The sequence below is a fragment of the Oncorhynchus mykiss genome, chromosome 14 (genome assembly GCF_057628025.1).
Source record: "Oncorhynchus mykiss isolate SJ-2025 chromosome 14, ASM5762802v1, whole genome shotgun sequence".
NCBI lineage: Eukaryota > Metazoa > Chordata > Actinopteri > Salmoniformes > Salmonidae > Oncorhynchus > Oncorhynchus mykiss.
The window spans coordinates 6,616,457-6,869,474 of record NC_143035.1 but is presented as its reverse complement, the minus strand read 5'-3'; the positions used below and the strand labels follow the sequence as shown (position 1 = coordinate 6,869,474).

General features: G+C 42.2%; 9 protein-coding genes and 2 long non-coding RNA genes across 18 annotated transcripts; 7 read left to right on the top strand and 4 right to left on the bottom strand.

Annotated features, from left to right (window-relative positions):
* Positions 1-16,173: 16,173 nt before the first annotated feature.
* LOC110488631 (uncharacterized) lies at positions 16,174-23,697 on the bottom strand. Of its 2 annotated transcripts, none has more exons than XM_090198212.1 (21): positions 23,384-23,697; positions 22,952-23,013; positions 22,717-22,844; positions 22,435-22,592; positions 22,128-22,304; positions 21,809-22,015; positions 21,545-21,709; positions 21,253-21,423; positions 20,948-21,157; positions 20,672-20,830; positions 20,385-20,549; positions 20,085-20,276; positions 19,748-19,879; positions 19,458-19,649; positions 18,991-19,341; positions 18,820-18,892; positions 18,655-18,728; positions 18,295-18,511; positions 17,273-17,950; positions 17,042-17,157; positions 16,174-16,850 (listed from the first exon to the last, which is right to left on the bottom strand). In XM_090198212.1, exons 1-21 carry the CDS (start codon positions 23,495-23,497, stop codon positions 16,824-16,826), a joined length of 3,768 nt encoding a protein of 1,255 aa, XP_090054338.1. In that variant the 5' UTR covers positions 23,498-23,697; the 3' UTR covers positions 16,174-16,823. The 2 variants fall into 2 exon arrangements, with proteins under 2 accessions (XP_090054338.1, XP_021416594.3); XM_021560919.3 differs by having other exon boundaries at positions 18,991-19,338; positions 23,384-23,658.
* Positions 23,698-41,809: 18,112 nt separating this feature from the next.
* LOC110488630 (arylsulfatase I-like) lies at positions 41,810-46,255 on the top strand. The gene is made up of 2 exons (XM_021560917.3): positions 41,810-42,477; positions 44,433-46,255. Exons 1-2 carry the CDS (start codon positions 42,164-42,166, stop codon positions 45,826-45,828), a joined length of 1,710 nt encoding a protein of 569 aa, XP_021416592.3. The 5' UTR covers positions 41,810-42,163; the 3' UTR covers positions 45,829-46,255.
* A 13,543-nt stretch (positions 46,256-59,798) lies between these two features.
* On the top strand, positions 59,799-67,173 carry LOC149978262 (uncharacterized). The gene is made up of 5 exons (XM_090198034.1): positions 59,799-60,240; positions 60,747-61,082; positions 65,694-66,029; positions 66,779-66,895; positions 67,041-67,173. Exons 1-5 carry the CDS (start codon positions 60,189-60,191, stop codon positions 67,073-67,075), a joined length of 876 nt encoding a protein of 291 aa, XP_090054160.1. The 5' UTR covers positions 59,799-60,188; the 3' UTR covers positions 67,076-67,173.
* Positions 61,581-62,566, top strand: LOC149978263 (uncharacterized). Its single transcript, XR_016486200.1, has 2 exons — positions 61,581-61,949; positions 62,095-62,566. It is a non-coding gene; the product is annotated as an uncharacterized LOC149978263 (long non-coding RNA).
* A 14,548-nt stretch (positions 67,174-81,721) lies between the features above and the next one.
* On the top strand, positions 81,722-84,697 carry LOC110488628 (uncharacterized). The gene is made up of 4 exons (XM_021560915.3): positions 81,722-81,991; positions 83,350-83,676; positions 83,838-83,948; positions 84,328-84,697. Exons 1-4 carry the CDS (start codon positions 81,943-81,945, stop codon positions 84,519-84,521), a joined length of 681 nt encoding a protein of 226 aa, XP_021416590.2. The 5' UTR covers positions 81,722-81,942; the 3' UTR covers positions 84,522-84,697.
* Positions 84,698-103,828: 19,131 nt separating this feature from the next.
* LOC110488626 (uncharacterized) lies at positions 103,829-139,049 on the bottom strand. The gene is made up of 11 exons (XM_090198032.1): positions 138,950-139,049; positions 138,336-138,668; positions 137,318-137,572; positions 132,201-132,308; positions 131,815-132,054; positions 108,148-108,198; positions 107,370-107,756; positions 106,980-107,339; positions 106,652-106,798; positions 105,500-105,607; positions 103,829-105,190 (listed from the first exon to the last, which is right to left on the bottom strand). The coding sequence occupies exons 1-11, from the start codon at positions 138,996-138,998 to the stop codon at positions 104,964-104,966; spliced, it is 2,265 nt and encodes a 754-aa protein (XP_090054158.1). The 5' UTR covers positions 138,999-139,049; the 3' UTR covers positions 103,829-104,963.
* Positions 139,050-146,669: 7,620 nt separating this feature from the next.
* Positions 146,670-155,789, top strand: LOC149978261 (uncharacterized). Its single transcript, XM_090198205.1, has 6 exons — positions 146,670-146,948; positions 149,033-149,353; positions 151,590-151,844; positions 152,023-152,166; positions 153,569-153,676; positions 153,814-155,789. The coding sequence occupies exons 1-6, from the start codon at positions 146,900-146,902 to the stop codon at positions 154,038-154,040; spliced, it is 1,104 nt and encodes a 367-aa protein (XP_090054331.1). The 5' UTR covers positions 146,670-146,899; the 3' UTR covers positions 154,041-155,789.
* LOC110488624 (homeobox protein CHOX-CAD2) lies at positions 154,923-189,469 on the bottom strand. 2 transcript variants are annotated; one of them, XM_090198207.1, is made up of 3 exons: positions 189,026-189,469; positions 157,787-157,935; positions 154,923-157,195 (listed from the first exon to the last, which is right to left on the bottom strand). In XM_090198207.1, exons 1-3 carry the CDS (start codon positions 189,027-189,029, stop codon positions 156,992-156,994), a joined length of 357 nt encoding a protein of 118 aa, XP_090054333.1. In that variant the 5' UTR covers positions 189,030-189,469; the 3' UTR covers positions 154,923-156,991. The 2 variants fall into 2 exon arrangements, with proteins under 2 accessions (XP_090054333.1, XP_021416585.1); XM_021560910.3 differs by lacking the exon at positions 189,026-189,469 and adding an exon at positions 159,164-159,726.
* Positions 169,833-231,128, top strand: pdgfrb (platelet-derived growth factor receptor, beta polypeptide). Of its 4 annotated transcripts, none has more exons than XM_021560906.3 (23): positions 169,833-170,606; positions 199,342-199,417; positions 199,778-200,059; positions 200,576-200,833; positions 201,191-201,321; positions 202,592-202,757; positions 203,819-203,999; positions 204,399-204,514; positions 204,810-204,933; positions 205,206-205,414; positions 205,737-205,831; positions 205,969-206,101; positions 206,258-206,362; positions 206,460-206,570; positions 209,936-210,095; positions 212,732-212,898; positions 216,701-216,819; positions 219,630-219,752; positions 219,954-220,065; positions 220,596-220,695; positions 220,811-220,916; positions 221,243-221,532; positions 229,224-231,128. In XM_021560906.3, the coding sequence occupies exons 2-23, from the start codon at positions 199,369-199,371 to the stop codon at positions 229,375-229,377; spliced, it is 3,291 nt and encodes a 1,096-aa protein (XP_021416581.3). In that variant the 5' UTR covers positions 169,833-170,606; positions 199,342-199,368; the 3' UTR covers positions 229,378-231,128. The 4 variants fall into 4 exon arrangements, with proteins under 4 accessions (XP_021416581.3, XP_021416584.3, XP_090054327.1 ...); XM_021560909.3 differs by having other exon boundaries at positions 170,128-170,606; positions 205,972-206,101; XM_090198201.1 differs by lacking the exon at positions 169,833-170,606 and adding an exon at positions 198,979-199,218.
* On the bottom strand, positions 224,645-228,183 carry LOC149978260 (uncharacterized). Its single transcript, XR_016486247.1, has 3 exons — positions 228,086-228,183; positions 227,644-227,697; positions 224,645-225,279 (listed from the first exon to the last, which is right to left on the bottom strand). It is a non-coding gene; the product is annotated as an uncharacterized LOC149978260 (long non-coding RNA).
* Positions 231,122-251,979, top strand: LOC100136949 (macrophage colony-stimulating factor receptor). Of its 3 annotated transcripts, none has more exons than XM_021559488.3 (22): positions 231,122-231,815; positions 232,056-232,164; positions 237,392-237,679; positions 237,783-238,070; positions 238,247-238,383; positions 238,500-238,665; positions 238,889-239,084; positions 242,442-242,557; positions 242,757-242,868; positions 243,020-243,219; positions 243,490-243,581; positions 243,799-243,925; positions 245,014-245,118; positions 245,284-245,394; positions 245,566-245,728; positions 245,899-245,978; positions 246,101-246,210; positions 246,411-246,533; positions 246,634-246,745; positions 246,862-246,961; positions 248,005-248,119; positions 248,343-251,979. In XM_021559488.3, the coding sequence occupies exons 2-22, from the start codon at positions 232,113-232,115 to the stop codon at positions 248,502-248,504; spliced, it is 2,955 nt and encodes a 984-aa protein (XP_021415163.3). In that variant the 5' UTR covers positions 231,122-231,815; positions 232,056-232,112; the 3' UTR covers positions 248,505-251,979.
* The last annotated feature ends 1,039 nt before the right edge of the window (positions 251,980-253,018 follow it).

Sequence of the window (253,018 nt, the reverse complement as noted above, 5' to 3'; positions counted from 1 at the left end):
CCTTTTATTTAAATATCAAAATATTTACCCCTGATACGAACCTTGGTAGAGCATCCTGGAAGCTAAATAGCTCATTATTAAATAATTATATAGTTACATTTGAGGTTAAAGATCTGCTCTCACACTTTTGGGAAAAGGCTTGTGAAGAAAAATCGTATTGCAAGAACTGGGAGCTCTTTAAATTTGAGGTGTCCAAATATCTTAGAAAATATGGTAGTAATCTTGCTAAGACCAGAAGAGCTGAGGAGGAAAAGGTGATCATTAAGATAACTTCCCTTTCTCAGAGGTCCCCAGCTGACCTCTTGGGGGAGGAGAAGATGGAACTAATTGAGTTACAAAATAAACTGGATAACATATATAAATTAAAAGCAGAAGGAGCCTTTATTAGATCTAGGAAAAAAATGGATTGAGGAGGGAGAACAGAATTCATCCTATTTCTTTTGACTTGAGAAATGTCACTCTAAAAATAACACTATCCATAAGTTAAACATTGATGGTGTTATTACAGATGACCAAAAATTAATCGCTAAATACTGCAGCAATTTTTACAGAAAATTGTATAGCTCTACGTACTGTCAGGAATCCACAGATATGTTTTTTAACTCACTGAATAATGTTCACTCTATCAGTGAATCAGAATCTAAACAGTGTGATGAACCCATCAAAGTTGAAGAGATTATAGAGTCTATCAAACATCTAAAGAACAATAAATCACCAGGTGTTGATGGAGTTACATCAGAATTTTACAAATTATTTTCTGAACAAGTAGCTCCCTTCCTATTTGAAGTCTTTTTAGAGAGTATTAAAAACAATGTTCTCCCTCCTACAATGAGTCAGGGGTTAATAACACTGATACCTAAGCCTAAAAAAGAAGTGCTGCTCATCGATAACTGGCGTCCCATTTGTCTTCTTAATAATGACTATAAGATATTAGCCTCACTACTTGCAAAAATAATTAAAGAAGTCCTGGATGCAATCATTGATGAAACACAGTCTGGCTTCATGAGGAACAGACATATTTCTAACAATGTCAGACTAGTATTAGACGTACTTGACTACTCCGACCTAATAACTGAGGATAGCTTCATATTATTTTTAGATTTTTATAAAGCATTTGACACAGTAGAGCATCAGTTTCTCTTCCACTCCCTTGAGAGACTTGGCTTTGGGGATTTTTTCTGTAAGGCTATTAAGACACTCTATGCAAATGGTAACAGCTCTATCAAATTGAAATATGGCACCTCACCTAGATTTGAGTTAAAGAGAGGAATTAGGCAAGGTTGTCCTATCTCTCCGTACCTGTTTTTATTAATCACCCAACTTCTTGCAAATTCTTTAAATAATAGTCCTGGGGTTTTCTTGTCATGGTCCTTAATTTATAAACACAATTTTTCTCCACACAGATATTATATATGGAATAATCGGGATATATTGAATAAAAATACCTCTCTGTTTTTAGAATATTGGTTCCGAAATAATATCCTATTGGTGAGCCAACTGGTAAATGCAGAGGGTCTTTTACTCAGTTATAAAGAATTCTTGTCACTTTACAAGGTCCCTGTAACACCTAAAGATTTTGCAATTGTTTTAGATGCCATTCCCTCAGGTGTTGCTATGTTATTTAGGAACGTGTCAAGACCTGACCCTCAGAGCCTACCTTCTGTTGACCCTGTTGACTCATCAGTAGGAAAGATTTGTTTCTCTTTTGGTCCATTCAACAACAGAGCGATACGAACCTTGTTTCAGCAGGATGTTGTGTCTATACCTTATGTCATGCCTTATTGGAATGGATTTATTGATAATATCTGTTGGAAAAAAGTTTGGATGTTGCCACACACATACCTACTTGTTAACAAAATTAAGGAAGTTTCCTTTAAAATTATTCATAAATATTATCCTGCCAACCACTATATGAAGAAGTTTAAGGGAAACATCAACTCAAATTGCTCCTTCTGTAATGACCACCCAGAAACAGTTGTGCATCTTTTTTTGGCATTGTATGCATGTAAGAAAACTGTGGCAAGACATCAGTAGGTTTATAATTGAACACATTTATGAAGATTTTACACTATTGTGGAGAGATATACTGTTTGGATTCTTTACATACAATAGAAATAAGCGGAATCATTTTTATGTATTAATTTCATTATTCTTTTGGCCAAATTTCATAAACACAAATGTAAATTTACAGACAGAAAACCACATTTTCGTACCCTACAAAAATAAATTTAACTGTATTTTAAGACAGTTAAATGCTCTACTAACAAAAAAGCTGATAGAATTGTAAGTATATGCATGTCCCTTAAGGTCCTTGTGTAATTGTAATGTGATATTGTACCCCCTAGCTCGATTGTTTATTGTTTGTAATCTATGTATGCTTGTGTTCCCTCATGTGCTTTATGTATTGATTTGAAATTAATAAAAAAAATATTTAAAAAATAAATTAAAAAAATCTTCAGCGAAGATGGCTGACAAAAATACCAGGGCGGAAGCAAATGTGAGTAATGATAAAGTCATGACGAATCATGCAAAAAATGTACAGTTGAGAGGAATATGTCAGTTAATGTAGAGATAAACGGTTATGCATATTTTTTATCACAAAGTTAATTTACAAAAATTGTGATTTTTGGGGTGGCAGCGTAGCCTAGTGGTTAGAGCTTCTGATTAGTAACTGAAAGGTTGTAAAATTGAATCCCCGAGCAGACAAGGTACAACTCTGGGGTTCTGCAAGGCAGTTAACCCACTGTTTTACTAGGCCGTCATTGAAAATAAGATTTTGTTCTTAACTGACTGAGTTAAATAAAGGTCAAATATATTTTTTAAATGTGCGTGCTAGCTGACTAGCTAACATTAGCCAGATAGTTGGCAAGCTTTATGGGTGTTGTGACATGAGTATGAAATTGTAATTCTGGTTGTTTAATGTTTTAGGGACTCCTGAAACAACCAGCAAACCAGTTGTCTTATGAAATAGTGGATGTAAAGAATATAGCTAGCTGAAACATTTACTGCAAAGTGAATGTACAATTTTGTAAGCTTGCCTTTTTTTATTGCCATGCAATGCAGATAGATGAAATAACATAGCTGGCTAACTATTTTCTTGCTTATTGTGCAGTGAAGGATAAGAATACCTGAATGTCTATGGATGTGTAGCTAGCTATTTAGCCGATCTATGTATAGACCCTAAAACATTTGGTATACATATTAGTTCAGAACCTAGCTATAAATCTCAGCAATCATAGCCAGTTGTATCAACTTCAAAACAGTCTGAATTACATTAATGAAGCTTACGGATTGAGTAGAATAGAATATAACTTTGTGCCAAGGATGCAAGTCGTATATACACGTAGTTATTAGCATGCATGAGATCCCCACATTGTAGCCTGTACATTTAATATATTCACTGATCATGTACTCTACCTTGGCAAATAAAGGTGCAGTTCAGGTTTAATTGCTTTGAGATTATTTTTCAGTCATATCCAATACCAGGAGTATCAAATTCCAGTATTTGAATGATGCTGCGTCTGCATGTATGTATTACAATTATACACTTCAATAGACTAGAAACACGATTTAACTAGTTAAAGGCTGATTTGTAATTTATATATATAGAAATAGAATTAAGAAAATAGTACACTACATTTCCTATGCATCATGTAAATACTCAAACCGGTTCATCTCAATATCTAAATTCCTTCATATGCATTGTGTAAGGGCGTTCGTCTGTAGGAGGAAGAGAAGCGGACCAAAGCGCAGCGTGGTGGTTATTCATGTTTTAATAAATCACTACACATGAACAAACTAACAAAAACAAGAAATGTGAAAACGCAAAACAGTCCTATCCTGTGACAACAAACACAGTGACAGGAACAATCACCCACCAACACACAGTGAAACCCAGGCTACCTAAGTATGATTCTCAATCAGAGACAACTAATGACACCTGCCTCTGATTGAGAACCATACTAGGCCGAAAACATAGAAATGCCCCAAACATAGAAAAACAAACATAGACTGCCCACCCAACTCACGCCCTGACCATACTAAATAAATACTAAACAACGGAAATAGAGGTCAGAACGTGACAGTACCCCCCCCCCCCAAAGGTGCGGACTCCGGCCGCAAAACCTTGACCTATAGGGGAGGGTCTGGGTGGGCGTCTGTCCGCGGTGGCGGCTCTGGCGCGGGACGCGGACCCCACTTCACCATTGTCTTAGTCCGCCTTATTGTCCGCCTCCCTGGCTTACTCACCATGACCACCCCTCTCAATGACCCCACTGGACAGAGGGGCTGCTCGGGACAGAGGGGCAGCTCGGGACAGAGGGGCGATAGCTGCTCGGGACAGAGGGGCGGCAGCTGCTCGGGACAGAGGGGCGGCAGCTGCTCGGGACAGAGGGGCAGCTGCTCGGGACCGAGGGACAGCTGCTCGGGACCGAGGGACAGCTGCTCGGGCGGCCCCTGGCTGACTGGCGGCACTGGCGGCCCCTGGCTTACTGGCGGCCCCTGGCTGACTGGCGGCACTGGCGGCCCCTGGCTTACTGGCGGCCCCTGGCTTACTGGCGGCACCTGGCTGACTGGCGGCACTGGCGGCCCCTGGCTGACTGGCGGCACTGGCGGCCCCTGGCTGACTGGCGGCCCCTGGCTGACTGGCGGCCCCTGGCTGACTGGCGGCTCCTGGCAGACGGGCGGCACTGGCGGCTCCTGGCAGACGGGCGGCACTGGCGGCTCCTGGCAGACGGGCGGCTCCTGGCGGCTCCTGGCAGACGGGCGGCGCTGGCGGCTCCTGGCAGACGGGCGGCGCTGGCGGCGCTGGGCAGACGGGCGGCGCTGGCGGCGCTGGGCAGACGGGCGGCGCTGGCGGCGCTGGGCAGACGGACGGCGCTGGCGGCGCTGGGCAGACGGACGGCGCTGGCGGCGCTGGGCAGACGGACGGCGCTGGCGGCGCTGGGCAGACGGGAAGCTCAGCTGGCGCTGGGCAGACGGGAAGCTCAGCTGGCGCTGGGCAGACAGGAAGCTCAGCTGGCGCTGGGCAGACGGGAAGCTCAGCTGGCGCTGGGCAGACGGGAAGCTCCGGCAACGCTGGAGAAGAGGAAGGCCCTGGTAGAGCCGGAGAGGCGGGAGACTCCGGCAGAGGCGCCGGACAGGCGGGAGGCTCCGGCAGAGGCGCCGGACAGGCGGGAGGCTCCGGCAGAGGCGCCGGACAGGCGGGAGGCTCCGGCAGAGGCGCCGGACAGGCGGGAGGCTCCGGCAGAGGCGCCGGACAGGCGGGAGGCTCCGGCAGAGGCGCCGGACAGGCGGGAGGCTCCGGCAGCGGCGCCGGACAGGCGAGAGGCTCCGGCAGAGGCGCCGGACAGGTAGGAGGCTCCGGCAGCGCTGGAGAGGAGGAAGCCCCTGTAAGGATGGGCCGGAGAGACAGCCTGGTACGGGGGGCTGCCACCGGAGGGCTGGTGCGTGGAGGTGGTGACGGATAGACCGGGCCGTGAAGGCGTACTGGAGATCTTGAGAGCAGGGCTGGCACCAACCGCCCTGGCTGGATCTTCACCCTAGCCCGGCAGATGTGGGGAGCTGGGATGTAGCGCACCGGGCTAAGCACGCGTACTGGGGACACCGTGCGCACAACTGCATAACACGGTGCCTGACCAGCACCACGCCCGCCACAGTTAGCACTGCTAGGAGCACTGTAGTGCTGAGATGGCACAGGACGTGCAAGGCTAGGGAGATGCACAGGAGGCCTGGTGCGTGAGGCTGGCACAGTCTTCACCAGACCCCTCGCACGCACCTCAGGATGAGTATGGAGAGCTGACCCCGGTGCCATTAAATCCCTGACACGCTCCGTCGGGCGAATGTCGTGCCTCATGCACCAAACCAGCAAGTCCCTCATATCACTCTCCTCCAATTTCCCCATTAACTCCTTCACAGTCTCTGCTTCGCTCACCTCCAACACCAGCTCTGGTTCTGAGCTCCTCCTTGGCTCCTCACGATAAACGGGGGGAGTTGGCTCAGGTCTGACTCCTGACTCTGCCACACTCCCCCTGTGCCTCCCCCCAAGAAATTTTTGGGGGTGACTCTCGGGCTTCCATCCGCTCTGCCGTGCTAGTTCCTCATAATGCCGCCTCTCTGCTTTTGCTGCCTCCAGCTCGGCCTTGGGGCGGCAATATTCTCCTGGCTCTGCCCAGGGTCCTTTCCCGTCTAGAATCTCCTCCCAAGTCCATCTCTCCAAGTAGTGCAGCCTCTCCCACTGCTGATTTTGCTGCTGCTGCTGTTGCTGCTGCCTCTGTTTACCACGCCGCTTGGTCCTTGGTAGGTGGGTGATTCTGTAAGGGCGTTCGTCTGTAGGAGGAAGAGAAGCGGACCAAAGCGCAGCGTGGTGGTTATTCATGTTTTAATAAATCACTACACATGAACAAACTAACAAAAACAAGAAATGTGAAAACGCAAAACAGTCCTATCCTGTGACAACAAACACAGTGACAGGAACAATCACCCACCAACACACAGTGAAACCCAGGCTACCTAAGTATGATTCTCAATCAGAGACAACTAATGACACCTGCCTCTGATTGAGAACCATACTAGGCCGAAAACATAGAAATGCCCCAAACATAGAAAAACAAACATAGACTGCCCACCCAACTCACGCCCTGACCATACTAAATAAATACTAAACAACGGAAATAGAGGTCAGAACGTGACACATTGATTTGATGAACACAGGATAGGCGTAGTATTTCATCAAATGAGAATTCATTTAAACCAGTAGAGAATTTGAAACGCTTTATTGAAAGAAGTTAATTATCCAAGTGTTATAAATACATGCATTATAAATATTATGATTCTAATATTATAAATACAAGTTCAATCTGTACTTCAATGCACATCTGTTGTGCATTATAAAAACAGAGGAAGAAAAAGGTGGTGGTGAGAGAGGTGTAAAAGACAGAAAGGGAAAGGGGTATGAACATAGGAGCAGGGAAGGCAGCATACGATTAATAAATCACAGGGCTACCCTAATATTCTCTCAGTTCATCACAATTACATAATACTGTCTCTAGTGGTGTCTTCTAGGAGGCGATGACGGGACTGGGGGTTGGCATCTTCTCTCACATCAAAACATACCTGCAGATGAGAGACAGATGGAGAGTGAAAGATTGCATGTTTAAGCCTTGTTTTCTTTTTTTATTCTAACACTGTCAGTCATCATAATCATCAGGAGGTGAAATGCAAAACTGACCTTGGATCTTAACTCTGGGACTACTGCATCTCTATTTCAATGTAAAGCATTGCTTTAATAATAATTCCTGTTGACCTGACCAAGTGACCTCTCACCTGTGATCATGTTGTGCTCTATACGTAGCCAGTTCAAATGCGGGAGGGGTTCACCGACACAGCTGATATAACCTAAAGGTGAAGGAGAAATTTATTGAGACAATAAGGTAGTTCAAGAGGAATCTGTGTGTGTGGCCTCACCTGGTGTCCACACTAAGTGGCTGCAGAGTACTTCATGCTGAAAAACATGAACGGACACATGAGGACAAACAATATAGCTTAGTTATAGAAATTATGAAGTGTTTTACTATTCTCCATGGTTGGCCCTCTTGCCTATTCTTTCAAGGTGGAAGGAGCCACAGTTATACACCTGAGTCTGCTTACTGCACAACACAATCCATCAATCAGATTGATACATGAGTGTGGAGGTGTGGGTTATATGGTGTCTAATTGTTCTAAATGTTTTCAATATGGGTGACTTAAAATAGTCTTTTTTTGTTTTTGTACAGATGTCACACCCTAACTGCACCCTCACTTGTGAAGTAGAAATCAACGGGAGAAAAACTGTGAATTGAGTAACTGCAGTTGACATAGCTAAGTAAATGGAAGAATACTCTTATTGCAATGTGAATGGCTCTTAAAAGAGCCTTTGGTTGTGCATAGTGTAGTCTATGGTGTTGCCAGGGAACAGCACCCTCTTCGAAGAAGTAGGAGATGAAGATCTCCCGCTCACAGATTGCCTCTCTTGCTGCGTTGTTGGACCCCATCCTTGAAACATCCTGCAGAGCACCAGACTTCTCCTCTGGCACCCCCGGTGAGCTGCAGATCCCTTCCTGGTCCTTGTGTCCATCCTCATGAAGTTATGCAGGACACAGGTAGCCTTCACATGCCTGAATTCCTCCAGGAGGCAAATGGAACCACATAAAAGTACCTGCTCTATCCAGAATAGCGAACTCTCTCACTTCGAAAGTTGGGGCTGCTAACATTATCCTTTTACCTTCCTCCATGGCTGTTAGCTAGCTACCTCCAAATTCATTTGGACTTAGTTTTTTTACAGTGATAAATACACCAAAATAGCTAGCTAATATCAATTTAGGTAGCTGATGATATTTAATTTACCTTGCCAGCTATTTATACAGGATGTAAAGTTGGCTAGATAGCTAGCTATCCAACTAGCTAGCTCATTTAGCAGCTCATTTGAGTTAGTCAACATTGTAGCTAGTTAGCTAATAATTGTTAGAGTTGCGTCAATTCGAATCTGGTATCAGGATAAATATGACAATGAGTCACCGATGTATTCTATGTATTTTTTATTAGCTAAGCAATAAGTGGTAAATGCAATTTTCGTATATACGGGCTCTCTGTCCCACCTCGCAGGGCAACAGAGAACTGACTTGTTCCTGACAAATATATTATAATATACTCTGATGACAGAAGTAGTTCCTGCTGCCGAGACGACCTGTCAGAGTAGAGACTGGGCGTGGTTTAGACTCACCCAGCCTATCGTTGATTGTTGGCGCAGAGGCTGGTCCCAGCCCCCTAAGCGCTTCAGTTGATAGATGTAACTGTTGTTGTGAAGAATATCTATGCGCTCATGCTCGATACCGTTATCTCGCACCTGGCTCCTGTTATCTAACAACGTTTGTTCTTGCAACACCACGTTCTGAATGTTCCCCCCCAACTCATTGCACAGTTCCTGTCTTCATGTTATTCTGAGAAAGGCCCATGGCCCTGAAACTGTTAACAATGTTTCAAGTCAGCTATGTTGCATAACACATACATACATCCACACAAGCCAACAGCAGATAATATTCAATCACATATATGGTAACGGGCTATAGTGCATAACACAGAATCCTCATATAATACATTGTTTTTTTTACATTTTCGAAATGTATTTACTTACTTAAATAGGTTCTGCCAGCCAAGTGTACAATTGGAAACATAGCAGCAATGTTCGTTTGTCACCAGAGCGTTTTAGAGCATATTACTATTCAACTATTTATCCATTTAATAACCAGACCTTCACACAAACTTGCTATGCTGAATTCTTGACGCAAAATTGAACATGCTGCCATACTTTGCCAGCACGTCCACAAGCGAGTCACAATGGGAGGCCAAAGGGGCACTCTGCAATTTACCGCTTGCGAGTGAACATAGCAATTTCTTCTGAAGCACTTCATTCCCAGCAAGCTGATGTTCAAGCTCCTCCAGCATCAGCATGTCCTTCAGAGGAAGCACAATGTCCTCTGGCAAAACCATGTCCCCATGAGACCCATTGGTCAGTTGCATTAAGAGGTTCCTATTTACTGTGGTATTGCAACTCTCTGATATCCTCTGACAATTTCCTCAGGTACTGAAGAATCAGCCAGTGGGAATCTTAACATATGACAGTGGGCGAGCTATACACTTTTGAAACCTAATTCCTTTCAAATTACAAGATAAAAGCTCTATGAAAACAGTTTTTTTTTAAAAGATCAACATTATATAACATTTCACTTTATATAATTTTGGAGCCCCTCACACTACAACTAAGCAGCACATGTTGCAGTTACCTTCAGACTGACGAGCAGCTGGGCCCAGTGATGAGGAGGATTGTGCTGTTTGAACTGCGTTGTGTTTGAAGCAGCGTTATGTGTCACAATATTGGCTCACTCCAATATATTGGTATCACTTCATGGCGGGGGGATACATCCGAGGTGATGATTTACAGATTCACTCCCGTGTACACCTGTGTCATGGCTGGGGTCCGCCCCTATATATAGACCACATGTCCGCGACATACGTTCTCTTTCATTTTCTCGGAGGACGTCCGTATGATTTGAGGTACAAACTTTCTGAAGTTCGCTTGGTAAGTCACTGTTAAGCGTAATAGCTTGCGTGGAAGTATACTCACTGGCTGTTTGCAGCCTGGAGCAACTGGCCACATGGACAGCCCCTCTTGAGTGCGCCACTTGCTGCGCTCAGTTGATCTGTATCTTCCGCCTGTGGTTTGTCGTGCTTGAGTTTCGTTAGCATTACACTACGACTCCGTGTGCATCCATTAATATATTGGTGGCTCTTGCTGCCACAAACTATATTTTCCTTACACAAAACACAGACTGGCTTGTTCTGTGTGTGTTGTGAATTGCTTTAACATTCTCTGCTAATTTGCCCTGCAGAATGTAAGAGTATTGTGGTGGGCTTCCACTACGTTGAGACATTAACTTCAGAGTTCCTTAACGGGGTTACTTCATCATATGGTGCTGTTTTGTTTTCTACTTGGATATTAAACCGGCTAGGTAATATTGCAGTTGACGTAAACAAACCCATAAATCAAATCCATTACCTGGTTGCTGTTTTTGTCTGCCTGTTTATCCACAGTCATGCCCTGACCTTAGTATTCTTTGTTTTCTTTATTATTTTGGTTAGGTCAGGGTGTGACATGGGTGATGTATGTGTTTTTGTACTGTCTAGGGGTTTTGTATGTTTATGGGGTTGTTTACCATCTAGGTGTTTATGTATGTCTATGGTTGCCTAGATTGGTTCTCAATTAGAGGCAGCTGTTTATCTTTGTCTCTGATTGGGAACCATATTTAGGCAGCCATCTGCTTTGGGTATTTTGTGGGTTATTGTCTGTCTAGTTGCCTGTGTCTGCACATTTATATTATAGCTTCACGTTTGTTTTGTTATTTTGTTTAGTGTCCGTCTTTATTAAAAGTAACATGTATTCATATCACGCTGCGCCTTGGTCTCCTCCATTCAACGAACGTGACACACACAATTCTTCCCTGTTTTTTTTTCAGAGATACTGGGTAATTTATCCCTCACCGGGTTCCTATTCCTCCAAGTGGGTCACGACAGAAACTCTCCCAGGGTTTTGAACCCCTGCTCCGTGGCCTTGCTGGCTTGGCTGAGTTTATGGCTTCCCTTTGTGACAGGCGTGATGGTGGCATCCTCCCTGGAACTCCAAATATCTAGTGTATGCATTACCTGGGTTTGAGCCACGTGGAGAGGGCGTAGAGCGCCCTACTGGATGCCTGTTTTGTGTGGTGGTCTCAGAACGCCTGCGCCTGGCGCGATTGGAGGCCTTGCACGAGTGGGTCGGCTAGGCTCTGGCTCATGCTGGGGACAAGCTCTCTCCCTCAGGAGTGGTGCGCCAGGGAGCTTTTAGTCCACCTACTGGGTCCAGTACTCCTCCCAGGAAGTGTGGTTGGCGCCACCGCAGGTAGAGCCCATCTGCTGACAGTCCTGGACGGGGGCAGGAGTCGGTCTGCTGGGACCATCTTGAACGGAGTGTGCATACCCTGCGTCAGGAGGTTGATAGCTTCGATGGCGACGACAGCTGTTCCCTGTTGGCCAGTGATATGTTGTTCCTGGGGGGCGATGCTGGCACTGTTCACCACCATAAGCTAGGCTACCAGGCTGACGGGCCATCAGAAGCCGGCAATGGGGCTTCAGCGGTTTGAGAGGCTATGAGGGGCCTACTCACTCGGATAGCCACTGCACTGGACATCAAACTGGTGGACAGTGATGACTCTCCAGCTTTCCCCATCTCTGCTGCGTTCCGCAAAGCCTTGTAGGAGAGCTGGGCCTCTTCCAGGCGGTGCTTCCGACTTACAGCAGAAACTGAAACAGAGTTATGTTGCGGGCGCAGAGTCACTCGGCCTACGAGAGTACCCGACCATGGACACCATGCTAGCGGCCATGGTCCTGGAGATTATAGGGCGGAACCCGCGACTGAAGCCAGGACCCCCCCAGAGTCTTTGAAGCGGACTTGAAATCCACATATGGGTCCCTCTGCTCTCTTGGCTGCTGTACCAACGCAGCCATGCTGCTGCAAGCCTACCTGCAGACTCTGTTGCCCCGGCTGAAGGGGGGCACAGAGGAGGTCCTCCGGCAAGCGATGGAGGTGTCTTGCCTGCGTTCCCTGCTACATAGGGATGTGGCCCGCTCCAACGGATGGGTCATGGCGCAGGTGGTTACCTCCGGGCACCATCTCTAGCTGGCCCAATCCCGTCTGCCAGCTGCTCTCCGGAACACGTGCCACTCTCCCCATCACCCCAGGGCTAACGTTTGGCCCAGGGGTTAATGACATTCTGGAGCAGACTGATAAGGTTCGTAGGGACCGGGAGACCCTGAGATGTTTCATGCTGCCTCCTCAGGCCACGGGTCTAAGGCAGACGGACCGTCGCCACTCACCTGCACCCGAATGATGGTGGGGTCCATCATAGTACATTTTCTGTAATGTCTTTTACTGACAATTTACCTTAAAGAGAACGGGGAAACTAATAGAAATAACATTGGTGCTTTACATCCTACAAATGGAGTAATGGCATCCCAGCAAAGACCTCTTCGCACGAGAGTAGAACAAACTTCTGAAGCACTTTTGTGGCAGGAGTGAAAAGAGGTTCATCTTTCAATCCAGAGAGATGGAAAATATCAAGCGGTGATGATGGCAGGGGATATGCAAAAAGGTCTGTCTTGTTCCTAAATGTTTTGTACACCGTGGCATGTTCCTCCCCCACAAGGTTTTGCACTAGGACAACCCCCTTGTTCCTCAACTGGACACAGTTATTCCCAGTGGACATCTGCATGGAGAAGTGAGTGAGCTGCATTTTTTTTTTATACTGTTAGACCATTTGGGACTGGGCCATTGTCATGGTGCTTTTGAAGTGTTTTCTCTGCATCTGACTGCGTTGCTCTCATTGCCTCTCTTTCTGACGGCCTCCGTATAACCTGCTCTAAAGGCTTGTTTCGCTTTCTTATTCTTTTTAACTGGCCAAGAAAATTCTCGAAGGGGAAGCAAGAGATATTGTCAACACCAAATGCTTGTGCTTCATGGCTGAAATGGGTTAGGCAATGTATATTATGTTTTCTTTCCCATACAGGCAGCTGCAGTGGTCCACAAACAAAACCAGGAGGTTTCCTGCGTAGTCTGCTTGGTCTGCACACAAGGATACACATAGGAAGATGGTCATGGCATCTGCAAGCAACATGAAGTTTTCATACATCACCCTTGGAATATTCCCTTTTAAACAGACAGGCCCAGTGTACAAGAGGAATGTACGGAACTCCGTTGCCTTCCAACGGTCAGACTCATTCAGTGGTTCTCTTGATTTCTGATGGGAGTGTGAGGTCAGCTGTGAAGATACATTTCTGACAACAGCTGGACCTAAACATGTTTTCAGTGGCCCTTTCTGCCATAGTTGTCATGGCAGTGTAACTCTCAAACATACCAGGAGCATTTTGTCAAGAGGAAACGGTGTCACCAAACCATTTGACAATGATCCTAAAGGTGTTGTCTCTCTGTCATCAGTCAAATCATCAAAGTGTTGTGGTTGGACCTCGGCTGTTGTTTCTGGGAAGGTCATACGATTCAGGTAGTAGACTCCCATTTGACGGCATTTGTCACAGCCATAGTAGCCATTGTGACCTTTTGCATTTCTGACAAAGTCCCTTGCTGGTGCGTCACAAATAATGGCAGAGATTTTTTTGTCTCCAAAAAAACACCTTCAGTTTCCAGCTGCTGCATTTCCTCAAGTCATGCAAAAAATCAAGACGGGTTGGTTTCTTCTTTCAATTTGATGGCCTTTGTAGAGGAAGGCCATCAAAATTGATTTGGAAAGACACTGACTCAGACAACCTTGTATGAACAGATGTTGTAAGGTGGGACGTTACGTTAGTTGACGGACACTAACGTTAGACTAGCTAACTTCCAAGTCCCTAATGTTCACCCTGAAGGTATTGAATTATTGACACATGACAGTTCCTAGTATCCCTGTTATCATTAACCTTAGCCATACTGTTTGTCATGATATAATATATAAAAAAACTTAAAAAACTTAAACGTACTTTTAATAACTCAACTCTCAATTTTTAGGTAACATCAACTCACCTTGGCTTTATACTGAGACCAGAGATGCCGACTGGGCTTTAATAGAGACAGATGCGTAAGCAAGGTGATCCAGATAAGCTGTTCCGTCCAGAGGATTCTACAGGACAATGTTTATGTGTACCACACGGACCACACAGCCAGTAAGAGGCGCCTTTCAATGGTGATTCATGACCTTCTGAGAATTTGGGTGCAGGTCTGCAATGGAAGACAATCTGAAATATGTATCGGAACGACTAAGGCTTTACATGAATTTCACATTAAGTCGTACGGTGTTTGCACTTCTATATTCGTGGAATCAAGCAGTAAAGGTAATCATCCCAACTAAAAACAACACCATCATTCTCGAAAGGTTACGAATTACCATTAAAAGGCATCCTTTACCTGCTGTGTGCTACCACTTATCCCCATTTGAATGTCATGATTGGTACAACCTTTTGGACAATTTTTAATGGGGTGTTAGCTTGAATTTGTGGATTCTTTATCTTGTTCCTCAGGCTCAGGTATGACAACTAGAATTAAACATTTTAGAGATAGGGAGGGCAGGAGAGGACAGCTCAGGAAAAAAAACATGATATTTCATCGATAGGTGTTCTAAGTACAAATCACAAACTGAGTTGGTGTGCAAAGTGTTAAATCAATACTACATATTGTGTATACCATTACCTGTCATCTTAACATTTCTTAGAATATAATGTTGGGGAGGAGGGTGAAATTCATACGTAAAACAATTGTGATGAAAGTCTACAGATCGTTAATTGTGGTATTTCTTCGACAGGACTTCTCTCTGCTATTCTGGATCCTGAACGATGTTGAAAACACTCAACCTCAAACTCCACTAGCTCATGCGCCCCACAACATTAGACATGAAACCTTCCTGTCCATCTTCAATACCTTAAGAAATAGACACACAATGATATCCCCATAGACATGTAGGGTGGTCTGTGCCCATATTCAGTTTAAATGCATTCCCTGGTTGGCATGAATCTTCAGTTAGAACATTTTACTGACTCATCTCTGATCAAGATATTCCACCAACTATTGAAAGAAATGTATCTTTTTTTAAAAACTTGTTTAGAACAGTTTCCATTAGGAAATGTTAAGGAAGACGTCACAGAAAATATTGCCTTGGGGCCTCTTTAAGTCTAGAGCCTGCATTGTTTGTAAGTCTAACATCTATGTAAATACATTACGTTTCAGTTTTGTGCTAAAGGTTGTATTGTTAACTTATACCTAATCTTAATGTGTGTATTGTTGTAGAATACTATTTCCTGTCATTTTTGTTCTATATTCACAAACTCACCTTCACAATGCCCAAGATTAGTGAATGGGTTAAAAGTGAGTATGCACTTATAAGAAAACACAAAAGTAGTGGAACTTGCCATTACATTGAAATTGCATTATGCGATGACAAAATGTGGAACTTCAATGGGCATTTTCCAGAAAATGCTGAATGGTACAGTTCAACTGTCAAATCTGTGTGGTTTATATATATATATGTTTTTTCAGCAACAGTAGCAGTACTTATTCAATTTATGAAAAGGTGTTACATCAGGTCGCACGCACGGGTCCGCATATCAACATGCCAAAGTTCCTCCACTGAAGGGCAGACCTCCACCTAGCATAGCGGTTTGCCCGCTCAAGAAACGCTAGTGGATGGATGAGCGATTGCTGACCATCTTGTAGATGGTCTGCCGCCAGAGGCTCGATCGCGGCAAGCCGCTGATGGCGTGCCACCCAAATAAAACACTGGCGGACCGACAGGTCATTGTTAGCTGGGTAGGCCCTGAGAGCTTGTGCCAATATTGCAGGTAACTCCTTCGCTGAGAAATCTTTCAGCTCCAGGAACCGCTCCGCCGCAATCACAATGATTTATATTTTCCTAGGCTTCTCTCCACCTTGGCAGTGCCATTAATTACCATAGCTATAAATGCGCTGAAGAAGACTCCCAAGACCCCAACACCAGAAAGAGAAAGTGCTTGAAGACAAGTTTTTGGCACCTCAAACCCACTAACAAAATGGACACAAACACAAACTGTGGAAAAATGACTTGATTTTGTGAAAAAGATACAGTAAACACTGACCATGAAACTTAAAAAAAAAAATCCTAGTAGTATCTCTCATTTCCATATTATGCATTCATTACTAGGGTGTAAGGATTAAACAATGGCTCTGGGCTTCATTACTGTATTGAGGTTCCTCTGATCAGTCCCTCCACTTAGGATCGGCCTTATCCACTATGTGAGGCAAAGCAGCAGAAGCTGTCGTAAACGTAAACATTTCCATAAATCATTGTTTTTTTTCGCTGTCACAAGGACATGCAAGAAAACACCATAATTAAAATGTACAGTAACATAAAAACAGCTGCGGCACATCACATAGTATGCCATCTTCAAATAGGAAAACAGTTAGAACCTGTACAGGACATGCAGTTACAGTTTTAAAAAATAGATAAACAAATAGGCTAAAAAAACACTTTCAACTTTAGCAAAACGGGAAAAGAGTTCATTTGTTACAGTATACAATGTAATAAAAAATAGAACTAATCCCCAGTTGATCTGGTCCAGGGAGACCATTCGGTGGACAGACAGTCTTTACCCGTTGTTGCTGCACTGCCATTTAGGTAGAATGGGTCCAGGTCCACACTTGAGAGGCCCCTTTTAGATGGTCTTCATCTCTAAAGGCCTTACTTACTCTTAGATGATTTCTTTTTCTGAGGAGAGAATAAAACCCAAAACATTTACAGCTCTGTTATTTTTTGGCCAGGTATAATAGGTATGAGAGCTGAGGCATGCAGTGAGTAGTATAAGCACGCTGGAATGCAAGGTCAAGAAAAAGCACGTGTGTCAATGTCTAGCTGTAACTTCTGCGCCTTGATGATGAAGATGAGGTAAACTTCCTTACCTTTTTAGGTGGGGTCTCTGTGGGTGCTGGAGGGTGCTGTACAGGGATGGAGTCTTGGGCAGGTGTGGCTGGCATCTCAGACACTGCAGTCTTTGAGAGTTTCAGCTTTTTAATCTCTGTTGAGTTTTTATTTATGTAAACGTTATTACACAATCATTTTCAGTATAGACTAATATACAATATATTTTTTTCATTTTCTGAAACAAGGTTTTTAGAGGAAGAGTCACTCACTTTTCTTCTCTGTTGGAGAATCAGGTGTTACTGTGGTGGATGGAGGTAGTGGTTCCTTGTCAACACAGTTCTCATTTGTTTTCTTATCCTTTTCCAGTTCCATCTTAGTCTCATTCTCCTTTCTTATCTCCTCCTGTTTCTTCTTCGTTCCCTTCTCCTTTTTTGCACCATTCTCCTTAGTCGTCCTCTTCTTTTCCTTCCCTGGTTCCTTCTCTTCTACAGTCTCATTTTTCTTTTCATCCGTCTTCTCTTCGCCGGTTTCCCTTTTCTTCTTTTGAGGTTGTGGTGAATTGTCATCTGCTTTAGTCTCATTGTTCCTATTTTTCCTCTTCCTCTTCCTGGCTGACGGTTTTTCATTAGGTGTTGGGGTAGCAGGCATGGTGGGTGGCTGTTTGTCTTTGACTGATGGGGTGGGAGGTGCTGCCTTCTTAGCCTGACTGGACTTGGCTTTACTGGCTTTTGCAGATGTCTTGGTCTTCCCATTCCCATCTTCCTTTTCAGCTGTAGTCTTGACTTTTTCAGCAGCACTAGACCTTTCCACTGCAGCGCCAGCCTTGGGTTTAGGTGTCTTCGATGCAGCTCTAGCCCTGGGCTTCGTCGGCGCTCTTGTTTTCTTTGCTGCTGAGGCAGGTGGAGCGTTCAGCGCAGTGATGGCGTCCATTTTGGCGATGTTTGTGTCTGTGGACAGAGGTGGGTAGACAGTAAATAAACAACATGGCTACCTTGGAGACCTACTCTGAACTATCAACTGTCAACACCTGTACTTTATATAAAAGATGTCATACAGTTCTGTTTATATTGACTCACAAAGTTACTCCATAATTAAGTTATTAAAGGGTGATGCTGTGTGTCTTCTGGCTGTTATGATGCTTTTTGATGCTTTTGAATCCTCCCCCGCTCTCTGACTCATAACACCTCTCTGTCCACTCATCTTCCTCCTGCTCTCTTCCTCGGTCTCCCTTCCCCCTTTCACCTGACCCTCACTCGCCCTCCTCCTTTCCCACAATTTTCCCCTCTCTTGCCTGATAGTTCCAGTGCCAGTCTCTTCCACTTCTCCACGTCCAGATCGGAGTCAGAGTCCGAGCCAGAGTCGTCTCCCCCTGTAGGAGGAGGACCAAGAACGGTCAGAGGCAGGGCAGCCATGACAGTCTCAGGGGAGGGCTTCTTCTTTTTGCCTTTAACGGGTGTGTCCCCTGGTTTGTCTTCACCTCTTTTCCTCTTGGCTGATGGAGCCGAGGCCTGAAACAAGGGTTGGTAAGAAGAATTCCGTTATGCAGAATGATCTAGCTAACAAGCACTTAGAGAATATGGTTCCCAATGACCATATAAGGATGAGAAAATAAGTCAGTGCAATTTAATACACAGAGAGTTAGTATCTGTACTTGTGCTTTCTTCGATGAGGTTGCTTTCTTGTCTTTTGCAGCCACCTTCTTTCCTTTATTTGTGGCTGGAGCAACTACATACAATAAAAAAAGAGACATAAAACATACAGTAATGAAGACCATCAATGCAGAACACACATCCTGCACCATGACACCAGTACATACCAGCAGGTGTTGCTGTAACAGCTGGAGTTTCCTCAACGGAGGAGTCTCCACTACGGACACTCGATGTGGGTGACTGGTGAAGGAATATCAAAAGTTAGAATGAGGTTAATCATCACGTACATCTCATAGCATAGCTCCTGGTTTGAACAGGAAGAGGTATATTGATCTTACAGTAAGACTGTTCAGCAGTAGGAGCAGGTCCTTAGAAGCAGATTTATTTCCCTTTCCCCCACTCTGGGCCTTCTTAGCTGAAGCAGGGGTCTTAAGTTGAACCTCAGCATGCTTTGCTGGGGCTTCATCTGGGATGTCTGATGGTGAGTCAGTGCTGTCATTGGATGACTCTGGTGCTGTACTTGTAGGTGTGACAGTGGGTGTTGCCTGGGCCTTGCTTGGGGTAGCAGCAACCACGGGCTTAGCTGGAGTAGCAGGAGTAGCTTTCGCCTTGGCTTTTGATGTTGCTTTCAGTTTCGCTTGTTTCGCTGGCGTCACTGGTGTAGTTTGTGGTTTTGAGGTTGTTGTTGTCTACAGCAGTGTGAAGATGAATAAAATGAGACCCTAACGTTCATAGACAGTACTGAGGAAAATATTAGGGACAGACTATTATGTATACCAGCAACATATTCACTTTTAAAACTCACCGTTGCTGGACTGTCCTCTTCGCTGTCTGATGATGAATCACTGCTGTCACTGGACTCCTTACTAGCTGGGGTCTTGCTTGGAGTGGCAGCGACCATTGGTTTAACTGGAGTACTCGGAGGGGCTTTCGTCCTTGCTGTTGATGTTGGTTTTGATTGCTTCACTGGTGTATCTTTCGGTGTTGCAGCCGTTGTCTGAATCAGTGTTAAGACAGATATTTTAGATGAAATATCTGAAGAAAACCTACAGATTATTCCATACTCTACAGGAATAGACTAATAGACCAACTCACTGTTGCTGAAACACTGCTGTCACTAGATGACCCTGGTTTTGTAGTCTTGGCGGTGACAGTGGCTGTTGCCTTAGGCTTGCTTGGAGTGGCAACAGACGCTGCTTTAGCTGGGTTAGCAGGAGGGGCTGTTTTCTGAATCAATGGAATATAAAGAAAAATATTTAACCCAGTGTTTCATTTCAACAGAGTCCTCCCATTGCTGGAATCACTGGTATGGCTTTTGGTGTTGACATTGTGGTCCACAACAGTGTGACGATGATGAAAAAGATATCATTCATAAATATCTAAAGGATAGATTATTATACAGCCAGAATCTGATTAACTCTTTAAAACGCACCGGTGCCGGACCCTCTTCTTCGCTGTCTGATGACGAATCAATGCTGTCACTGGACTCCTTACTAGCTGGGGTTTTGCTTAGAGTGGCAGCAGCCACTGGTTTAAGTGGGGTAGCCGGAGGGGCTTTCCTCCTGGCTGTTGATGTTGGTTTTGTTTGCTTCCCCGTTGTAGCTGTCGGTGTTGCAGCTGTTGTCTGAATCATTGTGAAGACAAGATACAACGGTGAAGAAATGTGTAAAGAAAACCAATGATAAAGATTATTTCACACGACCCAGGGATATATGAACTCTTCAAAACTTACCACCGATGGAACCTGTTCTTCACTGTCTGACAAATCACCGCTGTCACTAGATGACTCTGCTGTTATAGTCTTGGCTGTTGCCGTGGCCTTGCATGGAGGGGCAACAGTCGCTGCTCTAGCCGGGGTAGCGTTTTTAGCGGGTTTCGCCGGTGTTGTGGCTGCTTCCTGAATCCGTTTGATATGAAGATAATATTCAACCCGTTGTTTCATTTGGGAGGGTAAGAAAATATAAGATCATTCTACAGGACTAAAATAAATGTTTTAGTAAAGAAAGAAAAAAAACTCACCGTTGCTGGACTGTCCTCTTCGCTGTCTGATGACAAATCAATGCTGTCACTGGACTCCTTACTAGCTGGGGTCTTGCTTGGAGTGGCAGCGACCACTGGTTTAACTGGGGTACCCGGAGGGGCTTTCGTCTTGGCTGTTGATGTTGCTGTCTGTGTTTTCTAAATTGTGTAATATAAAGAAAAATGTTCAAACCTGTGTTTATCATGCGAGAATATGAACCGACACTTATACAGAAATGATTTGGGTTATTTCAAGTCTTAAAAAAAAAACCTCACCACTGTTGGACCTTCCTCATCGCTATCTGACGATTCACTGCTGCAACTGGATGAGTCGGATGCTGTAGATGTAGGTGTGGCAGTTATTGTTGCCTTGGCCTTGCTTGGAGTAGCAACAACCACTGCTTTAGTTGGAGTAGCTTTCGTCTTGGCTGTTGATGTTGCTTTCTGTTGCACCACTGGTGTAGCTTTCAGAGTGGCAGCTGTTGTCTGAATCAGTGTTAAGACAGATATTTATGATGAAATATCTGAAGAGAACATACAGATTATTCCATACTCTACAGAAAAAGACTAATACAACTCACTGTTGCTGGACTCTCCCCGTTGCTGCCTGATGACGAATCAATGCTATCACTGGACTCCTTACTAGCCGAGGTCTTATTTGGGGTAGCAGCAACCACTGGTTTAACTGGGGTGGCTTTCATCTTGGCTGTTGGTGTTGCTGTCTGTGTCTTCACTGGCGCTGTCTGTGTTTTCTAAATTGTGTAATATAAAGAAAATGTTCAAACCGGTGTTTAGCATGCGAGAATATGAACCGACACGTATACATAAAAGATTTGGGTTATTTCAAGTCTTTAAAATAAAATACAAACTCACCACTGTTGGACCTTCCTCTTCAATTTCTGATGATGAATCACAGCTGTCACTGGAAGCCTCTGGCGCTGTAGTCTTCGACTTGGTTGTTGGCTTGGCCGTTGATGTTATTTTACTAATTGGTGTTACCGGTTTTGCAGGTGTTGCTTTTGGTGTTGTGGGTGTTTTCTAAATTGGTGTAAAAAAAGAGGCAAATATAAAATGTAATTCAGGGTTTCATTTCTGAATGTAATATATCATGTATCCACACTCCAGAGGTAAACTCACCACCGCGGGACTCTCCTCATCGCTATCTGATGATTCACTGCTGCAACTGGATGAGTCGGATGCTGTAGATGTAGGTGTGGCAGTTGTTGTTGCCTTGGCCTTGCTTGGAGTAGCAACAACCACTGCTTTAGTTGGAGTAGCTTTCGTCTTGGCTGTTGATGTTGCTTTACTGGTTGGCGTCACTGGTGCTGGCGTCAAGGGTGTTTTCTGAATCAATGTTGAGACAATTAGAGATGTGACGCAATCTTTGCACAAAGGGTTTGATCTGTGAATGTAAAGAAAGGTTTAGAATATTCTACAAAGGAATAGATTAACTCACCACTGTTGTTGCCTCTTTCCTGTCTGATGACGTATCAGTGGTATTGCTGGAGGCCCCAGATTTAGGCGTGGAAGTGGTTGTTAACTTGGCCTTGGTTGGGGTCGATGGTGTGACCTCTGACACGGCCTTGATCTTTGCAGCTGGAACATGATTGGCTTTGGGCGTAGCAGGGCTGTTCTGTAAACAGCAGAGGAGAGGAAGAGAAGAATCCATCAGTAACAACAGGGAGAAGAAGAGTTTATATTGGATTTGTAATCATGTCTCTCTATTGGTGTTCACCAGTATGTTTCCATCTGTGCTTGCTTACTTGTGGCGTTGTCTCCTCACTCTCAGAGTCCTCTGAGCTGTCTGTCCCAGAGATCTCCTCCACTACTGTCCACTTCCCTCCAAGAGTCGTCTGCACTGCAGTCTTGGCCTTAGTTGGGCTGGCCTTAGCTGAGGTCTGAGGCTTTGGGGTCTGGGAGGCTGGAAAAACAAGAGCAAGGAACAAGACATGCATGATATTCAGATTTAAACCACAACCAAACAACTAATTTCTTGGTTGTTGTTTACATTGGTCTCCTACACTTTTACTGAAAAAAGCCTGTACCTTTAACAGGTGTTGTTTCTTCCTCTGCTGAACTCGAGCTCTCTGTGCTGCTTTCAGGGTCTGCTTGACGGTTATTTTTTAACTCAGAAGAATCCGGTTCTGTTCCAGTCTTTGTACTCCTGGAAGCACTGAAGAACACAGTTGAATGTCAAAATCAACCCAAAGCAATGAGGTCAGTTAATCAGACAAAAATAATGACCTGCATTTTGAGAAAACCTATAGGCTAGCTACTCACTGTCCAAACCATTTATTGTAGATGTCCAGTAGTGAAGTTGACAAGGCTTCTGGTTCTCCGCCCTAGACAAAATATTAAGAGAAACAAAATCAGACAAAGGGAAATCTAGCTAGCTACATATCAAACACAAGACATTCTACACAGCAAAGTTCAATTTATTAGTGTAGTCCCCAAGTATAGTCTACAGTCTCAACCAAGAGGTCTGGGCCTCCATGGCACTGGCACAGTAGTGCAGGGCCCATAGGTAGACTCTTGTTCAAGCGCGCTCTGGCTGTTCGATACCTAAACTGTTACAACTATGTTATTTAGTTGTAACAACGACACCGTTATGGAAGTACAAATCTGCAACAAAATGTCGCGAAGTTTCCCTTAATGGAGTGATAACGTTACATGTTACAATGTATGACGTCTGAAACAGATAGATGTAGCGACCTTCACATGCTTTCTGAGTTCTTCTGCAGCTTTCTGGAAGCCGTTTTCCTTCAAATGTCGATAGATCAAATGGGTCAATTGATCACTTGACCCATGCTTCTTCTTTGGAGACATATTCCGACGTTAACACAAACACAACAACTAAAATAACAGAAAGTATAACGAATTGAATATACTTGGCCACATCAGTTTGCACGCTTTGGTTCTTCACATCGTGCATGGTAAGCGTTTTAACTTTGACCCATGCCTGTATTTCCGGCGAAGTCGTTGTGCATAATGGGAATTGTAGTGCGGTGTCAACTACTCTACTCACTATATTCCTAGACGAGTCCACCTAGCGGCCTACGTATGATAAGGCTGATCTTTTACAATAAAAATGATCCCTCTACTGTTAGTGTTTTTTTTTTAATCACTTTGGTGCATTTTTCACAAGTATGTGGTACATTTTAAGCACACAAATCTTAACAGATGATCAAAATGGCTTGTGTTTCAAAACTCGAAGCACATTTTCAATTGACTGAGTACAACAAACAAATCCAAACATTGTTCACTGCACCAAATCACTCTTTCAATTTGGATACAAATATCTGCTTTTCAAAATGCATTATTCACTTAACTTTTGATATGATTTGTCATTTGGTAACAATACAATTAACTATCACTTAATCAAACTGCTCAAAACGAATAACTACTGAACCAAAATGATGTAGTGCCTAGTTAACATATATAGTTTGATAACTGCTAAACACTGTATTTTATTACATTTTTTTACCTAAAAAATGTATCAATTTGACATCAATTTAGTTTGGAACATAAAACCAAATCATTAATGGATGTGGCTGTAAATACGTTATCATTTCCTATCAGCCTGTGTGCTGCAATAGGACAACGTGGAAAGAGTCACTGTACATGCTACCATTTGGAATTATTGTGTCGTGTACAACACACTGCTGAAACACCTGGGTTGTATATAACAATATATTCTACTCATTTTCTGAATTACTGGACTTTGATAAGCTGTAAGCTGCTGAATTCAAAACAGAGAGACAGGCGATGCTGTGTCAGTTGACAAGTCAGGTAGAAAAGGTGATCTCATACAAAGTTGCATGGTGTAGAGATGGCATACAACGCTGTGCTATGTTTTTGCAGGAGCCAACTGCTTTATAATACCTCTATTTCTGATGATTTGTCCTATGTATGTACTTATAAGGATAATGAAACTGTAAGACTGACATATTTCTCAACATGCTCACAACCTGCCATTGGATACAAATTATTTTAAAAACTGCATGTCAAGTTATAGTCCAATACTATATAGAAAGTGATAATTACCATCTACTGTTCTTTCTAGTCAGCACTACAAAAATAACAGTTTTGAAATGTGTATCTTGTATTTTTGCTGTTGGATTAAATGGTAGTTAAAATGACTAAATGCTGAGCCTATCATTCATTATCTGATGTATTGGTGACTAAATAAAATGTGCTCATGGTACATCATATAAAACTTAGATTTAGCATGAATGACTCAGGGGTGAAAGATGTCTGAACCCCCAATGAATCAAAGGAACAATCAAAGGTTCTGAACTTATGAGAGGGGACATTACAAGTGCTATCAGTTCAGAGTTTTGTACTTAGAGTTTTGAAAATGTACTACTTACATCTGAAACATTTGCCAAAGGGATTGAAAAATATTGCAATGTTGCACAATTAATTAATTTTAAACCTTTCACATAACTTTGGCATACCGTTAGCCTACTCTTGACTGTTAGAATTTAGAAATCTTAAGTTCAATATTATTAGATTTTTAGATGTAAAACTTTGGCTTCCTTCAACCATCTGTAAGATATTATGACCTGGGGCTGAGCACAGCCAGCTGTCACATAATTGCCTGGTCATTATGATCCTGAATGAACTAGTGTGAGAGCCTCAAGGTTACCCAGGCCCACCCGTACAAAGGCCCCTCTCTCTTTCCTTCTCTTCCTGTTTCTTCCTTTCCCGTCATAATTTCCCATGATTTCAATTATTTTTTTTGCCCAATCAGACATCTTGTCTTGAAAATCAAAACACACATCTGAAGACTGGCTGACTTTAGAGCACTCCACTCCCCTCAGAACCATGGGATTTGGACTGATCTCACCTGTGCAGCGTTTTAGCGGTAGAGGTTGAGAAGGACTCGATAATTCTCTGATAGCTTGGAGACCTGAAATGGTAAGGTTGTAGTGGACTTGGATGTCATGGGTTCTTTATATTTTAAGAGTTAGAATATTAGTGTTGTGGTTTCTCCTGGTTCTTCATGGTGGCCCAAGAGGACATGTAAGCTGTTTCACACACTTAGCAAATTTGTGTGTGTGAGAGAGATGAGGAGTGTGTGTGTGTGTGAGAGAGTATGTGTAAATCGCTGCGAGACAAACTTTATCTCCACTAAGAAAAGAGGAAGGAAAGACTTCATGTGCTTCAGTCATGTTTCTCCTGTGGTCTGAGAAGCTATGAGTCAGCAGGTCCAAGCGTCACAACAGGAAGAACATCCCTGGGCCAGCCAGGCCACCGGGTAGCGCCAGATCAGATGCTCCACCAACCATCCTGAGACAAATCAAATACACAAATATAAACAACTTCTTCAAAATGTGCCAATGTGGTCAGATCTGATTGGAGCAGGTGTGTTTGGAAAAGGTGTGGGCCATGGGTGGGGTTTAGGGGGGGTTGTGGGGTTGGGATGAAACATTGTGGTGTGGGACCTAAAGGGGGTGGGTTCCAACATACCACCTGGATGTGAGTCTGAAAGCCAGTGGTGGTGGGGCATTTTGTTTGGGTCAATCTAGGGGAGAGCGTTGCTTAAGCAGGGGGTCAGTGGGAGCAGGGAGCTGAAAGAGACCCATTCATGGAGGATGGAGGCGAAACCAGAAATGGAAAGCAGTGTGTATTCCAAATACAGCGCCAAACCTGACAGTAGGTCTTAACCAACTTGAATTAACCAGCTCTCCGTTCCAACCCTATCCTGCACGCACGCACGCACGCGCGTGTTATGGAGCGATTAAATGGTTGGTCATGGAGAACTGCAGTGCGAACTCAGCTTCCATTTCCGCTATGTTCATTGGTTAGGCCATCAAAGTTTTATAGAAGAACTAATTGTGGTAAAACTGGAAATTGAATATTTTATTTAGGTGTGTGTGCATATAGTGTGTGATATAGAGTGCTTTATGCTGCTTCTACACCCCTACACATAGTTCCTGAGTAGTAGACACAGAACGAGCCTGGAGACCTGGGGGAGCATTCCCACTTGCTGTGATTGTATGAAACACACTGAGGGACTGAGCTTGTTCATTCAGGTTACCCTTCTAAATGGACGTCTGTTTAACGGAATTACATTTACATCACATTCCTAGATTTAAGCCACTCAAGTCCCGGCTACCGCTCTTGCTTTCTACAGGTAATTAACCTGTAGCCTAGGCTTGTGTACGGCTGCTCGGCCACGGAAACTCATTTCATGAAGCTCTTGACGAACAGTTCTTATGCTGACGTTGCTTCCAGAGGCAGTTTGGAACTTGGTAGTGAGTGTTACAACTTAGGACAGACCGTTTTTACGCGCTACGCACTTCAGCACTCCCGTTCTGTGAGCTTGTTTGGCCTACCACTTCACGGCTGAGCCGTTGTTGCTCCTAGACGTTTCCACTTCACAATAACAGCACTTACAGTTGACCGAGGCAGCTCTAGCAGGCAGAAATTTGACAAACTGACTTGTTGTCTATGGAGATTATATGGCTGTGAGCTCAATTTTATACACCTGTCAGCAAGGCGTGTGGCTGAAATAACCGAATCCACTAATTTGAAGGGGTGTCCACATACTTGTGTATATATAGCTCTTGAAAGACACAGAAGGGAGAAAGGGAGAGAGAGAGTGAGATTAACTTTCCCTTATTTGAATCATGTCCATTCCCTCCTCACATTTGATAAAGTAATGTTGACAACAAGATCTCTCTTCTTGCTTAACACCATTTCATAATAGGTATCAGCCAGGATCCAAGGTCGCCTGACTGACAAAGTGACAGTACTTAGATGCATATAACAAACATCATCCAAAAAAAAAACACTTGGCTGGAGGTAGGAGTGAAGAAAGGAAGAGAACAAACTTCTATCCAGTCATCTCAGAACCTTCCAAAAAAAACAAGGAAAGAAAAATGGTTGAGAGAGAGAGAGAGAGAGAGAGAGAGAGAGAGAGAGAGAGAGAGAGAGAGAGAGAGAGAGAGAGAGAGAGAGAGAGAGAGAGAGAGAGAGAGAGAGAGATAGAGAGAGAGAGAGAGAGAGAGAGAGAGAGAGAGAGAGAGAGAGAGAGAGAAATGTGCAGGTTTACTGGCAGTGCTGCGTTGATTAGAAAGGGGGTAGTGTTCGTAGTGAGGGCGCAGCTGTATTTAATAACAGCGTCTCTCCCTCTGCCAAACGCTACATCTGGTGGCTACCAACACAGAGCACCACAGCTCACTACTACCTTTTCATTGAATTACTTCCTTTCATGTCCCCACGTTTTCTTAGAAAGTAAAGAAATGAAAACTGCTAATGGTAGTAAAGTGATGGAGGGATATGTGTGAGACGGGTAACAGTAAACTAAAGGATCTTTGATGAGTCCGTCATATCTCAAACTCCTGTCCTCATTAAGAAACCAACCCACACAAGGTCATGTCGTCTTTTACTACGGCTTATTTGCTCTCAGAGTCAAAAAATGTAATGTTACCAGATAAAATGGGATAGAGATTAATGTCAATGCAGTATTTCTTCCAGACCTTTGTCAGAGTAGGCAAAAGCAAGCTGTGTGTTACTAACTGTGGTGGGTCGATTTGTGTCAAGAAAGTGTTTCAGACTTTTGAATTTTCCATTTATGAGTTCTCCTTTAAATCAAATAGGGTCATGGTTCTGCGTTTATATCCTTTGTTCATTTGGAAGTAGCAACGGGAAACTTTTCATATATTTTTTTAAAGATGTAAAGGATCTTGTTCATTTAACTCCAGAAATACACAAGTTGTCGTGCCAAGAAACAAACAAATAGAAAGTGAAACGTTGAAGTTCTTAATGTTTATGACATCAATAACCATTTTTAACGTCAAGCGGTATAACTCATTTAGTCTTTATTGATAACACACTAATCCTCAATATCCCATTGAAACCAATAAAACAGTGTTTTTTAAAAGACTTCTGTAGTAAATCCTTCTCTTGGCTGTTTGGCGCTGCTTTGAAGTGTTGGTCTAATTAGTCTCACGGGGCCATCTTTAAAAATCTCGGATTTATGAACGAAGCGGTTCACACTGGTCTGCTAATTGTAGAGACCAAGACAAACATGAAGTGGATGAGATGGAATAAGTGCATGATGAATACTGTACGGTGTTTGGTGTGGGTTTAGATTCCACTTCTGACACCATTAATGTACGGTGCATTAAAGTATTCAGACCTCTCGACTTTTTCCACATTTTGTTACCTTACAGCCTTATTCTAAATTGTATTAAATTAAAAAAAAGTTATTTATCAATCTACACATAATAACAAAGTGAAAACAGGTTTAGACATTTTTGATAATTTATATAAAATAAAATAACAGAAATACCTTATTTACATAAATATTCAGACCCTTTGCTATGTGGCTCGAAATTTAGCTCATGTGCATCCTGTTTCCATCCTGTTTCCTAGAAGTTTTCTACAATTTGATTGGAGTCCACCTGTGGTAAATTCATTTGATTGGGAAAGGCACACACCTGTTTATATGGTCCCACAGTTGACAGTGCATGTCAAAGCAAAAACCAAGCCATGAGGCCTAAGGAATTGTCTGTAGAGCTCAGAGACAGGATTGCTAAGAGGCACAGATGTGGGGAAGGGTGCCAAAAGAATGACTGCAGCATTGAAGGTCCACAAGAACACAGTGGCCTCCATCATATTTTAATTTATTTTTTACCTTTATTTAACTAGGCAAGTCAGTTAAGAACAAATTCTTATTTACAATGACTGCCTACCCCAGACAAACCCGGACGCTGCCCTATTGTTAAATGGAAGACGTTTGGAACCACAAAGACTCTTCCTAGAGCTGGCTGCCCTGCCAAACTAAGCAACCCAGAAGCCAGCCATCTCTGCAGCACTCCATCAATCTGGCCTTTATGGTAGAGTGGCTGGACGGAAGTCACACCTCAGTAAAAGGCACATGACAACCCGCTTGGAGTTTTCCAAAAGGCACCTAAAGACTCTCAGACCATGAGAAACAAGGACTGGGAGACTAGTCAGGATTAGGGATGCACAATATATCTGTGAACATATCGGAATCGGATGATATTGACTTTTATCTCCCTCACCAACTTTAAACATCTGCTATCTGAGCAGCTAACCGATCGCTGCAGCTGTACATAGTCCATCGGTATATAGCCCACCCAATTTACCTACCTCATCCCCACACTGTTTTTATTTTATTTACTTTTCTGCTCTTTTGCACACCAGTATCTCTACCCGCAACATGTTCATCTGATCATTTATCACTCCAGTGTTAATCTGATAAATTGTAATTATTCACTCCTATGGCCTATTTATTGCCTACCTCTTCATGCCTTTTGCACACAATGTATATAGATTATTTTTTCCCCAACTATGTTATTGACTTGTTTATTGTTTACTCCATGTGTAACTCTGTGTTGTCTGTTCACACTGCTATGCTTTATCTTGGCCAGGTTGCAGTTACAAATGAGAACTTGTTCTCAACTAGCCTACCTGGTTAAATAAAGGTGATTTAAAATTTTTTTTTTTAAATATTAGCTTAAAAATGCCAACATCAGTCCGATGTCTAGTTTAACACCGATGTGCAAAACCGATGTCAAAGCTGACGTGCATATCTATATAACGTAGGTACATGATGTAATGACGCCACATAAAATGTACAAGTGTGTTACAAGTGTAACACAGCATTCCTAACCTAGCCCACAATGTCTGCTGTGTGGCTCGAGCAGTCAACAAGTCGAGCAGTCATTTGAAAGAGTAAGAACATTTCAGCGAGACAACTCAAAGGCGAAATCCATTAACACCAAGATAATGGAATTCATTGCCCTTGCCAATCAACCGTTCTCTGTCATAGATCACCTTGGCTTTCGCCGACTAGTTGTGCACCAGTACACACTACCAAGTGCGCTTTTTATCAGATGTTGCCCTACCGGAGTTACACAGCAATAGCGTCACTGCTATTAGCTTCACAACTGACATTTGGACCAGCGATATCAGCATGCTGAGTCTGACAACACAGTGGGTCGTCGAGGATTTCGAACTAAAGAAAGCTGCTGCCATTTCAATGGCATTTGAGAACATGTTTGAAACTTGTGGAAATAGTCAGAATACTTACCGAATGCACTGTAGACGGTAGTTGACTTTGTAAAGGTTAAAGAGGAGACTTTTAAAACAAATTGTACCCCTTTTTCGTGGTATCCAATTGTTTTAGTAGCTACTATCTTGTAATGAACACGAGGGGAGACAGAGAGTACAGGCTCGGGAGAGACGAAGGAGGAGTCCTCCGATACACAACACAACCAAGCCACACTGCTTCTTAACACAGCGCGCATCCAACCCGGAAGCCAGCCTTGGTTAGCGCACACTGCGCCCGGCCTGCAACAGGAGTTGCTGGTGTGCTATGATATCCCTACCGGCCAAACCCTCCCTAACCCGGAAGACGCTAGGACAATTGTGCATTGCCCCACGGACCTCCCAGTCGCGGCCGGTTACGACAGAGCCTGGGTGCGAACCCAGAGTCTCTGGTGGCGCTGCAGTAAAGCGCCCTTAGCCACTGCGCCACCCGGGAGGCCCTTTAAAGAGGAGACTTTGACTTCCACAATCCAGTTGACGTAGAAGTTTTAATACAAAGCTTTCGGGCACAGGTAGTCATGTAAAAATGCAAAAGCTAATAGCCCTTGTGGCTAAAAAGGATGGTATAATATCTCTAGAAGTGGCTAACTGTGGCTAAGAGCATGGTGGCTAAAGAGCACAGGACAATAGCATGGGGGCTAAAAAACTTGGCTAAAAGAGCAAATTAGATGGCTGAATTGTCACGAGTGTCATAGGGTCACAGTGTCATGGAAAAACACTTGTATACTTTTAAAGTTATGTGTAAGCAATTAAGCAGGTTAAACAGATTTTGATTGTAAGATACGTGAGGATGTGATATCTGGGTCGTCGTCTTGACCCCCGGATCGGCCAGTACAATAGGGTCATTGGGTTGTTCCATCCATTCAGTGTCTGAGAATGTGATATGCTTTATCCATTATAGCTAATCTTCCACTGAATCACCTGCAATCTGATGTCATTTTTATCCTGGAAAGATACCTCTCACATGACCACCACTAACAAGGTTTCCATCCAACGATTTCATGTTGATGAATTACCTGACGCATAAAAAAATCCGGAGAGGGATCCGGAGAGCATGCAGTTTATTAATTTATTAGGCTACAGATTAAATAAATTATGATGAACGTCACAGGGTGGTGAACGTGCACAGTGATGAGCTTGATGCTCCTTTCCAATAAATATTGAGGGTCTTATTTTGATGACATTATGATCGATGAGTGGCTGTCGTTTGACAATGAAAATAATCATCTCATAATGTAGGCTAACATACCCGCACTGTATCTGCAAGCTATTGGCTTGAGCGCTAGTTCCAAGACCAGAGTAGATACATTTTCTATTTAATGCAACATAGTGACAAAACCATCGGTAGAGTTGAAAATGTGATGGGAGCACATTTAACTTTAGATAACTTAAGCGGAAAAAGTACCTTTTAAGTGCACTACGTCAATATGCACTGCTTTTTATCCGCAACAAGTCAGTTTTGTAATGAACACGAGGGGAGACAGAGAGTTGGTTCCAAGCGCAGGGCACAGCAGGTGTTTATTGGAAAGGACAACAGGAGGCGGCAGGTAGCTGGGTCCAGGGGCAGGCAGAAGGTCATACACAGGGGGTCGAAAAGGACAACAGTACAGGCAGGGAATAGGCTAGTAACATAGTACAGGAGATCAGGCAATAGGTAGACAACAGGAAATTCGATAAGCTAAGGTACAGGCAGGGAATAGACAAAAGACGTTATTAGTGAGGCAGGCAAAAACTGTATCTAAAAAAAAGAAAACAATACCTCATAGTGATGGGGTGCAAAGAACTGAACTAAATAGTGTGTGATAATGACAGACAGGTGTGTGAACAGGTGATCAGAATTCAGGTGATTGGGATCGTTCAGGGGATCTACTTGTTTGAGGTTGTGAGTTGGAAATTGGGCTGGAAAGTGAGCTGCGTTTAGGGGATCTACTTGTTTGAGGTTGTGAGTTGGAAGCAGACGTTACAAGTTTGGTGGAAACACACCACTGCTGGGAAAATGTGCATATTTTCATTATGCCTATTTTTGAAAAATCACATGAAAGTCGCCAATTGGATGGAAACCTAGCTACTGACATGAATCGTGCTATATGTGGTAGCCTACTTGCCTGTTGTTTGCGAGTATTATTTATGAACCTCTATATTTGTCTCTCATATTTCGATATTGTGTAAGAACACAGTTTGACAGGATGAAAATATAGCAAACAAATACACAAAAATACCTCTCAGAAACCAGATACTCTAATTACTCAAGCGTCTGGGGTCGAGGAAAGTTGTTTTCGGGGGCATTGTAAGGTATCTGTCATACTGTCCTCAAACATAGTAACTCTTCGTTTTGACTAATATGGTAGAATTATCAGTGGAATTATTGTTGGCAGTTAGATGTTTTTTAAAGGCCTTCATCATTTTTAAAGGCCTTCATCAGCCTTCATCATGATGTCATCCCTGACATCTCCTCCTCATCCTCACCCTGGCTCTTTGGGCCTCAGTTGTCTTTGGGTGGGGTTGTGGCTGGGGTTAGGGGGTTTGAGGACTAATGTTGATTCTGGTGATGTTGTTGTTTACTCTCAGAGCATTCCACAGCTCCCTCAGTGTGCAAGTGCGTGCGTGCGTGCGTGCGTGTGTTGCTGGTGTGATATTGTTTTAGCATGTGGAGCGGATCATTTTCCTGGCATATTACAGTAGGAACGGTCATCAAAATTGTTAAAAGATTTGAAAGCAATTCTAATAAATGCAACAGTTGCACAATGGATGAGGATACTTCAATCCATCAGATATTGACTGAATAATAGCACATAAAACATTGTACTGGCACAAACTAATAATGAATGGAGTTCAGGTATTTTGGTGGGAATTCAGGCAATTCAATTTATTGTACAATTTCACATGTTTTTCTTATGATGCTCTCATACATACGTTTTCTTACTATATCAGGTCTTTAAAAAAAATACTTTGTGATAAAATAAAGAAAATTGTATGTGCCTCATTTGCATATACACTGAGTAAAGAAAACATTAAGGACACCTGCTCTTTCCATGACATAGACTCACCAGGAGTGTCAAGGTGAAAGCTATCATCCCTTATTGATGTCACTTGTTAAATCCACTTCAATCAGTGTAGATGAAGGGGAGGAGACTGGTTAAATAAGGATTTTTAAGCCTTGGGACAACTGAGACATGGATTGATACATGGATTGTATATGTGTGCCATGAATGGGCAAGACAAAAGATTTAAGGGGCTTTGAACGGTGTATGGTAGTAGGTGCCAGGCACACCAGTTTGTGTCACACTCCACAGTTTCCCATGTGTGTCAAGAATGGTCCACCACCCAAAGGACATCCAGCCAACTTGACACAACCATGGGAGGCATTGGAGTCAACATGGGCCAGCAACCCCGTGGAACGCTTTCAACACCTTGTAGCGTCCATTCACCGACGAATTGAGGCTGTTCTGACGGAGAGTTAGATGTGTGAAAAGGTTTGTTTGACTATTGTAAGCTCTATCATACAGTGTATCGTGATATGTGGTCCAATCACTTGTTCCAATAAGACTATGGCCCACAAATGCACAGCAGAACCTGAAGTGATAACAGTTGAAAGAGTTCAAGCTTTTGTAAGAAACATTTTTTTTTTAGTTTTGCAATGTAGATGCTGATAGTGGTTTGAAGAGAGAAATGTGGGCACGTCAGCCAATGGTTAGCCCAGGGGACGTGTAAGAACCTTGACCATTAAAACACAGCACAAGAGTGGTAAAGGGTCACCAGAACAAAATGTAAGTCATCAATCCAGCAAGATTTCAGTAACAAGTGGATTTTGCACCCCTCAAACACAGGAAATAGATGGCAGTGTTGCTGTATCACAGTGTGACCCCCACATCTTCAAACCCTCCACAGTGATCCCACAGAGACAAACACTTTCTCCATTTATCTGTCTCTCTCTCTCTTTCTTTCTGTATTATTCTATGTATCTGAGCCCACTCTTTCACTTTCAGTTACAGCAAAATGTACAATGACATTTAAAGGATGAAATGTACTATGTGTCAATGTCCTCTCTCGTTCCGCTGATGCCTGTATAAATTCTGATTGGGTAGCAGGTCTTTGGTTCTGCTGCGGTTCGCTAAGATGACCCTCTTTACCAGCATTCCAAGCCTCTCCCAGTCCCTCTAGGAAAGTTATACATAAATAAACAAGGAAACGTACACCTCAGGTACACCTCTCTTCTTTTTTCTCTCTCACTCTCTTCTGCTTTGACCTGCCTTAAACTCACCCTCAGACCAGGCCAGCTCTGACTGCAGAGTAAAATGTATTTTCTGCTAAGTAAACTTCCCCTGCTTCAATTTCATTCCCTTTAAGGCGGTCTTACACGTCCCCTGGGCTAACCATTGGCCAACGTGCCTGCATTTCTCTCTTTAAACCACTATCAACATCTACACTGCCAAACTCAAAAATAGGTTTTGATTTTCTTAAATATGTTGACCTCTTTGACCTGTTATCATTTGAGGTTCTGCTGTGCATTTGTGGGCCTTAGTCTGATTGGAACAAGTGATTGGACCACATATCACAATATATGAAAGAGCTTACAATTAAACTAATATTTTTACCCATCTAACCCTCTGTCGGTGGCTACTATACCCGTTAGTCTGTGAGCTGCACAACAGTTGCTCTCTCAGTGAATGGAACTCTGTAAAATCCCCTTCAAACCTATCGAACTGGTGAAGTGACCACAGAGCAGAACTCCAGTTTCCAAGTTTTCCTGCAGGATGGGTGTCTGTGATTTGTAAGTGGCTCTTTCAGAAGCCTGGTAGGAGATGTTATCAGGTCGGCTGTATGTACTCTGGATCTGTGAGTCTTGCTCTGCAGCCCTCTGCAGCCCTCGTAAAATAGCAGGGATAATGAAAGAGGGTCTGTGAGCGGAGCTGAGTGAGGAACACTGTCTGTGATTGTGTCGTGGGTTTAGGGGCCCCAGCCTAATCACAGCTCCCCAAGAACCCCCCGGGCCCATATCATGTTTTCCTAGTGTTTGGGATTCTTAGACTGTGTCTTTAATTCAGAGAAAATATTAGACTTAATTTTTTACATGAATTCATACACATGAATCACTACAGAATTACAGTGCATTCGGAAAGCATTCAGACCCCTTGACTTCTTCTGCATTTTGTAACGTTACAGCCTTTTAAAATGTATTTAAAAATGTAAATCCTCATCAATCTATGCACAATATACCATAATGACAAAGCGAAAACAGGTTTTTAGAATGTTTGCAAATGTATAAAAAAAATTCAAAACAGAAATACCTTATAAGTGTTCAGATCCTTTGCTATAAGATTCAACATTTGAAATCTAATAACAAAATCAAATAACATTGAAAGTCAATATATATATAAAAAAATATTTTAAAAAATAAAAAGAGTTCTTAACAAATACCTTATAAGTGTTCAGACCCTTTGCTATAAGATTCAAAATTGACCTCCGGTGCATCCTGTTTCCTTGATCATCCTTGAGATGTTTATACAACTTGATTGAAGTCCACCTTTGGTAAATTCAATTGATTGGACCACAAAGACTCTTCCTAGAGCTGGCTACCCGTCGAAACTGAGCAATTGAGGGAAAATGGCCTTGGTCAGGGAGGTGACCAAGAACCCAATGGACACTCTGACAGAGCTCCAGAGTTCCTCTGTGGAGATGGGAGTACCTTCTCTGCAGCAAGGACAACCATCTCTGCAGCACTCCACCAATCAGGATCTTAAGGTAGAGTGGTGAAATGGAAACTACTCCTCAGTAAAAGGCACATGACAGCCTGCTTGGAGTTGACCAAAAAGCACCTAAAGGATTCTTAGACCTTGAGAAAGAAGATTCTCTGGTCTGATGAAACCAAGATTGAACTCCTTGGCCTGAATGCCAAGAGTCACGTCTGGATGACACTTGGCACCATCCCTACAGTGAAGCATGGTGGTGGCAGTATCATGGTGTGGGGATGTTTTTCAGCGGCAGGGACTGGGAGACTGGATCGAGGGAAGTATTCTTGATGAAAACCTGCTCCAGAGAGCTCAGGACCTCAGAATGGGGTGTAGGTTCACTTTCCAACAGGACAATGAGTGGGCTCCCAAGTGGAGCAGTGTTCTGAGGCACTGCATCTCAGTGCTTGAGGTGTCACTACAAACCCTGATTTGATTCCAGGCTGTATCACAACCGGCCGTGATTGGGAGTCCCATAGGGCGACGCATAATTGGCCCAGCGTCGTCCGGGTTAGGGTTTGGCCGGGGTAAGCCGTCATTGCAAATAAGAATTTGTTCTTAACTAATTTGCCTGGTTATATAAAAATAAATAAAAATTCCTCTTCCCCTTCAATAGGCTGAAAATATTTGGCGTGGGCCCTCAGTTCCTCAAAACGTTATACAGCTGCACCATTGAGAGCATCTTGACTGGCTGCATCACCGTTTGGTATGGCAACTGCTTGGCATCCGACTGTAAGGCGATACACAGAGTAGTGTGTACGGCCCAGTACATCATGGGGCAGAGCTCCCTGCTATCCAGGACCTATATACAGTGCCTTGCGAAAGTATTCGGCCCCCTTGAACTTTGTGACCTTTTGCCACATTTCAGGCTTCAAACATAAAGATATAAAACTGTATTTTTTTGTGAAGAATCAACAACAAGTGGGACACAATCATGAAGTGGAACGACATTTATTGGATATTTCAAACTTTTTTAACAAATCAAAAACTGAAACATTGGGCGTGCAAAATTATTCAGCCCCCTTAAGTTAATACTTTGTAGCGCCACCTTTTGCTGTGATTACAGCTGTAAGTCGCTTGGGGTATGTCTCTATCAGTTTTGCACATCGAGAGACTGACATTTTTTCCCATTCCTCCTTTCAAAACAGCTCGAGCTCAGTGAGGTTGGATGGAGAGCATTTGTGAACAGCAGTTTTCAGCTCTTTCCACAGATTCTCGATTGGATTCAGGTCTGGACTTTGACTTGGCCATTCTAACACCTGGATATGTTTATTTTTGAACCATTCCATTGTTGATTTTGCTTTATGTTTTGGATTATTGTCTTGTTGGAAGACAAATCTCCGTCCCAGTCTGTCACACCCTGACCATAGTTTACTTTGTATATTTCTATGTTGTGGTTGGTCAGGGTGTGATCTGAGTGGGCATTCTATGTTACATGTCTAGTTTGTCCAGTTCTATGTTCGGCCTGATATGGTTCTCAATCAGAGGCAGGTGTTCGTCATTGTCTCTGATTGGGAACCATATTTAGGTAGCCTGGGTTTCACTGTGTGTTTGTGGGTGATTGTTCCTGTCTATGTGTTTTCACCAGATAGGGCTGTTTATGTTTTCGTTACGGTCATCACGTTCTTTATTTTGTAGTTTTTGTATTGATTCGTGTTTTACGTTTGTTTATTAAAACATGGATCGCAATCTACATGCTGCATTTTGGTCTGATCCTTGTTCTACTTCTTCATCAGAGGAGGAGATAGAAGAAAACCGTTACACAGTCTCAGGTCTTTTGCAGACTCCATCAGGTTTTCTTCCAGAATGGTCCTGTATTTGGCTCCATCCATCTTCCCATCAATTTTAACCATCTTCCCTGTCCCTGCTGAAGAAAAGCAGGCCCAAACCATGATGCTGCCACCACCATGTTTGACAGTGGGGATGGTGTGTTCAGGGTGATGAGCTGTGTTGCTTTTACGCCAAACATAACGTTTTGCATTGTTGCCAAAAAGTTCCATTTTGGTTTCATCTGACCAGAGCACCTTCTTCCACATGTTTGGTGTGTCTCCCAGGTGGCTTGTGGCAAACTTTAAACAACACTTTTTATGGATATCTTTAATAAATGGCTTTCTTCTTGCCACTCTTCCATAAAGGCCAGATTTGTGCAATATACGACTGATTGTTGTCCTATGGACAGAGTCTCCCACCTCAGCTGTAGATCTCTGCAGTTCATCCAGAGTGATCACGGGCCTCTTGGCTGCATCTCTGATCAGTCTTCTCCTTGTATGAGCTGAAAGTTTAGAGGGACGGCCAGGTCTTGGTAGATTTGCAGTGGTCTGATACTCCTTCCATTTCAATATTATCGCTTGCACAGTGCTCCTTGGGATGTTTAAAGCTTGGGAAATCTTTTTGTATCCAAATCCGGCTTTAAACTTCTTCACAACAGTATCTCGGACCTGCCTGGTGTGTTCCTTGTTCTTCTTGATGCTCTCTGCGCTTTTAACGGACCTCTGAGACTATCACAGTGCAGGTGCATTTATACGGAGACTTGATTACACACAGGTGGATTGTATTTATCATCATTAGTCATTTAGGTCAACACTGGATCATTCAGAGATCCTCACTGAACTTCTGGAGAGAGTTTTCTGCACTGAAAGTAAAGGGGCTGAATAATTTTGCACGCCCAATTTTTCAGTTTTTGATTTGTTAAAAAAGTTTGAAATATCCAATAAATGTCGTTCCACTTCATGATTGTGTCCCACTTGTTGTTTATTCTTCACAAAAAAATACAGTTTTATATCTTTATGTTTGAAGCCTGAAATGTGGCAAAAGGTCGCAAAGTTCAAGGGGGCCGAATACTTTCGCAAGGCACCGTACCAGGCGGTGTCAGAGGAAGGCCCTAAAAATTGTCAGACTCCAGCCACCAAAGTCATAGACTGTTCTTTCTGCTACCGCACCGCAAGCTGTACCGGAGCGCCAAGTCTAGGACCGAAAGGCTCCTGAACAGCTCCTGAACAACATGGCCAGCCTGAAAGGCTCCTGAACAACATGGCCACCCTGCCTATTTGCGTTGACCCCTTTTTTATTTGCATGGACTCTTTTACACTGGCACTTTGCACACTCACTGGACTCTACCCACACACACATATACTACACTGACACTCCCAACACACACATACACACACACACACACACACACACAGACACACACACACACACACACACACACACACACACACACACACACACACTACATAGGCTCACACACAAAAAACACACATACACACACACCTGCATATTGACGCCACACACACACGTACACACTCACACTTTTCACATTAGCTACTGCTACTCTGTTTATTATATCCTGATTGCCTAGTCACTTCTACCCCTACATACAGTACACCTACATGCAGTATATTACCTCAATTATCTCAACTACCTCGTACCCCTGCACATTGACTCAGTAACAGTAATCCTTGTATATAGTCTCGTTATTGTTATTTTAATATGTTACTATTTCCTTGTTTATTTGTTTGACTTTTTTGACTTGTTTAACTTAGCATTGTTGGAAAAGGGCGCGTAAAGTAAGCATTTTACGGTGAAGTCTGCACCTGTTTTTCGGCGTATGTGACATTCTAATGGCCGAGAATTTGATGTTAATTTCTCTACCATAAGCCACCTCCGACATCGTTTTCGAAAATTTGGTAGAACGTCCAACCGGCCTCACAACAGCAGACCAATCATAAGCTATGGACAACGAACACAATTGCATTTTATCGATGGCAATTTGAATGCAGAGATACCGTGACGAGATCCCGAGGCCCATTGTCGTGCCATTCATCCACTGCCATCACCTCATATCATGTTTCAGCATGATAATGCATCGCCCCATGTCGCAAGGATCTGTACACAATTCCTGGGAGCTGAAGTTCTATGACCTGCATAGTCACCAGACATGTCACCCATAGAATATATTTAGGATGCTCGGGATCGACGTGTACGATAGCGCGTTCCAGTTCCTGCCAATATCCAGCAACTTCGCACAACCATTGTAGTGGAGTGGGACAACATTCCACAGGCCACAATCAACAGCCTGATCAACTTTATGAGAAGGATATGTGTTGCGCTGCGCAAGGCAAATAATGGTCACACCAGACTCTGACTGTTTTTCTGATCTATGCCACACATTTTTTTAAGGTATCTGTGACCAACAGAAGCATATCTGTATCCCCAGTCGTGAAATCCATAGATTAGGGCCTAATGAATTTATTTAAATTGACTGATTTCCTTATATGAACTGTAACTCAGTAAAATCTTTGAAATTGTTGCATGTTGCGTTTATATATTTGTTCAGTGTAGATCCTAAGGTTAACTTAGAAGACAAAGCACGAACAAAGAGATGCATACGAAGCCAGACGCCTAGGAAATGAGAATTGATCATACAACCTTCCTCCATGGACTGGATACAGGAGAAAGAACAAAGCCATTTAATTCCATTTAGAACATCTGAAGGCATAACCTAAAACCAACCACCCTTGACCAATCAAACGATACCAAGTTTACAGTGTAACCTGACCACCAAGGCCCAATCTCCAGAGGGGGTCACAGCATGTAAAAGGCTTGTGTGGGGGATGGGACCAATGTGAATGAGACAGAATTCCTAAGAAGACCATAAAACCTTTTTGCATAGGGTAAATCAGAGTACAATTTACCACTGAGATAATACATTCATACAGATAGCATCAGATTTATCTGATTTAAAAAAAAATACATGTTTACCTTTATTTAACTAGGCAAGTCAGTTAAGAACACATTTTTAAGATAGAATAATACTATAGTATCCATGTTTGGTATCTATCACATTGTATAGTCAGTCCTCTGAATACTGTACATTTTGGCCCTTCAGATGGGGAAGGGCTGACTAGTCCTTGGGCATTGTCCTTCGTTCCATTCCTTGTCTTCCTTGACCATTAGCCATGCAACTCCAGGTAACAAAGAGCACATAAATTAGGGCTGAGCCTACAATCTGCTTTATCTCCTAATGTATAGCACAAGTTGACTGCAGCAGGTATTAACTTAAAAGTAGCTGAAAGAATGCATATTTATTGAAAAATATCAAAATAATTGTTTTGGTCCAGACCAGTCATAGACTTCCATGTTTGGCCCAAATCAAGGCTGATCTAGACCGACCAAATCTGAACCAAAGATAGACATCTATGTTTGGGCCAAATCAAAGCCGGTCCAGACCTGTACAAAAAAAAATCAACGTCCTTGGACGTTTAAATAAACAAAAAATGACCAAAAAAAGACATCCAAAAGATGGTGTTGGTCTGTGATTAGTGGGTTATTTTAATGAGCCAGGGCAAACTCATTCGGATGGGGTTAATACTACCACTGTGGAAAGAGGAATGTTTTGTAAGAACAACATTTTAAGACACGTCAGCAAAATGTATGTAGGTAGTATATATCTCTGATCATTACGCACAAGGTTCGTGGACATCATCATCATAGCGCGAGGAGAGATCAAACCTGTTCGGTAGGTGCAGGCTATAAAGTGTAGTCTACTTTTGCTAGAGGGATACTGTACCTATCGTTTTAACATGCTTTTCTCGTTTATGACAACGTTATACAACGAATTAGGTATATATTTTCACTTATAGATTGCCTAAACGTTTAAAGGCGCGCAGTTACCATGGCAGTGTCAGCTCTAACCGGATTCTCCGTGGTCAGTTTGCTCAGTCTCGGCTACCTGTCGTGGGACTTAATGAGTCCGAACCAGGTAGAGAGAGAGTCAGTTCCGAACTTTCGAGACCGGTCGCCGGTACCGCATCCCCCTCACATCATCTTCATCATGACGGACGACCAGGGTTTCAACGATATCGGTTACCACGGCTCCGACATCCAGACACCGACGCTGGATAAACTGGCCGCGGATGGAGTGAAGCTGGAGAACTACTACATACAGCCCATATGCACGCCATCTCGCAGTCAGCTGATCACCGGCAGGTAAGTGCATCTTTTATCACCAGATCTGAAGTAGCCTAGAGAGTTGTTATTTTGTAGTCAACTAATTCATGATGTATTCAGACAGATGTTTTTCTCTATGTCTTTTTTTCTAAGCATTGTTGTATTTTTATCTGTAGGATCTTTTCCCTATAGTTGGGATAATGTGGAGTAACCAATACCGAGTAGCCTCAATAGTAATGGAAGAATAGATGGGTCCTGTCAGGGACGTTTTAAAGGATTTGAAGACATTGGTGGCTTAGCCCAAAGCCAGTAAGGGGGTCCGGGCAAAAAAACAAGGAATTTCAAATAAATTCATGAATTTGGTGCACTTTGACATGAACATTGAGAGATTAGAACATTGAGAGATTATATATTTTTCAAATAGATTACACCTTCCCGCCTGCCACAGCAGACACTGCCAGTACTCAATTGCAGTAGCTATGCTGGGTCTCTCTACTCTGGAACACTCTCTACTCTGGAACACATACATTAACGTTCAAACGTTTGGGGTCACTTAAAAATGTCCATGTTTCTGAAATATTATTTTTTTGTCCATTAAAATAACATCAAATTGATCAGAAACACAGTGTAGACATTGTTAATGTTGTAAATGACTATTGTAGCTGGAAACAGCTGATTTTTTAATTGAATATCTACATAGGCGTACAGAGGCCCATTATCAGCAACCATCACTCCTGTGTTCCAATGGCACGTTGTGTTAGCTAATCCAAGTTTAGCATTTTAAAACGCTAATTGGTCATTAGAAAACCCTTTTGCAATTATGTTAGCACAGCTGAAAACTTTTGTGCTGATTAAAGAAGCAATAAAACTGGCCTTTTTCAGACGAGTTGAGTATCTGGAGCATCAGCATTTGTGGGTTCGATTACAGGCTACAAATGGTCAGAGAAATTGCTAAGAAACTGAAGATCTCGTACAATGTTGTATACTACTCTCTTCACAGAACAGCGCAAACTGGCCCTAACCAGAATAGAAAGAGGAGTGGGAGGCCCCGGTGCACAACTGAGCAATATATTTTCTGTATAATTTTTGACCACTAAAAAAGGGCTGGACCAAAAACATCCAGGGCTGAAGCCCCAGAATTCCAGGCCTAATGATGCCACTGGATCCTAAAATTCAGTATTGGTTGATCCATATATCTGTCTGTTTTTCAACTTTTTGACCATTCATAGTTGATACATTGATTACACGGAACCCAAACCAGCTGCGCGTGTGCGCCATTGTGCATAAATGTATTTTCTCCCCCCATACCAAACACGATCACGACACGCAGGTTAAAATATTAAAACAAACTCTGAACAAATTACATTAATTTGGGGACAGGTCGAAAAGCATTAAACATTTTTGGAAATTAGTTAGCTAGCTTGCACTTGCTAGCTAATTTGTCCCATTTAGCTAGCTTGCTGTTGCTAGCTAATTTGTCCTGGGATATAAACATTGAGTTGTTATTTTACCTGAAATGCACAAGGTCCTCTACTCCAACAATTAATCCACACATAAAACGGTCAACCGAAACGTTTCTAGTCATCTCTCCTCCTTCCAGGCTTTTTGTTTTCTGGACTTTATATTGCGATTGGCAACATTCATAAATTAGGTGCATTACCTCTACCGACCTCGTTCGTCTTTCAGTCACCCACGTGGGTATAACTAATGAGGAGATGGCACGTTGGTACCTGCTTCTATAAACCAATGAGGAGATGGAAGAGGCAGGACTTGCAGCGCGATCTGCGTCACAAATAGAACTGACTTCTATTTTAGCCCTTGTCAACACAGACGCTCATTGGCGCGCGCCAGCCGTGTGGGTGCAATAATTGAATAACAGATTTCTAAATTCATTTTGCAACGCGAGCGGTGTAGTCAGGGTATTAGGCTACTTTCATTGTTAGTCAATTACTTGAGGGATCAGACATTTTATGCCTTTGTGTCCCTCTGCCCAGGTACCAGATTCACACTGGCCTGCAGCACTCCATCATCCGACCCCGTCAGCCCAACTGCCTTCCCTTTGACCAGGTCACCCTTCCCCAGAGACTGCAGGAGGCTGGCTACTCCACCCATATGGTAGGCAAGTGGCACCTGGGCTTTTACAAGAAGGAGTGCCTGCCCACCCGCCGAGGCTTTGACTCCTACTTCGGTTCTTTGACAGGCAGCGTGGATTACTACACCTACAAGTCATGTGACGGCCCAGGGATGTGTGGTTTTGACCTCCACGAGGGGGAGACGGTGGCATGGGGTCAGGGGGGGAAGTACTCCACCCATCTGTACACCCAGAGGGTGAGGAAGATCTTAGCTGCCCACGACCCTCAGGCACAGCCTCTGTTTATATACCTCTCCTTCCAGGCGGTGCACACACCTCTCCAGTCCCCGCGGGAATACATCTACCCATACCGCAGCCTGGGCAACGTGGCCAGGAGGAAATATGCAGCCATGGTGTCGGCTGTAGACGAAGCGGTGAGGAATGTGACCTATGCCCTTCGTAAGTATGGCTACTACCAGAACAGTGTCATCATATTCTCCACTGACAACGGAGGCCAGCCCTTCTCCGGGGGTAGCAACTGGCCTCTGAGGGGGCGTAAGGGCACCTACTGGGAGGGGGGCGTGAGGGGGCTGGGCTTCGTCCACAGCCCCCTGCTGAGGCGCAAGAGGAGGGTGAGCAAGGCCCTGGTGCACATCACTGACTGGTACCCCACGCTGGTTGGGTTGGCTGGGGGAAACGCGTCACAAACCGAGGGGCTAGATGGGTATGACATGTGGGGGGCCATCAGTGAGGAGAAGGAGTCCCCCCGACTGGAGATCCTCCATAACATCGACCCTCTCTACAACCCGGCCCGGAGCGGCTCCCTGCAGAGTGGCTATGGCATCTGGAACACAGCCATCCAGGCCTCCATCCGCGCAGGCGACTGGAAGCTCCTGACCGGAGACCCCGGATACGGAGACTGGACCCCGCCCCAGATGCTCCCTGGCTTTCCCGATGGCTGGTGGAACCTGGAACGCCACCTGGAACCTCAGAAGTCAGTATGGCTCTTTAACATCACTGGAGACCCGTACGAACGCTATGACCTGGCCGAGCAGCGACCAGACGTGGTCAAAGAGCTCCTGGCGCGGTTGGTGTTCTACAATCGGACTTCGGTCCCAGTGCGGTACCCCTCTGAGGACCCCAGGGGCGACCCAGACCTGAACGATGGCGCGTGGGGACCGTGGGTGGGGGACGAGGAGGAGGACCACTGGAACGGGGTTTATCACAAAAAGACCAAGAACCGCAAGAAGTACAAGCTGTCCAAAACCAAATCTTTCTTCAGGAGACTTAACACTAGAATCATGTCCAACCGGATATAGGAGCTGCGTAAATCTTAAGCCTCCCTATAGAGATGATGTGGAACCAGACTTTTAAAGCAATTACTTGTTTACACTCCACAAGTTGTATGTTTCTGTAAGTCTTCTTTTGTAAACAGTGGCTATATGATTTGTGATCAGAATAAGGTTGACTATGGAATTTTGAGTTGAGTTGAGTCCAACTACACACACCTGTGACAGTAGCTCTTGCTGTTGCTGTATGTTTTACTGCTGATAAAATGAAGAATCAGCCACAAATAGACTTATTGGATGATTTATCTATTCTCCATTATACTGTAGGATAGTTGTTGATATTCAAGATAACCCATGTTTGAATGGGGTATGTCAGAGATACTGTATACTTTTCTGTTTCTGTTGGAGAATCTCTTGAGTGACTCATTTGAATATGAATAAATATGAAAAAGTTCAAGATTTCCACTCTTCTTCAAATGCCTTTTCTGAGGTTGATCCAGTAGGTCAGACCAATGTCCCCACATATCATCACATTACACTTTGTAGACTGGACACATCAATGTGATGACTGAGGTAACATTGCCCTCTGATGGAAGTTAGGAAAAGCTCAGTTTTTATGCCAGCATACTAGAAACTTCCAGTCGATTAGAAGTAAAGAGAACCAACCAACTCTAACCTATACCGAGTCTTATGGAAATGGCAGGAGGTGCCGATTCTGAAGGTACCAGATTACGGTTGGATCTGGTCGAAATGTGGAAACTATACCATGCACTAGGGTCAATGTTAGCACCTAGTTAGTAACTTTTAGTAGGCTTGTGGCTTGCTAGGCCATTGTGGATGAGGGATGGGGGATGGGCGTTTAAGCCGCAGATTCCAGCTCCGAGGGTCACGTTGTCATGACGTGGTCCTTTCTGGGTATAGATCATGGTTTCCCACTCTCTCCTGCACCCGGGTTCTGTTATTTTAGGTCGTAAATTCCTGGCGGAGACTCTCTCCCCCTGGCCATGCAGAAAGAGAGACACAGAGAGAACAAAGGATTTCATGTGGTGAATTCCTAAATCCCCAAAATGGGAATTTGAAACAAAATGTCCACTTGTGAGAAGGTAGGAATGGTCCGTGGACACCTAAGGGTATGACGAGTGTGTTTCATTTGGTGACCTCAGAGAGGACAGGAAACACACATACAGTTGAAGTCGGAAGTTTACATACACTTAGGTTGGAGTAATTTTAAAAAAAAATTCAACCACTCCACAAATTTCTTGTTAGCAAACTATAGTTTTGGCAAGTCGGTTAGGACATCTACTTTGTGCATGACACAAGTCATTTTTCCAACAATTGTTTACAGACAGATTATTTCACTTATAATTCACTGTATCACAATTCCAGTGGGTCAGAAGTTTACATACACTAAGTTGACTGTGCCTTTAAACAGCTTGGAAAATTCCAGAAAATGATGTCATGGCTTTAGAAGTTTCTGATAGGCGTATCTATGGATGTATTTCAAGGCCTACCTTCAAACTCAGTACCTCTGCTTGACATCATGGGAAAATCAAAAGAAATTCGCCAAGACCTCAGAATTTATTTTGTAGAAGTCCACAAGTCTGGTTCATCCTTGGGAGCAATTTCCAAATGCCTGAAGGTACCACTTTCATCTGTACAAACAATAGTATGCAAGTATAAACACCATGGGACCACGCAGCTGTCATACCGCTCAGGAAGGAGTGGCGTTCTGTCTCCTAGAGATGAACGTACTTTGGTGGAAAAGTGCAAATAAATCCCAGAACAACAGCAAAGGACCTTGTGAAGATGCTGGAGGAAACAGGAACAAAAGTATCTATAGCCACAGAAAAACAAGTCCTATATCCATGGGGGGAAATCTTAGGAGGGACCCCCGATTCTGTTAAAATTATGATTTGTCCCCCCCAATATAACTGTAATTTCAATAATATTAATAATACGCAATGAAAGCACTTATGCTGATTATAGACACTTAATAGCTCTATTTTAAGTTGCAACCCCCCCGCTCTTTGCCTCACAATGGTTTGATCCACTGCTTCCCACCCCCCAGCCCTCAGCAGTGGCACATGATGCAGGTACTGATGCGGGTACTGTCAGTATAGCAGTAGCAGTCCCTTCCAACTGCAGTCAGAGCAGATATTCACCACTCCGAGTCCAGACTGCAAATGACTCGCACATGCGGGAAGCCGCCGCTGGCTGATCCCGCCCTAGCTTACATTCAGGGCGGGATGTAAATGTAAAATGTTCTTTATCTAAAATAAATCACTGCACATAAATAATTCACTGCATTTGACTCACACAGCCTCAGTCACTTACTCACCTTGTCCACTGTGTGTGTGCCTCTCTGTGACAAGCTAAACATCTAGCTGGCTAGCTCATCATGTCTCAGTATAAACTGTACACTAAAAAATACAGAAAGGAGTGGGAATCAAACCCTGAATTCAAAGGCTGGTTGAAGCCGTTTATTGGAGATGATACAAGGGCATACTGCCTGTATTTTAAGGCTGATTTCTACGCCAAACTTAGCGGTGTTAAAAACCACATGACAACTCAAAAACATACTCAAAAGGCAAAGCCTTATAACAGTTCCACCCAAATCAAGCTGCCATTTATGGTTCAAAAAATTGACTCTGCAAAAAACGCTGAGGCCACCATAGCATTAGCTATCGCTGAACACTGTTCCATGCTGGCATGTGATCACATTGGAGAAGCAGGTAGAGCTGCTTTCTCAGACTCCACTGCTGCTATCCACTTCAAAATGCAAAGGACAAAGTGCACAGAAATGATTAATGGTGTTCTAGCACCATACTTTCTGAAACAGTTGGTCGCAGATGTGGGTGACCAGCGTTTCAGCCTCCTTCTCGATGAGTCCACCGATGTAAGTGTTTCTAAGTACCTGGGGGTTGTGATAAGGTACTTTAGTGACACCAAGCAGACAATTGTATCAACATTTCTGGGGCTTGATGAATTGGAGGGAGGAGATGCCAAATCTATAGCCCGTGCTGTGGTGGCTTTCCTCGAAGAGTTGTCTTAAAAAAGAGAAACTCCTGGTGATAGGGACTGACAATGCCTCTGTTATGACGGGGATTAACAATGGGGTCCATAAAGTGCTGGAGGAGGAGTATGGCCTCAAATATCTGGTTCTTATTCACTGTGTGTGCCACTCTCTGTAGCTTGCTGTAAGTCATGCTTCCAATGACACCATCCCCGTAGTGTGGAGTGCTTGGTACGAGAGACTTATAACTGGTTTTCAGTGTCTCCAAAGCGCAGGGAGGCCTACAAGGCCATATATGAGACCATCAACTGTGGGGAGAAACCTTTACAGATAACCAAGCTGTGTGCCACATGTTGGCTCTCCATTGAACCCGCAGTTTCACGCATTTTGGACCAGTGGGAGGAGCTTAGGCTGCATTTCGCAGTCACCAAGTCCAGTGAACACTGCTACATGGCTGAGGTTTTATACTCCATGTACAGTGATCCTCAAAACATATTGTATATTACTTTTTTGAAGTCAGTGCTGGGTGAGGTACAGTTGGCCATCAAGGCTTTTGAGGGAGAGCAAGTAGATCCTCTTAAGCTACTTGACAGCTTGGTTAGCCTGATCAAGTCTGTGAGCAGCAGGGTGCTGAATCCACTGGCAAATGTTGATGTACCCAAAGGGCCAATAGATGGATACATCAGTCCCAAACCGTGCCTTGGTTACCTTTTTAAGTCAAAGGCAGCTGAGCTACACCTTGCTCCTGAGGATGAAAACAATGTCCGAAAGCGGAATGTAACCTTCACCATCTCCCTCACTAATGAGTTGAGGGAGAGACTGCCGGACAACATCGAAGCATTGCAGTACATGTCAGTTTTCAATGGGTAGGAAACTCTAAAGCACAATAAGAGCCCTGTAGAAATAGAACAAATAGCCAAGCTCCTTGGCTACTCCCCTGCAGAGATAGACAAGATTGTCCAGAAATGGCGTGCCATCCATCTTAGTAAATGGAATGAGACAAAAAACATACTGGGCTTCTGGAGTGAGATTTGGAAGTTCAGGGATGAAGCTGATATCAACCCTTTTCAAGAACTTGCCATGGCTGCTGTGTCTGTGTTGTCCTTGCCACACTTGAATGCTGAAGTCGAGAGAGTATTCAGCCAGATGAGTGTGGTAAAAAGCAAACTTATAAATCGGACGTCCTTGCAGGACGGAGGGGGGGGGGGACAAGTTACCATAATTTTCTCACATTGCCATTGACAGTTTTTTTCTATTATCTCTTTTTGGTCCATTTAGATTGTTAATGTAGATTGTATACAGAAAAATGTTAAAAAATGTATTGTTTAAAATGTTCATGTTTTACTGTGACTTGTCGTAGGCTCCTAAGTGGACCATAAGGTTAAAAACAAAAAACAATTAAGAAAACTAAACTAAAAAACAAAACTAAAAAACTAAGTAACTCCACCAGAGTGTCTCTTTTGGGTCACTTTTGCCGGTCCCAAGCCCAGATAAAGGAGGAGGGTTGGAATTGTGACATTGTGACAAAAAACAAGAATCGACAGAGGAAAGTTCATTTGTAGTTCTAACATATTTTAGGGTGTTTTTTACTATTTTTTTTGTCTCTCCCACGATGTTATTCCTCACTCCTATACGTCCATCACAATTACATGCACATGGCCAATTATGCAAATTAGGGGATGACATCATTTAGCGACTTTTAAGACAGCCAATAGGTACTTTCCTTACTGAGGAGTTGGCAACCCTGTGTGGCTGACTTCCAGTAAGTAGTTCAAACAAAGGATATGTTAGATATTTCTTTACTTCAACACTCAATACAAGAAAATACATTTATAACCGTCACCAGTCTTAATTTTTGCTGATTTAAATTACAGGTCACTCTCTATGTTAGCTGATGTTTTCTAGCTAGCTACAGTAACATCAACCAGTGTTTACAGCTATGTGAATTTGAGTCCATGAGAGAAGCTAGCAATGCAATGTAGTGTTCCTTAGCTGGCACGGTAACAGAGGGTTCGTGTCTACCGTCTGAAAGGCACCCAATGCACATGACTAACGTGAAGTTAATCCAGTCAATTGCACCATAGCAATGTTGTTTTATGTTGGCAGGGTTCACGTACACAATAGCTGAATTTGCAGAGCTAGCAAGTAAATTAAAGCAAACATTAACTATCAAGCTAGCTAGTACCTATTCCATTAATGTGGCGTCCTCAAATATGGAATCTTTGCTATTGTCCTTGTATTCCAAGATCAGCATGCAGCTGTAGTGCTTCAAAGTCCCTGTGATAAGGTTAGCAATAAACTGAACTCCAAACTGAACAGAACTACAAGTTGTCGCTAGGGGACTTGGAAGCACCTGTGTGCCGATCTTGGAGTAAACTGACGATAGCTAAGATTATAGCAAACACCACATAAATGGAATTGGTGCTTGCTAGCTCTGCAAATCCAGCTATTGTTAGATTCAGCTATTGCCAGCAAATGTAAAACATAAACTATATTACAATTACAAAAGGTTGCAGCATAAGTTGTGTAAATGGTGAACTCATACAGCTGTCGACCCTTGTCACTGCAATCCGTTTCACATTTGCTAGCTGACTAGCTAGCTACCTTTTAGATCGAAGCCCATCTAGAATGATAGAAGATAATAGATGATAGAAGCCCATCTCCTACTGTAATTAACCTGCACACTGTGTGTGTGTGTGTGTGTGTGTGTGTAGCCAGCCAGCCAGCCAGCCAGCCAGGTAGAAAAATGGCGGACATCAGAGTATTTCTCAGTACACCAAAACGCAAAGTAAGAACCCTAGTAGCCTAATATCTCAAAGTCTAGTTGATAAAATGTTCATGCGAAGAAGTGTAATGCTAATGGAAATGTTTCAACATGAGTCATTAGGCAGAACAGGCAACAGATGGCACACAGACAGCAGAGCTGGGGACAGATGGGCAGAGACAGGGAGTCTCAGGTAAGTTTTTGAGTCATTATTGGGCAACATTATGAAAGGTTCTCTCTTTGTTAGACTTGTAAAATAGGAACATAATTGGAAAATGCCATGGATACCCCAACTCTCAACTTAAACTGGTGACTGAACTAAGATTTGTTTAAGGCAATGGTATTGCTGTTGTGATTATTTGTGTAGTTTTAGGTACCGGTAGTATGGAAAACACCTTGTTTATTTTCTAGGAGACAGACTGAGTCAGTGAGGGTGGTGAAAGGGAAAGAGCCAGGGAGAGAGACTTCAGAGGACAGTGTCACAGCCACGGCAGGACCAGGTGTCAACCTTGTTGCCAGCAGCATCAGTATAGGGGACAGTGTCACAGCCACGGCAGGACCAGGTGTCAACCTTGTTGCCAGCAGCACCGGTATAGTGGACAGTGGCACAGCATTGTCCAGTTACCTCAGGGATGGTACAAAACCATATCAGCCACACCCATAATTTATAGAAACGCAATCTCTTCCCAACAGAGTGTTGACGTTTCAAGACAGATGGTTTTGAGATTTCCCCTGGCTACCTTATAATCCATCAGTAAAAGGAGTGTTGTGTTTTCACTGTAGTCAAAGGTTTTCAAGCCAGCCATCTTTTGGCCAAAGAGCAGATGCTGCCTTCATTAGTGCAGGATTGAGGAACGGGAGAAAAGCCATTGAAAAATTCACAGCACATCAAAACTGCCAAACCCACCGCCACTTTGTAACTGTAACAGCACACCAGCTAAATCCAATCAGCTTGGTTGACCAAGTTGAGGTGCTGATCAGAATTTTGTCTGTAATGTACATAAAGACAGGACAGGCTGGACAGTCTTGAGGGAAAATATCTGCCAGCAATATGTTGGATCCATTGAAACCTGCAAACATATGTTTTGTTATTTTGTTCAGTAGTGTGTATAGCAGTGGTTCTCAACCTTTTTTGGGTACTGGAACCCCCGCATATTTTGAGGCAAGGCGGGCAAGGTTTGAGCTGTCCTCAGGGACCTCCACCCCCTCTATATTATATGTAAAGTTACTGGAATCCTTGTGGTGCTGAATACGTTCATTACACTTTTTTATTTCACGGACCCCTTGCAATTACACCCCTGTTTGAGAACCCTTGGTGTATAGTATGATATTTGTTATTTTGTTTAGTAGTTTTTAGTACATGGCAGTACACTTACTAATTATTTATTTATTTAAAATGGCAGACTTTGTGTGACATACTTGTCCATAGCTGCCATTTGAAGAGTTGACTGAACTGACTGAACAATAAATACATATTTTTAAAGGATATTTTGGTTGATTTATTTGGGTTATTCATTGAAGTTCACTTTTAGAACTATACTTATTTTTAGCTTTTTGTTCTTGTAAAGCTATTGTAGTAGTGGCACATATTTAATGACTATATAAATGTATGAGGAAAAAGTACAATTAAAAGACCAACTTTGTGATGGTTCTCAATGGAGATTATTTTAAATGAGATCGCACCATGTTCATTGTATTTACGAAAACTGCACCCATACACAGTGTACAGTACCATTGCCACCTACTGGCCTTTCTTGGTATTGCTGATTGTAAATACAAATACCTGCATACATACTGGACTGATAAGGAACACTGCTATAACTATAATTATTATTAGTATTATAATGATTTAAACAAGTTGGGACAACCCTTTAGTTAATTACTGTACCTATCAGTTGTAGTAATTATGGTTCCTCAATATACATTTAACATATTACAACGTAGGCTATGTGTTACAGAACTACTTTTGGTGTCCCCCTCAGTCAGGAATTGCTCTTGAGAAAATGTTATGTAATTGTCCCCTCCAAAGTTGATATCATATTTTCGCTCCTGCCTATATCGACTTAACCTGAAAGGCCGCTCAGCAAGGAAGAAGCTACTGCTCCAAAACCAACACAAAAAAAACAGACTACTGTTTGCAACTGCACATGGGGACAAAGAGCGTACTTTTTGGAGAAATGTCCTCTGGTCTGATGAAACAAATAAAGAACTGTTTGGCCATAATGACCATCGTTATGTTTGGAAGAAAAAGGGGGATGCTTGCAAGGCGAAGAACACCATCCCAACCGTGAAGCACGGGGGTGGCATCATCATGTTGTGGGGGTGCTTTGCTGCAGGAGGGACTGGTGCACTTCACAAAATAGATGGCATCATGAGGCGGGAAAATTATGTGGTATATTGAAGCAACATCTCAAGACATCAGTCAGGAAGTTAAAGCTTGGTCGCAAATGGGTCTTCCAAATCGACAATGACCCCAAGCATACTTCCAAAGTTGTGGCAAAATGGCTGAAGGAGGGGGCGCTAGAGAGCGTGCTATGGAGTAGACGTGCTTTGCTAGAACTCCGCTCCATTTTGAAACAAATTAGTATTTATCTTAACCTCTCACGACCTGTATCTTCAAACAAAAATGACAAAGGGAAAAGGCACCAGAAAAGGGAGCGCCAAACAAGATAATTTTTGAATGAGATAGACAACGAACCAATTTCAACCTCGCCGACCCACGAGGAGTTAGCTGAAGAGGCTAGCTTCCAAGAGTTCCCCACAGAGCCTACGCAAAGTGACATACTGGCTGCCATAAACTCACTAAGCAAGAAGGCGGACACAAGGTTGGCTGATATCTCAAAGAGTATTGGGACTTTGGCCGAAACTGTGAAGGCAACTCAGAGAAGGGTGCATGAGGTTGAGCAGACGACAGTCGATTACGAGGCCAGGCTACAGGACATAGAGAAACAGTGCGCAACGTTCAAAAATGACAACAAAACCCTGAAAGCCCGACTGGAAATGCTTGAGTCGCATTCAAGACGCCAGAACATCCGAATATGTGGCATCCAGGAGGACACTGAGAAAGGGAAACCCACTGAATTTGTCTCGGAGCTGATACCGGCCCTGCTGGGGAGTGAACACTTCAAAACGGCCATCCTGATCGACCTCGCACACAGATCTCAGGCAACGAAGCCGGCCAAGGGCGGGCCACCAAGGCCATTCATTGTACGGCTGCACTATCCCCAGACCAGGGATCTCATCCTCAAGCTGGCTAGTCAAAAGTTCCCCCTTAACTTCAACGGAGCCAGGGTGTCTTTCTACCCAGATCTTACCTTGGAGGTGAGGAACCAAGAGTATGATGAGGTACGCAACAAATGCAGAGCGGCCAACATCCGATATGGATTCCTCTTCCCAGCCCGGTTTAAGGTGACAGACGAAGGATCAACACGTACGTTTGACAACCCAAAAGAGGCCGATCTGTTTTTGACAAGCAAGCTCCCTGGCTGAGGATACAGAACGGCTGTGTCAGCCAGCTAAATGACCAAATACAGGCCAGGAATGTGTTTGGATTTCCGGACTATGTCTTTTCGATTAGAAGATCAGAATTTGGGACTTATGATTGGTGAGATGTTGTGGCTAATATAGCATTGTTTGGCACATCATGTTTTAGCGCCACTCACCCCCTAACGTGAGAGTTAAGTGTTAAGTGTTATTTAATATTAGCGTATATGCGGAGCATCTATAGACGACAAGTTAGTTCAAGCTGTATGTCTAGACACCCAAAGGTTTGTGTGTTAGCCAAGGAGTGCTTCGTTTGGGGAAGTCACTCAGTAAAGCGATGGGAGGGGGGATGGGGTATGTGTTTTATGTTCACGTTTATTATTAGTACAGGTGGCATGACAAGCTCCCGCACGGCGGGACGTTTTTCTTCTGAGTTTTGTATGACAGCAACAATTTGCTCTAAAATAAGAAATGCCACATAGTGACAGAGCACAAAGTAGACCAGGTGGAATGAAGATAGTCAGCTGGAACTGTAATGGCTTAGGGCATGTGGTGAAACGAGCTAAGGCTCTCTCTCATCTTAAATCACTGGGTGCTGACATAGTGTTTCTTCAAGAAACTCATATTAAACGCTCCGCTCAGGCCAAGCTATAAGTCGGCTGGATCGGTCAGATATACCAGTCTAACTTTGATGCAAAAGCAAGAGGGTAGCAATCCTGATAAGGAAAAACATTCAGTTTGTTTACTCATCCTCGATTTCAGATCCTAATGGTCGGTATATTATTGTGGCTGGTACACTGAATTCAAAACCAGTAACCTTGTTCAATTTATATGGACACAACTTCGATGATCCATTATTTTTTCAAAGGGTATTTAAGGACATACCAAATATCTCGGATACAAGTGTTATTGTTGGAGGGGACTTTAACTGTACGTTAGATCCTCTTTTAGATAAACAGCTATCAAGGTCACTTCAACAATCAAATGCCAGTGTCTGTCTAAATACATTGATGACAAACCTTAACATTGTCGATATTTGGAGACTGACGCACCCAACAGACAGGGATTACTCTTTCTTTTCATCAGTTCATAAATCATATTCCAGAATTGACTATTTTTTGTTGGACTCCAAACTAATTTCAGCAGCTGAGTCGGTTACCTATCACCCTATTCTAATTACGGACCACTCTCCTGTGTCCATGGTGCTGAAACTCGACAATATGTCGACAGGTCGGCGACCGTGGCGCTTAGACGCATACCTGCTGAAAGATGAGGCTTTTTGTCAGTATTTGAAGGAGCAGATTGCCTTTTTCCTCAGAACTAACGACACGGGGGATGTTGACGACTCCACCCTTTGGGAATCTCTAAAGGCTGTGATTAGAGGTTACATTATTTCTTACACATCAGAGAGGAAGAAACACGCCAATACTAGGCTAAGAGAAATTGAAAGAGAGTTAGGGGAACAGGAGAACGTTTTTAGGACGAATTCCTCGTATACAGTCCTTGAGAAGATCACAAAGTTAAAATAGGAATACAATACCATCCTTTCGAAACGGGTGGGCTCTTTACTTGCTAGAACGCAACAAAGTTATTTTGAACTGGGTGACAAACCACATAAATTATTAGCAAGACAGCTAAGGCATGTACAGGCATCTAGAGCTATTCACAAAATAAAAGACAAGAAGGGTAAAATAATAACAGATCCGCAGGATATTAATAAATGCTTTGCGCAGTTTTACTCAGAGCTGAATGTGAACTTCCTAAACTAGACAGGGGGGCAGCTTCTGCACTCGATGCAGGGATAACTTTGGAGGAAATTAACACAGCGATAGCACAATTTCCAAACAGCAAGGCCCCTGGGCCCGATGGATATGTAATAGAATTCTATAAGAAGAACTGCGCCAGTCTAGCTCCACTTATGTTGCGAATGTTTAAACAATCCAAAGAAAATGCCAAACTCCCGCAAACACTGTATGAGGCTACAATAGCACTGATCTTGAAAAAAGATAGGGATTCCATGGAGATGTCGTCTTATCGCCCCGTGTCGTTACTCCCCATAGAAAACAAGGTGTTGACAAAGATATTGGCAAACCGATTGAAAACATATATTTCTGACATCATACACCCTGACCAGACAGGCTTTATCCCGGGCCGACATATACACTACAATTTGAGACGTCTTTTCAACGTAATGTATCACGATCATAAGGTTGAGGCAGTGGTAATAGCTCTTGATGCAGAGAAGGCTTTTGATCGGATTGAGTGGAAGTATATGATGTCGGTTCTGGAGCACTTTGGGTACGGAAAGGAATTTATTAATTGGATAAGAATTATTTATGCACAACCAATGGCGTCTGTGGTAACCAATCAAGAAATGTCGCAGTCATTCCGCTTGTTCAAGGGGTGCCGACAGGGGTGCCCTATTTCGCCTGCTCTCTTCGCTATAGCCATGGAACCCCTTGCTACTCGCATTCGGGCATGTGCCGATATAGCCTCTGTTAAAATAAAGGACACACAGCACAAAATTTCACTATATGCAGACGATGTTCTTTTGTTTTTGTCCAAGCCTAAAACTTCTATTTCACCCTTACTTAACTTGATAAACACATTTGGCTCCTTCTCTGGCTACAAGATAAACTGGCAAAAAAAGTGAGTTGATGCCAATATCACGGCCTGGGGATATGCAATTTCTGCAATCTATCCCGTTTAGAACAGTGATGGACAAGTTCACAAGCCTTGGCATTGTAGTGACAAGAGACCTTGATCAGCTATTGAAAGCGAATTGGGACATGAAAATATATCATCTTAAACAAAATATAGATTTTTGGAAAACTCTGCCTATCTCCTTGGTTGGTCGTATAAATGCTATTAAAATGGTTGTCCTACCCAGGTTTCTTTACCTCTTCCAATGTCTACCCAATTTCATACCACAAAGCTATTTTAAGAAACTGGATTCAATAGTAACACCATTTTTATGGGATAACAAGGCAGCCAGAATTTCAAAGAAGCATTTATGCAAGTACAAAATAGAGGGGGGCTTTGGCCTTCCTCACTTTACACTGTATTATTGGGCTGCTAATCTGAACATCGTGTCTTTCTGGAGGGAAAGCTTACCTGCGATGAGACAGAAGGATATGCCTGCTTGGCTTTTGATTGAGCAGGCCTCCTGTCAACGCTCCTCACTCCCTGCACTTGTTAATAGCCCATCATATGTGAAAAAATCCACTTACGACTCTAACTCCGTCATTTGTCATACGCTTAGGATCTGGAAACAGATTAGGTATTTTCTTAACATACCCACTGTATACATTGACAGCCTGAATCATGCTTTCCACCCCGCATTGGATGATGTGGTGTTTTCACAGTGGAGGGAGAAGGGGCTCACAACAATTTGTAATCTATACATAGATGGTCAGTTAGCTTCATTTCAACAATTACAGGGAAAGTTCAACATGCCAACAACACATTTTTTTCAGATACCTCCAAATCAGGAATTTTGTAAGGACACATATCCCACAGTATGGCATGAAGCCACCTTTGAAATGTGGTTATGGGATTTAGGGAATGTAATACATATGGAAAAGATTCGATACAATACCTCCAATGTTTTACAAAATATGGCAGCCGATACTGGATAAATGGTCTAGTCCCGCTTCAGAACTGGGTTGACAATCTGCTGCTACTCTGTGCTGTACTCCACTCAATATTTATTTTTGGCTTAACTACACTGCTTGTAATGACTATATGCTGTCTTCTTATACATGTACCACCTAATAGGATTTTGTTTTGTTTTGTGTATGTGTGAGTTAAGTTTTGTTTTGTCTTCTAAATTGGCCATCCCATTCAACAGTACAATGAATGTCATTGTTAGTATTGCTGTCTTTTTTATTTGATTTTTTATTGTAAAATAATAAACATATTATATAAAATAAAAAAAAATGGCTGAAGGACAACAAAGTCAAGTTATTGGAGTGGCCATCACAAAGCCCTGACCTCAATCCTATAGAAAATGTGTGGGCAGAACTGAAAAATGGTGTGCGAGCAAGGAGGCCTACATCCTGACTCAGTTACACCAGCTCTGTCAGGAGGAATGGGCCTACATTCACCCAACTTATTGTGGGATGCTTGTGGGAAGTCTACCCGAAACGTTTGACCCAAGTTAAACAGTTAAAAGGCAATGCTACTAAATACTAATTGAGTGTATGTAAACTTCTGACCCACTGGGAATGTGATGAAATAAATAAAAGCTGAAGTAAATCATTCTCTCTACTATTTTTCTGACATTTCATATTTTTTAAATAAAGTGGTGATCCTAACTGACCTAAGACAGGGAATTTGTACTTGGGATTAAGTGTCAGGAATTGTGAAAAACTGAGTTTAAATATCTGAAGAGTTATATTAGGAAAATTCTATTGCCTGGTGCCCCGACTTCCTAGTTAATTACATTTACATGATTAGGTTAATCACATAATAATAATTACAGAGAATTGATTTGATAAAATAACAGTCTTCACTTTTAATGACGCCAAAGACACGACAACATCTTCAATCCCAGTGGTAGGCACTCCATTTTTTTTGTTTTCTGTTTTAAGCCTTTCCCAAACCTTAACCACTCGGAATTAATACCTAAACTGAAGTTTAACCCTAACCTTAACCATTCGGAATGAATGCCTAAACGTACGTTTTAGTTGAACCTTTGTAGAGTTTTTGACTGACAGCTAAGATACGACGCAACATGGCGTAATTAAAACGTCAAGCCATTGCGTAATTCTGTTACTGCAGTTACGCAACTGTTTGATGTTTTATTTGGAGATTTGGATTTTTTTTTTTAACAGTGTGCATAACTGCATTTTTTATTTGAGAGCAGTATGATATCGGCATGCCAGACTTTGTCAGTGGAATGTAGAAGTGAGAAATGACCCTTGTGTTCAACACCTCCCCTGCTCAGAGGCAACACCATCACTTGGTTTCCTGACTCTCACACCTCATCACTACTTCATCTGACAACTAGGTTAATCAATACGCTTCTGGCTTTAAAGATCACTTATCTCTTTTTTTTTTACGAGGTCATCTAAACACAGTTCAAGTTTTTAAAATAACTGGAGTTGGAAGACTGTTGTTTGAAGGGACATGGAGGCTGTGTTTGTACTAGTGTTGGTGATGTTAGCAGCAGTGTCCCATGGTAAGCTGTATTATATTATTTATAGAATAACATGTATTATATTATGTTTTAGTGTTTTGTTGAGATATAAATGGTTATTGAGTTGAATGCACATACGGCATCATGCATTAGATCAGTGCCGCTGTTGCTCATTGCCACAGTGTCCTCTCAATCTTATTGTGGTGCATCATGTCTTTCATTGACACCACACTGCCTTCATGCGAAATCACTATCAATTCTATCAAAAATGTACCAAAAAAAGTCAGTGAAGTGATCTCTCTCCCCCCTCTCTCTCCTACCCTCTCCCCCTCTCTCTCCCCCTCTCTCTCTCGCTCGCTCTCTCTCTCTCTCCCCCCTTCCACTCTCTCTCTCTCTCGCCCTCTCTCTCTATCCCTCGCCCTCTCTCCCCCTCTCTCTCTATCCCTCCCCCTCTCTCTCTCCCCCCCTCCACTCTCTCTCTCTCTCTCTCTCTCTCTCCCCATCCCCCCCTCTATCCCCCCCCCCCCCGTCCCCCCCGCCCCTCTCAGCAACAGACGTGACCACCTGTACTGCTACTCAGAACTCATCCCAGTGTTCTGTGTCTCTGTGTGGAACTCTGGATCTCCAGCTGATGACCAATGCAAGTGGATGTGAACTGCTGTTTAAAAAGAACCTCACTGACGGTCCGACACTGATATTCTCACTGAAAAGAAACAAGGTGACCTTCAAGAGACCCACTGAAGACAGATCACAGTTCTTTATGAACAACGGGACCTTTAGGTTAACCAACGTGGAGAGGGCTGATTCTGGGAAATACTTCTTGGAGATCTACGATTCCGGAGGGGAACATTTGGGAACCAGACGAGTACAACTGGACATTGAAGGCAAGTAACATCATAAGACAATTTAATTCATACCCTATCTATCTAAATGACCAAATGCAAATCAAATGGAATAAGTTGGGAGCAGAACAAAGTAGCCATACTGCCCAGTAAAATCCAAAACACACCAAATTCTATGTAAAATGTGCCGAATACAACAGGTGTAGTAGACCTTACAGTGAAATGCTTACTTACAAGCAATAACCAAAAATGCAGTAAATAAAAAATAAAATAATAATAATAATAAGAAAGAATAATAAATAATAGTAACAAATAATCAGTTACACTGATAGTGACTACTTCCTCAGACACAGTAACCATTTCCTTAAACAGTTGGAAATACAGTAAGATTGAAACAAATTGTGTAACATAGCTGATTACAATATACTTAGCATGTGTGGCAACCCTTAACATTTAAGGTTCTGCAAATGTAGGCCTATGTGTACAAGCCTGCTTAACAGTCATGGAATCATTGAATGCAAACAATAATTACTGGATTTCATTGAAAGAGTAATTTACACATCCAGTTTGGGATTGTAGAATCAGGGAGACGTTCTCATAAAGGAAGTCGTAAGCCTTGTATGTACTGTATGTGCTTCTGCAGTTGGCACTTTCAGTAGATTAGTGTTGTTGCCTGGTAACCGTGACCTGGATTTGGTCAGGTGTCCTCATCAGCTATAAATACATGTTGTGTGTAGTGATTTACCATTAATGCTCATAACCTCTCCAACATGTTACCTCTCTTCTACCCAGGGCTATGTCTACCCATGGTGCTCATTTTAAGGTCAGTGTCAGCTGGTGGTGTCATCCTAGCAGTGATGCTGGTAGGCTGCTGTATTGGGAGGAGAAGGAGAATATTCAACACCACAGGTTAGAACAAAGCAGGCGCCCCACCCATAATGTTACCATAGGTTTATCAATGAGGGCTACAGCACAGGGCAGGTGTGTGTGTCACCAATACCTAAGATTAAACTGTCATTAAATCACTGATTTCACTCTCATCTCACATTGTTAGGTGCAGAACTCAAAGGACTTCAGCCTTCAGAATGAGGAAGGAGGCGATCAAACCTGTGGAAACCTATAACGGAGAGGAGATAGAGGTTGTGGAGGCTGCTCAGGGGAGGACGGCTCATAGTAATGGCTGGAATGGAGTTAATGGAATGGTAACAAACGTGGTTTCCATGTGGTTAATATAATTCCATTGACTCCATTCCAGCCATTAATATGAGCCGTCCTCCCCTCAGCAGCATCCACTGTTGTGGAGGCATTAGTGGACCTATTGTAGCAGACAGAGGTTATTGATAAGAAACTCGAATGGAAAGAACATATTGATTGATTGATTGTGCTTGTTCAAGGGGTGCCGACAGGGGTGCCCTATTTCACCTGCTCTCTTCGCTATAGCCATGGAACCCCTTGCTACTCGCATTCGGGCATGTGCCGATATAGCCTCTGTTAAAATAAAGGACACACAGCACAAAATTTCACTATACGCAGACGATGTTCTTTTGTTTTTGTCCAAGCCTAAAACTTCTATTCCACCCTTACTTAACTTGATAAACACATTTGGCTCCTTCTCTGGCTACAAGATAAACTGGCAAAAAAAGTGAGTTGATGCCAATATCACGGCCTGGGGATATGCAATTTCTGCAATCTATCCCGTTTAGAACAGTGATGGACAAGTTCACAAGCCTTGGCATTGTAGTGACAAGAGACCTTGATCAGCTATTGAAAGCGAATTGGGACATGAAAATATATCATCTTAAACAAAATATAGATTTTTGGAAAACTCTGCCTATCTCCTTGGTTGGTCGTATAAACGCTATTAAATGGTTGTCCTACCCAGGTTTCTATACCTCTTCCAATGTCTACCCAATTTCATACCACAAAGCTATTTTAAGAAACTGGATTCAATAGTAACACCATTTTTATGGGATAACAAGGCAGCCAGAATTTCAAAGAAGCATTTATGCAAGTACAAAATAGAGGGGGGCTTTGGCCTTCCTCACTTTACACTGTATTATTGGGCTGCTAATCTGAACATCGTGTCTTTCTGGAGGGAAAGCTTACCTGCGATGAGACATAAGGATATGCCTGCTTGGCTTTTGATTGAGCAGGCCTCCTGTCAACGTTCCTCACTCCCTGCACTTGTTAATAGCCCATCATATGTGAAAAAATCCACTTATGACTCTAACCCAGTCATTTGTCATACGCTTAGGATCTGGAAACAGATTAGGTATTTTCTTAACATACCCACTGTATACATTGACAGCCTGAATCATGCTTTCCACCCCGCATTGGATGATGTGGTGTTTTCACAGTGGAGGGAGAAGGGGCTCACAACAATTTGTAATCTATACATAGATGGTCAGTTAGCTTCATTTCAACAATTACAGGGAAAGTTCAACATGCCAACAACACATTTTTTTCAGATACCTCCAAATCAGGAATTTTGTAAGGACACATATCCCACAGTATGGCATGAAGCCACCTTTGAAATGTGGTTATGGGATTTAGGGAATGTAATACATATGGAAAAGATTCGATACAATACCTCCAATGTTTTACAAAATATGGCAGCCGATACTGGATAAATGGTCTAGTCCCGCTTCAGAACTGGGTTGACAATCTGCTGCTACTCTGTGCTGTACTCCACTCAATATTTATTTTTGGCTTAACTACACTGCTTGTAATGACTATATGCTGTCTTCTTATACATGCACCACCTAATAGGATTTTGTTTTATTTTGTGTATGTGAGTTAAGTTTTGTTTTGTCTTCTAAATTGGCCATCCCATTCAACAGTACAATGAATGTCATTGTTAGTATTGCTGTCTTTTTTATTTGATTTTTTATTGTAAAATAATAAACATATTATATAAAATAAAAAAAAATGGCTGAAGGACAACAAAGTCAAGTTATTGGAGTGGCCATCACAAAGCCCTGACCTCAATCCTATAGAAAACGTGTGGGCAGAACTGAAAAATGGTGTGCGAGCAAGGAGGCCTACATCCTGACTCAGTTACACCAGCTCTGTCAGGAGGAATGGGCCTACATTCACCCAACTTATTGTGGGATGCTTGTGGGAAGTCTACCCGAAACGTTTGACCCAAGTTAAACAGTTAAAAGGCAATGCTACTAAATACTAATTGAGTGTATGTAAACTTCTGACCCACTGGGAATGTGATGAAATAAATAAAAGCTGAAGTAAATCATTCTCTCTACTATTTTTCTGACATTTCATATTTTTTAAATAAAGTGGTGATCCTAACTGACCTAAGACAGGGAATTTGTACTTGGATTAAGTGTCAGGAATTGTGAAAAACTGAGTTTAAATATCTGAAGAGTTATATTAGGAAAATTCTATTGCCTGGTGCCCCGACTTCCTAGTTAATTACATTTACATGATTAGGTTAATCACGTAATAATAATTACAGAGAATTGATTTGATAAAATAACAGTCTTCACTTTTAATGATGCCAAAGACACAACAACATCTTCAATCCCAGTGGTAGGCACTCCATTTTTTTTGTTTTCTGTTTTAAGCCTTTCCCAAACCTTAACCACTCGGAATTAATACCTAAACTGAAGTTTAACCCTAACCTTAACCATTCGGAATGAATGCCTAAACGTACGTTTTAGTTGAACCTTTGTAGAGTTTTTGACTGACAGCTAAGATACGACGCAACATGGCGTAATTAAAACGTCAAGCCATTGCGTAATTCTGTTACTGCAGTTACGCAACTGTTTGATGTTTTATTTGGAGATTTGGATTTTTTTTTTTAACAGTGTGCATAACTGCATTTTTTATTTGAGAGCAGTATGATATCGGCATGCCAGACTTTGTCAGTGGAATGTAGAAGTGAGAAATGACCCTTGTGTTCAACACCTCCCCTGCTCAGAGGCAACACCATCACTTGGTTTCCTGACTCTCACACCTCATCACTACTTCATCTGACAACTAGGTTAATCAATACGCTTCTGGCTTTAAAGATCACTTATCTCTTTTTTTTTTACGAGGTCATCTAAACACAGTTCAAGTTTTTAAAATAACTGGAGTTGGAAGACTGTTGTTTGAAGGGACATGGAGGCTGTGTTTGTACTAGTGTTGGTGATGTTAGCAGCAGTGTCCCATGGTAAGCTGTATTATATTATTTATAGAATAACATGTATTATATTATGTTTTAGTGTTTTGTTGAGATATAAATGGTTATTGAGTTGAATGCACATACGGCATCATGCATTAGATCAGTGCCGCTGTTGCTCATTGCCACAGTGTCCTCTCAATCTTATTGTGGTGCATCATGTCTTTCATTGACACCACACTGCCTTCATGCGAAATCACTATCAATTCTATCAAAAATGTACCAAAAAAAGTCAGTGAAGTGATCTCTCTCCCCCCTCTCTCTCCCCCTCTCTCTCTCGCTCGCTCTCTCTCTCTCTCCCCCCCTCCACTCTCTCTCTCTCTCGCCCTCTCTCTCTATCCCTCGCCCTCTCTCCCCCTCTCTCTCTATCCCTCCCCCTCTCTCTCTCTCCCCCCCTCCACTCTCTCTCTCTCTCTCTCTCCCCATCCCCCCCCCCCTCTACCCCCCCCCCCCGTCCCCCCCGTCCCTCTCAGCAACAGACGTGACCACCTGTACTGCTACTCAGAACTCATCCCAGTGTTCTGTGTCTCTGTGTGGAACTCTGGATCTCCAGCTGATGACCAATGCAAGTGGATGTGAACTGCTGTTTAAAAAGAACCTCACTGACGGTCCGACACTGATATTCTCACTGAAAAGAAACAAGGTGACCTTCAAGAGACCCACTGAAGACAGATTACAGTTCTTTATGAACAACGGGACCTTTAGGTTAACCAACGTGGAGAGGGCTGATTCTGGGAAATACTTCTTGGAGATCTACGATTCCGGAGGGGAACATTTGGGAACCAGACGAGTACAACTGGACATTGAAGGCAAGTAACATCATAAGACAATTTCATTCATACCCTATCTATCTAAATGACCAAATGCAAATCAAATGGAATAAGTTGGGAGCAGAACAAAGTAGCCATACTGCCCAGTAAAATCCAAAACACACCAAATTCTATGTAAAATGTGCCGAATACAACAGGTGTAGTAGACCTTACAGTGAAATGCTTACTTACAAGCAATAACCAAAAATGCAGTAAATAAAAAATAAAATAATAATAATAATAAGAAAGAATAATAAATAATAGTAACAAATAATCAGTTACACTGATAGTGACTACTTCCTCAGACACAGTAACCATTTCCTTAAACAGTTGGAAATACAGTAAGATTGAAACAAATTGTGTAACATAGCTGATTACAATATACTTAGCATGTGTGGCAACCCTTAACATTTAAGGTTCTGCAAATGTAGGCCTATGTGTACAAGCGGCTTAACGGTCATGGAATCATTGAATGCAAACAATAATTACTGGATTTCATTGAAAGAGTAATTTACACATCCAGTTTGGGATTGTAGAATCAGGGAGACGTTCTCATAAAGGAAGTCGTAAGCCTTGTATGTACTGTATGTGCTTCTGCAGTTGGCACTTTCAGTAGATTAGTGTTGTTGCCTGGTAACCGTGACCTGGATTTGGTCAGGTGTCCTCATCAGCTATAAATACATGTTGTGTGTAGTGATTTACCATTAATGCTCATAACCTCTCCAACATGTTACCTCTCTTCTACCCAGGGCTATGTCCACCCATGGTGCTCATTTTAGGGTCAGTGTCAGCTGGTGGTGTCATCCTAGCAGTGATGCTGGTAGGCTGCTGTATTGGGAGGAGAAGGAGAATATTCAACACCACAGGTTAGAACAAAGCAGGCGCCCCACCCATAATGTTACCATAGGTTTATCAATGAGGGCTACAGCACAGGGCAGGTGTGTGTGTCACCAATACCTAAGATTAAACTGTCATTAAATCACTGATTTCACTCTCATCTCACATTGTTAGGTGCAGAACTCAAAGGACTTCAGCCTTCAGAATGAGGAAGGAGGCGATCAAACCTGTGGAAACCTATAATGGAGAGGAGATAGAGGTTGTGGAGGCTGCTCAGGGGAGGACGGCTCATAGTAATGGCTGGAATGGAGTTAATGGAATGGTATCAAACGTGGTTTCCATGTGGTTAATATAATTCCATTGACTCCATTCCAGCCATTAATATGAGCCGTCCTTCCCTCAGCAACCTCCACTGTTGTGGAGGCATTAGTGGACCTATTGTAGCAGACAGAGGTTATTTATAAGAAACTTGAATGGAAAGAACATATTGATTGATTTATTGTGCTCCAACCGGAGACCACATTACATACAGGCAGTTAACCCACTGTTCCTAGGCCGTCATTGAAAATAAGAATTTGTTCTTAACTGACTTGCCTAGTTAAATAAAGGTAAAATAAATAAATAAAATACATGAATACATTATCGAGGATAAAAACACAAAGCCCGGAGTCTTATTTCCATTGGGGTCTTCTTTTGGCAGTGAGATGGCAGACACTTTTCATGCACTCAATGCAATGAAAATGAAGAACAGTAGCCATTTCCAACCATTTCCAACCATTTCCATTTAAAACAATTTAGAACAATATCAACAGCACAGAGGTCCCGTTTGAGTCACCTCGTCAAAGAATACCCTTAATCAAATGGACATGTTATTTCTCAGGTATGTTTTTAGTGACACCTTAAAGCAATTCTATGATGACAGAGTATTCAGGTAGCTTAGTAAAACTGTTCCATAGAACTGCAGCAGAATACAGGAAATAGTTTTCCACCATGGAGCTCTTGAATCTACAGGGAACAAAGTTTCCTCTGGTGGAATACTGATTGGTGTCATTTATACGGCTAAAATAATGTTGTTGTCAAACCCCAATTTAAACTGGGTGACTTTAGTTTCCACCTTGAGCCGTTTCAGTTCATCAAAGTGAGATGGTTCAAGATGAATATTAGGTGGACGTTTCAGAATAATCTTGGCTCTTATTCTGAGAGGTCATAGGATTGTTCTTTATACCTTTAGGGGAACCGCTGTACCAAGAGGCACAACCATAATCAAAATGACACTGCATACCAGTACCTATTTCCTTTGTTCTTTCATTGTATGCATCCATTGACTTCTAATAAGTATTTCTTATGGCATTGGCTGGTTTCTATCAGTTTTATCAGTTATTTTGCCAGCTATGAATTGGCAGTGGCGTTAAATTACATGAATTACATTCCCTCCAGAAATGGAAACTAATTGTATTTTAATACTTTTTTTTTCATGAGAAATAAACAATGAATCTGTATCACTTTTTCCAAATGAAGAAGATATTAAACCTCACACTTTTTGTATGGGTTCCTCTTTTCAGAGAAGAAGTGATATTTAATGTCAAACGTACTGTATATTAGTAATTATATTAGTTCATTTTACTCAAAAAGAAACAACCGGTACCGTTCAGACAGTTCTCTAAACTACAGACTGGAACAACTCTTAGATGCTCAGACTGTACGCAGCCAGATAGAGTGCCTTCGGAAAGTATTCAGACCACTTGACATTCTTACGTTACAGCCTCATTCTAAAACGTATTAAAACTGTTTTTTTCCCCTCATCAATCTATACACAATATCCCACAATGACAAAGCAAAAACAGGGTTAGCTAATTTATTAGAAATAAAAAACTGAAATGTGACTTACATAAGTATTCAGTACCCTTTACTCAATACTTTGAAGCACCTTTGGCAGTGATTACAGCATTGAGTCATCTTGGGTTTGACGCAACAAGGTATAACACCTGTATTTGGGGAGCTTCTCCCCTTCTTCTCTGCAGATCCTCTCAAGCACTGTCAGGTTGGATGTGGAGCGTTGCTGCAAAGCTATTTTCAGGTCTCTCCAGAGATGTTCGATCGGGTTCAAGTCTGGGCTCTGGCTGGGCCACGCAAAGACACTTCTGCATCGTTTTGGCTTTGTTCTTAGGGTCGTTGTCATGTTGGAAGATTACCATTCGCCCCAGTCGAAGGTCCTGATTGCTCTGGAGCAGGTTTTCATCAAGGATCACTCTGTACGTTGCTCTGTTCATCTTTGCCTTGATCCTGACTAGTCTCCCAGTCCCTGCAGCTGAAAAACATCCCCACAGCATGATGCTGCCAACATCATACTTCACCTTAGGGATGGTGCCAGGTTTTCTCCAGATGTGATGCTTGGCATTCAGTCTTGGTTTCATCAGACCAGAGAGTCTTGTTTCTCATGGTCTGAGAGTCTTTAGGTATGCCTTTTACTGAGGAGTGGCTTCTGTCTGGCCACTCTACCATAAAGGTCTGATTGGTGGACTGCTGCAGAGTTGGCTTTCCTTCTGGAAGATTCTCCCTTCTCCACAGAGGAACACTAGAGCTCTGTCAGAGTGACCATCAGGTTATTGGTTAACTCCCTGACCAAGGCTCTTCTCACCCGATTGCTCAGTTTGGCCAGGCAGCCACCTCTAGGATGAGTCTTGATGGTTCCAAACATCTTCCATTTAAGATTGATGGAGGCCACTGTGTTCTTGGACTTTCATTGCTGCAGAAAAGTGTTGGTACCCTACCCCACATCTGTGCTTCGACACAATCCTGTCTCTGAGCTCTTACGGACAATTCCTTCGACCTCATGGCTTGGATTTTGCTCTGACATGCACTATCAACTGTGGGACCTTATATAGACAGGTGTGTGCCTTTCCAAATCATGTCCAATCAATTGAATTTACCACAGGTGGACTCCAATCAAGTTTAAACAGTATAAACATATCAAGGATGATCTATGGAAACAGGATTCACCTGAACTCAATTTCGAGTCTCAAAGGTGCTGAATACTTATGTAAATATATATATATATATATTTTTAAGCTGTTTTTGCTTTGTCATTATGGGGTATTGTGTGTAGATTGCTGAGGATTATTATTATTTTTAAATCCATGTGTGGAACAATTTGGAAAATGACAAGGGGTCTGAATATTTTCTGAAGGCACTGCTATTATAAAGCCTTTCTCCACTTGTTGGAAATGCGTTGAGAGCAGTTTGCAACCATAAGAAGAGACATGGAGGCTGTATTTGGATTGCTGGTGATGTTAGCAGGAGTGTCTCATGGTAAGTTTATTGTTAGAGTTCTTATGCAGTTGTCCTGCTGTGCATTGATCATAAGGGAAAAATATGTCTAGGCTAATTCATGAAGTATTTCTGACAATGATTCCACATCACAGTATAATGTTTGATTTCAAGTGTCCCCTAATAATGACAGTGTCACATCCTGACCTAAGTTCCTTTTTTTTGTTTGGTCAGGGCGTGAGTTGGGGTGGGCATTCTATGTTTTGTTCTATGTTTTGTATTTATGTGTTTGGCCTGGTATGGTTTCCCAATCAGAGGCAGCTGTCTATCGTTGTCTCTGATTGAGAACCATACTTAGGTAGCCTTTTCCCACCTGAGTTTTGTGGGTAGTTATTTTCTGTTTAGTGTGTTTTGCACATGACGGAGCTGTTTCGGTTGTTCTTACCACGCTGCACCTTGGTCCTCACCTTCTTCCACCAACGGCCGTTAAAGACAGATGCATTATTGTTGAATGGAAAATGTATTCATGACAAAAGCTATTCCTACTAATGCCATAGAGAACATCATTGTAATGTCCATTTCTCTCTTCATATGTTTAGAGAATTGTAACAATTATAAGTTTATGTTATTGGAATGTTAAACCACAAAATCTGATAATTAGATTAGAAACAATTATACCAGTAAAATATATTTCACTCTTATCCTCAGTCACGGTGACCTGTGATCTGAGTACAAATTACAGACTTTTTTTATGGGCCTAATAATAAATATGTAATTTAATGGAAATAGACATCTCTTTACAAAACACCAGGCCTACATTAATTGATATGTCTTGCTGACAAATGTACCTTTTTTTGTAGCCTGAAAAGTCAGGACACCTGAAATGGGGCTGAAACTCCTAGGAAAAACAGGATGGTCACATTAACGTGGTCAATTTACTAGAAGGCTACAATGTGTAGGCCCATTACCATTAACTTTAAATAGGCCTACCGGTAGCCAGTGATGTAGTGGTATACCAATTGGTGGGTCAACTCTGATTGCTGGTCGTGGTGAAAAAAATAACGCTCCCTATACTTTCAATGCATTTTTCTGAAAAAGGAGATGGGTAAACTGTGTTTAGTTGCGTTTACCCTCCACAAGGCCTACACCACTGCCGGTAGTCTACCCTCTCAGCCAAAACAATTTTACACACATGGGCACATGCAGAAGCTTATAAGAAATCTCGCTATGCTCTCTGACAAACTATCAAACAGGCAAAGCGTCAATACAGGACTAAGATTGAATCGTACTACCCCGGCTGCGACGCTCATCGGATGTGGCAGGGTTTGCAAACTATTACAGACTACAAAGGGAAGCACAGCCGAAAGCTGCCCAGTAACACAAGCCTACCATATGAGCAAAATAACTTCTATGCCCCCTTTGAGGCAAGTAACACTGAAACATGCATGAGTGCATCAGCTGTTCAGGATGACTGTATGATCACGCTCTCCGCAGCCAAAGTGACCTCCCTCTGCAACTGGATCCTGGACTTCCTGACAGGCTGCCCCCAGGTAATAAGAGTAAGTAACAACACATCTGCCATGCTGATCCTCAACACGGGGCCCCTCAGGGGTGCATACTCAGTCCCCTCCTGTACTTCCTGTTCGGTCATGACTGCACGGCCAGGCACACTCCAACACCATCATTAAGTTAGCTGATGACACAACAGTGGTAGGCCTGATCACCGACAACGACGAGACAGCCTTTAGGGAGGAGGTCAGAGACCTGACCGTGTGGTGCAAGGACAACAAGCTCTCCCTCAATGTGATCAAGACAAAGGAGATGATTGTGGACTATAGGAAAAGAAGGACCGAGCACGACCCCCATTCTCATCGACAGGGCTGTAGTGGTGCAGGTTGAGAGCTTCAAGTTCCTTGGCGCCAACAAACTAACATGGTCCAAGCACACCAAGACAGTTTGGAAGAGGGCACAACAAAACCTATTCCCCCTCAGGACACTGAAAAGATTTGGCATCCTCAAAAGGCTTTACAGATGCATCACGAAGAGCATCCTGCATCACGGGTTGCATCACTGCCTGTATGGCAACTACTCGGCCTCCGACCGCTAGGCACTACAGAGGGTTACATCGCTGGGCCAAGCTTCCTGCCATCCAGGACCTCTATAATAGGCGGTGTCAGAGGAAGGCCCTAAAAATTGTCAGACTCCAGCCACCCTAGTCATAGACTGTTCTCTCTGCTACCGCATTTTTGGCAACAAAAAAAAGAGGCGGATCTACAGGATCGGTGTCCCCCCATGGGACGTTTGAGCTAACGTAGGCTAATGTGATTAGCATGAGGTTGTAAGTAACAAAAACATTTCCCAGGACACAGACATATCTGATATGGGCAGAAAGCTTAACTTCTTGTTAATCTAACTGCACTGTCCAATTTACAGTAGCTATTACAGTTAAATAATACCATTCTATTGATTGAGGAGAGTGCACAATTTTGAACTTGAAAATGTATTAACCTTTTCATGTGAGTTCCAAATATCTCTAACGGTCGCCCCAGCGAGAGTTGTTTTATGCAGGTGATGTCAGAATGCACTCACTGTTCCAAAATGTGATTATTACACAACAGGACAGTTTACACGCGCTGCCTGCTAATTATCTGTAGGCTATGTTTCAATATGTCAATTTCAAATGATTTTCTAACAAGTTGTATTTTCTAACAACAGTTTGAATTGAGGTGTGTTCCTCTTCCTCATTAATTCACATTCAGCGTAGCGGACAATTTATGTTTGAGGCTTTACTGAGCCCCCCCCCCCCCCCCCCCGCACTTCACTCATGATTGCAGCAAGAATTGGACCATTTTCTTGCTGGCGCTCGCTTTGCCTTCCTTGTTGTTTATGTTGTTAATAACTTTGGACATGTGTGCGTTCCTATCAAAGTAAATTCCTTATTTTCTGTATATCGTTTTGTAGTTTCTAATGTAGGCGCAAAATGTATGTATGTATGTATGTATGTATACTTGTGACAAATAATGCATTCCGATGATTACATATATTGTAATGGACACCTATGATGTGTGTAAAGTACTTTTTTGAAGGTTTTATTTTTTTACTTTATTTTACCTTTGTTTAACCAGGTAGGCCAGTTGAGAACAAGTTCTCATTTACAACTGCGACCTGGCCAAGATATCACAAAGCAGTTCAACACATACACCAACACAGAGTTACACATGGAGTAAAACAAACATACAGTCAATAATACAGTACAAAAACAAGTCTATATACAATGTGAGCAAATGAGGTGAGATAAGGGAGGTAAACACAATAAAAAAAGGCCACTGTGGTGAAGTAAATACAATATAGCAATTAAAAACACTGGAATTGTAGATTTGCAGTAGGTGAATGAGCAAAGTAGAAATACTAGGGTGCAAGGGAGCAAAATAAATAAATACAGTAGAGGATGAGGTAATTGTTTGGGCTATTTATAGATGGGATATGTACAGGTGCAGTGATCTGTGAGCTGCTCTGACAGCTGGTGAGGGAGATAAGTGTTTCCAGTTTCAGAGATGTTTGTAGTTTGTTCCAGTCATTGGCAGCAGAGAGCTGGAAGGAGAGGTGGCCAAAGGAGGAATTGGCCCTGGGGGTGACCAGTGAAATACACCTGCTGGAGCGCATGCTACGGGTGGGTGCTTCTATGGTGACCAGCGAGCTGAAATATGGCGGGACTTTACCTAGCAGGGTCTTGTAGATGACCTGGAAGCAGTGGGTTGGCAACGAGTATGAAGCGAGGGCCAGCCAACGAGAGTGCACAGGTCGCAGTGGTGGGTAGTTAATGGGGCTTTGGTGACAAAATGGATGGCACTGTGATAGACTGCATCCAATTTTTTGAGTAGGGTGTTGGAGGCTATTTTGTAAATGACATCGCCGAAGTCAAGGATCGGTAGGATGGTCAGTTTTACGAGGGTATGTTTGGCAGCATGAGTAAAGGATGCTTTGTTGCGAAATAGGAAGCCAATTCTAGATTTAACTTTTGATTGGAGATGTTTGATGTAAGTCTGGAAGGAGAGTTTACAGTCTAACCAGACACCTAGGTATTTGTAGTAGTCCACATATTCTAAGTCAGAACCGTCCAGGGTAGTGATGCTGGGCAGGTGGGCAGGTGTAGGCAGCGATCGGTTGAAGAGCATGCATTTAGTTTTACTTGTATTTAAGAGCAGTTGGAGGCTATAGAAGGATAGTTGTTTTGCATTGAAGCTCGTCTGGAGGGTAGGTAACACAGTGTCCAAAGAAGGGCCAGAAGTATACAGAATGGCGTCGTCTGCATAGAGGTGGATCAGAGACTCACCAGCAGCAAGAGCGACATCATGATGTATACAGAGAAAAGAGTTGGCCCAAGAATTGAACCTTGTGGCACCCACATAGAGACTACCAGAGGCCCGGACAACAGGCTTGTGCTGATTATAATGAGCTAAGCTATTTGCCAGCTACGTATGGCGCCATATTTGCTGACATTATACAATGCATTCTGGGTGTCACATAATCCGTCAGACCAAAGATGTTATAATGAGGTGAAGGAATGGTTCACTCATCTTTCGGGGAAACTTCCGGAAGTGAATGAAGGGACGTGGATGATCGTAGATGACACACCCCCTTCAACATGCATACTATAAACAGACCAGACAGTGCACATTAATCAACGTTTCAGTAAAAGTGCCGGTTTTAGCCAGCCGGCTAATTTTCAACCGCAGTCCCTGGGCAGGTTATTAAAAAAAATTACAATATCGACAATAGCAGCATAGAACAAGCAAGACATAGCAACATAGGACAAGCAAGACATAGCATACAGAGCAACATAGGACAAGCAAGACGTAGCATACAGACAGAGCAACATAAAACAAAAAGCAGCAAGACAAAATTCATAAAAGCAACAAAGTGTTTCCACACCTCACAAGCTACAGACAACAGACAACATGGAAAGCGGCAACACACATCTAGGGACCATGTTCACAAATCTGATTGACCTTTAGCCATGTCTTCAAGCATTTTGTGAAAGTGTGATATGTGGTGCAGTTATGTGTGTCTGATGGCAGTGTATTCCAGACATGGGAAGCTCTCACAGAGAATGCAGATTTACTAAAGGTGCTTTTCCTTAGGGGAACTATACAGTCACCTCTCATGGCAGACCTTGTGGATCTGCTGCCATATGTCTGGGTTTTCTGTTTAACAAAAATATTGAGTGGAGGGGGAGCCAGGCCATTAAGGATCTTGAATACAAGACATGCGTCGGTGTATTGCACAAGATTTTCCCAACTCAAGAGCTCATGCTTTCTAAGAATGTGACAATGATGATGGCTATTGGGCTTCCTATCAAGCACTTTGAGAGCCTGTTTGTAGACAGACTGAATAGGTTTTAATGTTGTACAGCAAGCTTGGGCCCAACTAGTCAAGCAGTATGTTAAGTGGGGGAGTATCATAGTTTCGAAGTACAGTTTTGCTACCTCTGTAGTCAAACAATTTCGTATAAATCAGAAATTAGCTAGGTTGAATTTGGTTATTTGAATTACTTTTTTCACATGCTTTTTAAAAGAGAGGTTGGAATCAAGTATGATGCCAAGGTACTTAAAATCGGATACCACCTGGAGCTTCTCCCCTGACACATAGACATCTGGCTCAGTAGCATCTGTTGCCCTCTTTGTGAAGAACATGCAAACAGTTTTTTTCACATTGAGATGCAAACACGAGTCACTGAGCCACTTTGTAACCTGGACCATTACAGTAGTGAGTTCTTGTGCAGCTTGTTGTTTGCTCTTTGCATGCACATATATCACTGTATCATCTGCATACATTTGAACTTCAGACCCAGTACAGACAGAAGGCAGATCATTAATGTACAGGCTGAACAGCTACTTCTGTGAATGTCTGAACATTGCATCCAAAAATAAACTGGTCACATTCTGGACATAACTTTATAAGGACCGTGTTTGTGTAAAATATTTATTTGAAATAAGTGTTGCCTGCTCAAATACTGATCATAGCTGCAATCGAAAATGGACATACTAAATAAGCTTTCTAACGGTTTCGTCATATGCAACAGGGACCACTGTAGAATGATCACACCCGTTTGTTGGTACGTGTGAAAAGGTTAATAAGCCAATTAGGCACATTTGGGCAGTCTTGATACAACATTTTGAACATATGTGGAATGGTTCATTGGATCAGTCTAAAACTTTGCACATACACTGCTGCCAACTAGTGGCCAAAATCTAAATTATGCCTGGAATGGAATAATACATTAGGGCCTTTCTCTTTCATTTCAAATATATATATATTTTTTACAAGGCAAGTCAGTTAAGAACAAATTTTTATTTTCAATGACAGCCTAGTGGGTTAACTGCCTGTTCAGGGGCAGAACAACAGTACCTTGTCAGCTCGGGATTTGAACTTGCAACCTTTCGGTTACTAGTCCAACACTCTAACCACTAGGCTATCCTGCCGCCCCGATGGTACAAAAAAGAAAACACATTTTTTCCTTGTATTATATTTGACCAGATCTAATGTGTTATATTCTCCTACATTCATTTCACACTTCCAAAAACGTCAAAGTGTTTCCTTTCAAATGGTATCAAGAATATGCATATCCTTGCTTCAGGTCCTGAGCTACAGGCAGTCAGATTTGGGTATATAATTTTAAGTGAAAATTGAAAAAAAGAGTTGGATCCTTACTTAAAGAAATGTGGTTTATACTGACTCCTTGTGGATTTTTGTAAGTTGATAAGATCCACATTCTCCTTCAATAATAACAAACGCCAAAATTATATTTGACTTTTGAACCATACACAAACATTATTGCATTTATGTTCAGTAAATTCATTCATATGAGGAGGAAAGAGACCAAATTATTAAGGAGAGGCACATGGGCTCTCTACACAACATACACTTAGTATTAGTTTCTTAGCCACAATATACATGTCTCCCTGGCATATTAAATCATTTATGCTGCACTATTCAATACATTTTTGTGCTCATTTGAACAGGAAGGTGGCGCAGCGGGCCTTCTTTAGGGCAAATTTTGTCGTCAAACTTTTCATCAAAGTCTGGCATTCTCTGGATTTATGGTGATTGCAAGACAACTGGGAACTAAAAAAAAAAAATATGTTGAATCATGACGTCAGTGATCTTCAGGTCGGAGCTCTAGAAAGAAGCCCAAGTTCCCAACCTGGAATTCCGAGTTGAATGACCGCTCAAAACGTATTTTCCCAGTTGGATTTAGTTTTTTCCCAAGATCCCAGTTGTCCTGAACTCACTGAAATCTGAGATTTCCTAGTTCCGAGTTTCCAGTTGTTTTGAACGTGGCAGAGATCATACTGGATTGACTATATGGCCGATGCATTCAACCTTTTCTGGCTAATGGTGTTGGGTGTGAATGTTTATCCTTTTAGCTTGGAAAAGAGACCCTTAAACCCAGACTTGGACCACACATCCTCACCACCAAATAGCCGGCAGGGGAAGAAAATAGTGATTGCTTTGCAACGTTTTCAGTTAGACACTGATTCCTTCAAAACCACTCATTTTTGAATTTGTGATGTCCAACTTGCTGTGTAATGTTTATGTCCAATGGCCGATGAGCACCAATACGTTTTATCTATAATTTCTCTTCATATGAAAAGGTTTGAAAAATATTTGGCAGTAGTGTCACACTCTGACCATTATTTGCGTTGTTTGTTTCTGTTTTGTTTGGTCAGGGTGTGATATGAGTGGGCATTCTATGTTGCATGTCTAGTTAGTCTGTTTCTATGTGTTTTGGCCTGATATGGTTCTCAAGCAGAGGCAGGTGTTTGTCGTTGTCTCTGATTGGGAACCATATTTAGGTAGCCTGTCTTGTATTGCGGTTCGTGGGTTATTGTCTATGTCTAGTTGCCTGTGTGTGCACTGTTGATATATAGCGTCACGGTCGTTAGTGGTCTTTCTTCGTTAAATATAGAACATGTATTCATATCACGCTGCGCCTTGGTCTCCTCAATACGACGATCGTGACAAGTAGATTGTTGACTTGATTCATGATGATAACTGCTTGTCTAGCTTTCTAGCTAAGATTTTGAAAGTATGATGTTGGCATGATCATTTCAATCAAAGCTACGTTAGATATACAGTGATTTGATGTAATTTTATCTGTGGCCAATGACCTTGAGCCCTTTTGGATGGGCACTTCTAGTGTAAATCTATGGCAGCACCCAAGGGGGCATGAACTGCCTAGCTCTCCCTGTAGAGTCTGCAGTGACCTAGTGTCCCCATGAGTGACAGAACACTGAGCCAATCACGGTGGAACTAGAGAACATTACCAACGCCTTTGCTCTGTAATTTCCACTGGCTGTGACTCCACCACAGAAAGCACTGAGCTAGGCTGAAACACCTGCATTTTGGACCTTCCTTACTCAAGAAAGCAAAAAAGAGACCATGTTTGTATGCGGCTTTATTAATAAAAATGTAACATTTTTACACGGTTTGCAAACTGATATGTGACACATATTAATGCCAAAACAACATGCAAAACAGCTAAACAGGCTCTGTCCCACCTTTCCTGCATGTTGGGACACCACTGTACCTGCAACCATAAGGGTTCTTCAAAGGGTTCTCATATGCGAACAGCTGAAGAAACCTTTTATGTTCTAAACTGAACCAAAATAAAAAAGCAACACGTAAGGTGTTGGTCCCATGTTTCATTAACTTAAAAGACCACAGAAATGTTCCATGTGCACATAAAGCTAAAATGTCTTTACATCCCTCTTAGTGAGCTTTTGTCCTTTGCCAAGATAATCCATCCACTTTACGGGTGTAGCATTTCAAGAAGATGATTAAACAGCATGATCATTACACAGGTGCACCTTGTGCTGGGGACAATAAACGGCCACTCTAAAATCTACAGTTTTGTCACACAACACAATGCCACAGATGTCTCAAGTTTTGAGGGTGCGTGCAATTGACATGCTGACTGCAGGAATGTCCACCTGAGCTTTTTCCAGATAATTGAATGTTAATTTCTCTACCATAAACTGCCTCGAATGTCATTTTAGAGAATTTGGCAGTATTTCCAACCGCTTCACAACCGCAGACCATGAGTAACCACGCCAGCCCAGGACCTCCACATCCGGATTCTTCACCTGCGGGATCGTCTGAGACCAGCCACCCGGACAGCCCCTTTGTGTGGAAAAAAATAATTCTGATTGGCTAGACCTGGCTCCCAAGTGGGTGGACCTATGCCCTTCCGGGCCCACCAATGGCTGCGCCCCTGCTCAGTCATGTGAAATCCATAGAATAGGGCGTAATTTATTTATTTCAATTGTCTGATTTTCTTCTATGAACTGTAACTCAGTAAAACCGTTGAAATAGTTGCATGTTGCATTTATATTTTTGTTCATATATCCACACTCAGAGCCTTGTGGGGACAGTTCCGTATGTTGATTACTCTGAGACGCAACAAGGCTGACACCAGGTGGTCTTTAAGACAAACTGCAACCTAATATATTTTTGTTCAGCATAGATTGCATATTTTTTTCTAAATAATAATTATAATATCAGCTTTTTCTCCTAAATAAATACATGTTCAGATTGCAAATGCACCTGAAAGTAGGCTACTATTGTTTTTATGGTGGTAAAAAATATATTTAACTGATGCAGTACTTATGGTACTGATTATTGTATTTGTGGGTTTTATTCCCAAGGAGGACCTATTGAAAATATATGCACTCACTACTGTAAGTAGAGTATCTGCTAAATGACTCAAATTTGAATAACATATAGCATGAGATGAGCTACAGGACAATAGGCAAGCAGCTTGGTGAGAAGGCAACAACTGTTGGTGCAATTATTAGAAAATGGAAGAAGTTCAAAATGACGGTCAATCACCCTCGGTCTGGGGCTCCATGCAAGATCTCACCTCGTGGGGCATCAATGATCATGGGGAAGGTGAGGGATCAGCCCAGAACTACACGGCAGGACCTGGTCAATGACCTGAAGAGAGCTGGGACCACAGTCTCAAAGAAAACCATTAGTAACACACTACGCCGTCATTGATTAAAATCCTGCAGCGCACGCAAGGTCCCCCTGCTCAAGCCAGCGCATGTCCAGGCCCATCTGAAGTTTGCCAATGACCATCTGGATGATCCAGAGGAGGAATGGGAGAAGGTCATGTGGTCTGATGAGACAAAAATAGGGCTTTTTGGTCTAAATTCCACTCGCGGTGTTAGGAGGAAGAAGAAGGACGAGTACGACCCCAAGAACACCTTCACAACCGTAAAGCTTGGAGGTGGAAACAACATTCTTTGGGATGCTTTTCTGCAAAGGGGACAGGACGACTGCACCGTATTGAGGGGAGGATGGATGGGGCCATGTATCGCGAGATCTTGGCCAACAACCTCCTTCCCTCAGTAAGAGCATTAAAGATGGGTCGTGGCTGGGTCTTCCAGCATGACAACGACCCGAAACACACAGCCAGGGCAACTAAGGAGTGGCTCCGTAAGAAGCATCTCAAGGTCCTGGCCTAGCCAGTCCTGAACCCAATAGAACATCTTTGGAGGGAGCTGAAAGTCCGTATTGCCCAGCGACAGCCCCAAAACCTGAAGGATCTGGAGAAGGTCTGTATGGAGGAGTGGGCCAAAATCCCTGCTGCAGTGTGTGCAAACCTGGTCAAGAACTACAGGAGACGTATGATCTCTGTAATTGCAAACAAAGGTTTCTGTACCAAATATTAAGTTCTGCTTTTCTGATGTATCAAATACTTATGTCATGCAATAAAATGCAAATTAATTGCTTAAAAATCATACAATGTGATTTTCTGTATTTTGTTTTAGATTCCGTCTCTCACAGTTGAAGTGTACCTATGATAAAAATTACTGACCTCTACATGCTTTGTAAGTAGGTAAACCTGCTAAATTGGCGGTGTATCAAATACTTGTTCTCCCCACTGTATAGCGTTTTGGAATGAAACTCTTCATAACATTTCACAAACAAAAGGTTTATTTTAATACACTCTCACTTTGATTTTCTATGGAAAACCTTCACTCCCTACATGCGGGAACCGTGAGAGGGCTCACAGTGAACACATGACCTGTGTGGTGTAACAGTGTTTCTCAACCATTATTTCAACTTGCACTTGACAACTGACTTGAGTTTGTGTCAGAGAAACACCGTAACAGACACAGCTAATAAAAGGGCATAGTGTTTCTCTAAATAACCCACAGTATAAGACTGAAACAAAGTTCTCACAGTGTAAATCTGGTGTGATAATTTATTTTGGATCACATTAAATCTTATAGCCCTTATATAAATCTAGTCTCAAGATCTCTTGTTCGCTTAAGTATATACGGGGTGGCAGGTAGCCTAGCTGTTAGAGCGTTGGAATAGTAACTGAAAGGTTGCAACATCGAATCCCTGCAGCTGACAAGGTAAAAAGCTGTTGTTCTGCCACTGAACAAGGCAGTTAACCCACTGTTCCTAGCCCATCATTGAAAATAAGAATTTGTTCTTAACCGACATGCCTAGTTAAATAAAGGTAGAAATAAATGTATCTTATGGAATGCCTTATCCTATATACTGAAATGTTTATGCATCGGTCTGTGAAATGAAGAAGTGAGATCATGGTTGTGTTCAAACATTTCCTTCCCCATCGCTGAAATGAAACAATCATTTACATGTTTTACTCAAATAGCCTAGTGACATTCTGATTTATAACGTGGACGGTAGTTTGTTGTTTGTAATCCAAGTTTGGGACTTCAATAAGGGAATCTATAGTTGCCACATCAGTAGATGCCTATTATAAAGGAACATGTTTATGATGTTTGGACTTCTGATTATGTCAGCAGAATCCTCTTATGGTAAGATACCGTTTTTTTCTATACTGAGATATATATCTGTTTGTCTATGAAGGTCATGCAAATTAAAACAACAACAACAACCCAGTGTTATAAATGGTGTTGTAACTGAATAATTACAGCAGCATGCAACACTCTATTATGAAGAGAAAAGTAACAGTCTCAAATCAATGGCACTTATGTAGGATCATAGAGCATTGCAATTTATACTGAACAAAAATATAGACCTAACACGTAAAGTGTTGGTCCCATTTTTCATGAGCTGAAATAAAAGATCCCAGAAATGTTCCATATGCACAAAAAGCTTATTTCTCAACATTTGTGCACAAATTAGTTTACATTGCTGTTAGGGAGCATTTCTCCTTTGCCAAGATAATCCATCCATCTGACAGGTGTGACATATCAAGAAGCTGATTCAACAGCATGATCATTACACAGGTGCACCTTGTGCTGGGGACCATAAAATTACACTTTTGTCACACAACACAATGCCACAGATGTTTCAAGTTTTGAGGGAGCATGCAATTGGCAAGCTGACTGAAAGAATGTCCACTCAAGCTTTTTAATTTCTCTACCAACGTCGTTTTAGAGAATTTAGCAGTTAATCCAACCGCCCTCACAACCGCAGACCACGCGTAACCATGCCCGCCCAGGACATCCACATCCGGCTTCTTTACCTGTGGGATTGTCTGAGTAGGGTGAGGATGGAGCTCAGGAGTTTCTGTTTGTAATAAAATCCCTTTTTGTGGGGATTTTATGCTGATTGGCTGGTTTCCTTCTATGAACTTTAACTCAGTAAAATCTTTGAAATGGTTGCATGGTGAGTTCGTATTTTTGTTCAGTATAAATTGAAGGTGAATTATTTTAAAAGACAAGCACAAGAAAATGATTTACTGGTCAAAAGATCAGTTCGGGCTATCAATATGTCACAAAGTGAATTAAGTGATAATTCCCGAGAAGAAGGTGTTTGGAGGATATATTGGCACGGGTGTTAGTCTCGAGACAAAGTCGAGGGCCGGCATACCGTGCCAACATATCCTCCAAACACCGGCTTCACAGGAATTATCACATTTATACAATGGGTTGCCAACATATTCAAATATTGATGACATATTTTAATTAAAAACATTGATGAGACAGTTGATTGCACAGTCAGATGGAACAGAGTGAAATGGGCATTTTAACGTAATAGATTTAGCCAGTGGTAACTTGTGTAATAGGCACCTGCTGGGATGCGGTTTTAAACAATCAGCATTCAGGATTAGACCCACCAGTTGGATAAATGGTATTGATAAAGTTGTAGCAAAGGATTTACACTTATCATCACTATCCATAAAACAGCTATTTTTTTCTATCCTCAGGCATGGTGACCTTCTGTAATGCTACACAGAATATGTCGTGTTACGGAGCTCTGGGAGGAACTGTCTATCTCCAGCTGATGAATGATGCCACAGGATCCGAACTCACATTCAAAAAAGACCCCACTGGTTCGAGAACAGTGATATTCAAAATAAAACAAAACAAAATAATCCATGAACTCATTAAAGCCAGATCAGAGTTCTTCATCAATAATGGAACACTAAAAATAAATAACACAGAGAGGAGTGATTCTGCTAAATATTCTTTAGAAATCTTCAACTCAGATGGACTTTACTTGGACACGAGAGGAGTACAACTGATAATTGGAGGTGAGGAGCTAAAAAACACATCTATTTGCCAAATAAGAATATTCCAAAGAAGCCAAAGGCAATTTATCTTGAACGCTTGAACGGTGTCATGCATGATTTGTGTTGGACTGTGTCAAACCCCCTCACCCACCACCACTATTTCTCCTCACCATATCATGCAGGAGGATCTTATGGCACTGCCATAGGGTCACTAGTAGCTGTGGTCCTGGTCCTTGCAGTGGTGGTGGGAGCTTACTGTATTCGCAAGAGGAGGAACCCTCCACAGGCATCAGGTCAGTAATGTGACAGCCTAACAATCTAACACATCTAACAAACGTCAAAGATAAACATCCACAGCACTGATTACAACACTCAGTCAGCTCATGTGACTGTTGTTTCAGTGTTGTGGCTCAATTTAGAATTTCTTTAGGTTGTTGTCCCTACGTTGAATTAGTGTAGGCCTAGATACATTTCGATAGGCCTATTTCCAGATCTACAGATCGGTCAAGTGCATGTGAAGGAGGTGAATGGATGCTATTTCTAAATCTGCAAATCAACATTAGAGCATATGTGGGTTGCGTCCATACCTCAAATGTTAAATGTCAACAAATGATCTGTGCAATACCCCCCCCCCCCCCCCCCCCCCACCCACCCACACACACACACACACAGATGCTGTTGAGAGTCCAGAACTGGAGTGTGATGACATCACGATTCTAAAGAAGAGGGAGAAACAGAGAGAGGTTCCAGAGGAGGTGGTGTATGGACAGATTGTAGTGCTGGAGGGTGCCAGACCAAACACGGAGAGAGACAGACCTGAGGGGCAGGAGGAGACTTTGTATGCTGGAATACAGCTTGGCCAATGAGTGCTGCATGTTTGAAGGGTTGGTCTTTAGAAGTGGTACTGAAGCCTTGTTTCTCCATTTGTTACTGTAACGAATTGGATTAACTTTCCCATATTACTGTTTATATTTCAATGCATTCAATGCTGAGGGTTTTGTACATTATTTACCTAAATAAATATCCCAACAAATGGACTGTCTACATTTGTCATAGTCTCTCTGTTACTGATTTAATGTTTTATTTATTGACGTATAATTATTATTATTTTTTTTACAAACTCTCAACAAGGTTATTGTGCAGTAGTAAAAGTTGTCATTCACTGCAGAAGTTTGTGATTGAAAGGATGGCCCACTAGTGTGTCCTTCATGGAAGAATGGTTCCTTTTTTTGGTTATTTTCTTAATTTGCTTCTAATAAACAAACCCAATTCGTCACTGTTTGAGCTCCCAGGAATTGCTATATAAATGTAGTCCATAATGATTTATTGTTATTCTGTCCAACTGCAACCCAAAAGGAATCAGTTACAACCGGTCGATGCCATCGATGAGTCACAAACAACCATTTGGGAAACATTATAAATTTGGTCCTCTCTGTTTCACTTTTTATTTCTCTCACCTCTCCTCCTCTTAAATCCAATTTCTTTCTTTCTTTCTTTCTTTATTTCTTTCTTTCTTTCTTTCTTTCGCATTCATTTATTTTTTTGTAATGTCACAATCTTAAATGGACTGATATAGCCGACTAATTGTGAAGAAGAAGGTACTGTGTTAATGTCAGTGATGAACAGCTTGTTCAGTATGTTAGAGCTGACCTCTGCCCTGACAAAACAAACGAGGTGTCATTTTCTCAGGCCGAATATTTCTTTACACTCAAAAGTACACTCTTAGAGGTGAATTCCATGTAGAACCCTCCGTGGAAAGGGGACAGCCGAAGAACACTTACTGTAAGTTCTAGATATAAATTATTTTTCTTAGAGTGTATTCTCACATCACTTTTTTACAACTTATCTGATATAACACATCAAGAGACATGAATTTAAGTTCCTCTTTCCTCTGAGTTAGAACTTAGAAAATCAGCTCAGAATGAAATAGTTAGGATTTTGGTACAGTACAGTATTGCTTCATTTGTTAACTTGCCCTGTGTTGTGAAGAGACATGAAGGCTTTGTTTGGACTGTTGGTGATGTTAGCAGGAGTATCTCATGATAAGACGTTTCTTTATGTGTTGATTTCCTTGTTTTACACATGATGTAAAGTGCCTTGTTTGTATCATGCAGAAAGTGAACCACTTGATCAAAGTTGTTTGTGGTATACTACAGGCTACTCAGAGTCACTTTTGTCAAATTAATCCCTCTCATAATGACTAATGACAGATACAGAGACAATATTCAAAACACTGCAAAAGACAGTTGTCTCGTTATTCATTGTCCTGTGATAATTATAACTGACTGAGGTGCTGTTATGTTTTTTAATACCTTGATGTCATTGGTTTGGTTACACCGTTGCTTGTATTCTCATCCATAAAATTAAACCTTAAAACTAGGACAGTGATAGTCAGTCACTACAGTGTCTATTTTCTGTTGATTTTCAGGCATGGAGACCCCCTGTGATGCTACACTGGATGGAGCTCAGTGTTATGGAACTCTGGGAGGAACTGACTCTCTCCAGCTGATGACCGTTGTCAGTGGAGTCCCTGGCATTTATTAAAAACCGACTCCAATGATGCTGCTAAAATTATACTCCAAATTAGAAGAAAAAAATTACGAAAAAAAATCCATTGAAACCAGAGCACACTTCTTTATCAACAACGGGACATGTAAGATAGACAACACAGAAAGCAGTTATTCTGCTGAATATAGACTAGAAACATTTAATTCAGATGGGGAAACATTAGGGACCAGAATACCACAACTGTTTATTGAAGGTACAGTAATTAGCTAACCCTTTAAAAATCTCAGATGAACAGCAGAGGGGTTTACACGATCAATCTCGAAGGGGCCAACGAATCGGGGAGCTAGTTTTTTGGGAAACCACTTTCAGGGGCAAGTCCTTAGATGAAAGCCATACCTTTTGGCCTGGAGTGTAGACTGGGGCTGAAGCACGGCGACGGTTAGCTTGGGATTGGGTCCTGGCGGAGGCACGAAGAGCAGCCCGGGCCCTCCTCCAGGTGCGACGACAACAGCGCATGTGGTCCTGTACTGAGGGCACCGCTACTTCAACCTCTTGGGCAGGGAACAAGGGAGGTTCGTAACCCAGAGCACACTCAAAGGGAGACTTACCTGATGAGGCGTTGATGAGGGTGTTGTGAGCATATTCTACCCAGGGTAGCTGGTCACTCCAAGAGGAAGGGTTAGCCGAAGTCACACAGCGTATTGCAGTTTCCAACTCCTGGTTGGCCCGCTCTGTCTGGTTGTTGGTCTGGGGGTGATATCCAGACGAAAGGCTAATATTAATACCCAGAGCTGGGGGTCCTCTGTCAGAAACAATGTCACTAGGGATGCCATGCAGCCACAAAACATGGGATACCAGCAGGTCCAGAGTCTCCTGGGAGTAAGGGAACACCCTCCTGAAATGGACAAAAATGAATGGGAAGTCATTGGCACTGGACAAACCATATACACGGTGTCCAATCCCTCTCAATACGGCGTCGTTTCGTTCAAAGTTGATTGCAAATGCCATATAGCAAATGCCAGGTGTGCTCCACCGTGGTTTTTCATATTGAAAATGCAACACAAGTCAACATTCAAAAGTAAAATTTTGAAAAAGTGAAAAAAAAAAAAAAACCTAGCACCCCCTTAAAAAGTGCTCTCTGGACCGTTTTTCGAAATTCTTTTGATTTTTTTTGTCAATTACACATGTGTAAGTACTGTATGAATATACTTTTGTCCAATTTTATTATCATAATAAAAAAAAAACTGTTTTTACTTGTGTATGTTTTGTCCATTTGCAATATGATTTCATAGGAAGTCAAAAGTCAAAAATAGCAAACATTTTGAAAAAACTTCACACACCCTTAAAAAAGTGCTTTCTGGACCGTTTTTTGAAATTCTTTCGAATTTTGTGTCAATTACACATGTATAAGAACTGTATCAACATACTTTAGTCATCGTTTTTTAAAAAACTTGTGCATAAGGCCTATGTTTTGTCCATTTGTAATATGATTTCATAGGAAGTCAAAAGTCAAAGTCAAAAGTCACTTTTTGTTGGCCAAATGCCATAAGAAATGTCCAAATGCAATATGAAAGATTTGAAAATGCCAAATCAGGATGTTATGTCCATTTGCCATGTACCCTCACGAATTTGACATGCTCAAAATGCAAAATTGACTGGCCTGATGAACACAGGATGGCCGGGCAGTTATAGTTGTTCCTTTCCATCGCTCGTTTTGTTGACTTCATCATGTCCATTTGGTGATGTTTTTTCACTGTTGAATCATATTGCAAGTGCATGTGCATTTGCAATATGTTTCAATGGGCATTTACCATCACGAATTTGTCATGCTTAAAAATCCTGCAGAATTGCAAAATTGACTGACCTGATGAACACAGGATGGCCGGGCAGTGATAGTTGTTTCTTTCCATTGCTCGTTGTGTTGACTTCATCATGTCCATTTGGTGATGTTTTTTCACTGTTGAATCATATTGCATGTGCATGTGCATTTGCAATATGTTTCAATGGGCATTTACCATCACGAATTTGGCATGCTCAAAAATCCTGCAGGAATGCAAAATTGACTGGCCCGATGAACTCGGGATGGCCGGGCAGTGATTCTAGTTGCTCTCCATCACTCGTTAGGGTTGATTTCAGAATGTCACTTTGGTGATGGTGCCACATAACTCACCACGCACTATCAACCTGAGGTCTAGAACAGGTTTCTAAAGTTTCAGAACTCTAGGTCTGACGGTTCTTTAAAAGTTCCAACAAGGTTAACTAATGCAGGCAGTGTATGTCTCTACGCACCCCAATGTGTCCCTCCTTCCAAGCTGTGTGTGTGTGTGATTTAGTTTTTCTTTGACATTTTATGGGAGAAATGACTGATTTACAGTTCATGGGGCTTGCCTAATCACACATATGAAGTTTTGGAAAGATCTGACTTTTTTAACCCTTCGAAACAGCCCCTGTCACACCAATTATGGCACTTCCGGTTGGCACAGGAAGCTATAAGTAAACACATATCCTCATTGGGGTATGCCTTTACAGAATCCTGAGTTTTAAGTGTTTACGTTAAGAACTGACCGATTTACACAGGGTTGAATACACTATTTATCACAAACTGCTGGTTGGGTATGGAAAAACACGTTTAGGGTGATTTTAACCACATCCGGTTGCTTCAGGAAGCTTAGAAACGACACAGGTAGACCTCATAGTGTCCTGATGGACTGTCATCGAAGACAGGTCCATAAGGCATTCATAACCCATATAGGCTTCAGGTTGACTTTAGAGGAGCAGGCAATGTATTCCTATGGGGAGAGATGTCATTGTAATCTGTGAGATCAAAAAACCCTGTTTTACTGTTAAGGGTTAATGCCACACGGTCAAGGTTAGGCTTGCACAGATCGGGAGGACCTCAGGATCGTACCTGAGGTCGAATGTGCTTCTCACCCTAACGGTTCTCTCACTGTCACCCAAAAGCAAATTACATTTAGGGCCAGGCTTCATTTTGGGCCTACTTTTTTTCACGGTCGCTTCACTCAGAGCGAGCTACGGTCAAGCGGGGCATCTCGTTGAACTCGGCATGGCCTAGAGAATATGGAAATGCCATTGCAGGCTCTGTGTGTCTTTAAGCACCGCACTTTGTCACTCCATCCTTGCTGTGTGTGTGTGTGTGTGTGTGTGTGTGAGAGAGCTTTTCTTTGACATCTGTTGGGAAAAATGACTGACTTACAGTTCATGGGGGTTGCCTAATCACACATATGAAGTTTTGAAAAGATCTGACCTTTTTAACCCTTGGAAACAGTACCTATGACACCATTTTAAGGCACTTCAGGTTTACACAGGAAGCTGAAAGTGAACACCGGAGGCTCCTTGACTTTGACGTGAAGCGGTAAAATTATTGCTCTATTTTCATTTTGGACCTTTAATCCCAGAAAAATGGGAAACTCGAAAACCGTTGAGGCCTAGATGCCATCTTGTTCGGGGCCAACTGCCCATTATGCCAAACCTATGCTCACCAAGTTTCGGCTTCAAAATATTTTCCGTTTAGGAGATAAGGCCATGTCGTGATTCGTGATGTTTTGTACATTTGCAATATGATTGCTTATGCCCTCTTGTGGGATTTACCGGGACAGCGGAAAAATGACCAAAATGTTATTATTTTATAAAACGGAAACCGAATGTCCGAGAGCGTTTGTTTGATGACTTCACGGAAGATCCGGCCCTGCCGCACGGCCCGACGCCGTCCGCGAATTTTACAAACGTTTTCGGACGTCTAGTAAGGGACCGTACATTTGCCATATGGACTTTCTCACTAACCAAATGGCGAATGTCAAAATGTTCCCTTAAGGTATGTAACAGTGGTTGCAATGAAACAACCTTCATGCTAAAATGTTGTTCTGTCTCTGTTTCCTCTCTTTTACCCAGAGATCGGAGGGTGGTAGCAGGGTCTCTGGCAGCCGTAGTCCTTGTCCTAGTGATGGTGTTGGCAGTTTGCTGTGTTCAGAAGAACAAGACACATCCAAAAACTTCAGGTTAGAGGATATTTAGCTGTAGCTCTTAATTTCTCTCAAGTACTACGATTCCTCTCTCTCTCTCTCGTTAATGTTGACAGTCAGGATGTGGAATACACTGATGTCAGGATACTGAAGAAGCAGATGAGACAGAAGGAAAGAAAGGTGGATTGCGGACATGTGGAGGGGGATCCCCAGCAGCCAATGGAGATGGAGTATGGACAGATTAAAACATTAGAGGGTCCCCGGTGGAAGGTATACACACCTGAGGAGGGGGACTGTGTGTACGCCAAGGTACAGAGAGGCCAGTGAGCAAGGTACTGAAACACCCCAACTGCGTAAAAATGAAGGGTGAGCTCTCTCCCATAGAAAAAGACAGAATCAATACTCAGAAAAGGGCAACTAGTAGTAAACAAATAATACAACTATACCAATCTGTTGCTGTCATGCCACAGAGCAATACTCTGCAAACTAAGTGCAAGTGGGAATCTGAATTTAGGGAGACCATTGAAAATGGGAGGCAGTCTGTAGGAATACTCATACCATTATCAATGGAACATCATTAGTAGGTACTTTCTCACTCCATGTCACACCCTGATCCGTTTCACCTGTCTTGTGCTTGTCTCCACCCCCCCACCAGGTATCTCCCATTTGTCTCCATTTTCTCCTGTGTATTCATACCTGTGTTTTCTGTTCGCCTGTTGCCAGTTTGTCTTCTCCCGTCAAGTCCTACCAGTGTGTTCCCGTGTATGTTTTCTGTGCTCTAGTTTTTGTTTTTCCTAGTCTTCCCAGTTTTTACCATTCTGCCTGCCCTGACCCTGAGACTGCCTTCCATTCTGTACCTTTCTGAAACTGCCCTGGATTACTGACCTTTCCCTGCCCCCTGTTTTTTAAATAAACATCTGTGATTCAAACTGTCTGCATCTGGGTCTTGTCTTGAGTCTTAATAGTCCAGACACAATGGTGAAGATAAGAAAAGAAAGAACCAGTGAATAGTGGAGAAAATGTGGGGAATTATTCAGAAACTATCTACATATTGTTGGGTCTTGTTATACAATAATACACTTCTGGAATTATGTTTTTGACTTTGAAACAATGTATTTAAATGCTCCCTGGCAAAGGACCCAAAGAGTGCCATACTTGGACTAATCCCTGAACGGTTTCCAAATGCCTATCTATTGAATATCCTCTTGTCTGCAGCAAATAAATGTATTACAGCACTTTGGATAAATAAGTGTCACGACTTCTGCCGAAGTCGTTGCCTCTCCTTGTTCGGGCGGTGCTCGGCGTTCGACGTCACCGGTCTTCTAGCCATCATTGATTCATTTTTCATTTTCCATTGGTTTTGTCTTGTCTTCCCACACACCTGTTTTCAATCCCATTCATCACCTGTTGTGTATTTAACCCTCTGTTTCCCCTCATGTCTTTGTCAGAGATTGTTTTATTGTCAGTGTTGTTATTTTGTTGTGTTGGTGTGTGACGGGTCCTCGTACCCATGTTTTTTCATGTCTGTACCTTTTAGTGTTAAGGAGCATGTTCCGTGGACATTTATTAAAAGACTCCATTTACACTTCATTTTGACTCTCCTGTGCCTGACTTCCCTGCCACCTATACACATGACGCTGACAATAAGGACATTCATACTATGGAAGAGTGTACTTGTAGAGTGAAATAAATGTATTTCATGGAAAGTATCACCATAAAATTAAAATGCAAACAAATACAGTACCTGTCAAAAGTTTGGCCACACCTACTCATTGAAGGGTTTTTCTTTATTTTTACTATTTTCTACATTGTAGAATAATAGTGAAGACATCAGAACTATGAAATAACACATATGGAATCATGTAGTAACCAACATTTTTTTAAACAAATCAAAACATATTTTATATTTTTGATTCTTCAAAGTACCCACCATTTGCCATGACAGCTTTGCACACTCTTGGCATTCTCTCAACCAGCTTCACCTTGAATGATTTCCCAACAGTCTTGAAAGAGTTCCCACATATGCTGAGCACTTGTTGGCTGCTTATCCTTCACTCTGTGGTCCAACTCATCCCAAACCATCACAATTGGGTTGAGGTCAGGTGACTGTGGAGGCCAGGTCATCTGCTGCAGCACTCCATCACTCTCCTTCTTGGTCAATTAGCCGTTCACAGCCTGGAGGTCCTGTTGAAAAACAAATGATAATCCCACTAAGCGCAAACCAGATGGGATGGTGTATTGCTTACACAGAGTCAAGCGCAAAGACAAGAGAGGTTTTCCAATGCCTTGCAAAGAAGGACACCTATTGGTAGATAGGCAATAAAAAAGCAGACATTGAATATCTCTTTGAGCATGGTGAAGTTATTAATTACACTTCGGATGGTGTATCAATACACCCAGACACTACAAAGATACAGGCGTCCTTCCTAACTCAGTTGCCAGAGAGGAAGGAAACCACTCAGGGATTTTACCATGAGGCCAATGGTGACTTTAAAACAGTTATAGAGTTGAATGGCTGTGATAGGAGAAAACTGAGGATGGATCAACAACATTGTAGTTACTCCACAGAGTAACCTAGATACTGTAGTTTGTGTATGCATTGATTTGTAGGCTATGTGTGCCTTTAAAAAAATGTATGTAGTTCTGTCCTTGAGCTGTTCTTGTTTATTTATGTTCTGTATTATGCCATTCTGTATTATGTTTTAGGTTTTGTGTGGACCCCAGGAGGAGTAGCTGCTGCTTTTGCGACAGCTAATGGGGATCCTAATAAAATACCAAATACCAAAATACTCCACAATACTAACCTAAATTGCAGAGTGAAAAGAAGGAAGCCTGTACAGACTAAAAATATTCCAAAACATGCATTCAGTTTGCAATAAGCCACTAAAGTAGAACAGCAAAACAAGTGGCATTTTTTTAAACTCTATGTCCTGAATACAAAGCCTTATGTTTGGAGAAAATCCAACACAACGCATCACTGAGTAACACTCTTTATATTTTCAGGCATGGTGGTGGCTGCATCATGGTATGGTTATGCTTGTTTGTCATCGGCAAGGACTAGGGAGTTTTTTATGATAAAAATAAATGTAATGGCGCTAAGCACAGACAAAATCCTAGAGGAAAACCTGTGTTTAGTCTGCTTTTCAACCGACACTGGGAAAGAAATTCTCCTTTCAAATTCTCCTTGGGGAGGGCTTGGCCGGTAGGGATATCCTTGTCTCACCAGCGACTCCTGTGGCGGGCTGGGCGCAGTGCGCGCTAACCAAGGTTGCCAGGTGCACAGTGTTTCCTCTGACACATTGGTGCGGCTGGATTCCGGGTTGGATGCGCGCTGTGTTAAGAAGCAGTGCGGCTTGGTTGGGTTGTGTATCGGAGGACGCATGACTTTCAACCTTCATCTCTCCCGAGCCCGTACGGGAGTTGTAGCGATGAGACGAAATTGGGGAGAAAAAGGGGTAAAATTCAAACAACAAAAAACAACAAAGAAAGGGACATAACCTTGACAGGCCCAGAGTTGATACAGACGACAGCCATGTTGAATCATGTTACAGCTTAGTTTTGCATGTTCACACTTTAGAGTAAGCACATAGGCCTACTGTCTGTTTCCATGAACTAGAACTTCCTTTTTTCTTAACCACATTTCTTTCTTTGTAAAACTGTTTTACCACATGGTTGCGTGGTGTTCAAATGTTCCTTGTTTCAGTCATGCAATATGTCACAAAGCCTTACATGTATTTACTTCATGATAGAAGTAATGATTTAGTTATTTTAAATAATGTTTAAAGAATGTTGGATTTTTTTGTAATTGCATAACAAAAATGTATCAGATATTAAAATCGACTCACTTATTAATTTGCAGTCCATCTCCCTCGTTGACACATCTTGAGATATTGCTGAAAAATAAAATAAACTCTTATTTGCTGTTTGTTTATGAGGAAAATCATCCTGGCATCCACACACATACATCTCTGCTAATATCTAATATAGTACATGATCATCTTTATACAGCACACAGTACCTGTACAGCAAATAAGATAATATTAATATGGCTAAAACCAACACACTGTAGTTTTTCATCAAGACATTACCATATTTGGTTAGCTCCTCCCAAGTGGCGCAGCAGTCTAAGGCACTGCATCTGTGTCAAATCGGATGGCCTGTTGTCCGGACCTCTGGCATTCTCTATGGGGGTACCACAGGGTTCAATTCTCGGGCCGACTCTTTTCTCTGTATATATCAATGAGGTCGCTCTTGCTGCGGGTGATTCCCTGATCCACCTCTACGCAGATGACACCATTCTGTATATATCTGGCCCTACTTTGGACACTGTGTTAACTAACCTCCAAAAGAGATTCAATGCCATACAACACTCCTTCCGTGGCCTCCAACTGCTCTTAAATGCTAGTAAAACCAAATGCATGCTCATCAACCATTCGCTGCCCGCACCCGCCCGCCCGACTAGCATCACTACTCTGGACGGTTCTGACTTAGAATATGTGGACAACTACAAATACCTAGGTGTCTGGCTAGACTGTAAACTCTCCTTCCAGACTCAAATTAAATATCTCCAATCCAAAATTAAATCTAGAATTGGCTTCCTATTTCGCAACAAAGCCTCCTTCACTCACGTCGCCAAACATACCCTCGTAAAACGGACTATCCCACCGATCCTCGACTTCGGCAATGTCATTTACAAAACAGCCTCCAGCACTCTACTCAGCAAATTGGTTGCAGTCTATCACAGTGCCATCCGTTTTGTCACCAAAGCCCCTTATACCACCCACCACTGCGACCTGTATGCTCTAGTCGGCTGGCCATCGCTACATATTCATTGCCAAACCCACTGGCTCCAGATCATCTATAAGTCTACACTAGGTAAAGCTCTGCCTTATCTAAGCTCACTGGTCACAATAACAACACCCACCGTAGCACGCGCTCCAGCAGGTATATCTCACTGGTCATCCCCAAAGCCAACACCTCCATTGGTCGCCTTTCCATCCAGTTCTCTGCTGCCAATCACTGGAACGAATTGCAAAAATCGCTGAAGCTGGAGACTTATATTTCCCTAACTAACTTTAAACATCAGCTATGTTAAGCAGCTAACCATCTGTAAATAGCCCACCAAATCTACTTACCTCATCCCCATATTGTTTTTATTTACTTTTCTGCTCTTTTGCACACCAGTATTTCTACTTGCACATCATCATCTGCTCATCTATCACTCCAGTGTTAATTTGCTAAATTGTAATTAATCCGCTACCGCTACTATGGCCTATTTATTGCCTTACCTCCTCATGCCATTTGCACACACTGTATATAGACTTTATTTTTGTTCTATTGTGTTATTGACTGTACGCTTGTTTATTCCATGTGTAACTCTGTGTTGTTGTTTGTGTCGCACTGCTTTGCTTTATCTTCACCGGCTCGCAGTTGTAAATGAGAACTTGTTCTCAACTGGCCCACCTGGTTAAATATAGGTTAAATAAAACATGTAAACTTAAATTAAAGCATATATGATTTCACCATATGTTAGTCTTAATCAAAATAAGTTAAGGTAAAATAAACAATTGAGAAGTGGATGTTGAGAAATAAAAATAATTATGTTTCTAACAATGTGAAGGTTTAAGATAAATGATTAAATAATTCGACCCGGAAACTTAACCATTAGGGATTAGAGGTTATGTAGCATGGACAAGGAGTAATTAAAAATAATAAACACAAGAGAGGAATGTATGTAAATTAAAGACTTGTCCCCTGATATTGAGGTTCTATAACAGGCCGGTATATATCTAAGGTCGGCAGAGACGGTGACGGAATCTAACCTATATAAAACGAAGAAGGGAAGCCTAATATAGCGGAGGGAGATACGAGATATTAAAGTCAAAAGAACAAGCAACAACAGAAAAATAGGCTGCTGACTAGGGATTTACGACCCCTGTAAAATAACTTGTAGGTTGTAATACGGGTGAGACCTAATGTCCGATAGACACCTCTATAGATAAAGTTTCAAGAAAGGAAAAACACAGATCCGTAATGGCGCGAAGGTATCTGCACTGAACTGTCTATGTTGAGACCTAAACGTTAACTTGGCCATTATACATTAGCCGATCTAACATACTAAGATCTAACAGTAATTGATCTGAAGTATATTAGCAGGGAGAGAGGCAAGAACTACCGGAGGCGCGCAAAATGGGTCTGACAATCCCACGAAAAGAGACACACACATAGATTGTGCAGGAATAACAATTATAGTAATTGGATAATGGGAAAAAGCACATACTTTGATCATAGAATTACATATACACCGATTTTGAGAATAGGTATAGGAACTACACGGGTTACTAACAATGGGCAGTTAATCCTCAAAGGAGGTCCCGGAATTAACAGGAGATGAGAAATATATGCAGGGAAAATAAAAAAGGAACACCTATTTTGGCCCGAAATGGAGGAGTAAGTACCAATTTGACAGACGTTTAAATATAGAAAAACTGTAATCAATGATTAAACAAATAAATAGGGTTTGTGGGGACCAGGCAGATAAACAACGAGCAGAGGGGCTAGACACAGCGAGGGTATGGTTAGCCGAGGCGAGGAAGAGAGCTGAGGGAGAAAGGAAAAAGAAGGAAGATGTAAGTTGCCAGTAACAGAGAGCAATAACTCCCACTGCTCCTCTGGAGTTCCCTCATAAGCCTAAATTATATGAGGCGTGGAGAGAGAATCCTGATGATGAAACGGTGGGGGTGAGGAGACGGCAGCCAATGCTTTCCGTCCCTCCACCACCACCCCCATATGGGTAACTTCCTGGAGCAGATGGCGGGGTAGAGACGGATGAGGATAGGATAGGGCTAGTTACCATAGTGAAGGTCATGAAAGATTTAACCTAACGAGGACATAGGATGAACAAGGGGGAAAGAGGTAGAGACAGGGTTTTACCACTCAGAAGGCTGAAGTCGCATAACCAGAGCCCAGTGAGGAGAGGAGTAGCAGAGTGGCTGGATGACGAAGATGAAAAGGAGGCTTGTCAGTATCCTCTAATTGCCGTGCCCAACCCACGGGCTGGGGACGCAGGACAGGAACCTATTTTAGAATTGTATGGGGTATGGACACATAGCAATGTAGAAAGAGCGGGGGAAGGAATGGTACACCCTAAAACAGGCATGGAAGGATTAGAAGGGATCTAGAAGGTTTGACAGCCAGCTTCAAGTTAAACACAGGAGAAGTGGAGAGAGCGGTACGGCAGTTGGTGGGGAAGGACTAGGCAGCTGTACGAGGGCAATGGGTGCCAGGGCATAACCATTTAAGTACAGTGCCATGGGCAGCAGAGGGTGATTATGTTGTTAAAATTACAGAATTGTATAATCATTTGAGGGATTATTATAACCGACACGCAGACTTCTCTAAAGTGTCTGAATGCAGGCAGGGAGATGGTGAGACCATCAGTCAGTACTTAGGGAGACTGAAGGATGTGCCAGTGGTTTAACAGAGCCCCCCCCATAGCAGATGGTTTTAACACTGCATATCACCAGCAGCTGAAGATAGCTTTCCTCAGCGGAATGCGCCCCGAGGTTAGCAGTACCATAAAGAAAACCTTGGTGGGGTGGGGACTAGCAGAACTGGGGGAAGTAAAAAGATATACAATTCATTATGAACAGCACGGTAAAAGCGAGGAGACTAAGAATAAGCTGAAAGGGGCAGAATACTTGATGGCCACTCTGGGTGAGATAGCCAGTAAGGGCTCTGACAGAAAGGGATGGAAGGCTAGCAGAAGAGGAGATAAGGACAGAGATAGAGATAATGATAGATGTTTTAATTGTAACATGTCGGGTTACTTGTGAGGGATTGTGAGGCACCATGCAGGCACTGCAAGAAAGTAGGACACAATCACCGTGATTGTCGTAGCAAGAAAGATAGAAGGGACAAAAGAAGCAGGCGCCCACAGCCTGAGTCAGAGGAGGAAGAGGAGGTGTGACTAGATTCAGAAGCAGAGGATAGCGGTAGCGAGACAAGAGAGAGGACTGAACAGTTAAAACCTTTGCGATTTGTGATAGTTTTTGATGGTTGTTTTTTTGGTTTGGTTGTTTAGGTAATACTAGTGAATTTGAACAGGAAGTTAATGTTCCATTATGTGGAACCTTGTCAGGTCAGTAAAGTGAATTGCAGGTTGAGTTAATTTTATTTTAAAGGGGTACACATACATGTGGACTATTATTTATTTATTTTATTTTACTAGGAAAGTCAGTTAGGAACAGATTCTTATTTTCAATGACGGCCTAGGAAGTGGGTCAACTGCCTGTTCAGGGGCAGAATGACAGATCTGTACCTTGTCAGCTCTGGGATTTGAACTTGCAACCTTCCGGTTACTAGTCCAATGCTCTAACCACTATGCCACCCTGCCGCCCTGCCGCCCCATTAGAAGTTTTATTTTCTGAGTTTTAATTAAAAACATGTGAATTCTTTAGAATAAGGAAATGTTCTGGAAACCTGGGATACAACATGTAGAAAATGTTTGATGGTTTTCCTTTCATTTGTCTAATAGAATAAGAAACACTTCTTTACTGATTTCAAGGTCATTCCTGAAATTGATAAGGAGAGTGTGTTAAAAATGGGGGAGGATATGGTCCTTTGAGGTTTGGACAGGACATATTTTAAGCCAATAGGGCAGGAAAATAGATTGAGATAGAAAAATAGTGATTTGATAAGCATTAAAATGAATTATGAAAATAAATATGTTTCAGTTCTTAGGGATGGTAAATTACTGTCGATAATGGATCCCGCAATATGCAACATATATTACATTATTGAGACTGATTTAAGATGAACCCGTGTTATTGTTAGATAAAATGGACTCCAGAAGGAGAGATTTCATTAGTACAGAAAGCAGATGCTATGGTTAGCAATCGTTTTGGCTTTATTTGATCATTAGAAGATTTTTATTTAAAAAGTAGAACGTTGACAGGGATTTATGGCATCTGTGGTGATCCAGGATCATTGAGAGTTCTTGGAATGATTAACTATTGTCGAGCATGGGTACCATACTTTGCTTTGCATACAGAACAACTTAGTGAGTTGATTTATGGTAAAGCTATGGCAGCAAGGCCAGTTTGTAAACATAAAAAAGTCATTGACGTCTAGCTCAGTTCTAGCGTTTCCCAGATATGATCGTCCCTTTACACAAACAGTAGACTGTAGGGAAGGGTTTATGACATTGGCGTTGACTCAGAGACACGGAGGGAAGAATAAGCCAGTGGCTTATTACTCCTCCCGTCTTGATGGAGTGACACAGTCAATGCCTCTGTGTTTGCAGTCTGTGGTGGCTGCAGCACGGGCTGTGGAGGATTCAGCCTCTGTAGTACTTTCCCATTATTTAACGTTGAGGGTACCGCATGCTGTATCAATCTTATTATTGGAACATAAAAGGGCTTGTATGTCATCGGCGAGACATTTGTCTGGTATGATAATTCTATTAAATATACCAAATCTGACAATTGAATGATGTACAACCTTAAACCCCTCCACTTTAATCCCCATAGCCACTGATGGGTGTTCCCATCGTCAGCATTGGCAACAGAAAGGCAGATACGGAATCTAAGAGAGCTGGTGAAAAGCCTCAATCTCCCACAGATTCTGACTTGAAGGTGGAAGTTAGTATTGACACAGAATTACTGAAGGACAGTCAGCTTCGAGCCCCAGTTAACCTCTTGGATTTAGGGGGCGCTATTTTAATTTTTTGGTGAAAAACGTTCCCGTTTTAAACAAGATATTTTGTCACGAAAAGATGCTTGACTATGCATATAATTGACAGCGTTGGAAAGAAGACACTCTAACGTTTCCAAAACTGCAAAGATATTGTCTGTGAGTGCCACAGAACTGATGTTAGATAAACAAATACAAATAAAAAATCCAACCAGGAAGTGCCGCATTTTTTGAAACCGCCTCATGCCAATGACTCCTTATATGGCTGTGAATGAGCTACGAATGAGCTTACGTTTCCCACGTTTTCCCCAAGGTGTCTACAGCATTGTGACGTCTTTTTAGGCATTTCCATTGAAGAATGGCTGTAAGGGACCATATATAGCATGTGGTCACATGGTGTCTCCCGCAGAAAATATTGCGTAAAATACTGAGGTCGCCATTGAACTATAACTCAGTAAAATCTTTGAAATTGTTGCATATTGCGTTTATATTATTGTTCAACATATATACATAATACATTCTTTAGGCCCTAATCTATTTATTTCACATGACTGGGCAGGGGTGCACCGGCAGGGGTGTACCCGCTGGAGAGTCAGGCCCAGCCAATCAGAATGAGTTTTCCCCCCCAAAATAGCTTTATTCCAGACATAAATTCTCCTCAGCACACCACCCACCCCCCCTCAGATGATCCCGCAGGTGAAGAAGTCAGATGTGGAGGCCCTAGGCTGGCCGGTATACATGTGGTCTGCAATTGTAAGGCCGGTTGGACACACTGCCAAATTCTCTAAAACAACTTTGAAGGCAGCTTATGGTAGATAAATGAACATTCAATTCTCTGTCATTAGCTCTGGTGGACATTCCTGCAGTCAGCACGTGAATTGCACGCTTCCTCAAAACTTGAGACATATGTGGCATTCTGTTGCGTGACGAAACTGCACATTTTAACGTGGCCTTTTATTTTTGCCAGCACAAGGTGAACCTGTATAATGATCATGCTGTATGCTTCTTGATATGCCACACCTGTCAGGTGGATGGTTTATCTTGGCAATGGAGAAAAGCTCACTAACAGGGATGTAAATGAATGTGTGCACAACATGTGAGAGAAATGTTGCGTTTATATTTTTGTTCAGTGTGTATATATTTATACTCCGGACTCCGACATATGTTCATCCTAATAATTCTATATTTCTTAATTCCATTTTTTACTTTTTATTTTTGTGTATTGTTTTGTACTGTTCGATATTACTGCACTGTTGGAATTAGGAACCCAATCATTTCTCTACACCTGCAATAACATGTGCTAAATATGTGTATTGTTAGGTTCTAAACAAACAGAGTAAAAACTCAAACGGACAACTAGGAAAAACTCAAACCAGGTTTATTCACCCAATGGGTCATACAGCTGCAAAGACAAAGCATGATTAGAGAAGCACATCTATTTATAACCTCCTACTAGGTGGGGTCAACTCCTTACACATCTAGACAGCCAATACATCTCTGTTGCTAGTCAGGATCTTAATTGTTTCCTCTCACTGGTGTAGTCATGGCCCTGCCTGGTGCTAGAACCTTTGTGGGCGTGGAAATGTATGTGTTTGAGATAGGACTGTAGTAGGAGAGTAGTTGTGTTGGGCCCCCCTGTCCCTCCTCCCAGAGGTTTCTACTCATTTAATCTTTTGACTTGACCTCGAGCCGAATTCCTCGCTCCTTATCAAGAACTGAAACTAGCCTGTTGTCCTTTGCCTCCCTCCTTAGGAACAGAATATTAGCTTTCTGCACTTCACCTTGTCTCACTCAGTAATTCCATACATCAAATTGCTATCCATCCTTCATTAACCCCAATTTATACATTATTGTACATGTAAAGTAATCAATAAGTGATGGTATGGTGACACGAATAAGTATATTTCTAGCAAGAATCAACAGTATGCAACCAATAACATTTGATTTTATGTAGACTGTGTTTACTACTTCTCATATGGGATGAATGGTAGCCCAAGGCTCTGCATTTTTTACCTCTATACTGTAGTATCAGAGAAGACAGGCACAACTTTTGCTTGTTTAAAAAAAAACTGGATTTTATTTTCAAATTGCAACTTCCCATCACACAGTGGCATCAAGAATGAAGCATCACAAGTAATCCCACTGCATCTTACAGAAGATTACATTATGCTATCAACACTTTGTTAGAAACATCATTATCTTTATTTCTCAACATCCTGTTGTCAATTTGTTTTCTTTTATTCATTTATTTTGTTTGAGACTGACATATGGTGAAATCATATATGCTTTACTTTTAGTTCATCCGAGGAGCTAACCGAATATGTTAATGTCCTGAAGAAAAGCCACAGTATGTTGGTTTTACCCAATCAGTCTGTCCATCACCTCTGGCTGAGTGGTTTTTCAACTGGTAATCATGTGACTCAAACAGTTAATGCATCAGCAACTTTAACCCACCGAAACCAGAGATGGGGAAATGTTCAAGGGAAGAAAAATACATTCTGATGGTGTGAAAAAATATGGCAAAGTATCTTAGAATTTATTTACAACATTAGCTTATTATTGCACTAGCTCAAAATATAAATAACAATCACAAAAAATGTAATATTCCCTTATTTGCTGTACAGGTACTGTGTGCTGAATTAAGATTATTCTATCATGTACTATCTTAGATATGATCAGAAATGTATGTAGTTTAATTAGTGTTTGTAAAGTAAATTACTATTATTGTTATTATTTGTATTATTAAGGTTCTGGTCTTCTGAGATACAAACAGGTACACAACAAACTAGACAACTATATAATTACAGTGCCTTCAGTCTCCACCCCCTTCCGGGTGTCGCCCATCTTCCCCATTATCCCGTGTGAATTTATACCTGTGTTCTCTGTTTGTCTGTTGCCAGTTCGTCTTGTCTCATCAAGCCTACAAAGCCTGTTTACTTGTTTTCCCGGTTTTGATCACAAGTCTGTATACTACTTATCCCGGGTTTGATCACTGCCCTGACCCTGAGCCTGCCTGCCATTCTGTACCTTTCGCCACTGCCCTGGATTACTAACCTCTGCCTGCCCTGACCCTGAGCCTGCCTGTCACTCTGTACCTTACTCTGCCCTGGACTACCGACCTCTGCCTGCCCTTGACCTGTCGTTTGCCTGCCTCCTGTTGTATAATAAACGTCTGTTATTCAAACTGTCGGCATCTGGTCTTATCCTGAGTCTTGATATTTCCTCTCACTCATCTACACACAATACCCAATAATGACGTGAAAAAACGTTTTTAGAAATTGTTGCAAATTTATTGAAATATCTAATTTATTTTTCTCACCCCTGTATTCACACCCCTGAGTCAATACACGTTAGAATCACCTTTGGCAGTGATTACAGCTGTGAGTCTTTCTGGGTAAGTCTGTAAGAGCTTTGCACACCTGGGTAGGAAAATGTTTACACATTTTTCTTTTAAAAGTTCTTCCAGCTATGTAAAGGTGGTTGTTGATCATTGCAAGTCTTGCCGTACATTTCAATCCAATTTAAGTTAAGACAGGAACTAGACCACTCAGGAACATGTCATCTTGGTAAGCAACTCTAGTGTATATTTGGCCTTATGTTTTAGGTTATTGTCCTGCTGAAAGGTGAATTTGTATCCCAGTGTATGTTGGAAAGCAGACAGAACCAGGTTTTCCTCTAGGATTTTGCCTGTGCTTAGCTCTATTCCATTTATTTTTATCCTAAAAAACTCCCTAGTCCTTGCCGATAACAAACATACCGATAACATGATGCAGCCACCACCATTTTTAAAAATATGAAGAGTGATACTCATTTATGTGTTGTGTTGGATTTGCCCCAAACATAACACTTTGTATTCAGGATATGAAGTTCATTTCTTTGACACTCTACTATTGCACACAGAGGTGACTTGTTCAAGAACATTTTACTCCTGAACTTATTTTTGCATTCTATAACAAAAGGCTTGAAAATTTACTGACTCAAGACATTTCTGATTTTCAGTTTTTATTCATTTGTAAACATAAAAAAAAACACAATTCCACTTTGACATTATTGTGAGTAAGCCAGTGACACAAAATCTCAATGGAATCAATTTTAAATTCAGGCTGTAACAGCACAATGTGGAAAAAGTTGTGGTGTGTGAAAATGTTCTGAAGGCACCGAAAGCACAAAAAGGAAAAGCAATTTGAAAAAACAAAATCAAAAATTAGTAATCACATTCATCATATGTTTGTTTGCTTCAAGACTAATGAGTCTTTTTTTCACATATATCTGTTTGTAATTTTATTCTACATGAAATACATTCATTTCACTCTACAATTCCACTCACAGTATGAATGTCCTTATTTAACAAATGCGCTGTAATACATTTATTTGCTGCAGACAGGAGTATAATCAATAGATAGGCATTTTGTAATACTCGTTGGGTCCTTTGCCCGGGAGCATTTAAACATATTGTTAACAAAGTCAAAAACATAATAATAAAAACACAATAACATCATTTCATCATTCTGGAACAAGATCCCAAAATAAGTGGGTAGTTTGTGAACAATTCCCCACATTTTCTCCAGTATTCACTGGTTGTTTCTTTACTTATCTTCACCGTTGTGTCTGGAGTTAGAAAGTACCCAAAATGCTATTCCCTCCCAAGTTTCAGTTTCAATGTTCTCCCCAAGTTCAGATTCCCACTTGCACTTAGTTTGCCGAGTATTGCGCAGTGCCATGATATCAACACATTGGTGCAGTTTTATTTGTTGACTACTAGTTGCCATTTTCTGATTATTGAGTTTTTCTATGGGAGAGTACTCACCCTTTGTTATTACCTATTTGGGGTGTTTCAGTAAATAGTATCTTAGTTGTAAATAGCTAATGAAATCTGACTTTGGCAAATGGAAGTCTGAACTTAGTTTGTCAAATGATTTAACTTGGTGGTTCTTTAAGACTTGGTGTACATATTGCAAATTAAGTAATGACCACCTTTGAAAACTTGAATCTAGTAATAATGGGACGAAATCTGTAAGATATGCAATACCTGTTAGGGATGATATGCAAATAGAAAGATGGACACTGCGTTGTACTTTCCTATAAATCAGCCTCCTTCTATCATATTGAATCTAGACAGTATCTTGCTCACTGGCCTTTGCGTACCCTGGCGTACACACAGTCCCCCTCCTCAGGTGTGCCTACCTTCCACCGGGGACCCTCTAATGTTTTATTCTGTCCAAACACCTCAAATGGCTGCTGGGGAGCCCCAGTGATTTTCACCTGTCCGTACTCCACCTTTCTTTCCTGCAGTCTCATCTGCGTCTTCAGTGTCCTGACATTCGCATATTCCACATCCTGACTGTCAACATGAACTGCGTAGAGAGAGAGAGAGAGAGAGAGAGAGAGAGAGAGAGAGAGAGAGAGAGAGAGAGAGAGAGAGAGAGAGAGAGAGAGAGAGAGAGAGAGAGAGAGAGAGAGAGAGAGAGAGTCAGACAGATTGCATCTTATTATTTCACTGGCAAGACTGACATCGTAAATTATCCGTGTTTTTTGAAACTGCACTGTTGGTTGAGGGCTCGTAAGTAAGCATTTCACTGTAAGGTCTACACCTGTTGTATTCGGCGCTTTGATTTGATATTGTAGTACTAAAAATGAAGAGCTACAGCTAAATATCCTCAAACCTGAAGTCTTTGGAGGTTTCTTTTTCTTCTGGACACAGTAAACTGCCAACACCATCACTAGGACAAGGACTACGCCTGCCAGAGACGCTGCTACCATCCCTATGATCTCTGGGTAAAACAGAAGAAACAGAGACAGAACAACATATAAGCATGAAGGTTGTTTCATTTCCACCACTGTTACTACATAAAAGGCCATGAAATCCATCATTCATATTAATGATAACTAGATAGTAAATTGTGGGACTTGCTTTAGCTGTTTTAAATTATTTTTGTGGTAGTGGAAAAAGTGTTCAGATTTGAGATTTGAAAAGCAGAGAAGTAAATTAAGATGTCATTGGCTCCAAGTGTTTGTCTAAATTGTTGTGAAAGTGGTCAAAATGTCAGTTGTCTGTAAAAGTCGACACGAAAAGTAGTTGATGCAATTAATACAACAGCTGTTACTGTTGATTGGCAGATGACCATTCTGCTCTGATTTCAGATTTGAATAGCAGAGAGTAGACCAAGATATCATACCCTTAAAGTTTTTGTCTAACTGGTTGGGAAAGTGATCAAAATGTCTGTTGTTTGTAAAAGTTTACAGAAAATGTAGTTGATGTTATTACTATAACAACTGTATAATTTGATCGGTAGAAGATCATTATGTTCAGATTTGAATAGCAGAGAAGTAGGCGGAGCAGTCATATGAGCAGTCATATGCTCAAATCTGTATTCTAACTTGATGGAAAAGTGATCAAAATGTCAGTTACTTGGAAAAGCTGAGAGGAAATGTAGTTGACGCAATTACTAAATCATTTGATGGGCAGAAGATAATTCTGTTCTGATTTCAAATTTGAATAGCACAGAAGCAAACTTATATTTCATACACTTTCTAAGTTTATCGTCTAAAATGTTTGGGAGTGGTCAAGTTGCTGATTTAGGTCAAAAGTGACATTGTTTAGAGTGAATGGAATATAATTTTGGAAGTCATGATGTCACAATGGGTCCTTTAGTAGTTTGAGGAAATTCCATTAAAGTTGATGGCGGACAAAAAATAGGACAACAAGTTTAAACAGTGCACTAAAAATAACGCTACAAAGAATTATAATATAGTATGATAAAGATTTAGAGTGGGATGATTTAGAGTGGAGGTCACTAGATTGTCAGGTCACTTACCTTTGGTTGCCTCTGTTTTACTGGTGAAGGCATTTGTCACAGTTGTGTGTGCAACTGTTGTAAGCTCAATACACAGGGTATTATCAGTGGCAATCACCCACTCTGATATCTTTGTCCCGTTGGAAGTGCAGTTAACATACATAATCCCTGCATATGATCAAATAAACAGGGATCTTATATGTATCTGAATTGAACACTGGCAAATGGATAGTGCTTTCTTATCAGTTCAATGTCCATTGATACAGATTGATCATCATCATTATTATAATCACTGATAATGTATTTCATAATATATTGGATTAACAACATTTATTAAACAGTAGCTTACCCTCACAGGGGGAGATTATTTTGCTCACAGTAACACTGTTGATGTTGTTTTTGACGGTGCAGGTGAGATTTCCAGACTGGCCTCTCTTCAGCGTAATGGTGTTTGTCTTGTCACCAAGAGAGGCCTTAGTGTCTCTCAGTGGGTGTCCGTCCAGAGTCCAGCTGTACTGGGGACCGTCCCCCTCAGAGGAGCAGGACACCCTCATCTCTCCATGGGTCAGACACTGAGAGGACAGCTGAGGAGAGGACACTGGGCTGTGGAGGAAGAAGAATCGACATCTGAAGACATTTGCAGACTTTCGCACAAACAAATGAGAAAACAACACTTCTTCTAGAAGTAGAAGGCCACAGAAGCTTTTGCAGTCAAGTTATTATAGTTATAGTTAATAACAAGTATTTGTCAATATGAGAAAAGGTTTTCTAATTACTGTACCTTCAATAAACAGTTGTAGTTTCCTGGTCCCTAATGTTTCCCCATCTGCATTAAATGTGTCTAGTCTATATTCAGCAGAATCATTCCTTTCTGTGTTATCTATCCTAAACGTCCCGTTGTTGATAAAGAAGTGTGCTCTGGTTTCAATGGATTTGTGGATTTTCACTATTTTGTGGGGTTTGTTTCTAATTTGGAGTATAATTTTAGCAGCATCATTGGATTTGGTTTTTAATGATATGTCAGGGACTCCACTGACAACGTGTATCAGCTGGAGAAAGACAGTTCCTCCCAGAGTTCCATAACACTGAGCTCCATCCAGTGTAGCATCACAGGGGGTCTCCATGCCTGAAAATCAAAAGGAAAATAGACACTGTAGTCACTATCACTGTCCTATTTTTAAGGTTTAATTTTATGGATGAGAATACAAGCAACGGTATAACTAAACCAATGACATCAAGGTATTAAGAAACATAACAGTACCTCAGTCAATTATAATTATCACAGGACAATGAATAACGAGACAACTGTCTTTTGCAGTGTTTTGAATATTGTCTCTGTATCTGTCATTAGTCATTATGAGAGGGATTAATTTGACAAAAGTGATTCTGAGTAGCCTGTAGTATACCACAAACAGCTTTGAGCTCGTGGTTCACGTTCTACATGATGTTAACAAGGCTCCTTACTGTATAGCATGCGTAAAACAAGAGGGAAATCAACACATCAAGAAACTTCTTACCATGAGACACTGCTGCTAACATCACCAACAGTCCAAACACAGCCTTCATGTCTCTTCACACCACAGGGCTCAAGTTAACAAATGAAGATATCCTGTACTGTAACAAAATCCTCTGTTTTCCATTCAGTGCTGAATTTCCAGAACTTGACAATTTACAACATAAACAAAAACCCATGCAAAGGTGGTATGACAGACACTCCAGCTGTCCTCATCAATCATTAGAATTCACTTAGTTGTTGACAAGCAAAATAAATTATTAATAGGTTCTGACACAGAGGAAAGAGGAACAGCCTCATCAAAGTTTCACTTGTTCACTACATAAACAGCCAGGATGGCTTTATTCATGTCTCTTGATGTGTAATATCAGACAAGTTGTACAAAAGTGCTAAGTGAGTCTACACTCTCAGACAAATAGGTTATATCGAGAACCTAAAAGGGTTCTTCGACTGTTCCCTTTCTACAGAGGGTTCTACAAGGAATTCAGAAGTCTTCTACCTCTAAGAGTGTACTTTTAAGTGTAAAGAAATGTTAGCGCCCGAGAAAATGACACCTTGTTCGCATTGTCAGGGCAGTGGTCAGCTCTAACATACTGTACAAGCTTTTCATCACTGAAACTAACACATTACCTTCTTCACAATACAACTAGTATTTTTCAGTCCAGCTAAGATTGTGACATTATAAAAAATGCACGAAGGAAAGAGAGTGAGAGAGCGAGATAGCGAGAGAGGGAGAGGAGGACAGGTGAGAGAAATACAAAGTGAAACAGAGAGGACACGCAGACTCAAATTCCAATGCTTCCCAAATGGTTGTTTGTGACTCATTGATGACATCGACCGGTTGGAACTGATACCTTTTGGGTTGCAGCTAGACAGAATAACAATACATCATAATGGACTGCACTCATAGAGCACTTCCTGGGAGCTCAAACCGTGATGAATTGGGTTTGTTCATTAGATGCCAAATAGGAACGGAAAATGAAAAAGGAACCAGTCTTCCTTAGAGGACACACGAGAGGTCTATCCTTTCAATCACACATTTCTGCAGTGAATGACAAACACTTACTACTGCACAATAACCTTGTTGAGAGAGTTTGTAAAAAAATAAAAAATAATGCATCAATAAATGAAACATTCAATCAGTAACAGAGAATATGACAAATGTAGACAGTTGTTGGGTTATTTATTTAGGTAAAGATTGTACAAAACTCTCAGTAGTGAATTTCATTAAATATAAACAGTAATATGTGAAAATATAATATAATTCGTTACAGTAACAGTATCAGTCCTATTTGCCAATGTACAATCATTGGATAACAAATAGACGAGCTACAATAATGAATATCCTACCAACGGGACATTAAAATCTGCAGTAGCAAATGTTTCACCGAGTCATGGCTGAACGATGACGTTGATAAAATACAGCTGTACGCTGCAATGGCAAGATAGAACATCTGCCTCCGGTAAGACAAGAGGTGGCGGTCTGTGTGTGTTCGTAAACAACAGCTGGTGCCCCAAATCTAATATTAAGGAAGTTTCAAGGTTTTTCTCACTTGAGGTAGAGTATCTCATGATAAGCTGTAGACCACACATGAGGGTTACTGTATGTAAGCCTCCAAAGGCGTATTTAACCCCCCAAAAACATGTTTTCAGAGATTTATAATTAATTTGACACAGTCCCTCACAAATCATGCATGACAACATTCAATCTTTCAATATAAATTGCATTTGGCTTCTTTGGAATATTCTTATTTTGCAAGTAGATGTGAGTTTTTTAAGATCCTGACCTCCAACGATCAGTGGTACTCCTCTGGTCTCCAAGTATCTGAATTATGGATTTCAAAAAAATATTCAGCAGGATCACTCCTCTCTGTGTTATTTATTTGAAATGCCCCACTATTGATGAAGAACTCTGATCTGGCTTTAATGAGTTCATGGATTGTTTTGTTTTGTTTTATTTTGAATATCACTGTTCTCGCACCAGTGGGGTCTTTTTTGAATGTGAGTTTGGATCCTGTGGCATCATTCATCAGCTGGAGATAGACAGTTCCTCCCAGAGCTCCGTAACACGACATTGTCATGTATTGTCATGTTGTGTCTTTCTGTCCTTTCCTTTCACCCTGTCTCCCTCTGCTGGTCGTACTAGGTTACCGTTTCTGTCCCTCTTTCCCCCAGCTGTTCCTTGTCTTCTCTGACTACCTCATTCACCCCTTTTCCCACCTGTTCCCTTTTTCCCTCTGATTAGGTCCCTATATCTCTCTCTGTTTCTGCTCCTGTCTTTGTCGGATTCTTGTTTGTGTGTCTCATGCCTGAACCAGACTATCATCGTGTTTGCTGCAACCTTGTCCTGTCCTGTCGGAATCTACTTGTCCATCTGAGCCCACGTGTGTTCATCATTAAAGAAACTCTGTTTGTTAATTCGCTTTTGGGTCCTCATTCACGCACCTGACAGAAGAATCCGACCAAGAATGGACCCAGCGACTTCGGATCCTCTCCACTCAGCCGTCGAGATCCAGGGAGCGATGCTAGGCAGACACGAGCAGGAATTGTCTGCTGCTCGACATGCCGTTGAGACCCTGGCCACCCAAGTCTCCAACCTCACAGAACAGGTTCACCATCTCCGCCTCGATCCACCGGCCACTTCCAGGGCTTTCGAATCTCCGGAGCCCAGAATCAATAACCCGCCGTGTTACTCTGGGGAGCCCACTGAATGCCGCTCGTTCCTCACCCAGTGTGATATTGTGTTTTCTCTCCAGCCCAACACTTACGCCAGGAGCACTGCTCGTGTCGCCTACGTCATATCTCTCCTTACTGGACGGGCTCGTGAGTGGGGCACGGCAATCTGGGAGGCAAGGGCTGAGTGTACTAACCAGTATCAGGACTTTAAGGAGGAGATGATACGGGTTTTTGATCGATCTGTTTTTGGGGAGGAGGCTTCCAGGGCCCTGTCTTCCCTATGTCAAGGCAATCGATCCATAACAGACTACTCTATTGAGTTTCGCACTCTTGCTGCCTCCAGTGGCTGGAACGAGCCGGCTTTGCTCGCTCGTCTTCTGGAGGGTCTCCGCGCAGAGGTAAAGGATGAGATTCTCTCCCGGGAGGTTCCTTCCAGCGTGGATTCCTTGATTGAACTCGCTATTCGCATTGAGCGACGGGTTGATCTTCGTCACCGAGCTCGTGGAAAGGAGCTTGCGTTCTCCGTTGCCCCCCTCTCCGCATCACTACCATCTTCCTCTGCCGGCTCGGGAGCTGAGCCTATGCAGCTGGGAGGTATCCGCATCTCGACTAAGGAGAGGGAACGGAGAATCACCAACCGCCTCTGTCTCTATTGCGGTTCTGCTGGTCATTTTGTCACTTCATGTCCAGTAAAAGCCAGAGCTCATCAGTAAGCGGAGGGCTACTGGTGAGCGCTACTACTCCTGTCTCTCCTTCAAGATCCTGCACTACCTTGTCGGTCCATCTACGCTGGACCGGTTCGTCAGCTTCCTGCAGTGCCTTAATAGACTCTGGGGCGGAGGGCTGTTTTATGGACGAGACCTGGGCTCGGGAACATGACATTCCTCTCAGACAGTTAAGGGAGTCCACGGCCTTGTTCGCCCTGGATGGTAGTCCTCTCCCCAGGATTCAGCGTGAGACGCTACCTTTAACCCTCACTGTTTCTGGTAATCATAGCGAAACCATTTCTTTTTTAATTTTTCGTTCACCTTTTACACCTGTTGTTTTGGGCCATCCCTGGCTAGTTTGTCATAATCCTTCCATTAATTGGTCTAGTAATTCTATCCTCTCCTGGAACGTCTCTTGTCATGTGAAATGTTTAATGTCTGCTATCCCTCCTGTTTCCTCTGTCTCTTCTTCACAGGAGGAGCCTGGTGATTTGACAGGGGTGCCGGAGGAATATCACGATCTGCGCACGGTGTTCAGTCGGTCCAGGGCCACCTCTCTTCCTCCACACCGGTCGTATGATTGTAGTATTGATCTCCTTCCGGGAACCACTCCCCCCCGGGGTAGACTATACTCTCTGTCGGCTCCCGAACGTAAGGCTCTCGAGGATTATTTGTCTGTAGCTCTTGACGCCGGTACCATAGTCCCCTCCTCCTCTCCCGCCGGAGCGGGGTTTTTTTTTGTCAAGAAGAAGGACGGGTCTCTGCGCCCCTGCATAGATTATCGAGGGCTGAATGACATAACAGTGAGGAATCGTTATCCGCTTCCTCTTATGTCTTCAGCCTTCGAGATCCTGCAGGGAGCCAGGTTTTTCACTAAGTTGGACCTTCGTAAAGCTTACCATCTCGTGCGCATCAGGGAGGGGGACGAGTGGAAGACGGCGTTTAACACTCCGTTAGGGCACTTTGAATACCGGGTTCTTCCTTTCGGCCTCGCTAACGCTCCAGCTGTCTTTCAGGCATTAGTCAATGATGTCCTGAGAGACATGCTGAACATCTTTGTTTTCGTTTACCTTGACGATATCCTGATTTTTTCACCGTCACTCCAGATTCATGTTCAGCACGTTCGACGTGTCCTCCAGCGCCTTTTAGAGAATTGTCTTTTTGTGAAGGCTGAGAAGTGCACTTTTCATGCCTCCTCCGTCACATTTCTCGGTTCTGTTATTTCCGCTGAAGGCATTAAGATGGATCCCGCTAAGGTCCAAGCTGTCATTGATTGGCCCGCCCCTAAGTCACGCGTCGAGCTGCAGCGCTTTCTCGGCTTCGCGAACTTCTATCGTCGTTTCATCCGTAATTTCGGTCAGGTGGCAGCTCCTCTCACAGCCCTTACTTCTGTCAAGACGTGCTTTAAGTGGTCCGTTTCCGCCCAGGGAGCTTTTGATCTCCTCAAGAATCGTTTTACATCCGCTCCTATCCTTGTTACACCTGACGTCTCTAGACAGTTCGTTGTCGAGGTTGACGCGTCAGAGGTGGGCGTGGGAGCCATTCTTTCTCAGCGCTCCCTCTCTGACGACAAGGTCCACCCATGCGCGTATTTTTCTCATCGCCTGTCGCCGTCGGAACGTAACTATGATGTGGGAAACCGCGAACTGCTCGCCATCCGGTTAGCCCTAGGCGAATGGCGACAGTGGTTGGAGGGGGCGACCGTTCCTTTTGTCGTTTGGACTGACCATAGGAACCTTGAGTACATCCGTTCTGCCAAACGACTTAATGCGCGTCAGGCGCGTTGGGCGCTGTTTTTCGCTCGTTTCGAGTTCGTGATTTCTTATCGTCCGGGCTCTAAGAACACCAAGCCTGATGCTTTATCTCGTCTCTTCAGTTCTTCAGTAGCCTCCACTGACCCCGAGGGGATTCTCCCTGAGGGGCGTGTTGTCGGGTTGACTGTCTGGGGAATTGAGAGGCAGGTAAAGCAAGCGCTCACTCACACTCCGTCGCCGCGCGCTTGTCCTAGGAACCTTCTTTTCGTTCCCGTTCCTACTCGTCTGGCCGTTCTTCAGTGGGCTCACTCTGCCAAGTTAGCCGGCCACCCTGGCGTTCGGGGTACGCTTGCTTCCATTCGCCAGCGTTTTTGGTGGCCCACCCGGGAGCATGACACGCGTCGTTTCGTGGCTGCTTGTTCGGTCTGCGCGCAGACTAAGTCCGGTAACTCCCCTCCTGCCGGCCGTCTCAGGCCGCTTCCCATTCCCTCTCGACCGTGGTCTCACATCGCCTTAGATTTTGTCACCGGACTGCCTTCGTCAGCGGGGAAGACTGTTATTCTTACGGTTGTCGATAGGTTCTCTAAGGCGGCTCATTTCATTCCCCTTGCTAAGCTTCCTTCTGCTAAAGAGACGGCACAAATCATCATCGAGAATGTTTTCAGAATTCATGGCCTTCCGTCAGACGTCGTTTCGGACAGAGGTCCGCAATTCACGTCTCAATTTTGGAGGGAGTTTTGCCGTTTGATTGGGGCTTCCGTCAGTCTCTCTTCCGGCTTTCACCCCCAGTCTAACGGTCAAGCAGAACGGGCCAATCAGACTATTGGTCGCATCTTACGCAGTCTTTCTTTTCGCAACCCTGCGTCTTGGTCAGAACAGCTCCCCTGGGCAGAATACGCCCACAACTCGCTTCCTTCGTCTGCGACCGGGCTATCTCCTTTTCAGAGTAGCCTCGGGTACCAGCCTCCGCTGTTCTCATCTCAGTTCGCCGAGTCCAGCGTCCCCTCCGCTCAGGCTTTTGTCCAACGTTGCGAGCGCACCTGGAAGAGGGTCAGGTCTGCACTTTGCCGTTATAGGACGCAGACTGTGAGGGCTGCTAATAAGCGTAGAACTAAGAGTCCTAGATATTGTCGCGGTCAGAGAGTTTGGCTCTCCACTCAGAACCTTCCCCTTAAGACGGCTTCTCGCAAGTTGACCCCGCGGTTCATTGGTCCGTTCCGTATTTCTCGGGTCATTAATCCTGTCGCAGTTCGACTTCTTCTTCCGCGATACCTTCGTCGCGTCCACCCGGTCTTCCATGTCTCCTGTATCAAGCCCGTTCTTCGCGCCCCCGCTCGTCTCCCCCCCCCCCCCCCATCCTTGTCGAGGGCGCACCCATCTACAGGGTCCGTAGGATTTTGGACATGCGTCCTCGGGGCCGTGGTCACCAGTACCTCGTAGATTGGGAGGGGTACGGTCCTGAGGAGAGGAGTTGGGTTCCCTCTCGGGACGTGCTGGACCGTGCGCTGATCGAGGATTTCCTCCGTTGCCGCCAGGTTTCCTCCTCGAGTGCGCCAGGAGGCGCTCGGTGAGTGGGGGGGTACTGTCATGTATTGTCATGTTGTGTCTTTCTGTCCTTTCCTTTCACCCTGTCTCCCTCTGCTGGTCGTACTAGGTTACCGTTTCTGTCCCTCTTTCCCCCAGCTGTTCCTTGTCTTCTCTGACTACCTCATTCACCCCTTTTCCCACCTGTTCCCTTTTTCCCTCTGATTAGGTCCCTATATCTCTCTCTGTTTCTGCTCCTGTCTTTGTCGGATTCTTGTTTGTGTGTCTCATGCCTGAACCAGACTATCATCGTGTTTGCTGCAACCTTGTCCTGTCCTGTCGGAATCTACCTGTCCATCTGAGCCCACGTGTGTTCATCATTAAAGAAACTCTGTTTGTTAATTCGCTTTTGGGTCCTCATTCACGCACCTGACAGACATATTCTGTGTAGCATTACAGGAGGTCACCATGCCTGAGGATAGAAAAAAATAGCTGTTTTGTTGATAGTGATAATAAGTGTAAATCCTTTGCTAAAACTTTATTAACACCATTTCACTTTGTGACATTTTGCTAAAGAACTTATGAAAGAGATTGGTGTGTTTTTTCACTATATGATCATGGCATGCATGGGCTTTTTCAATGACAGACATCTGTTTAAAATCACTTGATGGTTTCAGTTCATAGAGACAAATAATAATGTTTTATTGCAAAATACTACATATCTACTCTCAGATAAGAAATTGTACTGCTATGTTTTACACAGTCAAATGCAACAAATAACTACATTTTTAATAAAGAACTGTGCAAATTATACATTTGTGACATCTATATTCAATATAGTAAGAAGAGATTTGTATGTTAAACATTTACATTTGAGTAATTTAGCAGATGATGTTATCCAGAGTGACTTACAGTGAACAAGTGCAATTTACAGTAAGTGCATTCATCTTAAGTGAGACAACCACAGTCAAATATACAGCATACAAAGATTCCATGTCTATATCATTTTTGAAAAAAGAAAAAGTCATCAATTAATGAGAAAGGCCACAGAAAGTCTTGGTCGGTCAGATATGTTCCTCTGGATGCAATTGCTGAAGAAGGGATGATGCCTCTTCATGCCAGGCTGGTCCCATAATACAGTATATGTTATTCTATAGTTATTTCCATTTGAGTAATTTAGCAGACACTCTTATCCAGAGTACATACATTTTAGTACTGGTCCCCCTTTGGGAATTGAACCTACAACCTTGGCATTGTAAGCGCCATACTCTACCGACTGCGCCACACCGAGGCAAACAGGAGATACTTGTCATAAAAATGAACAAACACAGAGATGAGTGGCTACACAGCACGAACAGACTGGAACACAATAGGTAAGCCACTAGAGGGCTATCTTCCTCTAAATACCAAAAATACAATAATGAGCGTTGTACTGAGTCAGCTAAATATAATATTTACCACCAGCCAAACGATAGTAGCCTACTTTCAGTTGCATTTGTGATCTGAACATGCGTTTATTTAGGTGAAAAAAACAATACTCTCTTCTGGATAGAAAACATGCACACCCAAAACAACAAATAAAAAACTCCAACAAAAAAATGTAACAAATAATTGATGAATTAAGACAAGATAAAATGACAGAGCATGTAGTAGTACACAGTTTGAAATACAATTAAGCACAACATCGAAAAGCCAATTTACCCACATTAAGCCTCCATTGTGTCCTCTGGTACCCTGGACGGAGCAAGAGAGAGAGATTTCATCTGAGATGTTTGCATGATTGTCTTGCTGATGGGGTCTTCCAGTGGTGATCATCCAGTCTGATATCTTTGCCCCACTGGGCAAATATATAATAAAGTAAAAAACAGGAATCATACAGCATCCCAGATGAAAACTGGTTTTTGTTAACAGGTCGGTTTCTGACGATAACAATAATGATGGTCATGATATTCTTCATGCTTCTAATTGAATGATAATACAAATAGTGCTGACTGTATTACAGAAGGCTACAGCTTACCTAGATAAGGCGACATTGTCTTTCTGATGTCAACACTTCTGATCTGGTTTCTGATGGTGCAGGTAAGAGCTGCAGGCGGGCCTTTCCTCAGAGTGATGGTGCTTCTTTCGTAACAAGGACAGTCCTCACTGTCTCTCAGCATCTGTCCGTCCAGAGTCTAGCTGTATTGGGGAGCATCACCCTCAGATGAGCAGGACACCCTCATCTCTCCATGGGACAGACACGCAGAGGACAGCTGAGGATGGGACACTGGGGCGGAGGATGAAGATGAATAGACAGCTTTTTAGCCAATTATGTAAAAAGTTAATAGACAGTGGGTAAAGACAGGAAATTGATGGTGACTAAGTACGGAGCGTAGTTATCTGTGGTTTAAATTTGTTTATTTTTTCTTGTCCTTGACCTTTCAGATTTCGAGTGGAAGACTTCTACACAATATTCGGCAATCACTTGCAGTTGTTATTTTTAACATTAACGACAGAGAATCCTAATCTAAAATACCCAAAATATTTAGAAAAAAGTGATTCAGGCTGTCTTTCAGAATGTATTTTAATCAATATGTCTGAATCACATGTGAGGTCTTTTAAACCCCCTAGAGTCTATTGACGCACAGGTGAGCCAATATAAGTAACATAATAAAAAAAATCCCCATCAAAATCAGTCAGTTTAAGCTAGAGATATCTGTTTTTTAAATGGGCAGCGTTTCCATCCACCACATCGGCCTATGGCAGTCTTCCACATCTGCAGTGGAAGGTGGCCGAGCTACAGCGGTATTTGTCAGACAATGAGACATCCAGAAAATCGGTCTTCTCACCAAAACCGGGTTTAGTGTCCGAACGGTTTGGCCTATAAACTAATATGACCACTCCATTGATAGATGAGATTCTCACAAACAAGTCAGAAGTCAGTACCAAAAACGATGGTGTTCTCTGTTTTGCTCTACGACACCCACACCTTTCACAGGACTTGTCTGAAGGTAACCAACCGGTACCGGTTAAAAACATTTTTGTATGGAGGTAGTTTTGTGTCTACCCCAAAAAGGGGTAAAATATGTGTCAAAACCACACAAATATTTCCTGTGCTTTCTTATATCTCCTAGATATACAGGGCAGACACTTCAAAAATGTATTGCTTATGATTTATTTTTTTAATTTATTTTTTACCCTTCATGGATGTGTTATTCAATGTGTTCATATGGGATTTGGTACCTACTCATCAAATATGTTTTGTTATATATTTTTCAGAGGACAGCTGAGGAGGAGACACTGGGGCTGTCGAGGAATGAGAAAAGACAGCTATTATTTAATTCTCTAAAACAGTCATGAAGGTTAGGTATTGGTTAAGGTTAGGGCTAGTGATAGTTAGAGTTAGTGGGTAGTTAGTTAGTTAAATAGTTTGTTGACAGTTAGTTTAACATCTATAAACCATCTATTGGCGACTATCCAAAGAAAGTGTTTCGAAGTTCTATAACTTCAGTAACCAGGAGTTGGTCTATTTGTCTTGTGTTCAGAAGCATCTCCTCTGAGTTGTAAATGTTCAAGTCATATTTTCCATAATCAGCCTTCTCTGTGTTACTGAGCATCAACATCCCACCTTCCACACAGAACACTGCTCTGTGTTTTAATGGGGGGTTTGTTGTGCCACAATCTTATTCAAATGGTCACTAAAGCTGCTTGAACACTCTAGCTACTGTATTCTGTTTGTAGGTAGCTATGTTCTACAGGAAAGGAAGTGTTTAAACAGATTCACTTCCATTTCACAGTGTCAGTATTGATTATTTAACCCTTGTGTCGTGTTCATGTTTTTGTTATTCACCCAATGTTCGCGAGTCTGATGGACCCACAACATTCTTGGGTTTTTAAAACAATCCAGCCGTAACAATTTACTTAAAAATACTAAATACTTATATCAATTACAAATCAAATCAAAAATCAAATCACATTTTATTTGTCACATACACATGGTTAGCAGATGTTAATGCGAGTGTAGCGAAATGCTTGTGCTTCTAGTTCCGACAATGCAGTAATAACCAACAAGTAATCTAACTAACAATTCCAAAACTACTACCTTATACACACAAGTGTAAAGAGATAAAGAATATGTACATAAAGATATATGAATGAGTGATGGTACAGAGCGGCATAGGCAAGATGCAGTAGATGGTATCGAGTACAGTATGTACATATGAGATGAGTATGTAAACAAAGTGGCATAGTTTAAAGTGGCTAGTGATACATGTATTACATAAAGATGCAGTAGATGATATAGAGTACAGTATATACGTAGACATATGAGATGAATAATGTAGGGTATGTAAACATTATATTAAGTAGTATTGTTTAAAGTGGCTAGTGGTATATTTTACATCAATTCCCATTATTAAAGTGGCTGGAGTTGAGTCAGTGTGTTGGCAGCAGCCACTCAATGTTAGTGGTGGCTGTTTAACAGTCTGATGGCCTTGAGATAGAAGCTGTTTTTCAGTCTCTCGGTCCCAGCTTTGATGCACCTGTACTGACCTCGCCTTCTGGATGATAGCGGGGTGAACAGGCAGTGGCTTGGGTGGTTGTTGTCCTTGATGATCTTTATGGCCTTCCTGTGACCATCGGGTGGTGTAGGTGTCCTGGAGGGCAGGTAGTTTGCCCCCGGTGATGCGTTGTGCGGACCTCACTACCCTCTGGAGAGCCTTACGTTTATGGGCGGAGCAGTTGCCGTACCAGGCGGTGATACAGCCCGACAGGCTGTAGAAGTAGAAGTTTGTGAGTGCTTTTGGTAACAAGCCGAATTTCTTCAGCCTCCTGAGGTTGAAGAGGCACTGCTGCGTCTTCTTCACGATGCTGTCTGTGTGGGTGGACCAATTCAGTTTGTCTGTGATGTGTATGCCGAGGAACTTAAAACTTACTACCCTCTCCACTGCTGTTCCATCGATGTGGATAGGGGGGTGTTCCCTCTGCTGTTTCCTGAAGTCCACAATCATCTCCTTAGTTTTGTTGACGTTGAGTGTGAGGTTATTTTCCTGAAGGTTAACACGTTTAAATGTTTTACTCACCTCAGCTGCAGTGAAGGAGAGTCTGCATGTTTTGGTTGCGGGTGTCAGTGGCACTGTATTGTCCTCAAAGCGGGCAAAAAAGTTATTTAGTCTGCCTGGGAGCAAGTCATCCTGGTCCGTGACTGGGCTGGTTTTCTTTTTGAAATCCGTGATTGACTGTAGACCCTGCCACATACCTCTTGTGTCTGAGCCGTTGATTTGCGATTCTACTAGTCTCTATTTTGACGCTTAGCTTGTTTGATTGCCTTGCGGAGGGAATAGCTACACTGTTTGTATTCGGTCATGTTACAAGCAATATACCTCTGCTAGATCACAATTGTTATGCCTTATTTACATACAGTACCAGTCAAAAGTTTGGACACACCTACTCATTCCAAATTTGAGATTTTTGGTTCTAACCGCCATGTCACAGAGTAGGTGAATGGATGATCTCTGCATGTGTGCATCCCACCATGAAGCATGGAGGAAGAGGTGTTATGGTGTGGGAGTGCTTTTCTGGTGACACTGTCTGTGATTTATTTAGAATTCAAGGCACACCTAACAAGCAATGCTACCACAGCTTTCTGCAGTGATACACCATCCCATCTGGTTTGCACTTAGCGGGACTATCATTTGTTTTTCAACAGGACAATGACGCAAAACACACCTCCAGGCTTTGTAAGGGCTATTTGACAAAGAAGGAGAGTGATGTTGCAACATCAGATGACCTGGCCCCCACAATCACCAGACCTCAACCCAATTGAGATGGTTTGGGATGAGTTGGACCGCAGAGTGAAGGAAAAGCAGCCAACAAGTGCTTAGCATAAATTCCAAGACTGTTGGAAAAGCATTCCAGGTGAAGCTGGTTGAGTGAATGCCAAGGCACACTTAAAACCCTTGGATGAGTAGGTGTGTACAAAATTTGACTGGTACTGTATATATATCATTAATTTAATTAAATTGGCTGATTACCTTCTATGAACTACAACTCAGTAAAATCTTTGAAATTGATGCATATTGTGTTTATATTTTTGTTCAACATATATAACATTTAAATAAATCCACTTGGCCCTAATCTATTTATTTCACACGAATGGGCAGGGGTGCACCCAGGCCCAGCCAATCAGAATTAGTTTTTTCCTGCTAGGCAGGAACTTAATTGTTTCCTCTCACTGGTGTATTCATGGCCCTGTCTGGTGCTAGAACCTTTGTGAGCGTGGAAATATATATGTGTGAGATAGGACTGTAGTAGGAGAGTTGTTGTGGTGGGCCTATTTGGCCCCCCTCCCAGAGGTTTCTTCTCACTTCATCTGTTGACTTGACCTCGAGCCAAATTCCTCGCTCCTCCCTAGTTCCACAGCTGGCATGCCTTATCAAGAACTGAAACTAGACTTTTGCCCTTTGCCTCCCTCCTTATGAATTTTCTGCACTTCCCCTTGTCTCACTCAGTAACTTTCTATGCACTAAACTCCGATCTACCCTTCACTAAGCCTAACATATAGACTACCGTTCCAAATAGGCCCATTATCAGCAACCATCACTCCTGTGGTCCAATGGCACATTGTGTTAGCTAATCCAAGCTTATCATTTTAAAAGGCTAATTGATCATTAGAAAACCCTTTTACAATTATGTTAGCACAGCTGACAACTGTTGTCCTGATTAAAGAAGAGATAAAACTGGCCTTCTTTAGACTAGTTGAGTATCTGGAGCATCAGCATTTGTGGGTTACCACTGACACGCTCAATAAATCAAATCAAATTTTATTGGTCACATACACATGGTTAACAGATGTTAATGCAAGTGTAGCGAAATGCTTGTGCCTCTAGTTCCCGACCGTGCAGTAATATCTGACAAGTAATCTAACAATTTCAAAACAACTACCTTCTACACACAAGTGTAAAGGAAAGAATAAGAATATGTAGATTTAAATATATGGATGAGAGATGGCCGAACGGCATAGGCAAGATGCAGTAGATGATATAGAGTACAGTATATACATATGAGATGAGTAATGTAGGGTATGTAAACATTATATAAAGTGGCATTGTTTAAAATAATAGTGATACATTTATTACATCCAATTTTTTATTATTAAAGTGGCTAGAGATTTGAGTCAGTATGTTGGCAGCAGCCACAATGTTAGTGATGACTGTTTAACAGTCTGATGGCCTTGAGATAGAAGCTGTTTTTCAGTCTCTCGGTCCCAGCTTTGATGCACCTGTACTGACCTCACCTTCTGGATGATAGCGGGATGAACAGGCAGTGGCTTGGGTGGTTGTTGTCATGGATGGCAGTAATTTCGGCCCCAGTGATATACTGGGCCATACGCACTACCCTCTGTAGTGCCTTGCGGTCAGAGGCCGAGCAGTTACCATACCGGGCAGTGATGCAACCATGCTCTCGATGGTGCAGCTGTAGAACCTTTTGAGGATCTGGGAAACCCATGCCAAATCTTTTCAGTCTCCTGGGGGGGAATAGGTTTTGTCGTGCCCTCTTCACGACTGTCTTGGTGTGCTTGGAACACGTTAGTTTGTTGGTGATGTGGACGCTAAGGAACATGAAGCTCTCAACATGCTCCACTACAGCCCCGTTGATGAGAATGGGGGGCGTGCTCAGTCCTCCTTCTCCTGGAGTCCACAATCGTTTCCTTTGTTTTGATCAAGTTGAGTGAGAGGTTGTTGTCCTTGCACCACATGGTCAGGTCTCTGACCTCCTCCCTATAGGCTGTCTCGTTGTTGTCGGTGATCAGTCCTACCACTGTTGTGTCATCAGCAAACGTAATGATGGCGTTGGAGTCGTGCCTGGCTGTGCAGTCATGAGGGGGGAAGCAGGAGGGGGCTGAGCAGGCACCCCTGAGGGGCCCCCGTGTTGAGGATCAGCTTGGCGGATGTGTTGTTACCTACCCTTACCACCTAGGGGCGGACCGTTAGGAAGTCCAGGATCCAGTTGCAGATGGAGAGATTTAGTCCCAGGGTACTTACCTTATTGATGAGCTTCGTGGGATCCTGAAGTCTTAGAGGTTTCTTCTTGAATTTTGGAGAATGCCTACTACTGTACACTGCTAACGTTTTTCCGTCTCATCATTTTACCTTGTTAATTCAGGTTTATTATCTGCTGACACTTCTCAGTTTGAGGCATGTAACATACAGTACCAGAAATGTTGGACACACCTACTCATTAAAGGGTTTTTCTTTATTTTTACTATATTCTACATTGTAGAATAATAGTGAAGACATCAACATTATAAAATAACACATATGGAATAATGTAGTAATCAAAACAGTGTTAACCAAATCAAAATATGTTTTATATTTGAGATTCTTCAAAGTAGCCACCTTGACAACAGCTTTGCACACTCTTGGCATTCTCTCAACCAGCTTCATGAGGTAGTCACCTGGAATTCATTTAAATTAACCTCTCTAGGCTAGCGTCCCACCTGGCCACCTGGCCAACATCCAGTGAGATTGCAGAGCGCCAAATTCAAATACAGAAATACTCATTATAAAAATTCAGAAAAGATACAACTATTTTACATAGGTTTAAAGATGAACTTCTTGTGAATCCAACCACGGTGTCAGTATTCAAAAATGCTTTACGGCAAAAGCATACCTTAAAATTATTTGAGAACATAGCCCAGCAGACAAATCATTACAAACAGTAACCAGCCAAGTAGAAGAGTTACACAAGTCAGAAATAGAGATACAATTAATCACTTACCTTTGATGATGATCTTCATATGGTTGCACTCAGAAGACATTAATTTATTCAATAACTGTTCCTTTTGTTCGAAAAAGTCTCTCTTTATATCCGAAAACCTCAGTTTTGTTTGCACGTTTTATTCAGCCATCCACAGGCTCAAACGCAGTCACAACAGGCAGACAAAAAAAATCAAAATTGTTTCCGTAAAGGTCACAGAAATATGTCAAACAATGTTTATTTAAATCCTCAGGTTGTTTTTAGCCTAAATAATCTATAATATTTCAAACGGACAATAACGTTGTCAATATAAAAGGTAAACAAGAAAGGCACTCTCTCGGTACGCATGAAAAAGCTCTGTGACACGGCAGGGTCCACTCATTCAGACTGCTCTTAATCCCTCATTTTTCAGAATACAAGCCTGAAACAATTTCTAAAGACTGTTGACATCTAGTGGAAGGCACAGGAACTGCAATTTGAGTCCTAAGTCAATGGATACCGTAATGGCATTGAATAGAAAACTACAACAACAAAAAAATCCTACACCCTGAATTGATTTTTCTCAGGTTTTCGCCTGCCAAATCAGTTCTGTTATACTCACATACACTATTTTAACAGTTTTGGAAACTTTAGAGTGTTTTCTATCCAAATCTACCAAAATATGCATATCCTATCTTCTGGGCCTGAGTAGAAGGCGGTTTAATTTGGGCACGCTTTTCATCCAAAATTCCAAATGCTGCCCCCTACCCTAGAGAAGTTATCAGGTGTGCATTGTTAAAAGTTCATTTGTGACCAGTTTCAGGAAACTAGGCGTATGTCACAAGTCACGACTTCACAGGACTGATTTAAAACATTTTTTTTATCGAAAATGCATTTTTTGACAGAAATGCCTTCTGGAACATGTCAACTTTCATAACAAACTTGTATGCCATCTGTAAATACAAATAAATGTGTTAAATTATGAGTTGTTGGTTAATCCACCTTCCCACTAGCCATTATTTGCAGAGATAATGAATGGAGAGAGGAGAGAATTGGTCTGCCATCAGGCTTCTTTAAAAAAAATAAAATTACCCCTTTTTCTCCCCAAAAGTGCTTTAATTTCAAGGTAAAGTGTGCTGCTACCTTACTAGCTAGCTAACATTAGTTGGCTGGCTCCCAAACTAACGTTATGTGTATGACATTATTTGTATCCCAGAATCTTTTGCTTTGCTATTTAGAGCCTAATGTTAGCTAGCTAACATTGAACCTAGTCGGTTAGCTCCCAGCAGATTCATGCAGGGTAGTAACGACATGATTTGGCACTATGTTATTTGATACGCTCTCTCTGCCTACTTCTCTGTGTTTGTGCTTTTATTTGCAGATTGGGGACAGGTGGAGCTGATTGGGTCCCCAAGGTGACAAGTTGAACCTGGGTTTGGGATCAACTAGGAGATAAAAGTTCCTGGTGCTCAGTCCTTGCTCTCTTTCTCCCCAAGCACCATTTTGTTTTATTATCTGGTTGATTATGTTTTTTGAGTAGGTGTACCCTTTAGCACTTACACACATTTTACCTTCATCCATGCATCTCCATTACACCCCTCACATGCCTACTTTCACACTTCACAGGTTAGTTTTCCTTTGTTGCTTTATACTTTGTTAGTTATTACATGTTTTTGTTACTCCTTAACTGCCAATGTGTACTCCCTTGCTTATCACCATCTAAGAGCCAGGTTGTGACAAATAGGGGCTCATCCAGGACTTTGCCTTGGTTATTTTGATGTTCTCCCAAGTATATATGGTAATTGGTTAGCGCTAATTGGTGACTCTTTGGTGGATCTTGTGGTTTACTTAGTTGTGTTATTGTCCCAGAAGCTTGTATGGCTATTTGGCCAGTTGTACGTGCTATTGTATATTGGGAGGTATCTACACTTTTTGTAGTTGTGTGTTTTAATCAGACTTCAATTGGTTTAGAGAAATTTCCTTCTATGGTATCGGTTTGATGACTTTGTTTATTTATTACTTTTGATTTGGTGCATTGGTGGAGAGAAGGCCACAAAGTCTATTTTCCTGTACTGTCTAGAGACACTTTGTTGTGTTCCCTGTTGGGTCATCAGATTATGGAGGTGAGTTGTCTTTGCAATGTATGACAGAAGTTGAGGCAGACATAACTCATTTTCCAGAGCTATGGTTTTTCCCCTTTAGGATAGCAACGTATTCCCACTGGGGCACGTTGTGCATCGTTTGTTATTTTTGTTTGGTGATAGCGGTCAGAGCAGTTAGAGCAGTTATCTCGGGAGCACATTTGGGGTTGGTTACCAGCGAGCTGTTTCCTCCTTCGTGCCAGCGTCTCTAGTGCATCAATCCCCGCTGCAAATCCACTGAAGACTAGGGTTAAGTTTAACAATAAGATTTGGGGAAACTCAAGTAATGCTCATCTGTTTTTGCACTGTTAAGTCAGCTATGTGCTTCTTGTTCTGTAGTCGATGTGTTCATTAGGGCAATTCAAAGTCTGGGCTACTAATCTGTTAATGTGGAAGTAGCATTATGGTGCCTTTTGAGGATTTTGTCCGTGCTCCTTCTGAAGAGTTACTTATGCAGTTTACTGAAGGAACAGCTTTTGAAATTGAGTGAGTATAATCATGTTGAGATGCGTGACAAACGTCTCAAGGATACAGTGAGGTCTATTCTGTCAGCTACTTTTCTTTCTGCTGGTATTTTGAAGGCAGAATTGAGTGAACCTGTATTGAATGTACCAATTGTCTAGTGCTGGTTTGACATTTGGCCAGAAAAAGGAGTTACTTTCATTGCAGCTAAATCATGACAAAGATCTTGAAAGGTTGAAACAGCAAAAATAACAAACTTGATTTGGAAATTTTGAAGCAGGATACGGAACAAGCTAAACTGTGGTTGCAACATCAGCGTTTAGAACTTGTCAGAGAAGACAAACTTTCAGGTGAATTTTCTTTTGAGAATGACTACTCAAGCTCCCCATTGGGACGCTCTTCCCTTGGTCATTCTCCACCTTTTGATGTTGCTGGTAATCTCCGGTTGTTGCCTAAATTTACTGAAAAGGATCCTGATAATTGTTTTAACGTTATTTCAACGTGGAGCAGATTCTCGGGCTTGGCCTGATGCAGACCGTACTTTGACGCTTACGGTGTGTTTTGACCGGTAGGGCTCAGGAGGCTTACTCATCTCTTAGTGTTTCAGATAGCGACGATTACGTAAAGATTAAAACTGCTGTCCTGCATGGTTTCGAGTTGGTCCCTGAAGTGTATCGATAGTATTTTAGAACTTTGAAGAAAGGTTCAAAACAGTCTCATGTGAGTTCTCTGGATTTTTGTTAACTAAATGTAATTGTAATGTAATTGTTACTGCGTCAGCAGTCACTAGTTTTGAAGATTTGTGCAACCTGGTCACCCTCGAACAATTCAAGGAATCTGTCCCTGATCGTCTTGATATAAAGTACGGACTGCATTTGAGGCTGCTGTTTTGGCAGATGAGTACATACTGACCGACAAAGGCAGTTTTTAAGGGTCCCGTATGTGAGATTGGGGACAGAGGAACAGTTCAAGTCGATTTCGGTCAGCAAATTCCTTTAGTTCTGTTTAATGACCCATTTCCATCCAGATCTGTCCCTGCTTAATGTGGACAGAATGATATCAGTAAAATCCAATTATTGTCAAGGTAAAGGCCACTGGAAGAACAAATGTCCTGTCCTTGGTAAAAAGGTAAGCAGATTGGCCAGCACAAATTTAAAACCTGTTGCGTTAGCTGGGCCTGTCCCTCATGTTAATCCTGTTGCGCAAGCTCAAGAATTGTCCAAACCTTTTAATACTGATTATTCACCGTTTCTCAGAGGGTTATGTTTCACTATTGGGAAGTGATGTGCCAGTAAAGATTCTACAAGAGTCTGGTGCCTCTGAATAATTTGTTTGAGTCGGTTCTGACTCTTTCTCTGGAGACAGGAACCAGTGTCCTAATTCAAGGGATAGTTTTGAATACGTTGTCTGTACCCTTGCAGGAAGTCAAACTTAAATCTGACCTCGTGCAAGGTTAGGTTTCCCTTGGGGTGCGTCCCTTTCTGCCCGTTGACGGTGTTTGTGATTTTTGGGTAGCAACTTAGCCGGTAGTCGTGTCTGGCGTGATATATCTCCTCTGGTGGTTTCTCGTAACCCATCCCATGTAGGGATTATCGATGAAAACATACAGAGATTCCCAGAGGTATTCTCTGCATGCGCTGTGACTTGTGCTGAGCAGTGCTGATACTACGGTCAGAACGGAACTTACACAACACATAGCCAAACAGTTTGATAATCCATTAAATGATTTACCTTTGCCTATATCCTGTAGTGATCTTGTGATGGCGCAGTCCACTGATCCTACCTTAAAAGGTTTATTTGATCAAGTACTTCCAGTTGAGGTAAGGAGTGCTGCCCAGGGTTACTGCATTCAAGATCAGTTGTTGGTGAGGAAATGGACACCTCACAGCAAAAGTTGTGTGGGTAATGCTATTGTTTAGATTGTGGTTCCTTCTAAGCTTCGAGATCTAGTTTTGAAAACATCATGACTTTTCTGGTCACTTAGGGGTTAATAAAACCTATGATTGAATTTTGGGTAATTTTTCTTGGCCTCATTTTATAGAAAGACATTTCTGCTTACATCAAAACATGCCATGTTTGTCAGCTGACTGGGAAGCCTAATCAGATGTTAAGGCCAGTCCCGCAATAACCTATTCCTGTTACAGACCAGCCATCTGAGCATTTGATTATTGATTGTTTTGGACCCTTACCCTGTTTTATTGCTGGTAGCATCTACATGTTAACTGATGTGTCAGGCTATGAGATATCCTGAAGCCTATCCACTTCGCAACATTACCACTAAGTCTGTTGTGAAGGCTTTGTCACAGTTCATCTCAATATTTAAAATACCTACGGTGATTCAGAGCGATCAGGGTTCCAACTTCACTTCGCACAAGTCTTGCGACTATTGCGTATTAAACGTAATCAGGCCAGTGCTTATCATGTGCAGAGTCAAGAGACCCTTGAGCGTTTTCAGAATTTGAAGTCACTGTTATGTGCTTACTGCAGCTACCACAGACCACCTGTACTTCATCCACCTTCGGTCTGCCTCCGTCACCACCAACATCTTCAAAGGGACCTGGGACTTGGTCAGTGGACTAGGGGTCCTCAGATTCAGGGTCCTCAATGTCTACAAGGTTGGGTGGCTGCTCCTCACTTTCACTGCCAGAATCTGATTCCTGACTTTCTTACAGACTCGTTGTCAGAATTTATACAAATCTCCAGAATTTCTGCATTGGCGCTACAGCGTAGCCCACTAGCTACATACTGTTGAACTCGGAGGTTTACATGCACTTAGGTTGGAGTCATAGCTTTCACCTGGAGTCACCTGGTAAGTTTGTCATGGAAAGGGCAAGTGTTCTAAATGTTTTGTATACTCAGTGTACATCCTCAGTTTACAGTATATTAATTTCACATTCATCTGCTGGTTTTGACATGAAATCCCTATTATTCCTTTTTTAACATCCAATAGGGGACATGACAAGATGTCAGAAGAACACGTTAGGTGTATGATTAGAGAAGCATACCTGGGCATCTGTGTCACCTTTCCTATATATCCGTAACCATAGAGAGGTAATGATCCTGGGGTTGTGGAGAATTCAACTGTGATTGGCCATAAAGACTGTGTTTATTACTCCTCAGATGGGATGAATGGTAGGCCAGTGCTCTTAACCTTGGACCTCTGACCTCTATACTGTGCTGTTAGAGAAGACAGGCAACAACTTTTCCTTGTTTTTAAACACAGGATTTTAATATCAAATTGCAGTTTCCCATCACACAGCAGTATCAACGATGAAGAGTGACAAGTGATTCCACTGCATGTTATGTTTGTGTTGCTCAGTATCTTTATTTCTCAACATCCTCTTCTCAGTTTGTTCTTTTAGATGAACTTATTTTGAGTGACACTGACATCATGGTGAAGTCCTATATTCTTTACTTTTAGTTATTCAGAAGAGCTAACCAAATATGGTAACATCTTGAAGAAAAGCTACATTATGTTGGTTTTAGCCAATCAGTCTGTCCATCGCCTCTGGTTGAGGGGATTCTAAACTGGAACTCATGTGACTCAAAAAGGAAATGCATAAATAACATTAAGCCCACAAAACCAGAGATGTGGAAGAAAAATATATTTTGATTGTGAAAAGATATGGTCATGTATATCAGAAACTATTTTACAGCATTAGCTTATTATTGCACTAGCTATATTAAAAAAAGGCAATTTCTAAAAAACAATATAAAGATTATCATGTATCTTAGATATGAGTCATGTCAGGATTATTGTCCTCATAGACAAATGGCTAATAAGAGTGCATGACATTTTTTTCAATATCTCAGGATGTGTCCATGAGGGAGACGGACCGCAAGCTTCAAAGTATTGACTTAAGGTATTGGAAATTAGTAAGTAAGTAGACTATAATATCTAAAACATTTCTGTTATGCAATTATCAAAAATCACAAATTCCTTAAACATTATTTTAAATAACTATATCATTATTTCTATCATGCAGCAAAAACATGTAAGACTTTATGACATATCACACAACTGACACAAGGAACACTTGAACACCACACAACTAAACTCAGCAACAACAAAAAAAGTCCTCTCACTGTCAACTGCATTTATTTTCAGCAAACATAACGTGTGTAAATATTTGTATGAACATAAGATTCAACAACCGAGACATAAACTGAACAAGTTCCACTGGCATGTGACTAACATAAATTGAATAATGTGTCCCTGAACAAAGGGGGGGGGGGGGGTCTGTCAGTCGGTATCTGGGGTAGCCACCGGCTGGCTGTGTTAGGTACTGCAGTGCATCTCCTCATGGACTGCACCAGATTTGCCAGGTCTTGCTGTGCGATGTTACCCCACTCTTCCACCAAGGCATCTGCAAGTTCCCGGACATTTCTGGGGGGAATGGCCCTAGCCCTCACCCTCCGATCCAACAGATCCCAGACGTTCTCAATGGGATTGAGATCCGGGCACTTCGCTGGCCATGGCGGAACACTGACATTCCTGTCTAGCAGGAAATCACGCACAGAACAAGCAGTGTGGCTCGTGGCATTGTCATGCTGGAGGGTCATTTAAGGATGAGCCTTTCAGGCAGGGTACCACATGAGTGAGGAGGATGTCTTCCCTGTAATGCACAGCGTTGAGATTGCCTGCAATGACAACAAGCTCAGTCTGATAATTCTGTGACACACCGCACCAGACCATGACGGACCCTCCACCTCCAAATCTATCCCCCTCCAGAGTACAGGCCTCGGTGTAACGCTCATTCCTTAGACGATAAACGTGAATCCGACCATCACCCCTGGTGAGACAAAACCGCGACTCGTCAGTGAAGAGCACTTTTTCCCAGTCCTGTCTGGTCCAGTGATGGTGGGTTTGTGCCCATAGGCAACGTTGTTGCCGCTGATGTCTGGTGAGGACCTGCCTTACACCAGGCCTACAAGCCCTCATTCCAGCCTCTCTCAGCCTATTGCGGACAGTCTGAGCACTGATGGATGGAGTGTGCGTTCCTGGTGTAACTCGGGCAGTCATTGTTGCCATCCTGTACCTGTCCCGGAGGTGTGATGTTCGGATGTACCGATCCTGTGCAGGTGTTGTTACACATGGTCTGCCACTGCAAGGATGATCAGCTGTCTGTACTGTCTCCCTGTAGCTCTGTCTTAGGCTTCTCACATTGCAATTTATTGCCCTGGCCACATCTGCAGTCCTGATGCCTCCTTGCAGCATGCCTAAGGCACGTTCACGAAATATCTTTGAAAAAGGGCCGTTTCTTTTTTTTGTGTTTGTTTTTGTGTTAAAACGTGATAAAGAAAAACTGAAGTGATGTATCCACTTCTTGGAAACAGACAATATGTGTTCTAAAGTGTGAACATGCAAAACAAAGCTGTTACTGTAACTGTAAGACAACATAATTAGACATAGCTGTCGTCTGTATCAATCAACTCTGGGCCTCAGGTTTGCGTCCCAATAATTTATCCTTCTTCCAGATGTGTGCACTCCTTCACTACTCCCCACAAATTTAAAAGAATTGGATTGGTATAAACATGGGCAACGAGGAGTTGCCATATAACATTCATTTCCTTTGAGATACGTGAAGGGAAGTGAACAAGTCAACACTTTAGGAGAAAGGAGAGATTATTGGGAGGCAACGAGTGATTAAAGTCTCAGCCTCTTCTATTCTATCTAGACAGTACCTTGCTCACTGGCCTCTCTGTACCCTGGCGTACACACAGTCCTCCTCCTCAGGTGTGTCTACCTTCCGCCGGGGACCCTCTAATGTTTTAATCTGTCCATACTCCACCTCCATCGTCTGCTGGGGCCCCCCCGCCACTTTCACCTGTCTGTCCTTCAGCTCCACCAGCGCCTCCCTCTCCTTCTGTCTCATCTGCTTCTTTTGTATCCTGACATCAGCGTATTCCACATCCTGGCTGTCATCCGTAGCTGTGGAGAGAGAGAACGAGCGAGAAAGAGAGAGATTATTAGTCTTGCCATTGAAGCATTTCAATGGCAAGACTGACGTGGCAAATTCAATTACTTCCCAAGTTAATGGAGATAAAATGAAGAGCTACAGCTAAATATCCTCTAACCTGAAGTCTTTGGAGGTTTATTTTTCTTCTGGACACAGTAAACTGCCAACATCATCACTAGGACAAGGACTACGCCTGCCAGAGATGCTGCTACCATCCCTATGATATCTGGGTAAAAGAGAGGAAACAGAGACAGAACAACATCAGCGCTAAGGTTGTTTCATTGTAAAAACAGCCACATATACAGTGCCTAAGAAAATAAATCAGGCCCCTTGACTTTTTTCACATGTTGTTACATTACAGCCTTATTCTAAAACTGATTAAATTATGTTTTCAATCTACACAAAATACCCCATTTTGTGAAAGCGAAAACAGGTTCTTAGACGTCTTAGCAAATGTATTACATTTAAAAAAAACACATACCTTATTTCCATGTGTCGCGCCCTGACCTTAGTTATCTTAGTTTTCTTTATTTTGGTTAGGTCAGGGTGTGACGAGGGTGGTATGTGTGTTTTGGTCTTGTCTATGTTTTTTTGTATATCTATGGGGTTTTGGTACTGTCTAGGTAAATGTAGGTCTATGGTGGCCTGAATTGGTTCCCAATCAGAGACAGCTGTTTATCGTTGTCTCTGATTGGGGATCCTATTTAGGTTGCCATTTTCCATTTAGGTTTTGTGGATTATTATCTATGTGTAATTGCATGTCAGCACTCATTATTATTAGCTGCACGTTCATTTTGTTAGTTTGTTTAGTGTGCTTTGCGTTCTTCGTGCAAATAAAGAAGAATGTATTCAAATCACACTGCGCCTTGGTCTCCTCCATACAACGAACGTGACAATATGTTTTCAGACACTTTGCTATGAGACTCGAAATTGAGCTCAGGTGCATCCTGTTTACATTGATCATCCTTAAGATGTTTCTACAACTTGATTGGAGTCCACCTGTGGAAAATCCAATTGATTGGACATGATTTGGAAATGCCCACACCTGTCTATATAACATCCCACAGTTGACAGTGCATGTCAGATCAAAATCCAAGTCATGAGGTCGAAGGAATTGTCCTTAGAGCTCCGAGACAGGATTGTGTCGAGGCACAGATCTGGGGAAGGGAACCAAAGGTATCAAAGAACACAATGGCCTCCATCATTCTTAAATGGAAGAGGTTTGGAACCACCAAGACTCTTCCTGTGGCTGGCTGCCCGGCCAAACTGAGCAATCGGAGGAGATGGGTCTTGGTCAGGGAGGTGACCAAGAACCCGATGGGTACACTGACAGAGCTTCAGAGTTCCTCTGTGGAGATTGGAGAACCTTCCAAATTGGCAACCATCTCTGCAGCACTACACCAATCAGACGTTTATGATAGAATGGACAGACGGAAGCCACTCTTAGTAAAAGGCAGGACAGCCCACTTGGAGTTTGCCAATAGGCACCTAAAGGACCCTCAGACCATGAGATACCGGATTCTCTGGTCTGATGAAACCAAGATGGAACTCTTTGGTATGAATGCCAAGCGTCACATCTGGAAGAAACCTGGCACCATTCCTACGGTTAAGCATGGTGGTGGCAGCATCATGATATGGGGATGTTTTTCCTTTTTGGACTGGGAGACTAGTCAGGATCGAGCAAAGTACAAAGAGATCCTTGATGAAAACCTACTCGAGTGCTCAGGACCTCCGACTGGGGCGAAGGTTCATCTTCCAACAGGACAATGACCCTAAGCACAGAGCCAAGACAATGCAGGAGTGAAAGAATGGAGTCTCTGAATGCCTTTGAGTGGCCCAGCCAGAGCCTGATTAAACATCTCTGGGAAGACCTGAAAATAGCTATGCAGCAACGCTCCCCATCCAACCTGACAGAGCTTGAGAGGATTTACAGAGAAGAATGGGAGAAACTCCCCAAAAACAGGGGATCCAAGCTTGAAGCATCATACCATGAAGACTCTAGGCCATAATCACTGCCAAGATGCTTCAACATAGTACTGAATAAAGAGTTTTATTTATTATTATTTTTTTAATGTATTTTTACATTTGCTAACATTTCTAAAAATCTGTTTATTTTTCGTTGTGGGGTATTGTGTGTAGATTGATGAGGGTAAAAAAAATAATTTTAATCACTTTTGGAATAAGGCTGTAACGTAACAAAATGTGGAAAAAATCAAGGGGCCTGAATAGTTTCCAAATGCACTATGCATAAAGGCCATTACGTCTTAATGGTAATAATGATAATGACACCAATAATACATCAGGATGAGCATTATCACTTACTTAAAGTCCACAGGGTCTGATGGGCTTTTGTCAATGTGACATGATTGTGTGTAATTGCTGTACCCTGGCTGTGATTTCTGGGTCTGGTGGTCACTGGGTTTTCAAGCCCCTAGGCCTTACTAGTGGTTGCTTCTGTTATGGGGGCCAATGTTGTAGGTTTAACACACAGGGTATTATTAACCTCTTAACCACTCGCTCTGATATCTTTGTCCCACTGGGTAAGGTGCAGTTAACTCAGCAAAAAAAGAAATGTCCTCACACTGTCAACTGTGTTTATTTTCAGCAAATGTAACATGTGTAAATATTTGTATGATCATAAGATTCAACAATTGAGACATAAACTGATCAAGTTCCACAGACATGTGACGAACAAACATGGAATGTGTCCCTGAACAAAGGGGGGTCAAAATCAATAGTAACAGTCAGTATCTGGTGTGGCCACCAGCTGCATTAAGTACTGTAGTGCATCCCCTCCTCATGGACTGCACCAGATTAGCAGGTTCTTGCTGTGAGATGTTACCCCACTCTTCCATCAAGGCACCTGCAAGTTCCTGGACATTTCTGGGGATAGGTCCCAGACAGGTCCCAGACGTGCTCAATGGGATTGAGATCTGGGCTCTTTGCTGGCCATGGCAGAACACTGGCATTCCTGTCTTGCAGGAAATCACGCACAGAACAAGCAGTATGGCTGATGGCATTGTCATGCTGGAGGTCATGTCAGGATTAGCCTGCAGGAAGGGTACAACATGAGGGAGGAGGATGTCTTCCCTGTAAAGCACAGCATTGAGATTGCCTGCAATGACAACAAGCTCAGTCCGATGATGCTGTGACACACCGTCCCAGACCATGACGGATCCTCCAACTCCAAATCGATCCCGTTCCAGAGTACATGCCTGAGTGTAACGCTCATTCCTTAGACGCTAAATGCGAATCCGACCATCACCCCTGGTGAGACAAAACAGCGACTCGTCAGTGAAGAGCACTTTTTGCCAGTCCTGTCTGGTCCAGCAACGGTGGGTTTGTGCCCATAGGCGAAGTTGTTGCTGGTGATGTCTGGTGAGGACCTGCCTTACAACAGGCCTACAAGCCCTCATTCCAGCCTCTCTCAGCCTATTGCAGACAGTCTGAGCACTGATGGATGGATTGTGCATTCCTAGTGTAACTCGGGCAGGTGTTGTTGCCATCCTGTACCTGTCCCGCAGGTGTGATGTTGGGATGTACCGATCCTGTGCAGTTGTTGTTACACGTTGTCTGCCACTATGAGGACGATCAGCTGTCCGTACTGTCTCCCTGTAGCTCTTAGGCGCCTCACAGTACGGACATTGCAATTTATTGCCCTGGCCACATCTGCAGTCCTCATGCCTCCTTGCAGCATGCCTAAGGCACATTCACACAGATGAGCAGGGACCCTGGGGCATCTTTCTTTTGGTGTTTTTCATAGTCAGTAGAAAGGCCTCTTTAGTATCCTAAGTTTTCAGAACTGTGACCTTAATTGCTGTTAGTGTCTTCATGGCCGTTCCACAGGTGCATGTTCATTAATTGTTTATGGTTCATTGAACAAGCATGGGAAACAGTGTTTAAACCCTTTACAATGAAGATCTGTGAAGTTATTTAGATTTTTACGAATTATCTTTTGAAGACGGTCCTGAAAAAGGGACGTTTATTTTTTTGCAGAGTTTATACTCAGTTTCCAGTTCATTTGGTACAACGATCTAGTACTGGGTTAGTACCCCTCTTTGCCACCAGAACAGCCTGAATTCTTCAGGGCATGAAAACATTGCTCAATTGTTTTCAAGGGACCTAACATGTGCAGGAAAAAATTCCCCACACTATTACACCACCACCAAACGCATGTACCGTTGACACCAAGCCAATGACGTGTATTCATGGAGGCAAAGGGAAGCCGGGCTTCCCCAAATAATGTATCCTCCCCCACAAAAATATATATTTTTTTGTCACTGTGTTTCACAATTTTCCTTCAATTCGCAAGAGGCTGAATTTATCTCACAGGAGAAAGCATCTGGCCATCTATCTGATACTGTCTGGTCTGGTCCAAACGAGTATGACATTGTTGCCACCCCTAGCATTGAATGAAAGGGAACCAAGTGAGCATTTGGACTCCCTTGACAAATAAATTATAACACATTTGCTAATCATTGTTTAGCTAAACTGAAACTGAGTGAACTCAACTGTGAATGGTCATGGCGAAATAATAAAAAGTGTCAAGGGAAGCCAGCTTGGATTTGGTGTCTCTCCTCTCAAATCGCTTTGAAAGCATATGTCATTAACAGAAACAACTTGAATCGTTGCATCTCGTTGTGTTGTTGTTTGGCTTACTTAGGGATTTTACCCACACACAGCTACTGCACCAAGCAGGATGGGTCCATAGACTCATCCTGCTTATGCTAAATCCTGACTCTGCCATCAGTACTACGCAAGAAGAACCCGGATTATTCGGACCAGGCAATGTTTTTCCACTCCTCAATTGTCCAGTGTTGGTGATCGTGTGCCCACTGGAGCAACTTGTTCTTATTTTTAGCTGATAGGAGTGGAACCCGGTGTGGTTATCTGCTGCAATAGCCCATCCGGGACAAGGACAGAGAGAAACCATTCTGCACACCTCTGTTGTACTGCAGCATTATTTGCCTGGTTGTGGACCGCCTGTTAGCTTGCACAATTCTTGCCATTCTCCTTCGACCTCTCATTAACGAGCTGTTTTCACCCATAGGACTACCGCTTACTAGATGTTTTTTGTTTGTCGCACCATTCTCGATATACCCTAGACAATTTTGTGAGTGAAAAGCCCAGGAGGATGGATAGTGCTGTTCCTAAACAGATTAATTTCCATTGATAAGGGCTGATCATTATTATAATCATCATCATTATTATCATTGATATTAAACAGTATCTTACCTGGACAAGGTAAGATTACCCTGCTGACAGTAACACTGCTGATATTGTTTCTGATGGTGCAGTTGAGATCCCCAGACAGGCCTTTCTGCAGTGTGATGGAGTTTGTCTTCTCACCAAAAGAGTTGTCATTGTTGTTCAGTGGGTGTCCATCCAAAGTCCAGCTGTACTGGGGACTGTCCCCCTCAGAGGAGCAGGATACCCTCATCTCTCCATGAGACAGACACTTAGAGGACAGCTTAGCCTGTGTCACAGGGGCTATGGGGGAAGATGTTATAATGTGGTTACTGGTTGCTGTCTAGATTATCAAAATTACAGGTATGGAAACATATTTACAGTGGCTTTTTACAATTTTTACAAATTAATAGAAAATGAAAAGCTGTCTTGAGTCAATACGTTTTCATTCCCCTTTAGTTATTGCAAGCCTAAATAAGTTCAGTAGCAAAAATGTGAAGAAGGTGAGCCCGGGCGTGGTTTAGTTATGAATTACACTTTGGATGGTGCATCAATACACCCTGTCACTACAAAGATACAGGTGTCCTTCCTAACTTACTTGCCGGAAAGGAAGGAAACTATGCCTGGATTTCACCATGTGGCAAAACATTTACAGAGTTTAATGGCTGTGATAGGAGATCACTGAAGATGGATCAACAACATTATAGTTGCTCCACAATACTAACCTAATTGACAAAGTGAAAAGAAGGGAGCCTGTACAGAATAAAAATATACCAAAACATGCATCTACTTTACAAAAAAGCAGTAAAGTAATACTATAAAAAAAATTAACCTGCATTTAATTTGACCTGCATAGCATAGTGGTGACCATGCACGCATAGAGGTGGTTAAGTCAAGGGGTATGGATACTTTCTGAAGGCACTGTACATATGTTTTGTTAGTTATACAAATGCATTCTTAATTTGATTTATAAATCATCGCATCATTTTTGTTCAGTAAATGGTCTAAATTCATATTGAGGAAGCAAATAATTATGACTTTTTTTCTTAGAGAATTAACTTTTTACCTTCAATGAACAGTTGCAGTCTTCTGGAGCCCGATAATGATCCATTTGCATTAAATGTTTCAGCACAGTATTTGTCAGAATCATTCCTTACTGTGTTATCTATCCTGAATATCCCCTTGTTTATAATGAACTCTGACCTGCCATTAATAGGCCCTTTTGTTATCGACATGTTTCTTCTCATTGTGAGTATCTCTGTTTTAGCACCAGTTGGGTCCTTCCAAAATCTAACCTGATGTCCACTGGCGTTGGTGATCAGCCGGAGATAGACAGTTCCTCCCAGAGCTCCATAACACTGAGCTCCATCCTCTCTAGCATCACAGGGGCTCTCCATGCCTGAGAAACAAGAGAGGGATGTGTTCTATCGCTGTCCTCTTTTGAGTCATGTTTACTTTTATAGATGAGGAGACACCAAGCAACAGTACAAAGAAATGAATGGCATCAGAGGCAATATACAGTAATAGCACCTCAGTCAGTTATCATTTTCATGGAGACAACTCTGTGTTCTTTATTGTTTTGCTAACCAATGGGATTTTGAGTAGCCCACAGTGATGCTCTCGCTACATGTTTTACAAGCCTCTTCATATTATACCAACACATATCAATTATTTTCTTACCATGAGACACTCCTGCTAAGATCACCAACAGTCCAAACACAGTCTCCATATCTCTTCACAAGGACTCGGCTTAGCAAATTAAAGGAAATGTGTCATTTTGAACTGACCCTATTAATAGGCTGTGACTCAGGGGGAAGAGCCTCTTTAAAGTTGCACTTCTTCATTAAATTAACAGCCAGGCTGGCTAAATGTCTTGTGTGTGATGACATCGGATAATATCTACAATAAAAAGTGAAATGTGATGCTACACATTTTTATGTGCTATTTAGAACCTAAAGGGTTCTTTGGCTGTCCCCATAGGAGAACTCTTTGAATAAGCCTTTTTGTGTTCTAGATAGAACCTGTTTGGGTTTAAAATAGAACCAGAGAAAAAGAGGAAGAGAGATTTGATCTAACATAAGTTTTTATAACATAAGTTGATATGAGCATACTGATATAGGTAGGACACGTGACATCCCGCCAACTTTGAGAAAAAACACTTTATATTTGTTTTGTCTCGAGATGGCTATGCGTATTCGTGGAATGAGGCTAGTAGCATAGCGTCTCTCTCCATTGAATACGGCAGTTGACGTCAGCTACTCTCATCGAATATTCAAAAATGGATTATAATAATGAGATGTATCCACTAATCCAAAGAAAGGAAAGGCGAGAGCTAGACAGCCCGGTGTGTCGCTTTGTGGACGACTCCCATTGTTAGGGCAGAGAGACATGTATCTTGTTAGTATATCCATGATCTTTGTTTTGCTGCACCACCAACTAGAAGATAAAAATAAAAGTGTGTTTTGGACATTGAGATGTATAGAAGACTCTAGTGTCCAAAATCCTGTTTTAGCATGGGTTGTGCCATTGAAGACTGTCACATTTTGAAGTAGTGAGACTTCCTAAGGGTTAAGGATCACATAATTCCATCCAGGTCATCAGGAGAGATCAGCCAATGAATTATACTCGTAAGCAAACATTCTATAACTGCAGGTAGCAGTAAATCGCAAACCTTGGCTTTATACCTGTTCAAACAACACATTCTAGGTGGCAGTGTGCACCCTTTCAGTTTGTTTACCAACTGATAGGAGAAGAAGAGGAGCAACAGAGCCTCATCAAAATTGCAACAAGCAGTTCTGTGAAAATTTTATTTAAATCAGAAGCCTCTGCAGTAGAGAGTTGTATGCAATAGTTAAGCATAGTGTCACTCATAAAGTGAACGTCTGCTTTTCTCAAATCTAACATGCCTGGTAGTGACATGGGTCGACCTGTGATGACCTCAAATGGACTCAACCCTGTGGTTTTGTTAATTGTTGCCCGTATACTACATAATACCTTAGGCAATGCATCCGAGTTGTATTTCCTAATCAGACAGAGGTGTCCTCTCATCTGTAAAGATTTTTCCATGTGCTCTCATTTTCAAAATTGCAACTTGTCCAGGTAACTTGAGAGCATTCAGTAGAACCATCACCTCTGGTCCACTCTTCACAGGAGCTCCAGTGATGTCATGAATCCTCTGTTTTTCCATATTTTTCCAAAATCATGGGAATTACCAAAAGCATACCTTGAGTCTGTGTAGATATTAGCTGTTTTTCCTTCAGCCTGTTTGCATGCTTCTGTCAAAGCCACCAATTCCCCCACCTGTGCTAATCTTCCTGCAGGTAACGTGCCTGTCACTATCACATTGTCCGTTGTAGAAACTGCCCAGCCTGCCTTCCTCACACCCCCCTCCACAATGCTTGAATCATCTGTGGATAAGATGAACTCAGGGTTTTCCAACGGATGACTCTTAATAAACCAATCAGAGAGCTGATCCAAAACCAACTCACAACAGTCGTGTTCAAGTAATGCGGTATCTGGAGGAAGCATCAGAGTAGCTGGATTACATGGTGTGCCACGTGGTATGGTGATGTTAGGAGCCTCCAACACAGTTGACCATTTGTTCCTAGAGGGCAGATGTGACCTGTGCAACTTGATTCATTGTCAAAAGAGTATGAACGCATGTCGGTAGACTATTTTTTCAACTATACCCATGTCCCGTAGATCTTTGATCACTACTTTGGTAGCGTCCATAGCTTCCTTGCTAATGGGATATTGTTTTGTGCAAGGTGGGGCAAAACCTGTCAAGCACACTGGCTCCATATCCAAAGTTCCACACAAATTTTTCTTCGTATTCTAAATAGGATAGTTCTGAACTGTAGAAATCTGCAGTTGTCTAATTTGCCATGTCACCTTCCCTTCAGAGATGTTCAATGTAGAGATGTTCAATGTTCAAGTTGCATAATAACATCAAGGCCTAAAATAGGTTGTTCAAATGAGCCTATCCACACTACCGCATCAATCTTCATTGGATCAATAGAAATTGATAAAAGTTTGGTCTGTTTCATATCTGTCTTCCCCCCCCACTCCTGTCGCTCTCATCTTATTGCCCATGTATTGATGATATATATGTTTTGCATACGATATGGGCACTACAGTGCCTTCAGCACCCGTATCTACTAAAAAATCTATTGCAAGTTGTTCACCATCATGTTCACATATATTCCATCCGATTTCATATGTACACCAGCTGAGAAGGGACGTAAGAGGGGGTCAAATTAGTTTACCTCCACAGCATCCAGCAAACTCCGCTGCTGAGTCGGAGAGAGCTTCTTAAATTGTGTGTCGATGGGGCTGTTGTCCTGATTTCATTTTCCCTAAGACGGACGCTGCTTCTCCTGGCCATTGCTCATAAAGACACAAGGTTTCACTACTGTTGAACGAATAATGTTGATTCTACTCGGAACCTGCACAACACTGAAAACAGTGTTGTTTATTATGTTGATTGATGTCTATGTCCAGTCGTGACAGCCTGTCGACGATGTCGCCGTGGTTTTTGTCTCTCCCAGTCGATAGTAGTGTCAAAAAAAGTTTTTGCAAATCTTCATGTATGGATTGCATCACCCATTTTTGGAGGAATTGAGTGCACCTCTTCCAGGTCAGGTAACCCACTGTGTCCAACCCCTTCTGCTCTTTGCCTTTCTTCAAATTCAACAAACGGTTCTTTGGGTTCTTGAACACATTTGGTTATCTCTCCCTAATTGGTGTTTGCATTGGTCAGACCCTGCTCTTCACCACCCACAGCTCTAGTAATATTTTCTTCAAGTACGCCATGTTCACGGTTGTTCAAAACCAAGGCTAATAACTGTAACCCATCATAAGGTTGTGGATTGTAGAGTTTCTTATAACGCTTCAAATGGTCCCATATCTTCATACCCACGTCTCAGGGATGTTTCAAGGTATTTGACCATTCATCCAACTGTTTTGGAGATGCTGATTTATGTGTGATTACTGTCACTGGAGGATTGTCTTTACTATGTTATTCGTCGGCAGGAACTGGGAAACTGGTCAGAATTGAAGGAATGATGGAGGGCGCTAAATGCAGGGAAATTCTTGAGGGAAACCTGTTTCAGTCTTCCAGAGATGTGAGACTGGAATGGAGGTTTGCCTTCCAGCAGGACAATGACCCTAACCATACTGCTAAAGCAACACTCGAGTGGTTTAAGGTGGAACATTTAAATGTCTTGGAATGGCCGAGTCAAAGCCCAGACCTCAATCCAATTGAGAATCTGTGGAATGACTTAAAGATTGCTGTACACCAGTGGAAACCATCCGACTTGAAGGAGCTGGAGCAGTTTTGCCTTGAAGAATGGGCAAAAATCCCAGTGGCTAGATGTCAAGCTTATGGACACATACCCCAAGAGACTTGCAACTTTAATTGCTGCAAAAGATGGCTCTACAAAGCATTGATTTTGTGGGGGGGGTGAATAGTTATGCATGCTCAAGTTTTCTGTTATTTTGTGTTATTTCTTGTTTGTTTCACAATAAAAAAAGATTTTGTAACATCAAAGCGGTAGGCATGTAGTGTAAATCAAATGATACAAACCACCAATCTATTTTAATTCCAGGTTGTAAGGCAACAAAATAAGAAAAATGCCAAGGGGGGTGAATACTGTCACAAGCCACTGTAGAGGGGCTGATTAGTTGTTTTTCTATGGTAGAGGGCTCACCCTTCATTTTTACCCAGTTGGGGTGTTTCAGTAAATAGTCTCTTAGCTGTAAATAGCTAAATAAATCTCACTTTGGCAAATGTTATTCTGAACTTAGTTCATCGAATGATTTAACTTGGTTGTTCTTTAAGGCTTGGTGTACATATTGCAAATTAAGTAAGGAACACATTTGAAAACCTGAATCTAATGGGATAATGGGATGAAATCTGTAAGATATGCAATGCCAGTTAGGGATGATATGCCCACAGGCAGATGGAAACGGCATTGTACTTTCCTATAAATCAGCCTCCTATCATATTGAATCTAGACAGTACCTTGCTTCCTGGCCTTTCTGTACCCTGGCGTACACACAGTCCTCCTACTCAGGTGTGTCTACCTTCCACCGGGGACCCTCTAATGTTTTATTCTGTCCATACACCTCCAATGGCTGCTGGGGAACCACCTCCACTTTCACCTGTCCGTACTCCACATTTGTTTCCTCCACTCTCATCTGCTTCTTCAGTGTCCTGACATCCGCATATTCCACATCCTGACTGTCAACATTAACTGTGTAGAGAGAGAGAGAGAGAGCTCACTTGCTTTGGCAATGTTAACACATTTCCCATGCCAATAAAGCCCCTTGGATTGAATTGAATTGAGATAGAGAGAGAGAGAGAGAGAGACATCTGATAACTTCAGAAGAAAGTTGACTACAAATACAAAGTTGACCATGTCTTTGCATTTGTTACAAACAAGCGACATATAAAAAGATGCTTCCAATAAACCGCGATGAACACATAACAAAAAATAATTGAGGGCCACAGGCCTATTTTAATTATTGAAATACATTTTATGTTCAAACGAGTACTATTTTGCTACTTGTAGACCACTGTCTGTAATTTGCTTCAATGTATTTTATGATGAGTAGCCTAACGTGTGCAATGATGTGTCAAATATGGGATTTAGTGAATTTTTATTGGGTAAGCATAGAATAAGCCGCCTCAATATTTGCAGCCGTAGGTGGTACGATCTCTCTAGTAGCTGATCTGTTGTCAGTATTGTGAAATAATTATATAATGCTAAGGAAAAATTTGAAAGCAGAAAGCTGATCCGATCCCTTTCTTTTGATTCTATCAGTATCGACACATACTCCAACAACGCACTTAGCGACTGTTCTCTCTGAGTGATGTTTTGGGAAACACATGTTACATATTCTGCTGTTGTAGGAAAGATGCATTGTTAAAACACTCGTAAGCCTCAGTTCCATTGCTATCAGGAAACCGGGCCCTGGGCCATTTCACCATGAAGCCTCGCTGCAACCTGGTCTCAGAACATTTTGTATTATTCTGTACGTAAAGCCGATACACTCCATTTGGTATAATATGTTACATTTCGTATGTTATGACCCATTTCAGATATGTTTTACAAATTACAATTCATATTATACAGAACAAAAATATGAATGCAACAATTTCAACGATTTTACAGTTCACGATTTTACGAGTCACAGTTTGCAGCCATAGGTGGGCCTGGGAGGGCGTAAGCCCACCCACTGGGGAGCTGGCCCAGCCAATCAGAATGAGTTTCTCCCCACAAAAGGGCTTTATTATATTACGGACATAAATACTCAGTTTCATCAGCTGTTCAGGTGGCTGGTCTCAGACGATACCGCAGGTGAAGAAGCAGGATGTGTAGGTCCTCGGCTGGCGTTTCACGTGGTCTGTGGTTGTGAGGTTAGTTGGACATACCACCAAATAATCTAAAATACCGTTGGAGGGGGCTTATGGTAGAGAAATTATCTGGCAACCGCTCTGGTGGACATTCCAGCAGTCAGCATGCCAATTGCACTGCTGCCTCAGCTTGAGACATATGTAGCATTGTGTTGTGAGACACAACTGCACATTTTAGTGGCTTATCATTGTCCCAAGCACAAGGTGCACCTGTGTAATGATCATGCTGTTAAATCAGTACTTGATATGCCACACCTGTCAGGTGGATGGATTATCTTGGCAAGGGAGAAATGCTCACCAACAGGGAAGTTAAGAAATTTGGCCAGAATATGAGATAAATAATATTTTTGGTGCAAATGGAACATTTCTTAGATATTTTATTCAGCTCATGAAACATGGGACCAAGACTTTAAATGTTAGGTTTATATTTTGGTTCAGTGTGTATACACAGTACCAGTCAAATGTTTGTACACTTACTCATTCCAGGGATTTTATTTATTTTTACACTTTTTTACATTGTAGAATAATAATGAAGACATAACTATGAAATAACACATATGGAATCATGTAGTAACCAAGAAAGTATTAAACAAATCAAAATATGATGACAGCTATTCACACTATTGGCATTCTCTCAACCAGCTTCATGAGATGGAATGTATTTCAATTAACAGGTGTTCCTTGTTAAAAGTTAATTCGTGGAATTTCTTTCCTTCTTAATGCATTTGAGCCAATCAGTTGTGTTGTGACAAGGTATGGGTGGTATACAGAAGATAGCCCTATTTGGTAAAAGACCAAGTCCTTATTATGGCAAGAACAGCTCAAATAAGCAAAGAGAAACGACAGTCCATCATTACTTTAAGACATGAAGGTCAGTCAATCTGGAAAATGTCAAGAACTTTGAACGCAAAAACCATCAAGCTCTATGACAAAACTGGCTCTCATGAGGACCACCACAGGAAAGGAAGACCCAGGGTTACCTCTGCTGCAGACTATAAGTATATTAGAGTTACCAGCCTCAGAAATTGCAGCCCAAATAAATGCTTCACCAGAAATCAATTAACATACACAACTCAACATCAACTGTTCAGAGGAGACTGCGAGAATCAGGCGAATCATGATCGAATTGCTGCAAAGAAACCACTACTAAAGGACATCCGTAAGAAGAGACTTGCTTAGGCCAAGAAACATGAGCAATGGACATTAGACAGGTGGAAATCTGTTGTTTGGTCCAAATTGGAGATTTTTGGTCCCAACTGCCGTGTCTTTGTGAGACGCAGAGTAGTTGAACGGATGTGCTGATCCCACCGTGAAGCATGGAGGAGGATGTGTGATGGTGTGGGGGTGCTTTGCTGGTGACACTGTCAGTGATTTATTTAGAATTCAAGGCACACTTAACCAGCATGGCTACCACTGCATTCTGCAGTGATACGCCATCCCATCTGGTTTGCGTTTTGTGGGACTCTCATTTGTTTTTCAACAGGACAATGACCCAACACACCTCCAGGCTGTGTAAAGGCTATTTGACCAAGAAGGAGAGCGATGGAGTGCTGCATCAGATAACCTGGCCTCCACAGTCACCTGACCTCAACCCAATTGAGATGGTTAGTGATGAGTTGGACAGCAGAGTGAAGGAAAGGCAGCCAACAAGTGCTCAGCATATGTGGGAACTCCTTCAAGACTGTTGGAAATGCATTCCAGGTGAAGCTGGTTGAGAGTGCCAAGAGTGTTTAAAGCTGTCATCAAGGCAAAGGGTGGCTACTTTGAAGAATCTCAAATATAAAATATATTTAGTTTTGTTTAACACTTTTTTGGTTACTAAATGATTCCGTATGTGTTCATTCATAGTTTTGATGTCTTCACTATTATTCCCACAATGTAGAAAATAGTCAAATAACGAAAAACCCTTGAATGAGTAGATGTGTTTAAACTTTTGATTGGTACTGAAATTGTGAGGCAGGGCCACAAGGCTCTTCCTCTTTCCTCTAAGTAAGAACCTATGACTAGAGTTAGGTTTCTTTTGTCACAAACTGAGTGAATTTTACTGAACGGCAGGTGCAGCTGGAGTATCTTTCCTGCCACTTTGCCAAGATTTGGTTTATGCCGTAAAACACTGACCGGTTATGAAAATTCCCCACTGGATGAAAAATAGATGACTTTGTTAAAGTACAGGAGGTTAATTTGTTAAATTGAGCCCTGTATTGTGAAGAGACATGGAGGCTGTGTTTGGGCTGCTGGGGATCTTAGTAGGAGTGTCTCATGGTAAGAAGTTTCTTCATGTGTCAGTGTCCCTCTTTTTATGCATAATATAAGCAGTATTGTATATTAAATAAAGCAGTAAGAGCATCGCTTGATCACAGCCCTTTGTGATACAGTATACTGTAGGTTACTCAGAATCACTTTTGTCAAATTAATACCTCTCATAAACTGAGGTGCTGTTTCAGTATGTTGCCAATTAACCCATAAGAGTCCGGGGAGCGGGGGGGGGGCTACTAAGCTTTATTTTAAGAAGGTCAAACCAAGGATCATTTTGCTTTTTGATTTTGAATAAGACCCCTTGAAATGATTACGTTTGGCCTTATTGCTATTAAGTGTCACGACTTCCGCCGAAGTTGGCTCCCCTGCCTGTTCGGGCGGTGCTCGGCGGTCATCGTCACCGGCCTACTAGCCGCCACCGATCCCTTTTTTGTTTTCTGTTTATTTTGTCTAATTAGTTGCACCTGTGTCTATTTGTGTGTGCTTGATGGACTTCCTTATTTAAAGTGCGTATACCCGCCCTTGTTTTGTGCGGGGTTATTCTTGTGTTACTTGTGTGTGTTATTAGGTGTGTTCGTGTTCTGGAGCTGGTACCCTGTGTTTTGGGTTGGTCCATATTTTTCCGCACCCTGTGTTGTGGGCATTGGTTTAGGTGCCTTATGTCGTGGAAATTTCCTGTATTTACCAAATCATGAGAGCAAACCACACACAAGTCAGAGTTACAATAAAGTCCATCTTTAATTATATGATCTCCATCACAACCCTGTGACTCTCAGATCAATTCAGTGTCTATCAATGAATTCTCTGAGAGTCCTTACACATTGCAACTGAGATCCTTTATAGCAAAGACACACATAGCCAGACAGCTTCGGTCATAATTTATCGTTCAGCTTTGTCTCCTAAACTATGTTCTTTTCTCGCGCTCAGAACCATAAAACAAAACCTATCAACAGGCATATATCAAATGCACCCCTCCTTGACAAGATCAAAGAGACACAGTGACTGGCACAGAGACATTGTGGAGCCAAGAGATACACGCTTGACCTCTCCCCTCTCTGCGGCCCAAGTAACTTAGTCCTGACAGAGAACAGATGACTGCAAATGGCGAACAGTATTATACAAAAATAGACATTCTGATGAGAAGTAACTCACAAACATATAATGAAAATAAAACATCTTATCTATGTTACCCAACTAATTCTGATTATTCCCCAACACGTATTAAAGTGCACTTCTTCCTGTGGAACTCTCTGCTCTGCGCCTGATTCTTCCTCACACACCTAGTCCCTCGTGACAATTAGCCCATACAAATGCATTGAAGAACAGATAGTCCCATGAAAGAATCTAAAGGATATTTGTTCTGAAGTGTCTTTCCTATATCTGAGAGATATAAGAAATATCAGGAAACGTGTATATACACTACCATTCAAAAGTTTGGGATCACTTTGAAATGTCCTTGCTTTGAAAGAAAAGCACATTTTTTTGTCCATTAAAATAACATCAAATTGATCAGAAATACAGTGTAGACTTTGTTAATGTTGTAAATTACTATTGTCGCTGGAAACTGCTAATTTGTTTATGGAATATCTACATAGGCGTACAGAGGCCCATTATCAGCAACCATCGCTCCTGTGTTCCAGTGGCATGTTGTGTTAGCTACATTAAGTGCATTAAAATGCATTAAGATGGAAAGAAATTCCACAAATTAACTTTTACCAAGGCAAACCTGTTCATTGAAATGCATTACAGGTGACTGACTACCTCATGAAGTTGGTTGAAATAATGGCAAGAGTGTGCATAGCAGTCATCAAGGAAAAGGGTGGCTACTTTGAAGAATCTAAAATGTTATTTCATCATTTTGATTTCTTCACTATTATTCTACAATGTAAAAATTAAAGAAAAACTTGTAATGAGTAGGAGTCAACTTTTGACTGGTACTGTATATATATAGTGTGTATATTACATTTTTTTTGCACTGAACAGTCTCATATATATACTTCCATATACTGTTGCGTGCTTGTATCATCATCTGTAAAATTAAACTCAAAACGGGGACAGTAATAGTCACTGACTTTCTTCTTGATTTTCAGGTATGGTGACCTCCTGTGATGCTAGACAGAACAGGTCATGTTATGCAGCTCTGGGAGGAACTGTCTATCTCCAGCTGGTGACTGATGCCAGAGCATATGAAATCACGCTTAAAAAAGACTATTCTATACGAATATTCCGAATGAAAGACAATGAGGTGATAATCCATGACTCCATTACAGCTAGGTCACACTTCTTCATCAGCAATGGGACATTTATGATAAATAACACAGAAAGGACTGATTTAGCTCAATACGTAATTGTAACCTTTGATAAAAATGGAACATCATTGGGCACCAGAGGACTACAACTGTTAATTGAAGGTAAATGCCTCACTCTCTAACTCATGACTATATTATTTTATTATTTGATACATTAATTTCACTATTCGCTTCCTAGATATTAATTTAGGACATTTCATCAACAAGTATGATGCATTGACTTATAAATCAAAGTCACTGAAAATGCATTTAACAATGTGTAACTATTTAAAGTTTGTAAATGTGTCCATAGAGCTGTAATTGTTCTAAACTAGACAGCAACCAGTAACAACATTATAACCTCAACATAAATACCATTGTTGTCGCGCCCTGACCTGAGATATCTCTGTTTTCTTTATATTTTTGGTTAGGTCAGGGTGTGACTAGGGTGGATACGCTAGTTTTTGTATTGTCTAGGGGTTTTGTATTCTCTAGGGTTTTTGTATGTCTAGATTTTTGTGGGTCTAGGTATTTGTATGTTTATGTATTTGTATGTTTATGGTGGCCTGATATGGTTCCCAATCAGAGGCAGCTGTTTATCGTTGTCTCTGATTGGGGATCATATTTAGGTAGCCATTTCCCCTTTGGTGTTTGTGGGTTCTTGTTCTATGTTTAGCTGTCTGTCTGTACTATTCATATACAGTGTCTTGCGAAAGTATTCGGCCCCCTTGAACTTTGCGACCTTTTGCCACATTTCAGGCTTCAAACATAAAGATATAAAACTGTATTTTTTTATGAAGAATCAACAACAAGTGGGACACAATCATGAAGTGGAACGACATTTATTGGATATTTCAAACTTTTTTAACAAATCAAAAACTGAAGAATTGGGCGTGCAAAATTATTCAGCCCGTTTACTTTCAGTGCCAAGAGTAAAATGCACCTGCACTGTGATAGTCTCAGAGGTCCGTCAAAAGCATCATGAAGAACAAGGAACACACCAGGCAGGTCCGAGATACTGTTGTGAAGAAGTTTAAAGCCGGATTTGGATACAAAAAGATTTCCCAAGCTTTAAACATCCCAAGGAGCACTGTGCAAGCGATAATATTGAAATGGAAGGAGTATCAGACCACTGCAAATCTACCAAGACCTGGCCGTCCCTCTAAACTTTCAGCTCATACAAGGAGAAGACTGATCAGAGATGCAGCCAAGAGGCCCATGATCACTCTAGATGAACTGCAGAGATCTACAGCTGAGGTGGGAGACACTGTCCATAGGACAACAATCAGTCCTATATTGCACAAATCTGGCCTTTATGGAAGAGTGGCAAGAAGAAAGCCATTTCTTAAAGATATCCATAAAAAGTGTTGTTTAAAGTTTGCCTACAAGCCACCTGGGAGACACACCAAACATGTGGAAGAAGGTGCTCTGGTCAGATGAAACCAAAATGGAACTTTTTGGCAACAATGCAAAACGTTATGTTTGGCGTAAAAGCAACACAGCTCATCACCCTGAACAAACCATCCCCACTGTCAAACATGGTGGTGGCAGCATCATGGTTTGGGCCTGCTTTTCTTCAGCAGGGACAGGGAAGATGGTTAAAATTGATGGGAAGATGGATGGAGCCAAATACAGGACCATTCTGGAAGAAAACCTGATGGAGTCTGCAAAAGACCTGAGACTGGGACGGAGATTTGTCTTCCAACAAGACAATGATCCAAAACATAAAGCAAAATCTACAATGGAATGGTTCAAAAATAAACATATCCAGGTGTTAGAATGGCCAAGTCAAAGTCCAGACCTGAATCCAATCGAGAATCTGTGGAAAGAACTGAAAACTGCTGTTCACAAATGCTCTCCATCCAACCTCACTGAGCTTGAGCTGTTTTGCAAGGAGGAATGGGAAAAAATGTCAGTCTCTCAATGTGCAAAACTGATAGAGACATACCCCAAGCGACTTACAGCTGTAATTGCAGCAAAAGGAGGCGCTACAAAGTATTAACTTAAGGGGGCTGAATAATTTTGCACGCCCAATTTTTCAGTTTTTGATTTGTTAAAAAAGTTTGAAATATCCAATAAATGTCGTTCCACTTCATGATTGTGTCCCACTTGTTGTTGATTCTTCACAAAAAAATACAGTTTTATATCTTTATGTTTGAAGCCTGAAATGTGGCAAAAGGTCGCAAAGTTCAAAGGGGCCGAATAATTTCACAAGGCACTGTAGCGTCACGGTTCGTTTTGTTATTTTGGTTAGTTTGTTCAGTGTTCATTCTTAATATAATAAAGAATGTACGCATACCACGCTGCACCTTGGTCCGATTCATACGATGAACGTGACAATTGTTCATCTTCCCCCTAGCCCCTGTGTCCCCTGCAAAGCTGTCCTCTGAGTGCCTGTCTAATGGAGAGGTGAGGGTGTCCTGCTCCTCTGAGGGGGACGGTCCCCAGTACAGCTGGACTCTGGATGGACAACCACTGAGAGACACTGAGGCCTCTCCTGGTGACAAGACAGACACCATCACGCTGAAGAAAGGCCAGTCTGGAGATCTCACCTGCACCGTCAAAAACAACATCAACAGTGTTACCACCAGCGAGAGAATCTCGCACTGTCCAGGTTATCTGCTGTTTAATTTATTTTGTTAAACAGACGTATTGTGAAACAAGATTAATGATAACAATTATGATAATGGTCGATCCTTATCAATGGAAATTTACCTGTTGAGAAACTGCACTGTCCGTTTGCCAGTGTTTAATTCAGATACACATTTGATTCCTGTATTTATTGCCTACAGCACTCATATATATTAACTGCACCAAACCCAACAAGACAAAGACAGCAGAGTGGGTGATTTCAGCTGGTAATACCCTGTGTGCTAAGCCTACACCAGTGGCAACCACGACTGGGACTGAGGCCTCCACCAGTAGAACAACCACTGGTAAGGTACTTGACACCTTTGTGACCTCCAGACCCAGCAATCACACATGCCACCCAAAATATCAGTTACAAAAGCCGATCAGACCCTGTGGAATTTTAGTAAGTGATAATGCTCACCCTGATGTTTTATTGGTGTCATTATCATACAGTTTAGTGTCGTTTAAAAAAAAATCGAACCATTTTAAATAACAAGCACACATAAAACTTGAAAAAGCCATACTTGCACTTGAGTAAAATCCTCGAGGATAACACACAATAAAGTCTTGGACTTATTTCCATGGTGGTCCTCTTGTCACGAATATCACCGAAGGTGGCTCCTCTTCCCGTCCGGGTGGCGCTCGGCGCTCGTCGTCGCCGTTCTACTAGCTGCTACCGATCCCGTTTCCCCTTTTCGTTTTGTTGGGTCTAATTGGTTTCACCTGTTCCTTGTTTGGGGGGTTTTGGGTCGGTTATTTAAGTTCCGTTAGCCCGCCTGTGTTCGTGCGGGCTTGTTTGCTGTTTTTGGTCAAGGAGTGTTCCTGTCTTTTGGATTTTCCGCTGACAGCGTATGTACCTGCGTCGTACATTTTGGAGTGTTTTACGCCTGTGTTCGGCATCACCCTCTTTGTGCGCTGTGATTGTACGGAAATAACGTGTTTTTTTTACGAATCCTCTGCTCTCTGCGCCTGACTCCACACCCATCACTCTTCGAGCCGTTACACCTCTTGTGACAAGATGGCCATGCAAGATCAAACACGGTTCAACACAGTACGGCAGCGAGATAATACAGCATAAAAACTAAAGGAGACCGTCTATCAGAACGTCTATCACGGCAGTTATATCGTAGGGGACATTCATAATGGAACAGAAGACTTCAACCAATGCAGAGAGAGCTTCTCCAAGACATTTGCTAATGTTAGTGAGCTCTGTGCTAAGTATGCTCCAACAGAGTTTTACTTTAGTGAGACACCAGAAGTGTCATCCGCATAAAGAAAAAGACTGAGAACAAGCCTCTTTCGTATCGTTTATATACAGTAAAAGCAGTAGCTGTCCAAGCAGGCTCCCCTGCAGAACACTACAACTTATTGGATTTGCCTGAAACAGTGAACCATTTAACCTCTTCCACTTGTGCCCTACTTGACAAGTAGGACTTTAACCAGCCTAGAGGGATACTGTTTAACTCCAGTGCCTCCAGTTTGAAGATTAGAAGACAATGGTTGACTGTGTCAAAGGCCTTTTGATGGTGAAGAAGTATCATTCCACAAAGACAATTAGCATGTCCTGTAAGTGCAGGAGGATTTTTCTGCTGTAACAAAAGGGCTGAAATTAAAATCCTATATCTGTAGTAACATTGGTGGCTGGTTTTACAATGGAACAACCTTCCACACTTCCATATGTTGTTTTGCTTCCTCTCTTTTACCCAGTGATCATCTGGATGGTAGCAGGGTCTCTGGCAGCAGTGGTTATTGTCATAGTGATGGTGTTGGCAGTTTACTGTGTCCAGAAGAAAAATAAACCTTCAAAGACGCCAGGTTAGAGGATATTTATCAGTACCTCTTCATTTTTTCTTAAGTACTATAATTTACCGCGTTTACCAGTCTTGTCATTGAAATGCTAGATGTAATGTCTCCCTACCTGTCCCTCTCGCTCTTGCTCTCTCTTTCTCTAGCTAATGATGACAGCCAGGTTGTGGAATATGCTGATGTCAGGATACTGAAGAAGCAGATGAGACAGAAGGAGAGGGAGGCGTCGATCGAGGTGGAGTATGGACAGTTTAAAACATTACAGGGTCCCCGGCGGAAGGTAGACACACCTGACACACCTGAGGAGGAGGACTGTGTATACGCCAGGGTACAGAAAGGCCAGGAAGCAAGGTACTGTCTAGATTCAATATGATAGAATAGAAGGACACAGAGTTGAGTCTGTCACGGCCATCTTCCTGGAAGGAATAAGAGGACCAAAGCGCAGTGTGGTGAGCGTACATTTTCTTTTATTGATAAAAATGTTGCCAACAAAATAAAGGAACGACCATGAAGCTTAACAGGGCTATAGTGCCACTAACAAAGATAACTTCCCACAATAACAAAAGGGAAAAAGTCTGCCTAAGTATGATGCTCAATCAGAGACAACTATAGACAGCAGTCCCTGATTGAGAACCATACCCGGCCAAAACATAGAAACACAAAACATAGAAATCAGAACATAGAATGCCCACCCAAATCACACCCTGACCAAACCAAAATAGAGACATAAAAAGGCTCTCTAAGGTCAGGGCGTGACAGAATCACTGAGAGTCTGAGATGAATCACTGGTTGCGTCCCACTGATCTCTCCTTTTCTTGTTCACTTCCCTTCTTGGATTTGGAAGGAAATTAATAGAATATGGAATCGCCCTGTTGCCCATGCCAACACGAATCCAATGCTTGTGGTGAACGAGCCCACATTTCAGGAAGAAAGAGATTATTGGGATGCACTCCCTGAGAGGCCCAAAGTTGATACAGACGACAGCCATGTTGAATCATGTTGTCTTAGTTACAAAACACAGCTGTTACTGTAAATGTATGTTCACACTTTAGAGTGGACACTGTCTGTTTCCAAGAAGTGGACACTGTCTGTTTCCAAGAAGTGGACACTGTCTGTTTCCAAGAAGTGGACACTGTCTGTTTCCAAGAAGTGGACACTGTCTGTTTCCAAGAAGTGGACACTGTCTTTTTCCAAGAAGTGGACACTGTCTTTTTCCAAGAAGTGGACACTGTCTGTTTCCAAGAAGTGGACACTGTCTGTTTCCAAGAAGTGGATACATCACTTCTGTTTTTATTTACCACATTTCTTTACCACATTTCCTTCTTTGGAAAAGTGTTTTACCAGTCTGGTCTTGTTTCAGTTGTGTGATATGTCACAAATTCCTACATGTGTTTGCTGCATGATAGAAGTAATAAAATAGTGATTTCAAATTATGTTTTAAAGAATTTTGATAATTGCATAACAGAAATTGATGTACCAATATCTTAAGTCAATACTTTAAAGCTTGGAGTCCATCTCCCTAGTTAACACATCTTGAGATATTGCTAAAAAATCAAATATACTCTTATTTGTCTGAGGAAAATCATCCTGGCCAACACACATGCATACATTTCTGGTTATATCTAAGATAGTAGTTACATGATGATCTTTATACAGCACAGTACCTGTACAGAAAATAAGATCATGTATAATTTTTAGAAATAGTTTTTTGAGCAAGTGCAAAAATAAGCTAATGTTGTAAAATAGTTGTTTAGATACATGGTCATATCTTTTCACACCATCAATCCATTTTTTTTTCTTCCCTTGAACCTTTCCACATCTCTGGTTTTGGAGGGTTAACGTTGGTGATGCATTTCCTGTTTGAGTTGCATTATTTCCAGATGAGAATCCCCTCATTAACTAAAAAAAAAACATATTATTTTGCTATATGGTATCTCATTCTCACTCAATAAGTCAAGCTAAAAGAACAAATTGTGAAGAGGCTGTTGATAAATAAAGATAATGTTTCTAACAATGTGTTGATAACAATGTAATATGCAGAGGAGTCACTTGTCGTGCTCATTGTTGATGCCACTGTGATTGGAAACTGCAATTTGATAATAAAATCCTGTTTTAAAAACAAGCAAAAGTTGTTCTTGTCTTCTCTAATAGTACAGCATAGAGGTCAGAGGTCCAAGGTTAAGAGCATTGGCCTACCAGTCATCCCATCTGAGGAGTAATAAACACAGTTTTATGGCCAATCACAGTTGAATTCTCCACAACCCCAGGATCATTACCTCTCTATGGTTACTGATCTATAAGACAGGTGACACAGATGCCCAGGTATGCTGTTGTAATCATATAACTAACATATTCTCCTGACATCTTCTTGTCATGTCCCATATTAGACAATAAGCAGAGAGAAAGGGGTATGCAATTTCAAAATCAGCAGACTGCACAGATTCATGTGAAATTCATAAGAGTTAAGGCCAAATACTGTCATCTGGGGATGTAAGTGTCCATAAGTTTTACAGCAATGCAATGAGTTCCGTACCCATCATCATGTGACTTAGATAAGGTTTTTTATCAGTTTGATAGTGCAATCATGAAACTTTTCATTTGCCTATGACATTAAAATAGCAAACTCATCACTTGTGGAGAGACTGTAAACGGCTAAAGCGTGTGCTTTCTCTCCTTTGTGATCATGGCTATCTTGGCACATACTGTACAGGGTCTCACTTGTTTTCAGGTGTCCATTTTGGCAAAACGGGACAAACAACATCTATATGTAGCCTAGGTGTCAACGATACACTTGTAAAGTCGTTTATAACACAAATGTTTGTACCAATAAGACGTTCCAAGACATTTATTTGTCTGGATGAATCATATGATTGAGAAACTGAGGCCAGCTGTAGATCAACTATCAGGATGTGAAGCGAAATACCCCTGATTTACTTCGTATCTCAACATCTCTTCAATTGAATTTCCCTCCACAGTGCCTCAACTAATCAAACCTTTCAAGCAAAATATTGAAGATAAAAATATATTTTTTAAAACGAGATCAGATCAAAACATTTCCGTTATTTTTTTAGTTACAAATTAATTTGCGTCAAGAAAATATAAACACAAAAGCAGTTGCAAATAAGGCACTTATGTCTTTTATACATATTTGCATAGTGTAACCTGTTCTTCTTTCTCTATCTCTTTCTTCTTATCATAACACAGACCGTAGCATTCTACTACAGGTGTGCAAGACGCATGTAATAGCATTTTCATCATATCACTGAGGTCAATTACATCTTCTGTAGTGATTGTCATGGGAACAGCAGTTGAATATTGTTATCCTCAGTACTCCTCTTTGATAGTCATTGATATTGTCTCTGACAACAAGCTGGAGCTGGTTGCCATGGAGCCGTTGCTGGGGTCAGACAGGCAGGATGGGGTAAAGGTCAGGGTAGTTGTAGTCTTAGAGGTCTGCTGGGACAGCTGGATCTTCTTCTTGGTAATTTTCCTCTCCTTGGCTCTCCTGTTCTGGAACCAGATCTTTACCTGTGGTGATATCAGAGAATGATGAGACATACATTGCTCTCTGAGACTCACCTGTAGCCCTCTGAGACCCACCTGTGGCGCTCACCTGTCTCTCTGACCCACCCGTCACTTTCACCGACATGTCTGCTCTCTGCCATCTACCTGTCTCTCTGAGAGGCTGAGGCCCAGGGCCAACTCTGCACTGGAACTCTTTCTACAGCTCTCCAACTGTCTCTGTAACACACACCTGTCTCTCTGACCCATCTGTCTCTATGAGAGGCTGAGGCCCAGGGCCAGCTCTGCACTGGAACTCTTTCTACAGCTCTCCAACTGTCTCTGTAACACACACCTGTCTCTCTGACCCACCTGTCTCTCTGAGAGGCTGAGGCCCAGGGCCAGCTCTGCACTGGAACTCTTTCTACAGCTCTTCAACTGTCTCTGTAACACACACCTGTCTCTCTGACTCACCTGTCTCTCTGAGAGGCTGAGGCCCAGGGCCAGCTCAACTCTGGAACTCTTTCTTCAGATCTCCAACTGTCTCTGTAACACACACCTGTCTCTCTGAGAGGCTGAGGCCCAGGGCCAGCTCTGCACTGTCTCTGTAACACACACCTGTCTCTCTGAGAGGCTGAGGCCCAGGGCCAGCTCTGTCTTCCTCCTGATGGTGATGTACCGGCTGTACTGGAACTCCTTCTCTAGCTCCAGGCGCTGCTGGTCTGTGTACACCACCCTGTACTTGTCCTTGGTCCGCGTCTTCCCTCCTGGAACCAAACACAAGTATGAGAATTTAACAAGTATAATAATAAACGTCTCTATCAACTATTAAAGGAATGGTCCAAGGATTTTGATGTCGATGTTCTAAATTGGTTGAATTGGTATGTCAGGTGATATGATAAATACAAAAGAGGGATTGGCATACATAGATTCAAGTGTAAGCAGTGTGAAGATATCTCCATGACTCAGGCTGCACAATGTATGAACAGTAGTGTCACCGCAGACCGCTAAATTTGCTGATGGAGATCTGTCTGGAGCCGTGTTAGAGTTGAGTCTCACACACGGGGGTGGTTGAAAGCTCTCTGGCGCCTGTGAAGCCTCATCTACCCTATTAGTCATGTTAATCATAAGCACTGTGTAAGAGACTATGTAAGACATTACCGTGGTGGTTCTTATCACTGTGAGAGCTGTTTACATAGGAGTTTACATAGATAGCCATTCAGTCCCACTTGCGTGCGTGCGCACACACACAATTACTATACACACACACAACACCCATTCTCACACACACACACACAGCGCCAGGGACGGGTGAGTCAGGGAGATGGTATTGATCCACAGGAGAGGTCTTGACGGCACGGTGCGACCGAACATTGATCGCAGTAGGACGAGGAGGGGAACACAAAGTGAGATAAGGCCAGGAGAGTTTCCAGTAGAGGAGGGTTGATCCTGTCCTGTCTGAGACACCCAGCCCAGTCCAAACCAAACACCTGGCTGTCAGCCTTATCTGCTTAACCTGTCACCCCCACAGTGGACAGAGAGGGTGGGGAACCACAGACTACAGAATCCCTCGCCTCGGATGTTAGCTTTTCACTCAAATATTTTAACCAGAGGAAAGGATAGGTGAAAAGGTTCTGTTTGATGAATGTGTGTGACGTTGTGCAATGGTTCAGGAACTTGTGTATATGAATATGTATTCTGTTTTCAGTGTGTCAACAATGCTTGTTTTGTATCTGGTAAGCCTACACCCACTCAAAATGTTAAATCTGACGTCTGCTATTGAGGTCTGACATTGGATCAACAAATCCATAACGTGTGTTATTTTTCTAATATGTGTAATCCCCCCCTACGAAGTTCATAAATCAAAAAACTGTTTTGGGCGTTCAACGATAAGTAGCCTACTGCACAAAATAAATACAAAAAATTGAGGAAATAAACTAAGCCAATTCATAGATATGAGACAGGCTCAAGTGAACTGGGATTTGGGGAGTTTACCTGTACTGGATGAATGTACATTGTGTCTGATCCAGTCGTATGAGTTTCTTCTCTCTGAATCTGGAGAGTACTGCCCGGCAGGGGAGTTGAGTGATGGAAGAGTACCCGGCCCCGTAGGCAGAATGGATGTCAGATCCGGGGAACTGAAATGTATCTGTTCTGAACCTGGGCTCAAACCGTGGAAGTCCACGCTCTGGCCATACGGTGACCACTCCTCCCGCGGACCTGCTAAGTAAGCAGGGTTCCACACACCTGTCGTCTGGGCATGTGGGTCACTGATGCCTGTGACGTGATGATAACCGGTGAAATCCGTATATTGCATGAAGTTCTGACTGTTCAGAGGTTGAGTCGGGTGTCCCACCGAATTTGAGTACATTCCGGTGTACATTCCGGTGTTTTTACTCACGTACATCTCAATGAATTAACTCCTCTGCGCATAGTAATCCACAAAATTATATCACCAATTCTCTAGAAATTCCTAGCAATCTATCTACGTGACTCGACCTCCTGTAACCTACGCACCTGTTGAGTATCTACACCTCACCACACCTTTATATAGTGTTGTTTCCTGGACAAGTTGACAGTTCGAAGGTATCTCCATGACGTCAACTTTACAACCTGGAGGAACTACCTCGTTAGCTCAGCCCCTCACATCAAGATTATATGGGGTATTTTTCAGCCATTGAGTTAATCAAAAAGTTAGGATCAGCTGAGGCCATTGAGGTGAGGATATTATGGTTATTTCATGTACAAAATGATTCCTTCAATCAAAGTCATTCACTGTGTTTATGTCTGTATGAGGTGGGGTTGGGGGTTATATTCCCGCCTTAAAGTCTGATACACTGAGTGACTTTACAGTGATCCTAGTGGGGCATCAGATTACCAGACATGTCATGCAGGCCAACAACCTGAAATGAGGGACAACAACATGCTGGGTTAAAGTACATTTAATGTGTGTGATCTACTGTCCTCTGCTGTTTGTGAAAAGTAATGAAGTTTCCTGGGTTTGAAGTAGGCTGCCATCTCAAAACTACTTTTACTTTCACCTGAGGCAATTAATGCTGTATAGACCCTTCTATTTACTTTATGAATAAAAATGTCACATTGTTGATAATCTACAGTGACAGCCTACTCAGCTGGTGCAAAGACACCATCCATTTGAATTTCAGAAGGGAAGGCATTTATTAAAGATTGAAGTCAATATCTAGTCTAGACGTCCATTAGCGACAATCCACCATTAGCACCAGCCAAGTGAACACTAAAGGATGAGAAACTATAAGCCTGATGTCCATCAGAATGTGTAGAAAAATGTACAGTGATCGATCTGGCACCCAGACAGAATATAGCTCATACTGTACTGTAAATTAGAGGTCGGCCGATTACGATTTTTCAACGCCGATACCGATACCGATTATTGAAGGAACCCCCCCAAAAAAAGCCGATACCGATTAATTGACCGATTTTTATTTATTTATTTGTAATAATGACAATTACAACAATACTGAATGAACACTTATTTTAACTTAATATACATGAATAAAAATCTATTTAGCCTCAAATAAATAATGAAACATGTTCAATTTGGTTTAAATAATGAAAAAACAAAGTACTGGAGAAGTAAAAGTGCAATGAGTGCCATGTAAAAAAGCTAACGTTTGAGTTCCTTGCTCAGAACATGAGAACATATGAAAGTTGGTGGTTCCTTTTAAGATGAGTCTTCAATATTCAAAGGTAAGAGGTTTTAGGTTGTAGTTAATATAGTATTTATAGGAATATTTCTCTCTATACCATTTGTACTGTATTTCATATACCTTTGACTATTGGATGTTCTTATAGGCACTATAGTATTGACAGTGTAACAGTATAGCTTCCGTCCCTCTCCTCGCTCCTACCTGGGCTCGAACCAGGAACACATCGACAACAGCCACACTCGAAGCAGCGTTACCCATCGCTCCACTAAAGCCATGGCCCTTGCAAGGGGAATAAGTACTCCAAGTCTCAGAGCGAGTGACGTTGAAACGCTATTAGCGCACACTCAGCTAACTAGCTAGCCATTTCACATCGGTTACACCAGCCATTAGGCTGATAGGCTTGACGTCATAAACAGCGCTGTGCTTGCGAAGAGCTACTGGCAAAACGCACAAAAGTGCTGTTTGAATGAATACTTACGAGCCTGCTGCTGCCTACCACCACTCAGTCAGACTGCTCTATCAAATCAGACTTAATTATAACATAATAACACACAGAAATATGAGCCTTTGGTCATAAATATGGTAGAATCCGGAAACTATAATTTCGAAAACAAAACGTTTATTATTTCAGTGAAATACGGAACCGTTCGGTATTTTATCTGATGGGTGGCATCCCTAAGTCTAAATATCCTTGTTACATTGCACAACCTTCAATGTTATGTCATAATTACGTAAAAGTCTGGCAAATTAGTTCGCAATGAGCCAGGTTGCCCAAACTGTTGCACATACCCTGACTCTGCGTGCAATGAATGCAAGAGAAATGACACAATTTCACCTGGTTAATATTGCGTGCTAACCTAGATTTATTTTAGCTAAATATGCAGGTTTAAAAATATATACGTATTGATTTTAAGAAAGGCATTGGTGTTTATGGTTAGGTACAGTTGTCCAACGATTGTGCTTTTTTCGCAAATGCGCTTTTGTTACAGTTTTTCTCAGTTGCTTTGGTGCATTTCTTAGATCAAAAGTGCACTTCTTGATACTATTTGTACAAATTCCAAATCATCTAGTCACTTGTGCACATCATTAAAGCAATTTCTTATTCCTTTGAACAAATTGCAATTGATAATGTACAAGTGTCAGCTTTTTTTCCACATTATCAATTGCTCATGTCATGTTGATCAAAATATAGTAGATGGTTCTCTGTTAAATAGTTTTACCCCTCAAAACATCTAGGCATTAGTTCCTTGCATAAGCCATTACATGCAAAATTGTTGAACTATTTGTCATAAACTGTCAAGCATGGTTTTATACATTTCTTTTAGACCTTTTGTACAAAAACGTGAATTGATGAATAGTGCAGGTTAAATTGACCCTCACTCATGAAGGAATGTAAAGTGTTAGTTCAACCAACAATCAACCAGTTGTCTAAATTGCTCAAAGGTGCATCTCATGAAGAATCAATTGGCAAGCATATATAGACAGACCACAACACAGAGTTGCAATTTTCCAATAATGGATGGACCAGGAAACGAGATTACCTCAAACCGGTGGCAGAGGACGCCTTTCCACACCTCAACAGGAGGAGGCTATTTGCACCATGGTCCGAGCAAACAATGCCATGAGACTCAGGGAAATACAAAGGACCATTATAGAAGACAACAATGTCTGAAAACATCTATACGGTTAGCATCTCAACCATTGACAGGGTGCTGCATAGAAACCAGATGAGTATGAAACAGCTGTACCGTGTACCATTCCAAAGGAATGAGGACAGAGTTAAGGAGCTACGGTACCAGTATGTACAGGTAAAACATATATCTATGTAACTACTTTACAGCAACATTTTATAGTGATACATAGTACAGTGCGCATAAACTGCACACATTTCCATTGCTGTGGAAGCAACATGTAATATATGTACATTTTATGTCACTCCTCCTTACCAAAACAAATTCAACTGTGTGTTCTAGGATATAGCGTATAATGGAGTTGGAATCAAGTGAACCCTCTCACAACTTGGTATACGTGGATGAGGCTGGCTTCAACCTGACCAAATGCAGAAGGCAGGGTCGGAATTTCATCGGTCACAGAGCTACTGTGGATTTGCCAGGCCAACAGGGAGGAAATATCACCATGTGTGCTGCTATTTCGGAGCATGGTGTCCTAACCCATATCCCCCTTATAGGGCCATACAACACCCAGCATCTACTCAACTTTTTAGAGACTCTCTACGGGGCTCTCATCCCTGATGATGAGAGGGGTCTGTTTAGAGAGGATTTGCCAAAGTATGTGGTCATTTGTGATAATGTGAGTTTCCATCGATCAAACATCATAAGGCAATGGTTTGTGACCCACCCGAGGATGCTCATAGAATTCCTCCCACCTTATTCACCATTCCTTAACCCAATTGAGGAGTTCTTTTCAGCATGGAGGTGGAAGGTGTACGATCGTCAGCCACACACACAGATGACCCTGCTGGCTGCAATTGATGCAGCATGTGAGAACATCACAGTAGACGCCTGCAGAGGATGGATAAGGCATTCCAAAATATTCTTTCCACGTTGCATTGGAAGGGAAAATATCCGGTGTGATGTGGATGAGAATATGTGGGCCGACAGACAGGAACGTCTGGATGTGTAGAGACAGCACAACACCCCAAGGCAAAGTTGTGCCTTGGGGTGGTTTCCTGTGTTTCTTTCTAATTTAGTTTTTTTTCCGTTGCGCCCCTTGGGTTGTCCAGTCTCTTTCAATCAATAACCCACATACAGTAATATGTAAATAGTACTGTTGAAATTGATATATGCCATAGAAGTGCAGCCTTGTGCATCCTAAGTTTACATCAGGTAATACTGTCAAAGTACACAGTTACAGTGCCTTGCGAAAGTATTCGGCCCCCTTGAACTTTGCGACCTTTTGCCTCATTTCAGGCTTCAAACATAAAGATATAAAACTGTATTTTTTTGTGAAGAATCAACAACAAGTGGGACACAATCATGAAGTGGAACAACATTTATTGGATATTTCAAACTTTTTTAACAAATCAAAAACTGAAAAATTGGGCGTGCAAAATTATTCAGCCCCTTTACTTTCAGTGCAGCAAACTCTCTCCAGAAGTTCAGTGAGGATCTCTGAATGATCCAATGTTGACCTAAATGACTAATTATGATAAATACAATCCACCTGTGTGTAATCAATTCTCCGTATAAATGCACCTGCACTGTGATAGTCTCAGAGGTCCGTTAAAAGCGCAGAGAGCATCATGAAGAACAAGGAACACACCAGGCAGGTCCGAGATACTGTTGTGAAGAAGTTTAAAGCCGGATTTGGATACAAAAAGATTTCCCAAGCTTTAAACATCCCAAGGAGCACTGTGCAAGCGATAATATTGAAAAGGAAGGAGTATCAGACCACTGCAAATCTACCAAGACCTGGCCGTCCCTCTAAACTTTCAGCTCATACAAGGAGAAGACTGATCAGAGATGTAGCCAAGAGGCTCATGATCACTCTGGATGAACTGCAGAGATCTACAGCTGAGGTGGGAGACTCTATCCATAGGACAACAATCAGTCGTATATTGCACAAATCTGGCCTTTATGGAAGAGTGGCACGAAGAAAGCCATTTCTGAAAGATATCCATAAAAAGTGTCATTTAAAGTTTGCCACAAGCCACCTGGGAGACACACCAAACATGTGGAAGAAGGTGCTCTGGTCAGATGAAACCAAAATTGAACTTTTTGGCAACAATGCAAAACGTTATGTTTGGCGTAAAAGCAACACAGCTGAACACACCATCCCCACTGTCAAACATGGTGGTGGCAGCATCATGGTTTGGGCCTGCTTTTCTTCAGCAGGGACAGGGAAGATGGTTAAAATTGATGGGAAGATGGATGGAGCCAAATACAGGACCATTCTGGAAGAAAACCTGATGGAGTCTGCAAAAGACCTGAGACTGGGACGGAGATTTGTCTTCCAACAAGACAATGATCCAAAACATAAAGCAAAATGTACAATGGAATGGTTCAAAAATAAACATATCCAGGTGTTAGAATGGCCAAGTCAAAGTCCAGACCTGAATCCAATCGAGAAACTGTGGAAAGAACTGAAAACTGCTGTTCACAAATGCTCTCCATCCAACCTCACTGAGCTCGAGCTGTTTTGCAAGGAGGAATGGGAAAAAAAATTCAGTCTCTCGATGTGCAAAACTGATAGAGACATACCCCAAGCGACTTACAGCTGTAATCGCAGCAAAAGGTGGCGCTACAAAGTATTAACTTAAGGGGGCTGAATAATTTTGCACGCCCAATTTTTCAGTTTTTGATTTGTTAAAAAAGTTTGAAATATCCAATAAATGTCGTTCCACTTCATGATTGTGTCCCACTTGTTGTTGATTCTTCACAAAAAAATACAGTTTTATATCTTTATGTTTGAAGCCTGAAATGTGGCAAAAGGTCGCAAAGTTCAAGGGGGCCGAATACTTTCGCAAGGCACTGTACATTGACAACATGCCTAAACATTTTGACAACCTTGTTCGTGAACAAAGACTTGATGACTTATCATTCTGATGACACTGACATGATCATTGGCATGAATATTTACTTTTGAGAGATGTACTAAGGATTTTTAGTGACTGACTAACTTTAGAAACATATCTATTGTATATTGCAGTTTGTACAAATTGTTCTGAGAAATACACTTATTATTTTGCACATGTTAGGGATGATGTGAAAAATGCACCAAAGCGACTGAGAAAAACTGTAAAGCATCGATTATATGCAACGCAGGACACGCTAGGATGAACTAGTAATATCATCAACCATAACTACTGATTATGATTGATTGATTGTTTTTCATAAGATAAGTTTAATGCTAGCTAGCAACTTACCTTGGCTTCTACTGCATTTGCGTAACAGGCAGGCTCCTCGTGGAGGGCAATGTAATCAGGTGGTTAGAGCGTTGGACTAGTTAACTGTAAGGTTGCAAGATTGGATCCCACGAGCTGACAAGGTGAAAATCTGTCGTTCTGCCCCTGAACAAGGCAGTTAATCCACCGTTCCTAGGCGGTCATTGAAAATAAGAATGTGTTCTTGACTGACTTGCCTAGTTAAATAAAGCTAAAAAAAAATTACGATTTCCGATTGTTATGAAAACTTTAAATCGGCCCTAATTTATCGCCCATTCCGATTAATCGGTCGACCTCTACTGTAAATCCCACTTTCTCTACCACTTCTAATGTAAAGAATAGCCTGTTAAGTAGAGCTTTTGTGGAGAGGGTGTTTTCAGCACTGGTATCTTGTTGGACTGTGTAGGACCACACATATCTTGTTCGTTGTTGCTGCAAACAAGACAGACAGACAAACAGACATACATACAAACAGATGGGAAGACAGACAGACAGACAGAGACAGAGAGACAGACAGACAGACAGACAGACAGACAGACAGACAGGCAGGCAGACAGACAGACAGACAGACAGACAGACAGACAGACAGACAGACAGACAGACAGACAGACAGACAGACAGACAGACAGACAGACAGACAGACAGGAATGCTAAGCAGGCACACGCACGCACGCACGAAGCATGCACACTTCAGCTCAACAGGCAAGTCTGTCCATTGCACAACACAGGTTCCAGACATAAGCTTTGAGCAAAGCCAACTGTCTGAGCTTTAGGTAAGTCTAAAACTCTATTATAGCTCCCTGAAAAAAGTCTCAAACATCTGCAGAAAAGTTTCAAACCACAAAACGCTTTAAATAGAACATACTGCATATAGACAGCTGAGTTAAAGGAACTTGACTCTCGCTCTGTGCCAGAAATAAGAATCAGACTTTTTCTAATTCAAAGGTAGATTGAATTGTCTCTGTGGTTAAGTGTAGTAGTCCACCATAAACAGTATAGCATTTCACTACTGTACGTCTTGTAGACACATAAAGTGTAACTGGGGAAGTAATCAAAGAGTTCTAGCCTCTTTGGGCCACTTGTGAGACACTTACACGTGTCAGGAGCACTGCCTCTGGGCAGTTATGAGTTGTTATGCGTCCCCAGGCAGACCCAATGCTTTGATGTTCACCAGCCTCCTCCTGGAGTGAAAGATACTGTGGACTTAAGTCACTGTCACACCCTGACCTTAGTTATCTTTGTTTTCTATATTATTTTGGTCAGGTCAGGGTGTGACTAGGGTGGGTATGTTAGTTTTTGTATTGTCTAGGGGGTTTTGTATATATAGGGGTTTTGTAAGTCTAGGTATATGTAGGTCTATGGTGGCCTGAATTGGTTCCCAATCAGAGGCAGCTGTTAATCGTTGTCTCTGATTGGGGACTATATTTAGGTAGCCATTTCCATAGGGTATTTGTGGGTTCTTATTCTATGTTAGTTGCCTGTCTGCACTTCTCATATTTAGCTTCACGGTTCATTTTGTTCAGTGTTCTTTCTTAATTAAAGAAGAATGTATGCATATCACGCTGCGCCTTGGTCTCCTCCATACAACGACCCTGACAGTCACAGCTTGAGGCAACCTGTGGCCTACAGCAGGGGCGTCATGATCCCAAAAAAATCTGAGGGGGCACAAAATACGTGAGAATCGCTAGTGGGTGGACACCGGTAAAGTGGAAGATTTTGCATTTTTCAAACACCTGAAACCTATCTAGAGCCATTACGCTTAATGTCTAATTACGCATGTCTAAGCATACCTCTTGAGCTGTCTGTATCCTGAGTGGGTGTCCTTTTTAAAGAAACGAAATATGTTTCTCTGCATCTCTGCTATTATCTGCCCCCTGTGGGCATGATGCCTCTGGCCTACTGGGCCTCGCTAAATGCTGTGTCATCTATTCTTACGATGTCATGTAATACTTTATTATGCAATGCTAAATGTGGTTGCTTGAAGTGTATCCCACAGATCGTTTCACAAACCTCAAACAAGCAAGTCATTGATAACGTCATAACAATTATCTTTAAGTGTTTAATTGAGGCCAGTATTCATTCTTATACAGCATAATTCTCCCTTACTGTAACTACTGATGAGGATGGCCCAATTTCAGACTCTACACACATAAACCAATATATAGTAGGCAGAACTGCATGGCACCTTATCCCAGCTCGAATTAGTCATTTATTTCCATACTAAGCCTTCTATATTGTCACACACTGATCCGTTTCACCTGTCTTTGTGATTGTCTCCACCCTCCTCCAGGTGCCGCCCATCTTCCCCATTATCCCCTGTGTATTTATACCTGTGTTCTCTGTTTGTCTGTTGCCAGTTCGTCTTGTTTGTTCAAGTCAACCAGTGTTTTGTGTCTCAGCTCCTGCTTTTTCCAGTCTCTCTTTTCTCGCCGCTGCTGTTTTTGACCCTTGCCTGTCCTGACTCCAAGCCCACCTGCCTGACCACTCTGCCTGTCTGCCGAACTGTACCTTTGCCCCCCTCTGGTTTACCGACCTCTGCCTTACCCGGACCTGAGCCTGCCTGCCGACCGGTACCGTTGCCTCACCTCCGGTTTGCTGACCCCTGCCTGCTTTGACCTATCTCTTGCCTGCCCCTGTTGGAATATTAAACTATTGTTTATTCGACGTGGTCTGCATCTGGGTCTTACCTTCATACCTGATTTATATATGGGGTTTGACATTTTCCCTTTAACTACAAAACAAAACATATCCTCTCTTGACCACTCCCTAGACTACTTCCACTGTTGTGCCATTGTAAAAGCCATCCCCCCTTAAGTGAGGCTATGTCAATATGACTGTCGATAATTCACCAGGCCTCCCAACAACACATATGTGTCCCAGTCAGTCCATTGGCATTCTTAGCCTAGCCAGTCATAAGGCTTAGACTGACATATTTCTACCGTGATGGTCTGTCCCAAAAGAATAGCCGGCCTGTTTTTAATTGGAGGATGTTTAGACTGTTTGTCTTAGCTCCCGTCATCCTCATAGATAAGAGTATATGGGGAAGCAGTGAGTACTGTACAGCAGCCATGGTGTTACTATTACTGCTATTTTAAATGAGGATAGTTTCTACATCTGGTACAGTAGATGAAGAAGCAACAGCTGTAGCAGAGGGCTAATTTTACAGTGATAGAAGTTTAAGTAATTGATGTGGTAGTGGCAGCAGTGCAGCGATCTATGCAATGTTTCTACTGCACTATGTGCTCACTTTGGGCTTGTAGAGAACATGATAATATATATTCTAAAGTATTACAGTCGATTACTATTGCATTAGTATAAAACTGTGAGGTGGGCCCCACTATGCTCTGACTGGCAGCTCCTGTTCTGAAGACTATGCTGTTTTCCCCTCTGAACTCCATGTGTTGTGTTGTAACTGCCCTCTTATCTAACTACTGGGCACTCTACATCCCTCGAACTGCTGCTGCTGGGCATTCACATTGACTCAAACAATTAAAGGAGAGTATGGTTCAATTTGCCCCCTCATCGCTAACTCTCTGTCCCCCCTGTTCCCTCTCAGGAGGCCCTCTCTAATAGAAAGAAAGGCCTGAGTCAGCTGCTGGCTGGCGTTATGAATTTTCAGGCCATCCACTCATATCCTGGGAGAGGAGAAATTAGGAATCTGGCCAAGATTGAAAACAGGCTTGGGCAAGGACATTGAAAACACAGAGAGAGAGATATTCTTTCAAATTGAAAGCAGAGCTCCTTTGCACAGTACAAACCTGCTGTTTTCTCTCACTCTTTCACACTTTGTGTAGATGAGGTGATTAATACTGAACGTGAAGCTGGGTTATGTTACTAAGTGAAAGACTTGTTTTTAGTTTATTTTCTATAGCCTAGCACAGGCTTGCCAAAACATGTTTTCTCCTGGAATTGTCCCTTTCTCTCACTTTGTTGTGCTTGTTTTGAGTCTTAGATGCAGATGCAGTCCGGTCCTGTTGCTAGTAGTGACTGTCGGAACTGCTTCAGTTCAGTTACACCTCACACAAATCACATCGGTGGTGAACCTTAGAACAACAAACACAACCTGATCCATCTGTTTGACTCTCCGTCTTCCCCCTCTGTCTACCCCTCTTCTCGCTCTCGATCTTGCTCTCGCTCTCTCAATTCAATTTCATTGTCAAATTAAGGGATTAATTGGCATGGGAATCACATGTTAACAATGCAAAAGGAATTGGAGTAAATAATAAACAGGTGAAGTTAATAATACATCTCTCTCTCTCTCTCCTTCTCTCTCTCCTTCTCTCTCTCTCTCTCTCTCTCTCTCTCTCTCTCTCTCTCTCTCTCTCTCTCTCTCTCTCTCTCTCTCTCTCTCTCTCTCTCTCTCTCTCCATGTGTCAAAGCTTCAGCAGTGGTGGTTCAGGAGCACTGGCAGTCTCTTCTGGGTGAGAGACAGTATTTGTTTCTGTTCGCTATTCGGCAGAGCAGTGGGCTGGCTTTATCAGTGTGTGTGAGAAGAGAGCAGAGGAGAGCAGACCAGAAGAGAGGAGACCCCCTGTGCTGTGATTTGACTACATAAACAGAGAGCTCAGAGCCGTACCTCCTCCGGCGGACTCCCAGGACACTGAAGATTAACCCTAAACCCTACAGTTCTGCACTTCAGAGGGATCTAGTCCAACCCTTAAAAACACAATTGGCTGGAGACTGTTACTAGAGACTGTTACTCTGAAGGCAACCAACCAACTGGATAGAGCACGTCTTTGACAGAAAGAGAGAGTGAGAGAGCGAGAGAGAGAACTAGACACACTCACAGAGATTGAGACTTGATCATGTTTTAGGAGCCAAGACACAGCCGAGAACTGGTACACTGAAGGTAAGAGGGTTTTGTTTCAGCTTGGCTCTTTCTTTTTCTTTCACATTTACAGTTTTTCTGAATAATACATTTTTGGCAGCTTTAATAGAGCCTATTATTTACTACTGGATATGAAAGATGTATAATTTCAATCTGTTGGGGTGAAATCCCACTACGAATAATTAAATTACATGGCTGTCTATCACATGTAGCTGTCCACAACTGGATAATTCCATTTTCCTAACATATTTTTGTTGTTGTAATGATTCATTGGTAATTGATTAATTTAGTTAACTTTGTGTATTTAATGTCATGGAATGGCTTGCCAGACTTACACTATTGTGTGTTTTTTTTGTGTGTGTGTGTTGGTGGTTTGTGCTGTTTAAGATTGAGGAGGATGATTTTATTTTATGAGCATGGCCTTATTTCTACTACTTCATATTGGATGACAGGTCGAGAGACAAATTGGATTAATCAAGGTGATAGAAAGTGACACATTCAATACCGTCTTGCACACTCTTGCCGGCATCCAGCTGATCTATGGCGTAATCATTAGTCCGAACAGTTGCAAACAAGAGTTTCTAGACAAATTCAGGTAGATTCATCCCCATTTTGTTTGCTTCCATTTAAGAAAAGTTTTCCAACAGAATCTGTCAAAAAAGATATACCCCTGATCATCCGCACACACAGTTCCCATTCATAGCAGCCACATACAAAAAGCATCATCACTTTGCTCATTGTGTAAGTCCTTTTATCTACACACTTTCCTCCTCTCACATTTTCCCTTTGCTTGTGGACTTCAATGCACACAAAAAACTTTCCAACCCAAACGTTCATACCATAACTGCAAACCAGTAGACACAGCCTAAATCATTGTCGCCATATTGGCTAACGTCATAGTCAACATGGCTTCTAAACCAACTACAATCACACAGTACAGTGTACATACAGCAAGCAGTTTAGGAGTTACACAGGTGGGACGAGGTGGCAGTAAATTATTAAAACCAAAAGCCTGACCCTGACTTGGAAGAGTTCCAGTGTTGGATAGCCTTAGCCAGCTAGCTAACATAAATAGCATTCCTCTCTGTTTGAGCCGGGTGTTTGGAAAGCTAAATTAGCTAGCTGCATTATCTAGCTAAGAAAGTGAAAGTGAAAAAAAAATGAAAATATAGCTATTTATCTCTATCGCAGCTACTTCTCCTTAATTTTTGAAGCAATGAATTTGTTCAAAACTGTTCAACTATTGTCTTTGTCTCTCTCACCACATTTTATGCACTGCACTGCAGTGCTAGCTAGCTGTAGTTTATGCTTTCATTACTAGATTAATTCTCTGATTCTTTGATTGTGTGAACAACATGTCAGTTCATGCTGCAAGAGATCTGATAGGTTGTAGGATATTCTCCGGATGTCGTCATATTACTGTGTAAGTCTATGGAAGGGCGTGAGAACCATGAGCCTCCTAGATTTTGCATTGAAGTCAATTTACCCAGAGGAGGTCGGAAAATAACAGTCCTCTGGCTACACCATGGTGCTACCCCAGAGAGTGCTGTTGAGGCTACTGTAGACCTTCATGTGTGTTGACAAGTGAATACACTGATTATAGAAAATATTAAGAACACCTCCTCTTTCCATGACATAGACTGACCAGGTGAATCCAAGTGAAAGCTATGACCCTCTCATTGGTGTCACTTGTTAAATCCACTTCAATCAGTGTGGATGAAGGGGAGGAGATAGGTTAAGAAAGGATTTTTAAACCTTCAGATGATTGAGACATGAATTGTGTATGTGTGCCACTCAGAGGGTGAATGGGCAAGACAAAAAATGTAAGTGCCTTTTGAACAGGGTATGTTAGTAGGTGCCAGGCGCACTGGTTTGAGTCAAGAACTGCAACATGGATTTTTTATGCTCAACAATTTTCTGTGTGTATCGAGAATGGTCCACCACCCAAAGGACATCCAGCCAACTTGACGCAACTGTGGGAAGCATTGGAGTCCACTTGGGCCAACATCCCAGTGGAACACTTTCTACACCTTGTAGAGTCCATGTACCGACAGGGATGTTCTGAGGGCAAAAGAGGTGGTGCAACTCTTACACACATGCACACGTGCAAGTGCACACACACACACGCACACACACACACACACACACACACTCTGACACTTTGTGCGTCGGTGCTAAAGGGGCTATTTGTACAGCTTTCTCAACTCACCCTTGGTGAACCACTGGTCCTCACCAGTGAACCATTGATGCCCTGCAGCCCTGGTGAATGACCTTTACAGACTCAATCTTCTACGCATAGACAGGGGAGCCACTGACAGCCATGGAGCCATTATCATAGCATAGCATCATTCACGTCATAGGAGTCTTCAGTTGAGGATACAACTCTGTGTTTTGTTTTAACCACATACACAAATACAAACAGATGTAGGATCTTAATTTGACTATTGTCACAGCAAACTAATCCCGCAGCAACCGGATTTAAATGTTAAATCCATTATTTTGCTTGATGGGTGGTTAAAAAGTAGGCCACATGAAAAGTGCAATACTGTTAATATAATCGTGTGTTAGTGTTTTCAGTGAATGTATATACATCAAAAAGCTAATTTACATTTCCTGTGGTGCAGGAAAAATCACAGGAACAAAAGAGTGATCAAATTAAGATCCTACTGTACATCTAAGTATTATACATTATACTATACTCCAATTTAGCCTAGTCCTAGACTGAAACAGGATGTGAATTCTCCATTGAAAAGGCTTCTTAGTTCTAGACAAGGCTTAATCTGGGGATTTTTTTGCTTTGTCATTGGTGAGCATGTGTCATTTGTAAACCAATGAGTTGTATCTGTGTCAGCTGAGCAGAAAAGAGAGAGAGAGGCAGACATTTCTACCAACATACTCTACTCTCTGACATCCTCACAGACAGACTTAATCACTGTGGATGTTTCAGTTATTGAGCTGGCATACATATTACATACCGTGGGGTTATAGCAGTCATTTAATCTCATAACAAAGACATGTGTGGCATGTTGATCTTTCATCCAACAGATGTTGTGGACCTGAGACTGATGTTCTATGACTATGGTCAGATGCTAGAAGCCTTTGGTATACCAATGCTCTGGCAATGGGTTGGTTTAGGTTGTAGAGCCACAAACAGACAATGCTCCCGCACTGTAATGCAGATGGATCTGTTTGATACAACCGATGTCAGCAGGACATGTGGTTTACTGTTCACTCCTCATATCTGTCTCTTCTCCTCTGAAGCACAGTTTTACTTTTATCATGTGTAACCATCTTGTCACAAGCTGTTTTGAATGTACATAAGACATATATAGCCTGTTCTAATGATCTTTAAAAATTATGTTCGTACCATTGTTTTATGTATCGCTTTATAATTGCCATTCTAAGTCGTTCGGAAGTTTAATTTTAGGCAAGTTTGGAACATTGTGGGGATTTTCTTAGTGTGTCAGGGGGCTGGTATGTTGGATAGAAAGAGAGTTCTCCCTGTGCTGTTGTAGTGCTACAGCCTTCTCCCCTCCCCTCCTTTCCTCTCCTCTCGTCTCCTCTCCTGTCCCCTCCCTTCCCCTCTCGTCTTCTCTGTCTGGCAGTAAAACTAATCCTTTCGCTGTCATCAGCCGTGTCCTGGCTCTCAGAGCTGCCTGCATGCCAGCCAAAGTGAGAAATGCGATTCACGTTATGACCATGCAGAAGACATGCAGTGTATCTGATTAAACAGGCGGCTCACAGGCACTAGCCCATACGGTTTGAAGTACCAGTGTGGTAACTTATAGCTACAGGCTTTGCAGCACATTGAATAAGGCCTATGATTTGATCTTTTCAATCCAAAGTCATAAGTGTTTGGAATCAAGCACAGGCACTAATGCTGTTTAGATTTGTTACTAATAAATCAGAATTCTCTCAAATAATTGTATTTAAGTGGCCTTCATGAATAGATCAAATAGTATACCTGCTTTAGAGATCATACAATGATTACAGAGTTGGCCAAGCGTTGTCCGGGTTAGGTAAGGGTTTGGCCGAGGTAGGCCGTCATTGTAAAATAAGAATTTGTTCTTAACTGAATTGCCAAGTTAAAATAAAGTTTAAATTAAATACAAATAATAAAGGGTTTAAACCTGGCACTTAGCTCTCCTTCTTGAAGTGTTGCCATTCTAACTTGTACTACAGCTATAGTAAATATAGAGATCAACACTGAAAAGCTACATCTTCGTGCTATTGTCAGAACACATTATATAAATAGTTTACCAGTCAGTGGTCAATAATCCATTGATTCCTTATGTATCATCCTTATAATTCTGGACCAAGAAATAGCCACTGTAGTAAGGCCATTGGTGGCTGAAACAGCCTGCTACTCAAAGCCTCCCTCTTTCTCATCCTCCTCCACCTCTCCCCCTTCCTCCACCTTGATGCAAACCATGCCACTGACAGAGTCATTAGAACATAGAACACTTAATGAGTTGTGAGGAGTGCTGGGCTAATACATCCTGTCCAGGTCTGGCCTGCACCACTCCTCCCCCTCCCACCTCCCACTCAACAACACTACAAGAAGCAGCTGCATCATATCTGAGAGAGGGTGTGAGCGCTATTCAGCCAGCCACTCTCTTTGGAGGACAATAGAAGGGTTTCGTAAAAGCTTCGTAACAGAGTAATAAGGCTTCATAAGAAAGTGAAGCGCATCCCAGGAGGTCAAATGTATTGACAGCGAGAATTCGTCATAACAGTGTCACAATGAACGTGAATGGTGAATAGAGTCAGTTTGACTATTCAGGCTGTAGTGGGCCCATTGAAAACAATGCTGTTTCCTCTGGTAATGTCCTTGGTCCAACTAAAACATGTCAGGGATTTGTTCTGGTCATACAAACTGGGAAGGAGGGCGAAGGAAAACATGCTGTAGCTCTCAGACGTGATAAGACCTTTCACACGAAGGAAAACAGAGAAAAAATAGTCCTTGGCTAGAGTGAATGTATCTGGCTTGCTACTCTGACTGTGTGAATTTGAAAGATAACCGCTAAACTGATGATACTACAGTGAACAAAACTAGCTTATGTGTAATTACATTTTCCCTCCTTAAAATCATGACTGAAACTACCCATGAGTCTCAGGGATGGAAATAGAAAATCACCACTGTATGAGTATCTCTCATTAAAACACTTATCAACAAACATGAAAATAATAAACTGAAATTCCTCAAAGCAGGGTCAGTTGACCCCCATAGTCCTGACCCCACTGCAAAGCTGCTTTAATGTTCAAACTAACAAACTTTACAAACTTTTTAAAAAATCTCCTTTTCCTTCCTTTTTTCTCTCCCTCTCGGCTGTGTTGTTGGAAGCCGCCAAGGAAAACGAGAGGGATTTAAAGCCAGTCAGAGCTGTAATTGTATTCAGCTGTTTCTTTTTCTCTTTTTCTTTCCTTTTCTTGAGGAGTGTAGGCGTCCTCTATTTCTCACGGGGAAGGGGTGGGTCTGTGGTGTGGGGGGGGGGGGGGGGGGGGGGTCTGCTATTTCCTCAAGTGTTTGAGTTGAGAGGTGGGGATAAGGGTTGGGGGGACATGGGTGTTTTACTTGCCAGATGGGGAGGGTTTAGTGGAGTGGGTTGGGGGTGTAGGGGGAGAGGGTAGGGGACTGGGGCAAGTTGTCAGTGTCTAACCCTCTACATCCGGTATCTTCCCTAGGAGTGGGAAGAGTTCACCAAGGGTTTTCGGTTGTCATTTTACTGGAACTCTGCCCTTCGTCTTTTTATAACATATTATCATTGCCTGGTGATAATACTGGATGTTCTTTTTACTCTATGTCATAGTCACTGGTCTAGATTTTTTGGGGCCTTGATAGTAAAGGACAAACATTTGATTATAGGATAATAGTTTTTATTTTGACAAATGCTTAATGAGACATTGAATAAGAGCTACTTTGTTAAGTGTTTTTTCCCCCTCTTTAAAGCTTTTTAAGCCTTTTCCCTCGTTTAGTTTTCCAAATGAGTTGCAAACGAGATCATTAAACTGATATCAAACGTGAGCCACATCCAACAACTACCACACTTTTTACCACTGGTTTTTACCAGGTCCAGACCCTCAGTTCCCCGCCTCCCCTTAGCCTTCTCAGTATCATTTACAGTTTCATTTAAACAGGATCTAGCCAGAACCCGCAGCTTCCCAAATAAGAAGTCTGACACAGCTCTGTTGAGGTAGGGCCCTTCAGACATCAGTCACTGTTTACCCATGATAATCCAACACCACTGCGTTGCATTTCAAGAAGCGGAGAAAATATAGCAATGGACATTTGCTGTTATATCAGTTTCACTGTAGTTTCCTCTCTCGTTCAATTAACATCTTGTTCTGTGACGATAGTATAGCGATTTAGGGGGAACAGCTGGAGTGGTGTGTGAATCAGCGTCCCCTGGCATACACTTCCCCGTTACCACCTGTGCCATGAAGGTCCAGACCTCTTGGCAGAAGCTGCAGTATACTTACTGTACACACAAGGAAGTTAACTGTTAGTCTATAGCCTCTGTGTGATCCTTACTGAAGGGTCAGTAGTTTAATTGCAGGAAAGCTAAGATCTATTAGCCAAGGTAGCGTGGTGTTGTTCTACAAGGATATAGACTTGGTTGGTTCTATAAACACAGTTCCAGTTCATTTTCCGAAGAGACTGTGACACAGTGTCAGACAAGTTTCAGTAGTGGGAAAACATTTCTGGTATTTCCGCGATGGTGAAGTATTTTTATTTCATCTTTGTTGTCTGGCACATAAAGCTGTTCATGCAGCGACCCTAATAATAAATGAAGAAATAGGTCAATTCAAGAATGTTAAACAACTGTCATGTAGATGCATCTACAGTAGAATACATCTGTGTTCCAGTGACATGTTGTTTACACTTTGGTTGTGGATGGAAAATGCCCAAAGGCTTGAAATGTTACTTATTTCCCCTCTCACAGACTGGAAGATACTCTACTGTATAGACCACACACCCAGTACTAAAATAGAGAAGACTTATGGTTATGCACAGTACAGTTTGCACAATATGCTGAAGATACTATATATCTGGACTGAAATCTCGCAAAACATTCCCTAAACAATATATTACAATATTCTAGAAGTTTTAAATAGCTAGTGCTATCTCGTGAATTTGCAAAGAAGAAATTGGCTAACTTAGCTAACGTTAACGTTGTTAGCTATTTTGGCTATAATGTCTTTACACGTTAGCTAGCTAACGTAGCTAACTAACTTACGCTCTACCACCATCTCTACGATGGACAACATCTTCTCCTCCAGCTGGTCCACATGAATGGTCTAATGAATGGCAGCATTCGCTCGAAACAATGCTTTTAATCATGGCATGGCTGTTCATCGATTACAGCTCAGCATTTAAACCATAGTACCCGCCAAACTTGTCATTAAGCTCGAGACCCTGGGTCTCAACCCCGCCCTGTGCAACTGGGTCCTGGGCCGCCCCCAGGTGGTGAGGGTAGGAAACATCTCCACCCCGCTGATCCTCAACACTGGGGCCCCACAAGGGTGCGTTCTCAGCCCTCCCCTATACTCCCTGTTGACCCATGACTACGTGGCCATGCACGACTCCAACTCAATCATCACGTTTGCAAACGATGACTACGAAAATAACCTCAAACTCAACGTCAACGAAACAAAGGAGATGATCATGGACTTCAGGAAACAGCAGAGGGAGCACCCCCCCTATCCACATCGACGGGACAGTAGTGGAGAAGGTGGGAAGTTTTAAGTTCCTCGGCGTACAGGAGGTTGAAGAAATTTGGCTTGTCACCAAAAACACTCACAAACTTTTACAGATGCACAATCGAGAGCATCCTGTCGGGCTGTATCACTGCCTGGTACGGCAACTGCTCTGTCCACAACCGTAAGGCTCTCCAGAGGGTAGTGAGGTCTGCACAATGCATCACCGGGGGCAAACTATCTGCCCTCCAGTACACCTACACCACCCGATGTCACAGGAAGGCCAAAAAGATCATCAAGGACAACAACCACCCGAGCCACTGCCTGTTCACCCTGTTATCATCCAGAAGGCGAGGTCCATACAGGTGCATCAAAGCTGGGACCGAGAAACTGAAAAACAGCTTCTATCTCAAGTCCATCAGACTGTTAAACAGCCATCACTAACAGAATGGCTGCTGCCAACATACTGACTCAAATCTCTAGCCACTTTAACAATTAAAAATTGGATGTAATAAATGTGTCACTAGTCACTTTATACAATGCCACTTTATTTAATGTTTACATACCCTACATTACTCATCTCATATGTATATACTGTACTCTATATCATCTACTGCATCTTTATATTTACATATTCTTATTCATTCCTTTGCACTTCCTTTAAGGTAGTTGTTGTGAAACTGTTAGATTCCTTGTCAGATATTACTGCACCGTAGGAACTAGAAGCACAAGCATTTTGCTACACTCGCATTAACATCTGCTAACCATGTGTATGTGACCAATAAGATTTGATTTGAGCTCCCTTCTTCTTAGCAGCCAACTTGATGTCGGACTTCTTCTTTACGGCGTCACTGTCCCTTGCCATACCCCCGATGGCAGAGACAGACTCGGCCACTCTCGCCCATCCTCTCTTTTTGGTCTTTGCAGTGACCCCGCAGTTATCAAGTCTCCCCAACAGCAACCTTTTCCTGGCTGCTATTTCCTCCACCATCACTTCAATTTCTTTCCTTGGTTATCAATTTCTGATTTTGATATAGCTAGTCTGATGGCTATAATGTGTGAAACATAACGAAATAACCAAATCCGATCATCCCTGTCACATAGGCTTATTTATTGGTTTCTAATGTCAATGCCACATTAAGAAGATACTTTCGAAGTTCTTAAGAAAGATTTTTACGAAGTTCCTAAGAAAGTTCGTAAATGCAATTCCTATCTTATGAACTTCCTATTTTTTTTCCTTAAACTTCTTACGTTTTTTCATAAGTAATGTTTTGTGAATCCGGCCCCAGGAGTCTTGTCTCAGGAGAGTTTCGTCACTCTGTGAGGAACGATAGAAAAATAGGTTTATTTTAAAAAGGACAATGGATAATTTTTTTCCCACATTCTCATTGTCAGAGACTGACTCTGTTGTCTAAAGAGAACTACACAAAAAGCTGGAGGATGACAATGATGTGTAAACGAAACTATAGCTACCATATTAGTTCTGTGATTTAGAAGATGTCCAATTCATGTATAGTATGACCACTACACTAGTGCTTTCAGAGCATGGTTCCGTAATGGAAGAGTAGACCACAAAATTGGAGAGGTTTGTTTTGTTCAGGACCATGTCCTGCACACGTATTAAGAATAGTGTTGAGTGTTGTGTTGAGTAAGCTTTGTGTCTGTTCTCATATTCCCTTTGTTGTACTGCTCACTTTGTTGTGGTGTTGTGTCATAAACTGTGTTCTGTCCATCAGCATGTCCCTTCTCTGTTTTGTTTGTATCATCTGAGTTTGTGTTCTATCCATTGTTGTGGTATCTCTCATTCTTCTATTCCACATTGTGTTTGATCTTGCTCATTCTGTCCCTAATTTTGTCATGCTTTGTCTTGTGTTTTCCTGTGTACAGTTGTCTGGTCTATGTTAATTTGTCTGTTTGATCCTGTGTTTTGTCTGTGTTGCACTGTGATGCGCTCTTCTGTCTCTGATTGTGATGTGCCATTTTTTGCGTCATTGTGTTGTGTGTCTAGATGTGTTGTGTTGCACTGTACTCTGTATCTGGTTACGTTGTGTTGTGCTTTACTATGTGTCTGGCCAGTGGTCTTGGTGGTCTGCAGCATCATGGTTGAATCACTCCTTCACACCCACACATGGGAGCATGTTTCCCCATACAGGAAGTGAAGACTTTCCAGCTGCGCTCAAATAAGCTTTTTGGACCAAGTGTCTGTCTTTTGTTATTAAATGTATTTTTTATTCTTTCAAACACTGTCTCCCCGCTTCCCCTTGGGACACACTCAGTAAGGCAAATGCTTGGTTGCAAATGTGATTGAGAAAGTGGTTCCCACCTCATGTGCTGACTGCAACATCATAGCCAGATGTCTAACTCAAACACGGACCAGTATGGATAATACCCAGAGATTGAGCATGAAGGCTGCTGAGGAAAGTCAGTTTACACACTAGCTGTGTCCTGCGCGTGGGCCGGGCTGCCTGGGGGGGGTGACACTAAGTGTGGTGGGGTTGGTAGTGAATGTTGGGAAGGGTCATTCAAACATGAGATTTCCAGCATCCCTGGGAAAACTCACGCTCTGAGAACACACTTTTAACCCCCCCCCGGTTACTGTTACAACCTCAACAACATTTTTCCGGAAAGCCCAAATCACCATTCAACCACTGGCAAAATCCCCTCACTGTTTCTAAAACACAATGACATTAAACACATACTACCCCTTGCTAATCGGGAACCTCTTGTGGTGGACTGTCATTACAATTGCTTCACGAAAACCTGGTCAAATTATGTTTGTAGTGTAGCTAGCCACTGAATGGCTCTGAATTCACTGTCATCATGCAGTCAAAGTTATAACCACTTTTGTATCTAAATTAGTGCTCTCAAATCGTCAGATTGGAGTAGTATAATTACCATTGCTAACATTACATTTTGAGAAAACATGTTATATTAAGTGGCTATCTAGCTAGCATTTGGTGGTCAATGAGACTGAGAGCTAGAAAACAACGTAACAAAAGTACAATTTTGGATTTGAAAAATATTCCATCATTTCAGAAAAATATTCCTTCATTTCAGGAATTACAGTATCAAGTACGCCTTTTAATTTTTAAAAGAAAACTCTGTTTTTGCCACAGCCTTAACTGCCATTAATGTGATTTTAAAAGTAGATTTCACCACTGCTCTTTAACTGTATATGTCCATTAATATGTTACTAATATATAATAATATATAATAATTTACTCACTACATGCAAATGCAAGCATTTCTGAATCTTACCGGTAGAAACGGGCCATCTCCATTTACTGGTATAAGCAAACCACAATATACAGAATTCACGATTTCAGGACAAATTGCCACCCCTGCCAAGGTGGATCCATTTGAGAATGGGAGTCAACAGGTATTTAACTAGCTAGCAAACTACATTTGTTTATCTTAACCAAAGTTGAGCTAGCTAGCTTTCATAATATGCTGGCTAGATGTTCCAAAGCAAATCATTGTAATTAGCCAGCTGCTATCTGGTGATGTGATTTGTAACTTTGCAAGCTAACTTTAGCTATGTCAGAGTACGTTAGTTACAGCGTACCGTATCTAACCGTTAGCTAGATAACTACCGCATAGGCTAACGTGACTGGCCTATATGTTCGATTTACAGGGTCTGATCCTATCAACATCTGCAGCAACATCAACATCAAACTCAGCACTAGGAACTAGTGTTTGCTAAATCTTACCAAAGTCACCTTTGCTAAATCTTTCCATGACTCCACGATGATCAAATAAATATACTGGAGCTAGGCGTAAACATGGTCTGTGTCTTGTTGTTGTGTTTATAAGTAGGGTACAACTTCTACTGTAGTTATCTGTATTATGGAGGCGTATTTGATAGTTAATGCGAAGCTTAATTTCTAAATTGGAAAAAATCGAAGTTATTAGTAAGGAGGGGATGGTGTGGGTGACTGACTGGTGTCTGTTGGGGATGGATATTTTGTGGGATGGTTAGTCAGCACGATCTATTGACACGAGGGCGATGGGTGGATAAAGTACCTTGTTTAAATGTGTATTGATGGGGACAAAGTGGTAAAATCTTGGCTAATCACTAACTTGTGTATGTCCTACTGACTAATCCTGCCGCTGATGATGATGACGACCTTGACACCCGCTTTAGTAGTACCGATCCTGTAGACCCATTGGATTTGGATTTTTATTTCACCTTTATTTAACCAGGTAGGCCAGTTGAGAACAAGTTCTCATTTACAACTGTGACCTGGCCAAGATAAAGCAAAGTAGTGCGACAAAAAACAACACAGAGTTACACATAGGATAAATAAAAGTAGAGTCAATAACACAGTAGAAAAATCTACATACAATTGAAGTCGTAAGATTACATACACCTTAGCCAAATAGATTTAAACTCAGCTTTTCACAATTCCTGACATTTAATCCAAGGTAAAATTCCCTGTCTTAGGTCAGTTATTATCACCACTTTATTTTAAGAATGTGAAATGTCAGAATAATAGTAGAGAGAATGATTTATTTATAGATATTTTTTTATTCATCACATTCCCAGTGGGTCAGAAGTTTACATACACTCAATTAGTATTTGGTAGCATTGCCTTTAAATTGTTTAACTTGGGTCAAACGTTTCGGGCAGCCTTCCACAAGCTTCCCACAATAAGTTGGGTGAATTGTGGCCCATTCCTACAGACAAGAGATGGTGTAACTGAGTCAGGTTTGTAGGCCTCCTTGCTCGCACACACTTTTTCAGTTCTGCCCATACATTTTCTATGGGATTGAGGTCAGGGCTTTGTGATGGCCACTCCAATACCTTGACTTTGTTGTCCTTAAGCCATTTTGCCACAACTTTGGAAGTATGCTTGGGGTCATTGTCCATTTGGAAGTGCACCAGTCCCTCCTGAAGCAAAGCACCCCCACAACATTTTTTTTCACCTTTATTTAACCAGGTAAGCTAGTTGAGAACGAGTTCTCATTTGCAACTGTGACCTGGCCAAGATAAAGCATAGCAGTTTGACACATACAACAACACAGAGTTACACATGGAATGAACAAAACATACAGTCATTAATACCGTAGAAAAAAACAAAACAAAGTCTATATACAGTGAGTGCAAATTAGGTCAAATAAGGGAGTTGGTGGCGAAGTAATTACAATATGGCAATTAAACACTGGAATGGTACATGTGCAAAAGATGGATGTGCAAGTAGAGATACTGTGGTGCAAAAGGAGCAAAATAAATAAATACAGTATGGGAATGAGGTAGATAGATGGACTGTATACAGCTGGGCTATGAACAGGTACAGTGATCTGTGAGCTGCTCTGACAGCTGGTTCTTAAAGCTAGTGAGGGAGATCTCCAGCTTTAGTGATTTTTGCAGTTCGTTCCAGTCAGTGGCAGCAGAGAACTAGAAGGAAAGGTGACCAAAGGAGGAATTGGCTTTGGGGGTGACCAGTGAGATATACCTGCTGGAGCGTGTGCTACGAGTGGGTGCTGCTATGGTGACCAGCGAGCTGAGATAGGGCGGGGCTTTACCTAGCAGAGACTTGTAGATAACCTGTAGCCAGTGGGTTTGGCGACGAGTATGAAGCGAGGGCCAGCCAACGAGAGTGTACAGGCCTCAGTGGTGGGTAGTATATGGGGCTTTGGTGACAACAGATAGCACTGTGATAGACTACATCCAGTTTGCTGAGTAGAGTGTTGGAGTCTATTTTATAGATGACATCGCCGAAGTCAAGGATCAGTAGGATGGTCAGCTTTATGTTTGGCAGCATGAGTGAAGGAAGCTTTGTTGCAAAATAGGAAGCCGATTCTAGATAAAATTTTTTATTTGAGATGCTTAATGTGAGTCTGGAAGGAGAGTTTACAGTCTCGCCAGACACCTAGGTATTTGTAGTCAGAAACTCAATGTCATATGACTGGCAAGGAACAAGGCGTATCGCTGTAACCTGGCTGCTGTCATTGCCGGAATGCCTTTCTTTGGACTGAAAATGGAACGCAACGGCTGGTGATCTGTAACCAGTGTGAAACGCTTGCCATATTGGTATGCGTGGAATTTCTTGACGTCCCACACTAGCGTCAGTGCTTCTTTGTTGATTTGTGAGTAGTTTTTCTCTGCATCATTCAATATTCGTGATGCAAATGCAACTGGCCTCTCTGACCCATCTTTCAGTGTGTGTAAAAGGACGGCCCCTAAGCCATAAGGGGACGCATCAGAAGCCAACTTCACTGGCAGTTCAGGGTCGTAATGCATCAGGACCTGTTCAGATGTGATGAGCCGTTTTGCCTCAAGAAGTTTATTTTCACACAGTTCTGTCCACCGCCATGTTCTATTCTTTTCCAGGAGCTGATTTAGAGGCTGGAGTACTGCTGAAAGGTTTGGGAGGAATCTTCTGTAGTAATTGATCAGTCCCGTAAAATATCTCACTTCTGTGATATTTTGTGGTCGTGGTGCCTGTACCACTGCCTCGATTTTGTCTTGTGTTTTGTGCAATTCATTGCGGTCGATTTCATGTCCACAGAAAACAATCTTGTCTTTGAAGAACTCACACTTCTGTACGTTTGCCTGTAGACCATACTCTTTCAGTCTTTTCAGGACCTCTTCCAGGTTAGCCAGGTGCTCTTTGTCGGTGCGTCCTGTTATGATCGTGCCATCCAGGATACACTGGGTTCCTGGGATTCCTTGCAAAATCTGGTCAATTGTTCATTGCCAAATGGCTGGGGCTGATGCAATGCCAAAAAACAGGCGGTTATACCTGTATAGACCTTTGTGTGTGTTTTTTGTCAGGTACTGTTTGGAGCTCTCTTCAACCAGTAGCTGCAGGTAAAGCCTGTTTCCGATCGATTTCACTGAAGTGTTTTCCACCAGCTAGTGCAGCAAAGATGTCATCCAGACCTGGCAGGGGATATTGGTCCACATGCAACATTGAATTCACAGTTACCTTGGTGTCCCCACACATTCTATTAATCTAAATCACTGCCACTGTTCTCTGTTAGTGCATTCACAGACCCTTTAATTTTCTCAGTTTTCCTGTTGTGACTGAATTTTGCTCTGCATGCTCTTTGAATGTGCCCCCTTCTACTGCATTTGTGACAAATTTCGTCTTTGAAACGGCAGTCCTCTGCTCTGTGACCATCTCTGTCACACCTGTTGCATTTGTCGGCCACACGGGGGCGCTGTCGGCTGCGTGAACTTGTGCAGGGAAGTTTGTGATAGGTCAGTATTTATTTTACTTTTCAACTCAAATGCATCTTCAGTCGCGATTTTCATAGCCACAGCAATTTCAACAGCCTTTGCAAACGTGTGCTCATAGAATCAGATCTCACGTTTTTGAATGTGTTCATGTTTCAGTCCACAAACAAATCTATCCCTTAATGTGTCATTTAGGTTCTCTCCAAACTGGCAATGTTCAGACAGTTTCTTCAACTCTGCTACATATGTACTAACACCCTCCCCCTCATTCTGATCTCTCTTGTGGAAACAAAAAAGTTCCGCGATGAGGAGTGGTTTAGGTGATAGGTGATTTTGCAATATCTCCACAATCTCTGTGAATGTTTTATTTGAGGGCTTCAGAGGGGCAGACAGATCTCTTAGCAAACTGTACGTTTTTGGGCCAAATAAACTCAACAACGCTGATACTATTTTGTTATCACCAATGTTGTTTGCAATGAAGTACTGTTCCAGTCGTTCAATGTAAGTTGCCCAGTTTTCTTGCGTGTCATCAAACACATCTATTTTCCCGATGCTAGCCATTCTCTTTACCTCCAGCTCCACGGGTCTTTGATCTGTCACCCCGTTCTCGTCAGCTCTCCCCTCGTCGTCACTAGCTGTTGTGCTACAGGGTCAAAATCTTCCTCTCTTACAGGGTCAAAAACTTCCTCTCTTCCTATGAGCTCCATCTGCATTCGTGATGCACACTGCAGATAATCATCCTCGTCGCCATCGTAGTGTCTTAGCTCTTATTACTTATTTATATAATAAGAAAGACTGAATACAAGAAATTGAACTGGAACTTCACATTTACTAAAACGAGTTAGTACCAGAATAACATAGAACAACACTGAGCATGACCAAGGGTGCTCCATTCTTAAAGGGGACATCAGTAATTAACAGAACCGAACATAACATATACTTTATTTACTTGACCAGGCAAGTCAGTTAAGAACAAATTCTTACTTACAATGACGGCCTACCAGGGAACAGTGGTTTAACTCCCTTGTTCAGGGGCAGAACAACAGATTATTACCTTGTCAGCTCGGGGATTCAATTTAGCAACCTTTCGGTTCCTGGCCAAACGCTCTAACCACCAGGCTACCTGCCGCCCCATATACAGTAAAAGAAAAATATACAACTAACGCCTATAAATACTACAGTTCTACAACGGGACTTGCATACACCATACTTGTTTGGGGTTGCTGCGTGGTATTCGGAGTCACTTTGATACAAGTGAAGATTGTTATGGACCTTTCACATCTCCTCTTGAATTGCAAAAATGGCCCCAACAACACACGCAGGCAAGGGGATTTGGTGTCCTGTGCCTAGCTTCTCTAAAAAACTCAAAAAATAATATAATAATAATAATAATAATAATGTATTTCTACTGTAGCAGCAGGATGCAGAATATTACATATCTCACAAACACACGTTAGCTAGCTAGCTACAGTGCCTTGCGAAAGTATTCGGCCCCCTTGAACTTTGCGACCTTTTGCCACATTTCAGGCTTCAAACATAAAGATATAAAACTGTATTTTTTTGTGAAGAATCAACAACAAGTGGGACACAATCATGAAGTGGAACGACATTTATTGGATATTTCAAACTTTTTTAACAAATCAAAAACTGAAAAATTGGGCGTGCAAAATTATTCAGCCCCCTTAAGTTAATACTTTGTAGTGCCACCTTTTGCTGCGATTACAGCTGTAAGTCGCTTGGGGTATGTCTCTATCAGTTTTGCACATCGAAAGACTGAAATTTTTTCCCATTCCTCCTTGCAAAACAGCTCGAACTCAGTGAGGTTGGATGGAGAGCATTTGTGAACAGCAGTTTTCAGTTCTTTCTACAGATTCTCGATTGGATTCAGGTCTGGACTTTGACTTGGCCATTCTAACACCTGGATATGTTTATTTTTGAACCATTCCATTGTAGATTTTGCTTTATGTTTTGGATCATTGTCTTGTTGGAAGACAAATCTCTGTCTGAGTCTCAGGTCTTTTGCAGACTCCATCAGGTTTTCTTCCAGAATGGTCCTGTATTTGGCTCCATCCATCTTCCCATCAATTTTAACCATCTTCCCTGTCCCTGCTGAAGAAAAGCAGGCCCAAACCATGATGCTGCCACCACCATGTTTGACAGTGGGGATGGTGTGTTCAGCTGTGTTGCTTTTACGCCAAACATAACGTTTTGCATTGTTGCCAAAAAGTTCAATTTTGGTTTCATCTGACCAGAGCACCTTCTTCCACATGTTTGGTGTGTCTCCCAGGTGGCTTGTGGCAAACTTTAAACAACACTTTTTATGGAAATCTTTAAGAAATAGCTTTCTTCTTGCCACTCTTCCATAAAGGCCAGATTTGTGCAATATACGACTGATTGTTGTCCTATGGACAGAGTCTCCCACCTCAGCTGTAGATCTCTGCAGTTCATCCAGAGTGATCATGGGCCTCTTGGCTGCATCTCTGATCAGTCTTCTCCTTGTATGAGCTGAAAGTTTAGAGGGACGGCCAGGTCTTGGTAGATTTGCAGTGGTCTGATACTCCTTCCATTTCAATATTATCGCTTGCACAGTGCTCCTTGGGATGTTTAAAGCTTGGGAAATCTTTTTGTATCCAAATCCGGCTTTAAACTTCTTCACAACAGTATCTCGGACCTGCCTGGTGTGTTCCTTGTTCTTCATGATGCTCTCTGCGCTATTAACGGACCTCTGAGACTATCACAGTGCAGGTGCATTTATACGGAGACTTGATTACACACAGGTGGATTGTATTTATTATCATTAGTCATTTAGGTCAACATTGGATCATTCAGAGATCCTCACTGAACTTCTGGAGAGAGTTTGCTGCACTGAAAGTAAAGGGGCTGAATAATTTTGCACGCCCAATTTTTCAGTTTTTGATTTGTTAAAAAAGTTTGAAATATCCAATAAATGTCGTTCCACTTCATGATTGTGTCCCACTTGTTGTTGATTCTTCACAAAAAAATACAGTTTATATCTTTATGTTTGAAGCCTGAAATCTGGCAAAAGGTCGCAAAGTTCAAGGGGGCCGAATACTTTCGCAAGGCACTGTATAACACAGGTGTAGTTACTCAAAGACTACTAGTAATATGAGTCATGAAGTCAAATTCATTCCTTTACTCTTCGTCATCATCATCAAATAATTTCTCCAGTTTAGCTGGGAAAATGTGGCGCCATCTAACTTGATCTAACATTTCTCCAGTATTGCCCTTAAGCCTAATGAGATGCACTGAGGCTAGCTAGGTCAACATTAGCCAGCTAGATAGCTAGTTAGCTATAGTATTAGGCTACAGTACATTTTGGGTATAGCAAACAGAGCTACTAGCTAACTCAAATTGGCTAGCATTGGCTAGTAGCGAGCCCCGTTATGGCCAAATCGACCAGGAAATGATACTGTACTGAACAACACTGCCTCATGTGAAAAGAGAGCTCAGCTATATTACTGTACTGAACAATACTGCCTCATGTGAAAAGAGAGCTTAGCTATATTGCTAGCTAGCTACCAACAGCAAAACAACTTACTCATTTATCATTTGCCTTCCTGGTCCAACTGGTCTAGGCTGCTGATCTTGCAGGTTCTGAAGAATGTCTCAAGCACACTGATATCCATATGTGCATCGAAGCTTTGTTGGTCTGTCACAAACACACATTCCATGGGGTCTGCATTGGCTGTCCATGAACGAATTCATTGCAGCACAGACATTCCTCTTCTGTCGACATGGCTGGACAGCACCCGCACAGGCACCACCAGTCTGACTGTAGCTCCCCATCGCTGCTTCCTGTTCTCACTGTCTCAACTCCTCTTCTCTTTATTCTGGCTCAAATTAATAGGGCAGTATGTCCCTATGTTAGTATGTAAAAAGAACAGCTCTTCTTGGAAAGAGGAATAATCAGAAGCAGTCATTGTAATTATTTAGCTGGCCATCTCGGCTAGACAGTGCCCAGTAACATAGCTCCTGTGAACCTGTAGAAACTAGTACCACCCCCACTTTGAACAAGCCTGCCTTCGAAGGTGAGAACACAATTGGACATGGAAGTAGGGCTCCCGTCAGGCTGTAGTCTTCACAAATTCAGGGGAAATTAGTCAACCTAGATATCCTGCAATACCGTGGCAGATAGGAAAATCGTTGAGACAAGTCCCTATTGAACAAGGACAACCATATCTACTCTCTGCTAGCGTGGTCGTGCAGTCGGAGAACCCCCCCCACCCCCACCACAATAAATGCTACAAAACATGACTCCATTCATTTTCAGATCAGACAGCAGACTCTCCCGTTGTGAAAATACTAAAATACCGCTATGGTGCATAATTCTGTCTAATTATGTAGAGAGACTGGAAAACACCCCAAATAGTGTCTAGCGGTGAAGTTTCCCTTTAAACGTGAGCTTGTCCAAGGTGTCGGACTTGACGAGAGTTGCTATCCATTGGAGCACTGTGATTGGTTGCCCACAATTTTGGGCCAGGGCTTAGCGATGTGTCAATTGTAGCATCACAAAGGAGAACAGAACAATGCTTACCAATGCTTACCAACAAAGGATGATTGTGACATCACAAACATACTCCATACTCCCCCTGGCAACAAATAGTGGTTAGTGTGGTGATTGTGACATCACTTTGACCATTGTCCAAAAGGTTACTCAAAATTGTGTGTTTAACCTTTTCACACGTATCAACAAATGGGTGTGATCATTCTGCAGTGGTCCCTGCAGCATCCGCTCAAACCGGTTTGATTGGAACGCTTATTTAAAACGTACAGTTTCGATTGAGGCAACAGTCAGCATTTCAGCTAGCCACACTGTTTTTTTTTACAGAAACATTTTGCACAAACACAGTCCTTACAAAGTTATGTCCTGAATGTGGCAAGTTTATTTTTGGATGCAATGTTCAGACATTCACAGAAGTAACAACAGCATACACAATCATCCAAACCGGAAAATGTAAGCTACGTTAGTCCTAGAGCTAACTGAGGCAATATTGATATCATAACACTAGCGGTCATAAGTCTCAGCTGACAGAAATCACAATATGAATTAGCTAATAGCAATTACTATTTATAATTCATCACATCACGGGTGAGCTCAAGATTGATCTAAATAATTGAGTAAAACACTTTCTAGAAATCGAGGGAATGACGATGGGTAGTTTGTGCACGCCACCATGTTTGTTTTTTGCGTCAACCAAAGATAATAAGAGGAGACAAGAGGAGTTTGGTCTATTTGCAGTATGCATGTTGAAGGGGGTGTGTAATCTATGATCATTCACTTCACTTCACTTCATTCACTTCCGGAAGTTTACCCGAAAGATGAGTGAACCATTCCTTCACCTCATTATAACATCTTTGGTTTGACAGACGTTTACGTGACACCCATAATTCATTGTATAATGTCAACAAACATGGCGCCACACATAGATGGCAAATAGCTTAGCATTAGCTCATTATAATCAGTACAACCTTCAAAAAAGTATTTTACACACATCATAGGTGTCCATTACAATCAATGCAATAATTGGAATGCATTACTTGTTACCAGTACTTGAAAACATGTGAATAAAACTGTAAATACACTTTGCTCCATACATACATAAATTCATACATACTGTACATACATAGTTCATGCTACAGTAGAAACGACAGCATGATATGCAGAAAATAAGGCAGTTACTTTGATAGGAACGCACACATGCCAAAAGTTATAATTTGTAAGGAAAACAACAATGGAGGCAATGTAAGCAAGACTGAGCAAATGTCTGCATACTTGATGTGCGGAAGAAATGGGGAAGGGCTCTCCTCGAAGAGGGATGTTTTTCTGGCTCAGTAAAGCCTCAAACATAAATTGTCCGCAAATCTGAAATCGGCTGTGTTTCTATGTGAATTTATGAGGAGGTGGAACAACCCTCAATTCAAACTGTTGTTATCAAATACAACTTGTTAGAAAATTATTTGAAATTGACAAGTTGAAACATAGCCTATAGCTAATTAACAGGCAGCACGTGTTAACTGTCCTGTTGCGTAACAATCACATTTGAAACAGAGATTGCATTCTGACATCACGTGCATAACGGGTGACCGTTAGAGATATTTGGAACTCACATATGAAAAGGTTAAGGGCCTCCCGAGTGGTGCAGCGGTCTAAGGCACTGTATCACAGTGCTAGAGGGGTCACGATAGACCTAGGTTCGATCCCGGGCTGTGTCGCAGCTGGCCGTGACTAGGTAACCAATGAGGCGGCACACAATTGGCCCAGTATCGTCCGGATTAGGGGAGGGTTTAGCCAGTCGGTATGTCCTTGTCCCATCGTTCTCTAGTGACTCCAGGCACATGCAAGCTAACTTCGATCGGCAGTTGTGTTTCCTCCGACACATTGGTGCGGCTGACTTCCGGGTTAAGTGAGTAGTGCATCTTGGCAGGGCCATGTCTCGAAGGATGCATGGCGCTCAACCTTTGCCTCGACCAAATCCGTACGGGAGTTGCAGTGATGTGACAAGACTCTAACTACCAAAATTGTGGAGAAAAAGGGGTAAAAAGTACACAAAATTAAATAATAATGCGGGTGTGTTTGTAAATTCACTCTGGAGTGCCAGAGTGTGCTCTGGGCATTTGTAAATTCAGATTTTTGTCTGTTTGTAAATTCAGAGCGCACACTGGATGCTCTAGCTGAGGAGTAGGGTTGATCTGAGCATTCGGGCCTCACAACAGCACCCAAGCTAACTGGCTAAAGTTACTTCCAGACACAAATGAGAACACCTCACTCTGATAATTTTGCTCATCCTAGCACCCTAGACTGTTTTCATGTTATCTAGAGCATTAGTGACTGTAACTCTGCTGCTGACAACAATATAATTACGTTTTTTGCTGACATTTACTGACACTGGTCATATACATATTCATAAATTCATCAGTTATTCTGCGCTCTGGCACACTCAGACAAGAGTGCGCTGAAATCAGAGTAGATAGCCAAAATGTATTTACGAATGCACCCAGGGTTGCTTCACGTGCATCTTGTCACTATGGTCTAAGTCAATGTCTAAGAGATGTATCCATCTCCTCTGGGATCAACTGGAACCAACAGCAGCTTGTATTATCTGGGCCGTTCAGGGTTACTGAAGCACAGCCAGGACCTCTTGGCAGATCCTCCCATGGTTCACTGTCTTCACGCTTAATAAAAGTTCCATTCCTCACACAGAGTCCTGTCCTGGACATAGATCTACTCTGCACATACACATTTGTATCTACTTACAACCCCCCACAGCCTCACTTTACAATACCACAGAGTAGCTGATGCACTTTGTCTTTCCCAGAAGCATTTAATGCGCATAGGCACGAGCAGTGAGTGTTTTCCTATCCTTAGGGTCAACTCTGATGTCCACTCTCCAGACCTCTCCTCATCGCCACTCGTGAACGTATACAGTGGTTTGCGAAACTATTCACCCCCTTGGCATTTTTTTTGCCTTCCAACCTATTTTTTTGCCTTCCAACCTGGAATTAAAATAGATTTTTGAGGGGTATGTATCATTTGATTTACACAACATGCCTACCACTTTGAAGAGGCAAAATACAGAAAACTTGAGCATGCATAACTATTCGCCCTCCCAAAGTCATATACATACATTGTAGAGCCACCTTTTGCAGCAATTACTTGCAGCAATTACTAAATTAATTTGATGGCCAAAAAGCTCAATTTTAGTTCTCATCTGACCAGCACCTTCTTCCATATGTTTGGGGAGTCTCCCACATGCCTTTTGGCGAACACCAAACTTGTTTGCTTATTTTTTTCTTTAAGCAATGCCATTTTTCTGGCCACTCTTCCGTAAAGCCCAGCTCTGTGGAGTGTATGGCTTAACGTGGTCCTATGGACAGATACTCCAATCTCCGCTGTGGAGCTTTGCAGCTCCTTCAGGGTAATCTTTGGTCTCTTTGTTGCCTCTCTGATTAATTCTCTCTATGACTGGTCCATGAGTTTTGGTAGGAGGCCCTCTCTTGGCAGGTTTGTTGTGGTGCCATATTCTTTCCATTTTTTAATAATGGATTCAATGGTGCTCCGTGGAATGTTCAGTTTCTGATATTTTTACATAACCCAACCCTGATCTGTACTTCTCCACAACTTTGGCCCTGACCTGTTTGGAGAGCTCCTTGGTCTTCATAGTGCCGCTTGCTTGGTGGTGCTCCTTGCTTAGTGATGTTGCAGACTCTGGGGCCTTTCAGAACAGGTGTGTATGTATATATATATATATATATATATATATATATATATATATATATATACTGAGATCATGTGACAGATCGAGTGACACTTAGGTTGCACAAAGGTGGACTTTATTTAACTAATTATGTGACTTTTGAAGGTAGTTGGTTGCACCAGATCTTATTTAGGGGCTTCATAGGAAAGGGGTGAATACATATGCACGCACCACTTTTTCATTTTTTTCATTTCACTTCACCAATGTTGACTATTTATTGTCCATTACATGAAATTCAAATAAAACCCCATTTAAATTACAGGTTGTATTGCAACAAAATAGGAAATACGGCAAGGGGGATGAATACTTTTGCAAGGCGCTGTAGTTGTCATATGTGACACTGAGGTGACTCGTGCTCATAAATATTGATGTACTGTTTCCCTGGTTGCGGATCGCTCTCTGAGTGTTCTGACGTATGGCCTTCTGGGACGGCGTGACCTCCAGGCCCTGGCGCTTCCGCCACCATCCCCACTCTATCAGTGGGCCTGGGAAAGTTTCATAGGAGCACTGTGGGAATGTGAACTGTACTGTACACAAGTGACACAGAGGGGAGGGAACGGGAGGGGGTGTGTGTTGAGCGTTGACTGGAGTGTGTGCATGCATGCTTGTGCATGTCATGGTGAATGTGTGTGTGTGAGTGACAGTAAGTGTGCCTCCGTATGTGTGTGTGTGTGTGTGTGTGTGTGCGTGCGTGCCTGCCCGCCTGTCTGCCTGCCTGCCTGCCTGCCTGCCTGCCTGCCTGCCTGCCTGCCTGCCTGCCTGCCTGTCTGCCTGCCTACCTGCGTTTGTTTCCTCTGTAACTGTGAGTGTGTGAGAGAATCCAAAAAATGTATAATGAAATCAAACATTGCACAAGGCCCTAGCTAGCTTAGTGCAGGATGACATCCAATCCCTCTCTCTCTGGATCCTCAGCTTTATTAGAACCAGGAGGATGGAGGCGGGGGAGGAAATGTTTGAGTCATGTTGTTGGAACAGTTTAAGAGTTTCAGTTTGGGGAACGGAAGTGCCAAGGGCAGTTTCTTTACACAGGCTTAAAGATCTAAAGATATACTGTATCCAAGTTTGAGTAACAGTTAGCTGGATAGTCAGGATATTTCAAATATTAACAAATTCATATTTTTTATATAGAACCTTTCATAGGCTAGAATACTTACAGTAATCAAAGTAACAGTAATACTTTTTCCAGCACGTTTATGATTCTGTTGATTACTTCTAAAAACAGAACAATTATTATACAGTATTTCAAACTGTATATGACAATGTATGAAACATTGTCTTGTGAGGAGGAACATCTTCATGGTGATGGAACAGTTCCACAGTTGTATCGTGATCAAATGAGAAGTTGGATCATTTTTACTACACATGCTTTTAATAGTAGTCATTAAGTAATCCAGTTCAAAACAGAATTTAAACAATTTTAAGTGCCCACAATTATTTTTAAGATCAATTTCAATGTTTCCACTAAGGATTCCTCCTCCTCTTGCTTCTCCCCCCTCTCTTCCCAGGGCTTCTTTCTTCCGCCCTCTCTCCATTTCCCACCCTCCTCCTGCGTACAGGCCTGTGATCTATCCTTAACTGTTTCCAGACGCCTGCTGCTGCACCCCTTCCCTGTGCCCCCCTTAACGCTCCCCCTCCCCACTTCCACCCACAAGAACCTCCACCCCTCTTTCCCTCTCTCCTTCCATCACATTATCTGTGTTGTCGATATTTCTCTCGGTCCTCTTTCCCTCTAATGATGCAGTGTTTACTCAGGAATACTTCCAGCTCTCTCTCTCATTGGCTGTCTGTAGTCAATGATGGGTGAGCCATGTCACCTTTAACCTCCATTGATCTCTGACATGATGTTGACGCTGAAGTGATGATATTGCTCTTAAAACATCAAAACCAGTCTGCGTCTCAAAAAAAAGGGGGGGTCTGGTAGTGAACCTCAGTGGCTTCAGAAAGTATTCACACCACTTTACTTTTTCTACATTTTGTTGTGTTACAGCCTGGATTACGTTTAGATTTCTGTTGGTCACTGGCCTACACACAATACCCCATAATGTCAAAGTGGAATTATGTTTTTTGACATTTTACAAAATACAAATAAAAAGCCGAAATGTCTTGTCAATAAGTATTCCATCCTTTTCTCATGGCAGGCCTGAATATGTGCAGGAGGAGAAATGTGCTTAACAAGTCACATCATAAGTTGCATGAACTTACTCTGTGTGCAATAATAGTGTTTAACATACATTTTTTTATGACTACCTCATCTCTGTACCACACACATACAATTATCTGTAAGGTCCCTATGTCGAGCAGTGAATATCTAACACAGATTCAACCACAAAGACCATGGAGATTTTCCAATGCCTCGCAAAGAAGGGCACCTATTGGTAGGTAGTTAAAAAATGTAAAAAGCAGACATTGAATATCCTTTTAAGCATGGTAAAGATATTAATTACACTTTGGATGTTGAATCACACCCAGTCATTACAAAGATACATGCATCCTTCCTAACACAGTTGCTGCTGAGGAAGGAAACCACTCAGGTATTTCACCATCAGGCCAATGGTGACTTTAAAACCGTTTCAGTTTAAAACTTGTTAGGGCTGCAATCCCGGGATAATTGTCATCAACAACCGCTGAATTGCATAGCGCCACATTCAAACAATATTACTAAAAATATTTATATTCATGAAATCACAAGTGCAATATAGGAATACACAGTTTAGCTTTTTGTTAATCCACCTATCGTGTCAGATTTTGAAAATATGCTTTACAGCGAAAGCAATCCAAGCATTTGTGTAAGTTTATCAATCGCTCTACAAAACATTATGTACACTTAGCATCAAGTAGCTTGGTCACGAAAATCAGAAAAGCAATCAAATTAATCGTTTACCTTTGATCTTCAGATGTTTTCACTCACAAGACTCCCAGTTACACAATAAATGTTCCTTTTGTTCCATAAAGATTTTTTTATATCTAAAATACCTCCGTTTGCTTGGCGCGCTATGTTCAGAAATTCACAGGAAATAGCGGTCACGACAACGCAGACAAATTCCAAATAGTTTCCGTAATGTCCACAGAAACATGTCAAACGTTTTTTATAATCATTCCTCAGGTTGTTTTTAAAATATATAATCAATAATATATATCAACCCCAACTGTCTTTATCAGTAGGAGAGGGAAAGGCAATGGCAGCCAAACTCTGTCACGCATACAAAACGCTGCTGGCACCCGGCCATACAATGACGCGATGTTATCGTTCTCGCTCATTTTTCAAAATAAAAGCCTGAAACTATGTCTAAAGACTGTTGACACCTTGAGAAAGCGAAAGGAAAAGGAATCTGGTTGATATCCCTTTAAATGGAGCAAAGGCAGGCTATGGAACATGGAGTTTTCAAAATAGAAGCCACTTCCTGGTTTGATTTTCCTCAGGGTTTCGTCTGCAAAATCAGTTCTGTTATACTCACAGACAATATTTTGACAGTTTTGGAAACTTTAGAGTGTTTTCTATCCAATACTAATAATAATGCATATATTAGCAACTGAGACTGAGGAGCAGGCCGTTTAGTTTGGGCAATTTATTCATCCAAGCTACTCAATACTGCCCCCCAGCCATTGGAAGTTAAAGGCTGTGATAGTAGAAAACTTTGGATGGATTAATAACATTGTAATTAGTCTACAATACTAACCTATTTGACAGAGTATTAAGAACGAAATCCTAGAGGAAAACCTGGTTTAGTCTGCTTTCCACTAGACACTGGGAGATTAATTCACCTTTCAGCAGGACAATAACCTAAACACAAGGCCAAATCTACACTGGAGTTGCTTACCAAGACGACAGTGAATGTTCCTGAGTGTCCGAGTTACTTAAATCTGCTTCAAAATCTATGGCAAGACCTGAAAATGGTTGTCTAGGAATCAATGATCAACAACCAATTTGACAGAGCTTGAAGAATTTTGAAAAGAATGATGGGAAAATGTTGCACAGTCCAGGTGCGGACAGCTCTTTTGCCTTGCTCACACTGCAGACCTTAATGCTCAAAACAGTTTTGGAATACTGACTGTCCAAACAACAAGTTACAAGTGACCAAATCGGATTTGTGTATATTCAGACAGCAGTCACTTGCTGATATGGCTATGCTTAGTTGTCATATAATGACGGGTGTGTAGGCTGATTGGTGGTCGCGCGCTACTTGTCTCATCATGCTTTAGCGACTCTTTGTGGCTTGCCGGGCACCTACAGGCTAACTTCCGGTCGTCAGTTGAACAGTGTTTCCTCCGACACATTGGTGCAGCTGACTTCCGGGTTAAGCGGGTCTTGTTTCGGAGGACGCATGACTCGACCTTCACCTCTCCCTAGCCCCGTTGGGGAGTTGCAGCGATGAGAGAAGATCGAAATCCATTTTATTCTTACTTTGTAACACAACAAAATGTCAAGGGATGTAAATAATACTTTCTGAAGGGGAAGAGGGTGTCATTTGAGATTTTACCTCAGTGTTGAGTTTTAAAATACGAAACAACACATTGTATCACCATAGCAGCTTATCAGTAAACAAAACCCCAAATATGGTTTGCTATTGCCGTTCTGTGGTTGCCGCTATTGCCTAATTACTTTTGTATACTTGGAATCCAATTAAGGGTTCAACACGACAGTGGAGTAGTTTTATACCCAGCAGCATTGTTGGGGAATAGGGTCTCATTCATTTGAGATTTTGCCTCAGCTGATCAGCAAACAAACTCCAAAAAATGGTTTGTTGTTGCGGTTCTGTGGTTGCCTTTTGTTTACTTGGAATCCAATGAAGGGTTTTTGACACGACAGTGGAATAGTTTTAGCCCCAGCAGCAGAGTGTTGCGGAGGCACACACTGACCCGTTTGTTAGTTGGACAGAACGCTGGCAAAACAAGAACAAAAACTCTCCGACATTGTTCTGTCCCTGTGCAGCGAGCCATCACATACCTCTCATGTGAACCCATTCAGAACATAGAACCGGAATGTTGTGTACAGAACTCACATCTCATTATTGAGAGGGGAGTAACCTTCCATTGTATTTTAAGAGCCGCATCTACTCTGTTAAGTCCATGTCTATGATTAGCCCGGTGTTCTTTCTGTGGCATACAGTATCTTTGGATTAGGAACAGATTGTGCTGTCATGACATGTGATTTATATAGTAAGCTCCCAACTTGGTTTCGACCTAACCTTGTTGGTCTTACAAGGGTAAAATGCATCCAACATGATCTGAGCGTATCAGTAGCGTATGTGAAGAGATATTAAGAAGATGTTATGAGTTCAGAATGTTCAGACCAACTGAGTCCCACCCTCCCCATGTCCCGATCCCCGAGCTGTCCGAATGCCTGAGCTCACTAGTAACCAGCGTAGGAGGGAACAACACCCTTGCGCTAACCTTGGAGTCGTCTATGTCTCTCTCTCAATAATTTTGTCAGAAGCCATTTACTGTATGAAGGACAAGTGTAAAATAGAAACTCTGGGTAGGGACTTTGTCTTTAACACAAGGGTCAAACTCAATATGCTGGGAGGAATGTCGTGAAGAAAACAGGGGCTATTATGGAGCTAACAATATTCAGTGTTTTTGTTTTGAAATCTGTTTGCAGAATAATTATCTCCTGAAGCGTATCACCATGAGGAGTGTCAGAGTAGGCACTCTCCATCTGACAACCATTCTTACAGGTGAGAGAAACAACCACACATCTACTGAAATATCATGAAAATAAACTGTGAGATATAACATGACTAGAGCCTGAGTCTTTCCTAGTTAGGTTACATGGTAGGGAAAAACTCCTGAACTTTGTATCCAGCTAATTTGCCATGGAGATTGCTCTTTAATGTGGATGGAAAAGAGCATTGATCAGCTTAAAAGGATCTGTCAACATCCCTCCTCCATAACCCACCAGACTGGTCACTTCCGTCATCGCTGTGTAATTGGACAGATATCTGAGTTGTTATTGCTATCTTAACCTTTGACCCTTGACCTGAAGATCTAGCTATTTGATCCCAAACCTGACCTTTTCTTGTTTGTGTTGACTGCAGCTCTTTTACACTTCTGTCCTGAGTTCTGTTGCCTGGAGATCTCCCCTAGCAACAGTGAAGTCGTCATGACAGCGGGTGACTCCATGATCATTACCTGTTCTGGCTGGGGGACGGTCGAATGGAGGTTCAAGCGGGATGACAACGTTCCCTATTTTGGAGTGGAGAACCAGAACACAACCAGTGTTCTCATTCTGGACAATGTGACGTGGAGCCAAACGGGAGTATATGTCTGTACCGAGGCTTGGACTGACGAGACTATAGAGGTGGCAGTCTTTGTTCCGGGTGAGAACACTGTTATAACTTTAAAATGAGATTAAGATCACTTTATTGGTCAATTAGACACATGGTCCAATGAAAATGGTACTTCTTCTTTTAACACAACCCCTACAAGAGACACACATACAACTTTTTTTGGAGAGGTGCGCAGGGCTGCCACGCTCAGCACCATTGTAGTGTGGTTTAAGTGCCTTGCTCAAGGGTACAGCGGCATCTAGGATTTGACACCAGCAACCATCTGGTTACTGGCTCGTCTCTAACTGCTAGGCAACATGCCACCCTCTTTACACTCTGTCACAGCTATTGTACTTTTACAAAGATAGGTTAGGTTAGACAACTGTTATGTTCCCACTGCCCAGGCAAATATTGGATATTGTAACAGCAAACTCCACTTATAGGCCTCAATATCTTGGTTCAATCATAATATAAAGAAAATGTTTTTATTCCTCATATGGTGTGAAATGTTTCCTCTTATCCCTCAAGTGATGCTAAGTCTTCCCGTCCCTTGTTTTCCTCACACAGATCCTGATGTGTGGTTCATTGAGAGTTTCCATGGCATGGTGACCAAGACCAGCGAGGAGGGGATCATCCCGTGTGTGGTCACCAACCCCCAGATCAACGTCACCCTCTACGAAAGAGACAGTGACATGCACCTGAAGGGGGTCTACATCCCAAGTGAGGGCTACAGGGCGCCACTGGAGGACAGGACCTATGTGTGCCGAGGAGAGCTGAACGGGGAGGAGAAAGAGTCCCAGGCTTTCTACGTATTCAGCATTGTTGGTGGGTACCTGGACTGAGGCTGGGGCTGGGGGTCAGAGATGGGCCTGGGGATGTAACAATGAAGGAGACTAGAGAAGGCTAGAGACCTAGCGTTTCATGACATTCATTGTACTGTACAGGCCATGCACGTCATTGTTGATATGCATGTCTGGATGTAACAACGACAGTATTGCAAGGGTATCAATCTATGGTCTCAAGCTGTTGAATATCAGTGATATTGCTAAGTAAGCAATATGTTCTCTTTCACCTTACGGTAATGTCTAAAAATAACAAGGAACTCATTATCTCTATCCCGCTCTCCCTCACACCCTCCCTTTTTCTTTCTTTTCTTGGCTTTCCACACATTTCCCGTGTTAGTTCCGGAGACGATCGACGCCTACATCAATGCGTCTAAGACGGTGCTGAAGCAGGGCGAGCCTCTGACCGTGAACTGCACGGTGCACGGAGTGGAGCTGGTCTTCTTCTCCTGGGACTATCCCAATAGAGACGTGAGTGGGAGAGAAGAGAGGAGAACAGGCATAGAGCAAATTACATCAAGATGTCTGTGTAGCCACACCTAGATGTGTTAAGTTCCCAGGAAATATCATTCATGACAGACACATGGTTTTCATATCATCATTCATAATACACTATCTTTTTGGTGGTGAAAGTGTTTTACCTCTACGGGGTCGATGTCCCTATACCGGGTCGGTGTCCCTATACCGGGGCGTTTGAGCTAACGTGCGCTAATGTAATTAGCATGATTTTGTAAGTAACAGCAAACTTTCCAGGACATATGTCTTCTATGGCCAGAAAGCTTAAATTCTTGTTAATCTAACAGTAGCTACAGTAGCTATTACAGTGAAAAAAAGACCATGCTATTGTCTGATGAGAGTGCACAACAACAAAAAATGTATCACGGAAACTGGTTTGATACATTCACCTCTGAAGGTAAATAATGTACTTACATTCAGTAATCTTGCTCTGATTTGTCATCCTGAGGGTCCCAGAGATAAAATGTAGCATAGTTTTGTTTGATAAAATCTATTTTTATATTAAAATGTAGGAACTGGGTTTTATAGTTTGAACCCCTGCTGTCTCTGGCTCTACACCCACCCCGCCCGGCCATTTAGATGCGTGAAAGTTAGTGTATTAGCTAATGATCCATCATGTATGACATTCCTGGGAGTGTGTGAACTTACGTTTTGTATTACCATATCATTTGTGTATGTTCTCTATAGCTATGTACTTGTAAATGTATAAATTGACCATTTCGGCACATTTGGGCACACTTGATACAAAATATTGTCCAGTATTGCAATGCTTCACTGGATAAATCTTAAACGTTGCACACAATATAAAATTGTGCCTAATCTGCAATATTATATTATGGCCTTTCACTTGCATTTGTTTGTTTTATCTTTTACCAGATCTAATGTGTTATATTCTCCTACATTAATTTCACATTTCCACAAACTTCAAAGTGTTTCCTTTGAAATGGTTTCAAGAATATGCATGTCCTTGCTTCAGGTCCTGAGCTCCAGTCAGTTAGATTTGGGTATGTCATTTTAGGCAATTTTTTTTTATTTTTAACTGTCAGATCCTTAAGAGGTTTGAAGGCCCTTGTGATAGGATTTCACTGATAGATATACATGTGGATAAAACCAACACATCCTGTTAAACTAGTAGAATCTGATATTACTTAGTTTGTACTTCTATGGCCTTCTCTCAGAAGGAATACAAAATATATGCACCCCTTTCCTCCCCTGTGTCTGTCAGGTGGACTCCATTGAGCCTCTGACTGACGTCCTGTCATCCCAGAAGATGCGCTCACGCCTCATAGTCTCCAAGGTGACGCTGGCCAACACGGGCCAGTATGCGTGTCATGTCCACGAGGGTGTCCAGGACCAGAGAGCCACAGCCAACGTCAACATCACCATCCTTGGTGAGAAGGAGACAGGAAGAGACTCTCTAAAAACAAACAATGACTGGATAGATTATTATTAAGGCAATTTTTTTGAGACCGAAAGAGCATCACTCATAATATGAACCCCAATGCACTACGCAAGAGAGAGTTCTATTAAAAATAAACCACATGTGATTTTTTTTATTTTTTATCATTTAGCTAGTGAACGTCACTGAACATACAAGCACAACATCTGTGTTTTGTGTGAGATAGTCGATTAAAATAACATTGAATTATTATTTCTGATAATATTATATACAAAGTGTCCAATCTGAGAGATATTGTCGAATCAGAATCAGCACTGTGCCTTTACCTTAGAAGTCACTTAAAATAATTGAAATTCATTCAACTTAACTGCGCCCAACAAGCTGCTAAAGGGAAGTCAGCAGAACGTTTTTTGAAGGGTAAAACCCAAAAATTTTTCTCTATCACCCTCTTTGAGGATTGGAAGTAGCCAAAGAGACAGTCGTGCCTCTGTGAACGCTTACCCGATTCCCACTGAGGTTGTGTTATATTTAGGCCACAGTAAGTCAAACATGTATAAACTGCCTTCTTCATACAGCCAGGGCATTCATGTTGCAAGTCTTTCTCTCTACATGGCTCTGGGCCAATACTCTGGACAGCCCACTGGAAATGACAGATCCTCGTTTCAGTCTCGAAACAGTTCAACCATTTGACTAGGAAGCTTTGTAATCACCTCAGCCTATACAATATGGAACCACTATACTTAGCAGCCATACTGTAAACACAGTGAATTACACTTAATACTCTTAAATAGTAGTTACGATAAAGGAGAAGAAAAATACACTTTTGATAACTTAGCATATACATGCTGGGCATAAGAAAACATTGGCTGCAGATATGGATCACAAATTTAAAGGCCTCTTCCCTTGCCCTGGATGCCTGTGTGTTTCAGCTTCTCAACTCCCATTTGTCAAGCTATTTATTCCTTAACGCAGGCTACATGTTCTTGCAGAATGTTCACAGAGGTACTATACTTATTATGCGTTTACTAACTAATGACAACCTTCTTCTGTCAGAGCAAGGCTTTGTGGAGCTGAGGTCCGTCCAGGATCGTAATGTCTCGGCCCAGCTGCACCAGAACGTAGAGCTGAGGGTGGAGATTGAAGCTTACCCCCCTCCACGTGTCTGCTGGACCAAAGATGATGCCACGGTCAACGGGGACAACGTCGTAATCACCAAGCAGGAGCATGAGACCAGGTGAGACAACCTGGACGACGATCAATTCTAATCAATCTGGAGATTGAATTTCTCAGATTAGATCAATAGAGTTTGTTCTATTTGTCGTCACATGTAAGTATAAAACAGATCAGGCAACCAGATTTACAATCCCACTTGTGTGGTATGCAATGCATTACATTAGCAACTAATTGGGTAATTTACCCCTCAGAAATGGTCTTAGTCTGCCTCTGGTTCCTGCTGGGTGTTGGGTTACCTGCTGTCTAGGCTTTATCTGCTGTTGACTGATAGAGACTGGGTGTCTCAGGAGGTTTTATGGTTTTAGCGATGTTGATGGATTTATTAAGATAAACCCATTTTTCCAGGATCAGTGAACCAACATTTATAACTGTGTGGTTTCCCATTACCCTTCTATCTCAGGTACGTCAGCACGTTGACCCTGGTGAGGATCAGGACAGAACAGAAAGGCCTCTACACCGTTCACGTCGCCAACGGCGATGACACCAAGAAATTGACCTTTGATCTAGAGGTCAAAGGTGAGTCGCCTTTGCAACCAATGTGGTGTATATCAGTCGTCTGTTAAGTGGTTCCTTCTCCTCCTTTACCTTTTGTCATCAGCACTGATTTGAAAGAACTGCATCCACCATGGATGTAGCTCCATTGCTTTCACACTCTCTATACTTTGAGATCAGTATAAATAAATGAGAGGCTGATGATAATAAAAAGTAACTTAAGACTATTGAAATTCCACCCTGGCTCAACATATACCTACACTTGTCGTCTAGATTCATGGGATATGTCGTTCCTAATCCTGTACCCCTCTCTGTGTAGTCCCCCCTCAGATCACAGACCTGTCGGACCACCACCTCCCTGGGAAGAGGCATGCAGTGACCTGTGTGGCTGAGGGGGTACCTTCCCCCACCATCCAGTGGTTCAGCTGTGACAGCATGCTCAAGTGGGTCATGTCATCATCATCACACTGTCAGTGTCTGGCATTCTGTCACACTCTGGACACTAGAGGGCAGACTTAGCTTGTTTCGTTTTAGTAATCACAGTTTAAACTGATATCAGGCCAACTATGGGTTATCAGACAGCTTCTATACCAGAGTACATTAGCTCACAGCATTTACCTCAGACACACCTGAGTGAAGGTAGCAGTAGTAGTAGTTCACCTTTACTACTGTACTATTGAAACACCTGTAGTTATCATCATAACATCTCTCCCAGGTGCAGTAACCGGAGCACAGTGTGGCAGCCCCTAGTGTCAGACCCTGAGACCCTGAGCGTCCAGACCAACATCAGCTTCAACGAGAGCCGTATGGTGGGCCAGGTCCGCAGCCAGGTCATCTTCCACAAGCCCCAGCAGGTGAGCGTCCGCTGCGAGGCCAGCAACGAGAGAGGACTCCGCAGGAGGGACGTCAAACTGGTATCCAGCAGTATGTATCTAAAGACCGAACCAAACAATGATGCTATTGCCATTATCGAAGAACAACATTTTTATCTATGGGGATATTTGTATTTCGATGTGTATCATCTACCTAAGGGGTTGCATTTATCAAAGTACATACTGTAACTAGACAGTCCTGGAGAGTTGCAGGGTGTACTGTGCAGGCTGTTGGTTCCAGTCCAGCACTAGCACACTTGATAAATAGTTTATGTATAAATAATGGTGTGAATGTTAATACTAGGAACAAATGTTCTCTGTGACTATGTCGACTATGTCATAGTTGGATGTTAATGTTCTGTGTTGTGTTCTAGCTTTTTTCTCCCAGGTGGCAGTGTTGGCTGCGGTTCTAGCCCTGGTAGTCATCGTCATCATCTCCATCATCATCCTCATCGCTGTGTGGAGGAAGGTGAGACTACACAAAGCCACAGTGAACAATGTTAAAACAACTATGCAAACTATGCAACTATGCAGTACAATTACTAACTCACTCATCTCAATGTGCCTGAGTGATTGGGTAACTCTTTCTCTTGTGTGTTGCCTCAGAAGCCTCGCTATGAGATCAGGTGGAAGGTGATCGAGTCAGTGAGTCTGGACGGACATGAGTACATCTATGTTGACCCCATCCATCTGCCCTATGACCTTGCCTGGGAGATGCCCCGAGACAGCCTGGTGCTGGGTAAGGACCAGGAACCATGGGGGAAGGGGGTGCCAATGATGTCTATGGGGGTACCCCAAATCTTTATTTGATAGTGTATTTAATTAATAGAGACAGATACAAGTTACTGTTCATATTGACTGTTCTGATTTGGGCAATGTTTGTGTTTTGTTCCAGGTCGCACTCTTGGGTCCGGAGCATTCGGCAGGGTGGTCGAAGCGACCGCGTATGGTCTCAGTCATTCCCAGTCCAGCACGAAAGTGGCAGTGAAAATGCTCAAATGTAAGTGAGAACAATCATCTTCAGCATAGAGGTAGTTTTAAGCCTGTATGCAGTCTGTTTCATGCTTTAGTTCTCTGACCTCTGAACACTCCTCCAGCCACGGCCAGGAGGAGTGAGACCCAGGCTTTAATGTCAGAGCTGAAGATCATGAGCCACCTGGGGCCTCACCTCAACATTGTCAACCTGCTGGGGGCCTGCACCAAACAGGGTGAGCCCTGCCCCCTTCACCACAGCAACAATCACAAGCTCACAACCTAATGTCATTAGTCTCTGAAATCCCAGACCTAGGGCAACAGCATGTACAGTGGCTTGCGAAAGTATTCACCCACCGTTAGCATTTTTCCTATTTTGTTGCCTTACAAACTGGATTTAAAATGGATTTGGGGGGGTTGTATCATTTGATTTACACAACATGCACAGCAACACTTTGAAGATGCAAAATAATTTTTATTGTGAAATAAACAAGAAATAAGATGAAAAAACTGAAAACTTGAGCGTGCATAACCATTCACCCTCCCAAAGTTAACACTTTGTAGAGCCACCTTTTGCAGCAACTACAGCTGCAGGTATCTTCGGGTGTCTGTATAAGCTTGGCACATCTAGGCACTGGGATTTTTGCCCATTCTTCAAGGCAAAACTGCTCCAGCTCCTTCAAGTTGGATGGGTTCTGCTGGTGTAAAACGATCTTTAAGTCATACCACAAATTCTCAATTGGATTGAGGTCTGGACTTTGACTAGGCCAATCCAAGACATTTAAATGTTTCCCCTTAAACCACTCGAGTGTTGCTTTAGCAGTATGCTTAGGGTCGTTGTCCTGCTGGAAGGTGAAACTCCATCCCAGTCTCAAATCTCTGGAAGACTGAAAAAGGTTTCCCACAAGAACTTCCCTGTATTTAGCGCCATCCATCATTCCTTCAGTTCTGACCAGTTTCCCAGTCCCTGCCAATGAAAAACATCCCCACAGCATGATGCTGCCACCACCATGCTACACTATGGGGATGGTGTTCTCGGGGTGATGAAAGGTGTTGGCTCAATTTTAGTTCATCTGACCAGCACTTTCTTTCATATGTTTGGGGAATCTCCCACATGCCTTTTGGCGAACACCAAACATGTTTGCTTATTTTTTTCTGGCCACTATAACTTCCATAAAGCCCAGTTCTGTGGAGTGTATGGCTTAAAGTGATCCTATGGACAGATACTCCAATCTCCACTGTGGAGCTTTGCAGCTCCTTCAGGGTTATCTTTGGTCTCTTTGTTTCCTCTTTGATGAATGCCCTCATTGCCTGGTTCGTGAATTTTGGTGGCCGGCCATCTCTTGGCAGGTTTCTTGTGGTGCCATATTCTTTCCATTTTTTAATAATGGATTTAATGGTGCTCCGTGGGATGTTCAGTTTCTGATATGTTTATATAACCCAACCCTGATCTGTACTTCTCCACGACTTTGGACCTGACCTGTTTGGAGAGCTCCTTTTCTTCATGGTGCCGCTTGCTTGGGGGTGCCCCTTGCTTAGTGGTGTTGCAAACTCTGTGGCCTTTCAGAACAGGTGTATATATATATACTGAGATCATGTGACAGATCATGTGACACTTAGATTGCAAACAGGTGGACTTTATTTAACTTATTGTGTGACTTCTGAAGGTAATTGGTTGCATCAGATCTTATTTAGGGGCTTCATGGCAAAGGGGGTGAATAGATATGCACGCACCACTTTTATTTTATTTTTATTTATTTTTTTAGAAAAAAAATTATCATTTCACTTCACCAATTTTGACAATTTTATGTATGTCCATTACATCAATTTAATTCAATTAATCAATTTAAATGACAGGTTGTAATGCAACAAAATAGGAAAAACACCAAGGGGGTGAATACTTATGCAAGGCACTATATGCTGGAACATTAATGTGGGAGTTAAGCCATCTGCCTAAGGAGACAATAACATCATAGTTACAAACTTTTCTTTTTACTAACCATGTAATTGTACAGTGGGGAGAACAACTATTTGATACACTCCCAATTTTGCAGGTTTTCCTACTTACAAAGCATGTAGAGGTCTGTAATTTGTGTCATAGGTACTCTTCAACTGTGAGAGACAGAATCTAAAACAAAAATCCAGAAAATCACATAGTATGATTTTTAAGAAATTCATTTGCATTTTATTGCATGACATAAGTGTTTGATACATCAGAAAAGAAGAACTTAATATTTGGTACAGAAACCTTTGTTTGCAATTACAGAGATCATACGTTTCCTGTACGTTTCCATACAGACCTTCTCCAGATCCTTCAGGTTTCGAGGCTGTCGCTGGGCAATACGGACTTTCAGCTCCCTCCAAATACTTTCTATTGGGTTCAGGTCTGGAGACTGGCTAGGTCACTCCAGGACCTTGAGATGCTTCTTACGGAGCCACTCCTTAGTTGCCCTGGCTGTGTGTTTCGGGTCGTTGTCATGCTGGAAGACCCAGCCACGACCCATCTTCAATGCTCTTACTGAGGGAAGGAGATTGTTGGCCAAGATCTCGCGAAACATGGCCCCATCCATCCTCCCCTCAATACGGTGCAGTCATCCTGTCCCCTTTGCAGAAAAGCATCCCCAAAGAATGATGTTTCCACCTCCAAGCTTCACGGTTGGGATGGTACTCATCCTTCTTCTTCCTCTAAACACGGCGAGTGGAGTTTAGACCAAAAAGCTCTATTTGTGTCTCATCAGACCAGATGACCTTCTCCCATTCCTCCTCTGGATCATCCAGATGGTCATTGGCAAACTTCAGATGGGCCTGGACATGTGCTGGCTTGAGCAGGGGGACCTTGCGTGCGCTGCAGGATTTTAATCTATGACGGCGTGTGTGTTACTAATGGTTTTCTTTGAGACTGTGGTCCCAGCTCTCTTCAGGTCATTGACCAGGTCCTGCCATGTAGTTCTGGGCTGATCCCTCACCTTCCTCATGATCATTGATGCCCCACGAGGTGAGATCTTGCATGGAGCCCCAGACCGAGGGTGATTGACGGTCATCTTGAACTTCTTCCATTTTCTAATAATTGCGCCAACAGTTGTTGCCTTCTCACCAAGCTGCTTGCCTATTGTCCTGTAGCCCATCCCAGCCTTGTGCAGGTCTACAATTTTATCCCTGATGTCCTTACACAGCTCTCTGGTCTTGGCCATTGTGGAGAGGTTGTAGTCTGTTTGATTGAGTGGTGGAAAGGTGTATTTTATACAGGTAATGAGTGGAGAACAGGAGGGCTTCTTAAAGAAAAACTTGCAGGTCTGTGAGAGCCGGAATTCTTACTGGCTGGTAGGTGATCAAATACTTATATACTTATGTCATGCAATAAAATGCTAATTAATTACTTAAAAATCATACAATGTGATTTTCTGGATTTCTATCTCTCACAGTTGAAGTGTACCTATGATAAAAATTACAGACCTATACATGCTTTGTAAGTAGGAAAACCTGCAAAATCGGCAGTGTATCAAATACTTGTTCTCCCCACTGTATGTGTAATACAATATTTCACACAAACTCTTCCCCAATGAAGATAAAAATGTCCCTTTTGTGGCATCCAACCTCTCAGGCCCTCTCTACCTGGTGACAGAGTACTGTCGCTATGGAGACCTGGTGGACTACTTACACAAGAACAAGCACTCGTTCCTGCAGTACTACCTTGAGAAAAACCAGGAGGACTCTGGCTGCCGCATCTCTGGAGGGAGCACCCCTCTCAGCCAAAGGAAAGGGTGAGAGCTACCTCCTCATCTGGTGTTTCACTCAGGTCTTCATTTGGAAGATAAAGAAGAGGTTATATTGGCCAGTACGTGGATAAAATACTCAGGCCCTGAATGGGAGAAAGACATACACTACCATTCAAAAGTTTGGGGTCACTTAGAAATGTCCTTGTTTTTGAAAGACAAGCACATTTTTGCCCATTAAAATAACATCAAATTGATCAGAAATACAGTGTAGACATTGTTAACACTTCTTTGGGACTGGGGGGGCAGTATTGAGTATCTTGGATGAATAAGGTGCCCAGAGTAAACTGCCTGCTACTCAGGTTCAAAAGCTAGCATATGCATATAATTAGTAGATTTGGATAGAAAACACTCAGAAGTTTCTAAAACTGTTTGAATGATGTCTGTGAGTATAACAGACCTCATATGGCAGGCAAAAAGCTGAGACAAAAATCCACCAGGAAGTCGGAAATCTGAGGTTTGTAGTTTTTCAAGTGATTGCCTATCCAATATACAGTGTCTATGGGGTCATATTGCACTTCCTAAGGCTTCTACTAGATGTCAACAGTCTTTAGAACCTTGTTTCAGGCTTCCACTGTGAAGGGGGAGCGAATAAGAGCTGTTTGAGCCAGGTGCCTGGCAGAATGCCATCAGCTAAGTCATGCGCGAAGCTGTGAGAGTTAGCTGCGTTCCTTTTCATTTCTAAAGACAAAGGAATTGTCAGGTTGAAACATTATTGACAATTTATGATAAAAACATCCTAAAGATTGATTCTATACATCGTTTGAAATGTTTCTACAAACTGTAATATAACTTTTTTGACTTTCCATCTGAACTTAACGATCGCGCATTCAGCATTTAGTTTACTGGGCTAAACGCGCGAACAAAAAGGAGGTATTTGGACATAAATGATGGACTTTATTGAACAAAACAAACATTTATTGTGGATCTGGGATTCCTGGGAGTGCATTCCAATGAAGTTCATCAAAGTTAAGTGAATATTTATAATGCTATTTCTGACTTTTGTGACACCTCTCCTTCTTTGGAAAATGGCTGTATGTTTTTCTGTGGCTAGGTGCTGACCTAACATAATCGCAAGATGTGCTTTCGCTGTAAAGCCTTTCTGACACAGCGGTTGCATTAAGAAGACGTTTATCTATAATTCCATGCATAACACTTGTATCTTTTATCAATGTTTATTATGACTATTTCTGATGTGGCTCTCTGCACTTTCACCGGATGTTTGTTTGAGACAATGCATTTCTGAACATAATACACCAATTTCAAATTAGTTTTTTGGACAGACAGATTAACTTTATCGAACAAAACACACATTTATTGTGTAACATGAAGTCCTGTGAGTGCAATCTGATGAAGATCATCAAAGGTTAGTGATTAATTGAATCGTTATTTCTGACTTATTTCCCTCTCCTTGGCTGGAAAATGGCTGTATGGTTTTCTGTGACTAGGTGCTGACCTAACATAATCGTTTGGTGTGCTTTCGCCATAAAGCTTATTTGAAATCGGACACTGTGGCTGGATTTACAAGAAGTTTATCTTTAAAATGATGTATAATACTTGTATTTTTGAGGAATTTTAATTATGGGCTTGAACCAGAATAGAAATAGAAAGACGAGTGTGAGCCCCTGGTGCACAACTGAGCAAGAGGAGAAGTACATTATAGTGTCTAGTCCTCAACTGGCAGCTTCATTAAATAGTGCCCGCAAAACACCAGTCTCAACATCATCAGTGAAGTGGCGATTCCAGGATGCTGGCCTTCTAGGCAGTACACAGCATTGTACGAGATCTTCAGTTTCATGCCAATTTCTCGCAGGAATAGCCTTCATTTCTCAGAACAAGAATGGGCTGACGAGTTTCAGAAGAAAGTTCTTTGTTTCTGGCCATTTTGAGCCTGTAATTGAAACCACACATGCTGATGCTCCAAATACTCTAAAGAAGGCCAGTTGTATTGCTTTTTTAATCAGGACAATAGTGTTCAGCTGTGCTAACATAATTGCAAAAAGGTTTTCTAATGATCAATTAGCCTTTTAAAATTATAAACTTGGATTAGCTAACACAACGTGCCATTGGAACACAGCAGTGGTGGTTTCTGATAATGGGCCTCTGTACGCCTATGTAGATATTCCATTAAAAATCAACAGTTTCCAGCTACAACAGTCATTTACGACATTAACAATGTATACACTGTATTTCTGATCAATTTGATGTTATTTTAATGGATAAAAAAATGTGCTTTTCTTTCAAAAACAATCACATTTCTAAGTGAATGGTAGTGTACGTATGTAGGATCTTCATTTAATCACCCTGTTGCAGGATAACTTTTCTGCAAGGCAGGAAATGTAAATGTGTTGTGTATTTGAGCTTTAAAAAGGCTTCTGAAGTTTGTCATTTCCAGTTTGAAATTTCAGACTTGTTTTTCCCTTACAAAAAATGTATCAACCACAAAAATGTCCATTCATTATAATCCACATAATAATTTCAATTTCCTGCTGCTGCAGGGTTATTACATTTAGATCCTACATCTGTAGACATTCAATTACAAAATGAGGCCGTACAGACAGAGATGACCATGTGTTTTTTAATTTATTATACTTTACCCTAATGTGTCCCAAATATCTTGGCAGCTACGTGTCATTTGGCAGTGAGTGTGACGGTGGTTACATGGACATGAGTAAGGACGAGCCCACAGTGTACGTCCCCATGCAGGAGCTGAAAGACACCATCAAATACGCTGACATCCAGCCTTCTCCCTATGAGTCTCCCTATCAGCACGACCATTACCAGGAACAAGGTATAGAGTCCAAGAAATACAGAGCCATAACAAAGCTCAAGTGTACTGTATACTTTGTATGTTTTAGGTCTGTTATATGTCAAACATATGGGAAGCACATGAGAAGAGAAAGCACAGGAGGATGGGTTAGTTGTTTATTTGACCTACAGAGCCTCTATGTACACTGAGTGTACAAAACACTAAGGACACCTGCTCCTTCCATGGCATACACTGACCAGTTGAATCCAGGTAAAAACTATGATCCCTTATTGATGTCACTTGTTAAATCCACTTCAATCAGTGTAGATGAAGGGGAGGAGACATGTTAAAGAATGATTTTTAAGCCTTGAGACAACTGAGACATGGATTGTGTATGACATCAATAAGGGATCATAGCTTTCACCTGGATTCACCTAGTCAGCCGCCAAGGAAAGAGCAGGTGTTAAAATTCCGCCAAAGAGGATGGCTGACGTTTTACATGCCCGTAACCAATTGTGCTATTTTGTTCATTTTTGCGTTGTTTGGAACTTATTTTTTTTACTTATTTTGTACATAATGTTGCTGCTATCGTCTCTTATGACCAAAAATAACTTCTGGACATCAGAACTGTGATTACTCACCACAAACTGGAAGAAGCTTTTTCCTTTATCGAGTCTGATGAGAAAGATATACTGCTCTCCTGGAACAGGCCCAAATCCCTGTCATTTGCGTGAAGAAAAGACAGAGTAAAAGAGGATGCAGATTGGGCTGCCTTTAGAGAATCCGTAGGCGAGCGAGTAAACGACCACTGCCATCAACTTGCTAACATGCAATCATTGAAAAAGAAAACATTAAGAACTGTAATATCTTGTGTTTCACCGAGTCGCGGCTGAATGACAACGTGGATAACATAGAGCTGGAGGGATTTTTAATGCACCGGCAGAACAGAGAAGTCACGTCTGGTAAAACGAGGGGTGGGGGGTGTGAGTCTTTTTGTCAATAACAGCTGGTGCGTGATCTCTAATATTAAAGAAGTCTCGAGGTATTGCTCGTCTGAGATGGAGTACCAAATGATAAGCTGTAGACCACACTATCTGCCAAGAAAGTTCAAATACATATTATTTGTAGCCGTCTATTTACCACCACAGACCGATTCAGGCACTAAGACCGCACTCAACCAACTCTATAAGGCCATAAGCAAACAAGAAAATGCTCACCCAGAAGCGGCGCTCCTAGTGGCTGTGGACTTTAATGCAGGCAAACTAAAATCAGTTTTACCAAATTTTTAAACCAGCACGTCACATGTGCAACCAGAGGAAAATAAAGTCTAGACCACCTTTACTCCACACACAAAGATGCGTACAAAGCTCTCCCCCGCCCTCCATTTGGCAAATCTGACCATAATTCTATACTTCTGATTCCTGCTTACAAACAAAAACTAAAGCAGGAAGTACCAGTGACTCAGTCAATACGAAAGTGGTCAGATGAAGTGGATGCTACACTACAGAACAGTTTTTCTAGCACAGACTGGAATATGTTCCGGGATTCATCCAATGGCACTGAGGAGTATACCACCTCAGTCATCGGCGTCATCAATAAGTGCATCGACGACGTCGTCCCCACAGTGACCGTACACACATATTCCAACCAGAAGCCATGGATTACAGGCAACATCCACATCGAGCTAAAGGCTAGAGCTGCAGCTTTCAAGCAGAGAACACTAATCCGGACGCCTATAAGAAATCGCGCAATGCCCTCAGACGAACTATCAAACAAGCAAAATGTCAATACAGGATTAAGATTGAATCCTACTACACCGTCTCTGGCGCCGATCCGATGTGGCAGGACTTGAAAACTATTACAGACTACAAAAGGAAACCCAGATGCGAGCTGCCCAGTGACGCGAGCCTACCAGGCGAGCTAAATGCATTTAATGTTAGCTTCGAGGCAAGAAACATTGAAGCATGCACAAGGTCACCAGCTGTCCTGGATGACTGTGTGATAACGCTCTCGGTAGCCGATGTGAGCAAGACCTTTAAACATATCAACATTCACAAAGCCGCGGTGCCAGATGGATTATCAGGACCTGTACTCAAAGCATGCGCGGACCAACTGGCAAGTGTCTTCACTGACATTTTCAACCTCTCACTGACTTAGTCTGTAATACCTACAGTACATGTTTCAAGCAGACCGCCATAGTCCCTGTGCCCAAGGAAGTGAAGGTAACCTGCCTAAATTATTACCGCCCGTAGCACTCATATTGGTAGCCATGAAGTGCTTTGAAAGGCTGGTCATGGCTCTCATCAACAGCATTCTCCCAGATACCCTAGACCCACTCCAATTCACATACCACCGCAACAGATCCACAGATGACACAAGCTCAATCGCACTCCAAACTGCTTTTTCCCAGCTGGACCAAAGGAACACCTATGTGAGAATGCTGTTTATTGACTACAGCTCAGCGTTTAACACCATAGTGCCCACGAAGCTCATCACTAAGATAAGGACCCTGGTACTAAACACCTCCCTCTGCAACTGGATCCTGGACTTCCTGACAGGCCGCCCCCAGCCGGTAAGGGTAGGCAACAACACGTCTGCCATGCTGATCCTCAACAGTGGGGCCCCTCAGGGTGTGTACTTAGTCCCCTCCTGTACTCCCTTTTCACCCACGACTGCGTGGCCAAAAACTGACTCCAAAACCATAATTAAGTTTGCTGACAACACAACAATGGTAGGCCTGATTACCGACAACGATGAAACAGCCTATAGGGAGGAGGTCAGAGAACTGGCAGTGTGGTGCCAGGACAACAACCTCTCCCTCAATGTGAGCAAGACAAAGGAGCTGTTCGTGGATGACAGGAAAAGGAAGGCCGAACAGGCCCCCATTATCATCAACTAGGCTGTAGTGGAGTGTGTCGATAGTTTCAAGTTCCCTGGTGTCCACATCACCAACGACCTATCATGGTCCAAACACACCAAGATTGTCGTGAAGAGGGCACAACAAAACCTTTTCCCCCTCAGGAGACTGAAAAGATTTGGCATGGGTCCCCAGATCCTCAAAAGTTCTACAGCTGCACCATCGAGAGCATTGTGGCCGGTTTCATCACCGCCTGGTATGGCAACTGCTCGGCATCTGACCATAAGGCGCTACAGAGGGTAGTGCGTACGGCCCAGAAACCCAGGACCTATATAGTAGGTGGTGTCAGAGGACAGCCCATAAAATTGTCAGAGACTCCAGTCACCCAAGTCATGGACTGTTTTTGTCTGCTACCGCATGGCAAGCGGTACCTGAGCGCCAAGTCTAGAACCAAAAGGCTCCTTAATAGCGTTTACCCCCAAGCCATAAGACCGCTGAACAATTAATCAAATGGCCACTGGACTATTACATTGATTCCCCCCCCCCCCCCTCCATTTGTTTTGTACACTGCTGCTACTCTTTGTTTATTATCTGTGCATAGTCACTTCACACCTACCTACATGTACAAATCTAACCTGTTCTCCCGCACACTGACTCAGTACCCCCTGTATATAGCCTCGTTATTGTAATGTTATTGTGTTACCTTTATTCATTTTAGTTTATTCTGTAAATATTTTCTTAACTCTTCTTAAACTGCACTGTTGGTAAAGGGCTTGTACATAAGCATTTCACGGTAAGGTCTGCACTTGTTGTATTCGGCGCATGTGACAAATAAAGTTTGATTTGTATTTTATTTGTTATTGATGTTTCGTGCCCTCAGTGTATACTGTCCATGTGTATCACCTGAACATCTATTCAACTTTACATTGTCTCTCTTTGTTACCTCATTAATGAACCCTGCCTTCCCTGTCTCTGCTCTCCCTCCAGACCAGATCACAACGGACCCTGCCCTGTTCATCAGTGACTCTACTACACTTAGCTATACTGACCTCATCGGCTTCAGCTACCAGGTGGCCAAAGGCATGGAGTTCCTCGCCTCCAAGAATGTATGTAATGTTTTATTTACTCAGCCTTTATTTATTACATGGAATCTAAACTGTTATTGATATATATATATTTATTTATCATTTACCCTTTATTGAGCCAGGCACAGTAATTACAGAGCTGTAGATATGGATATAGAATGTACTTCACCATCAATAGTTAATGTCCAGTCTGACCTTGGCTTCCTATAACCTGGTTGTTTACATGGGCAATCAAGCAGTTGAAACAATAACAAAGCATCTTCCCTGCTAATGTTTTGGTTAAAAGCTGATAGACGGGGCTGGAGAAATGTAACCACTCTCAAATAGACAGAGCTATGGATGCAACAACTGATCCAAAATGACATATAAAATTATAGTTTGATATGTCCACTAAACAAAAATATAAATACATGTAAAGTGAGCTGAAATATAAGACCCCAGAAATGTTCCATATGCACAAAAAGGGTATTTCTCTCAAATGTTGTGCACAAATTTGTTTACATCCCTGTTAGTGAGCATTTCTCCTTTTACCAGATAATCCATCCACCTGGTAGGTGTTGCATATCAAGAAGCTGATGAAATGGCATGATCACTCCACAGGTGCAAATTGTACTGGGAAAATAAAAGGCCACTTTAAAATGTGCAGTTTTGACAGAAAACACAATGCCACTGACGTCTCAAGTCTTGAGGGAGCGTGCAATAGGCATGCTGACTGCAGGAATGTCCAACAAAGCTGTTGCCAGAGAATTGAACGTCGATTTCTCTACTATAAGTCGCCTCCAACCTCGTTTTAGAGAAATTGGCAGTACGTCGAACCAGCCTTAGAACCGCATACCACGTGTATAGCATTGTGTTTTAGCATGATTATGCACTGCCCCATGTCGCAAGGATCTGTACACAATTCCTGGATACTGAAAAGGTCCCAGTTCTTCCATGGCCTGCATACTCATCATACATGTCATCCATTGAGCATGTTTGGGATGCCATGGATTGACGTGTAGCGTGTTACATTTCCTGACAATATCCAGCAACTAAGCACAGCCATTGAAGAGGAGTGGGACAACATTCCACAGGCCACAATCAACAGCCTGATCAACTATATGCAAATGAGATGTATGGTGGTCACACCATATACTGAATGGTTTTCTAATCCTTGCCCCTACCTTTAAGGTATCTGTGACCAACATATGCATATCTGTATTCCCAGTCATGTGAAATCCATAGATTAGGGCCTAATTGATTTATTAATTTCATTGATTTACTTATATGAACTGTGCCTCAGTAAAATATTTGAAACACTCAGACATAATTTACAAACTAAGCATTTGGGTTTAGTGAGTCCTTCAGAACCAGTAGAGATGCCAGGTATGTTCTCTTGATGTGTGTGAATTGGACCATTTTCCTGTCCTGCTAAGCATTCAAAATGTAACTAGTACTTTTGGGTGTCAGGGAAAATGTATGGAGTAAAAAGTACATTATTTTCTTTAGGAATGTAATGAAGTAAAAGTAAAAGTTGTCAAAAATATAAATAGTAAAGTACAGATGCCCCCAAAAAATACTTAAGTAGTACTTTTAAAGTAGATTATACCACTGACCGGATCAGAATCACAATCAGAATCACGTTTATTGTCCTACAATAGGAACATCTTGGCCCAGCTCACACAGGAATACCTAAAACAAATATGAAAACACAGAAGAAACAAACAACAGTGTTGGTGATGCTTACAGAGGACTGGGTGTTATCTATTCTCACGGCCTGAGGTCTGCCACTTAAAGAGTTGTGAATCCAGCGAATGCTGAAACCCACAAACAGGATGTGTGCATAATTCCCCATTCCCTCCAGGTGTTCCAGGAGCCTGTGCAGGCTGCAGACCACTGTGTCATCCGTTCCTCTCCCTGCTTTGTAACAAACTGGTACTAATCAAGGGAGGAGTGAACGGTGGGTAGTAGTAGGATGTTAAGAACCAGTCTTTCCAAGAATTTCATGATCAGTGACTTGAGAGCAACATGCCGGTTGAACTCAGTCGACGTAGACATTTTAGGAATGGGCACGATGGTAGATGTTTTCCATAGGGTGGGGATTGTGCCAGTGGATAGCGGTAGGTGAAAGGCTATGGATGGGGCTGAGCTCAGCAGCTCAGGCTTTTAGGACTCGACACTTTATCCCGCCTGGCCTTGCACATACCGAAGCTTTCCGCTGGTATGCCGCCACCTCTTCACTGAAGAGTGGGCCATGGGAATCAGTAAAGTGGAGGGCATCCAGCAAGTTCTCACAGCTTCTGGATCATAGTGGGTATCAAAACGTGGGTATCAAATCATGAGAAGAAGTTTCTTTGTACTCCCTGACGAAGGCCATGCAGCCGAAACTTTGTTTCTATTGAACATGCCATACAAATCAAGGCATTTTAATAATTAATTAAATGAAGAGTGCCTTGGTCCTCCTTGCGTTTTGAAAACCATTTTACCCCTTTCACCAAAGAGCACCTTCTGTCTACCAAAATCGACTATTGTGTACCTTAGCAGCGCTTCCCTTCCTCCTCTTTTTTTCTACTTGAGAAGAAGTTGTTGAGGTTGTTGGACAGGGCGAGTGGGTCATCATGGGCCGGTGGAGATGGTTTGTCAGAGTTGCCTGCCAACTTCCTGACTTTTTGAAAGACCTGCTTATTGTGGTATGGAATTTCATCAATGTTGTTGTTGGGTATTACAGTAAAGCTCATGAGGCATATATACGTCCTATGCTTCAAGAATCAACGGGTACATAATATATCACACATTTCCAAAAATAAATGTAGCAACTGCAGATTGCCCATTTAAAACCCTCTCCTCCTCAGTGTGTCCATCGTGACCTGGCCGCCAGGAACGTGTTGATCTGTGAGGGGAAACTGGTGAAGATCTGTGACTTTGGCCTAGCCAGAGACATCATGCACGATTCCAACTACATCTCCAAAGGCAGCGTGAGTGGCAGGCTCACTAAGGGTCACTCATACACATACACATTAAATAAGACAAAGTTTGAAAGTTAACATTAAAACACCATTTAAACACCATAAATTACAACTTTCTTCTGACTTAAATTGTAAGCCATAACTCCTGCTGTAACCTACCTTTAAGTACCTGGCTGATGCTAACGTTCTCTCTAATTCTGGCCCTCTCAGACATTCCTGCCCCTGAAGTGGATGGCCCCAGAGAGTATCTTCCATAACCTGTACACCACCCTGAGTGACGTGTGGTCCTATGGCATCTTGCTCTGGGAGATCTTCACCCTTGGTAGGTGGGCGGGAAATGGAATCCATTCATTATTAACTGATAGTTCAAAGAGATTACTGTTTGATTAAATCGAAACAACCCATTAACTGGATTTCGTTCAGAAAGGCCAGTAGTAGCATGAGCGGTCTGATGACCTCGTTTATTTACGGTATGTTAGTATAGAGGTTTCAAAAGGATGTCAATACCGTGTTTAAACAAACAGGCAATAAAGTTATCTTAAGAGGACAAGACAATCAGCATGTCTAATCCTGAATCTATTTAGGGTCAGATGAGGTTTTGTTGCTGTTTGCTACAGTCTGGGTTTATTATCAATTCATTTTGGGATTTTTACAAATGCTTTTGGAACGGCTGTGATAAGAAGAGTACTTATTGAGAAGTGGTTAATTTAGCGTGAAACAGCGTGAACAGTGTTTTTCGTAGGAAACCAAATATGTCATGATTCTTGTTTCATTCGAGATTTGAGAACTTTTGGACACTCCTGATTCAGCATGATCAGCCTTTAAATACTTGAATGGTTGATATTTTATCAGGAGGAACCCCTTACCCTGACCTTCCTATGAATGAGCTGTTTTACAGTGCCTTAAAGAGAGGCTATCGCATGGCCAAACCTAACCACGCCACAGACGAAGTGTAAGTCTCTACCATCACTCTCAAACTCCTCTCTCTAACCATGTCTTCTGTCAGTTCTTTTTTAGTGACAAGTTCAGTTAAAATGTTCAACTAAGGAAGTCATTCTGTCCTCCAGTTATGAAGTGATGCAGAAGTGCTGGGATGAGAAGCATGAGAAGAGGCCAGAGTTCTCCTTTCTGGTGCACACCATGGGGAACATGCTCACTGACAGCTATAAAAAGGTATCCTATTAATATAGGGTTTTTTCCCTTTACACATTGCATCTGAAGACCAACAGTATTTCCACATCCATCTATGAAAACGATCACATTTTTTGCTAAATGCAAAATGCATCATACGGGGATGATTTCTGTATTTTGTAAGTTACATATCTTAAAAACCTGATTGCTGACAAGTAAAACATTTTGGGACTATGTCAAGAATGGACGAATGAAACAAATACCAAAATATCGTTTTTGGGTGGGGTTTTCCTTTAAGTGTGTATTGACTATGGACAGATCTGACATTGATCACTGAGATGTATCTAATTGACTAATTATTGGTACAGAGATACTGCCAAGTCAACGACGAGTTCTTCAAGAGTGACCACCCGGCCGTGGTCAGAACCAAACCCAGGCTCTCCTCCCCCTTCCTCACCCCAGCCATCACCCCCTCCACCGCCCCTGACTCCCTCCAGGATCTCAACCCCTACCCCCTAACTGGAGACTTTAGACCGGAGGCAGATGAAGAGGAAGTGACTACCTCCTACAATGACTACATCATTCCCATCCCGGACCCCAAGCCTCAGGAGGAAGTCTTCTCCGAGGCCAACCGCATGCCAATGGAAAGCCCCGCGAGGTATGGCTGTCTAAAGTACTTCCTGACTACAAACACTGACTGACTGACTGCAAATGTGTGCCAAATGCTGAGCATGCAGGAAAGACAATGCATATTTACTCTAGAGGACCTTGTATAGTTACAACACCAACACACAGAGCCATACGTGGGATTTCAATAAAAATTGGTCTTATCTTACCATGTATACACTGTGTGTACTAAACATTAAGAATCCAATCAAAAATCAAAGTTTATTTGTCACGTGCGCCAAATACAGTTAAATGCTTACTTACAGGCTCTAACCAATAGTGCGGAGAAGGGGAAAAAAGTATGTGTGTGTGTGTGTGTGTGTGTATATAGGTAAGTAAAGAAATAAAACAACAGTAAAAATACATTTGAAAATAGAGTAGCAAGGCTATATACAGACACCGGTTAGTCAGGCTTATTGAGGTGGTATGTACATGTGGGTATGGTTAAAGTGACTATGCATATATGATGAACAGAGAGTAGCAGTAGCGTAAAAAGAGGGGTTGGCGTGTGGTGGGACACAATACAGATAGCCCAGTTAGCCAATGTGCGGGAGCACTGGTTGGTCGGGCCAATTGAAATAGTATGCTCATGAATGTATAGTTAAAGTGACTATGCATATAAGATAAACAGAGAGTAGCAGCAGCGTAAAAGAGGGGTTGGGGGGCGGCACATAATGCAAATAGTCCGGGTAACCATTTGGTTACCTGTTCAGGAGTCTTATGGCTTGGGGGTAAAAACTGTTGAGAAGCCTTTTTGTCCTAGACTTGGCACTCAGGTACCTCTTGCCATGCGGTAGTAGAGAAAACAGTCTATGACTGTGGTGGCTGGGGTCTTTGACAATTTTCAGGGCCTTCCTCTGACACCGCCTGGTGTAGAGGTCCTGGATGGCAGGAACCTTTGCCCCAGTGATGTACTGGGCCGTACGCACTACCCTTTGAAGTGCCTTGAGGTCGGAGGCTGAGCAATTGTCATACCAGGCAGTGATGCAACCGGTCAGGCTGCTCTCTATGTTGCAGCTGTAGAACCTTTTGAGGATCTCAGGACCCATGCCAAATCTTTTTAGTCTCTTGAGGGGGAATAGGTTTTGTTGTGCCCTCTTCACGACTGTCTCGGTGTGTTTGGACCATTCTAGTTTGTTGTTGATGTGGACACCAAGGAATTTGAAGCTCTCAACCTGCTCCACTACAGCCCCGTCGATGAGAATGGGGGCGTGCTCGGTGCTCCTTTTCCTGTAACTCCACAATTATCTCCTTGGTCTTGGTTACATTGAGGGATAGGTTGTTGTTCTGGCACCACCCGGCCAGGTCTCTGACCTCCTCCCTATAGGCTGTCTCATCGTTGTCGGTGATCAGGCCTACCACTGTTGTCATCAGCAAACTTAATGATGGTGTTGGAGTCGTACCTGGCCATGCAGTTGTGGGTGAACAGGGAATACAGGAGGGGTCTGAGCACACACCCCTGGGGAGCTCTAATGTTGATAATCAGCGCGGCAGATGTGTTGCTACCTACCCTCACCACCTGGGGGCAGCCCGTCAGGATGTCCAGGATCCAGTTGCAGAGGGAGGTGTTTAGTCCCAGGATCCTTAGCATAGTAATGAGCTTTGAGGGTACTATGGTGTTGAACGCTGAGCTGTTGTCAATGAATAGCATTCTTACATAGGTGGTCCGTTTGTCCAGGTGGGAAAGGGCAGTGTGGAGTGGGATGGAGATTGCATAATCTGTGGATCTGTTTGGGCGGTATGCAAATTATGGTGGGTCTAGGGTTTCTGGGATAATGGTGTTGATGTGAGCCATTACCAGCCTTTTAACCTTTCTGATCTCCCCATCCCGGATCCGGGATCATGAATACAGACTCAAGCTCATTACCATAACGCAACGTTAACTATTCATGAAAATCGCAAATGAAATGAAATAAATATGCCATCTCTCAAGCTTAGCCTTTTGTAAACAACACTGTCATCTCAGATTTTCAAAATATGCTTCTCAACCATAGGAAAACAATCATTTGTGTAAAAGTAGCTAGCTAGCGTTAGCATTTCGCGTTAGCATTTAGCGTTAGCATTAGCGTTAGCATCCAGCGCGCAACATTAACAAAAACATAAAAGCCTTCAAATAAAATCATTTACCTTTGAAGAACTTCTGATGTTTTCAATGAGGATTTTTCCAAAAAGATTCCTTGTGTATTAGAAATAGCTCCGTTTTCTACATCACATTTGGCTACCAAAAAAAATCCGAAAATTCAGTCCTCAAAACGCGAACTTTTTTCCAAATTAACTCCATAATATCGACTGAAAACATGGCAAACGTTGTTTAGAATCAATCATCAAGGTGTTTTTCACATATCTCTTCATTGATACATCGTTCTTGGACACATGCTTTCTCCCTTGAATCAAATGGTAAAGTAGAAGCAGCTGGCAATTGCGCACCGAATTCGACGCAGGACACCAGGCGGACACTTGGAAAATGTAGTCTCTTATGGTCAATCTTCCAATGATATGCCTACAAATACGTCACAATGCTGCTAAGACCTTGGGCGAACGACAGAAAGTGTAGGCTCATTCGTTGCGCAATCACAGCCATATAAGGAGAGAATGGAAAACAGAGCTTCAGAAATTCTGCTAATTCCTGGGTGATGCATCATCTTGGTTTCGCCTGTAGAATGAGTTCTGGGGCACTTACAGACAAAATCTTTGCAGATTCTGAAACTTCAGAGTGTTTTCTTTCCAAAACTGTCAAGAATATGCATAGTCGAGCATCTTTTCGTGACAAAATATCGCGCTTAAAACGGGAACGTTTTTTATCCAAAAATGAAATAGCGCCCCTAGAGCTCTAACAGGTTAAAGCACTTCATGGCCACGGACGTGAGTGCCATGGGTCTGTAGTCATTTAGGCAGGTTGCCTTTGTTTACTTGGGCACTGGGACTATGGTGGTCTGCTTGAAGCATGTTGGTATTAACGATTCAATCAGGGACATGTTGAAAATGTCAGTGAAGACACCTGCCAGTTGGTCAGCACATACCCGGAGCACACGTTCTGGTAATCCATCTGGCCCCGCAGCCTTGTGAATGTTGACCTGTTTAAAGTTCTTACTCACGTCGGCTACGGAGAGCGTGATCACAGTCATCCGGAACAGCTGATGCTCTCATGCATGCCTCAGTGTTGCTTGTCTAATATTGAGATGCACCCTGCACCCCCTATTTTTCCTTAGAACAGCCTCAATTCGTCGGGGCATGAACTCTACAAGGTGTCAAAAGCATTCCACACGGATGCTGGCCCATGTTGACTCCATTGCTTCCTACAGTTGTGTCAAGTTGGCTGGATGTCCTTTGGGTGGTGGACCATTCTTGATACACACAGAAAACTGTTGAGGGTGAAAAATCCAGCAGCGTTGACACAACCTGGTGCACCTGGCACATACTACCATACTCATACCATACTGTCTTGCCCATTCACCCTCTTAATGTAAGGTGACCAGATTTCTGAAATTAAAACCGGGGACCTTTCCAGTTCGGCGGTAAATATATAATTTAAATATCCAATGTTATTATCTATGAAATAATAAAGGGGGACAATTCCGGTTACATGTATTTAGTCTAACAGGTACACTGTGATAGAGAAAACAACTATACTACAGAAACACTACAGATGAGACAGGACTGTCCAATCTGAACAGCCATTCAGTGGTCCTGGTAGTCTGGGTAGAACTGATCTGAACAGCCATTCAGTGGTCCTGGTAGTCTGGGTAGAATAAGAGCAGAAGAGAATATGAGCAAAACTGAAAAAAACAGACAATAGTCTATGTGAAATACTTAACAACATAATAAAGAAATAAGACGGTGATGAGGTTGGTAACTACATAATATACTTATACCAATCTAATCTGTGTATTTCTCAGAAGAATGTATCTTCTTCAGGATTGCTCTGTCTTTGGCCAGCTTCTCCATGAACTCCTGGCAGGGGAGGTTGAAGTTTGTCTTCACAATAAGCATGGCCTTGATGGTAGAAACAGTGAACCCATTTCTTGCTGCTGTCCATATATCATTCATTTGGGAGAACACTCTCTCGACTGGTGCATTACTTCCAGGTAAGCACATGATAACAGATGCTAATCTAGCCACGTTAGTGTGTGGGATGTCGTTCTCTTCGAAGTGGGTAATCACCGTGCTCCATCTCTGACTAAGCGGTGTCTCAGATGTTTTCCATTCTTCAAGCGATCCCCCCTTTAGGAACTCTTGCAGGCCAGTAACCTCATCAAACAATGCATCCTCATTGATGGTCACATTGGGGCATTTTTCCTGCAGTGTGCCTGCTGCCTTCTGGATCTCTTCACGCTGAGGTTGCCTTTTTAAAAGGAGACCATGTAAATATTTTAGATTATCTGTGTGCTTCCCCCATGCTTGCAAGTAGTTCACAGCCGTAGTGAAGAATGATTGGGATGTTTTGAGAAAGTTCTCTTTAGACATTGCTCCATTTTCCTCTAGCTCTCTCAGAAGTCCTCTGACCAAAACTGGAATGAAGTTGTCTTCACACCTTGTAGTCAATTTTGCCTCAACGTTTCTCAGAATTGCAGATGACTCCACAAAACAGCAGTCCTGGCCTTCAAGCATCTTGATCTTGTCACTGAATACGGTCAGGTTTCCATGGACTAAGGCCAGCCAAAGTTCAATCAGTGGATCTTCAAACATTGTTCACAGGACAACAAGGCATTTGTCTTCAGAAGAAAAAATGATTTCAATGGCACATACATTTTCAGCACTCTTTCTAGAGCAGGGAGCATGGACAGCCAGTAAACATTGCTGTGTCCTAAAATGTTATGGTACTCCTGGCCAACAAACTTACGAAAGCTCTTCAGTCTTTCTACTCTGACGGTGAAAATATGAAAATATGAAAATATCTTTGTGAGCAGGTACTCAACATCAAGGGGAATCATATCCAAAGCTGTTTTGGCCTTGTTTGGTCTGTTTTGGCCATGTTTGGTCTGTTTTGGCCGTCCCACTGCAGAGCATTTTTAACTTCGGTATGGACACAGCCTATTCAGTCCACCAAAATTGTTATTTGTGTTGTCGGCAGAGAATGCCACGACTTTGTTTTCCAGGTTACATTTTTGGATGACCACCAGGACCTCAGCTGCAATTTCCTCTGCTGTTTCTCCTTTCAATTCAACAAAATCGAGCTGTTTTGTTTCCACGGATGTGTTGCCATCATATATCTTACAATATCTGACTACTATTGGCAGCAGCTTTACATGTCCATGATTGGACGCATCAATGGACAGGGACACAAATTCAACCTGGTCTAGGTCCTCTGTTACCAAAGTAGTTGCCCATGGTGCTAAAACATTACTCACTATGGCTTCACATTTTGTCCTAGCACATGTAAACTTCAGCTTATAAAGCTTCCATGTCAGTTGTGCTGTGCAGTCCATAGATCAGTAACTATGATTGTGTCGCATAGTGTGGTATGCAAAGACACCCTCCTGCACAGCTAAACCATATTCTTCTTGGGAAGGCTCTACCTTCTTGAAGAATGTGGTGACAGAGGGCAAACCAACACGGGCAATCAGAGAGGCTTTATGCTTTTTCTTCTGTTGATGTTCTACCACTGCCGTTCTTCCCCCGCTCCCAATTGAAAAAGACGAATTACAAAGGGTGCAGTTAACCATTCTATCGTCTTGACCGGAGTGTATAAATGGAAATTCTCTCATCGTGTTGTCATCAAAATGGCATTTCCGTTTCTTGGAAAGAGCCCTTGTACCTCCTCTGTCTGTTCTTCTTCACTCTCCTTGTGTCACTCTTCTTACTCTCTTAATTTTTTCTTCTCCTCCAATCTTTCTCCTCCTCTTTTCTTCACTCGTCTTCCTGCTTTTTCTTCCTTTCCTTCTATTTACCTTTCCACCTCACTCTTCTACACTCTCCTCACTTCATTCTTTTTACTCCCTTAATTTTCCCTTCTCCTTCCTCTCCAATCTTTAATCATAAATAGTACACTATTAGATAAAATACTTTGGTTAACAGATTCCCATTGCTTGCCTCATTTTTGTATTTTCTCTCAAAAACATTGTTTGTAATAATAAATTAGCAAGCTCTGTAATCATATCTTTACCTTTCCTCCTCTCTCTTTCATTCTTCTTCCTCTTCAGTCTTCCTCCTCTCCACTCTAACAGAAAACATTATACTAATGTTATTGTCACGCCCTGACCTTAGTTATCTTTGTTTTCTTCATATTTTTGGTTAGGTCAGGGTGTGACATGGGTGATTATATGTTTTTGGCCTGTCTAGGGGTTTTGTATGTTTATGGGGTTGGTACCCAGTCTAGGGGTTTTTGTATGTCTATGGTTGCCTAGATTGGCTCTCAATTAGAGGCAGCTGTGTATCGTTGTCTCTGATTGGGAACCATATTTAGGCAGCCATATGCTTTGGGTATTTTGTGGGTGATTGTTTCCTGTGTCAGTGTTTGTGCCACACGGGACTGTTTCGTTTATATTCACTTTGTTATTTTGTATTCTGTCGTGTTCAGTTTATACTATTAAAACATGGACACTTACCACACTGCGTATTGGTCCTTGCTACTCCTCTTCAGACGAAGAGGATGATATCTGTGACAGTTATCCATAAAAATGTCCAAATATATTTTCACCCTACTAATGCCAAACCATTCAATTTGTAATCTACAAGTAAATATTCTCATAATTGTACATTAATTTAATAATCATATTTTCAAAATAGCCCGTCCACTGCATGAATGTTTTTTAACCTAGCTACCATGGCAGTAGCTAGCTAACCTAGCTAGATAACTTAGCCGACATAGCTAATGTTAGCTAGCATAACCTATTTAAAACCTTATAAAGCAGATCATCTATCTATATAATAAATTGTGACATTATAACATCATTAGATAGTATCTCAAACAATTGTAACTTACCTGGCTTGAAAATACGTTTGTGGTGATGTCACTTGACACGTTCTAGCTTCTGGCTGAGTTTTCCACAGCTTTTTTCTCTAAAACTAGCATGAGCAAGTAGTTAGTAGAAGAAGAACTGTGAATGAAGCTGATATTGCGAGCAGCCCCCTCTGCTGGACAAAACAAGCACAAAGCGATTGAGACATTAACCGGTAGTCTCTGCTGCCCGGTCTTTCTTTCCACGTAAAATATTATTTCACTTTGCAGTCTGTTTTTAAAGCACAGTTAAAAACGGGGACATTTCTGGGGACAGTTCCAGCCGGGGACAGGCCACCAAAAACGGGGACTGTCCCCAATGAACGGGGACGCCTGGTCACCCTATCTTAATGGCTCGCATACACAATCCATGTCTCAATTGTCTCAAGGCTTCAAAATCCTTCTTTTACCTGTCTCCTGCCCTTCATCTACACTGATTGAAGTAGATTTAACAGGCAACATTAATAAGAGATCATAGCTTTCACCTGGATTCACCTGGTCAGTCTGTCATGGAAAGAGCAGGTGCTCATAATGCTTGGTACACTCAGTGTTACATTTTGAGGATTTTGTAAGACATTTAAACTGAAACCTTAGACAAGCCAAGCTGGCAGAAATATGATAGTTTAGGTTTTACATTGTTTTGATTTGTGGCGCAACGCTGTATAGTTTTCACCTGAAATGGGACGTAAAATCGTAATATCCCACGTTTGTTTGTAAAGGAACATGTGTGTTGTTATTCCCTGTAGCTCTCTGGCTCTGGAGGATGACGAGGCTGATTCCATCTCCCAGGAGACAGCCGAGGCAGACACCATTCCAGAAGAGGAGGATCTCCATGCCAACCAGGCTCTGATTCCACTGGAATCTTCTGGAACACCGGAAGTGGAAGACAGCTTCCTGTAGAGATTTAAGAAACTTGGTGAATGTATAGCAACATTCCTGAATAGTTTTAGTGCGGGGATGGGAAACTTTGATGGGGGTTGGGGCCACATATTGTTTTTTACTTATCATGAGGTTCCGCAGTGGCTCGCGGGTCTGCGTACACACATCCCTACCCACAAATGCAGTCAGAGCCGGCACTAGTTAATTTCCTTCTGCCAGTTGGCCATCCCTGCTTTAGTGGATTAAGACAACATGTTGCGATTTCAGTGAGGAGCTAACCCTAACAACATAAGCAATTCCCACTGCTTTAAGCAAATATTTCACAACTGGTACTTTCAAAATAATTCTGTGCTGAAAATCAATTGAAAATCAATAATTACAATGAGAGAGTGACATATATTTAATTAATGATGATTGTTGATTGATGATGATTTTAATAAATCTAATCAATGCAAAATACTCCATATTGAAGAGAGGGACCATTTTTCAAGCCTTCACATAATAATGAAGATGAAAAAATACCAGTATCACATAAGAATACAAATGTACATCAGGAAATTCATGATTTTAAAATACACTTGTAGTATGGTCACTATTGCAGTGTTTCTATGGGGATTTGTCTTGTCATTTTTCCTGATACATGTTTTGTATTTTTATATTACAAAGATGAAAACATTTTCTTTTACCCCTAAAAGTGGAGCATGTACTGTTACATTTTGCTTGTGTGAAAAAGTTCATATTTTTAGATGGGGAGGCTACTTTAGTTAGTAAAAACAATCAGAAACACATCATCTTATGGCATCTATACTTCTCAACATCAATGGGATATGACATTCTAGTTGCACTGAGGTATATTTTCTTTGTTTTTACAAATGTGTACTTTCTATTTCAAGTTATTTTGCGGGAATATAATTAACTTAGAGAAAAGATTCATGCATTTGGCCTTAATTAAGCAGAATAGGGTACATTCAGTAAAGGTTATGTGTCAAATATCATTTTATGTTGTCTTGAGTTTTATAGAGATTTTTTTAAACGTTTTATATAGCATTTTGTTTAAACAATTCTGTATACATTTTGCACTTTACAATGTTTAGGGAAACATGAACATTTCCAAGAAAGAGATTTAGGTTCAGTACATACTGTAAGAGATTGAATGATGTCTGAGAGGTATGAACAAACGTTATGTTTTTACACGGAGGTACTGACTGAATGAGAAGTGATCTGAGCATATCACTGCCTTTGCACACCTGGTACAAGATTAGTACGTTGTTGTGTACTGTGCCCATGACTGATCTAATATCTTTGAAGTGCTTTTGTATTGTATGAAGTTCTATGAAAAATACAAATAGTAGGTCCAATGTTAAAATAAGCTTCTCTTTGGTAGGAGATCTTTTTTAGAAATGTGGGTATCGAGATTTTAATCTATATTATTGAAACAATGAAATGATACCTGAGAGAAGTCACTTATTTTCTTGTAACTTGCTTAGAGTCCACTCACAGAGGTTGACCTATGGTTAGATACACTACCAGTGAAATATAAATATGCTTATTTGTATACATTTGTCACATGATGTAGGAACACGGAATGCAGAACACGCAGGAATGCAGAACACACACACTACATAATGTAGAATATTCACCACACACACGCTATGGTACCAAAGCTTTTCTGTATGTTTACAAATGTATTTTTATATGCAGTATTTTGTATGTTAATTAAAAGTGATTATGTGAAAATAAAAGTTGAATATATGAATATATAACACAAGAAATGTGTTCTGCATTTTATATTAGTTCAATGACTTGCAGCATTCTACTATTTTCCCATAACGGAAAATAATCCATTGTTTTTTAGCTCTCTAATTTTCAACACTAACATCTGTTTCTACATTGTCTTGTATTTTAATGCCTTGGCTTTATCCATTCAATGTCGAAGAGATAATAAATGGCCCCTGATTAATTGACCATAAGAGAGATATCCCCAAAAAATCCATTGGGACTTTCCCAAGCCCAGCTAGACTTAGTTCAATCAAAGCCTCTCTTTTCAGCCCTCAGCACAAGCAAACTCAAAACTCAGCCGATCATCTACCGTGTCGATCATGGGTTCTCTCTCTGTGGAATGGGAATGGGGATGAGGCTTAGCAGGCTTGGGCTGGGGCTAGGCAGCAGAGCAGCAGGGTGACCCATCATCACAGCAGATTAGTCTCAGCACCATGGCATTAGGACTGGGAGGGCCGTCCTGTTTTCTAGCTAAACAGAGACACATGGTCATTAGTGGGGAGCGTGACACCTCTATCTGTCTGTTTATGCCTCTCTCTCTTTTACTGGCTTCTGGTCAGGCTAAGGGAGATAGAGACAGAAGAGAGACAGGGTTGGAGGAACTTTACTCGCTCCCGGATGGTGAATCCACAGAGCTCTGTGGGATCAGAGGCATACCACTGAGCTGAAGAAATCTACAGGTTCAGTAGAGTTCATTGTTTCCAATCTTAGCCATGTTACACAGTAACTTTTATTAATAGCATGTGAATGACATTTGAAAAGGCTTTCAGTAAGGTCTGGCCTATATTGCCTTGATTTCAAGGTGACAAATCGTGAAAGTTTGATTTCCAAATATCCTCTTTAGAAAAGAAGAAGTGTATGACAGTGAGTGACAGCAGAGATCCAGCGTAATGATTCCTCATTTTTCTCCTTGACCACAGACACAATAACAACACTCCTAGACATACAGACACACATAGATCTGGAGCAGATCCAGGATGGAGCTGTACCTGGCCTTCCTTCTGGGGATCCTGCCCACTGCAGCTCAAGGTACGACTCAACGCCTGTTTTCAACTATACTGCATCGTATTGGGATTCATGTGTTGTGTTGTTGACATTGTACTCACTGCATCTCTTGTGTCCTCCATACTTTTACATACATATTACCAGACTAAAATGCCATTTATATGCAGCGGTGAAAAAGTACCCAACTGTCACACTTCAGAGAAATAAAAGATGCCTAAATAGAAAATGACTTGAGTAAAAGTGAAAGTCACCCAGTAAAATACCACTTGAGTAAAAGTGTAAAACTATTTAGTTTTAAATATACTTAATTATCAAAAGTAAATGTAATTGCACAAATATACTTAAGTATCAAAAGTAAAAGTATAAATCATTTCAAACCCGACAGCACAATTTTCTTGTTTTATTATTTTACGGATAGCTGCAAGCACACTACAACACTAAGACATCATTTACAAACGAAGCATTTGTCTTTAGTGAGTCTGCCAGATCTGAGGCAGAGATGACCAGGGATGTTCTCTTAAAAAGTGTGTGAATATGCCAATTTTTCTGTCCTGTTAAGCATTCGAAATGTAACTAGTACTTTTGGGTGTCATGGAAAATGTATGAAGTAAAAAGTACATTATATTATTGAGGAATGTAGTGGAGTAAAAGTAAAAGTTGTCAGAAATATCAATAGTAAAGAAAAGTACAGATACCCTAAAAACGACTTAAGTACTTGGAACCACAGTTAATTTTTATGTATTTAACTAGGCAAGTCAGTTAAGAACAAATTCTTATTTACAATGACAGCATACCAGGGAACAGTGGGTTAACTGCCTTGTTCAGGGGCAAAACAACAGATTCTTACCTTGTCAGCTCAGAGATTCGATCTGAGCAACCTTTCGGTTACTGGCCCAATGCTCTAACCACTAGGCTACCTGCTGCCCCAATACCTGATACTTAAGTATTTGTAAAACCAAATACTTTCAGACTTGTACTCAAACAGTATTTTACTGGGTGACTTTCACTTTAACTTGAGTCATTTTCTATTAAGATATCTTTACTTTGACTCAAATATGACAATTGGGTACTTTTTCCACCACTAGTGTAATGTTTATGTCCAATGGCCGATGAGCACCACTACGTTTTATCTATAATTTCTCTTCATATGACAAGGATTGAAAAGGATTTGCCAGTAGACTTTTGACTTGATTCATGATGATGACTGCTTGTCTAGCTTGCTATGTTAACATGATCAGTCCAATCAAAGCTATGGTAGATATATATTATGATTTTACATAATTTTATCTGTGACCAATGACCTTGAGTCTTCTCAGGTGGGCACTTCTAATGTAGATCTATGGCAGCACTCAAGGGGCTTGAATTTTCGACATCTCCCCGTAGATTTTGCAGTGACGTAGTGTCCCCATGAGTGACAGAACACTGAGCCAATCACGGCACAGCTAGAGAACATTACCAATCCCTGCGCTCCATATTTTCCCCACCACCACAGAAAGCACTGAGCTAGGCTGAAACACCTGCATTTTGGATCTGCCTTATTCAAGAAAGCAAAACATGTATGCGGCTTTATCAACTCAATGATTTTTTAATAACAATGTTTGCAAACTGATATGTGACATGTTGTAATGCCAAAATGACATGCGTACAGGGCTAAACAGGTGGGGCTCTGCCCCACCAGCCCTGAATGATGTGTCGCCACTGGTTAGAGTAGGAAAGTGTCAACTACCAATCACATTTTATGCACTGCAGTGCAAGCTAGCTGTAGCTTATGCTTTCAGTACTAGATTAATTATCTGATTCTTTGATTATGTGGACAAAATGGCAGTTCATGATGTAAGAGCTCTGATAGGTTGGAGGACGTCCTCCGGAACTTTTCATAATTACTGTGTAAGTCTATGGAAGGGGTTGAGAACCATGAGTCTCCTAGGTTTTGTATTGAAGTCAATGTACCCAGAGAAGGACGGAAACTAGCTTACCTCTGGCTACACCATGGTGCTACCCTACAGAGTGCTCTTGAGGCCACTGTCGACCTTCATTGCAAAACAGTGTGTTTTAATCAATGATTTGGTGACGTGAATATATTTAGTATAGTTTTATCTGAAAATTATGCCGTTTTTAATGTTTCATTATTTTTATTTTTATGAGCCTCTTTTGGTAGGACCGTAATGTCCTGTACATCTGCTGCTGTTCTTGTTCCATTGCTCAACAGCCATTTGATAGGGAGCTAGTATACTTGGGAGTCCATAGGAAGGTGGTGTGTAATGTTATCGGGAAGTCTAGACCCAATCGATACTGAATAGCCCAAAACCAGGAGCACTCCCTCACTTTGACACTCTGAGGTTGAGCTGTGGACTGTGGTAACTAAGAAAATCTGCTGAACAACAAAACTCAGTTCTGCTTTGAGATAAATCAAAAACAAGACATACTTTACATGAAAGAATGAATTGAGACAAAACCTATTGTGATTTTCAGATGTTGTTTTCTGATCCATGCTTTACCAGATACAGGAGAGTGGATGCTGAAATAAATCCACCACAAGAGAGCCCAATAGAGCCCAAATTAACTTTTTATCAAATAAGGTGTTAGAGAGTTAAAGGAGGACAAGAAAAACATGCTATTTGAAGCCCTATTCTACAGTAGCTTTATGTTGAAGTTCTTCAGACTCCCTTGGCCCCTGTGATTTGCTTGAGTGTCTCAAAGACGGCATTGTTTGTCCCTGTATCAGCGCATCACCAGCAGTTAGCTTTGTCACACCCAAAGGACATATACATGGTTTTACCACCCCATACAGCTCCCTCTGTCTCACTCTGACCCTTCTGTTTCGGGAAGAAAATAAGGAATTCAAAGATGTCTTTGTTTGTTTTTGTGTTGGTGTTTGTGGGTGTAAAAGGGCCAGGGCATTACCATAGTCTAGGAGGGTGGTTCTCAAACCGTTCCAAGTATTTTTATTTAACCCTTATTTAACTGTATTTAAGATGTACAGTGGGGCAAAAAAGTATTTAGTCAGCCACCAATTGTGCAAGTTCTCCCACTTAAAAAGATGAGAGAGGCCTGAAATTTTCATCATAGGTACACTTCAACTATGACAGACAAAATGAGAGAAAAAAATCCAGAAAATCACATTGTAGGATTTTTAATGAATTTATTTGCAAATTATGGTGGAAAATAAGTATTTGGTCAATAACAAAAGTTTATCTCAATACTTTGTTATATACCCTTTGTTGGCAATGACAGAGGTCAAACGTTTTCTGTAAGTCTTCACAAGGTTTTCACACACTGTTGCTGGTATTTTGGCCCATTCCTCCATGCAGATCTCCTCTAGAGCAGTGATGTTTTGGGGCTGTTGCTGGGCAACACGGACTTTCAACTCCCTCCAAAGATTTTCTATGGGGTTGAGATCTGGAGACTGGCTAGGCCACTCCAGGACCTTGAAATGCTTCTTACGAAGCCACTCCTTCGTTGCCCGGGCAGTGTGTTTGGGATCATTGTCATGCTGAAAGACCCAGCCACGTTTCATCTTCAATGCCCTTGCTGATGGAAGGAGGTTTTCACTCAAAATCTCACGATACATGGCCCCATTCATTCTTTCCTTTACATGGATCAGTCGTCCTGGTCCCTTTGCAGAAAAACAGCCCCAAAGCATAATGTTTCCACCCCCATGCTTCACAGTAGGTATGGTGTTCTTTGGATGCAACTCAGCATTCTTTGTCCTCCAAACACGACGAGTTGAGTTTTTACCAAAAAGTTATATTTTGGTTTCATCTGACCATATGACATTCTCCCAATCTTCTTCTGGATCATCCAAATGCTCTCTAGCAAACTTCAGACGGGCCTGGACATGTACTGGCTTAAGCAGGGGGACACGTCTGGCACTGCAGGATTTGAGTCCCTGGCGGCGTAGTGTATTACTGATGGTAGGCTTTGTTACTTTGGTCCCAGCTCTCTGCAGGTCATTCACTAGGTCCCCCCGTGTGGTTCTGGGATTTTTGCTCATCGTTCTTGTGATCATTTTGACCCCACGGGGTGAGATCTAGCGTGGAGCCCCAGATCAAGGGAGATTATCAGTGGTCTTGTATGTCTTCCATTTCCTAATAATTGCTCCCACATTTGATTTCTTCAAACCAAGCTGCTTACCTATTGCAGATTCAGTCTTCCCAGCCTGGTGCAGGTCTACAATTTTGTTTCTGGTGTCCTTTGACAGCTCTTTGGTCTTGGCCATAGTGGAGTTTGGAGTGTGACTGTTTGAGGTTGTGGACATGTGTCTTTTATACTGATAACAAGTTCAAACAGGTGCCATTAATACAGGTAACGAGTGGAGGACAGAGGAGCCTCTTAAAGAAGGTCTGTGAGAGCCAGAAATCTTGCTTGTTTGTAGGTGACCAAATACTTATTTTCCACCATAATTTGCTAATAAATTCATTAAAATTCCTACAATGTGATTTTCTAGATAGTTGAAGTGTACCTATGATGAACATTTACAGGCCTCTCTCATCTTTTTAAGTGGGAGAACTTGCACAATTGGTGGCTGACTAAACTTTTTTGCCCCACTGTATTTGATATATTCCAGAACTAGCACACCTGACTCAACTAATCATCAAGCCCTTCTGCGTGTTCCTCTGCCCAGGTGTTTCTGCCACGTGCCAGATCTTACATGCCTGGATATGTATTTTATGTATCAGCTAGCCATATACTATTTTATAGCAATCTGGTGCCCGACCGTACTGTCGATGACGCAACATGCAACCATTAGTTGATGCATGCAACATCTGAGCAGGGGAACGCGACCCTTGACTAGGTAAATCAGCTGAACTAGTTCAGGGCTACAACTAAATTATGAAATGTCTGTGGGTCCCTGAGGGACTAGTAAATGTGTCTCCATTCACTCCCGTTTTCGGTAGCATAACATTGATATAGAGAAGAAAAGCAGAAGTGAGAGAGAGAATAGGATCTCTCCTTTAGAGCCAGACTGGCCAGTTCTGTCATTTGTTTCCTGAATTTGTGGTGTCCAAGATGACTCTTAATCCTAAACGCAGAGTGACCAAGAAGACATTCAGAAAAATAAACAGTGATTTGAGGTTTAACTCGGAATTCCGAGTTGGATGTCTGTTAAAAACACATTTTCCAAGTTTAAGCTTTTTCTGAGTTCCCATTAGTCTTGAACGCACTGAAGTCAGAGATTTCCCACTTCCGAGGTCCCAGTTGTTTTGAAACGCGTAGATTTATGATCTCATCTCTATGTTAACCTCCTCAGAATGGCGACGTCCTGTGATCAAGCTAAACTCAGAGGTCGTGGTTGGGTCTGAAGTAGTACTGAACCCTGGCACCCCATTGGTCCTGAGGTGTGAGGGGGATGGGCCAGTCAACTGGCTGACCCGGTTGTCCAAACACAAGAGCTTAATCTCCAAGGGCAATGGGAGAGTCAGAACCTTCAAGGTGGACCGCCCCTCTGCAGAACACACTGGGACATATAAATGTGAATATACCAGTGTGAACGTCAAGGTTCGGGACTTGTTCTCTACGGTGCACGTGTATGTGAAAGGTAAGCTCAGAAGAGGAGAGAGTTACTGTTTGTTTACCATACCTGTAGAGACGGTGTGTTGGCCAGTATCCCTCATTCTAACACATCCCCCCTTCTCCACCAGACCCAGACAGCCTGTTTTGGACCAGCAGCGCGTCCCTGCGTGTGGTGAGGAAGGAGGGGGAGGACCACCTGCTCCCCTGCCTGCTGACCGACCCAGAGGCCACAGACTTGGGGCTCCGCATGGACAACTGTACCTCCGTGCCCCCAGGGATGAACTACACAGCAGACCCCCGCAGAGGCATTCTCATCCGCAACCTCCACCCCAGCTACAATGCTGACTATGTCTGCAGCGCCAAACTCCACGGGGTGGAGAGGACTTCCAAGACTTTCAACCTCAACATCATCCAAAGTAAGTAGGTTGAGTGTTGTGGAGGGATACTTTACTTAAAGTCACATGCTTGATCAGGCCCATGTACTGTACTGTAAAATTGCTATATATTCAAATTCAGGAACAAGCATTTGAATTGGCTAAGAAGTGTGTGCTTTTCTTATACATGCTGTGTTCCTGGTTCCCTCTGTGTCCAGGGCTGCGTTTCCCACCTTATGTATTCCTGGAAAAGGATGAGTATGTTCATATCGTGGGCGAGAAGCTGAGCATCCACTGCACCACACACAACCCCAACTTCAACTATAATGTCACGTGGAATTACAGCTCCAAAAAGGCAAGCACTTTCAGAGTATCTGGAGCAACCTATTTGTTCCACTGTTGGCCAAAATAAAACGCATGACAATATGTCTTGACAATGACATTATGTTATTTTCCTGTCTCTTCTTACAGAGATTTACAATAGAGCAGAAAGTCCAATCAGTTGACAGTAACCGTCTGGACATTGAAAGCATCCTGACCATCCCTGTAGTGGACCAGTCAGACACAGGCAACATTACCTGCATCGGCACCAACGAGGCTGGAGTCAACAAATCTACCACCTCCCTGATAGTTGTAGGTAAGTTATTGGATAACTCTAATACAATTCAGGCACACATGGGGATATTAGAACACATTCCAGTCGCAGAACTGGATCGTGAGAATCAACGCAGACTGTATCAATACAGCTTTTTTGGGGTGGACAAGTTTAGGAAGTCCCTCTCTGTTTCAGTGCCTAATGAAAACACTTCTGGCTGACCTTGAAGATAACCACTCCCATGTCTCTCCATGTCTCTGTCCAGAGGAGGCCTACATCCGTCTTTCTCCCCAGCTGTCCTCCAAGCTGGCTCACCAGGGCCTGTCCATTGACGTGAACGAGGGGGAAGACCTGAAACTCAGTGTCCTGATCGAGGCGTACCCTCAGATCATAGGCCAGCACTGGGCCACCCCTACAGCCTCCTCCACGCAGGAACAAACCTTTACACGCTATAACAACAGGTGGGTGGTACTCATACAACAACAAGATGAAGAGCACTGACTGAGTGAGGAGTGATCCTCCTCTAGCTGTTTTGGGAATGCGTTTGGGGCTTTGGGACTATAGGGCAGCGACAGAAAACTGTATTTTAAAATGTTCACGGATCAAAGGCTCACTTGATCATAATTATGCAGTGCATTCGGAAAGTATTCAGACCCATTACTTTTTCCACATTTTGTTACGTTACAGCCTTATTCTTAAATTAATTAAATATTTTTTTTCCCAATAGCCCATAATGACAAAGCAAAAAACAGGTTTCTAGAAATGTTTGCAAAAAGAAAAAATAAATAAAAATAATGTACATAGTACATATTCAGACCCTTTACTTAGTACTTTGTTGAAACACCTTTGACAGCGATTACAGCCTCGAGTCTTCTTGGCTATGACGCTACAAGCTTGGCACACCTGTATTTGGGGAGTTTCTCCCATTCTTTTCTGCAGATCCTCTGAAAGTCTGAGAGACTTGTTCTGAAGCCACTCCTTCATTGTCTTAGCTGTGTGCTTAGAGTCATTGTCCTGTTGCAAGGTGAACCTTCGCCCCAGTCTGAGGTCCTGAGCGCTCTGGAGCAGAATTTCATAAAAATCTCTCTGTACTTAGCTCCGTTCATCTTTCCCTCAATCCAGACTAGTCTCCCAGTCCCTGCCGCTGAAAAACATCCCCACAGCATGATGCTGCCACCACCATGCTTTACGGTAGGGGTGGTGCCAGGTTTCCTACAAACGTGACGCATGGCATTCAGGCCAAAGAGTTCAATCTTGGTTTCATCAGACCAGAGAATCTTGTTTCTCATGGTCTGAGAGTCCTCCAATCTGGCTGTCATGTGCCTTTTACTGACGAGTGGCTTCTGTCTTGAGTGCTGCAGAGATGGTTGTCCTCACCTCCCTGACAAAGGCCCTCTCCCCGGATTGCTCAGTTTGGCTGGGAGGCTAGCTCTTGGAGTCTTGGTGGTTCCAAATTTCTTCCATTTAAGAATGATATAATCCCCTGTGTTCTTTGGGACCTTCAATTCTTCAGAACTGTTTTGGTACCCTTCCCCAGATCTGTGACTCGACATAATCCTTTCTCGGAGCTCTACGGACAATGCCTTCAACCTCATGGCTTGGTTTTTGCTCTGACGTGCACTCTCAACTGTGGCACCTTATATAGACAGGTGTTTGCCTCTCCATATTATGTCCAATCAATTGAATTCACCACAGGTGGAGTCCAATCAAGTTGTAGACACATATGAAGAATGATAAATGGAAACTGGATGCACATGAGATCAATTTCGAGTCCCATAGCAAAGGGTTTGAATACTTATGTAAATAAGGTTTTTCAGTTTTTTATTTTGAATACATTTGCAAAAAAAATGTTTTTACCTGTTCCCGCTTTGTCATTATGGGGTATTGTGTGTAAATTGATGAGGACATTTGTTATTTAATACATTGTTGAATAAGGCTGTCACGTAACATATTGTGGAAAAGGTCAATGGGTCTGAATACTTTCTGAATGTACTGAAATTCAGAATGGGGAAACTGCAGAAGATTTGAAATGAGCTGATGTTTCCGTTTATTTGTTTATCTGGCACAAACTCAGACATCACCACCACCGGTCCAAAGAGTTCTGTACTATGAAACTAGAGTTAAGGGAAGGAAAGAGCTAATGTTTTACCTCCGCTATGACACATAGCAGTAACTGTCTAAGGAGAACTAGCATGTATTAGTCACCAAACCACACAACATCTGCATTCATTCCACTTTTGTCCCAGTTAAACATTTCCAGTGACTAGATAAAACTCTTAGAAAAAAAGGGTTCCAAAAGGGTTATTCAGCTCTCCCCATAGGAGAACCCTTTTTGGTTCCAGGTAGAACCCATTTGTGTTCCATGTAGATCTCTCTGTGGAACCCAAAATTATTCTACATGGAACCAAACTAATTCTACCTGGAACCAAAAAGGGTTCTTCATAGGGTTCTCTTATGGGGACAGCCGAAGAACCCTTTTAGGTTCTAAATAGTACCTTTTTTTCTAAGAGTGTATAGTCATGGCCAAAAGTTTTGAGAATGACACAAATATTAAGTTTCACAAAGTTTGCTGCTTCAGTGTCTTTAGATATTTTTGTCAGATGTTACAATGGAAAACTGTATAATATCAAGCCTCTTGAGGATTGACCACAAATTCTCAATGGGATTACGGTCTGGGGAGTTTCCTGGCCATGGAGCCAAAATATTGATGTTTTGTTCCCCGAGCCACTTCGTTATTACTTTTGCCTTATGGCAAGGTGCTCCATCATGCTGGAAAAAGGCATTGTTTTGTCACCAAACTGTTCCTGGATGGTTGGGAGAAGTTGCTCTCAGGGGATGTGTTGGTACCATTCTTTATTCATGGCTGTGTTATTAGGCAAAATTGTGAGTGAGCCCACTCCCTTGGCTGATAAGCAACCCCACACATGAATGGTCTCAGGATACTTTACTGTTGGCATGACACAGGGCTGATGGTGGCGCTCACCTTGTCTTCTCCGGACAAGCTTTTTTTCCGGATGTCCCAAACAATCGGAAAGGGGATTCATCAGAGAAAATGACTTTACCCCAGTCCTCAGCAGTCCAATCCCTGTACCTTTTGCAGAATAGCTGCACAAGGTACAGAGAAGAGAGAAGTGGCTTCTTTGCTGCCCTTCTTGACACCAGGCCATCCTCCAAAAGTCTTCGCCTCACTGTGCATGCAGATGCACTCGCACCTGCCTGCTGCCATTCCTGAATCAACTTTAGGAGACGGTCCTGGCGCTTGCTGGACTTTCTTGGGCACCCTGAAGCCTTCTTCACAACAATTGAACCGCTCTCCTTGAAGTTCTTGATGATCCGATAAATGGTTGACTTTGGTGCAATCTTACTGGCAGTGAAGCCCTTTTGTGCAAAGCAATGATGATGGCACGTGTTTCCTTCCAGGTAACCATGGTTGACAGAGGAAGAACAATGATTCCAAGCACCACCCTCCTTTTGAAGCTTCCAGTCTGTTATTCGAACTCAATCAGCATGACAGAGGGATCTCCAGTCTTGTCCTCGTCAACAGTCACACCTGTGTTAACGAGAGAATCACTGACATGATGTCAGCTGGTCCTTTTGTGGCAGGGCTGAAATGCAGGGGAAATATTTTTGGGGATTCAGTTCATTTGCATGGCAAAGAGGGACTTTTCAATTAATTGCAATTCATCTGATCACTCTTCATAACATTCTGGAGTATATGCAAATTGCCATCATACAAACTGAGGCAGCAAAAAATTACTATTTGTGGCATTCTCAAAACTTTTGGCCACGACTGTAGATCAGGTCTGTTTTTCACTCAGGTATTCCGCTACCCTGCTGCTCAAGAGGATGATTGCACAGGAGCAGGGCCAGTACACCTTCTATGCCAAGAGTTCCATGGCCAACGCATCCATTACATTCCAAATCCAAATGTATCGTAAGTAAAGTATGAGTACAGACATACTAATACACAGTGTCAGTTCATACAACAACCATTCTCTCTGAGGAATACATTTTTTTATCTATTTTTTTATCTATCTATTTTATCTATTGAACATATTTGTCTCTATGTTGAGTGTGTGAGATTTATTACTTGACCATGCCACTGACTTCCTCTGCTCTCTCTTGATTGGCAGAGAGGCCGGTTGCCGTGGTGAGATGGGAGAACATCACCACCCTCACGTGCACGTCGTTCGGTTACCCTGCTCCCATAATCCTCTGGTACCAGTGCTCTGGAATCCGAACCACGTAGGTGTTAGAGAGGGCACAATGGTATGATATTGCCATTGTAAAAGATAGACTTAATAAGTATAGTATGTATTTAAAAATATATAATGACGTATTAGGTATCATAACTAAATGGGGAACTCTATCCTATCTGTGTCTTCCTATGGAACAGGTGCAATGAGAACGCAACAGGTCTCCAGATGCCTGCTCCTCTCTTGGCCCAAACAGTCGAGGTCCAGAGGGAGGAGTATGGAGTGGTCGAGGTCCAGAGCGTCCTGACAATGGAACCGTCCAGCCATAGGATGACCGTGGAGTGTGTCGCCTTCAACCTAGTCGGAGTCGGTAAAGACACCTTCGCCATGGACGTTTCCAGTAAGAGCCAGAGCACGGTCATCCATGGTTATCCTCAGGCTTACTGTCTTATCCTTAGTTCATACTCCTTTTTCCTGTGTCATCGTAGTCAAGCACATGAGCTGTACATGAACTGTCTGTTCTTTTGTTTATTCAGATTCACAATAGCCGTTACTTTAGCTGCAGCTACTCTTCCTTGGTTCCACATAAACCCATAACAAAGCCATCACACACAGCATGTTCTAAGTGTGTCATCACCAGACACCCTGACTCTTCTCTCTGATTGGATAGATATAATGTTCACCTCCACTCTATTGGGAGCAGCTGGTGTGCTGGCCCTTCTCCTCCTGCTACTCATGGTCCTGCTCTACAAGTACAAACAGGTAGGACACAAAACACCCTCTGCAATATAGAAAATATACTAATAGACCAGTATGCAATCTCATCTAAAATAAAATAGGCAAGAAACTGATATGTTCATGAATAGAGTATTAACAAATACATGTAGTTTGAAATCATTGTTACCTTTAGTCAAAGAAACCATGGAGAACCCTTAGTTATTCAAATGGTTGACTAATGAACATTTCCTTCCCTCTGAAGAAACCGAGATATGAGATCCGGTGGAAGATCATCCAGGCCAGTGAAGGAAACAACTACACCTTTATCGACCCAACTCAGATGCCGTACAATGAGAAGTGGGAGTTTCCCAGGGACAAGCTCAAGCTAGGTGTGTGGCCTTTTCTTAGATAGGCTACTGCAGTGGTTTGGTTCTTGGAAGTTTGATGAAAAATGTCATTTGGCCTTACTACTGTTAGGCCATACAAACACATTGAATAACAGATACACTACATGGAACAACAGATAGTCCCCCCAAAAGTTTGTTCTGAAGTGTCTGTTCTATATCTGAGAGATATAAGAAAGATTTTTCTGACTTGTATTTGACCACTTATCTCCATATACAGTGCTTCCATGAATTGTTTTAACTGGTCATGGGGGACCTTCAGAGGAGTCTTGTGAGGCTTGTGGGCATCCTAAGGCAAAAACAATGGACATGTACGTGTTTGTGAGAGACTTACCTTTCCACAGAGGGATCATATTAGTATGTAGCCCAAACTGTTCGGACGCTACAGACAGAAGTTGGCAGATCGGCTGTACGGACTACGGAAGAGTCACAAGATGCTTGTCGGGGTAGTAGAGCAAAACTACGACTCCCACAAGGGGGTTAAAGTTAATTTCCTGAAATTCTGCACATTTTGCCATGTGGCGTAGCGAAAACTTTGCCGTTTTAAAGCAAGTTGGCTGCAATTCTAAACAGTTTGCCATGGAGCGGAGAGATGTTTTTGAAATTGTATAAATCATTTCATGCAATTCTGCTCATTTTGCCATAATGTGGAAGCACATGTTAGCAGTTTTTAATATGATAACTGATGATCAATGGGCCCCATCCCGTCGGTAATTCGACCATGCTTACTACAAGTTTAGATAGCTGGCCGCTAGACTAACTTACCATGCTAGAAAAACATTGCTGACATGGGCTAATTGACTGCTGATGCACAAACAAATTTCGACATTGCACCTTGTGTATTCTTCTATTCTAACTATCAACAGTAAGTTGAGCCCTCGACTGAATTATTATTGACATTTTTTCGTGAATTTGCCAATTGCCCATCCCTGGGTTAGATATTCCATACTGTATGGTGAATGAGTGGAATCTCAACTACATGTACAACTGTAAAGTGTATTTATTTACGGGAAAGAAAGGATATTGACATACAGTCAGACTAGAAAGTGATGCGTTGGATGTGTGACCCGCAGGAAAGATCCTAGGAGCCGGGGCCTTTGGGAAGGTGGTGGAGGCCACAGCCTATGGTCTGGGGGAGGACGACAACGCGATGCGAGTGGCTGTAAAGATGCTCAAAGGTCAGAATCCATTGAATTGAACACGTTTTTTTAGTTCAGGAGTAGAATTGATCAAAGTCTGAGAAACCGTCTGTGATCACAGTGGTACGGGATTGTCATATGATTGGGTTTATCTTTCTCTCTGTTTATTTATCTATCTATCTGTCTATCTATCTCTTTCTGCAGCCAGGGCCCACTCAGATGAGAGAGAGGCTTTGATGTCAGAACTGAAGATTCTGAGTCACCTGGGACAGCACAAGAACATTGTCAACCTCCTGGGAGCCTGCACTCAGGCGGGTGAGACTGAACACTATAAAACACAGCTTCCTATCTGAAGAAGTGCAGAGACATTCAGAGAATTACAGTATCTGTATATTTTTGTAAATGCGTTTGAGTCAAGTTTCGTACTATGTGGAAGTTTGAAAGTTTTCTCAATTTATTATGAAATATAAATGTTTCTTATCTCAGGACCTGTACTGGTGATCACTGAGTACTGTAGTCATGGCGACCTTCTGAACTTCCTGCGACACAAGCAGGAGACCTTCCTGAACTTTGTCATGAACATACCAGCGGTACCAGAGGAGACCAGTGACTACAAGAACCTCTGTGAAGGGAAACAGTTCATCAGAAGGTATGGATAATGTTGGCACCAAGCCCATGAAAAAGAGGGTGTACTCTGACTCACCTTTATTCAGCACACAGAGAAGCAGTCTTGTGAAGTAACCACTTTGTGTGATTTACCACCTCTCGACCCTCACCCTCCTCTCCTCCCCTGATCCCGTTCTCCGCTCCTTCTACCAGTGACAGTGGGATCTCCAGTGTGTGTTCTGACAGCTACCTGGAGATGAGGCCTGGTCCCCAGCCTGTCAACTCCTCTCTGGGTAATTGATCCGTCTTACTCCCTTTTCTTTTATCTGGCACCATTCATTGCATTGGTTCACCAGTTTATTGTTGTTTGTCTCAGTTGGACATTTCTATGAACATAAAAATGTGGTTCTATCAGACTCTGTGTGTGAGGATGGTGGGCCGGACTCGTGGCCGTTGGACATGGAGGACCTGCTGAGATTCTCCTACCAGGTGGCTCAGGGCTTGGACTTCCTTGCAGCCAAGAACGTGAGTCACATCAACACAAAGTTTCACAACAAAGGTTGCGAAACAAGGCTTGTATAAGTACACTTCGCAATTGGAGATTATGTTTGATGAAAATTCAGCATACTATAGTTTAAAAAATATATAATCTCTTGGAAAGTAGAGATGCACTTTGTGATGCCGCCGTAACCTACTGTAACTGATTCTCTCTCTGTCTGTCTCAGTGTATTCACCGGGACGTGGCAGCTCGGAACGTCCTCCTGACAGACCTCCATGTGGCTAAGATCTGTGACTTCGGCCTGGCACGTGACATCATGAATGACTCCAACTATGTGGTGAAGGGCAATGTGAGCAAACAACAGTGACAGCCTCAATAACATGTTCCATGTCAATAAAGAAACATTCACGTGTGTTTGATATGCGTTTCCTCGCACCATGTGTCTATAGGCGCGTCTGCCAGTGAAGTGGATGGCTCCAGAGAGTATCTTTGACTGTCTCTACACTGTCCAGAGTGACGTCTGGTCCTATGGGATCCTGCTATGGGAGATCTTCTCTCTAGGTGAGCTGGCATAAACATAGATTTCTCAACATAATAGATTTTGATATCTCTGGTGAAATCATTCAGTCGTTCTTGTTTAGTTGTTTAATTCATGTGTCTTTGTTTAATTTCTTTAGGAAAGAGTCCCTACCCCAGTATCCTGGTGGATACTAAATTCTACAACATGATCAAGTGTGGTTATCAGATGTCTCGGCCAGACTTTGCACCTCCAGAGATGTAAGTTACAGATTCAGGGCTTTTAGGTTTAAATAACCTTGTCCCCAGGCCAATTGGGCTTCATTGGGATACACATTCATGTATACTACAATATCCTTTTATAATATTCTGCAAGACTGAACAAAGACCCCCTATGTTCCAGTCATACCCCCTGTTCAGCATTTGTAACAAAAGTATATGTATTGTGCCATAGAAGCATTAAGCATGGCTGATTCCAGATTACTTGGCTGGAGTTCTGAGCCCTACATTGAAAAAGTAACAAAGCTCTCCTCCACAATCAAACACCCCATAGAAACGAGAAAGAAAGAGTGTATTTTTCAATATCTCCAAGGCTCCATACATCTGTGTGTGTCGATTCGCTGTGGTTGCCACACTGCCCGGAATAACTGTATTGTGGGTCCGGAGACAGAGCGACAGAGGGGGACTGAGACTGAGTCAGGACTTATTCATCTGGGCCCCTTTGTGTGGGGATGAGTCAGTCCTTGGTCAGGCGTGGTTCTGCGTGTTAGCCACATGATCAGCAGGCTGGGGCCCGAAACAGTGCCATTTCACAGACCAGGCAAGGAGAAGACTAGAGGGACTGTAGTGGTGTTTAGCAGGGGTGCATCTCCGGTGTTCGAAAGACCACAGAGCTCTTTATTGAGACAATCTTCTCCATGATGCTTGAGGGCCTTGTAGAACGACGAGGAATGATACTAAATATTTTTTTTTTTTTACGGTATCGGAACCAATATGATACTTCAAATTATATTTGTCACATGCACTGAATACAACAGTTGTAGTCTTTACCATGACATGCTTTCTTACGAGCCCTTCCCAACGATGCAGAGTAAAAAATAACACAAGAGGAATAACATACACAAGAATCAAGCTACTGTCTATACAGGGAGTAGCAGTACCAGATCAATGTGCAAGGGTACGATGTACAGTATTTGAGGTAGATATTTACATGAAGGCAGGGTAAAGTGACTGGGCATCAGGATGATAATAATAAGAGTAAGAATAAAGAAGAATAAGGTAATCATGTATTTATGTCCCACTAGGTATACAATCATGAAAATGTGCTGGAATCTGGAGCCAACAGAGCGACCGACCTTCAGCAAGATCAGCCAGCTGATTGAGAGATTACTGGGTGAGGAGCCAGAACGTCCAGATCAGGTAACACAGACAGGGGGATTGATGTTTACCATGGTAGATAAGCTGTATATCTCTCATCAGGATAAAACAGCATCTACCCTATGGACAGCATAAAACATGTTTCATTGTCAGACTGGATTGACCAGACTTAAGCATTGTTTGAAGATAGCAATACTGTAACTCATGAATGAGTTTTTGTTTTGAAACCTGTTCTCTTCAGTGTTCTACTCTCCCGTCCCAGCAGCACCAGAACATCCAGCTGCAGCAGGACATGATGGTCGAGGAGTTGGAGCTGTGTGATGATAATGATGAGCCTAAGTGTTGTGACGGTTCCTGTGACCAGTCGTGTGAGCACGAAGAGGAGGAGCAACCACTGGTGAAGACCAATAACTATCAGTTCTGCTGAAAGCATAATTCTATTTCTATGTCTGACAGCTCCGACATCATCAAACTGTCCACATTCTGATCTGGAATTCGTCCACTTTCTATCTTCTCCTGCTCACTGTAGAATCATTCTGGGAGCACAGAGCCAAAGAAATGGAATTGTGATATTTTGTTAAAGCATTGAAAATCAGTTTTTAGGCCTGTTTTACACTGTATACAGACAGGAAGCTGCGAGAGTCATGTCATGTGACTTGTTATATCCCATGACAAGTTTTGGAAAAACAAAGGCGGGAATGAATCTAATCACAGATAGTGCCTTAGATGTGTAATTAATATATATAATGCCTTATTTTACATTAATTACTCTTCTTTGTTGTTTTGGAGATTATCTTTTAAATCTATGCACCAAAGATGCATCTACCCTGACAGAACAGATTGTGTTGCTCACAGCTTTTTGTAGGCTATTTGTACTTTTAATGTAGATTATATTCTTCTGTAGCCACTATGGTGAGGGTTTATCTATTATTTGAGGGAAATGGGAACGAATGCTGGTGGTGTTTGAATTGACATTTGTCGGCGGGTTCACTTTCACATTGTAGGACTACCTTTTCTCAACATGCTATGCAGCAGCAAGACAGTAGCAAACAATGCAATTGTATAATTTCTGCTACAGTATATTTGAGCAGGTTTTATATTTGTATGATGGCTTAGTTTGATGCTGGACGTAATAACATGAGATGCAATTTAACTGGGGACCACATTCCATGTATTGTCCCTCAGCCTAAACATGCTGCATGAAATGCATTGAAATGGATTTTGAGACGCTATTTACATCAATGGAAGCATGTGTATTGTTTAAAAAAAAATCTCTAGCCATAGTTGTTTTGTATGACAAGCACAATATGACAGAATCACGCAGCTGTCTAAAAGGCACAAGATTTTAGTTGTGCGTTAACCAATATTACTTCAGACTCAGCCAGTCGACATGTAGCCTATATGCTATATGCTACAGTAGGGAATGAAAGGCAGATAAAACTGTACAAGGAAATCTGTGGATCACAGTATTGACAACACAAAGGCTTTGTTTTTGATTGATTCAATCGATTCTTTATTTCTGTAACACTCAATATTTTGATGTTCATTCATTCGTCACTTCATCATTTTTGGGGGGTCAATTATGCTGTAAAAATGTTTATTCATTGTATTGAATGTAGAATTCAGCTAATACTGCCTACTGTAATTGTGATGATTGCAGATACAAGCTCTACGTCAAAGTGAAAAGCTATATGTCAGCTGTAAATCAGAATTGTTGTAAGAAATTTACTTGGATTGTCAGCAGCTATTCTGAACACTGAGTTGAAAGGAGAGAAAACTATGAGCTTTTTATTAAAGGGAAATTTAAAAAAAATGTTCAATTGCATATTCATTATCTCTAGCACCACCCCAACATCAACATGAGAAAATGGCGCGTTTCTATGTTTATTTGTAAAAAAGATAAAGATAACTATTTCCAATGACATCATTGGTGTGTGTGGCTGATGTGAAATGGCTAGCTAGTTAGCGGTGGTGCGCGCTAATAGTGTTTCAGTCGGTGACGTCACTTGCTCTGAGACCTAGAAGTAGTTGTTCCCCTTGGCGCGATGGGTAACGATGCTTCGTGAATGACTGTGGTTGATGTGTGCAGAGGGTCCCTGGTTTGAGCCCAGGCTGGGGCGAGGAGAGGGACGGAAGCTATACTGTTACATTGATGCTGTTGATCCGGATCACTGGTTGCTGCGAAAAAGGACGAGGTCAAAAGGGGGGTGATTGTGGCCGATGTGAAATGGCTAGCTAGTTAGCGGTGGTGCGCGCTAATAGTGTTTCAGTCTGTGACGTTACTCGCTCTGAGACCTAGAAGTAGTTGTTCCCCTTGCTCTGCAAGGGCCGTGGCTTTTGTGGCACGATGCTTCATGGTTGATGTGTGCAGAGGGTCCCTGGTTCGAGCCCAGGTTGGGGCGAGGAGAGGGACGGAAGCTATACTGTTACATGTGCATAATGTGATTTTAAGCATTTATGAGTAGGCATTGTCTTCTAATTGCTTGATGATGTCATTGGAAACACAGGCTGCCGTTACACGATGAAACTTTCACGCAATTTGAGTTGCTTCTTCATTGCTTCGTGAAATAATAAGGAACTCATTATTATTTCAGCAGCCAATCAAAACAATTGGCTGCTTTTGTCACATTATTCATTCGAAGGTTAGGAATTCTGACCCAGTTGTCATGTCAACACAGCTGTCAGTGATGTGCAGCACCATCAGTGGTCAAGGTTGACAGAACAGAGACTAGCACAACAAGAGATCATATACAAATGATTGTACATGGTTTAGCAGTCAATAAATGATATTTTGACCTGAAAAATGTCCACCATGATCTGCGCTAGCTAGCTAGCTGTGTTGGTGTTAGCAATGTCATTTTGGCTAGCTAACAAGCTAAATTGTACATAATGCATATCTTCTATATCTTTGCTGTTACAATAACCAAATGGTTGGATAAACAACTCATTTGTGAAACCACAATGTAACACAGCAGAAGACATGGGGAGATTCTCAAACAAGCAGCTTCAATTAATTGGCTGTTGCATGCAATTTTAATCACGTTTGAGTAGCTGCATGTAACAGCAAAGTTGCTTGAGATGATGTCACTTGCAACCTGCAACTGTAGTGAAAATGTTGTGAAAGTTGCTTTCATGTAAGTCCAGCCTTATCTTCCACTATCTTTTTTACTACAAAATATAGAAATGCACAATTTTCACATATGTTGATGTTGTGGTGGTGCTGGAGATGATGAATATGAAGTGAAACATTTTTAAATGTCCCTTTAACTGTATGTATGATATACATTGAGTATACCAAAAATTAAGAACACTTGCTCTTTCCATGACAGACTGACCAGGTCAAAGCTATGATCCCTTATTGATGTCACTTGTTAAATCCACTTCAAATCAGTATAGATGAATGGGGAGGAAGGTTAAAGAAGGATTTTTAAGCATTGAGACAATTGAAACATGGATTATGCACCATTCAGAGGGTGAATGTGCAAGACAAAAATGTAATTGCCTTTGAACGGGGTATGTTAGTAGGTGCCAGGTTTGTGTCAAGAATTGCAATGCTGCTGAGTTTCATGCTCAACAGTTTCCTGTGTGTATCAAGAACGGTCCATCACCCAAAGGACATCCAGCCAACTTGACACAACTGTAGGAAGCATTTGGAGTTAACATGGGCCAGCATCCCTGTGAAACGCTTTCGACACCTTGTGGGGGTGCAACTCAATGGTAGGAAGGTGTTCCTAAGGTTTGGGATACTCAGTGTAATGTAAATGTTATTTTTACTTTACTGCTTGAAAGCAAAGGACAAATCATTTGTGGGTCATCCTTTTAGTTTATGCTAACCAAATCACAGTATGGTTTCTGCAAGGACAGTAATTACATTCACAGACAATGTGTCGAAAACTCTGAAACTTGGCTTTCCTTGGAAATATGTCATTTTCCATTTACCCTCGCCTTCAAAAACAAAATATTTCAGCCTAGATACTCTATTGTACATCCTAAGAAAGAACAAATAGGACCACAACAGGGAACAAAATGCTACATTCCTGTGAGTTTTAAACTGTCCCCATTTTGGATACAATAATGTCTTCTCTGCGTTTTTCTGAAGGTTCATTCCATGTTGTCATGACAGGTTGAGCAATACCAGACCACCTAAATAGGAAGTAAGAATCACCCCAAACAAAACCACAGAAACTTGATTCAACATAAATAAATACTTTTTAACTTTATTTAGAAAGTCTTGAGTAAAACCACTCAGGAAATGTCATCATTTAAGCTTGAACCGGCCAAGTCAAGTGACCGGGCGATGCCAGTGAGGGAGGCGTGCCCTGCTCAAAATGAAATGGAGGTCCGTGCCACACGCTCATATTGTTAACGATGCAGCATGGTGCATCGTTCAGAAACATACATCTCCTTTCCATAAAATATGTTTGAGTTATAAAACTATTTTTCATTGTGAAGGCAGATAAAGCGTTTTTTAAATCAAAAGTAATGCCTTTCGCATGTGAAAACACAGAATCCTACTCAGTACGGGGCATTAATAAAATCCACTGATTGTTCTCTTGAAATTCTGTTCGAGCAGCTGTGATAGAACAGTCCTGACATTTGGAGCCACTCCTCCAACTGGAGTTTAGGCACAGTCTCCTGTAGTCCTTTCACATCTGCCATGAGGCAGATGAGAAAGGTTGTCTACTTGAATCTTTGAAAACATTTATGTTCAAAGCAGAGGATAAAACATCAGAACAGTCTCACTGATAATGACAAAGCACGAGAGGTCATTAAATACACACAGTTGTTAAATCATAATAGACGTCTAGACCAAACATTAAGCACTCCAAGATTGAAGTTAGTCAACATGGACAATATGCTCTATTCTAAAACTGTGAACATTCCTTCAGTCAAAGTAAAGCAGAGGGCAGTAACTGTAGTAGCGTTCAAATTTAGACTCTT

Coding starts and splice junctions, on each gene's coding strand:
- LOC110488631 (XM_090198212.1), bottom strand. CDS start 23,497: ATGTCTCCAAAGAAGAAGCATGGGTCAAGTGATCAATTGACCCATTTG. Junction 19,650..19,747: donor ACAGCAGTGTTTCAGCAACA/GTGAGTTGGTCT, acceptor ACACTGATTCAG/ACAACGGCTGCAACACCGAA. Junction 18,729..18,819: donor TGTTACAGCAACACCTGCTG/GTATGTACTGGT, acceptor TATTGTATGTAG/TTGCTCCAGCCACAAATAAA.
- LOC110488630 (XM_021560917.3), top strand. CDS start 42,164: ATGGCAGTGTCAGCTCTAACCGGATTCTCCGTGGTCAGTTTGCTCAGT. Junction 42,478..44,432: donor AGTCAGCTGATCACCGGCAG/GTAAGTGCATCT, acceptor CCCTCTGCCCAG/GTACCAGATTCACACTGGCC.
- LOC149978262 (XM_090198034.1), top strand. CDS start 60,189: ATGGAGGCTGTGTTTGTACTAGTGTTGGTGATGTTAGCAGCAGTGTCC. Junction 61,083..65,693: donor AGTACAACTGGACATTGAAG/GCAAGTAACATC, acceptor CGTCCCTCTCAG/CAACAGACGTGACCACCTGT. Junction 66,030..66,778: donor AGTACAACTGGACATTGAAG/GCAAGTAACATC, acceptor TCTTCTACCCAG/GGCTATGTCCACCCATGGTG.
- LOC110488628 (XM_021560915.3), top strand. CDS start 81,943: ATGTTTATGATGTTTGGACTTCTGATTATGTCAGCAGAATCCTCTTAT. Junction 83,677..83,837: donor AGTACAACTGATAATTGGAG/GTGAGGAGCTAA, acceptor CATATCATGCAG/GAGGATCTTATGGCACTGCC. Junction 83,949..84,327: donor GAACCCTCCACAGGCATCAG/GTCAGTAATGTG, acceptor ACACACACACAG/ATGCTGTTGAGAGTCCAGAA.
- LOC110488626 (XM_090198032.1), bottom strand. CDS start 138,998: ATGGAGACTGTGTTTGGACTGTTGGTGATCTTAGCAGGAGTGTCTCAT. Junction 132,309..137,317: donor GGTAATCTTACCTTGTCCAG/GTAAGATACTGT, acceptor TCTTTTACCCAG/ATATCATAGGGATGGTAGCA. Junction 105,608..106,651: donor TAAAACAGAGGCAACCAAAG/GTAAGTGACCTG, acceptor TGTTTTACCCAG/AGATCATAGGGATGGTAGCA.
- LOC149978261 (XM_090198205.1), top strand. CDS start 146,900: ATGGAGGCTGTGTTTGGGCTGCTGGGGATCTTAGTAGGAGTGTCTCAT. Junction 152,167..153,568: donor CACCAGTAGAACAACCACTG/GTAAGGTACTTG, acceptor TCTTTTACCCAG/TGATCATCTGGATGGTAGCA. Junction 153,677..153,813: donor TAAACCTTCAAAGACGCCAG/GTTAGAGGATAT, acceptor CTCTTTCTCTAG/CTAATGATGACAGCCAGGTT.
- LOC110488624 (XM_021560910.3), bottom strand. CDS start 159,575: ATGTACGTGAGTAAAAACACCGGAATGTACACCGGAATGTACTCAAAT. Junction 157,936..159,163: donor TGTACATTCATCCAGTACAG/GTAAACTCCCCA, acceptor GTTTGGTTCCAG/GAGGGAAGACGCGGACCAAG. Junction 157,196..157,786: donor TCAGCCTCTCAGAGAGACAG/GTGTGTGTTACA, acceptor ATATCACCACAG/GTAAAGATCTGGTTCCAGAA.
- pdgfrb (XM_021560906.3), top strand. CDS start 199,369: ATGAGGAGTGTCAGAGTAGGCACTCTCCATCTGACAACCATTCTTACA. Junction 200,060..200,575: donor GGTGGCAGTCTTTGTTCCGG/GTGAGAACACTG, acceptor TTCCTCACACAG/ATCCTGATGTGTGGTTCATT. Junction 210,096..212,731: donor CCTCTCAGCCAAAGGAAAGG/GTGAGAGCTACC, acceptor ATATCTTGGCAG/CTACGTGTCATTTGGCAGTG.
- LOC100136949 (XM_021559486.3), top strand. CDS start 232,113: ATGGAGCTGTACCTGGCCTTCCTTCTGGGGATCCTGCCCACTGCAGCT. Junction 237,680..237,782: donor GGTGCACGTGTATGTGAAAG/GTAAGCTCAGAA, acceptor CTTCTCCACCAG/ACCCAGACAGCCTGTTTTGG. Junction 245,729..245,898: donor GGGAAACAGTTCATCAGAAG/GTATGGATAATG, acceptor TCCTTCTACCAG/TGACAGTGGGATCTCCAGTG.